The following is a 288,358-nucleotide window of genomic DNA, read 5'->3' as shown; positions in this document are numbered from 1 at the left end:
ACGGCTTCTGCGGGTCCCCGGGGACTCGCATATGCGAGAACCAGCGCCTTAGAGACACTTTATTTATTGCCGGATAAATGATATTTTCATGGGCTATAGCCTTGCCATTTTTTCAATTTTGAGGGGAAAATTATTCTTGGCCTAATCGTTCATTTATCGCGTTAGACGGCTTCTGCGTGTCCCCGGGGACTCGTATATGCGAAGAACCAGCGCCTTAGACACACTTTATTTTTTGCCGGAAAAATGATATTTTCATCGGCTATAGGCTTGCCATTTTTTCAATTTTGAGGGGAAAATTATTCTCTGCCTAATCATTCATTTGTTGCGTTAGACGGCTTCTGCGTGTCCCCGGGGACTCGCATATGCGAAACCCGCGCCTTAGATACACTTTATTTTTTGCCGGAAAAATGATATTTTCATGGGCTATAGGCTTGGCATTTTTTCAATCTTGAGGGGAAAATTATTCTTCGTCTATTCGTTCATTTATCGCGTTAGACGGCTTCTGCGTGTCCCCGGGGACTCGCATATGCGAGAACCAGCGCCTTAGAGACACTTTATTTTTTGCCGGAAAAATGATATTTTCATGGGCTATAGGCTTGGCATTTTTTCAATTTTGAGGGGAAAATTATTCTTCGCCTAGTCGTTCATTTATCGCGTTAGACGGCTTCTGCGTGTCCCCGGGGACGCATATGCGAGAACCAGCGACTTAGAGACACTTTATTTTTTGCCGGAAAAATGATATTTTCATGGGCTTATTATAAGCCTTGCCATTTTTTCAATTTTGAGGGGGAAATTATACTTGGCCTAATCGTTCATTTATCGCGTTAGACGGCTTCTGCGTGTCCCCAGGGACTCGCATATGCGAGAACCAGCGCCTTAGAGAACCTTTATTTTTTGCCGGAAAAATGATATTTTCATGGGCTATAGCCTTGCCATTTTTTCAATTTTGAGGGGGAAATTATTCTTGGCCTAATCGTTCATTTATCGCGTTAGACGGCTTCTGCGTGTCCCCGGGGACTCGTATATGCGAGAACCCGCGCCTTAGAGACACTTTATTTTTTGCTGGAAAAATCATATTTACATGGGCTATAGGCTTGCCATTTTTTCAATTTTGAGGGGAAAATTATTCTTTGCCTAATCGTTCATTTATCGCGTTAGACGGCTTCTGCGTGTCCCCGAGGACTCGCATATGCGAGAACCAGCGCCTTAGAGACACTTTATTTTTTGCCGGAAAAATGACATTTTCATGGGCTATAGGCTTGGCATTTTTTCAATTTTGAGGGGAAAATTATTCTTCGCCTAATCGTTCATTTATCGCGTTAGACGGCTTCTGCGTGTCCCCGGGGACTCGTATATGCGAAGAACCAGCGCCTTAGACACACTTTATTTTTTGCCGGAAAAATGATATTTTCATGGGCTTGCCATTTTTTCAATTTTGAGGGGAAAATTATTCTCTGCCTAATCATTCATTTGTTGCGTCAGACGGCTTCTGCGTGTCCCGGGGACTCGCATATGCGAGAACCAGCGCCTTAGAGACACTTTACTTTTTGCCGGAAAAATGATATTTTCATGGGCTATAGGCTTGGCATTATTTCAATTTTGAGGGGAAAATTATTCTTCGCCTAATCGTTCATTTATCGCGTTAGACGGCTTTTGCGTGTCCCCGGGGACTCGCATATGCGAGAACCCGCGGCTTAGAGACACTTTATTTTTTGCCGGAAAAATGATATTTTCATGGGCTATAGGCTTGGTATTTTTTCAATTTTGAGGGGAAAATTATTCTTCGCCTAATCGTTCATTTATCGCGTTAGACGGCTTCTGCGTGTCCCCGGGGACTCGTATATGTGAGAACCAGCGCCTTAGAGACACTTTACTTTTTGCCGTGAAAATGATATTTTCATGGGCTATAGCCTTGGCATTTTTTCAATTTTGAGGGGAAAATTATTCTTCGCCTAATCGTTCATTTATCGCGTTAGACGGCTTCTGCGAGTCCCCGGGGACTCGCATATGCGAGAACCAGCGCCATAGAGACGCTTTATTTTTTGCCGGAAAAATGATATTTTCATGGGCTATAGGCTTGCATTTTTTCAATTTTGAGGGGAAAATTATTCTTGGCCTAATCGTTCATTTATCGCGTTAGACGGCTTCTGCGTGTCCCCGGGGACTCGCATATGCGAGAACCAGCGCCTTAGAGACACTTTATTTTTTGCCGGAAAAATGATATTTTCATGGGCTATAGGCTTGGCATTTTTTCAATTTTGAGGGGAAAATTATTCTTCGCCTAGTCGTTCATTTATCGCGTTAGACGGCTTCTGCGTGTCCCCGGGGACTCGCATATGCGAGAACCAGCGCCTTAGAGACACTTTATTTTTTGCCGGAAAAATGATATTTTCATGGGCTATAGGCTTGGCATTTTTTCAATTTTGAGGGGAAAATTAGTCTTCGCCTAATCGTTCATTTATCGCGTTAGACGGCTTCTGCGTGTCCCCGGGGACTCGTATATGCGAAGAACCAGCGCCTTAGACACACTTTATTTTTTGCCGGAAAAATGATATTTTCATGGGCTTGCCATTTTTTCAATTTTGAGGGGAAAATTATTCTCTGCCTAATCATTCATTTGTTGCGTTAGACGGCTTCTGCGTGTCCCCGGGGACTCGCATATGCGAGAACCAGCGCCTTAGAGACACTTTATTTTTTGCCGGAAAAATGATATTTTCATGGGCTATAGGCTTGCCATTTTTTCAATTTTGAGGGGAAAATTATTCTTCGCCTAATCGTTCATTTATCGCGTTAGACGGCTTCTGCGTGTCCCCGGGGACTCGCATATGCGAGAACCAGCGCCTTAGAGACACTTTATTTATTGCCGGATAAATGATATTTTCATGGGCTATAGCCTTGCCATTTTTTCAATTTTGAGGGGAAAATTATTCTTGGCCTAATCGTTCATTTATCGCGTTAGACGGCTTCTGCGTGTCCCCGGGGACCCGTATATGCGAAGAACCAGCGCCTTAGACACACTTTATTTTTTGCCGGAAAAATGATATTTTCATGGGCTATAGGCTTGGCATTTTTTCAATTTTGAGGGGAAAATTATTCTTGGCCTAATCGTTCATGTATCGCGTTAGACGGCTTCTGCGTGTCCCCGGGGACTCGCATATGCGAGAACCAGCGCCATAGAGACACTTTATTTTTGCCGGAAAAATGATATTTTCATGGGGTATAGGCTTGGCATTTTTTCAATTTTGAGGGGAAAATTATTCTTCGCCTAATCGTTCATTTATCGCGTTAGACGGCTTCTGCGTGTCCCCGGGGACTCGCATATGCGAGAACCAGCGCCTTAGAGACACTTTATTTTTTGCCGGAAAAATGATATTTTCATGGGCTATAGCCTTGCCATTTTTTCAATTTTGAGGGGGTAATTATTCTTGGCCTAATCGTTCATTTATCGCGTTAGACGGCTTTTGCGTGTCCCCGGGGACTCGCATATGCGAGAACCAGCGCCTTAGAGACACTTTATTTTTTGCCGGAAAAATGATATTTTCTTGGGCTATAGGCTTGGCATTTTTTTCAATTTTGAGGGGAAAATTATTCTTGGCCTAATCGTTCATTTATCGCGTTTTACGGCTTTTGCGTGTCCCCGGGGACTCGCATATGCGAGAACCAGCGCCTTAGAGACACTTAATTTTTTGCCGGAAAAATGATATTTTCATGGGCTATAGGCTTGGCATTTTTTAAATTTTGAGGGGAAAATTATTCTTCGCCTAATCGTTCATTTATCGCGTTAGACGGCTTCTGCGTGTCCCCGGGGACTCGCATATGCGAGAACCAGCGCCTTAGAGACACTTTATTTTTTGCCGGAAAAATGATATTTTCATGGGCTATAGGCTTGGCATTTTTTTCAATTTTGAGGGGAAAATTATTCTTCGCCTAATCGTTCATTTATCGCGTTAGACGCCTTCTGCGTGTCCCCGGGGACTCGCATATGCGAGAACCAGCGCCATAGAGACACTTTATTTTTTGCCGGAAAAATGATATTTTCATGGGCTATATATAGGCTTGGCATTTTTTCAATTTTGAGGGGAAAATTATTCTTGGCCTAATCGTTCATTTATCGCGTTAGACGGCTTCTGCGTGTCCCCGGGGACTCGCATATGCGAGAACCAGCGCCTTAGAGACACTTTATTTTTTGCCGGAAAAATGATATTTTCATGGGCTATAGGCTTGGCATTTTTTCAATTTTGAGGGGAAAATTATTCTTGGCCTAATCGTTCATTTATCGCGTTAGACGGCTTCTGCGTGTCCCCGGGGACTCGCATATGCGAGAACCAGCGCCTTAGAGACACTTTATTTTTTGCCGGAAAAATGATATTTTCATGGGCTATAGGCTTGGCATTTTTTCAATTTTGAGGGGAAAATTATTCTTCGCCTAGTCGTTCATTTATCGCGTTAGACGGCTTCTGCGTGTCCCCGGGAACTCTCATATGCGAGAACCAGCGCCTTAGAGACACTTTATTTTTTGCCGGAAAAATGATATTTTCATGGGCTATAGCCTTGGCATTTTTTCAATTTTGAGGGGAAAATTATTCTTCGCCTAATCGTTCATTTATCGCGTTAGACGGCTTCTGCGTGTCCCCGGGGACTCGCATATGCGAGAACCAGCGCCATAGAGACACTTTATTTTTTGCCGGAAAAATGATATTTTCATGGGCTATAGGCTTGGCATTTTTTCAATTTTGAGGGGAAAATTATTCTTGGCCTAATCGTTCATTTATCGCGTTAGACGGCTTCTGCGTGTCCCCGGGGACTCGCATATGCGAGAACCAGCGCCTTAGAGACACTTTATTTTTTGCCGGAAAAATGATATTTTCATGGGCTATAGCCTTGCCATTTTTTCAATTTTGAGGGGGTAATTATTCTTGGCCTAATCGTTCATTTATCGCGTTAGACGGCTTTTGCGTGTCCCCGGGGACTCGCATATGCGAGAACCAGCGCCTTAGAGACACTTTATTTTTTGCCGGAAAAATGATATTTTCTTGGGCTATAGGCTTGGCATTTTTTTCAATTTTGAGGGGAAAATTATTCTTGGCCTAATCGTTCATTTATCGCGTTTTACGGCTTTTGCGTGTCCCCGGGGACTCGCATATGCGAGAACCAGCGCCTTAGAGACACTTAATTTTTTGCCGGAAAAATGATATTTTCATGGGCTATAGGCTTGGCATTTTTTCAATTTTGAGGGGAAAATTATTCTTCGCCTAATCGTTCATTTATCGCGTTAGACGGCTTCTGCGTGTCCCCGGGGACTCGCATATGCGAGAACCAGCGCCTTAGAGACACTTTATTTTTTGCCGGAAAAATGATATTTTCATGGGCTATAGGCTTGGCATTTTTTTCAATTTTGAGGGGAAAATTATTCTTCGCCTAATCGTTCATTTATCGCGTTAGACGCCTTCTGCGTGTCCCCGGGGACTCGCATATGCGAGAACCAGCGCCATAGAGACACTTTATTTTTTGCCGGAAAAATGATATTTTCATGGGCTATATATAGGCTTGGCATTTTTTCAATTTTGAGGGGAAAATTATTCTTGGCCTAATCGTTCATTTATCGCGTTAGACGGCTTCTGCGTGTCCCCGGGGACTCGCATATGCGAGAACCAGCGCCTTAGAGACACTTTATTTTTTGCCGGAAAAATGATATTTTCATGGGCTATAGGCTTGGCATTTTTTCAATTTTGAGGGGAAAATTATTCTTGGCCTAATCGTTCATTTATCGCGTTAGACGGCTTCTGCGTGTCCCCGGGGACTCGCATATGCGAGAACCAGCGCCTTAGAGACACTTTATTTTTTGCCGGAAAAATGATATTTTCATGGGCTATAGGCTTGGCATTTTTTCAATTTTGAGGGGAAAATTATTCTTCGCCTAGTCGTTCATTTATCGCGTTAGACGGCTTCTGCGTGTCCCCGGGAACTCTCATATGCGAGAACCAGCGCCTTAGAGACACTTTATTTTTTGCCGGAAAAATGATATTTTCATGGGCTATAGCCTTGGCATTTTTTCAATTTTGAGGGGAAAATTATTCTTCGCCTAATCGTTCATTTATCGCGTTAGACGGCTTCTGCGTGTCCCCGGGGACTCGCATATGCGAGAACCAGCGCCATAGAGACACTTTATTTTTTGCCGGAAAAATGATATTTTCATGGGCTATAGGCTTGGCATTTTTTCAATTTTGAGGGGAAAATTATTCTTGGCCTAATCGTTCATTTATCGCGTTAGACGGCTTCTGCGTGTCCCCGGGGACTCGCATATGCGAGAACCAGCGCCTTAGAGACACTTTATTTCTTGCCGGAAAAATGATATTTTCATGGGCTATAGGCTTGCCATTTTTTAAATTTTGAGGGGGAAATTATTCTTGGCTATAATCGTTCATTTATCGCGTTAGACGCCTTCTGCGTGTCCCCGGGGACTCGTATATGCGAGAACCCGCGCCTTAGAGACACTTTATTTTTTGCCGGAAAAATGATATTTTCATGGGCTATAGGCTTGGCATTTTTTCAATTTTGACGGGAAAATTATTCTTCGCCTAATCGTTCATTTATCGCGTTAGACGGCTTCTGCGTGTCCCCGGGGACTCGCATATGCGAGAACCAGCGCCTTAGAGACACTTTATTTTTTGCCGGAAAAATGATATTTTCATGGGCTATAGCCTTGCCATTTTTTCAATTTTGAGGGGGAAATTATTCTTGGCCTAATCGTTCATTTATCGCGTTAGACGGCTTCTGCGTGTCCCCGGGGACTCGCATATGCGAGAACCAGCGCCTTAGAGACACTATTTTTTGCCGGAAAAATGATATTTTCATGGGCTATAGGCTTGGCATTTCTTCAATTTTGAGGAGAAAATTATTCTTCGCCTAATCGTTCATTTATCGCGTTAGACGGCTTCTGCGTGTCCCCGGGGACTCGCATATGCGAGAACCAGCGCCTTAGAGACACTTTATTTTTTGCCGGAAAAATGATATTTTCATGGGCTATAGGCTTGCCATTTTTTCAATTTTGAGGGGGAAATTATTCTTGGCCTAATCGTTCATTTATCGCGTTAGACGCCTTCTGCGTGTCCCCGGGGACTCGTATATGCGAGAACCCGCGCCTTAGAGACACTTTATTTTTTGCCGGAAAAATGATATTTTGATGGGCTATAGGCTTGGCATTTTTTCAATTTTGAGGGGAAAATTATTCTTCGCCTAATCGTTCATTTATCGCGTTAGACGGCTTCTGCGTGTCCCCGGGGACTCGCATATGCGAGAACCAGCGCCTTAGAGACACTATTTTTTGCCGGAAAAATGATATTTTCATGGGCTATAGGCTTGGCATTTTTTCAATTTTGAGGGGAAAATTATTCTTCGCCTAATCGTTCATTTATCGCGTTAGACGCCTTCTGCGTGTCCCCGGGGACTCGCATATGCGAGAACCAGCGCCTTAGAGACACTTTATTTTTTGCCGGAAAAATGATATTTTCATGGGCTATAGGCTTGGCATTTTTTCAATTTTGAGGGGAAAATTATTCTTCGCCTAATCGTTCATTTATCGCGTTAGACGGCTTCTGCGTGTCCCCGGGGACTCGCATATGCGAGAACCAGCGCCTTAGAGACACTTTATTTTTTGCCGGAAAAATGATATTTTCATGGGCTATAGGCTTGCCATTTTTTCAATTTTGAGGGGGAAATTATTCTTGGCTATAATCGTTCATTTATCGCGTTAGACGCCTTCTGCGTGTCCCCGGGGACTCGTATATGCGAGAACCCGCGCCTTAGAGACACTTTATTTTTTGCCGGAAAAATGATATTTTCATGGGCTATAGGCTTGGCATTTTTTCAATTTTGACGGCAAAATTATTCTTCGCCTAATCGTTCATTTATCGCGTTAGACGGCTTCTGCGTGTCCCCGGGGACTCGCATATGCGAGAACCAGCGCCTTAGAGACACTTTATTTTTTGCCGTAAAAATGATATTTTCATGGGCTATAGGCTTGGCATTTTTTCAATTTTGACGGGAAAATTATTCTTCGCCTAATCGTTCATTTATCGCGTTAGACGGCTTCTGCGTGTCCCCGGGGACTCGCATATGCGAGAACCAGCGCCTTAGAGACACTTTATTTTTTGCCGGAAAAATGATATTTTCATGGGCTATAGCCTTGCCATTTTTTCAATTTTGAGGGGGAAATTATTCTTGGCCTAATCGTTCATTTATCGCGTTAGACGGCTTCTGCGTGTCCCCGGGGACTCGCATATGCGAGAACCAGCGCCTTAGAGACACTATTTTTTGCCGGAAAAATGATATTTTCATGGGCTATAGGCTTGGCATTTCTTCAATTTTGAGGAGAAAATTATTCTTCGCCTAATCGTTCATTTATCGCGTTAGACGGCTTCTGCGTGTCCCCGGGGACTCGCATATGCGAGAACCAGCGCCTTAGAGACACTTTATTTTTTGCCGGAAAAATGATATTTTCATGGGCTATAGGCTTGCCATTTTTTCAATTTTGAGGGGGAAATTATTCTTGGCCTAATCGTTCATTTATCGCGTTAGACGCCTTCTGCGTGTCCCCGGGGACTCGTATATGCGAGAACCCGCGCCTTAGAGACACTTTATTTTTTGCCGGAAAAATGATATTTTGATGGGCTATAGGCTTGGCATTTTTTCAATTTTGAGGGGAAAATTATTCTTCGCCTAATCGTTCATTTATCGCGTTAGACGGCTTCTGCGTGTCCCCGGGGACTCGCATATGCGAGAACCAGCGCCTTAGAGACACTATTTTTTGCCGGAAAAATGATATTTTCATGGGCTATAGGCTTGGCATTTTTTCAATTTTGAGGGGAAAATTATTCTTCGCCTAATCGTTCATTTATCGCGTTAGACGCCTTCTGCGTGTCCCCGGGGACTCGCATATGCGAGAACCAGCGCCTTAGAGACACTTTATTTTTTGCCGGAAAAATGATATTTTCATGGGCTATAGGCTTGGCATTTTTTCAATTTTGAGGGGAAAATTATTCTTCGCCTAATCGTTCATTTATCGCGTTAGACGGCTTCTGCGTGTCCCCGGGGACTCGCATATGCGAGAACCAGCGCCTTAGAGACACTTTATTTTTTGCCGGAAAAATGATATTTTCATGGGCTATAGGCTTGCCATTTTTTCAATTTTGAGGGGGAAATTATTCTTGGCTATAATCGTTCATTTATCGCGTTAGACGCCTTCTGCGTGTCCCCGGGGACTCGTATATGCGAGAACCCGCGCCTTAGAGACACTTTATTTTTTGCCGGAAAAATGATATTTTCATGGGCTATAGGCTTGGCAGTTTTTCAATTTTGACGGCAAAATTATTCTTCGCCTAATCGTTCATTTATCGCGTTAGACGGCTTCTGCGTGTCCCCGGGGACTCGCATATGCGAGAACCAGCGCCTTAGAGACACTTTATTTTTTGCCGTAAAAATGATATTTTCATGGGCTATAGGCTTGGCATTTTTTCAATTTTGAGGGGAAAATTATTCTTCGCCTAATCGTTCATTTATCGCGTTAGACGCCTTCTGCGTGCCCCTGGGGACTCGTATATGCGAAACCCGCGCCTTAGATACACTTTATTTTTTGCCGGAAAAATGATATTTTCATGGGCTATAGGCTTGGCATTTTTTCAATCTTGAGGGGAAAATTATTCTTCGCCTATTCGTTCATTTATCGCGTTAGACGGCTTCTGCGTGTCCCCGGGGACTCGCATATGCGAGAACCAGCGCCTTAGAGACACTTTATTTTTTGCCGGAAAAATGATATTTTCATGGGCTATAGGCTTGGAATTTTTTCAATTTTGAGGGGAAAATTATTCTTCGCCTAATAGTTCATTTATCGCGTTAGACGGCTTCTGCGTGTCCCCGGGGACTCGCATATGCGAGAACCAGCGCCTTAGAGACACTTTATTTTTTGCCGGAAAAATGATATTTTCATGGGCTATAGGCTTGGCATTTTTTCAATTTTGAGGGGAAAATTATTCTTCGCCTAATCGTTCATTTATCGCGTTAGACGGCTTCTGCGTGTCCCCGGGGACTCGCATATGCGAGAACCAGCGCCTTAGAGACACTTTATTTTTTGCCGGAAAAATGATATTTTCATGGGCTATAGGCTTGCCATTTTTTCAATTTTGAGGGGGAAATTATTCTTGGCTATAATCGTTCATTTATCGCGTTAGACGCCTTCTGCGTGTCCCCGGGGACTCGTATATGCGAGAACCCGCGCCTTAGAGACACTTTATTTTTTGCCGGAAAAATGATATTTTCATGGGCTATAGGCTTGGCATTTTTTCAATTTTGACGGGAAAATTATTCTTCGCCTAATCGTTCATTTATCGCGTTAGACGGCTTCTGCGTGTCCCCGGGGACTCGCATATGCGAGAACCAGCGCCTTAGAGACACTTTATTTTTTGCCGTAAAAATGATATTTTCATGGTATAGGCTTGGCATTTTTTCAATTTTGAGGGGAAAATTATTCTTCGCCTAATCGTTCATTTATCGCGTTAGACGCCTTCTGCGTGCCCCCGGGGACTCGTATATGCGAAACCCGCGCCTTAGATACACTTTATTTTTTGCCGGAAAAATGATATTTTCATGGGCTATAGGCTGGGCATTTTTTCAATCTTGAGGGGAAAATTATTCTTCGCCTATTCGTTCATTTATCGCGTTAGACGGCTTCTGCGTGTCCCCGGGGACTCGCATATGCGAGAACCAGCGCCTTAGAGACACTTTATTTTTTGCCGGAAAAATGATATTTTCATGGGCTATAGGCTTGGCATTTTTTCAATTTTGAGGGGAAAATTATTCTTCGCCTAATAGTTCATTTATCGCGTTAGACGGCTTCTGCGTGTCCCCGGGGACTCGCATATGCGAGAACCAGCGCCTTAGAGACACTTTATTTTTTGCCGGAAAAATGATATTTTCATGAGGCTTGGCATTTTTTCAATTTTGAGGGGAAAATTATTCTTCGCCTAATCGTTCATTTATCGCGTTAGACGGCTTCTGCGTGTCCCCGGGGACTCGCATATGCGAGAACCAGCGCCTTAGAGACACTTTATTTTTTGCCGGAAAAATGATATTTTCATGGGCTATAGGCTTGGCATTTTTTCAATTTTGAGGGGAAAATTATTCTTCGCCTAATCGTTCATTTATCGCGTTAGACGCCTTCTGCGTGTCCCCGGGGACTCGCATATGCGAGAACCAGCGCCTTAGAGACACTTTATTTTTTGCCGGAAAAATGATATTTTCATGGGCTATAGGCTTGGCATTTTTTCAATTTTGAGGGGAAAATTATTCTTCGCCTAATCGTTCATTTATCGCGTTAGACGGTTTCTGCGTGTCCCCGGGGACTCGCATATGCGAGAACCAGCGCCTTAGAGACACTTTATTTTTTGCCGGAAAAATGATATTTTCATGGGCTATAGGCTTGGCATTTTTTCAATTTTGAGGGGAAAATTATTCTTCGCCTAATAGTTCATTTATCGCGTTAGACGGCTTCTGCGTGTCCCCGGGGACTCGCATATGCGAGAACCAGCGCCTTAGAGACACTTTATTTTTTGCCGGAAAAATGATATTTTCATGGGCTATAGGCTTGGCATTTTTTCAATTTTGAGGGGAAAATTATTCTTCGCCTAATCGTTCATTTATCGCGTTAGACGCCTTCTGCGTGTCCCCGGGGACTCGCATATGCGAGAACCAGCGCCTTAGAGGCACTTTATTTTTTGCCGGAAAAATGATATTTTCATGGGCTATAGGCTTGGCATTTTTTCAATTTTGAGGGGAAAATTATTCTTCGCCTAATCGTTCATTTATCGCGTTAGACGGCTTCTGCGTGTCCCCGGGGACTCGCATATGCGAGAACCAGCGCCTTAGAGACACTTTATTTTTTGCCGGAAAAATGATATTTTCATGGGCTATAGGCTTGCCATTTTTTCAATTTTGAGGGGGAAATTATTCTTGGCCTAATCGTTCATTTATCGCGTTAGACGCCTTCTGCGTGTCCCCGGGGACTCGCATATGCGAGAACCAGCGCCTTAGAGACACTTTATTTTTTGCCGGAAAAATGATATTTTCATGGGCTATATAGGCTTGGCATTTTTTCAATTTTGAGGGGAAAATTATTCTTCGCCTAATCGTTCATTTATCGCGTTAGACGGCTTCTGCGTGTCCCCGGGGACTCGCATATGCGAGAACCAGCGCCTTAGAGACACTTTATTTTTTGCCGGAAAAATGATATTTTCATGGGCTATAGGCTTGGCATTTTTTCAATTTTGAGGGGAAAATTATTCTTCGCCTAATCGTTCATTTATCGCGTTAGACGCCTTCTGCGTGTCCCCGGGGACTCGCATATGCGAGAACCAGCGCCTTAGAGACACTTTATTTTTTGCCGGAAAAATGATATTTTCATGGGCTATAGGCTTGGCATTTTTTCAATTTTGAGGGGAAAATTATTCTTCGCCTAATCGTTCATTTATCGCGTTAGACGGTTTCTGCGTGTCCCCGGGGACTCGCATATGCGAGAACCAGCGCCTTAGAGACACTTTATTTTTTGCCGGAAAAATGATATTTTCATGGGCTATAGGCTTGGCATTTTTTCAATTTTGAGGGGAAAATTATTCTTCGCCTAATCGTTCATTTATCGCGTTAGACGGCTTCTGCGTGTCCCCGGGGACTCGCATATGCGAGAACCAGCGCCTTAGAGACACTTTATTTTTTGCCGGAAAAATGATATTTTCATGGGCTATATAGGCTTGGCATTTTTTCAATTTTGAGGGGAAAATTATTCTTCGCCTAATCGTTCATTTATCGCGTTAGACGGCTTCTGCGTGTCCCCGGGGACCCGTATATGCGAGAACCCGCGCCTTAGAGACACTTTATTTGTTGCCGGAAAAATGATATTTTCATGGGCTATAGGCTTGGCATTTTTTCAATTTTGACGGGAAAATTATTCTTCGCCTAATCGTTCATTTATCGCGTTAGACGGCTTCTGCGTGTCCCCGGGGACTCGCATATGCGAGAACCAGCGCCTTAGAGACACTTTATTTTTTGCCGTAAAAATGATATTTTCATGGGCTATAGGCTTGGCATTTTTTCAATTTTGAGGGGAAAATTATTCTTCGCCTAATCGTTCATTTATCGCGTTAGACGCCTTCTGCGTGCCCCCGGGGACTCGTATATGCGAAACCCGCGCCTTAGATACACTTTATTTTTTGCCGGAAAAATGATATTTTCATGGGCTTATAGGCTTGGCATTTTTTCAATCTTGAGGGGAAAATTATTCTTCGCCTATTCGTTCATTTATCGCGTTAGACGGCTTTTGCGTGTCCCCGGGGACTCGCATATGCGAGAACCAGCGCCTTAGAGACACTTTATTTTTTGCCGGAAAAATGATATTTTCATGGGCTATAGGCTTGGCATTTTTTCAATTTTGAGGGGAAAATTATTCTTCGCCTAATAGTTCATTTATCGCGTTAGACGGCTTCTGCGTGTCCCCGGGGACTCGCATATGCGAGAACCAGCGCCTTAGAGACACTTTATTTTTTGCCGGAAAAATGATATTTTCATGGGCTATAGGCTTGGCATTTTTTCAATTTTGAGGGGAAAATTATTCTTCGCCTAATCGTTCATTTATCGCGTTAGACGGCTTCTGCGTGTCCCCGGGGACTCGCATATGCGAGAACCAGCGCCTTAGAGACACTTTATTTTTTGCCGGAAAAATGATATTTTCATGGGCTATAGGCTTGGCATTTTTTCAATTTTGAGGGGAAAATTATTCTTCGCCTAATCGTTCATTTATCGCGTTAGACGCCTTCTGCGTGTCCCCGGGGACTCGCATATGCGAGAACCAGCGCCTTAGAGACACTTTATTTTTTGCCGGAAAAATTATATTTTCATGGGCTATAGGCTTGCCATTTTTTCAATTTTGAGGGGGAAATTATTCTTGGCCTAATCGTTCATTTATCGCGTTAGACACCTTCTGCGTGTCCCCGGGGACTCGTATATGCGAGAACCCGCGCCTTAGAGACACTTTATTTTTTGCCGGAAAAATGATATTTTCGTGGGCTATAGGCTTGGCATTTTTTCAATTTTGAGGGGAAAATTATTCTTCGCCTATTCGTTCATTTATCGCGTTAGGCGGCTTCTGCGTGTCCCCGGGGACTCGCATATGCGAGAACCAGCGCCTTAGAGACACTTTATTTTTTGCCGGAAAAATGATATTTTCATGGGCTATAGGCTTGGCATTTTTTCAATTTTGAGGGGAAAATTATTCTTCGCCTAGTCGTTCATTTATCGCGTTAGAAGGCTTCTGCGTGTCCCCGGGGACTCGCATATGCGAGAACCAGCGCCTTAGAGACACTTTATTTTTTGCCAGAAAAATGATATTTTCATGGGCTATAGGCTTGGCATTTTTTCAATCTTGAGGGGAAAATTATTCTTCGCCTAATCGTTCATTTATCGCGTTAGACGCCTTCTGCGTGTCCCCGGGGACTCGCATATGCGAGAACCAGCGCCTTAGAGACACTTTATTTTTTGCCGGAAAAATGATATCTTCATGGGCTATAGGCTTGGCATTTTTTCAATTTTGAGGGGAAAATTATTCTTCGCCTAATCGTTCATTTATCGCGTTAGACGGCTTCTGCCTGTCCCCGGGGACTCGCATATGCGAGAACCAGCGCCTTAGAGACACTTTATTTTTTGCCGGAAAAATGATATTTTCATGGGCTATAGGCTTGGCATTTTTTCAATTTTGAGGGGAAAATTATTCTTCGCCTAATCGTTCATTTATCGCGTTAGACGCCTTCTGCGTGTCCCCGGGGACTCGCATATGCGAGAACCAGCGCCTTAGAGACACTTTATTTTTTGCCGGAAAAATTATATTTTCATGGGCTATAGGCTTGCCATTTTTTCAATTTTGAGGGGGAAATTATTCTTGGCCTAATCGTTCATTTATCGCGTTAGACACCTTCTGCGTGTCCCCGGGGACTCGTATATGCGAGAACCCGCGCCTTAGAGACACTTTATTTTTTGCCGGAAAAATGATATTTTCGTGGGCTATAGGCTTGGCATTTTTTCAATTTTGAGGGGAAAATTATTCTTCGCCTATTCGTTCATTTATCGCGTTAGACGGCTTCTGCGTGTCCCCGGGGACTCGCATATGCGAGAACCAGCGCCTTAGAGACACTTTATTTTTTGCCGGAAAAATGATATTTTCATGGGCTATAGGCTTGGCATTTTTTCAATTTTGAGGGGAAAATTATTCTTCGCCTAGTCGTTCATTTATCGCGTTAGACAGCTTCTGCGTGTCCCCGGGGACTCGCATATGCGAGAACCAGCGCCTTAGAGACACTTTATTTTTTGCCGGAAAAATGATATTTTCATGGGCTATAGGCTTGGCATTTTTTCAATTTTGACGGGAAAATTATTCTTCGCCTATTCGTTCATTTATCGCGTTAGACGGCTTCTGCGTGTCCCCGGGGACTCGCATATGCGAGAACCAGCGCCTTAGAGACACTTTATTTTTTGCCGGAAAAATGATATTTTCATGGGAGGCTTGGCATTTTTTCAATTTTGAGGGGAAAATTATTCTTCGCCTAATCGTTCATTTATCGCGTTAGACGGCTTCTGCCTGTCCCCGGGGACTCGCATATGCGAGAACCAGCGCCTTAGAGACACTTTATTTTTTGCCGGAAAAATGATATTTTCATGGGCTATAGGCTTGGCATTTTTTCAATTTTGAGGGGAAAATTATTGTTCGCCTAATCGTTCATTTATCGCGTTAGACGGCTTCTGCGTGTCCCCGGGGACTCGCATATGCGAGAACCCGCGCCTTAGAGACACTTTATTTTTTGCCGGAAAAATGATATTTTCATGGGCTATAGGCTTGGCATTTTTTCAATCTTGAGGGGAAAATTATTCTTCGCCTAATCGTTCATTTATCGCGTTAGACGGCTTCTGCGTGTCCCCGGGGACTCGCATATGCGAGAACCACCGCCTTAGAGACACTTTATTTTTTGCCGGAAAAATGATATCGTCATGGGCTATAGGCTTGGCATTTTTTCAATTTTGAGGGGAAAATTATTCTTCGCCTAATCGTTCATTGATCGCGTTAGACGGCTTCTGCGTGTCCCCGGGGACTCGCATATGCGAGAACCAGCGCCTTAGAGACACTTTATTTTTTGCCGGAAAAATGATATTTTCATGGGCTATAGGCTTGCCATTTTTTAAATTTTGAGGGCGCAATTATTCTTCGCCTAATCGTTCATTTATCGCGTTAGACGGCTTCTGCGTGTCCCCGGGAACTCGCTTATGCGAGAACCAGCGCCTTAGAGACACTTTATTTTTTGCCGGAAAAATGATATTTTCATGGGCTATAGGCTTGGCATTTTTTCAATTTTGAGGGGAAAATTATTCTTCGCCTAATCGTTCATTTATCGCGTTAGACGGCTTCTGCGTGTCCCCGGGGACTCGCATATGCGAGAACCAGCGCCTTAGAGACACTATTTTTTGCCGGAAAAATGATATCTTCATGGGTATAGGCTTGGCATTTTTTCAATTTTGACGGGAAAATTATTCTTCGCCTAATCGTTCATTTATCGCGTTAGACGCCTTCTGCGTGTCCCCGGGGACTCGCATATGCGAGAACCAGCGCCTTAGAGACACTATTTTTTGCCGGAAAAATGATATTTTCATGGGCTATAGGCTTGGCATTTTTTCAATTTTGAGGGGAAAATTATTCTTCGCCTAATCGTTCATTTATCGCGTTAGACGGCTTCTGCGTGTCCCCGGGGACTCGCATATGCGAGAACCCGCGCCTTAGAGACACTTTATTTTTTGCCGGAAAAATGATATCTTCATGGGCTATAGTCTTGGCATTTTTTCAATTTTGACGGGAAAATTATTCTTCGCCTAATCGTTCATTTATCGCGTTAGACGGCTTCTGCGTGTCCCCGGGGACTCGCATATGCGAGAACCAGCGCCTTAGAGACACTTTATTTTTTGCCGGAAAAATGATATTTTCATGGGCTATAGGCTTGGCATTTTTTCAATTTTGAGGGGAAAATTATTCTTCGCCTAATCGTTCATTTATCGCGTTAGACGGCTTCTGCGTGTCCCCGGGGACTCGCATATGCGAGAACCAGCGCCTTAGAGACACTTTATTTTTTGCCGTAAAAATGATATTTTCATGGGCTATAGGCTTGGCATTTTTTCAATTTTGAGGGGAAAATTATTCTTCGCCTAATCGTTCATTTATCGCGTTAGACGCCTTCTGCGTGCCCCCGGGGACTCGCATATGCGAGAACCAGCGCCTTAGAGACACTTTATTTTTTGCCGGAAAAATGATATTTTCATGGGCTATAGGCTTGGCATTTTTTCAATTTTGAGGGGAAAATTATTCTTCGCCTAATCGTTCATTTATCGCGTTAGACGGCTTCTGCGTGTCCCCGGGGACTCGCATATGCGAGAACCAGCGCCTTAGAGACACTTTATTTTTTGCCGGAAAAATGATATTTTCATGGGCTATAGGCTTGGCATTTTTTCAATTTTGAGGGGAAAATTATTCTTCGCCTAATCGTTATTTATCGCGTTAGACGCCTTCTGCGTGTCCCCGGGGACTCGCATATGCGAGAACCAGCGCCTTAGAGACACTTTTTTTTTTGCCGGAAAAATGATATCTTCATGGGCTATAGGCTTGGCATTTTTTCAATTTTGAGGGGAAAATTATTCTTCGCCTAATCGTTCATTTATCGCGTTAGACGGCTTCTGCCTGTCCCCGGGGACTCGCATATGCGAGAACCAGCGCCTTAGAGACACTTTATTTTTTGCCGGAGAAATGATATTTTCATGGGCTATAGGCTTGGCATTTTTTCAATTTTGAGGGGAAAATTATTCTTCGCCTAATCGTTCATTTATCGCGTTAGACGCCTTCTGCGTGTCCCCGGGGACTCGCATATGCGAGAACCAGCGCCTTAGAGACACTTTATTTTTTGCCGGAAAAATTATATTTTCATGGGCTATAGGCTTGCCATTTTTTCAATTTTGAGGGGGAAATTATTCTTGGCCTAATCGTTCATTTATCGCGTTAGACACCTTCTGCGTGTCCCCGGGGACTCGTATATGCGAGAACCCGCGCCTTAGAGACACTTTATTTTTTTGCCGGAAAAATGATATTTTCGTGGGCTATAGGCTTGGCATTTTTTCAATTTTGAGGGGAAAATTATTCTTCGCCTATTCGTTCATTTATCGCGTTAGACGGCTTCTGCGTGTCCCCGGGGACTCGCATATGCGAGAACCAGCGCCTTAGAGACACTTTATTTTTTGCGGGAAAAATGATATCTTCATGGGCTATAGGCTTGGCATTTTTTCAATTTTGAGGGGAAAATTATTCTTCGCCTAATCGTTCATTGATCGCGTTAGACGGCTTCTGCGTGTCCCCGGGGACTCGCATATGCGAGAACCAGCGCCTTAGAGACACTTTATCTTTTGCCGGAAATATGATATTTTCATGGGCTATAGGCTTGCCATTTTTTAAATTTTGAGGGCGAAATTATTCTTCGCCTAATCGTTCATTTATCGCGTTAGACGGCTTCTGCGTGTCCCCGGGGACTCGCATATGCGAGAACCAGCGCCTTAGAGACACTTTATTTTTTGCCGGAAAAATGATATTTTCATGGGCTATAGGCTTGGCATTTTTTCAATTTTGAGGCGAAAATTATTCTTCGCCTAATCGTTCATTTATCGCGTTAGACGGCTTCTGCGTGTCCCCGGGGACTCGCATATGCGAGAACCAGCGCCTTAGAGACACTATTTTTTGCCGGAAAAATGATATCTTCATGGGTATAGGCTTGGCATTTTTTCAATTTTGACGGGAAAATTATTCTTCGCCTAATCGTTCATTTATCGCGTTAGACGCCTTCTGCGTGTCCCCGGGGACTCGCATATGCGAGAACAAGCGCCTTAGAGACACTTTATTTTTTGCCGGAAAAATGATATTTTCATGGGCTATAGGCTTGGCATTTTTTCAATTTTGAGGGGAAAATTATTCTTCGCCTAATCGTTCATTTATCGCGTTAGACGGCTTCTGCGTGTCCCCGGGGACTCGCATATGCGAGAACCAGCGCCTTAGAGACACTTTATTTTTTGCCGGAAAAATGATATTTTCATGGGCTATAGGCTTGCCATATTTTAAATTTTGAGGGGGAAATTATTCTTCGCCTAATCGTTCATTTATCGCGTTAGACGGCTTCTGCGGGTCCCCGGGGACTCGCATATGCGAGAACCAGCGCCTTAGAGACACTTTATTTTTTGCCGGAAAAATGATATTTTCATGGGCTATAGGCTTGGCATTTTTTCAATTTTGAGGGGAAAATTATTCTTCGCCTAATCGTTCATTTATCGCGTTAGACGGCTTCTGCGTGTCCCCGGGGACTCGCATATGCGAGAACCAGCGCCTTAGAGACACTTTATTTTTTGCCGGAAAAATGATATTTTCATGGGCTATAGGCTTGGCATTTTTTCAATTTTGAGGGGAAAATTATTCTTCGCCTAATCGTTCATTTATCGCGTTAGACGGCTTCTGCCTGTCCCCGGGGACTCGCATATGCGAGAACCAGCGCCTTAGAGACACTTTATTTTTTGCCGGAAAAATGATATTTTCATGGGCTATAGGCTTGGCATTTTTTCAATTTTGAGGGGAAAATTATTCTTCGCCTAATCGTTCATTTATCGCGTTAGACGCCTTCTGCGTGTCCCCGGGGACTCGCATATGCGAGAACCAGCGCCTTAGAGACACTTTATTTTTTGCCGGAAAAATTATATTTTCATGGGCTATAGGCTTGCCATTTTTTCAATTTTGAGGGGGAAATTATTCTTGGCCTAATCGTTCATTTATCGCGTTAGACACCTTCTGCGTGTCCCCGGGGACTCGTATATGCGAGAACCCGCGCCTTAGAGACACTTTATTTTTTTGCCGGAAAAATATTTTCGTGGGCTATAGGCTTGGCATTTTTTCAATTTTGAGGGGAAAATTATTCTTCGCCTATTCGTTCATTTATCGCGTTAGACGGCTTCTGCGTGTCCCCGGGGACTCGCATATGCGAGAACCAGCGCCTTAGAGACACTTTATTTTTTGCCGGAAAAATGATATTTTCATGGGCTATAGGCTTGGCATTTTTTCAATCTTGAGGGGAAAATTATTCTTCGCCTAATCGTTCATTTATCGCGTTAGACGGCTTCTGCGTGTCCCCGGGGACTCGCATATGCGAGAACCACCGCCTTAGAGACACTTTATTTTTTGCGGGAAAAATGATATCTTCATGGGCTATAGGCTTGGCATTTTTTCAATTTTGAGGGGAAAATTATTCTTCGCCTAATCGTTCATTGATCGCGTTAGACGGCTTCTGCGTGTCCCCGGGGACTCGCATATGCGAGAACCAGCGCCTTAGAGACACTTTATTTTTTGCCGGAAAAATGATATTTTCATGGGCTATAGGCTTGCCATTTTTTAAATTTTGAGGGCGAAATTATTCTTCGCCTAATCGTTCATTTATCGCGTTAGACGGCTTCTGCGTGTCCCCGGGGACTCGCATATGCGAGAACCAGCGCCTTAGAGACACTTTATTTTTTGCCGGAAAAATGATATTTTCATGGGCTATAGGCTTGGCATTTTTTCAATTTTGAGGCGAAAATTATTGTTCGCCTAATCGTTCATTTATCGCGTTAGACGGCTTCTGCGTGTCCCCGGGGACTCGCATATGCGAGAACCAGCGCCTTAGAGACACTATTTTTTGCCGGAAAAATGATATCTTCATGGGTATAGGCTTGGCATTTTTTCAATTTTGACGGGAAAATTATTCTTCGCCTAATCGTTCATTTATCGCGTTAGACGCCTTCTGCGTGTCCCCGGGGACTCGCATATACGAGAACCAGCGCCTTAGAGACACTTTATTTTTTGCCGGAAAAATGATATTTTCATGGGCTATAGGCTTGGCATTTTTTCAATTTTGAGGGGAAAATTATTCTTCGCCTAATCGTTCATTTATCGCGTTAGACGGCTTCTGCGTGTCCCCGGGGACTCGCATATGCGAGAACCAGCGCCTTAGAGACACTTTATTTTTTGCCGGAAAAATGATATTTTCATGGGCTATAGGCTTGCCATTTTTTAAATTTTGAGGGGGAAATTATTCTTCGCCTAATCGTTCATTTATCGCGTTAGACGGCTTCTGCGGGTCCCCGGGGACTCGCATATGCGAGAACCAGCGCCTTAGAGACACTTGATTTTTTGCCGGAAAAATGATATTTTCATGGGCTATTGGCTTGGCATTTTTTCAATTTTGAGGGGAAAATTATTCTTCGCCTAATCGTTCATTTATCGCGTTGGACGGCTTCTGCGTGTCCCCGGGGACTCGCATATGCGAGAACCAGCGCCTTAGAGAAACTTTATTTTTTGCCGGAAAAATGATATTTTCATGGGTATAGGCTTGGCATTTTTTCAGTTTTGAGGGGAAAATTATTCTTCGCCTAATCGTTCATTTATCGCGTTAGACGGCTTCTGCGTGTCCCCGGGGACTCGCATATGCGAGAACCCGCGCCTTAGAGACACTTTATTTTTTGCCGGAAAAATGATATCTTCATGGGCTATAGGCTTGGCATTTTTTCAATTTTGAGGGGAAAATTTTTCTTCGCCTATTCGTTCATTTATCGCGTTAGACGGCTTCTGCGTGTCCCCGGGGACTCGCATATGCGAGAACCAGCGCCTTAGAGACACTTTATTTTTTGCCGGAAAAATGATATTTTCATGGGCTATAGGCTTGGCATTTTTTCAATTTTGAGGGGAAAATTATTCTTCGCCTAATCGTTCATTTATCGCGTTAGACGGCTTCTGCGTGTCCCCGGGGACTCGCATATGCGAGAACCAGCGCCTTAGAGACACTTTATTTTTTGCCGGAAAAATGATATTTTCATGGGCTATAGGCTTGGCATTTTTTCAATTTTGAGGGGAAGATTATTCTTCGCCTAATCGTTCATTTATCGCGTTAGACGGCTTCTGCGTGTCCCCGGGGACTCGCATATGCGAGAACCAGCGCCTTAGAGACACTTTATTTTTTGCCGGAAAAATGATATTTTCATGGGCTATAGGCTTGGCATTTTTTCAATTTTGAGGGGAAAATTATTCTTCGCCTAATCGATCATTTATCGCGTTAGACGGCTTCTGCGTGTCCCCGGGGACTCGCATATGCGAGAACCAGCGCCATAGAGACACTTTATTTTTTGCCGGAAAAATGATATTTTCATGGGCTATAGGCTTGGCATTTTTTCAATTTTGAGGGGAAAATTATTCTTCGCCTAATCGTTCATTTATCGCGTTAGACGCCTTCTGCGTGCCCCCGGGGACTCGTATATGCGAAACCCGCGCCTTAGATACACTTTATTTTTTGCCGGAAAAATGATATTTTCATGGGCTATAGGCTTGGCATTTTTTCAATCTTGAGGGGAAAATTATTCTTCGCCTATTCGTTCATTTATCGCGTTAGACGGCTTCTGCGTGTCCCCGGGGACTCGCATATGCGAGAACGAGCGCCTTAGAGACACTTTATTTTTTGCCGGAAAAATGATATTTTCATGGGTTATAGGCTTGGCATTTTTTCAATTTTGAGGGGAAAATTATTCTTCGCCTAATCGTTCATTTATCGCGTTAGACGGCTTCTGCGTGTCCCCGGGGACTCGCATATGCGAGAACCCGCGCCTTAGAGACACTTTATTTTTTGCCGGAAAAATGATGTTTTCATGGGCTATAGGCTTGGCATTTTTTCAATTTTGAGGGGAAAATTATTCTTCGCCTAATCGTTCATTTATCGCGTTAGACGGCTTCTGCGTGTCCCCGGGGACTCGCATATGCGAGAACCAGCGCCTTAGAGACACTTTATTTTTTGCCGGAAAAATGATATTTTCATGGGCTATAGGCTTGGCATTTTTTCAATTTTGAGGGGAAAATTATTCTTCGCCTAATCGTTCATTTATCGCGTTAGACGGCTTCTGCGTGTCCCCGGGGACTCGCATATGCGAGAACCAGCGCCTTAGAGACACTTTATTTTTTGCCGGAAAAATGATATTTTCATGGGCTATATATAGGCTTGCCATTTTTTAAATTTTGAGGGGGAAATTATTCTTGGCTATAATCGTTCATTTATCGCGTTAGACGCCTTCTGCGTGCCCCCGGGACTCGTATATGCGAAACCCGCGCCTTAGACACTTTATTTTTTGCCGGAAAAATGATATTTTCATGGGTTATAGGCTTGGCCTTTTTTAAATTTTGAGGGGAAAATTATTCTTCGCCTAATCGTTCATTTATCGCGTTAGACGGCTTCTGCGTGTCCCCGGGGACTCGTATATGCGAGAAGCCGCGCCTTAGAGACACTTCATTTTTTGCCGGAAAAATGATATTTTCATGGGCTATAGGCTTAACATTTTTTCAATTTTGAGGGGAAAATTATTCTTCGCCTAATCGTTCATTTATCGCGTTAGACGCCTTCTGCGTGCCCCCGGGGACTCGTATATGCGAAACCCGCGCCTTAGATACACTTTATTTTTTGCCGGAAAAATGATATTTTCATGGGCTATAGGCTTGCCATTTTTTCAATTTTGAGGGGAAAATTATTCTTCGCCTATTCGTTCATTTATCGCGTTAGACGGCTTCTGCGTGTCCCCGGGGACTCGCATATGCGAGAACCAGCGCCTTAGAGACACTTTATTTTTTGCCGGAAAAATGATATTTTCATGGGCTATAGGCTTGCCATTTTTTAAATTTTGAGGGGGAAATTATTCTTGGCTATAATCGTTCATTTATCGCGTTAGACGCCTTCTGCGTGCCCCCGGTGACTCGCATATGCGAGAGACAGCGCCTTAGAGACACTTTATTTTTTGCCGGAAAAATGATATTTTCATGGGCTATAGGCTTGGCATTTTTTCAATCTTGAGGGGAAAATTATTCTTCGCCTATTCGTTCATTTATCGCGTTAGACAGCTTCTGCGTGTCCCCGGGGACTCGCATATGCGAGAACCAGCGGCTTAGAGACACTTTATTTTTTGCCGGAAAAATGATATTTTCGGCTTAGAGACACTTTATTTCTTGCCGGAAAAATGATATTTTCATGGGCTATAGCCTTGCCATTTTTTAATTTTGAGGGGGAAATTATTCTTGGCCTAATCGTTCATTTATCGCGTTAGACGGCTTCTGCGTGTCCCCGGGGACTCGCATATGCGAGAACCCGCGCTTTAGAGACAATTTATTTTTTGCCGGAAAAATGATATTTTCATGGGCTATAGGCTTGGCATTTTTTCAATCTTGAGGGGAAAATTATTCTTCGCCTAATCGTTCATTTATCGCGTTAGACGGCTTCTGCGTGTCCCCGGGGACTCGCATATGCGAGAACCACCGCCTTAGAGACACTTTATTTTTTGCGGGAAAAATGATATCTTCATGGGCTATAGGCTTGGCATTTTTTCAATTTTGAGGGGAAAATTATTCTTCGCCTAATCGTTCATTGATCGCGTTAGACGGCTTCTGCGTGTCCCCGGGGACTCGCATATGCGAGAACCAGCGCCTTAGAGACACTTTATTTTTTGCCGGAAAAATGATATTTTCATGGGCTATAGGCTTGCCATTTTTTAAATTTTGAGGGCGAAATTATTCTTCGCCTAATCGTTCATTTATCGCGTTAGACGGCTTCTGCGTGTCCCCGGGGACTCGCATATGCGAGAACCAGCGCCTTAGAGACACTTTATTTTTTGCCGGAAAAATGATATTTTCATGGGCTATAGGCTTGGCATTTTTTCAATTTTGAGGCGAAAATTATTCTTCGCCTAATCGTTCATTTATCGCGTTAGACGGCTTCTGCGTGTCCCCGGGGACTCGCATATGCGAGAACCAGCGCCTTAGAGACACTATTTTTTGCCGGAAAAATGATATCTTCATGGGTATAGGCTTGGCATTTTTTCAATTTTGAGGGGAAAATTATTCTTCGCCTAATCGTTCATTTATCGCGTTAGACGGCTTCTGCGTGTCCCCGGGGACTCGCATATGCGAGAACCAGCGCCTTAGAGACACTTTATTTTTTGCCGGAAAAATGATATTTTCATGGGCTATAGGCTTGGCATTTTTTCAATCTTGAGGGGAAAATTATTCTTCGCCTAATCGTTCATTTATCGCGTTAGACGGCTTCTGCGTGTCCCCGGGGACTCGCATATGCGAGAACCACCGCCTTAGAGACACTTTATTTTTTGCGGGAAAAATGATATCTTCATGGGCTATAGGCTTGGCATTTTTTCAATTTTGAGGGGAAAATTATTCTTCGCCTAATCGTTCATTGATCGCGTTAGACGGCTTCTGCGTGTCCCCGGGGACTCGCATATGCGAGAACCAGCGCCTTAGAGACACTTTATTTTTTGCCGGAAAAATGATATTTTCATGGGCTATAGGCTTGCCATTTTTTAAATTTTGAGGGCGAAATTATTCTTCGCCTAATCGTTCATTTATCGCGTTAGACGGCTTCTGCGTGTCCCCGGGGACTCGCATATGCGAGAACCAGCGCCTTAGAGACACTTTATTTTTTGCCGGAAAAATGATATTTTCATGGGCTATAGGCTTGGCATTTTTTTCAATTTTGAGGCGAAAATTATTCTTCGCCTAATCGTTCATTTATCGCGTTAGACGGCTTCTGCGTGTCCCCGGGGACCCGCATATGCGAGAACCAGCGCCTTAGAGACACTATTTTTTGCCGGAAAAATGATATCTTCATGGGTATAGGCTTGGCATTTTTTCAATTTTGACGGGAAAATTATTCTTCGCCTAATCGTTCATTTATCGCGTTAGACGCCTTCTGCGTGTCCCCGGGGACTCGCATATGCGAGAACCAGCGCCTTAGAGACACTTTATTTTTTGCCGGAAAAATGATATTTTCATGGGCTATAGGCTTGGCATTTTTTCAATTTTGAGGGGAAAATTATTCTTCGCCTAATCGTTCATTTATCGCGTTAGACGGCTTCTGCGTGTCCCCGGGGACTCGCATATGCGAGAACCAGCGCCTTAGAGACACTTTATTTTTTGCCGGAAAAATGATATTTTCATGGGCTATAGGCTTGCCATTTTTTAAATTTTGAGGGGGAAATTATTCTTCGCCTAATCGTTCATTTATCGCGTTAGACGGCTTCTGCGGGTCCCCGGGGACTCGCATATGCGAGAACCAGCGCCTTAGAGACACTTGATTTTTTGCCGGAAAAATGATATTTTCATGGGCTATTGGCTTGGCATTTTTTCAATTTTGAGGGGAAAATTATTCTTCGCCTAATCGTTCATTTATCGCGTTAGACGGCTTCTGCGTGTCCCCGGGGACTCGCATATGCGAGAACCAGCGCCTTAGAGAAACTTTATTTTTTGCCGGAAAAATGATATTTTCATGGGTATAGGCTTGGCATTTTTTCAGTTTTGAGGGGAAAATTATTCTTCGCCTAATCGTTCATTTATCGCGTTAGACGGCTTCTGCGTGTCCCCGGGGACTCGCATATGCGAGAACCCGCGCCTTAGAGACACTTTATTTTTTGCCGGAAAAATGATATCTTCATGGGCTATAGGCTTGGCATTTTTTCAATTTTGAGGGGAAAATTTTTCTTCGCCTATTCGTTCATTTATCGCGTTAGACGGCTTCTGCGTGTCCCCGGGGACTCGCATATGCGAGAACCAGCGCCTTAGAGACACTTTATTTTTTGCCGGAAAAATGATATTTTCATGGGCTATAGGCTTGCCATTTTTTAAATTTTGAGGGCGAAATTATTCTTCGCCTAATCGTTCATTTATCGCGTTAGACGGCTTCTGCGTGTCCCCGGGGACTCGCATATGCGAGAACCAGCGCCTTAGAGACACTTTATTTTTTGCCGGAAAAATGATATTTTCATGGGCTATAGGCTTGGCATTTTTTTCAATTTTGAGGCGAAAATTATTCTTCGCCTAATCGTTCATTTATCGCGTTAGACGGCTTCTGCGTGTCCCCGGGGACTCGCATATGCGAGAACCAGCGCCTTAGAGACACTATTTTTTGCCGGAAAAATGATATCTTCATGGGTATAGGCTTGGCATTTTTTCAATTTTGACGGGAAAATTATTCTTCGCCTAATCGTTCATTTATCGCGTTAGACGCCTTCTGCGTGTCCCCGGGGACTCGCATATGCGAGAACCAGCGCCTTAGAGACACTTTATTTTTTGCCGGAAAAATGATATTTTCATGGGCTATAGGCTTGGCATTTTTTCAATTTTGAGGGGAAAATTATTCTTCGCCTAATCGTTCATTTATCGCGTTAGACGGCTTCTGCGTGTCCCCGGGGACTCGCATATGCGAGAACCAGCGCCTTAGAGACACTTTATTTTTTGCCGGAAAAATGATATTTTCATGGGCTATAGGCTTGCCATTTTTTAAATTTTGAGGGGGAAATTATTCTTCGCCTAATCGTTCATTTATCGCGTTAGACGGCTTCTGCGGGTCCCCGGGGACTCGCATATGCGAGAACCAGCGCCTTAGAGACACTTGATTTTTTGCCGGAAAAATGATATTTTCATGGGCTATTGGCTTGGCATTTTTTCAATTTTGAGGGGAAAATTATTCTTCGCCTAATCGTTCATTTATCGCGTTAGACGGCTTCTGCGTGTCCCCGGGGACTCGCATATGCGAGAACCAGCGCCTTAGAGAAACTTTATTTTTTGCCGGAAAAATGATATTTTCATGGGTATAGGCTTGGCATTTTTTCAGTTTTGAGGGGAAAATTATTCTTCGCCTAATCGTTCATTTATCGCGTTAGACGGCTTCTGCGTGTCCCCGGGGACTCGCATATGCGAGAACCCGCGCCTTAGAGACACTTTATTTTTTGCCGGAAAAATGATATCTTCATGAGCTATAGGCTTGGCATTTTTTCAATTTTGAGGGGAAAATTTTTCTTCGCCTATTCGTTCATTTATCGCGTTAGACGGCTTCTGCGTGTCCCCGGGGACTCGCATATGCGAGAACCAGCGCCTTAGAGACACTTTATTTTTTGCCGGAAAAATGATATTTTCATGGGCTATAGGCTTGGCATTTTTTCAATTTTGAGGGGAAAATTATTCTTCGCCTAATCGTTCATTTATCGCGTTAGACGGCTTCTGCGTGTCCCCGGGGACTCGCATATGCGAGAACCAGCGCCTTAGAGACACTTTATTTTTTGCCGGAAAAATGATATTTTCATGGGCTATAGGCTTGGCATTTTTTCAATTTTGAGGGGAAGATTATTCTTCGCCTAATCGTTCATTTATCGCGTTAGACGGCTTCTGCGTGTCCCCGGGGACTCGCATATGCGAGAACCAGCGCCTTAGAGACACTTTATTTTTTGCCGGAAAAATGATATTTTCATGGGCTATAGGCTTGGCATTTTTTCAATTTTGAGGGGAAAATTATTCTTCGCCTAATCGTTCATTTATCGCGTTAGACGGCTTCTGCGTGTCCCCGGGGACTCGCATATGCGAGAACCAGCGCCATAGAGACACTTTATTTTTTGCCGGAAAAATGATATTTTCATGGGCTATAGGCTTGGCATTTTTTCAATTTTGAGGGGAAAATTATTCTTCGCCTAATCGTTCATTTATCGCGTTAGACGCCTTCTGCGTGCCCCCGGGGACTCGTATATGCGAAACCCGCGCCTTAGATACACTTTATTTTTTGCCGGAAAAATGATATTTTCATGGGCTATAGGCTTGGCATTTTTTCAATCTTGAGGGGAAAATTATTCTTCGCCTATTCGTTCATTTATCGCGTTAGACGGCTTCTGCGTGTCCCCGGGGACTCGCATATGCGAGAACGAGCGCCTTAGAGACACTTTATTTTTTGCCGGAAAAATGATATTTTCATGGGCTTATAGGCTTGGCATTTTTTCAATTTTGAGGGGAAAATTATTCTTCGCCTAATCGTTCATTTATCGCGTTAGACGGCTTCTGCGTGTCCCCGGGGACTCGCATATGCGAGAACCAGCGCCTTAGAGACACTTTATTTTTTGCCGGAAAAATGATATTTTCATGGGCTACAGGCTTGGCATTTTTTCAATTTTGAGGGGAAAATTATTCTTCGCCTAATCGTTCATTTATCGCGTTAGACGGCTTCTGCGTGTCCCCGGGGACTCGCATATGCGAGAACCAGCGCCTTAGAGACACTTTATTTTTTGCCGGAAAAATGATATTTTCATGGGCTATATATAGGCTTGCCATTTTTTAAATTTTGAGGGGGAAATTATTCTTGGCTATAATCGTTCATTTATCGCGTTAGACGGCTTCTGCGTGTCCCCGGGGACTCGTATATGCGAGAAGCCGCGCCTTAGAGACACTTCATTTTTTGCCGGAAAAATGATATTTTCATGGGCTATAGGCTTAACATTTTTTCAATTTTGAGGGGAAAATTATTCTTCGCCTAATCGTTCATTTATCGCGTTAGACGCCTTCTGCGTGCCCCCGGGGACTCGTATATGCGAAACCCGCGCCTTAGATACACTTTATTTTTTGCCGGAAAAATGATATTTTCATGGGCTATAGGCTTGGCATTTTTTCAATTTTGAGGGGAAAATTATTCTTCGCCTATTCGTTCATTTATCGCGTTAGACGGCTTCTGCGTGTCCCCGGGGACTCGCATATGCGAGAACCAGCGCCTTAGAGACACTTTATTTTTTGCCGGAAAAATGATATTTTCATGGGCTATAGGCTTGCCATTTTTTAAATTTTGAGGGGGAAATTATTCTTGGCTATAATCGTTCATTTATCGCGTTAGACGCCTTCTGCGTGCCCCCGGTGACTCGCATATGCGAGAGACAGCGCCTTAGAGACACTTTATTTTTTGCCGGAAAAATGATATTTTCATGGGCTATAGGCTTGGCATTTTTTCAATCTTGAGGGGAAAATTATTCTTCGCCTATTCGTTCATTTATCGCGTTAGACAGCTTCTGCGTGTCCCCGGGGACTCGCATATGCGAGAACCAGCGGCTTAGAGACACTTTATTTTTTGCCGGAAAAATGATATTTTCGGCTTAGAGACACTTTATTTTTTGCCGGAAAAATGATATTTTCATGGGCTATAGCCTTGCCATTTTTTCAATTTTGAGGGGGAAATTATTCTTGGCCTAATCGTTCATTTATCGCGTTAGACGGCTTCTGCGTGTCCCCGGGGACTCGCATATGCGAGAACCAGCGCCTTAGAGACACTTTATTTTTTGCCGGAAAAATGATATTTTCATGGGCTATAGGCTTGGCATTTTTTCAATTTTGAGGGGAAAATTATTCTTCGCCTAATCGTTCATTTATCGCGTTAGACGGCTTCTGCCTGTCCCCGGGGACTCGCATATGCGAGAACCAGCGCCTTAGAGACACTTTATTTTTTGCCGGAAAAATGATATTTTCATGGGCTATAGGCTTGGCATTTTTTCAATTTTGAGGGGAAAATTATTGTTCGCCTAATCGTTCATTTATCGCGTTAGACGGCTTCTGCGTGTCCCCGGGGACTCGCATATGCGAGAACCCGCGCCTTAGAGACACTTTATTTTTTGCCGGAAAAATGATATTTTCATGGGCTATAGGCTTGGCATTTTTTCAATCTTGAGGGGAAAATTATTCTTCGCCTAATCGTTCATTTATCGCGTTAGACGGCTTCTGCGTGTCCCCGGGGACTCGCATATGCGAGAACCACCGCCTTAGAGACACTTTATTTTTTGCCGGAAAAATGATATCTTCATGGGCTATAGGCTTGGCATTTTTTCAATTTTGAGGGGAAAATTATTCTTCGCCTAATCGTTCATTGATCGCGTTAGACGGCTTCTGCGTGTCCCCGGGGACTCGCATATGCGAGAACCAGCGCCTTAGAGACACTTTATTTTTTGCCGGAAAAATGATATTTTCATGGGCTATAGGCTTGGCATTTTTTCAATTTTGAGGGGAAAATTATTCTTCGCCTAATCGTTCATTTATCGCGTTAGACGGCTTCTGCGTGTCCCCGGGGACTCGCATATGCGAGAACCAGCGCCTTAGAGACACTATTTTTTGCCGGAAAAATGATATCTTCATGGGTATAGGCATGGCATTTTTTCAATTTTGACGGGAAAATTATTCTTCGCCTAATCGTTCATTTATCGCGTTAGACGGCTTCTGCGTGTCCCCGGGGACTCGCATATGCGAGAACCAGCGCCTTAGAGACACTTTATTTTTTGCCGGAAAAATGATATTTTCATGGGCTATAGGCTTGCCATTTTTTAAATTTTGAGGGGGAAATTATTCTTCGCCTAATCGTTCATTTATCGCGTTAGACGGCTTCTGCGGGTCCCCGGGGACTCGCATATGCGAGAACCAGCGCCTTAGAGACACTTTATTTTTTGCCGGAAAAATGATATTTTCATGGGCTATTGGCTTGGCATTTTTTCAATTTTGAGGGGAAAATTATTCTTCGCCTAATCGTTCATTTATCGCGTTAGACGGCTTCTGCGTGTCCCCGGGGACTCGCATATGCGAGAACCAGCGCCTTAGAGAAACTTTATTTTTTGCCGGAAAAATGATATTTTCATGGGTATAGGCTTGGCATTTTTTCAGTTTTGAGGGGAAAATTATTCTTCGCCTAATCGTTCATTTATCGCGTTAGACGGCTTCTGCGTGTCCCCGGGGACTCGCATATGCGAGAACCCGCGCCTTAGAGACACTTTATTTTTTGCCGGAAAAATGATATCTTCATGGGCTATAGGCTTGGCATTTTTTCAGTTTTGAGGGGAAAATTTTTCTTCGCCTATTCGTTCATTTATCGCGTTAGACGGCTTCTGCGTGTCCCCGGGGACTCGCATATGCGAGAACCAGCGCCTTAGAGACACTTTATTTTTTGCCGGAAAAATGATATTTTCATGGGCTATAGGCTTGGCATTTTTTCAATTTTGAGGGGAAAATTATTCTTCGCCTAATCGTTCATTTATCGCGTTAGACGGCTTCTGCGTGTCCCCGGGGACTCGCATATGCGAGAACCAGCGCCTTAGAGACACTTTATTTTTTGCCGGAAAAATGATATTTTCATGGGCTATAGGCTTGGCATTTTTTCAATTTTGAGGGGAAAATTATTCTTCGCCTAATCGTTCATTTATCGCGTTAGACGGCTTCTGCGTGTCCCCGGGGACTCGCATATGCGAGAACCAGCGCCTTAGAGACACTTTATTTTTTGCCGGAAAAATGATATTTTCATGGGCTATATATAGGCTTGCCATTTTTTAAATTTTGAGGGGGAAATTATTCTTGGCTATAATCGTTCATTTATCGCGTTAGACGGCTTCTGCGTGTCCCCGGGGACTCGTATATGCGAGAAGCCGCGCCTTAGAGACACTTCATTTTTTGCCGGAAGAATATTTTCATGGGCTATAGGCTTAACATTTTTTCAATTTTGAGGGGAAAATTATTCTTCGCCTAATCGTTCATTTATCGCGTTAGACGCCTTCTGCGTGCCCCCGGGGACTCGTATATGCGAAACCCGCGCCTTAGATACACTTTATTTTTTGCCGGAAAAATGATATTTTCATGGGCTATAGGCTTGGCATTTTTTCAATTTTGAGGGGAAAATTATTCTTCGCCTATTCGTTCATTTATCGCGTTAGACGGCTTCTGCGTGTCCCCGGGGACTCGCATATGCGAGAACCAGCGCCTTAGAGACACTTTATTTTTTGCCGGAAAAATGATATTTTCATGGGCTATAGGCTTGCCATTTTTTAAATTTTGAGGGGGAAATTATTCTTGGCTATAATCGTTCATTTATCGCGTTAGACGCCTTCTGCGTGCCCCCGGTGACTCGCATATGCGAGAGACAGCGCCTTAGAGACACTTTATTTTTTGCCGGAAAAATGATATTTTCATGGGCTATAGGCTTGGCATTTTTTCAATCTTGAGGGGAAAATTATTCTTCGCCTATTCGTTCATTTATCGCGTTAGACAGCTTCTGCGTGTCCCCGGGGACTCGCATATGCGAGAACCAGCGGCTTAGAGACACTTTATTTTTTGCCGGAAAAATGATATTTTCGGCTTAGAGACACTTTATTTTTTGCCGGAAAAATGATATTTTCATGGGCTATAGCCTTGCCATTTTTTCAATTTTGAGGGGGAAATTATTCTTGGCCTAATCGTTCATTTATCGCGTTAGACGGCTTCTGCGTGTCCCCGGGGACTCGCATATGCGAGAACCAGCGCCTTAGAGACACTTTATTTTTTGCCGGAAAAATGATATTTTCATGGGCTATAGGCTTGGCATTTTTTCAATTTTGAGGGGAAAATTATTCTTCGCCTAATCGTTCATTTATCGCGTTAGACGGCTTCTGCCTGTCCCCGGGGACTCGCATATGCGAGAACCAGCGCCTTAGAGACACTTTATTTTTTGCCGGAAAAATGATATTTTCATGGGCTATAGGCTTGGCATTTTTTCAATTTTGAGGGGAAAATTATTGTTCGCCTAATCGTTCATTTATCGCGTTAGACGGCTTCTGCGTGTCCCCGGGGACTCGCATATGCGAGAACCCGCGCCTTAGAGACACTTTATTTTTTGCCGGAAAAATGATATTTTCATGGGCTATAGGCTTGGCATTTTTTCAATCTTGAGGGGAAAATTATTCTTCGCCTAATCGTTCATTTATCGCGTTAGACGGCTTCTGCGTGTCCCCGGGGACTCGCATATGCGAGAACCACCGCCTTAGAGACACTTTATTTTTTGCCGGAAAAATGATATCTTCATGGGCTATAGGCTTGGCATTTTTTCAATTTTGAGGGGAAAATTATTCTTCGCCTAATCGTTCATTGATCGCGTTAGACGGCTTCTGCGTGTCCCCGGGGACTCGCATATGCGAGAACCAGCGCCTTAGAGACACTTTATTTTTTGCCGGAAAAATGATATTTTCATGGGCTATAGGCTTGGCATTTTTTCAATTTTGAGGGGAAAATTATTCTTCGCCTAATCGTTCATTTATCGCGTTAGACGGCTTCTGCGTGTCCCCGGGGACTCGCATATGCGAGAACCAGCGCCTTAGAGACACTATTTTTTGCCGGAAAAATGATATCTTCATGGGTATAGGCATGGCATTTTTTCAATTTTGACGGGAAAATTATTCTTCGCCTAATCGTTCATTTATCGCGTTAGACGGCTTCTGCGTGTCCCCGGGGACTCGCATATGCGAGAACCAGCGCCTTAGAGACACTTTATTTTTTGCCGGAAAAATGATATTTTCATGGGCTATAGGCTTGCCATTTTTTAAATTTTGAGGGGGAAATTATTCTTCGCCTAATCGTTCATTTATCGCGTTAGACGGCTTCTGCGGGTCCCCGGGGACTCGCATATGCGAGAACCAGCGCCTTAGAGACACTTTATTTTTTGCCGGAAAAATGATATTTTCATGGGCTATTGGCTTGGCATTTTTTCAATTTTGAGGGGAAAATTATTCTTCGCCTAATCGTTCATTTATCGCGTTAGACGGCTTCTGCGTGTCCCCGGGGACTCGCATATGCGAGAACCAGCGCCTTAGAGAAACTTTATTTTTTGCCGGAAAAATGATATTTTCATGGGTATAGGCTTGGCATTTTTTCAGTTTTGAGGGGAAAATTATTCTTCGCCTAATCGTTCATTTATCGCGTTAGACGGCTTCTGCGTGTCCCCGGGGACTCGCATATGCGAGAACCAGCGCCTTAGAGACACTTTATTTTTTGCCGGAAAAATGATATTTTCATGGGCTATAGGCTTGGCATTTTTTCAATTTTGAGGGGAAAATTTTTCTTCGCCTATTCGTTCATTTATCGCGTTAGACGGCTTCTGCGTGTCCCCGGGGACTCGCATATGCGAGAACCAGCGCCTTAGAGACACTTTATTTTTTGCCGGAAAAATGATATTTTCATGGGCTATAGGCTTGGCATTTTTTCAATTTTGAGGGGAAAATTATTCTTCGCCTAATCGTTCATTTATCGCGTTAGACGGCTTCTGCGTGTCCCCGGGGACTCGCATATGCGAGAACCAGCGCCTTAGAGACACTTTATTTTTTGCCGGAAAAATGATATTTTCATGGGCTATAGGCTTGGCATTTTTTCAATTTTGAGGGGAAGATTATTCTTCGCCTAATCGTTCATTTATCGCGTTAGACGGCTTCTGCGTGTCCCCGGGGACTCGCATATGCGAGAACCAGCGCCTTAGAGACACTTTATTTTTTGCCGGAAAAATGATATTTTCATGGGTTGGCATTTTTTCAATTTTGAGGGGAAAATTATTCTTCGCCTAATCGTTCATTTATCGCGTTAGACGGCTTCTGCGTGTCCCCGGGGACTCGCATATGCGAGAACCAGCGCCATAGAGACACTTTATTTTTTGCCGGAAAAATGATATTTTCATGGGCTATAGGCTTGGCATTTTTTCAATTTTGAGGGGAAAATTATTCTTCGCCTAATCGTTCATTTATCGCGTTAGACGCCTTCTGCGTGCCCCCGGGGACTCGTATATGCGAAACCCGCGCCTTAGATACACTTTATTTTTTGCCGGAAAAATGATATTTTCATGGGCTATAGGCTTGGCATTTTTTCAATCTTGAGGGGAAAATTATTCTTCGCCTATTCGTTCATTTATCGCGTTAGACGGCTTCTGCGTGTCCCCGGGGACTCGCATATGCGAGAACGAGCGCCTTAGAGACACTTTATTTTTTGCCGGAAAAATGATATTTTCATGGGCTATAGGCTTGGCATTTTTTCAATTTTGAGGGGAAAATTATTCTTCGCCTAATCGTTCATTTATCGCGTTAGACGGCTTCTGCGTGTCCCCGGGGACTCGCATATGGGAGAACCCGCGCCTTAGAGACACTTTATTTTTTGCCGGAAAAATGATGTTTTCATGGGCTATAGGCTTGGCATTTTTTCAATTTTGAGGGGAAAATTATTCTTCGCCTAATCGTTCATTTATCGCGTTAGACGGCTTCTGCGTGTCCCCGGGGACTCGCATATGCGAGAACCAGCGCCTTAGAGACACTTTATTTTTTGCCGGAAAAATATTTTCATGGGTATAGGCTTGGCATTTTTTCAATTTTGAGGGGAAAATTATTCTTCGCCTAATCGTTCATTTATCGCGTTAGACGGCTTCTGCGTGTCCCCGGGGACTCGCATATGCGAGAACCAGCGCCTTAGAGACACTTTATTTTTTGCCGGAAAAATGATATTTTCATGGGCTATATATAGGCTTTCTATTTTTTAAATTTTGAGGGGAAAATTATTCTTCGCCTAATCGTTCATTTATCGCGTTAGACGGCTTCTGCGTGTCCCCGGGGACTCGTATATGCGAGAAGCCGCGCCTTAGAGACACTTTATTTTTTGCCGGAAAAATGATATTTTCATGGGCTATAGGCTTAACATTTTTTCAATTTTGAGGGGAAAATTATTCTTCGCCTAATCGTTCATTTATCGCGTTAGACGCCTTCTGCGTGCCCCCGGGGACTCGTATATGCGAAACCCGCGCCTTAGATACACTTTATTTTTTGCCGGAAAAATGATATTTTCATGGGCTATAGGCTTGGCATTTTTTCAATCTTGAGGGGAAAATTATTCTTCGCCTATTCGTTCATTTATCGCGTTAGACAGCTTCTGCGTGTCCCCGGGGACTCGCATATGCGAGAACCAGCGGCTTAGAGACACTTTATTTTTTGCCGGAAAAATGATATTTTCGGCTTAGAGACACTATTTTTTGCCGGAAAAATGATATTTTCATGGGCTATAGCCTTGCCATTTTTTCAATTTTGAGGGGGAAATTATTCTTGGCCTAATCGTTCATTTATCGCGTTAGACGGCTTCTGCGTGTCCCCGGGGACTCGCATATGCGAGAACCAGCGCCTTAGACACACTTTATTTTTTGCCGGAAAAATGATATTTTCATGGGCTATAGGCTTGGCATTTTTTCAATTTTGAGGGGAAAATTATTCTTCGCCTAATCGTTCATTTATCGCGTTAGACGGCTTCTGCGTGTCCCCGGGGACTCGCATATGCGAGAACCAGCGCCTTAGAGACACTTTATTTTTTGCCGGAAAAATGATATTTTCATGGGCTATAGGCTTGCCATTTTTTCAATTTTGAGGGGGAAATTATTCTTGGCCTAATCGTTCATTTATCGCGTTAGACGCCTTCTACGTGTCCCCGGGGACTCGTATATGCGAGAACCCGCGCCTTAGAGACACTTTATTTTTTGCCGGAAAAATGATATTTTCATGGGCTATAGGCTTGGCATTTTTTCAATCTTGAGGGGAAAATTATTCTTCGCCTAATCGTTCATTTATCGCGTTAGACGCCTACTGCGTGCCCCCGGGGACTCGTATATGCGAAACCCGCGCCTTAGATACACTTTATTTTTTTGCCGGAAAAATGATATTTTCATGGGCTATAGGCTTGGCATTTTTTCAATCTTGAGGGGAAAATTATTCTTCGCCTAATCGTTCATTTATCGCGTTAGACGCCTTCTGCGTGCCCCCGGGGACTCGTATATGCGAGAACCAGCGCCTTAGAGACACTTTATTTTTTGCCGGAAAAATGATATTTTCATGGGCTATAGGCTTGGCATTTTTTCAATCTTGAGGGGAAAATTATTCTTCGCCTAATCGTTCATTTATCGCGTTAGACGCCTTCTGCGTGCCCCCGGGGACTCGTATATGCGAAACCCGCGCCTTAGATACACTTTATTTTTTGCCGGAAAAATGATATTTTCATGGGCTATAGGCTTGGCATTTTTTCAATCTTGAGGGGAAAATTATTCTTCGCCTAATCGTTCATTTATCGCGTTAGACGGCTTCTGCGTGTCCTCGGGGACTCGCATATGCGAGAACCAGCGCCTTAGAGACACTTTATTTTTTGCCGGAAAAATGATATTTTCATGGGCTATAGGCTTGGCATTTTTTCAATCTTGAGGGGAAAATTATTCTTCGCCTAATCGTTCATTTATCGCGTTAGACGCCTTCTGCGTGCCCCCGGGGACTCGTATATGCGAAACCCGCTCCTTAGATACACTTTATTTTTTGCCGGAAAAATGATATTTTCATGGGCTATAGGCTTGGCATTTTTTCAATCTTGAGGGGAAAATTATTCTTCGCCTAATCGTTCATTTATCGCGTTAGACGCCTTCTGCGTGCCCCCGGGGACTCGTATATGCGAGAACCAGCGCCTTAGAGACACTTTATTTTTTGCCGGAAAAATGATATTTTCATGGGCTATAGGCTTGGCATTTTTTCAATCTTGAGGGGAAAATTATTCTTCGCCTAATCGTTCATTTATCGCGTTAGACGCCTTCTGCGTGCCCCCGGGGACTCGTATATGCGAAACCCGCGCCTTAGATACACTTTATTTTTTGCCGGAAAAATGATATTTTCATGGGCTATAGGCTTGGCATTTTTTCAATCTTGAGGGGAAAATTATTCTTCGCCTAATCGTTCATTTATCGCGTTAGACGCCTTCTGCGTGCCCCCGGGGACTCGTATATGCGAGAACCAGCGCCTTAGAGACACTTTATTTTTTGCCGGAAAAATGATATTTTCATGGGCTTGGCATTTTTTCAATTTTGAGGGGAAAATTATTCTTCGCCTAATCGTTCATTTATCGCGTTAGACGCCTTCTGCGTGCCCCCGGGGACTCGTATATGCGGAACCCGCGCCTTAGATACACTTTATTTTTTGCCGGAAAAATGATATTTTCATGGGCTATAGGCTTGGCATTTTTTCAATCTTGAGGGGAAAATTATTCTTCGCCTATTCGTTCATTTATCGCGTTAGACAGCTTCTGCGTGTCCCCGGGGACTCGCATATGCGAGAACCAGCGGCTTAGAGACACTTTATTTTTTGCCGGAAAAATGATATTTTCGGCTTAGAGACACTTTATTTTTTGCCGGAAAAATGATATTTTCATGGGCTATAGCCTTGCCATTTTTTCAATTTTGAGGGGGAAATTATTCTTGGCCTAATCGTTCATTTATCGCGTTAGACGGCTTCTGCGTGTCCCCGGGGACTCGCATATGCGAGAACCAGCGCCTTAGAGACACTTTATTTTTTGCCGGAAAAATGATATTTTCATGGGCTATAGGCTTGGCATTTTTTCAATTTTGAGGGGAAAATTATTCTTCGCCTAATCGTTCATTTATCGCGTTAGACGGCTTCTGCGTGTCCCCGGGGACTCGCATATGCGAGAACCAGCGCCTTAGAGACACTTTATTTTTTGCCGGAAAAATGATATTTTCATGGGCTATAGGCTTGCCATTTTTTCAATTTTGAGGGGGAAATTATTCTTGGCCTAATCGTTCATTTATCGCGTTAGACGCCTTCTACGTGTCCCCGGGGACTCGTATATGCGAGAACCCGCGCCTTAGAGACACTTTATTTTTTGCCGGAAAAATGATATTTTCATGGGCTATAGGCTTGGCATTTTTTCAATCTTGAGGGGAAAATTATTCTTCGCCTAATCGTTCATTTATCGCGTTAGACGCCTTCTGCGTGCCCCCGGGGACTCGTATATGCGAAACCCGCGCCTTAGATACACTTTATTTTTTTGCCGGAAAAATGATATTTTCATGGGCTATAGGCTTGGCATTTTTTCAATCTTGAGGGGAAAATTATTCTTCGCCTAATCGTTCATTTATCGCGTTAGACGCCTTCTGCGTGCCCCCGGGGACTCGTATATGCGAGAACCAGCGCCTTAGAGACACTTTATTTTTTGCCGGAAAAATGATATTTTCATGGGCTATAGGCTTGGCATTTTTTCAATCTTGAGGGGAAAATTATTCTTCGCCTAATCGTTCATTTATCGCGTTAGACGCCTTCTGCGTGCCCCCGGGGACTCGTATATGCGAAACCCGCGCCTTAGATACACTTTATTTTTTGCCGGAAAAATGATATTTTCATGGGCTATAGGCTTGGCATTTTTTCAATCTTGAGGGGAAAATTATTCTTCGCCTAATCGTTCATTTATCGCGTTAGACGGCTTCTGCGTGTCCTCGGGGACTCGCATATGCGAGAACCAGCGCCTTAGAGACACTTTATTTTTTGCCGGAAAAATGATATTTTCATGGGCTATAGGCTTGGCATTTTTTCAATCTTGAGGGGAAAATTATTCTTCGCCTAATCGTTCATTTATCGCGTTAGACGCCTTCTGCGTGCCCCCGGGGACTCGTATATGCGAAACCCGCTCCTTAGATACACTTTATTTTTTGCCGGAAAAATGATATTTTCATGGGCTATAGGCTTGGCATTTTTTCAATCTTGAGGGGAAAATTATTCTTCGCCTAATCGTTCATTTATCGCGTTAGACGCCTTCTGCGTGCCCCCGGGGACTCGTATATGCGAGAACCAGCGCCTTAGAGACACTTTATTTTTTGCCGGAAAAATGATATTTTCATGGGCTATAGGCTTGGCATTTTTTCAATCTTGAGGGGAAAATTATTCTTCGCCTAATCGTTCATTTATCGCGTTAGACGCCTTCTGCGTGCCCCCGGGGACTCGTATATGCGAAACCCGCTCCTTAGATACACTTTATTTTTTGCCGGAAAAATGATATTTTCATGGGCTATAGGCTTGGCATTTTTTCAATCTTGAGGGGAAAATTATTCTTCGCCTAATCGTTCATTTATCGCGTTAGACGCCTTCTGCGTGCCCCCGGGGACTCGTATATGCGAGAACCAGCGCCTTAGAGACACTTTATTTTTTGCCGGAAAAATGATATTTTCATGGGCTATAGGCTTGGCATTTTTTCAATCTTGAGGGGAAAATTATTCTTCGCCTAATCGTTCATTTATCGCGTTAGACGCCTTCTGCGTGCCCCCGGGGACTCGTATATGCGAAACCCGCGCCTTAGATACACTTTATTTTTTGCCGGAAAAATGATATTTTCATGGGCTATAGGCTTGGCATTTTTTCAATCTTGAGGGGAAAATTATTCTTCGCCTAATCGTTCATTTATCGCGTTAGACGCCTTCTGCGTGCCCCCGGGGACTCGTATATGCGAGAACCAGCGCCTTAGAGACACTTTATTTTTTGCCGGAAAAATGATATTTTCATGGGCTATAGGCTTGGCATTTTTTCAATTTTGAGGGGAAAATTATTCTTCGCCTAATCGTTCATTTATCGCGTTAGACGCCTTCTGCGTGCCCCCGGGGACTCGTATATGCGGAACCCGCGCCTTAGATACACTTTATTTTTTGCCGGAAAAATGATATTTTCATGGGCTATAGGCTTGGCATTTTTTCAATCTTGAGGGGAAAATTATTCTTCGCCTATTCGTTCATTTATCGCGTTAGACGCCTTCTGCGTGCCCCCGGGGACTCGTATATGCGAAACCCGCTCCTTAGATACACTTTATTTTTTGCCGGAAAAATGATATTTTCATGGGCTATAGGCTTGGCATTTTTTCAATCTTGAGGGGAAAATTATTCTTCGCCTAATCGTTCATTTATCGCGTTAGACGCCTTCTGCGTGCCCCCGGGGACTCGTATATGCGAGAACCAGCGCCTTAGAGACACTTTATTTTTTGCCGGAAAAATGATATTTTCATGGGCTATAGGCTTGGCATTTTTTTCAATCTTGAGGGGAAAATTATTCTTCGCCTAATCGTTCATTTATCGCGTTAGACGCCTTCTGCGTGCCCCCGGGGACTCGTATATGCGAAACCCGCGCCTTAGATACACTTTATTTTTTGCCGGAAAAATGATATTTTCATGGGCTATAGGCTTGGCATTTTTTCAATCTTGAGGGGAAAATTATTCTTCGCCTAATCGTTCATTTATCGCGTTAGACGCCTTCTGCGTGCCCCCGGGGACTCGTATATGCGAGAACCAGCGCCTTAGAGACACTTTATTTTTTGCCGGAAAAATGATATTTTCATGGGCTATAGGCTTGGCATTTTTTCAATCTTGAGGGGAAAATTATTCTTCGCCTAATCGTTCATTTATCGCGTTAGACGCCTTCTGCGTGCCCCCGGGGACTCGTATATGCGAAACCCGCGCCTTAGATACACTTTATTTTTTGCCGGAAAAATGATATTTTCATGGGCTATAGGCTTGGCATTTTTTCAATCTTGAGGAGAAAATTATTCTTCGCCTAATCGTTCATTTATCGCGTTAGACGGCTTCTGCGTGTCCTCGGGGACTCGCATATGCGAGAACCAGCGCCTTAGAGACACTTTATTTTTTGCCGGAAAAATGATATTTTCATGGGCTATAGGCTTGGCATTTTTTCAATCTTGAGGGGAAAATTATTCTTCGCCTAATCGTTCATTTATCGCGTTAGACGCCTTCTGCGTGCCCCCGGGGACTCGTATATGCGAGAACCAGCGCCTTAGAGACACTTTATTTTTTGCCGGAAAAATGATATTTTCATGGGCTATAGGCTTGGCATTTTTTCAATCTTGAGGGGAAAATTATTCTTCGCCTAATCGTTCATTTATCGCGTTAGACGCCTTCTGCGTGCCCCCGGGGACTCGTATATGCGAAACCCGCGCCTTAGATACACTTTATTTTTTGCCGGAAAAATGATATTTTCATGGGCTATAGGCTTGGCATTTTTTCAATCTTGAGGGGAAAATTATTCTTCGCCTAATCGTTCATTTATCGCGTTAGACGCCTTCTGCGTGCCCCCGGGGACTCGTATATGCGAAACCCGCGCCTTAGATACACTTTATTTTTTGCCGGAAAAATGATATTTTCATGGGCTATAGGCTTGGCATTTTTTCAATCTTGAGGGGAAAATTATTCTTCGCCTAATCGTTCATTTATCGCGTTAGACGCCTTCTGCGTGCCCCCGGGGACTCGTATATGCGAGAACCAGCGCCTTAGAGACACTTTATTTTTTGCCGGAAAAATGATATTTTCATGGGCTATAGGCTTGGCATTTTTTCAATTTTGAGGGGAAAATTATTCTTCGCCTAATCGTTCATTTATCGCGTTAGACGCCTTCTGCGTGCCCCCGGGGACTCGTATATGCGGAACCCGCGCCTTAGATACACTTTATTTCTTGCCGGAAAAATGATATTTTCATGGGCTATAGGCTTGGCATTTTTTCAATCTTGAGGGGAAAATTATTCTTCGCCTATTCGTTCATTTATCGCGTTAGACGGCTTCTGCGTGTCCCCGGGGACTCGCATATGCGAGAACCAGCGCCATAGAGACACTTTATTTTTTGCCGGAAAAATGATATTTTCATGGGCTATAGGCTTGGCATTTTTTCAATTTTGAGGGGAAAATTATTCTTCGCCTAATCGTTCATTTATCGCGTTAGACGCCTTCTGCGTGCCCCCGGGGACTCGTATATGCGAAACCCGCGCCTTAGATACACTTTATTTTTTGCCGGAAAAATGATATTTTCATGGGCTATAGGCTTGGCATTTTTTCAATCTTGAGGGGGAAATTATTCTTGGCCCAATCGTTCATTTATCGCGTTAGACGGCTTTTGCGTGTCCCCGGGGACTGGCATATGCGAGAACCAGCGCCTTAGAGACACTATTTTTTGCCGGAAAAATGATATCTTCATGGGCTATAGGTTTGGCATTATTTCAATTTTGAGGGGAAATTATTCTTCGCCTAATAGTTCATTTATCGCGTTAGACGGCTTCTGCGTGTCCCCGGGGACTCGCATATGCGAGAACCAGCGCCTTAGAGACACTTTATTTTTTTGCCGGAAAAATGGTATTTTCATGGGCTATAGGCTTGGCATTTTTTCAATTTTGAGGGGAAAATTATTCTTCGCCTAATCGTTCATTTATCGCGTTAGACGGCTTCTGCGTGTCCTCGGGGACTCGCATATGCGAGAACCAGCGCCTTAGAGAAACTTTATTTTTTGCCGGAAAAATGATATTTTCATGGGCTATAGCCTTGCCATTTTTTCAATTTTGAGGGGGAAATTATTCTTGGCCTAATCGTTCATTTATCGCGTTAGACGGCTTTTGCGTGTCCCCGGGGACTCGCATATGCGAGAAACAGCGCCTTAGAGACACTTTATTTTTTGCCGGAAAAATGATATTTTCATGGGCTATAGGCTTGGCATTTTTTCAATTTTGAGGGGAAAATTATTCTTCGCCTAATCGTTCATTTATCGCGTTAGACGGCTTCTGCGTGTCCCCGGGGACTCGCATATGCGAGAACCAGCGCCTTAGAGACACTATTTTTTGCCGGAAAAGTGATATTTTCATGGGCTATAGGCTTGCCATTTTTTTCAATTTTGAGGGGGAAATTATTCTTGGCCTAATCGTTCATTTGTCGCGTTAGACGCCTTCTGCGTGTCCCCGGCGACTCGTATATGCGAGAACCCGCGCCTTAGAGACACTTTATTTTTTGCCGGAAAAATGATATTTTCATGGGCTATAGGCTTGGCATTTTTTCAATTTTGAGGGGAAAATTATTCTTCGCGTAATCGTTCATTTATCGCGTTAGACGGCTTCTGCGTGTCCCCGGGGACTCGCATATGCGAGAACCAGCGCCTTAGAGACACTTTATTTGTTGCCGGAAAAATGATATTTTCATGGGCTATAGGCTTAACATTTTTTCAATTTTGAGGGGAAAATTATTCTTCGCCTAATCGTTCATTTATCGCGTTAGACGCCTTCTGCGTGCCCCCGGGGACTCGTATATGCGAAACCCGCGCCTTAGAGACACTTTATTTTTTGCCGGAAAAATGATATTTTCATGGGCTATAGGCTTGCCATTTTTTCAATTTTGAGGGGGAAATTATTCTTGGCCTAATCGTTCATTTATCGCGTTAGACGCCTTCTGCGTGCCCCCGGGGACTCGTATATGCGAGAACCCGCGCCTTAGAGACACTATGTTTTGCCGGAAAAATGATATTTTCGTGGGCTATAGGCTTGGCATTTTTTCAATTTTGAGGGGAAAATTATTCTTCGCCTAATCGTTCATTTATCGCGTTAGACGCCTTCTGCGTGTCCCCGGGGACTCGCATATGCGAGAACCAGCGCCTTAGAGACACTTTATTTTTTGCCGGAAAAATGATATTTTCATGGGCTATAGGCTTGCCATTTTTTTCAATTTTGAGGGGGAAATTATTCTTGGCCTAATCGTTCATTTGTCGCGTTAGACGCCTTCTGCGTGTCCCCGGGGACTCGTATATGCGAGAACCCGCGCCTTAGAGACACTTTATTTTTTGCCGGAAAAATGATATTTTCATGGGCTATAGGCTTGCCATTTTTTCAATTTTGAGGGGGAAATTATTCTTGGCCTAATCGTTCATTTATCGCGTTAGACGCCTTCTGCGTGCCCCCGGGGACTCGTATATGCGAAACCCGCGCCTTAGAGACACTTTATTTTTTGCCGGAAAAATGATATTTTCATGGGCTATAGGCTTGCCATTTTTTCAATTTTGAGGGGGAAATTATTCTTGGCCTAATCGTTCATTTATCGCGTTAGACGCCTTCTGCGTGTCCCCGGGGACTCGCATATGCGAGAACCAGCGCCTTAGAGACACTTTATTTTTTGCCGGAAAAATGATATTTTCATGGGCTATAGGCTTGCCATTTTTTTCAATTTTGAGGGGGAAATTATTCTTGGCCTAATCGTTCATTTGTCGCGTTAGACGCCTTCTGCGTGTCCCCGGGGACTCGTATATGCGAGAACCCGCGCCTTAGAGACACTTTATTTTTTGCCGGAAAAATGATATTTTCATGGGCTATAGGCTTGGCATTTTTTCAATTTTGAGGGGAAAATTATTCTTCGCGTAATCGTTCATTTATCGCGTTAGACGGCTTCTGCGTGTCCCCGGGGACTCGCATATGCGAGAACCAGCGCCTTAGAGACACTTTATTTTTTGCCGGAAAAATGATATTTTCATGGGCTATAGGCTTGGCATTTTTTCAATTTTGACGGGAAAATTATTCTTCGCCTAATCGTTCATTTATCGCGTTAGACGGCTTCTGCGTGTCCCCGGGGACTCGCATATGCGAGAACCAGCGCCTTAGAGACACTTTATTTTTTGCCGGAAAAATGATATTTTCATGGGCTATAGGCTTGGCATTTTTTCAATTTTGAGGGGAAAATTATTCTTCGCCTAATCGTTCATTTATCGCGTTAGACGGCTTCTGCGTGTCCCCGGGGACTCGCATATGCGAGAACCAGCGCCTTAGAGACACTTTATTTTTTGCCGGAAAAATGATATTTTCATGGGCTATAGGCTTGCCATTTTTTCAATTTTGAGGGGGAAATTATTCTTGGCCTAATCGTTCATTTATCGCGTTAGACGCCTTCTGCGTGTCCCCGGGGACTCGTATATGCGAGAACCCGCGCCTTAGAGACACTTTATTTTTTGCCGGAAAAATGATATTTTCATGGGCTTGGCATTTTTTCAATTTTGACGGGAAAATTATTCCTCGCCTAATCGTTCATTTATCGCGTTAGACGGCTTCTGCGTGTCCCCGGGGACTCGCATATGCGAGAACCAGCGCCTTAGAGACACTTTATTTTTTGCCGGAAAAATGATATTTTCATGGGCTATAGGCTTGGCATTTTTTCAATTTTGAGGGGAAAATTATTCTTCGCCTAATCGTTCATTTATCGCGTTAGACGGCTTCTGCGTGTCCCCGGGGACTCGCATATGCGAGAACCAGCGCCTTAGAGACACTTTATTTTTTGCCGGAAAAATGATATTTTCATGGGCTATAGGCTTGCCATTTTTTCAATTTTGAGGGGGAAATTATTCTTGGCTATAATCGTTCATTTATCGCGTTAGACGCCTTCTGCGTGTCCCCGGGGACTCGTATATGCGAGAACCCTTGGCATTTTTTCAATTTTGAGGGAAAAATTATTCTTCGCCTAATCGTTCATTTGTCGCTTTAGACGGCTTGCTGCAGGCGTGAAATTGGGTGGAAGAGAGGATAGGTACGAGGCTACAATGCCCGAAAATGTTTCCTCTGGTCTAGCTTACGAAAGAGAAGCAAGGCGTTGAGTCTGTACGGTGATCTATACTGCAATGTTCCAAACAAGACGGCGTAGTCTTCACGAGGACTGTTGTAGCCTGCTAAAAAAACTTACGCGGGAAACTTGTACCACTGGTCAGCAAGGAGAAAGTAAGGGGTATTAAAAAATCGTAACGTGAGAAAGCCTTATGAAGCAGTAAAAAATGCACGTTGCTTGAAATCAATAATAAAACTTGGCATCGGACAAGCCAAGATGTGCGCACTAAAATATAAGCAAGATAATATCAGCAATTTGAAGGATTACTGAAAGCAATGGAGGAATCCTATACAGACTTCAACAGCACGTAGAGCAGCCAGGCCACCTCCATTCGTAGTAGTAACGAACATTATGCAGTCTCTCCTATAGCGATGAAGTTCATCAGTCTTTTCCTTCAGCTTCTATTACAGCGACTGTTAAAACGGCAAAAACGGCCGGAGATGGCTTGCTTGAAAAATCTGCGGCCCTTTATACGCGATGCCTCACGACTTCCAGTCTACCACAAAACTGGAAGAATGCGAACACTAAATTGAATTTCGTTAGGTCTCCATTCGGGTGTATGAAAGATTTTGGGTCCATTAGTCTTGCTTTCAGCATCGTAGAAAACATTCACCAACTTCAAATACATTACGGGCAACACTTCAGTCAAGCAAGAGAACAGGCTGCCTTCAGGAACAGACCTTCCACAATGGATCACAGCCTTATCCTGAATCAGGTAATCGAGAAATCTGCAGACTACGATCAACCCCTTCTTATGGATTTGGAGATTATGAAAACGAATACTCCACAAAAGGAGCAGAACGTTACTTATCAAGAAGGGGGGCCAGGCTAAGAAAGGCAATCGCTCCAATGATGTGCACCGCATGCTTCGAAGTATTATTGGAAGCTATTAAACTGGGAAGGCTTAAAAGGGAGGATCAACGGCGAATATCTCAGCAATTTATGGTTTGCGGATGACATCGCCCTGTTCAGCAACACTACGCACAAATTATAAATGAGATGAAGCGGAAGTTGGAATCATTTAGCCCAAGACAGGGGTAATTGGAGATCGCAGAGAGAGAAACTTTTGTCCTACAACGGACATAAGCAGGCTGATCCCGATTAGGTTAAGATTAAGTACACTTCTTGCCGTTTCAAGAGCAAAAAAAAAAGGCGAAGCTAGTATACCAAAGCACCACAACAATGTTCGCGACCAAACTGCGAAACAGCCCTAACCTGTAAGCGTTGTATCATTAATAGGTTCTCCGTTCCTGTACGGCGATTGCTTAGCCAACGGAAAACGCCAATAGTACCTGTACCTTTCCCGGCTACAGAATCATGACGCGCGTCTGAACAGCAGTCGGCGTATTCAGTCATCTAGCTGCATTGAATGTTCTCCACCTGTGGCGTCTTCGAGTGCGAATTTCGCAAGGCACCTTGAAGTCGTGTGCCACTAAGATTCGTTGTCCGTTCATGAGGCCGCCCGTTGCTGAAGTTTTCCAATACTTATTTTGGACACTTTGCTGTTCGAAGCATCCAACGACACTGACAACAGTATTGTGGAGTATTTAATCCTGTAATGCCCAAACACAGTTGTACATCACAGAAAATTCACAGAATTTTTCCCACCTTTATTTCTCGCCGTGGAGGGTACATTTGTACTAAACACACTATTTTTGAGCGAAGATAATTAACAATCAACATAATTGAAATCATAAGCTATTCAATAACTACATTGGGCTCCAGCCTAATACTGTCGCTACTTGTTTTTCACTCGCGATAATTCCAACTTTGGCGCCTCAAACAGCGCAGCATACAGAAAATGCGTTAGGCATTACAGGGTTAAAAAGCTCCTTAACCACCTTGGTGGCTTGGTGAAAACACTATGCGGATAACAAACACTCTTGCGAATATCTCAAAAATTTTGCACTGCTGCGCGGCGGGTGGAACTCACAAACGTTGTGCGAGATCACCTTTCTCTCAAACGTGATTTTCAATAGAAACATTATTTTCACTGTTTTCAGGCTGCCTTATTTGGTCAAATAAAAGATCCCCATACGCGGTCAGTAGCGTAACATCAACAAGGGTGCTTGAATGAGCGCGGTTTTTCCTCCTGCTACTGTCTATATTTATCGAAGCAATTTGATAAAAAGGCTGAAGTAAGCGAAACAGTTCATTTTAAACTTCAGAGAAATTACGTACTTCCGGCAAACGCTCGTGCAGGAATGCAACACTGGCCACACCGATTACCAATGCTGTAGCCCTCGGGTCTCAATTTCTATTGGTATGGACACTCAACTAGCTTTCAACCAAGCGAAACTCGGACATTCTGCTCCAGGCTGGTTGCCTCGGCAGACTTTGCTACACCAGCTTGACCAGCCGATAGTAACCACATTCAAATTGCGCGTTTTACAATAGCTCAATACTGCCCCGCCATCTTTTGTCTACGAGCGCAGTTGGTAGTAAGAGTTGCGAAGAATGCCACACGTTTATTAGTTTGCGCCGTCAGTAACATGCAAACGATGCCGATTGGTGCTTCGGCGGCGGCATCGTGGAAACTCGCTATAGATTTCTCCCTTCCTTTTGCCGCTCCAGGCCTTCGTAACGGCGATGCGCAGCTGATGCTATTACGCGCAGCGGGCAACTTGGAACACTTAAACGTGCCCATTTATACCCGGCCTGCCCTTATGCGGTAATACTTCATACTTAATAAATTTCCACGGTGAAACCAGCGCCAGAACACGCAATAGCCGGGGGGTAATTAGAGCAGGTTATCCTTAGGTTAGGCTACGTCACGTTAGGTGAAGAACGAACGTACAGCGAACGACAAGGACAGCAGAAGTGCGTTCCAAGGCAGAAGGCGGCGGGGCAGTCGCGTCATGCTTAGACACACTTTTCTGAAACTTCGTCTAGTTTTCCATTCCTCCAGCTATCCATCCCAGCTACGGCGTTCAACGAACATTCTACTGCTTGTCTTTCCAATGCCTTTACCAATTGGACTGCTAGGTAAACGCCGGTCCTATAGGTGTTGTATTTCGATTATCTCTCCTCCCGCAGCCCCACCTCCAGATCTCCTTAGACTAACCAGGACCTGCCCCTGCCGACCCTAAATTAGTTCGGCTCACGGCACTTGACAGGACAGTCGTCGTGCATGTCACCGGCGTTACACGTCGTCATTGTCGTCGTCTGGCCTTATGGCCAGCGCTGTTTCCTGTGTCTGTGTGTGTGTGCGTGTGTACGTATGCGTATGCGTGTGCGCGCGTATGCGTGTGTGTGCGCGCGCATAACAACGCGTTGGCCACATTTGTGGGCAATGGTTCCAATGGCCACTTCATCGTGAACATAAACGTGGCCGCTTTTACAAAGATTCCAGATCTGACGTTTGAGCAGGACCACTCGAGGCTGGGTCTGCGGCTGTGCAGCGGACCACGCACCAACTTGCTCCTGGTCGAGGGACTGTCGTTCGAAGTCCGTGGTGGAGACATCCTCGCCATCATCGCCACTTCCAGTGAGCACGCTGCTCTGCAACTGTAAAAAAAAAAAGCATTTGAAAGAGCTGGCAATTTCCTCCGGCACAAAGAAACGCTTGTCACGTGTTTTACTCGTTTTTCGGGAATTTGCATACTGTTCGATATGCAGTCAAGGCTACGGAGCGCGAGAAGACGAAATTTAGCGACCCAGGTTTCTAGCGCCGACCACTGCGTCTGATCTACAGCACACTTCATGTAAGCTAGGCAATTGGGTGCAATGTCTAAATCTTAAAGCAACAAAGTTCTCGCGCGAGAGCACGTGCTCGTTAACATATGAGCATCGCAAATCAAGTGCTCCTCTCCCCCCGCGACCCGCGACCGTATCCGAGGCGCTTCTCTGACTAACGTCTGTGGTGACCGGCTAATACGCGAGCTCTCCCACGTCCTCGACCTCCGGTGCTGGCGTGCTGCGATATCAACCGCCAGTGAGCTAGGCAATTACTGACGCCCCACCATGCAAACCGGGAGCATAGTGTAGAAATAAAACCTGAGAAACCTGCGAAAAAACGTCAGCCAAGCTCATTGGAACCTCAGTGTACATTAGAACCACGGTGCTTGTTCCCGCACTCCTCTGAAAAGCTCAGATGCGACTCGCACATCACTACGCCTGCAAATGGACGTATACTATCACTAAGTTACATAAGCGAATGTCTCAAGCGAATATGTGCAAATTACTTATCCCGAAAAAAAACATAAGTCCACTGGTATCCCAATGCCCTCATGTTCACTCACTCCAATGAAAAGCTCAAACTACAAGCATACATCGCTCGCAGTGGAAATGCACGTATGCTGAAATTAACTTACCGGACTGTTGTTAAACGAATTTGCTCAAACTTATTATCGCCAAAAAATAAATATATAAGGCTATACCATAAAAACCTCAGTGCCTGTTGACTCACTTCTTTGGAAAGCTCAGATTCCACTCATACATCCCTGCTCTAGCAAGCGGAAATATACTGTCACTAAATTACATGTCTCATAAGCGAATATGTGCAAATTACTTTTCACAGAAAATACATAATCCCACTAATACCCCTATATACTCATGTTCACTCGTATGAAAACCTCGAATTCATCGCATACATTGCTCCCACTGGAAATGTAAGTATGCTGAAACTAACTTGCCGAACTGATAAACGATTCTGCGCAAATTTCTCATCGCTAATATACATAAGCCTTAAGTACATAAGTACTTTAGATGTTCATTGCGCGTTCACTCACTACTCTAAAAGCTAACATGCAACTCACACATCACTACCCCTCCAAATGGACGTATACTGCCACTAAGTTACATGTCTCATAAGCAAATAAGTGCAAATTACTTATAACAGAAAAACACACAGGACCACTACTCCATCGGTGCTCTCTCGTTCACTCACTCCAATGAAAAGCTGCAATTCTACGAGCACATCGCCCCCACTGGAAATGCACGTATGTTGACACTAACTCACAGGACTGACAAATGAATCTGCTCAAATTTGCCATCGCTAAAGAAAAGTAGGCCTGCAGTACACTAGAACTTCAGCGTGCGTTCACTCACTCCTATGAAAAGCTCAGATTTGACTCATGCATCACTACCCCTGCAAATGAACGTATACTGACACTAAGTTACATGTATGACTAAGCGAATAAGTAGAAATTACTTATCGCGGAAAAAAAAACATAAGCCCACTAGTACTCAAGTTCACTCACGTTGACTCACTACAACGAAAAGCTCGAATTCACCGCATACATCGCTCCCATTTAATATAGACGTATACCCACACTAACTTACAGGACTGTTAAACGAATTTCCGCAAATTTCTTATCGCCAAAAAAAAATGTAAGCCTATAGTACATCAGAACCTCAGTGTGTGTTCACTCATAATTGTGAAAAGCTCAGAATGGACTCATCCACCACTTCCCTTGCAAACAGACGTATACAGACACTATGTTACTTGTGTGATAAGCGAATATGGGCAAATCACTTATCGCAGGAAAAAAAACGTAAGCCTACTATTACCTCAGTGCGCGCAAGTTCACTCATTCCTATGAAAAGCTCAAATTCCAAGCATAAGTCGCTACCAATGGAAATGCAAGTATACCGACGCTAACTTCCAGAAGTGATAAACGAATTTCTTCAAATTTGTTATCGCTAAACGACGTCGTATCGCTAAAGAGAGATTATAGACCGTGGAAATATCTGCGCAGTCGCACTCACTCACTTGTCTGAAAGGCTCTAATTCCATGCATCAATCACTCCCGGAGCAGATGTACGTATATAGAAACAGACTTGTATGATTAACAAAAGATATTGTGAAAAATACTTGTCACGGAAAAAAAGCATCAGCCAAGCTCACTGGAACGTCAGTGTACATTAAGAGGAAGCTTTAGCTCGGGCCCAACTCCGACGCGGCCTATTCAAATACATGTAAAACGCAAAAACGTTTTTATGAGATAACCCATGCACCGATTTTGATGAAATTTGTTGCATTTCAAAGAGAACGTTAAATTCTAGTGACTGTTGGAAGCGGAATTCCGATTTAGGACTTGAATTTTCCTAAAACGATTTTCAAATATTTGACCGTTTAAAAAAAATAGAAGCACGAAGTTTACAAATTGATAGCTATGCATCAAGAACCGATATGGCGGTTCTGTAAACGGCATCCATTAGATCATTCAAAGCGGACAAATTCAATATGTCATTTTACATCTTACATGAATTTGTTACGTTGGTTACCACGGTTTTACAAAAGTTGTATTTCCCTATGATTAAATTTTTTTATATTCATGTGTAACATATCAATTTTGTCCGCTATGGATGTACTTTTAGATGCAATTCACAGAATTGTATTATAATCTTTGGTGGTTGAGTTACAGAGTTGTAAACTTGATAGTTTCGTTTTTTGAAAATTTTTGATTTTCGCCAATGTTTAATAAAAATTTGACGACCTAACTCAAAAATTCGAAACCAACAGTCACTAGATTTTAAGTTTTTATTTTAAATGCAACAAACCTCGTCAAATTCGGTGCAGTGGTTGCCGAGAAAAACGAATTCTCCTTTTACATGTATTTAGATAGGAGCACTCGAGCTAAAGCTTCCTCTTAAACCACAGTGCGTGTTCAGTCATTCCTCTAAAAAGCTCAGACGCGACTCACACATCACTACCCCTGCAAATGGATGTATACTGTCACTAAGTTACATATCCCATGAGCGAATATGTGCAAAATTACGTATCCCGGAAAAAACATAGGCCCACTCTTACCCCAATGCCCTCATGTTCACTCGCTCTAATGAAAAGCTCAAATTACACACATACATCGCTCCCACTGGAAATACACTTATACTGGCTCTAACTAACAGGGCTCACAATCGAATTTGCTCAGAATGGTTATCGCTAAAGAAACGTAAGCCTATTGTACATTACTACCTCAGCGCCTGTTCACTCACATAACCGAAAAGCTCAGATTGGACTCCTATATAATTTCCCCGGTTAAATGGACGTTTACTCTCACTAAATTACATTTTTGATAAGCGAATATGTGCAAATTGTGGCGGCAAAAACAAGCACAATGGTCCTTCAGTGCTCTCCTAGATATTTTCAAAGCTGAATGAAATACGAATCGAATAGCATCCGAAGCGAAACGAATTGAATATGGAATACTTTCAGAACAATTCTCTATTGAGGAACTTCCGTTCTCACCATTTGGTGTTCAGATCCCAATATATTCCTACATTACTAGGTTTTTGTGATTAAATTGCACGAAGTGAGGTTCATTAAAAGCACAAATGAAGCAATAGGAGCACATAACTATGTTTATTCGCATGCTCGGGGCTCACTGCTGAGCGCGAATTAGAACAGTCTAGTCGAGAAAAAGAGTTAGGGAAAGCGGGAAGAAAGCAGAAACCCCATTTAGGAGACTAAAGCAAAACAATCATGTACAATGGACTTTACAGAAGACCTTGCACACCAACTTTGTGAGGCAGGGCTGCTGATGTAGAGACCTCGTTAAATAATTATACAGGCAATTAACCTTGCAGAGCGAAAGGCATTGGAAAGATCATGATGATAAGTCCGGTCTTCGATCAGCTCACCTTGCTGCTCTGGCTCCTATGGTTGCCTCCGGGTGCTGCCTCCCACGCTTGACCTGGTCACGAAGCGCGAAACGCTGGCGTCGTCCTTCGCTGACAGATGGGTGCAGGACAACACCAGGTCCATCTCGTGCAGGCCGTCCGCGGCAACGATGAACGAATGAAAGCAAAGCATGCAGTGCATATGTGAGAAACAAGGCGAAAAAAAATGATGGTACGTGAGTACTGGACGCCATCTGGACACTATCAAACTCCACCTTGTTCTAAGATTCGGCCATCTCTTTTTTTTTACACCGATGTCGATTATATAGACTCTATAAACGCATTTTTGCCGTCGGCGTCACAAATGCACATCATCATCATCATCATCATCATCATCATCATCATCATCATCATCAGCCTAGTTACGCCCACTGCAGGGCAAAGGCCTCTCCCATACTTCTCCAACTACCCCGGTCATGTACTAATTGTGGCCATGTTGTCCCTGCAAACGTCTTAATGTCATCCGCCCACCTAACTTTCTGCCGCCCCCTGCTACGCTTCCCTTCCCTTGGAATCCAGTCCGTAACCCTTAATGACCATCGGTTATCTTCCCTCCTCATTACATGTCCGGCCCATGCCCATTTATTTTTCTTGATTTCAACTAAGATGTCATTTACCCGCGTTAGTTGTCTCACCCAAACTGCTCTTTTCTTATCCCTTAACGTCACACCCATCATTCTTCTTTCCATAGCTCGTTGCATCGTCCTCAATTTCAGCAGAACCCTTTTCGTAAGCCTCCAGGTTTCTGCCCCATATGTTAGTACTGGTAACACACAGCTGTTATACACTTACCTTTTGAGGGATAGTGGCAACCTGCTGTTCATGATTTGAGAATGCCTGCCAAACGCACCCCAGCCCATTCTTATTCTTCTGGTTATTTCAGTCTCATGATCCGGAACCGTGGTCACTACCTGCCCTAAGTAGATGTATTCTCTTACCACTTCCAGTGCCTCGCTACCTATCGTAAACTGCTGTTCTCTTCCGAGACTGTTAAACATTACTTTAGTTTTCTGCAGATTAATTTTCAGACCCACCCTTCTGCTTTGCCTCTCCAGGTCAGTGAGCATGCATTGCAATTAGTCTCCTGAGTTACTAAGCAAGGCAATATCATCAGCGAATCGCAAGTTCCTTAGGTATTCTCCATCAACTTTTATCCCCAATTCTTCCCACTCCAGGACTCTGAATACCTCCTGTAAACATGCTGTGAATAGCATTGGAGAGATCGTATCTCCCTGTATGACGCCTTTCTTTATTGAGATTTTGCTGCTTTCTTCGTGGAGGACTACGGTGGCTGTGGAGCCGCTATAGATATCTTCCAGTATTTTTACATATGGCTCATCTACACCCTGATTCCGTAATGCCTCCATGACTGCTGAGGTTTCGACTGAATCAAACGCTTTCTCGTAATCAATGAAAGCTATATATAAGGGTTGGTTATATTCTGCACATTTCTCTATCCCTTGATTGATAGTGTGAATATGGTCTATTGTTGAGTAGCCTTTACGGAATCCTGCCTGGTCCTTTGGTTGACAGAAGTCCAAGGTGTTCCTGATTCTATTTGCGATTACCTTAGTAAATACTTTGTAGGCAACGGACAGTAAGCTGATCGGTCTATAATTTTTCAAGTCTTTGGCGTCCCCTTTCTTATGGATTAGGATTATGTTAGCGTTCTTCCAAGGTTGCCTACGTTCGAAGTCATGAGGCATTGTGTATATAGGGCGGCCAATCTTTCTAGGACAGTGTTCCCACCTTCCTTCAACAAATCTGCTGTTACCTGATCCTCCCCAGCTGCCTTCCGCCTTTGCATAGCTCCTAAGGCTTTCTTTACTTCTTCTGGCGTTACCTGTGGGATTTCGAATTCCTCTAGGCTATTCTCTCTTCCACTATCGTCGTGGGTGCCACTGGTAATGTATAAATCTCTATATAACTCCTCAGCCACTTGAACTATCTCATCCATATTAGTAACGATATTGCCGGCTTTGTCTCTTAACGCACACATCTGATTCTTGCCTATTCCTAGTTTCTTCTTCACTGTTTTTAGGCTTCCTCCGTTCCTGAGAGCCTGTTCAATTCTATCCATATTATAGTTCCTGATATCCGCAGTCTTACGGTTGTTGATTAGCTTAGAAAGTTCTGCCAGTTCTATTCTAGCTGCAGGGTTAGAGGCTTTCATACATTGGCGTTTCCTGATCAGATCTTCCGTCTCCTGCGATAGCTTACTGGTTTCCTGTCTAACGGCGTTACCACCGACTTCTATTGCGCAGTCCTTAATGATGCCCATGAGATTGTCGTTCATTGCTTCAACACTAAGATCCTCTTCCTGAGTTAAAGCCGAATACCTGTTCTGTAGCTTGATCCGGAATTCCTCTAGTTTCCCTCTTACCGGTAACTCATTGATTGGCTTCTTGAGTACTTAGCCTAGCCAAATGCACATATACTGACGCTAACATACATGTTTCATAAACTCATTGATACAAATTTGTTATCGTGGAAAATACAAAAAGTATAGCCCGCAGGAACCTCAGCCAAGTCGTGCTCACTCATTCCGCTAGAAAGCTCAAATTCCACGCATCCATCACTTCCGTGGAAAATGCACATATACAGACACTTCCTTAATGACTAATAAACGAATTTACGCAAATTACTTAGAGCTCAAAACATATCATCCTTTAGCTCGATAGACCTTCCTCCCGGTCGTGCCCGCGCCATTCTCCTAAAAGCTTCTCGACACATCCATCACTCTCCCTGCAAATGCACATATACAGACGATAATTTACACGAATGCTAAACAAATTTAAGCAAATTATTTATCGCACAAAAAACACAAGCCTATAGCCTGATAGAACTTCAGCGCTGTCACATTACCTCACTTCACCGAAGATATCAAACTTGACGCAACCACCACTTCCCCTGCTAATGCACATATACACACACAACCTGATATGAATAATACACGAATTTACTCAAATTAGTTATTGCTAAAGAGAGATTATAGACCGCGGAAACATCCGCGCAGTCTTACTCACTGACATCTCTGAAAGGCTCTAATTCCATGCATCAATCACTCCCGGAGCAGATGCACGTATATAGAAAGAGACTCATATGATTAATAAAAGATATTGTAAAAATACTTATCACGAAAAAAAAACATCAGCCAAGCTCGTTGGAACGTCAGTGTACTATAATACCACAGTGCGTGTTCAGTCATTCCTCTAAAAAGCTCAGACACGACTCACACATCACTACCCCTGCAAATGGTTGTATACTGTCACTAAGTTACATATCTCATGAACGAATATGTGCAAATTACTGTCCCGGAAAGAACATAGGCACACTGGTACCCCAATGTCCTCATGTTCACTCATTCTAATGAAAAGCTGAAATTACACGCATACATCGCTCGCAATGGAAATGCACGTATGCGGAAATTAACGTACCGGACTGTTAAACGAATTTGCTCAATCTTGTTATCGTCAATATATATATATATATATATATATATATATATATATATATATATATATATATATATATATATATATATGTATATATAAGGCTATAACATGAAAACCTCAGTGCCTGTTGACTCACTTCTTTGGAAAGCTCAGATTCCACTCATACATCACTGCTCTAGCAAGTGGAAGTACACTGTCACTAAATTACATGTCTCATAAGCGAATATGAGCAAATTACTTATCGCAGAAAAAATCCCACTAGTACCCCAATTTACTCATGTTCACTCACTCCGATGAAAAGCTCAAGTTCAACGCAAACATCGCTCCCACTGGAAATTTATGTATGCTGAAACTAATTTGCCGGACTGTTAAACGATGCTGCACAAATTTCTCATCGCTAAAATGCATAAGCCTTAAGTACATAAGTACTTTAGATGTTCATTGCGCGTTGACTTACTACTCTAAACGCTAACATGCAACTCGCACATCAATACCCCTCAAAACGGACGTATACTGCCACTAATTTACATGTCCCATAAGGGAATATGTGCAAATTATTTATAACGGAAAAAGACAGAGGACCACTAGTCCATCGGTGCTCTCCCGTTCACTCACTCCAGTGCACAGCTGCAATTCTGCGAGCACGTCGCCCCCACTGGAAATGCTCGTATGTTGACACTAACTCACAGGACTGACGAATGAATCTGCTCAAATTTGCCATCGCTAAAGAAAAGTAGGCCTGCAGTACACTAGAACTTCAGCATGCGTTCACTCACTCCTATGAAAAGCTCAGATTTGACTCATGCATCACTTCCCCTGCAAATGAACGTATACTGACACTAAGTTACATGTATAATTAAGCGAATAAGTAGAAATTACTTATTGCGCAAAAAAAACAAGCCCACTAGCGCTTAAGTGCACTCACGTTGACTCACTACAACGAAAAGCTCGAATTCACCGCATACATCGCTCCCATTTAATATAGACGTATACCCACACTAACTTACAGGACTCATAAACGAATTTCCGCAAATGTGTTATCGCTAAAACATGTAAGCCTATAGTACATCAGAACCTCAGTGGGTGTTCACTCCCTTCGGTGCAGTTACTTATACTATCTCACATTACTACTACTACTACTAATACTACTACTACTACAACTACTACTACTACTACTACTACTACTACTACTACTATTACTACTACTCCTACTACTCCTGCAAATGGACGTATACTGACACTAAGTTACACGTCTGATTAAGCGACTATTCGCAAATTACATATCGCGGAAAAGCATAACTCTACTGGTACCCCAATGCACTCCATGTTCACTCACTCCAATATAAAGCCCAAATTCCTCGCATACATCGCACACCCTGGAAAAGCATGTATACCGACACAAACTTACAGGACTCATAAACGAATTTGCACAAATTTGTTATCGCTAAAAAACATTAGCCTACAGTATATTACATATGCATTGCGTGATCACTCACTGTTGTAAACACTCAGATGCCAATCACACATCCCTACCCCTGCAAATGGACTTATACTGACACAAAACTGCACTTCTCGTAAGCAAATAACTGTGAAATACTTCTCCAGGAAAAAGCATTACCCCACTGGAACTCCGTTGCACTCATGTTCAATCACTCCAATCTAAAGCTCAACTTACACGCATACATCGCTCCCACTGGAAATGCACGTATGCTGCCACTAACTTACTGTAGTGATAAAGGAATCTACTCAAATTTCCTATCGCTAAAGAAATGCAAGCCTATAGTGCATCAGAACCTCAGTATGTGTTCACTCAAATCTCGGGTATGCTCAGATTGGACACATCCATCACTTCCCCTGCAAATGGACGTACACGAATACTATGTTACATGTCTCATATGCGATTATGCGCACATTAGTTATCGCAGAAAACACTAGTACCCCTCGGCCCCTGCAAATGGACGTATACTGTCAGTAAGTTATATGTCTCGTAAGCGAAAATGTGCAACTTACTTATCGTCGAAAAATACATACGCCACACACGTCCCACTGTGCCCTCATGTTCACTACCTGCAATGAAAAGCTAAAATTCCACGCTTACATCGCAAATGCACGTATGCTGATACTGACTTACACGACTGATAAACGAATTTTCGCGCATAAGTTATCGCTAAAGAAACATGCCCATTAGCACATTAGAACCTCAATGCGTGTTGACTGACTCCTCTGAAAAGCTCAGATTCGACTCGTACATCACTGTCCCTCCAAATGGAAGTATACTGACAATAAGCTACCTGTCTCATAAGCGAATGTGTGTAAATTGCTTATCGCGGAAAAAAACATAGGCCCACTAGTTCCTGAGTGCACTCGTCTTCACTGAAAGCAATGAAAAAGCCCAAATTCTAATCATAGATCGCTCCCACTGCAAATGCGCATACGCTGAGGCTAACAGGATCGACAAAAACTATCGAAAAAAAACGGTAGCCTACACTACATTACAACCTCAGCGCCTATTCAATCGCATAATTGTAAACCTCAGATTAGACTCCTATATAACGTCCACTGTAAAATCGACATGCACTGTCACTAAATAACATCTCTGATAAGCAAATATGTGCAAGTTATCGCGGAAAAAACATAGGCACAATGGTACCTCAGTGTACGCATGTTCACTTACTACAATAAAAAGCTAAAATTCCACGCCTACATCGCTCCCAATGCAAATGCACGTATGCTGACACTGACTTACACGACTGATAAACGAATTTCCTCACTTCAGTAAATTATAACCTCAATGCGTGTTCACTCACTACTTAAAAGCTCAGATTCGGCTCGTACTAGTCCTGCAAATGGAACAATACTGAAACTAACTTACCTGTCTGATAAGCAAATATGTGCAAATTACTTATCGCGGAAAAAAGCATAAGCCGACTAGTTCCTGAGTGCACTCGTCTTCACTAACTGCAATGAAAAGCTCAAATTCCACGGTAACCTCGCTCCCAATGCAAATCTACTTATACTGGCACTAACTAACAAGACCGACAGTAAAATTTGCTCAAAATGGTTATCGATAAAGAAATGTTAGCCTACAACATATTAGAACCTCAGCGCCTGTTCACACGCATAACCGAAAAGCTAAGATTAGACTCCCATACCATTTCCCGTGCTCAATGGAAGTTTACTGTCACTAAATTAATTTCTGACAAGTTAATTTGTGCAAATTATAACGGAAGAACCATAAGCCCACTCGCTCCTGATTGCACTAGTCTTCGCTCACTGCAATGAAAACCTCAATTTCCTCGCGTACAATGCTCCCAATGCAAATCCACTATTATTGGCACTAACTAAAAGGACCGACAATCGAAGTTTCTCAAAATGGTTATCGCTAAAGAAACGTTAGCCTATACTACACTAGAAAGTCAGCACCTGTTCGCTCGCATAACCGAAAAGCTCAGATTAGACTCCCATACCATTTCCCCTGTTCAATGGACGTTTACTGTCACTAAATTATTTCTGACAAGTTAATTTCTGCAAATTATACCGGAAAAACCATAAGCCCACTCCTTCCTGAGTGCACTAGTCTTCGCTCACTACAATGAAAAGCTCAATTTCCTCGCGCACATTGCTTCCAATGCGAATCCACTCATATTAGCACTAACTAAAAGGGGCGACAATCGAATTTTCTCAAAATGGTCATCGCTAAAGAAACATTAGCCTACACTACATTAGAAACTCAGCGCCTGTTCGCTCGCATAACCGAAAAGCTCAGATTAGACTCCCATACCATTTCCCCTGTTCAATGGACGTTTACTGTGACTAAATTAATTTCTGACAAGTTAATTTGTGCAAATTAAACCAGAAAAACCATAAGCCCACTCGTTCCTGAGTGCACTAGTCTTCGCTCACTGCAATGAAAAGCTCAATTTCCTCGCGTACATTGCTTCCAATGCGAATCCACTCATATTGGCACTAACTAAAAGGACCGACAATCGAATTTTCTCAAAATGGTTATCGCTAATGAAACGTTAGCCTAAACTACATTAGAAACTCAGCGCCTGTTCGCTCGCATAACCGAAAAGCTCAGATTAGACTCCCATACCATTTCCCCTGTTCAATGGACGTTTACTGTGACTAAATTAATTTCTGACAAGTTAATTTGTGCAAATTATACCGGAAAAACCATAAGCCCACTCGTTCCTGAGTGCACTAGTCTTCGCTCACTGCAATGAAAAGCTCAATTTCCTCGCGTACATTGCTTCCAATGCGAATCCACTCATATTGGTACTAACTAAAAGGGGCGACAATCGAATTTTCTCAAAATGGTCATCGCTAAAGAAACATTAGCCTACACTACATTAGAAACTCAGCGCCTGTTCGCTCGCATAACCGAAAAGCTCAGATTAGACTCCCATACCATTTCCCCTGTTCAATGGACGTTTAATGTCACTAAATTAATTTCTGAAGTGTTAATTTGTGCAAATTATACCGGAAGAACCATAAGCCCACTCCTTCTTGAGTGCACTAGTCTTCGCTCACTGCAATGAAAAGCTCAATTTCCTCGCGTACATTGCTCCCAATGCGAATCCACTCATATTGGCACTAACTAAAAGGGGCGACAATCGAATTTTCTCAAAATGGTCATCGCTAAAGAAACATTAGCCTACACTACATTAGAAACTCAGCGCCTGTTCGCTCGCATAACCGAAAAGCTCAGATTAGACTCCCATACCATTTCCCCTGTTCAATGGACGTTTACTGTGACTAAATTAATTTCTGACAAGTTAATTTGTGCAAATTAAACCAGAAAAACCATAAGCCCACTCGTTCCTGAGTGCACTAGTCTTCGCTCACTGCAATGAAAAGCTCAATTTCCTCGCGTACATTGCTTCCAATGCGAATCCACTCATATTGGCACTAACTAAAAGGACCGACAATCGAATTTTCTCAAAATGGTTATCGCTAATGAAACGTTAGCCTAAACTACATTAGAAACTCAGCGCCTGTTCGCTCGCATAACCGAAAAGCTCAGATTAGACTCCCATACCATTTCCCCTGTTCAATGGACGTTTACTGTGACTAAATTAATTTCTGACAAGTTAATTTGTGCAAATTATACCGGAAAAACCATAAGCCCACTCGTTCCTGAGTGCACTAGTCTTCGCTCACTGCAATGAAAAGCTCAATTTCCTCGCGTACATTGCTTCCAATGCGAATCCACTCATATTGGTACTAACTAAAAGGGGCGACAATCGAATTTTCTCAAAATGGTCATCGCTAAAGAAACATTAGCCTACACTACATTAGAAACTCAGCGCCTGTTCGCTCGCATAACCGAAAAGCTCAGATTAGACTCCCATACCATTTCCCCTGTTCAATGGACGTTTAATGTCACTAAATTAATTTCTGAAGTGTTAATTTGTGGAAATTATACCGGAAGAACCATAAGCCCACTCCTTCTTGAGTGCACTAGTCTTCGCTCACTGCAATGAAAAGCTCAATTTCCTCGCGTACATTGCTCCCAATGCGAATCCACTCATATTGGCACTAACTAAAAGGGGCGACAATCGAATTTTCTCAAAATGGTCATCGCTAAAGAAACATTAGCCTACACTACATTAGAAACTCAGCGCCTGTTCGCTCGCATAATCGAAAAGCTCAGATTAGACTCCCATACCATTTCCCCTGTTCAATGGACGTTTACTGTGACTAAATTAATTTCTGAAAAGTTAATTTGTGCAAATTATACCGGAAAAACCATAAGCCCACTCGTTCCTGAGTGCACTAGTCTTCGCTCACTGCAATGAAAAGCTCAATTTCCTCGCGTACATTGCTCCGAATGCGAATCCACTCATATTGGCACTAACTAAAAAGACCGGCAATCGAATTATCTCAAAATGGTCATCGCTAAAGAAACGTTAGCATAAACTATATTAGAAACTCAGCGCCTGTTCGCTCGCATAACAGAAAAGCTCGTATTAGACTCCCATACCATTTCCCCTGTTCAATGGACGTTTACTGTCACTAAATTTCTAACAAGTTAATTTGTGCAAATTATACCGAAAGAACCATAAGCCCACTCGTTCCTGAGTGCACTAGTCTTCGCTCACTGCAATGAAAAGCTCAATTTCCTCGCGTACATTGCTTCCAATGCGAATCCACTCATATTGGCACTAACTAAAAGGACCGACAATCGAATTTTCTCAAAATGGTTATCGCTAATGAAACGTTAGCCTAAACTACATTAGAAACTCAGCGCCTGTTCGCTCGCATAACCGAAAAGCTCAGATTAGACTCCCATACCATTTCCCCTGTTCAATGGACGTTTACTGTGACTAAATTAATTTCTGACAAGTTAATTTGTGCAAATTATACCGGAAAAACCATAAGCCCACTCGTTCCTGAGTGCACTAGTCTTCGCTCACTGCAATGAAAAGCTCAATTTCCTCGCGTACATTGCTTCCAATGCGAATCCACTCATATTGGCACTAACTAAAAGGGGCGACAATCGAATTTTCTCAAAATGGTCATCGCTAAAGAAACATTAGCCTACACTACATTAGAAACTCAGCGCCTGTTCGCTCGCATAACCGAAAAGCTCAGATTAGACTCCCATACCATTTCCCCTGTTCAATGGACGTTTAATGTCACTAAATTAATTTCTGAAGTGTTAATTTGTGCAAATTATACCGGAAGAACCATAAGCCCACTCCTTCTTGAGTGCACCAGTCTTCGCTCACTGCAATGAAAAGCTCAATTTCCTCGCGTACATTGCTCCCAATGCGAATCCACTCATATTGGCACTAACTAAAAGGGGCGACAATCGAATTTTCTCAAAATGGTCATCGCTAAAGAAACATTAGCCTACACTACATTAGAAACTCAGCGCCTGTTCGCTCGCATAATCGAAAAGCTCAGATTAGACTCCCATACCATTTCCCCTGTTCAATGGACGTTTACTGTGACTAAATTAATTTCTGACAAGTTAATTTGTGCAAATTATACCGGAAAAACCATAAGCCCACTCGTTCCTGAGTGCACTAGTCTTCGCTCACTGCAATGAAAAGCTCAATTTCCTCGCGTACATTGCTCCGAATGCGAATCCACTCATATTGGCACTAACTAAAAAGACCGGCAATCGAATTATCTCAAAATGGTCATCGCTAAAGAAACGTTAGCATAAACTATATTAGAAACTCAGCGCCTGTTCGCTCGCATAACAGAAAAGCTCGTATTAGACTCCCATACCATTTCCCCTGTTCAATGGACGTTTACTGTCACTAAATTTCTAACAAGTTAATTTGTGCAAATTATACCGAAAGAACCATAAGGCCACTCGTTCCTGAGTGCACTAGTCTTCGCTCACTGCAATGAAAAGCTCAATTTTCTCGCGTACATTGCTCCCAATGCGAATCCACTCATATTGGCACTAACTAAAAGGACCGACAATCGAATTTTCTCAAAATGGTTATCGCTAAAGAAACGTTAGCCTAAACTACATTAGAAACTCAGCGCCTGTTCGCTCGCATAACCGAAAAGCTCGTATTAGACTCCCATACCATTTCCCCTGTTCAATGGACGTTTACTGTCACTGAATTAATTTCTCACAAGTTAATTTCTGCAAATCATACCGGAAAAACCATAAGCCCACTCGTTCCTGAGTGCACTAGTCTTCGCTCACTGCAATGCAAAGCTCAATTTCCACGCGTACATTGCTCCCAATGCGAATCCACTCATATTGGCACTGACTAAAAGGACCGACAATCGAATTTTCTCAAAATGGTTATCGCTAAAAAAACGTTAGCCTGAACTACATTAGAAACTCAGCGCCTGTTCGCTCGCATAACCGAAAAGCTCGTATTAGACTCCCATACCATTTCCCCTGTTCAATGGACGTTTACTGTCACTAAATTAATTTCTCACAAGTTAATTTGTGCAAATTATACCGGAAAAACCATAAGCCAGCACCTTCCTGAGTGCACTAGTCTTCGCTCACTACAATGAAAAGCTCAATTTCCTCGCGCACATTGCTTCCAATGCGAATCCACTCATATTAGCACTAACTAAAAGGGGCGACAATCGAATTTTCTCAAAATGGTCATCGCTAAAGAAACATTAGCCTACACTACATTAGAAACTCAGCGCCTGTTCGCTCGCATAACCGAAAAGCTCAGATTAGACTCCCATACCATTTCCCCTGTTCAATGGACGTTTACTGTGACTAAATTAATTTCTGACACGTTAATTTGTGCAAATTATACCGGAAAAACCATAAGCCCACTCGTTCCTGAGTGCACTAGTCTTCGCTCACTGCAATGAAAAGCTCAATTTCCTCGCGTACATTGCTTCCAATGCGAATCCACTCATATTGGCACTAACTAAAAGGACCGACAATCGAATTTTCTCAAAATGGTTATCGCTAATGAAACGTTCGCCTAAACTACATTATAAACTCAGCGCCTGTTCGCTCGCATAACCGAAAAGCTCAGATTAGACTCCCATACCATTTCCCCTGTTCAATGGACGTTTACTGTGACTAAATTAATTTCTGACAAGTTAATTTGTGCAAATTATACCGGAAAAACCATAAGCCCACTCGTTCCTGAGTGCACTAGTCTTCGCTCACTGCAATGAAAAGCTCAATTTCCTCGCGTACATTGCTTCCAATGCGAATCCACTCATATTGGCACTAACTAAAAGGGGCGACAATCGAATTTTCTCAAAATGGTCATCGCTAAAGAAACATTAGCCTACACTACATTAGAAACTCAGCGCCTGTTCGCTCGCATAACCGAAAAGCTCAGATTAGACTCCCATACCATTTCCCCTGTTCAATGGACGTTTAATGTCACTAAATTAATTTCTGAAGTGTTAATTTGTGCAAATTATACCGGAAGAACCATAAGCCCACTCCTTTTTGAGTGCACTAGTCTTCGCTCACTGCAATGAAAAGCTCAATTTCCTCGCGTACATTGCTCCCAATGCGAATCCACTCATATTGGCACTAACTAAAAGGGGCGACAATCGAATTTTCTCAAAATGGTCATCGCTAAAGAAACATTAGCCTACACTACATTAGAAACTCAGCGCCTGTTCGCTCGCATAATCGAAAAGCTCAGATTAGACTCCCATACCATTTCCCCTGTTCAATGGACGTTTACTGTGACTAAATTAATTTCTGACAAGTTAATTTGTGCAAATTATACCGGAAAAACCATAAGCCCACTCGTTCCTGAGTGCACTAGTCTTCGCTCACTGCAATGAAAAGCTCAATTTCCTCGCGTACATTGCTCCGAATGCGAATCCACTCATATTGGCACTAACTAAAAAGACCGGCAATCGAATTATCTCAAAATGGTCATCGCTAAAGAAACGTTAGCATAAACTATATTAGAAACTCAGCGCCTGTTCGCTCGCATAACAGAAAAGCTCGTATTAGACTCCCATACCATTTCCCCTGTTCAATGGACGTTTACTGTCACTAAATTTCTAACAAGTTAATTTGTGCAAATTATACCGAAAGAACCATAAGCCCACTCGTTCCTGAGTGCACTAGTCTTCGCTCACTGCAATGAAAAGCTCAATTTCCTCGCGTACATTGCTTCCAATGCGAATCCACTCATATTGGCACTAACTAAAAGGACCGACAATCGAATTTTCTCAAAATGGTTATCGCTAATGAAATGTTAGCCTAAACTACATTAGAAACTCAGCGCCTGTTCGCTCGCATAACCGAAAAGCTCAGATTAGACTCCCATACCATTTCCCCTGTTCAATGGACGTTTACTGTGACTAAATTAATTTCTGACAAGTTATTTTTGTGCAAATTATACCGGAAAAACCATAAGCCCACTCGTTCCTGAGTGCACTAGTCTTCGCTCACTGCAATGAAAAGCTCAATTTCCTCGCGTACATTGCTTCCAATGCGAATCCACTCATATTGGCACTAACTAAAAGGGGCGACAATCGAATTTTCTCAAAATGGTCATCGCTAAAGAAACATTAGCCTACACTACATTAGAAACTCAGCGCCTGTTCGCTCGCATAACCGAAAAGCTCAGATTAGACTCCCATACCATTTCCCCTGTTCAATGGACGTTTAATGTCACTAAATTAATTTCTGAAGTGTTAATTTGTGCAAATTATACCGGAAGAACCATAAGCCCACTCCTTCTTGAGTGCACTAGTCTTCGCTCACTGCAATGAAAAGCTCAATTTCCTCGCGTACATTGCTCCCAATGCGAATCCACTCATATTGGCACTAACTAAAAGGGGCGACAATCGAATTTTCTCAAAATGGTCATCGCTAAAGAAACATTAGCCTACACTACATTAGAAACTCAGCGCCTGTTCGCTCGCATAATCGAAAAACACCGATTAGACTCCCATACCATTTCCCCTGTTCAATGGACGTTTACTGTGACTAAATTAATTTCTGACAAGTTAATTTGTGCAAATTATACCGGAAAAACCATAAGCCCACTCGTTCCTGAGTGCACTAGTCTTCGCTCACTGCAATGAAAAGCTCAATTTCCTCGCGTACATTGCTCCGAATGCGAATCCACTCATATTGGCACTAACTAAAAAGACCGGCAATCGAATTATCTCAAAATGGTCATCGCTAAAGAAACGTTAGCATAAACTATATTAGAAACTCAGCGCCTGTTCGCTCGCATAACAGAAAAGCTCGTATTAGACTCCCATACCATTTCCCCTGTTCAATGGACGTTTACTGTCACTAAATTAATTTCTCACAAGTTAATTTGTGCAAATCATACCGGAAAAACCATAAGCCCACTCGTTCCTGAGTGCATTAGTCTTCGCTCACTGCAATGCAAAGCTCAATTTCCACGCGTACATTGCTCCCAATGCGAATCCACTCATATTGGCACTAACTAAAAGGACCGACAATCGAATTTTCTCAAAATGGTTATCGCTAAAAAAACGTTAGCCTGAACTACATTAGAAACTCAGCGCCTGTTCGCTCGCATAACCGAAAAGCTCGTATTAGACTCCCATACCATTTCCCCTGTTCAATGGACGTTTACTGTCACTAAATTAATTTCTCACAAGTTAATTTGTGCAAATTATACCGGAAAAACCATAAGCCAGCACCTTCCTGAGTGCACTAGTCTTCGCTCACTACAATGAAAAGCTCAATTTCCTCGCGCACATTGCTTCCAATGCGAATCCACTCATATTAGCACTAACTAAAAGGGGCGACAATCGAATTTTCTCAAAATGGTCATCGCTAAAGAAACATTAGCCTACACTACATTAGAAACTCAGCGCCTGTTCGCTCGCATAACCGAAAAGCTCAGATTAGACTCCCATACCATTTCCCCTGTTCAATGGACGTTTACTGTGACTAAATTAATTTCTGACACGTTAATTTGTGCAAATTATACCGGAAAAACCATAAGCCCACTCGTTCCTGAGTGCACTAGTCTTCGCTCACTGCAATGAAAAGCTCAATTTCCTCGCGTACATTGCTTCCAATGCGAATCCACTCATATTGGCACTAACTAAAAGGACCGACAATCGAATTTTCTCAAAATGGTTATCGCTAATGAAACGTTCGCCTAAACTACATTAGAAACTCAGCGCCTGTTCGCTCGCATAACCGAAAAGCTCAGATTAGACTCCCATACCATTTCCCCTGTTCAATGGACGTTTACTGTGACTAAATTAATTTCTGACAAGTTAATTTGTGCAAATTATACCGGAAAAACCATAAGCCCACTCGTTCCTGAGTGCACTAGTCTTCGCTCACTGCAATGAAAAGCTCAATTTCCTCGCGTACATTGCTTCCAATGCGAATCCACTCATATTGGCACTAACTAAAAGGGGCGACAATCGAATTTTCTCAAAATGGTCATCGCTAAAGAAACATTAGCCTACACTACATTAGAAACTCAGCGCCTGTTCGCTCGCATAACCGAAAAGCTCAGATTAGACTCCCATACCATTTCCCCTGTTCAATGGACGTTTAATGTCACTAAATTAATTTCTGAAGTGTTAATTTGTGCAAATTATACCGGAAGAACCATAAGCCCACTCCTTTTTGAGTGCACTAGTCTTCGCTCACTGCAATAAAAAGCTCAATTTCCTCGCGTACATTGCTCCCAATGCGAATCCACTCATATTGGCACTAACTAAAAGGGGCGACAATCGAATTTTCTCAAAATGGTCATCGCTAAAGAAACATTAGCCTACACTACATTAGAAACTCAGCGCCTGTTCGCTCGCATAATCGAAAAGCTCAGATTAGACTCCCATACCATTTCCCCTGTTCAATGGACGTTTACTGTGACTAAATTAATTTCTGACAAGTTAATTTGTGCAAATTGTACCGGAAAAACCATAAGCCCACTCGTTCCTGAGTGCACTAGTCTTCGCTCACTGCAATGAAAAGCTCAATTTCCTCGCGTACATTGCTCCGAATGCGAATCCACTCATATTGGCACTAACTAAAAAGACCGGCAATCGAATTATCTCAAAATGGTCATCGCTAAAGAAACGTTAGCATAAACTATATTAGAAACTCAGCGCCTGTTCGCTCGCATAACAGAAAAGCTCGTATTAGACTCCCATACCATTTCCCCTGTTCAATGGACGTTTACTGTCACTAAATTTCTAACAAGTTAATTTGTGCAAATTATACCGAAAGAACCATAAGCCCACTCGTTCCTGAGTGCACTAGTCTTCGCTCACTGCAATGAAAAGCTCAATTTTCTCGCGTACATTGCTCCCAATGCGAATCCACTCATATTGGCACTAACTAAAAGGACCGACAATCGAATTTTCTCAAAATGGTTATCGCTAAAGAAACGTTAGCCTAAACCACATTAGAAACTCAGCGCCTGTTCGCTCGCATAACCGAAAAGCTCGTATTAGACTCCCATACCATTTCCCCTGTTCAATGGACGTTTACTGTCACTAAATTAATTTCTCACAAGTTAATTTGTGCAAATCATACCGGAAAAACCATAAGCCCACTCGTTCCTGAGTGCACTAGTCTTCGCTCACTGCAATGCAAAGCTCAATTTCCACGCGTACATTGCTCCCAATGCGAATCCACTCATATTGGCACTAACTAAAAGGACCGACAATCGAATTTTCTCAAAATGGTTATCGCTAAAGAAACGTTAGCCTAAACTACATTAGAAACTCAGCGCCTGTTCGCTCGCATAACCGAAAAGCTCGTATTAGACTCCCATACCATTTCCCCTGTTCAATGGACGTTTACTGTCACTAAATTAATTACTCACAAGTTAATTTGTGCAAATTATACCGGAAAAACCATAAGCCAACTCCTTCCTGAGTGCACTAGTCTTCGCTCACTACAATGAAAAGCTCAATTTCCTCGCGCACATTGCTTCCAATGCGAATCCACTCATATTAGCACTAACTAAAAGGGGCGACAATCGAATTTTCTCAAAATGGTCATCGCTAAAGAAACATTAGCCTACACTACATTAGAAACTCAGCGCCTGTTCGCTCGCATAACCGAAAAGCTCAGATTAGACTCCCATACCATTTCCCCTGTTCAATGGACGTTTACTGTGACTAAATTAATTTCTGACAAGTTAATTTGTGCAAATTATACCGGAAAAACCATAAGCCCACTCGTTCCTGAGTGCACTAGTCTTCGCTCACTGCAATGAAAAGCTCAATTTCCTCGCGTACATTGCTTCCAATGCGAATCCACTCATATTGGCACTAACTAAAAGGGGCGACAATCGAATTTTCTCAAAATGGTCATCGCTAAAGAAACATTAGCCTAAACTACATTAGAAACTCAGCGCCTGTTCGCTCGCATAACCGAAAAGCTCAGATTAGACTCCCATACCATTTCCCCTGTTCAATGGACGTTTAATGTCACTAAATTAATTTCTGAAGTGTTAATTTGTGCAATTTATACCGGAAGAACCATAAGCCCACTAGTTCCTGACTGCACTAGTCTTCGCTCACTGCAATGAAAAGCTCAATTTCCTCGCGTACATTGCTCCCAATGCGAATCCACTCATATTGGCACTAACTAAAAGGGGCGACAATCGAATTTTCTCAAAATGGTCATCGCTAAAGAAACATTAGCCTACACTACATTAGAAACTCAGCGCCTGTTCGCTCGCATAACCGAAAAGCTCAGATTAGACTCCCATACCATTTCCCCTGTTCAATGGACGTTTACTGTGACTAAATTAATTTCTGACAAGTTAATTTGTGCAAATTATACCGGAAAAACCATAAGCCCACTCGTTCCTGAGTGCACTAGTCTTCGCTCACTGCAATGAAAAGCTCAATTTCCTCGCGTACATTGCTCCGAATGCGAATCCACTCATATTGGCACTAACTAAAAAGACCGGCAATCGAATTATCTCAAAATGGTCATCGCTAAAGAAACGTTAGCATAAACTATATTAGAAACTCAGCGCCTGTTCGCTCGCATAACAGAAAAGCTCGTATTAGACTCCCATACCATTTCCCCTGTTCAATGGACTTTTACTGTCACTAAATTTCTAACAAGTTAATTTGTGCAAATTATACCGAAAGAACCATAAGCCCACTCGTTCCTGAGTGCACTAGTCTTCGCTCACTGCAATGAAAAGCTCAATTTTCTCGCGTACATTGCTCCCAATGCGAATCCACTCATATTGGCACTAACTAAAAGGACCGACAATCAAATTTTCTCAAAATGGTTATCGCTAAAGAAACGTTAGCCTAAACCACATTAGAAACTCAGCGCCTGTTCGCTCGCATAACCGAAAAGCTCGTATTAGACTCCCATACCATTTCCCCTGTTCAATGGACGTTTACTGTCACTAAATTAATTTCTCACAAGTTAATTTGTGCAAATCATACCGGAAAAACCATAAGCCCACTCGTTCCTGAGTGCACTAGTCTTCGCTCACTGCAATGCAAAGCTCAATTTCCACGCGTACATTGCTCCCAATGCGAATCCACTCATATTGGCACTAACTAAAAGGACCGACAATCGAATTTTCTCAAAATGGTTATCGCTAAAGAAACGTTAGCCTAAACTACATTAGAAACTCAGCGCCTGTTCGCTCGCATAACCGAAAAGCTCGTATTAGACTCCCATACCATTTCCCCTGTTCAATGGACGTTTACTGTCACTAAATTAATTTCTCACAAGTTAATTTGTGCAAATTATACCGGAAAAACCATAAGCCAACTCCTTCCTGAGTGCACTAGTCTTCGCTCACTACAATGAAAAGCTCAATTTCCTCGCGCACATTGCTTCCAATGCGAATCCACTCATATTAGCACTAACTAAAAGGGGCGACAATCGAATTTTCTCAAAATGGTCATCGCTAAAGAAACATTAGCCTACACTACATTAGAAACTCAGCGCCTGTTCGCTCGCATAACCGAATAGCTCAGATTAGACTCCCATACCATTTCCCCTGTTCAATGGACGTTTACTGTGACTAAATTAATTTCTGACAAGTTAATTTGTGCAAATTATACCGGAAAAACCATAAGCCCACTCGTTCCTGAGTGCACTAGTCTTCGCTCACTGCAATGAAAAGCTCAATTTCCTCGCGTACATTGCTTCCAATGCGAATCCACTCATATTGGCACTAACTAAAAGGGGCGACAATCGAATTTTCTCAAAATGGTCATCGCTAAAGAAACATTAGCCTAAACTACATTAGAAACTCAGCGCCTGTTCGCTCGCATAAGCGAAAAGCTCAGATTAGACTCCCATACCATTTCCCCTGTTCAATGGACGTTTAATGTCACTAAATTAATTTCTGAAGTGTTAATTTGTGCAATTTATACCGGAAGAACCATAAGCCCACTAGTTCCTGACTGCACTAGTCTTCGCTCACTGCAATGAAAAGCTCAATTTCCTCGCGTACTCTGCTCCGAATGCGAATCCACTCATATTGGCACTAACTAAAAAGACCGGCAATCGAATTATCTCAAAATGGTCATCGCTAAAGAAACGTTAGCCTAAACTATATTAGAAACTCAGCGCCTGTTCGCACGCATAACTGAAAAGCTCGTATTAGACTCCCATACCATTTCCCCTGTTCAATGGACGTTTACTGTCACTAAATTTCTAACAAGTTAATTTGTGCAAATTATACTGGACGAACCATAAGCCCACTCGTTTCTGAGTGCACTAGTCTTCGCTCACTGGAATGAAAAGCTCAATTTTCTCGCGTACATTGCTCCCAATGCGAACCCACTCATATTGGCACTAAGTAAAAGGACCGACAATCGAATTTTCTCAAAATGGTTATCGCTAAAGAAACGTTAGCCTAAACTACATTAGAAACTCAGCGCCTGTTCGCTCGCATAACCGAAAAGCTCGTGTTAGACTCCCATACCATTTCCCCTGTTCAATGGACGCTTACTGTCACTAAATTAATTTCTCACAAGTTAATTTGTGCAAATCATACCAGAAAAACCATAAGCCCACTCGTTCCTGAGTGCACTAGTCTTCGCTCACTCCAATGAAAAGCTCAATTTCCACGCGTACATTGCTCCCAAGGCGAATCCACTCATATTGGCACTAACTAAAAGGACCGGCAATCGAATTATCTCAAAATGGTCATCGCTAAAGAAACATTAGCCTACACTACATTAGAAACTCAGCGCCTGTTCGCTCGCATAACCGAAAAGCTCAGATTAGACTCCCATACCATTTCCCCGGTTCAACGGACGTTTACTGTGACTAAATTAATTTCTGACAAGTTAATTTGTGCAAATCATACCGGAAGAACCATAAGCCCACTAGTTCCTGACTGCACTAGTCTTCGCTCACTGCAATGAAAAGCTCAATTTCCTCGCGTACATTGCTCCCAATGCGAATCCACTCATATTGGCACTAACTAAAAGGGGCGACAATCGAATTTTCTCAAAATGGTCATCGCTAAAGAAACATTAGCCTACACTACATTAGAAACTCAGCGCCTGTTCGCTCGCATAACCGAAAAGCTCAGATTAGACTCCCATACCATTTCCCCTGTTCAATGGACGTTTACTGTGACTAAATTAATTTCTGACAAGTTAATTTGTGCAAATTATACCGGAAAAACCATAAGCCCACTCGTTCCTGAGTGCACTAGTCTTCGCTCACTGCAATGAAAAGCTCAATTTCCTCGCGTACATTGCTCCGAATGCGAATCCACTCATATTGGCACTAACTAAAAAGACCGGCAATCGAATTATCTCAAAATGGTCATCGCTAAAGAAACGTTAGCATAAACTATATTAGAAACTCAGCGCCTGTTCGCTCGCATAACAGAAAAGCTCGTATTAGACTCCCATACCATTTCCCCTGTTCAATGGACGTTTACTGTCACTAAATTTCTAACAAGTTAATTTGTGCAAATTATACCGAAAGAACCATAAGCCCACTCGTTCCTGAGTGCACTAGTCTTCGCTCACTGCAATGAAAAGCTCAATTTTCTCGCGTACATTGCTCCCAATGCGAATCCACTCATATTGGCACTAACTAAAAGGACCGACAATCGAATTTTCTCAAAATGGTTATCGCTAAAGAAACGTTAGCCTAAACCACATTAGAAACTCAGCGCCTGTTCGCTCGCATAACCGAAAAGCTCGTATTAGACTCCCATACCATTTCCCCTGTTCAATGGACGTTTACTGTCACTAAATTAATTTCTCACAAGTTAATTTGTGCAAATCATACCGGAAAAACCATAAGCCCACTCGTTCCTGAGTGCACTAGTCTTCGCTCACTGCAATGCAAAGCTCAATTTCCACGCGTACATTGCTCCCAATGCGAATCCACTCATATTGGCACTAACTAAAAGGACCGACAATCGAATTTTCTCAAAATGGTTATCGCTAAAGAAACGTTAGCCTAAACTACATTAGAAACTCAGCGCCTGTTCGCTCGCATAACCGAAAAGCTCGTATTAGACTCCCATACCATTTCCCCTGTTCAATGGACGTTTACTGTCACTAAATTAATTTCTCACAAGTTAATTTGTGCAAATTATACCGGAAAAACCATAAGCCAACTCCTTCCTGAGTGCACTAGTCTTCGCTCACTACAATGAAAAGCTCAATTTCCTCGCGCACATTGCTTCCAATGCGAATCCACTCATATTAGCACTAACTAAAAGGGGCGACAATCGAATTTTCTCAAAATGGTCATCGCTAAAGAAACATTAGCCTACACTACATTAGAAACTCAGCGCCTGTTCGCTCGCATAACCGAATAGCTCAGATTAGACTCCCATACCATTTCCCCTGTTCAATGGACGTTTACTGTGACTAAATTAATTTCTGACAAGTTAATTTGTGCAAATTATACCGGAAAAACCATAAGCCCACTCGTTCCTGAGTGCACTAGTCTTCGCTCACTGCAATGAAAAGCTCAATTTCCTCGCGTACATTGCTTCCAATGCGAATCCACTCATATTGGCACTAACTAAAAGGGGCGACAATCGAATTTTCTCAAAATGGTCATCGCTAAAGAAACATTAGCCTAAACTACATTAGAAACTCAGCGCCTGTTCGCTCGCATAACCGAAAAGCTCAGATTAGACTCCCATACCATTTCCCCTGTTCAATGGACGTTTAATGTCACTAAATTAATTTCTGAAGTGTTAATTTGTGCAATTTATACCGGAAGAACCATAAGCCCACTAGTTCCTGACTGCACTAGTCTTCGCTCACTGCAATGAAAAGCTCAATTTCCTCGCGTACATTGCTCCCAATGCGAATCCACTCATATTGGCACTAACTAAAAGGGGCGACAATCGAATTTTCTCAAAATGGTCATCGCTAAAGAAACATTAGCCTACACTACATTAGAAACTCAGCGCCTGTTCGCTCGCATAACCGAAAAGCTCAGATTAGACTCCCATACCATTTCCCCTGTTCAATGGACGTTTACTGTGACTAAATTAATTTCTGACAAGTTAATTTGTGCAAATTATACCGGAAAAACCATAAGCCCACTCGTTCCTGAGTGCACTAGTCTTCGCTCACTGCAATGAAAAGCTCAATTTCCTCGCGTACATTGCTCCGAATGCGAATCCACTCATATTGGCACTAACTAAAAAGACCGGCAATCGAATTATCTCAAAATGGTCATCGCTAAAGAAACGTTAGCATAAACTATATTAGAAACTCAGCGCCTGTTCGCTCGCATAACAGAAAAGCTCGTATTAGACTCCCATACCATTTCCCCTGTTCAATGGACTTTTACTGTCACTAAATTTCTAACAAGTTAATTTGTGCAAATTATACCGAAAGAACCATAAGCCCACTCGTTCCTGAGTGCACTAGTCTTCGCTCACTGCAATGAAAAGCTCAATTTTCTCGCGTACATTGCTCCCAATGCGAATCCACTCATATTGGCACTAACTAAAAGGACCGACAATCAAATTTTCTCAAAATGGTTATCGCTAAAGAAACGTTAGCCTAAACCACATTAGAAACTCAGCGCCTGTTCGCTCGCATAACCGAAAAGCTCGTATTAGACTCCCATACCATTTCCCCTGTTCAATGGACGTTTACTGTCACTAAATTAATTTCTCACAAGTTAATTTGTGCAAATCATACCGGAAAAACCATAAGCCCACTCGTTCCTGAGTGCACTAGTCTTCGCTCACTGCAATGCAAAGCTCAATTTCCACGCGTACATTGCTCCCAATGCGAATCCACTCATATTGGCACTAACTAAAAGGACCGACAATCGAATTTTCTCAAAATGGTTATCGCTAAAGAAACGTTAGCCTAAACTACATTAGAAACTCAGCGCCTGTTCGCTCGCATAACCGAAAAGCTCGTATTAGACTCCCATACCATTTCCCCTGTTCAATGGACGTTTACTGTCACTAAATTAATTTCTCACAAGTTAATTTGTGCAAATTATACCGGAAAAACCATAAGCCAACTCCTTCCTGAGTGCACTAGTCTTCGCTCACTACAATGAAAAGCTCAATTTCCTCGCGCACATTGCTTCCAATGCGAATCCACTCATATTAGCACTAACTAAAAGGGGCGACAATCGAATTTTCTCAAAATGGTCATCGCTAAAGAAACATTAGCCTACACTACATTAGAAACTCAGCGCCTGTTCGCTCGCATAACCGAATAGCTCAGATTAGACTCCCATACCATTTCCCCTGTTCAATGGACGTTTACTGTGACTAAATTAATTTCTGACAAGTTAATTTGTGCAAATTATACCGGAAAAACCATAAGCCCACTCGTTCCTGAGTGCACTAGTCTTCGCTCACTGCAATGAAAAGCTCAATTTCCTCGCGTACATTGCTTCCAATGCGAATCCACTCATATTGGCACTAACTAAAAGGGGCGACAATCGAATTTTCTCAAAATGGTCATCGCTAAAGAAACATTAGCCTAAACTACATTAGAAACTCAGCGCCTGTTCGCTCGCATAAGCGAAAAGCTCAGATTAGACTCCCATACCATTTCCCCTGTTCAATGGACGTTTAATGTCACTAAATTAATTTCTGAAGTGTTAATTTGTGCAATTTATACCGGAAGAACCATAAGCCCACTAGTTCCTGACTGCACTAGTCTTCGCTCACTGCAATGAAAAGCTCAATTTCCTCGCGTACTCTGCTCCGAATGCGAATCCACTCATATTGGCACTAACTAAAAAGACCGGCAATCGAATTATCTCAAAATGGTCATCGCTAAAGAAACGTTAGCCTAAACTATATTAGAAACTCAGCGCCTGTTCGCACGCATAACTGAAAAGCTCGTATTAGACTCCCATACCATTTCCCCTGTTCAATGGACGTTTACTGTCACTAAATTTCTAACAAGTTAATTTGTGCAAATTATACTGGACGAACCATAAGCCCACTCGTTTCTGAGTGCACTAGTCTTCGCTCACTGGAATGAAAAGCTCAATTTTCTCGCGTACATTGCTCCCAATGCGAACCCACTCATATTGGCACTAAGTAAAAGGACCGACAATCGAATTTTCTCAAAATGGTTATCGCTAAAGAAACGTTAGCCTAAACTACATTAGAAACTCAGCGCCTGTTCGCTCGCATAACCGAAAAGCTCGTGTTAGACTCCCATACCATTTCCCCTGTTCAATGGACGCTTACTGTCACTAAATTAATTTCTCACAAGTTAATTTGTGCAAATCATACCAGAAAAACCATAAGCCCACTCGTTCCTGAGTGCACTAGTCTTCGCTCACTCCAATGAAAAGCTCAATTTCCACGCGTACATTGCTCCCAAGGCGAATCCACTCATATTGGCACTAACTAAAAGGACCGGCAATCGAATTATCTCAAAATGGTCATCGCTAAAGAAACATTAGCCTACACTACATTAGAAACTCAGCGCCTGTTCGCTCGCATAACCGAAAAGCTCAGATTAGACTCCCATACCATTTCCCCGGTTCAACGGACGTTTACTGTGACTAAATTAATTTCTGACAAGTTAATTTGTGCAAATCATACCGGAAGAACCATAAGCCCACTAGTTCCTGACTGCACTAGTCTTCGCTCACTGCAATGAAAAGCTCAATTTCCTCGCGTACATTGCTCCCAATGCGAATCCACTCATATTGGCACTAACTAAAAGGGGCGACAATCGAATTTTCTCAAAATGGTCATCGCTAAAGAAACATTAGCCTACACTACATTAGAAACTCAGCGCCTGTTCGCTCGCATAACCGAAAAGCTCAGATTAGACTCCCATACCATTTCCCCTGTTCAATGGACGTTTACTGTGACTAAATTAATTTCTGACAAGTTAATTTGTGCAAATTATACCGGAAAAACCATAAGCCCACTCGTTCCTGAGTGCACTAGTCTTCGCTCACTGCAATGAAAAGCTCAATTTCCTCGCGTACATTGCTCCGAATGCGAATCCACTCATATTGGCACTAACTAAAAAGACCGGCAATCGAATTATCTCAAAATGGTCATCGCTAAAGAAACGTTAGCATAAACTATATTAGAAACTCAGCGCCTGTTCGCTCGCATAACAGAAAAGCTCGTATTAGACTCCCATACCATTTCCCCTGTTCAATGGACGTTTACTGTCACTAAATTTCTAACAAGTTAATTTGTGCAAATTATACCGAAAGAACCATAAGCCCACTCGTTCCTGAGTGCACTAGTCTTCGCTCACTGCAATGAAAAGCTCAATTTTCTCGCGTACATTGCTCCCAATGCGAATCCACTCATATTGGCACTAACTAAAAGGACCGACAATCGAATTTTCTCAAAATGGTTATCGCTAAAGAAACGTTAGCCTAAACCACATTAGAAACTCAGCGCCTGTTCGCTCGCATAACCGAAAAGCTCGTATTAGACTCCCATACCATTTCCCCTGTTCAATGGACGTTTACTGTCACTAAATTAATTTCTCACAAGTTAATTTGTGCAAATCATACCGGAAAAACCATAAGCCCACTCGTTCCTGAGTGCACTAGTCTTCGCTCACTGCAATGCAAAGCTCAATTTCCACGCGTACATTGCTCCCAATGCGAATCCACTCATATTGGCACTAACTAAAAGGACCGACAATCGAATTTTCTCAAAATGGTTATCGCTAAAGAAACGTTAGCCTAAACTACATTAGAAACTCAGCGCCTGTTCGCTCGCATAACCGAAAAGCTCGTATTAGACTCCCATACCATTTCCCCTGTTCAATGGACGTTTACTGTCACTAAATTAATTTCTCACAAGTTAATTTGTGCAAATTATACCGGAAAAACCATAAGCCAACTCCTTCCTGAGTGCACTAGTCTTCGCTCACTACAATGAAAAGCTCAATTTCCTCGCGCACATTGCTTCCAATGCGAATCCACTCATATTAGCACTAACTAAAAGGGGCGACAATCGAATTTTCTCAAAATGGTCATCGCTAAAGAAACATTAGCCTACACTACATTAGAAACTCAGCGCCTGTTCGCTCGCATAACCGAATAGCTCAGATTAGACTCCCATACCATTTCCCCTGTTCAATGGACGTTTACTGTGACTAAATTAATTTCTGACAAGTTAATTTGTGCAAATTATACCGGAAAAACCATAAGCCCACTCGTTCCTGAGTGCACTAGTCTTCGCTCACTGCAATGAAAAGCTCAATTTCCTCGCGTACATTGCTTCCAATGCGAATCCACTCATATTGGCACTAACTAAAAGGGGCGACAATCGAATTTTCTCAAAATGGTCATCGCTAAAGAAACATTAGCCTAAACTACATTAGAAACTCAGCGCCTGTTCGCTCGCATAAGCGAAAAGCTCAGATTAGACTCCCATACCATTTCCCCTGTTCAATGGACGTTTAATGTCACTAAATTAATTTCTGAAGTGTTAATTTGTGCAATTTATACCGGAAGAACCATAAGCCCACTAGTTCCTGACTGCACTAGTCTTCGCTCACTGCAATGAAAAGCTCAATTTCCTCGCGTACATTGCTCCCAATGCGAATCCACTCATATTGGCACTAACTAAAAGGGGCGACAATCGAATTTTCTCAAAATGGTCATCGCTAAAGAAACATTAGCCTACACTACATAGAAACTCAGCGCCTGTTCGCTCGCATAACCGAAAAGCTCAGATTAGACTCCCATACCATTTCCCCTGTTCAATGGACGTTTACTGTGACTAAATTAATTTCTGACAAGTTAATTTGTGCAAATTATACCGGAAAAACCATAAGCCCACTCGTTCCTGAGTGCACTAGTCTTCGCTCACTGCAATGAAAAGCTCAATTTCCTCGCGTACACTGCTCCGAATGCGAATCCACTCATATTGGCACTAACTAAAAAGACCGGCAATCGAATTATCTCAAAATGGTCATCGCTAAAGAAACGTTAGCCTAAACTATATTAGAAACTCAGCGCCTGTTCGCACGCATAACTGAAAAGCTCGTATTAGACTCCCATACCATTTCCCCTGTTCAATGGACGTTTACTGTCACTAAATTTCTAACAAGTTAATTTGTGCAAATTATACTGGACGAACCATAAGCCCACTCGTTCCTGAGTGCACTAGTCTTCGCTCACTGGAATGAAAAGCTCAATTTTCTCGCGTACATTGCTCCCAATGCGAACCCACTCATATTGGCACTAAGTAAAAGGACCGACAATCGAATTTTCTCAAAATGGTTATCGCTAAAGAAACGTTAGCCTAAACTACATTAGAAACTCAGCGCCTGTTCGCTCGCATAACCGAAAAGCTCGTGTTAGACTCCCATACCATTTCCCCTGTTCAATGGACGCTTACTGTCACTAAATTAATTTCTCACAAGTTAATTTGTGCAAATCATACCAGAAAAACCATAAGCCCACTCGTTCCTGAGTGCACTAGTCTTCGCTCACTCCAATGAAAAGCTCAATTTCCACGCGTACATTGCTCCCAAGGCGAATCCACTCATATTGGCACTAACTGAATGAATGAATGAATGAATGAATGAATGTTTATTTTGACAGAAATAAAATACAAAGAATCTCTGTCAAAGAGGCTGACAAAAAGGCACGAATGCCTGACTAAGTGTCAGTCCCCTTCCCCGACCCATTCCCAGTGCACAAAACACTCAAGCGCACAGGGCAAGCATGGTACACAAAGTGGATACATATACAAAAAAATGAAAAGTACATGAAATATGTAACAGAAATACTGAATTTGATTTGTGTACAAAAGAATGAGAAGTCATACCTGAAGCGACAGCAAATACATGTTCACTTTTTTTTTGAAAATGTTTAGGGACGGTGATTCATTTATTATAGTGAGTAAGCCAGGGTGATGATTCAAAAAATCTGCAACTATGAATGCCTGCTTTTGCATGCCGTAATTGGTACGGATCTTGCCCTTGTTGTAAATTAATTGCCTTGTGTTATATTTATGTTCATTCGGGAGGTATGTTTTAAAAAAGGCGCTTTCATTGAGTCTTACCTCTTTAAATATTGCAATGGCTGTTTTTTTGTTAATAAGGTTTTCTAATGTTAAAATACAATTCTTCTTGAAAAGCGGAGCGGAGTGGCTTCTATAGGGCGCATTCTCAATTACCCGAATCATGCGTTTCTGTAAGGTTAGTAAACTATGGATGTTAGTTTTCGTTGTGGTACACCACACAGATAAACAATATTGGTAGCGCGAATGCACTAGGCTATAGTACAATTGTTTCTTTAATCTAGAAGGTAATAGACGTTTTAATTTATTAATAACACCGATGGATCTTGCAATGCTGGTTTTAATGTTGCCGACATGACTGGACCAGTTTAAGTTTTCTTCAAACGTAACACCAAGGAACCTCTGGCACGTAGAGCGTATAATGACTTCATCACGGAATTGTAACACTAAGCTATCATCAATACCTTTGTTACGAGGCCGAAAAATGATGTATTTTGTCTTTTTAGTGCTTAATTCCAATTTATTTCCTCTAAGCCAGTCTGAAAGATTACTGAGCCAAATATTTGCTTCTTCCTCGAGAGTAAGCAAGTTTCCACCAGAAAAGAAGATATTAGTGTCATCAGCATACATGATTATGTCAGGTGTCAGAGGCACGTTTGTGATGTCATTAATGTATAATAAAAAAAGAAGTGGCCCTAGGATGGACCCCTGCGGAACACCGTATTTGATTTCACCCATTGCCGATTTGGAATGACAAATGTATGTGTACTGTAGTCGGTTGGTTAAATAATTTTTAATTAGGTTAAGAGCAGTTCCCCTAATGCCGTACTCACTTAACTTTTGTAACAAGATATCGTGTTTAATGGAATCGAATGCCTTTTTAAAGTCAAGAAATATTCCTATTGTGTACAGCTTGTCCTCAAAGTTACTTATTATTTTTTCTTTGATCTTTAGCAGCGCCATTTCAGTACATTGGTGTTTTCGGAAACCGTATTGCTTTTCTGTTATAATATTATTTTGAGTACAGAAATTTAAAATTCTTTCGTTAATGACCTGCTCTACTATTTTGGAGAAAATTGGGAGAACTGAAATCGGTCTGTAGTTGTTCACGTCATTTCTGTCTCCCCCTTTAAAAACTACCGATACCCGTGCAATCTTTAATTCATCGGGGAATGCGCCAGTGCACAAAATTAAATTGCATATGTGTGACATCACTTTACAAATATGCAGCGCCACAGCTTTTATTGGTTCTGCCTTTATGTCATCTACACCACATGCTGTGGAATTCTTTAACTTTAGAAATAAGCTACTTATTTCAGCCTCGTCTGTCGGTGCAAGAAATAGCGATCTGCTCATACTACATGGAATATAAGACCTGTAACTTGGGCTATCAGCATCAAACGCATCAGACGCTCCACATTGTAAGAAATGCTGATTAAACTTATCGGCCAGCGCACACCCTGTGAAAGATACTCCTTTATCCATAATTTCAAGAACAGGATTACGGTCGCTGTTCGGAAGCAGATCATTCAATGTTTTCCAAACTTTTTTTGGATCATTAAGAATATGAGTGAACTTATTCTCATAGTACCTCTCTCTTGCCAGCTTTATATCACGGCCCAATTTATTCCTGATCTTCTTGTAGTTCATTAAGTATTCTGGTTGTCTTGTCTTTATAAAAGTAGCGAATAGTCTATCACGTTCCTTTATGCGTTTTAGAAGGGCGGTGTCAACCCACGGTTTCCTGCATTTCTTACTTCTTGTAGCTTCTCTTAGAGGGAAAGCTTTGTGATAAAGGTCTTTGATTACGCCGAGAAAGTGAGTGAATGCCTTGACAGGATCCGTCAATGCGTATAATTCGGACCATTCCGCTTTGCTGACTGACGCTTCAAAATCAGCAATCGTATTCTTGGTTATCAATCTGTACTGTGAGTGTGTGTCATTTTTGCGCTGTCGGTACGCTTTCGTCTCACGTGTAAAAAACAGGAAAATAGGCATGTGATCGCTTACATCAGAGATGAGGACACCCGACACTAATCTAATTGATCGCGTTGTAAAACACAAGTCAAGTAGGCTTTCGGAATTGTTCGTCACCCTGGTTGGAACATTAATAACATTTTCGTAGCCAAACGAAAAAAAAACATCCAGAAACGCTTGTTTGGATCGGTCCATTGAAAGCAGGTTAATATTAAAATCACCCGTTACAATGAGGGGGGTGCCAAGCTGTGTACAAAAATCCAACATACATTCAATGAAATCTAATAACATGGATACAACACCGGATGGAGGCCTGTATATAACCACAAATATAGTATTCGCACACTTGATCATGAGGGACTCATAGTGCTCGTGTATTACAGAAAACTCAGAAATTACATCAAAGCATAGATCGTGTTTTACATAAATAGCGACACCACCCCCTTTCTTATGTTTTCGGGACAGTGAAGAACACTTATAGCCTGAGAAGTGTACAGCGTCGTATTCGTCGCGGAACCAAGTCTCAGAGAACGCTAAAATATCAAATTCATGCTGTATTTCATGTAGAAGCATGCAGACAGATTCGTGTTTGCTTTTTAAACTTTGTGCGTTCAAATGAAACAAAGACATCTGATTTCTATCACGTAACTCTCTGCTCTGTCTGAAGGAAAGCTTGTCGTAGTACTTGCTTTCCTGAAAAGGGATTGCCATCTTGAAGAATGCGCATAAAAAGCCATACTTCTAGATTATCTTATTCTGTCAAGGTCATCCATTGTGATAACCCTAATGACTCGATCACGAGGACCACGACGCACGAAGAATTTTCCATTCTTGTGCCAGGCGAACTTGTACTCCTTTTCAGCCGCCCGCGTCTTCATATGCCAGAAAAGCTTTTTGTTCTGTGCTGTGAGATTTTCATTCAGGTAAATTTTTGATTTTGACTTTCTCAGTTGCGTTTTTTTCCCGAGCCAAGCATCTCTGGTCACGCGAGATGTGAAGCGAACCAGGATAGGTGGGACTTTTTCTGATTTTTCTGTACCGATTGTTTCCTTTTCATCGTCAATTGAGTCAGCCCTGACTTTCAACGGAATGCGGTGGACGGCTTCAATGTCCTGTTTAGAAAGTTTTGGAAGCTCGAGATCAACCGCTAAGCAGTTCAACTTTTCTAGCAAGTTTTCATTGACATGATGCGGCAGACCATGCACTTCCAAATTCAGGCGTCTGCCGTACTGATCGATGTCATTCAAGTCTTTCCTAAGTTTGTCGATTTCTTGCTCTTTTACCGTGATCTCAAGTTTTTCCACACGCTTTCGAAGGCCTGCAATGTCTGAACTTTGCTGCTTCATCTCAAGGATGACCTCATCATATTTTGTAGCCATTTCCTGTATTGCCTGTTCAACGCTTGTCACCGTTTCTTTTATTTCTTCCAGAGCGTCTATCTTGACTTTCATTTCAAGCAGCACAGCAAGCTTGCGGTGTATTTCTGATATTTCGTTTTTTAGGTTCAATTCTGGTCCTTCATCGTCATTTGCTGTGCTCGGACTGCTTCTGGTCCTGCCTGTTTTGCATGTAACGCACTTCCAAGATTTCAAGGCGGTTTCGGATTTTTTTCGGTACGTGCTTAATGTTACTCCCGAGCAAGTGCCCGCATGATAACCAAAATCACATTCACAGCATGATAAGTATGGCTCATCGTCGTGAAGCGGTTTGTGGCAAACAAGACAGTCCGACATTATTTAGTTGTCACGTCGAAAAACGCGATCACTCGGCAGCAGTGGTAGCACCAGACCGTACGAGTACAAGTTGAAAAACAACCAACCTGAGAAGAAAGATGATGCTTGCTCAGAATCGGAACAGCAAGACCGAGTGAAGCCACTGCTGCCGAGTGTGTGCGGGTGCCTGCAGGATGTCAGCGTCCTTTTGTAGAAGCTTGCGCTGACGTAAGCAGCTGGTTCTTTCTTGGAGCCAATGGCAGTCTTCTAGGTCACGGGATGCGCCGGGCTCTTTCCTGGTATGTGACGCGTCAGTTCCTGTGAAGAAAGATGATGCTTGCTCAGAATCGGAACAGCAAGACCGAGTGAAGCCACTGCTGCCGAGTGTGTGCGGGTGCCTGCAGGATGTCAGCGTCCTTTTGTAGAAGCTTGCGCTGACGTAAGCAGCTGGTTCTTTCTTGGAGCCAATGGCAGTCTTCTAGGTCACGGGATGCGCCGGGCTCTTTCCTGGTATGTGACGCGTCAGTTCCTGTGAAGAAAGATGATGCTTGCTCAGAATCGGAACAGCAAGACCGAGTGAAGCCACTGCTGCCGAGTGTGTGCTAAAAGGACCGGCAATCGAATTATCTCAAAATGGTCATCGCTAAAGAAACATTAGCCTACACTACATTAGAAACTCAGCGCCTGTTCGCTCGCATAACCGAAAAGCTCAGATTAGACTCCCATACCATTTCCCCGGTTCAACGGACGTTTACTGTGACTAAATTAATTTCTGACAAGTTAATTTGTGCAAATCATACCGGAAGAACCATAAGCCCACTAGTTCCTGACTGCACTAGTCTTCGCTCACTGCAATGAAAAGCTCAATTTCCTCGCGTACATTGCTCCCAATGCGAATCCACTCATATTGGCACTAACTAAAAGGGGCGACAATCGAATTTTCTCAAAATGGTCATCGCTAAAGAAACATTAGCCTACACTACATTAGAAACTCAGCGCCTGTTCGCTCGCATAACCGAAAAGCTCAGATTAGACTCCCATACCATTTCCCCTGTTCAATGGACGTTTACTGTGACTAAATTAATTTCTGACAAGTTAATTTGTGCAAATTATACCGGAAAAACCATAAGACCACTCGTTCCTGAGTGCACTAGTCTTCGCTCACTGCAATGAAAAGCTCAATTTCCTCGCGTACATTGCTCCGAATGCGAATCCACTCATATTGGCACTAACTAAAAAGACCGGCAATCGAATTATCTCAAAATGGTCATCGCTAAAGAAACGTTAGCATAAACTATATTAGAAACTCAGCGCCTGTTCGCTCGCATAACAGAAAAGCTCGTATTAGACTCCCATACCATTTCCCCTGTTCAATGGACGTTTACTGTCACTAAATTTCTAACAAGTTAATTTGTGCAAATTATACCGAAAGAACCATAAGCCCACTCGTTCCTGAGTGCACTAGTCTTCGCTCACTGCAATGAAAAGCTCAATTTTCTCGCGTACATTGCTCCCAATGCGAATCCACTCATATTGGCACTAACTAAAAGGACCGACAATCGAATTTTCTCAAAATGGTTATCGCTAAAGAAACGTTAGCCTAAACCACATTAGAAACTCAGCGCCTGTTCGCTCGCATAACCGAAAAGCTCGTATTAGACTCCCATACCATTTCCCCTGTTCAATGGACGTTTACTGTCACTAAATTAATTTCTCACAAGTTAATTTGTGCAAATCATACCGGAAAAACCATAAGCCCACTCGTTCCTGAGTGCACTAGTCTTCGCTCACTGCAATGCAAAGCTCAATTTCCACGCGTACATTGCTCCCAATGCGAATCCACTCATATTGGCACTAACTAAAAGGACCGACAATCGAATTTTCTCAAAATGGTTATCGCTAAAGAAACGTTAGCCTAAACTACATTAGAAACTCAGCGCCTGTTCGCTCGCATAACCGAAAAGCTCGTATTAGACTCCCATACCATTTCCCCTGTTCAATGGACGTTTACTGTCACTAAATTAATTTCTCACAAGTTAATTTGTGCAAATTATACCGGAAAAACCATAAGCCAACTCCTTCCTGAGTGCACTAGTCTTCGCTCACTACAATGAAAAGCTCAATTTCCTCGCGCACATTGCTTCCAATGCGAATCCACTCATATTAGCACTAACTAAAAGGGGCGACAATCGAATTTTCTCAAAATGGTCATCGCTAAAGAAACATTAGCCTACACTACATTAGAAACTCAGCGCCTGTTCGCTCGCATAACCGAATAGCTCAGATTAGACTCCCATACCATTTCCCCTGTTCAATGGACGTTTACTGTGACTAAATTAATTTCTGACAAGTTAATTTGTGCAAATTATACCGGAAAAACCATAAGCCCACTCGTTCCTGAGTGCACTAGTCTTCGCTCACTGCAATGAAAAGCTCAATTTCCTCGCGTACATTGCTCCCAATGCGAATCCACTCATATTGGCACTAACTAAAAGGGGCGACAATCGAATTTTCTCAAAATGGTCATCGCTAAAGAAACATTAGCCTACACTACATTAGAAACTCAGCGCCTGTTCGCTCGCATAACCGAAAAGCTCAGATTAGACTCCCATACCATTTCCCCTGTTCAATGGACGTTTACTGTGACTAAATTAATTTCTGACAAGTTAATTTGTGCAAATTATACCGGAAAAACCATAAGCCCACTCGTTCCTGAGTGCACTAGTCTTCGCTCACTGCAATGAAAAGCTCAATTTCCTCGCGTACACTGCTCCGAATGCGAATCCACTCATATTGGCACTAACTAAAAAGACCGGCAATCGAATTATCTCAAAATGGTCATCGCTAAAGAAACGTTAGCCTAAACTATATTAGAAACTCAGCGCCTGTTCGCACGCATAACTGAAAAGCTCGTATTAGACTCCCATACCATTTCCCCTGTTCAATGGACGTTTACTGTCACTAAATTTCTAACAAGTTAATTTGTGCAAATTATACGGGACGAACCATAAGCCCACTCGTTCCTGAGTGCACTAGTCTTCGCTCACTGGAATGAAAAGCTCAATTTTCTCGCGTACATTGCTCCCAATGCGAACCCACTCATATTGGCACTAAGTAAAAGGACCGACAATCGAATTTTCTCAAAATGGTTATCGCTAAAGAAACGTTAGCCTAAACTACATTAGAAACTCAGCGCCTGTTCGCTCGCATAACCGAAAAGCTCGTGTTAGACTCCCATACCATTTCCCCTGTTCAATGGACGCTTACTGTCACTAAATTAATTTCTCACAAGTTAATTTGTGCAAATCATACCAGAAAAACCATAAGCCCACTCGTTCCTGAGTGCACTAGTCTTCGCTCACTCCAATGAAAAGCTCAATTTCCACGCGTACATTGCTCCCAAGGCGAATCCACTCATATTGGCACTAACTAAAAGGACCGGCAATCGAATTATCTCAAAATGGTCATCGCTAAAGAAACATTAGCCTACACTACATTAGAAACTCAGCGCCTGTTCGCTCGCATAACCGAAAAGCTCAGATTAGACTCCCATACCATTTCCCCGGTTCAACGGACGTTTACTGTGACTAAATTAATTTCTGACAAGTTAACTTGTGCAAATTATACCGGAAGAACCATAAGCCCACTCCTTCTTGAGTGCACTAGTCTTCGCTCACTGCAATGAAAAGCTCAATTTGCTCGCGTACATTGCTCCCAAGGCGAATCTACTCGTATTGGCACTAACTAAAAGGACCGACAATCGAATTATCTCAAAATGGTCATCGCTAAAAAAACATTAGCCTACACTACATTAGAAACTCAGCGCCTGTTTGCTCGCATAACCGAAAAGCTCAGATTAGACTCCCATACCATTTCCCCTATTCAATGGACGTTTACTGTCACTAAATTTCTGACAAGTTAATTTCTGCAAATTATACCGGAAAAACCATAAGCCCACTAGTTCCTGAGTGCACTAGTCTTCGCTCACTGCAATGAGAAGCTCAATTTCCTCGCGTACATTGCTCCCAATGCGAATCCACTCATATTGGCACTAACTAAAAGGACCGGCAATCGAATTATCTCAAAATGGTAATCACTAAAGAAACGTTAGCCTACACAACATTAGAACCTCGGCGCCTGTTCACTCGCATAACCGAAAAGCTCAGATTAGACTCCCATACCATTTCCCCTATTCAATGGACGTTTACTGTCACTAAATTTCTGACAAGTTAACTTGTGCAAATTATACCGGAAGAACCATAAGCCCACTCGTTCCTGAGTGCACTAGTCTTCGCTCACTGCAATGAAAAGCTCAATTTTCTCGCGTACATTGCTCCCAATGCGAATCCACTCATATTGGCACTAACTAAAAGGGGCGACAATCGAATTTTCTCAAAATGGTCATCGCTAAAGAAACATTAGCCTACACTACATTAGAAACTCAGCGCCTGTTCTCTCGCATAACCGAAAAGCTCAGATTAGACTCCCATACCATTTCCCCTGTTCAATGGACGTTTTCTGTGACTAAATTAATTTCTGACAAGTTAATTTGTGCAAATCATACCGGAAAAACCATAAACCCACTCGTTCCTGAGTGCACTAGTCTTCGCTCACTGCAATGAAAAGCTCAATTTCCACGCGTACATTGCTCCCAAGGCGAATCCACTCATATTGGCACTAACTAAAAGGACCGGCAATCGAATTATCTCAAAATGGTCATTGCTAAAGAAACATTAGCCAACACTACATTAGAAATTCAGCGCCTGTTCGCTCGCATAACCGAAGAGCTCAGATTAGACTCCCATACCATTTCCCCTGTTCAACGGACGTTTACTGTGACTAAATTAATTTCTGAAGTGTTAATTTGTGCAATTTATACCGGAAGAACCATAAGCCCACTAGTTCCTGACTGCACTAGTCTTCGCTCACTGCAATGAAAAGCTCAATTTCCTCGCGTACATTGCTCCCAATGCGAATCCACTCATATTGGCACTAACTAAAAGGGGCGACAATCGAATTTTCTCAAAATGGTCATCGCTAAAGAAACATTAGCCTACACTACATTAGAAACTCAGCGCCTGTTCGCTCGCATAACCGAAAAGCTCAGATTAGACACCCATACCATTTCCCCTGTTCAATGGACGTTTACTGTGACTAAATTAATTTCTGACAAGTTAATTTGTGCAAATTATACCGGAAAAACCATAAGCGCACTCCTTCTTGAGTGCACTAGTCTTCGTTCACTGCAATGAAAAGCTCAATTTCCACGAGTACATTGCTCCCAAGGCGAATCCACTCATATTGGCACTAACTAAAAGGATCGACAATCTATCACTAAAGAAACCTTAGCCTACACTACATTAGAACCTCGGCGCCTGTTCGCTCGCATAACCGAAAAGCTCAGATTAGACTCCCATACCATTTCCCCGGTTCAACGGACGTTTACTGTGACTAAATTAATTTCTGACAAGTTAATTTGTGCAAATTATACCGGAAAAACCATAAGCCCACTCCTTGCTGAGTGCACTAGTCTTCGCTCACTGCAATGAAAAGCTCAATTTCCTCGCGTCCATTGCTCCCAATGCGATTCCACTCATATTGGCACTAACTAAAAGGACCGACAATCGAATTATCTCAAAATGGTCATCGCTAAAGAAACATTAGCCTACACTACATCAGAAACTCAGTGCCTGTTCGCTCGCATAACCGAAAAGCTCAGATTAGACTCCCATACCATTTCCCTGTTCAATGGACGTTTACTGTGACTAAATTAATTTCTGACAAGTTAATTTGTGCAAATCATACCGGAAAAACCATAAGCCCACTCCTTCCTGAGTGCACTAGTCTTCGCTCACTGCAATGAAAAGCTCAATTTCCTCGCGTCCATTGCTCCCAATGCGAATCCACTCATATCGGCACTAACTAAAAGGACCGGCAATCGAATTATCTCAAAATGGTCATCGCTAAAGAAACATTAGCCTACACTACATTAGAAACTCAGCGCCTGTTCGCTCGCATAACCGAAAAGCTCAGATTAGACTCCCATACCATTTCCCCTGTTCAATGGACGTTTACTGTCACTAAATTAATTTCTCACAAGTTAATTTGTGCAAATCATACCGGAAAAACCATAAGCCCACTCGTTCCTGAGTGCACTAGTCTTCGCTCACTGCAATGAAAAGCTCAATTTCCACGCGTACATTGCTCCCAATGCGAATCCACTCATATTGGCACTAACTAAAAGGACCGGCAATCGAATTATCTCAAAATGGTAATCACTAAAGAAACGTTAGCCTACACAACATTAGAACCTCGGCGCCTGTTCACTCGCATAACCGAAAAACTCAGATTAGACTCCCATACCATTTCCCCTATTCAATGGACGTTTACTGTCACTAAATTTCTGACAAGTTAACTTGTGCAAATTATACCGGAAGAACCATAAGCCCACTCGTTCCTGAGTGCACTAGTCTTCGCTCACTGCAATGAAAAGCTCAATTTTCTCGCGTACATTGCTCCCAATGCGAATCCACTCATATTGGCACTAACTAAAATTACCGACAATCGAATTTTCTCAAAATGGTTATCGCTAAAGAAACGTTAGCCTAAACTACATTAGAAACTCAGCGCCTGTTCGCTCGCATAACCGAAAAGCTCGTATTAGACTCCCATACCATTTCCCCTGTTCAATGGACGTTTACTGTCACTAAATTAATTTCTCACAAGTTAATTTGTGCAAATCATACCGGAAAAACCATAAGCCCACTCGTTCCTGAGTGCACTAGTCTTCGCTCACTGCAATGAAAAGCTCAATTTCCACGCGTACATTGCTCCCAAGGCGAATCCACTCATATTGGCACTAACTAAAAGGACCGGCAATCGAATTATCTCAAAATGGTCATCGCTAAAGAAACATTAGCCTACACTACATTAGAAACTCAGCGCCTGTTCGCTCGCATAACCGAAAAGCTCAGATTAGACTCCCATACCATTTCCCCGGTTCAACGGACGTTTACTGTGACTAAATTAATTTCTGACAAGTTAATTTGTGCAAATTATACCGGAAGAACCTTAAGCCCACTCCTTCTTGAGTGCACTAGTCTTCGCTCACTGCAATGAAAAGCTCAATTTCCTCGCGTACATTGCTTCCAATGCGAATCCACTCATATTGGCACTAACTAAAAGGGGCGACAATCGAATTTTCTCAAAATGGTCATCGCTAAAGAAACATTAGCCTAAACTACATTAGAAACTCAGCGCCTGTTCGCTCGCATAACCGAAAAGCTCAGATTAGACTCCCATACCATTTCCCCTGTTCAATGGACGTTTACTGTGACTAAATTAATTTCTGACAAGTTAATTTGTGCAAATTATATCGGAAAAACCATAAGCCCACTCGTTCCTGAGTGCACTAGTCTTCGCTCACTGCAATGAAAAGCTCAATTTCCTCGCGTACATTGCTCCGAATGCGAATCCACTCATATTGGCACTAACTAAAAAGAACGGCAATCGAATTATCTCAAAATGGTCATCGCTAAAGAAACGTTAGCCTAAACTATATTAGAAACTCAGCGCCTGTTCGCTCGCATAACTGAAAAGCTCGTATTAGACTCCCATACCATTTCCCCTGTTCAATGGACGTTTACTGTCACTAAATTTCTAACAAGTTAATTTGTGCAAATTATACCGGAAGAACCATAAGCCCACTCGTTCCTGAGTGCACTAGTCTTCGCTCACTGCAATGAAAAGCTCAATTTTCTCGTGTACATTGCTCCGAATGCGAATCCACTCATATTGGCACTAACTAAAAGGACCGACAATCGAATTTTCTCAACATGGTTATCGCTAAAGAAACGTTAGCCTAAACTACATTAGGAACTCAGCGCCTGTTCGCTCGCATAACCGAAAAGCTCAGATTAGACTCCCATACCATTTCCCCTGTTCAATGGACGTTTACTGTGACTAAATTAATTTCTGACAAGTTAATTTGTGCAAATTATACCGGAAAAACCATAAGCGCACTCCTTCTTGAGTGCACTAGTTTTCGTTCACTGCAATGAAAAGCTCAATTTCCACGCGTACATTGCTACCAAGGCGAATCCACTCATATTGGCACTAACTAAAAGGATCGACAATCGAATTTTCTCAAAATGGTTATCACTAAAGAAACCTTAGCCTACACTACATTAGAACCTCGGCGCCTGTTCGCTCGCATAACCGAAAAGCTCAGATTAGACTCCCATACCATTTCCCCGGTTCAACGGACGTTTACTGTGACTAAATTAATTTCTGACAAGTTAATTTGTGCAAATTATACCGGAAAAACCATAAGCCCACTCGTTCCTGAGTGCACTAGTCTTCGCTCACTGCAATGAAAAGCTCAATTTCCACGCGTACATTGCTCCCAATGCGAATCCACTCATATTGGCACTAACTAAAAGGACCGGCAATCGAATTATCTCAAAATGGTAATCACTAAAGAAACGTTAGCCTACACAACATTAGAACCTCGGCGCCTGTTCACTCGCATAACCGAAAAGCTCAGATTAGACTCCCATACCATTTCCCCTATTCAATGGACGTTTACTGTCACTAAATTTCTGACAAGTTAACTTGTGCAAATTATACCGGAAGAACCATAAGCCCACTCGTTCCTGAGTGCACTAGTCTTCGCTCACTGCAATGAAAACTCAATTTCCTCGCGTCCATTGCTCCCAATGCGATTCCACTCATATTGGCACTAACTAAAAGGACCGACAATCGAATTATCTCAAAATGGTCATCGCTAAAGAAACATTAGCCTACACTACATTAGAAACTCAGCGCCTGTTCGCTCGCATAACCGAAAAGCTCAGATTAGACTCGCATACCATTTCCCTGTTCAATGGACGTTTACTGTGACTAAAATAATTTCTGACAAGTTAATTTGTGCAAATCATACCGGAAAAACCATAAGCCCACTCCTTCCTGAGTGCACTAGTCTTCGCTCACTGCAATGAAAAGCTCAATTTCCTCGCGTCCATTGCTCCCAATGCGAATCCACTCATATTGGCACTAACTAAAAGGACCGGCAATCGAATTATCTCAAAATGGTCATCGCTAAAGAAACATTAGCCTACACTACATTAGAAACTCAGCGCCTGTTCGCTCGCATAACCGAAAAGCTCAGATTAGACTCCCATACCATTTCCCCTGTTCAATGGACGTTTACTGTCACTAAATTAATTTCTCACAAGTTAATTTGTGCAAATCATACCGGAAAAACCATAAGCCCACTCGTTCCTGAGTGCACTAGTCTTCGCTCACTGCAATGAAAAGCTCAATTTCCACGCGTACATTGCTCCCAATGCGAATCCACTCATATTGGCACTAACTAAAAGAACCGGCAATCGAATTATCTCAAAATGGTAATCACTAAAGAAACGTTAGCCTACACAACATTAGAACCTCGGCGCCTGTTCGCTCGCATAACCGAAAAGCTCAGATTAGACTCCCATACCATTTCCCCTATTCAATGGACGTTTACTGTCACTAAATTTCTGACAAGTTAACTTGTGCAAATTATACCGGAAGAACCATAAGCCCACTCGTTCCTGAGTGCACTAGTCTTCGCTCACTGCAATGAAAAGCTCAATTTTCTCGCGTACATTGCTCCCAATGCGAATCCACTCATATTGGCACTAACTAAAAGGGGCGACAATCGAATTTTCTCAAAATGGTCATCGCTAAAGAAACGTTAGCCTAAACTACATTAATAACTCAGCGCCTGTTCGCTCGCATAACCGAAAACCTCGTATTAGACTCCCATACCATTTCCCCTGTTCAATGGACGTTTACTGTCACTAAATTAATTTCTCACAAGTTAATTTGTGCAAATCATACCGGAAAAACCATAAGCCCACTCCTTCTTGAGTGCACTAGTCTTCGCTCACTGCAATGAGAAGCTCAATTTCCTCGCGTACATTGCTCCCAATGCGAATCCACTCATATTGGCACTAACTAAAAGGACCGGCAATCGAATTATCTCAAAATGGTAATCACTGAAGAAACGTTAGCCTACACAACATTAGAACCTCGGCGCCTTTTCACTCGCATAACCGAAAAGCTCAGATTAGACTCCCATACCATTTCCCCTATTCAATGGACGTTTACTGTCACTAAATTTCTGACAAGTTAATTTCTGCAAATTATACCGGAAAAACCATAAGCGCACTCCTTCTTCAGTGCACTAGTCTTCGCTCACTGCAATGAAAAGCTCAATTTCCTCGCGTACATTGCTCCCAATGCGAATCCACTCATATTGGCACTAACTAAAAGGACCGGCAATCGAATTATCTCAAAATGGTCATCACTAAAGAAACGTTAGCCTACACAACATTAGAACCTCGGCGCCTGTTCACTCGCATAACCGAAAAGCTCAGATTAGACTCCCATACCATTTCCCCGGTTCAACGGACGTTTACTGTCACTAAATTTCTGACAAGTTAATTTCTACAAATTATACCGGAATAACCATAAGCCCACTCCTTCTTGAGTGCACTAGTCTTCGCTCAATGCAATGAAAAGCTCAAGTTCCTCGCGTACATTGCTCCCAATGCGAATCCACTCATATTGGCACTAACTAAAAGGACCGGCAATCGAATTATCTCAAAATGGTCATCGCTAAAGAAACATTAGCCTACACTACATTAGAAACTCAGCGCCTCTTCGCTCGCATAACCGAAAAGCTCAGATTAGACTCCCATACCATTTCCCCGGTTCAATGGACGTTTACTGTGACTAAATTAATTTGTGACAAGTTAATTTGTGCAAATTATACCGGAAAAACCATAAGCCCACTCCTTGCTGAGTGCACTAGTCTTCGCTCACTGCAATGAAAAGCTCAATTTCCTCGCGTCCATTGCTCCCAATGCGATTCCACTCATATTGGCACTAACTAAAAGGACCGACAATCGAATTATCTCAAAATGGTCATCGCTAAAGAAACATTAGCCTACACTACATTAGAAACTCAGCGCCTGATCGCTGGCATAACTGAAAAGCTCAGATTAGACTCCCATACCATTTCCCTGTTCAATGGACGTTTACTGTGACTAAATTAATTTCTGACAAGTTAATTTGTGCAAATCATACCGGAAAAAAAATAAGCCCACTCCTTCCTGAGTGCACTAGTCTTCGCTCACTGCAATAAAAAGCTCAATTTCCTCGTGTCCATTGCTCCCAATGCGAATCCGCTCATATTGGCACTAACTAAAAGGACCGGCAATCGAATTATCTCAAAATGATCATCACTAAAGAAACATTAGCCTACACTACATTAGAAACTAGGCTCCTGTTCGCTCGCATAACCGAAAAGCTCAGATTAGACTCCCATACCATTTCCCCTGTTCAATGGACGTTTACTGTCACTAAATTTCTGACAAGTTAATTTCTGCAAATTATACCGGAAAAACCATAAGCCCACTAGTTCCTGAGTGCACTAGTCTTCGCTCACTGCAATGAAAAGCTCAATTTCCTCGCGTACATTGCTTCCAATGCGAATCCACTCATATTGGCACTAACTAAAAGGACCGGCAATCGAATTATCTCAAGATGGTCTTCGCTAAAGAAACGTTAGCCTACACTAGATTAGAAACTCAGCGCCTCTTCGCTCGCATAACCGAAAAGCTCAGATTAGACTCCCATACCATTTCCCCGGTTCAACGGACGCTAACTGTCACTAAATTTCTGACAAGTTAATTTGTGCAAATTGTACCGGAAGAACCATAAGCGCACTCCTTCCTGAGTGCACTAGTCTTCGCTCAGTGCAATGAAAAGCTCAATTTCCTCGCGTACATTGCTCCCAATGCGAATCGACTCATATTGGCACTAACTAAAAGGACCGGCAATCGAATTATCTCAAAATGGTCATCACTAAAGAAACGTTAGCCTACACAACATTAGAACCTCGGCGCCTGTTCACTCGCATAACCGAAAAGCTCAGATTAGACTCCCATACCATTTCCCCGGTTCAACGGACGCTTACTGTCACTAAATTTCTTACAAGTTAATTTGTGCAAATTATACCGGAAGAACCATAAGCGCACTCGTTCCTGATTGCACTAGTCTTCGCTCACTGCAATGAAAAGCTCAATTCCCACGCGTACATTGCTCCCAATGCGAATCCACTCATATTGGCACTAACTAAATGGACCGACAAACGAATTTTCTCAAAATGGTTATCGATAAAGAAACGTTAGCCTACACTACATTAGAACCTCAGCGCCTGTTCGCTCGCATATCCGAAAAGCTCTGATTAGACTTCCACACCATTTCCCCTGTTCAATGGACACTTACTGTCACTAAATTTCTGACAAGGTTATTTGTGCAAATTATACCGGAAGAACCATAAGCCCACTCGTTCCTGAGTGCACTATTCTTCGCTCACTGCAATGAAAAGCTCAATTCCCACGCGTAAATAGCTCCCAATGCGAATCCACTCATATTGGCACTAACTAAAAGGACCGACAATCGAATTTTCTCAAAAATGGTTATCGCTAAAGAAACGTTAGCCTACACTACATTATGGCTTCAGCGCCTGTTCGCTCGCATAACCGAAAAGCTCTGATTACACTCCCATAATATTTCCGCTGTTCAATGGGCGTTTATTGTCACTAAATTAATTTCTTACACGTTAATTTGTGCAAATTATAGCGGAAGAACCATAAGCCCACTCGTTCCTCAGTGCACTAGTCTTCGCTCAATGCAATGAAAAGCTCAATTTCCACGCGTACATTGCTTCCAATGCGAATCCACTTATATTGGCACTAACTAAAAGGACCGACAATCGAATTTTCTCAAAATGGTTATCGCTAAAGAAACGTTAGCCCTACACTACATTAGAACCTCAGCGCCTGTTCGCTCGCATAACCGAAACGCTCTCATTAGACTCCCATACCATTTCCCCTGATCACTGGGCGTTTACAGTCACTAAATTAATTTCTGACAAGTTAATTTGTGCAAATTATACCGGAAAAAACATAAACCCACTCGTTCCTGAGTGCACTAGTCTTCGCTCACTGCAATGAAAAGCTCAATTCCCACGCGTACATTGCTCCCAATGCGAATCCACTCATATTGGCACTAACTAAAAGGACCGACAATTGAATTTTCTCAAAATGGTTATCGCTAAAGAAACGTTAGCCTACACAACATTAGAGCCTCAGCGCCTGTTCGCTCGATTAACCGAAAAGCTCAGACTAGACTCCCATACCATTTCCCCTGTTCAATGGACGTTTACTGTCACTAAATTAATTTCTGTCAAGTTAATTTGCGCAAATCATACCGGAAAAAGCATAAGCCCATTCCTTCCTGAGTGCACTAGTCTTGGCTCACCGCAATGAAAAGCTCAATTCCCACGCGTACATTGCTTCGAATGCGAATCCCCTCATATTGGCACTAACTAAAAGGACCGACAAACGAATTTTCTCAAAATGGTTATCGATAAAGAAACGTTAGCCTACACTACATTACAAACTCAACGCCTGTTCGCTCGATTAATCGAAAAGCTCAGATTAGACTCCCATACCATTTCCCCTGTTCAATGGACGTTTACTGTCACTAAATTAATTTGACAAGTTAAATTGTACAAATTATACCGGAAAAACCATAAGCCCATTCCTTCCTGAGTGCACTAGTCTTGGCTCACTGCAATGAAAAGCGCAATTCCCACGCGTACATTGCTTCGAATGCGAATCCCCTCATATTGGCACTAACTAAAAGGACCGACAAACGAATTTTCTCAAAATGGTTATCGATAAAGAAACGTTAGCCTACACTACATTAGAAACTCAGCGCCTGTTCGCTGGCATAACCGAAAAGCTCTGATCAGACTCCCATACCATTTCCCCTGTTCAATGGACGTTTGCTGTCACTAAATTAATTTCTGACAAATTAATTTCTGCAAATTATACTGCAAAAACCATAAACCCACTCGTTCCTGAGTGCACTATTCTTGGCTCACTGCAATGAAAAGCTCAATTCCCACGCGTACATTGCTCCCAATGCGAATCCACTCATATTGGCACTAACTAAAAGGACCGACAAACGAATTTTCTCAAAATGGTTATCGATAAAGAAACGTTAGCCTACACTACATTAGAAACTCAGCGCCTGTTCGCTGGCATAACCGTAAAGCTCAGATTAGACTCCCATACCATTTCCCATGTTCAATGGGCGTTTACTGTCACTAATTTAATTTCTGACAAGTTAATTTGTGCAAATTATACCGGAAAAACCATAAACCCACTCGTTCCTGAGTGCACTATTCTTGGCTCACTGCAATGAAAAGCTCAATTCCCACGCGTACATTGCTCCCAATGCGAATCCACTCATATTGGCACTAACTAAAAGGACCGACAAACGAATTTTCTCAAAATGGTTATCGATAAAGAATTGTTAACATACACTACATTGGAAACTCAGCGCCTGTTCGCTCCCCTAACCGAAAAGCTCTGATTAGACTGTCACACCATTTCCCCTGTTCAATGGACACTTACTGTCACTAAATTTCTGACAAGTTAATTTGTGCAAATTATACCGGAAGAACCATAAGCCCACTCGTTCCTGAGTGCACTATTCTTGGCTCACTGCAATGAAAAGCTCAATTCCCACGCGTAAGTTGCTCCCAATGCGAATCCACTCATATTGGCACTTACTAAAAGGACCGACAATCGAATTTTCTCAAAAATCGTTATCGCTAAAGAAACGTTAGCCCTACACTACATTAGAGCCTCAGCGCCTGTTCGCTCGCATAACCGAAAAGCTCAGAATAGACTCCCATAATATTTCCGCTGTTCAATGGGCGTTTACTGTCACTAAATTAATTTCTGACAAGTTAATTTGTGCAAATTATACCGGAAGAACCATAAGCCCACTCGTTCCTGAGTGCACTAGTCTTCGTTCAATGCAATGAAAAGCTCAATTCCCACGAGTACATTGCTTCGAATGCGAATCCCCTCATATTGGCACTAACTAAAAGGACCGACAAACGAATTTTCTCAAAATGGTTATCGATAAAGAAACGTTAGCCTACACTACATTAGAAACTCAGCGCCTGTTCGCTCGCATAACCGAAAAGCTCTGATTAGACTCCCATACCATTTCCCCTGTTCAATGGACGTTTACTGTCACTAATTTAATTTCTGACAAGTTAATTTCTGCAAATTATACTGGAAAAACCATAAACCCACTCGTTCCTGAGTGCACTATTCTTGGCTCCCTGCAATGAAAAGCTCAATTCCCACGCGTACATTGCTCCCAATGCGAATCCACTCATATTGGCACTAACTAAAAGGACCGACAAACGAATTTTCTCAAAATGGTTATCGATAAAGAAACGTTAGCCTACACTACATTAGAAACTAAGCGCCTGTTCGCTGGCATAACCGTAAAGCTCAGATTAGACTCCCATACCATTTCCTATGTTCAATGGGCGTTTACTGTCACTAATTTAATTTCTGACAAGTTAATTTGTGCAAATTATACCGGAAAAACCATAAACCCACTCGTTCCTGAGTGCACTATTCTTGGCTCACTGCAATGAAAAGCTCAATTCCCACGAGTACATTGCTTCGAATGCGAATCCCCTCATATTGGCACTAACTAAAAGGACCGACAAACGAATTTTCTCAAAATGGTTATCGATAAAGAAACGTTAGCCTACACTACATTAGAAACTCAGCGCCTGTTCGCTCGCATAACCGAAAAGCTCTGATTAGACTCCCATACCATTTCCCCTGTTCAATGGACGTTTACTGTCACTAAATTAATTTCTGACAAGTTAAATTGTACAAATTATACCGGAAAAACCATAAGCCCATTCCTTCCTGAGTGCACTAGTCTTGGCTCTCTGCAATGAAAAGCTCAATTCCCACGCGTACATTGCTTCGAATGCGAATCCCCTCATATTGGCACTAACTAAAAGGACCGACAAACGAATTTTCTCAAAATGGTTATCGATAAAGAAACGTTAGCCTACACTACATTAGAAACTCAGCGCCTGTTCGCTGGCATAACCGAAAAACTCAGATTAGACTCCCATACCATTTCCCCTGTTCAATGGACGTTTACTGTCACTAATTTAATTTCTGACAAGTTAATTTCTGCAAATTATACTGGAAAAACCATAAACCCACTCGTTCCTGAGTGCACTATTCTTGGCTCCCTGCAATGAAAAGCTCAATTCCCACGCGTACATTGCTCCCAATGCGAATCCACTCATATTGGCACTAACTAAAAGGACCGACAAACGAATTTTCTCAAAATGGTTATCGATAAAGAAACGTTAGCCTACACTACATTAGAAACGAAGCGCCTGTTCGCTGGCATAACCGTAAAGCTCAGATTAGACTCCCATACCATTTCCTATGTTCAATGGGCGTTTACTGTCACTAATTTAATTTCTGACAAGTTAATTTGTGCAAATTATACCGGAAAAACCATAAACCCACTCGTTCCTGAGTGCACTATTCTTGGCTCACTGCAATGAAAAGCTCAATTCCCACGCGTACATTGCTGCCAATGCGAATCCACTCATATTGGCACTAACTAAAAGGACCGACAAACGAATTTTCTCAAAATGGTTATCGATAAAGAAACGTTAGCCTACACTACATTAGAAACTAAGCGCCTGTTCGCTGGCATAACCGTAAAGCTCAGATTAGACTCCCATACCATTTCCTATGTTCAATGGGCGTTTACTGTCACTAATTTAATTTCTGACAAGTTAATTTGTGCAAATTATACCGGAAAAACCATAAACCCACTCGTTCCTGAGTGCACTATTCTTGGCTCACTGCAATGAAAAGCTCAATTCCCACGAGTACATTGCTTCGAATGCGAATCCCCTCATATTGGCACTAACTAAAAGGACCGACAAACGAATTTTCTCAAAATGGTTATCGATAAAGAAACGTTAGCCTACACTACATTAGAAACTCAGCGCCTGTTCGCTCGCATAACCGAAAAGCTCTGATTAGACTCCCATACCATTTCCCCTGTTCAATGGACGTTTACTGTCACTAAATTAATTTCTGACAAGTTAAATTGTACAAATTATACCGGAAAAACCATAAGCCCATTCCTTCCTGAGTGCACTAGTCTTGGCTCTCTGCAATGAAAAGCTCAATTCCCACGCGTACATTGCTTCGAATGCGAATCCCCTCATATTGGCACTAACTAAAAGGACCGACAAACGAATTTTCTCAAAATGGTTATCGATAAAGAAACGTTAGCCTACACTACATTAGAAACTCAGCGCCTGTTCGCTGGCATAACCGAAAAACTCAGATTAGACTCCCATACCATTTCCCCTGTTCAATGGACGTTTACTGTCACTAATTTAATTTCTGACAAGTTAATTTCTGCAAATTATACTGGAAAAACCATAAACCCACTCGTTCCTGAGTGCACTATTCTTGGCTCCCTGCAATGAAAAGCTCAATTCCCACGCGTACATTGCTCCCAATGCGAATCCACTCATATTGGCACTAACTAAAAGGACCGACAAACGAATTTTCTCAAAATGGTTATCGATAAAGAAACGTTAGCCTACACTACATTAGAAACGAAGCGCCTGTTCGCTGGCATAACCGTAAAGCTCAGATTAGACTCCCATACCATTTCCTATGTTCAATGGGCGTTTACTGTCACTAATTTAATTTCTGACAAGTTAATTTGTGCAAATTATACCGGAAAAACCATAAACCCACTCGTTCCTGAGTGCACTATTCTTGGCTCACTGCAATGAAAAGCTCAATTCCCACGCGTACATTGCTGCCAATGCGAATCCACTCATATTGGCACTAACTAAAAGGACCGACACACGAATTTTCTCAAAATGGTTATCGATAAAGAATTGTTAGCATACACTACATTGGAAACTCAGCGCCTGTTCGATCGCATAATCGAAAAGCTCTGATTAGACTCCCACACCATTTCCCCTCTTCAATGGACACTTACAGTCACTAAATTTCTGACAAGTTAATTTGTGCAAATTATACCGGAAGAACCATAAGCCCACACGTTCCTGAGTGCACTATTCTTGGCTCACTGCAATGAAAAGCTCAATTCCCACGCGTAAGTTGCTCCCAATGCGAATCCACTCATATTGGCACTAACTAAAAGGACCGACAATCGAATTTTCTCAAAAATGGTTATCGCTAAAGAAACGTTAGCCCTACACTACATTAGAGCCACAGCGCCTGTTCGCTCGCATAACCGAAAAGCTCAGATTAGACTCCCATAATATTTCCGCTGTTCAATGGGCGTTTACTGTCACTAAATTAATTTCTGACAAGTTAATTTGTGCAAATTATACCGGAAGAACCATAAGCCCACTCGTTCCTGAGTACACTAGTCTTCGTTCAATGCAATGAAAAGCTCAATTCCCACGCGTACATTGCTTCGAATGCGAATCCCCTCATATTGGCACTAACTAAAAGGACCGACAAACGAATTTTCTCAAAATGGTTATCGATAAAGAAACGTTAGCCTACACTACATTAGAAACTCAGCGCCTGTTCGCTCGCATAACCGAAAAGCTCTGATTAGACTCCCATACCATTTCCCCTGTTCAATGGACGTTTACTGTCACTAAATTAATTTCTGACAAGTTAAATTGTACAAATTATACCGGAAAAACCATAAGCCCATTCCTTCCTGAGTGCACTAGTCTTGGCTCTCTGCAATGAAAAGCTCAATTCCCACGCGTACATTGCTTCGAATGCGAATCCCCTCATATTGGCACTAACTAAAAGGACCGACAAACGAATTTTCTCAAAATGGTTATCGATAAAGGAACATTAGCCTACACTACATTAGAAACTCAGCGCCTGTTCGCTCGCATAACCGAAAAGCTCAGATTAGACTCCCATACCATTTCCCCTGTTCAATGGACGTTTACTGTCACTAAATTAATTTCTCACAAGTTAATTTGTGCAAATCATACCGGAAAAACCATAAGCCCACTCGTTCCTGAGTGCACTAGTCTTCGCTCACTGCAATGAAAAGCTCAATTTCCACGCGTACATTGCTCCCAATGCGAATCCACTCATATTGGCACTAACTAAAAGAACCGGCAATCGAATTATCTCAAAATGGTAATCACTAAAGAAACGTTAGCCTACACAACATTAGAACCTCGGCGCCTGTTCGCTCGCATAACCGAAAAGCTCAGATTAGACTCCCATACCATTTCCCCTATTCAATGGACGTTTACTGTCACTAAATTTCTGACAAGTTAACTTGTGCAAATTATACCGGAAGAACCATAAGCCCACTCGTTCCTGAGTGCACTAGTCTTCGCTCACTGCAATGAAAAGCTCAATTTTCTCGCGTACATTGCTCCCAATGCGAATCCACTCATATTGGCACTAACTAAAATTACCGACAATCGAATTTTCTCAAAATGGTTATCGCTAAAGAAACGTTAGCCTAAACTACATTAATAACTCAGCGCCTGTTCGCTCGCATAACCGAAAACCTCGTATTAGACTCCCATACCATTTCCCCTGTTCAATGGACGTTTACTGTCACTAAATTAATTTCTCACAAGTTAATTTGTGCAAATCATACCGGAAAAACCATAAGCCCACTCCTTCTTGAGTGCACTAGTCTTCGCTCACTGCAATGAAAAGCTCAATTTCCTCGCGTACATTGCTTCCAATGCGAATCCACTCATATTGGCACTAACTAAAAGGGGCGACAATCGAATTTTCTCAAAATGGTCATCGCTAAAGAAAGATTAGCCTACACTACATTAGAAACTCAGCGCCTGTTTGCTCGCATAACCGAAAAGGTCAGATTAGACTCCCATACCATTTCCCCTATTCAATGGACGTTTACTGTCACTAAATTTCTGACAAGTTAATTTCTGCAAATTATACCGGAAAAACCATAAGCCCACTAGTTCCTGAGTGCACTAGTCTTCGCTCACTGCAATGAGAAGCTCAATTTCCTCGCGTACATTGCTCCCAATGCGAATCCACTCATATTGGCACTAACTAAAAGGACCGGCAATCGAATTATCTCAAAATGGTAATCACTGAAGAAACGTTAGCCTACACAACATTAGAACCTCGGCGCCTTTTCACTCGCATAACCGAAAAGCTCAGATTAGACTCCCATACCATTTCCCCTATTCAATGGACGTTTACTGTCACTAAATTTCTGACAAGTTAATTTCTGCAAATTATACCGGAAAAACCATAAGCGCACTCCTTCTTCAGTGCACTAGTCTTCGCTCACTGCAATGAAAAGCTCAATTTCCTCGCGTACATTGCTCCCAATGCGAATCCACTCATATTGGCACTAACTAAAAGGACCGGCAATCGAATTATCTCAAAATGGTCATCACTAAAGAAACGTTAGCCTACACAACATTAGAACCTCGGCGCCTGTTCACTCGCATAACCGAAAAGCTCAGATTAGACTCCCATACCATTTCCCCGGTTCAACGGACGTTTACTGTCACTAAATTTCTGACAAGTTAATTTCTACAAATTATACCGGAATAACCATAAGCCCACTCCTTCTTGAGTGCACTAGTCTTCGCTCAATGCAATGAAAAGCTCAAGTTCCTCGCGTACATTGCTCCCAATGCGAATCCACTCATATTGGCACTAACTAAAAGGACCGGCAATCGAATTATCTCAAAATGGTCATCGCTAAAGAAACATTAGCCTACACTACATTAGAAACTCAGCGCCTCTTCGCTCGCATAACCGAAAAGCTCAGATTAGACTCCCATACCATTTCCCCGGTTCAATGGACGTTTACTGTGACTAAATTAATTTGTGACAAGTTAATTTGTGCAAATTATACCGGAAAAACCATAAGCCCACTCCTTGCTGAGTGCACTAGTCTTCGCTCACTGCAATGAAAAGCTCAAGTTCCTCGCGTACATTGCTCCCAATGCGAATCCGCTCATATTGGCACTAACTAAAAGGACCGGCAATCGAATTATCTCAAAATGATCATCACTAAAGAAACATTAGCCTACACTACATTAGAAACTAGGCTCCTGTTCGCTCGCATAACCGAAAAGCTCAGATTAGACTCCCATACCATTTCCCCTGTTCAATGGACGTTTACTGTCACTAAATTTCTGACAAGTTAATTTCTGCAAATTATACCGGAAAAACCATAAGCCCACTAGTTCCTGAGTGCACTAGTCTTCGCTCACTGCAATGAAAAGCTCAATTTCCTCGCGTACATTGCTTCCAATGCGAATCCACTCATATTGGCACTAACTAAAAGGACCGGCAATCGAATTATCTCAAGATGGTCTTCGCTAAAGAAACGTTAGCCTACACTAGATTAGAAACTCAGCGCCTCTTCGCTCGCATAACCGAAAAGCTCAGATTAGACTCCCATACCATTTCCCCGGTTCAACGGACGCTAACTGTCACTAAATTTCTGACAAGTTAATTTGTGCAAATTGTACCGGAAGAACCATAAGCGCACTCCTTCCTGAGTGCACTAGTCTTCGCTCAGTGCAATGAAAAGCTCAATTTCCTCGCGTACATTGCTCCCAATGCGAATCGACTCATATTGGCACTAACTAAAAGGACCGGCAATCGAATTATCTCAAAATGGTCATCACTAAAGAAACGTTAGCCTACACAACATTAGAACCTCGGCGCCTGTTCACTCGCATAACCGAAAAGCTCAGATTAGACTCCCATACCATTTCCCCGGTTCAACGGACGCTTACTGTCACTAAATTTCTTACAAGTTAATTTGTGCAAATTATACCGGAAGAACCATAAGCGCACTCGTTCCTGATTGCACTAGTCTTCGCTCACTGCAATGAAAAGCTCAATTCCCACGCGTACATTGCTCCCAATGCGAATCCACTCATATTGGCACTAACTAAATGGACCGACAAACGAATTTTCTCAAAATGGTTATCGATAAAGAAACGTTAGCCTACACTACATTAGAACCTCAGCGCCTGTTCGCTCGCATATCCGAAAAGCTCTGATTAGACTTCCACACCATTTCCCCTGTTCAATGGACACTTACTGTCACTAAATTTCTGACAAGGTTATTTGTGCAAATTATACCGGAAGAACCATAAGCCCACTCGTTCCTGAGTGCACTATTCTTCGCTCACTGCAATGAAAAGCTCAATTCCCACGCGTAAATAGCTCCCAATGCGAATCCACTCATATTGGCACTAACTAAAAGGACCGACAATCGAATTTTCTCAAAAATGATTATCGCTAAAGAAACGTTAGCCTACACTACATTATGGCTTCAGCGCCTGTTCGCTCGCATAACCGAAAAGCTCTGATTACACTCCCATAATATTTCCGCTGTTCAATGGGCGTTTATTGTCACTAAATTAATTTCTTACACGTTAATTTGTGCAAATTATAGCGGAAGAACCATAAGCCCACTCGTTCCTCAGTGCACTAGTCTTCGCTCAATGCAATGAAAAGCTCAATTTCCACGCGTACATTGCTTCCAATGCGAATCCACTTATATTGGCACTAACTAAAAGGACCGACAATCGAATTTTCTCAAAATGGTTATCGCTAAAGAAACGTTAGCCCTACACTACATTAGAACCTCAGCGCCTGTTCGCTCGCATAACCGAAACGCTCTCATTAGACTCCCATACCATTTCCCCTGATCACTGGGCGTTTACAGTCACTAAATTAATTTCTGACAAGTTAATTTGTGCAAATTATACCGGAAAAAACATAAACCCACTCGTTCCTGAGTGCACTAGTCTTCGCTCACTGCAATGAAAAGCTCAATTCCCACGCGTACATTGCTCCCAATGCGAATCCACTCATATTGGCACTAACTAAAAGGACCGACAATTGAATTTTCTCAAAATGGTTATCGCTAAAGAAACGTTAGCCTACACAACATTAGAGCCTCAGCGCCTGTTCGCTCGATTAACCGAAAAGCTCAGACTAGACTCCCATACCATTTCCCCTGTTCAATGGACGTTTACTGTCACTAAATTAATTTCTGTCAAGTTAATTTGCGCAAATCATACCGGAAAAACCATAAGCCCATTCCTTCCTGAGTGCACTAGTCTTGGCTCACCGCAATGAAAAGCTCAATTCCCACGAGTACATTGCTTCGAATGCGAATCCCCTCATATTGGCACTAACTAAAAGGACCGACAAACGAATTTTCTCAAAATGGTTATCGATAAAGAAACGTTAGCCTACACTACATTACAAACTCAACGCCTGTTCGCTCGATTAACCGAAAAGCTCAGATTAGACTCCCATACCATTTCCCCTGTTCAATGGACGTTTACTGTCACTAAATTAATTTGACAAGTTAAATTGTACAAATTATACCGGAAAAACCATAAGCCCATTCCTTCCTGAGTGCACTAGTCTTGGCTCACTGCAATGAAAAGCGCAATTCCCACGCGTACATTGCTTCGAATGCGAATCCCCTCATATTGGCACTAACTAAAAGGACCGACGAACGAATTTTCTCAAAATGGTTATCGATAAAGAAACGTTAGCCTACACTACATTAGAAACTCAGCGCCTGTTCGCTGGCATAACCGAAAAGCTCTGATCAGACTCCCATACCATTTCCCCTGTTCAATGGACGTTTGCTGTCACTAAATTAATTTCTGACAAATTAATTTGTGCAAGTTATACCGGAAGAACCATAAACCCACTCGTTCCTGAGTGCACTATTCTTGGCTCACTGCAATGAAAAGCTCAATTCCCACGCGTACATTGCTCCCAATGCGAATCCACTCATATTGGCACTAACTAAAAGGACCGACAAACGAATTTTCTCAAAATGGTTATCGATAAAGAAACTTTAGCCTACACTACATTAGAAACTCAGCGCCTGTTCGCTGGCATAACCGTAAAGCTCAGATTAGACTCCCATACCATTTCCCCTGTTCAATGGGCGTTTACTGTCACTAATTTAATTTCTGACAAGTTAATTTCTGCAAATTATACTGCAAAAACCATAAACCCACTCGTTCCTGAGTGCACTATTCTTGGCTCACTGCAATGAAAAGCTCAATTCCCACGCGTACATTGCTCCCAATGCGAATCCACTCATATTGGCACTAACTAAAAGGACCGACAAACGAATTTTCTCAAAATGGTTATCGATAAAGAAACGTTAGCCTACACTACATTAGAAACTCAGCGCCTGTTCGCTGGCATAACCGTAAAGCTCAGATTAGACTCCCATACCATTTCCCATGTTCAATGGGCGTTTACTGTCACTAATTTAATTTCTGACAAGTTAATTTGTGCAAATTATACCGGAAAAACCATAAACCCACTCGTTCCTGAGTGCACTATTCTTGGCTCACTGCAATGAAAAGCTCAATTCCCACGCGTACATTGCTCCCAATGCGAATCCACTCATATTGGCACTAACTAAAAGGACCGACAAACGAATTTTCTCAAAATGGTTATCGATAAAGAATTGTTAACATACACTACATTGGAAACTCAGCGCCTGTTCGCTCCCCTAACCGAAAAGCTCTGATTAGACTGCCACACCATTTCCCCTGTTCAATGGACACTTACTGTCACTAAATTTCTGACAAGTTAATTTGTGCAAATTATACCGGAAGAACCATAAGCCCACTCGTTCCTGAGTGCACTATTCTTGGCTCACTGCAATGAAAAGCTCAATTCCCACGCGTAAGTTGCTCCCAATGCGAATCCACTCATATTGGCACTTACTAAAAGGACCGACAATCGAATTTTCTCAAAAATCGTTATCGCTAAAGAAACGTTAGCCCTACACTACATTAGAGCCTCAGCGCCTGCTCGCTCGCATAACCGAAAAGCTCAGAATAGACTCCCACAATATTTCCGCTGTTCAATGGGCGTTTACTGTTACTAAATTAATTTCTGACAAGTTAATTTGTGCAAATTATACCGGAAGAACCATAAGCCCACTCGTTCCTGAGTGCACAAGTCTTCGTTCAATGCAATGAAAAGCTCAATTCCCACGAGTACATTGCTTCGAATGCGAATCCCCTCATATTGGCACTAACTAAAAGGACCGACAAACGAATTTTCTCAAAATGGTTATCGATAAAGAAACGTTAGCCTACACTACATTAGAAACTCAGCGCCTGTTCGCTCGCATAACCGAAAAGCTCTGATTAGACTCCCATACCATTTCCCCTGTTCAATGGACGTTTACTGTCACTAATTTAATTTCTGACAAGTTAATTTCTGCAAATTATACTGGAAAAACCATAAACCCACTCGTTCCTGAGTGCACTATTCTTGGCTCCCTGCAATGAAAAGCTCAATTCCCACGCGTACATTGCTCCCAATGCGAATCCACTCATATTGGCACTAACTAAAAGGACCGACAAACGAATTTTCTCAAAATGGTTATCGATAAAGAAACGTTAGCCTACACTACATTAGAAACTAAGCGCCTGTTCGCTGGCATAACCGTAAAGCTCAGATTAGACTCCCATACCATTTCCTATGTTCAATGGGCGTTTACTGTCACTAATTTAATTTCTGACAAGTTAATTTGTGCAAATTATACCGGAAAAACCATAAACCCACTCGTTCCTGAGTGCACTATTCTTGGCTCACTGCAATGAAAAGCTCAATTCCCACGAGTACATTGCTTCGAATGCGAATCCCCTCATATTGGCACTAACTAAAAGGACCGACAAACGAATTTTCTCAAAATGGTTATCGATAAAGAAACGTTAGCCTACACTACATTAGAAACTCAGCGCCTGTTCGCTCGCATAACCGAAAAGCTCTGATTAGACTCCCATACCATTTCCCCTGTTCAATGGACGTTTACTGTCACTAAATTAATTTCTGACAAGTTAAATTGTACAAATTATACCGGAAAAACCATAAGCCCATTCCTTCCTGAGTGCACTAGTCTTGGCTCTCTGCAATGAAAAGCTCAATTCCCACGCGTACATTGCTTCGAATGCGAATCCCCTCATATTGGCACTAACTAAAAGGACCGACAAACGAATTTTCTCAAAATGGTTATCGATAAAGAAACGTTAGCCTACACTACATTAGAAACTCAGCGCCTGTTCGCTGGCATAACCGAAAAACTCAGATTAGACTCCCATACCATTTCCCCTGTTCAATGGACGTTTACTGTCACTAATTTAATTTCTGACAAGTTAATTTCTGCAAATTATACTGGAAAAACCATAAACCCACTCGTTCCTGAGTGCACTATTCTTGGCTCCCTGCAATGAAAAGCTCAATTCCCACGCGTACATTGCTCCCAATGCGAATCCACTCATATTGGCACTAACTAAAAGGACCGACAAACGAATTTTCTCAAAATGGTTATCGATAAAGAAACGTTAGCCTACACTACATTAGAAACGAAGCGCCTGTTCGCTGGCATAACCGTAAAGCTCAGATTAGACTCCCATGCCATTTCCTATGTTCAATGGGCGTTTACTGTCACTAATTTAATTTCTGACAAGTTAATTTGTGCAAATTATACCGGAAAAACCATAAACCCACTCGTTCCTGAGTGCACTATTCTTGGCTCACTGCAATGAAAAGCTCAATTCCCACGCGTACATTGCTGCCAATGCGAATCCACTCATATTGGCACTAACTAAAAGGACCGACACACGAATTTTCTCAAAATGGTTATCGATAAAGAATTGTTAGCATACACTACATTGGAAACTCAGCGCCTGTTCGATCGCATAATCGAAAAGCTCTGATTAGACTCCCACACCATTTCCCCTCTTCAATGGACACTTACAGTCACTAAATTTCTGACAAGTTAATTTGTGCAAATTATACCGGAAGAACCATAAGCCCACACGTTCCTGAGTGCACTATTCTTGGCTCACTGCAATGAAAAGCTCAATTCCCACGCGTAAGTTGCTCCCAATGCGAATCCACTCATATTGGCACTAACTAAAAGGACCGACAATCGAATTTTCTCAAAAATGGTTATCGCTAAAGAAACGTTAGCCCTACACTACATTAGAGCCACAGCGCCTGTTCGCTCGCATAACCGAAAAGCTCAGATTAGACTCCCATAATATTTCCGCTGTTCAATGGGCGTTTACTGTCACTAAATTAATTTCTGACAAGTTAATTTGTGCAAATTATACCGGAAGAATCATAAGCCCACTCGTTCCTGAGTACACTAGTCTTCGTTCAATGCAATGAAAAGCTCAATTCCCACGCGTACATTGCTTCGAATGCGAATCCCCTCATATTGGCACTAACTAAAAGGACCGACAAACGAATTTTCTCAAAATGGTTATCGATAAAGGAACATTAGCCTACACTACATTAGAAACTCAGCGCCTGTTCGCTGGCATAACCGAAAAGCTCAGATTAGACTCCCATACCATTTCCCCTGTTCAATGGACGTTTACTGTCACTAAATTAATTTCTGACAAATTAATTTGTGCAAATTATACCGGAAGAACCATAAGCCCACTCGTTCCTGAGTGCACTAGTCTTCGCTCACTGCAATGAAAAGCTCAATTCCCACGCGTACATTGCTCCCAATGCGAATCCACTCATATTGGCACTAACTAAATGGACCGACAAACGAATTTTCTCAAAATGGTTATCGATAAAGAAACGTTAGCCTACAGTACATTAGAACCTCAGCGCCTGTTCGCTCGCATATCCGAAAAGCTCTGATTAGACTCCCACACCATTTCCCCTGTTCAATGGACACTTACTGTCACTAAATTTCTGACAAGTTAATTTGTGCAAATTATACCGGAAGAACCATAAGCCCACTCGTTCCTGAGTGCACTAGTCTTCGCTCAATGCAATGAAAAGCTCAATTTCCACGCGTACAGTGCTTCCAATGCGAATCCACTTATATTGGCACTAACTAAAAGGACCGACAATCGAATTTTCTCAAAATGGTTATCGCTAAAGAAACGTTAGCCCTACACTACATTAGAGCCTCGGCGCCTGTTCGCTCGCATAACCGAAAAGCTCTCATTAGACTCCCACACCATTTCCCCTGTTCAATGGACACTTACTGCCACTAAATTAATTTCTGGCAGGTTAATTTGTGCAAATTATACCGGAAAAACCATAAGCCCACTAGTTCCTGAGTGCAGTCGTCTTCACTCACTGCAATGAAAAGCTCAATTTCCACGCGTACATCGCTGCCAATGCAAATCCACTTATACTGGCACTAACTAACAGGACCGAATATCAAATTTTCCCAAAATGGTTATCGCTAAAAAAACGTTAGCCTCACCAGATTATAACCTCAGCGTCTGTTTACTCGCATAACCGAAAAGCTCAGATTGGACTTCCATACCATTTCCCATGTTAAATGGACGTTTACTGTCACTAAATTAATTTCTGTCAAGTTAATTTGCGCAAATCATACCGGAAAAACCATAAGCCCATTCCTTCCTGAGTGCACTAGTCTTGGCTCACCGCAATGAAAAGCTCAATTCCCACGCGTACATTGCTTCGAATGCTAATCCCCTCATATTGGCACTAACTAAAAGGACCGACAAACGAATTTTCTCAAAATGGTTATCGATAAAGAAACGTTAGCCTACACTACATTACAAACTCAACGCCTGTTCGCTCGATTAACCGAAAAGCTCAGATTAGACTCCCATACCATTTCCCCTGTTCAATGGACGTTTACTGTCACTAAATTTCTGACAAGTTAATTTCTGCAAATAATACCGGAAAAACCATAAGCCCACTAGTTCCTGCGTGCACTAGCCTTCGCTGACTGCAATGAAAAGCTCAATTTGCTCGCGTACATTGCTTCCAATGCGAATCCACTCATATTGGCACTAACTAAAAGGACTGGCAATCGAATTATCTCAAAATGGTCATCGCTAAAGAAACGTTAGCCTACACTACATTAGAACTTCGGCGCCTGTTCACTCGCATAACCGAAAAGCTCAGATTAGACTCCCATACCATTTCCCCTGTTCAATGGACGTTTACTGTCACTAAATTTCTGACAAGTTAATTTCTGCAAATTATACCGGAAAAACCATAAGCGCACTCCTTCTTGAGTGCACTAGTCTTCGTTCACTGCAATGAAAAGCTCAGTTTCCACGCGTACATTGCTCCCAAGGCGAATCCACTCATATTGGCACTAACTAGAAGGATCGACAATCGAATTTTCTCAAAATGGTTATCACTAAAGAAACCTTAGCCTACACTACATTAGAACCTCGGCGCCTGTTCGCTCGCATAACCGAAAAGCTCAGATTCGACTCCCATACCATTTCCCATGTTCAATGGACGTTTACTGTGACTAAATTAATTTCTGACAAGTTAATTTGTGCAAATTCTACCGGAAAAACCATAAGCCCACTCCTTGCTGAGTGCACTAGTCTTCGCTCACTGCAATGAAAAGCTCAATTTCCTCGCGTCCATTGCTCCCAATGCGATTCCACTCATATTGGCACTAACTAAAAGGACCGGCAATCGAATTATCTCAAAATGGTCATCGCTAAAGAAACATTAGCCTACACTACATTAGAAACTCAGCGCCTGTTCGCTCGCATAACCGAAAAGCTCAGATTAGACTCCCATACCATTTCCCCGGTTCAATGGACGTTTACTGTGACTAAATTAATTCCTGACAAGTTAATTTGTGCAAATTATACCGGAAAAACCATAAGCCCACTCCTTGCTGAGTGCACTAGTCTTCGCTCACTGCAATGAAAAGCTCAATTTCCTCGCGTCCATTGCTCCCAAAGCGATTCCACTCATATTGGCACTAACTAAAAGGATCGACAATCGAATTTTCTCAAAATGGTTATCGCTAAAGAAACCTTAGCCTACACTACATTAGAACCTCGGCGCCTGTTCGCTCGCATAACCGAAAAGCTCAGATTAGACTCCCATACCATTTCCCCTGTTCAATGGACGTTTACTGTGACTAAATTAATTTCTGACAAGTTAATTTGTGCACATTATACCGGAAAAACCATAAGCCCACTCCTTGCTGAGTGCACTAGTCTTCGCTCACTGCAATGAAAAGCTCAATTTCCTCGCGTCCATTGCTCCCAATGCGAATCCACTCATATTGGCACTAACTAAAAGGACAGGCAATCGAATTATCTCAAAATGGTCATCGCTAAAGAAACATTAGCCTACACTACATCAGAAACTCAGCGCCTGTTCGCTCGCATAACCAAAAAGCTCAGATTAGACTCCCATACCATTTCCCCTCTTGAATGGACGTTTACTGTCACTAAATTTCTGACAAGTTAATTTCTGCAAATTATACCGGAAAAACCATAAGCCCACTCCTTCTTGAGTGCACTAGTCTTCGCTCAATGCAATGAAAAGCTCAAGTTCCTCGCGTACATTGCTCCGAATGCGAATCCACTCATATTGGCACTAACTAAAAGGACCGGCAATCGAATTATCTCAATATGGTCATCGCTAAAGAAACATTAGCCTACACTACATTAGAAACTCAGCGCCTGTTCGCTCGCATAACCGAAAAGCTCAGATTAGACTCCCATACCATTTCCCCGGTTCAATGGACGTTTACTGTGACTAAATTAATTTCTGACAAGTTAATTTGTGCAAATTATACCGAAAAAACCATAAGCCCACTCCTTGCTGAGTGCACTAGTCTTCGCTCACTGCAATGAAAAGCTCAATTTCCTCGCGTCCCTTGCTCCCAATGCGATTCCACTCATATTGGCACTAACTAAAAGGACCGACAATCGAATTTTCTCAAAATGGTTATCGCTAAAGAAACGTTAGCCCTACACTACATTAGAGCCTCGGCGCCTGTTCGCTCGCATAACCGAAAAGCTCTCATTAGACTCCCACACCATTTCCCCTGTTCAATGGACACTTACTGCCACTAAATTAATTTCTGGCAGGTTAATTTGTGCAAATTATACCGGAAAAACCATAAGCCCACTAGTTCCTGAGTGCAGTCGTCTTCACTCACTGCAATGAAAAGCTCAATTTCCACGCGTACATCGCTGCCAATGCAAATCCACTTATACTGGCACTAACTAACAGGACCGAATATCAAATTTTCCCAAAATGGTTATCGCTAAAAAAACGTTAGCCTCACCAGATTATAACCTCAGCGTCTGTTTACTCGCATAACCGAAAAGCTCAGATTGGACTTCCATACCATTTCCCATGTTAAATGGACGTTTACTGTCACTAAATTAATTTCTGTCAAGTTAATTTGCGCAAATCATACCGGAAAAACCATAAGCCCATTCCTTCCTGAGTGCACTAGTCTTGGCTCACCGCAATGAAAAGCTCAATTCCCACGCGTACATTGCTTCGAATGCTAATCCCCTCATATTGGCACTAACTAAAAGGACCGACAAACGAATTTTCTCAAAATGGTTATCGATAAAGAAACGTTAGCCTACACTACATTACAAACTCAACGCCTGTTCGCTCGATTAACCGAAAAGCTCAGATTAGACTCCCATACCATTTCCCCTGTTCAATGGACGTTTACTGTCACTAAATTTCTGACAAGTTAATTTCTGCAAATAATACCGGAAAAACCATAAGCCCACTAGTTCCTGCGTGCACTAGCCTTCGCTGACTGCAATGAAAAGCTCAATTTGCTCGCGTACATTGCTTCCAATGCGAATCCACTCATATTGGCACTAACTAAAAGGACTGGCAATCGAATTATCTCAAAATGGTCATCGCTAAAGAAACGTTAGCCTACACTACATTAGAACTTCGGCGCCTGTTCACTCGCATAACCGAAAAGCTCAGATTAGACTCCCATACCATTTCCCCTGTTCAATGGACGTTTACTGTCACTAAATTTCTGACAAGTTAATTTCTGCAAATTATACCGGAAAAACCATAAGCGCACTCCTTCTTGAGTGCACTAGTCTTCGTTCACTGCAATGAAAAGCTCAGTTTCCACGCGTACATTGCTCCCAAGGCGAATCCACTCATATTGGCACTAACTAGAAGGATCGACAATCGAATTTTCTCAAAATGGTTATCACTAAAGAAACCTTAGCCTACACTACATTAGAACCTCGGCGCCTGTTCGCTCGCATAACCGAAAAGCTCAGATTCGACTCCCATACCATTTCCCATGTTCAATGGACGTTTACTGTGACTAAATTAATTTCTGACAAGTTAATTTGTGCAAATTCTACCGGAAAAACCATAAGCCCACTCCTTGCTGAGTGCACTAGTCTTCGCTCACTGCAATGAAAAGCTCAATTTCCTCGCGTCCATTGCTCCCAATGCGATTCCACTCATATTGGCACTAACTAAAAGGACCGGCAATCGAATTATCTCAAAATGGTCATCGCTAAAGAAACATTAGCCTACACTACATTAGAAACTCAGCGCCTGTTCGCTCGCATAACCGAAAAGCTCAGATTAGACTCCCATACCATTTCCCCGGTTCAATGGACGTTTACTGTGACTAAATTAATTCCTGACAAGTTAATTTGTGCAAATTATACCGGAAAAACCATAAGCCCACTCCTTGCTGAGTGCACTAGTCTTCGCTCACTGCAATGAAAAGCTCAATTTCCTCGCGTCCATTGCTCCCAAAGCGATTCCACTCATATTGGCACTAACTAAAAGGATCGACAATCGAATTTTCTCAAAATGGTTATCGCTAAAGAAACCTTAGCCTACACTACATTAGAACCTCGGCGCCTGTTCGCTCGCATAACCGAAAAGCTCAGATTAGACTCCCATACCATTTCCCCTGTTCAATGGACGTTTACTGTGACTAAATTAATTTCTGACAAGTTAATTTGTGCACATTATACCGGAAAAACCATAAGCCCACTCCTTGCTGAGTGCACTAGTCTTCGCTCACTGCAATGAAAAGCTCAATTTCCTCGCGTCCATTGCTCCCAATGCGAATCCACTCATATTGGCACTAACTAAAAGGACAGGCAATCGAATTATCTCAAAATGGTCATCGCTAAAGAAACATTAGCCTACACTACATCAGAAACTCAGCGCCTGTTCGCTCGCATAACCAAAAAGCTCAGATTAGACTCCCATACCATTTCCCCTCTTGAATGGACGTTTACTGTCACTAAATTTCTGACAAGTTAATTTCTGCAAATTATACCGGAAAAACCATAAGCCCACTCCTTCTTGAGTGCACTAGTCTTCGCTCAATGCAATGAAAAGCTCAAGTTCCTCGCGTACATTGCTCCGAATGCGAATCCACTCATATTGGCACTAACTAAAAGGACCGGCAATCGAATTATCTCAATATGGTCATCGCTAAAGAAACATTAGCCTACACTACATTAGAAACTCAGCGCCTGTTCGCTCGCATAACCGAAAAGCTCAGATTAGACTCCCATACCATTTCCCCGGTTCAATGGACGTTTACTGTGACTAAATTAATTTCTGACAAGTTAATTTGTGCAAATTATACCGAAAAAACCATAAGCCCACTCCTTGCTGAGTGCACTAGTCTTCGCTCACTGCAATGAAAAGCTCAATTTCCTCGCGTCCCTTGCTCCCAATGCGATTCCACTCATATTGGCACTAACTAAAAGGACCGACAATCGAATTATCTCAAAATGGTCATCGCTAAAGAAACATTAGGCTACACAACATTAGAAACTCAGCGCCTGTTCGCTCGCATAACCGAAAAGCTCAGATTAGGCTCCCATACCATTTCCCTGTTCAATGGACGTTTACTGTGACTAAATTAATTTCTGACAAGTTAATTTGTGCAAATCATACCGGAAAAACCATAAGCCCACTCCTTCCTGAGTGCACTAGTCTTCGCTCACTGCAATGAAAAGCTCAATTTCCTCGCGTCCATTGCTCCCAATGCGAATCCACTCATATTGGCACTAACTAAAAGGACCGGCAATCGAATTATCTCAAAATGATCATCACTAAAGAAACATTAGCCTACACTACATTAGAAACTCAGCGCCTGTTCGCTCGCATAACCGAAAAGCTCTGATTAGACTCCCATACCATTTCCCCTGTTCAATGGACGTTTACTGTCACTAAATTTCTGACAAGTTAATTTCTGCAAATTATACCGGAAAAACCATAAGCCCACTAGTTCCTGCGTGCACTAGTCTTCGCTGACTGCAATGAAAAGCTCAATTTCCTCGCGTACATTGCTTCCAATGCGAATCCACTCATATTGGCACTAACTAAAAGGACTGGCAATCGAATTATCTCAAAATGGTCATCGCTAAAGAAACGTTAGCCTACACTACATTAGAACTTCGGCGCCTGTTCACTCGCATAACCGAAAAGCTCAGATTAGACTCCCATACCATTTCCCCTGTTCAATGGACGTTTACTGACACTAAATTTCTGACAAGTTAATTTCTGCAAATTATACCGGAAAAACCATGAGCGCACTCCTTCTTGAGTGCACTAGTCTTCGTTCACTGCAATGAAAACTCAATTTCCACGCGTACATTGCTCCCAAGGCGAATCCACTCATATTGGCACTAACTAGAAGGATCGACAATCGAATTTTCTCAAAATGGTTATCACTAAAGAAACCTTAGCCTACACTACATTAGAACCTCGGCGCCTGTTCGCTCGCATAACAGAAAAGCTCACATTAGACTCCCATACCATTTCCCCTGTTCAATGGACGTTTACTGTCACTAAATTTCTGACAAGTTAATTTCTGCAAATTATACCGGAAAAACCATAAGCGCACTCCTTCTTGAGTGCACTAGTCTTCGTTCACTGCAATGAAAACTCAATTTCCTCGCGTCCATTGCTCCCAATGCGATTCCACTCATATTGGCACTAACTAAAAGGACCGACAATCGAATTATCTCAAAATGGTCATCGCTAAAGAAACATTAGCCTACGCTACATTAGAAACTCAGCGCCTGTTCGCTCGCATAACCGAAAAGCTCAGATTAGACTCCCATACCATTTCCCTGTTCAATGGACGTTTACTGTGACTAAATTAATTTCTGACAAGTTAACATGTGCAAATTATACCGGAAGAACCATAAGCCCACTCCTTCTTGAGTGCACTAGTCTTCGCTCACTGCAATGAAAAGCTCAATTTCCTCGCGTACATTGCTCCCAAGGCGAATCCACTCATATTGGCACTAACTAAAAGGACCGGCAATCGAATTATCTCAAAATGGTCATCGCTAAAAAAACATTAGCCTACACTACATTAGAAACTCAGCGCCAGTTCGCTGGCATAACCGAAAAGCTCAGATTAGACTCCCATACCATTTCCCCTATTCAATGGACGTTTACTGTCACTAAATTTCTGACAAGTTAACTTGTGGAAATTATACCGGAAGAACCATAAGCGAACTCCTTCCTGAGTGCACTAGTCTTCGCTCACTGCAATGAAAAGCTCAATTTCCTTGCGTACATTGCTCCCAACGCGAATCCACTCATATTGGCACTAACTAAAAGGACCGGCAATCGAATTGTCTCAAAATGGTCATCACTAAAGAAACGTTAGCCTACACAACATTAGAACCTCGGCGCCTGTTCACTCGCATAACCGAAAAGCTCAGATTAGACTCCCATACCATTTCCCCGGTTCAACGGACGCTAACTGTCACTAAATTTCTGACAAGTTAATTTGTGCAAATTATACCGCAAGAACCATAAGCGCACTCCTTCCTGAGTGCACTAGTCTTCGCTCAGTGCAATGAAAAGCTCAATTTCCTCGCGTACATTGCTCCCAATGCGAATCCACTCATATTGGCACTAACTAAAAGGACCGGCAATCGAATTATCTCAAAATGGTCATCACTAAAGAAACGTTAGCCTACACAACATTAGAACCTCGGCGCCTGTTCACTCGCATAACCGAAAAGCTCAGATTAGACTCCCATACCATTTCCCCGGTTCAACGGACGCTTACTGTCACTAAATTTCTTACAAGTTAATTTGTGCAAATTATACCGGAAGAACCATAAGTGCACTCGTTCCTGATTGCACTAGTCTTCGCTCACTGCAATGAAAAGCTCAATTCCCACGCGTACATTGCTCCCAATGCGAATCCACTCATATTGGCACTAACTAAATGGACCGACAAACGAATTTTCTCAAAATGGTTATCGATAAAGAAACGTTAGCCTACACTACATTAGAACCTCAGCGCCTGTTCGCTCGCATAACCGAAAAGCTCAGATTAGACTCCCATACCATTTCCCCGGTTCAACGGACGTTTACTGTGACTAAATTAATTTCTGACAAGTTAATTTGTGCAAATTATACCGGAAGAACCATAAGCCCGCTCCTTCTTGAGTGCACTAGTCTTCGCTCACTGTAATGAAAAGCTCAATTTCCTCGCGTACATTGCTCCCAAGGCGAATCCCCTCATATTGGCACTAACTAAAAGGACCGGCAATCGAATTATCTCAAAATGGTCATCGCTAAAAAAACATTAGCCTACACTACATTAGAAACTAAGCGCCTGTTTGCTCGCATAACCGAAAAGGTCAGATTAGACTCCCATACCATTTCCCCTATTCAATGGACGTTTACTGTCACTAAATTTCTGACAAGTTAATTTCTGCAAATTATACCGGAAAAACCATAAGCCCACTAGTTCCTGAGTGCACTAGTCTTCGCTCACTGCAATGAGAAGCTCAATTTCCTCGCGTACATTGCTCCCAATGCGAATCCACTCATATTGGCACTAACTAAAAGGACCGGCAATCGAATTATCTCAAAATGGTAATCACTGAAGAAACGTTAGCCTACACAACATTAGAACCTCGGCGCCTTTTCACTCGCATAACCGAAAAGCTCAGATTAGACTCCCATACCATTTCCCCTATTCAATGGACGTTTACTGTCACTAAATTTCTGACAAGTTAATTTCTGCAAATTATACCGGAAAAACCATAAGCGCACTCCTTCTTCAGTGCACTAGTCTTCGCTCACTGCAATGAAAAGCTCAATTTCCTCGCGTACATTGCTCCCAATGCGAATCCACTCATATTGGCACTAACTAAAAGGACCGGCAATCGAATTATCTCAAAATGGTCATCACTAAAGAAACGTTAGCCTACACAACATTAGAACCTCGGCGCCTGTTCACTCGCATAACCGAAAAGCTCAGATTAGACTCCCATACCATTTCCCCGATTCAACGGACGTTTACTGTCACTAAATTTCTGACAAGTTAATTTCTACAAATTATACCGGAATAACCATAAGCCCACTCCTTCTTGAGTGCACTAGTCTTCGCTCAATGCAATGAAAAGCTCAAGTTTCTCGCGTACATTGCTCCCAATGCGAATCCACTCATATTGGCACTAACTAAAAGGACCGGCAATCGAATTATCTCAAAATGGTCATCGCTAAAGAAACATTAGCCTACACTACATTAGAAACTCAGCGCCTCTTCGCTCGCATAACCGAAAAGCTCAGATTAGACTCCCATACCATTTCCCCGGTTCAATGGACGTTTACTGTGACTAAATTAATTTGTGACAAGTTAATTTGTGCAAATTATACCGGAAAAACCATAAGCCCACTCCTTGCTGAGTGCACTAGTCTTCGCTCACTGCAATGAAAAGCTCAATTTCCTCGCGTCCATTGCTCCCAATGCGATTCCACTCATATTGGCACTAACTAAAAGGACCGACAATCGAATTATCTCAAAATGGTCATCGCTAAAGAAACATTAGCCTACACTACATTAGAAACTCAGCGCCTGATCGCTGGCATAACTGAAAAGCTCAGATTAGACTCCCATACCATTTCCCTGTTCAATGGACGTTTACTGTGACTAAATTAATTTCTGACAAGTTAATTTGTGCAAATCATACCGGAAAAACCATAAGCCCACTCCTTCCTGAGTGCACTAGTCTTCGCTCACTGCAATAAAAAGCTCAATTTCCTCGCGTCCATTGCTCCCAATGCGAATCCACTCATATTGGCACTAACTAAAAGGACCGGCAATCGAATTATCTCAAAATGATCATCACTAAAGAAACATTAGCCTACACTACATTAGAAACTCAGCGCCTGTTCGCTCGCATAACCGAAAAGCTCAGATTAGACTCCCATACCATTTCCCCTGTTCAATGGACGTTTACTGTCACTAAATTTCTGACAAGTTAATTTCTGCAAATTATACCGGAAAAACCATAAGCCCACTAGTTCCTGAGTGCACTAGTCTTCGCTCACTGCAATGAAAAGCTCACTTTCCTCGCGTACATTGCTTCCAATGCGAAACCACTCATATTGGCACTAACTAAAAGGACCGGCAATCGAATTATCTCAAAATGGTCTTCGCTAAAGAAACGTTAGCCTACACTAGATTAGAAACTCAGCACCTCTTCGCTCGCATAACCGAAAAGCTCAGATTAGACTCCCATACCATTTCCCCGGTTCAACGGACGTTTACTGTGACTAAATTAATTTCTGACAAGTTAACATGTGCAAATTATACCGGAAGAACCATAAGCCCACTCCTTCTTGAGTGCACTAGTCTTCGCTCACTGCAATGAAAAGCTCAATTTCCTCGCGTACATTGCTCCCAAGGCGAATCCACTCATATTGGCACTAACTAAAAGGACCGGCAATCGAATTATCTCAAAATGGTCATCGCTAAAAAAACATTAGCCTACACTACATTAGAAACTCAGCGCCAGTTCGCTGGCATAACCGAAAAGCTCAGATTAGACTCCCATACCATTTCCCCTATTCAATGGACGTTTACTGTCACTAAATTTCTGACAAGTTAACTTGTGGAAATTATACCGGAAGAACCATAAGCGCACTCCTTCCTGAGTGCACTAGTCTTCGCTCACTGCAATGAAAAGCTCAATTTCCTTGCGTACATTGCTCCCAACGCGAATCCACTCATATTGGCACTAACTAAAAGGACCGGCAATCGAATTGTCTCAAAATGGTCATCACTAAAGAAACGTTAGCCTACACAACATTAGAACCTCGGCGCCTGTTCACTCGCATAACCGAAAAGCTCAGATTAGACTCCCATACCATTTCCCCGGTTCAACGGACGCTAACTGTCACTAAATTTCTGACAAGTTAATTTGTGCAAATTATACCGCAAGAACCATAAGCGCACTCCTTCCTGAGTGCACTAGTCTTCGCTCAGTGCAATGAAAAGCTCAATTTCCTCGCGTACATTGCTCCCAATGCGAATCCACTCATATTGGCACTAACTAAAAGGACCGGCAATCGAATTATCTCAAAATGGTCATCACTAAAGAAACGTTAGCCTACACAACATTAGAACCTCGGCGCCTGTTCACTCGCATAACCGAAAAGCTCAGATTAGACTCCCATACCATTTCCCCGGTTCAACGGACGCTTACTGTCACTAAATTTCTTACAAGTTAATTTGTGCAAATTATACCGGAAGAACCATAAGTGCACTCGTTCCTGATTGCACTAGTCTTCGCTCACTGCAATGAAAAGCTCAATTCCCACGCGTACATTGCTCCCAATGCGAATCCACTCATATTGGCACTAACTAAATGGACCGACAAACGAATTTTCTCAAAATGGTTATCGATAAAGAAACGTTAGCCTACACTACATTAGAACCTCAGCGCCTGTTCGCTCGCATATCCGAAAAGCTCTGATTAGACTCCCACACCATTTCCCCTGTTCAATGGACACTTACTGTCACTAAATTTCTGACAAGGTTATTTGTGCAAATTATACCGGAAGAACCATAAGCCCACTCGTTCCTGAGTGCACTATTCTTCGCTCACTGCAATGAAAAGCTCAATTCCCACGCGTAAATTGCTCCCAATGCGAATCCACTCATATTGGCACTAACTAAAAGGACCGACAATCGAATTTTCTCAAAAATGGTTATCGCTAAAGAAACGTTAGCCTACACTACATTATGGCCTCAGCGCCTGTTCGCTCGCATAACCGAAAAGCTCTGATTACACTCCCATAATATTTCCGCTGTTCAATGGGCGTTTATTGTCACTAAATTAATTTCTTACACGTTAATTTGTGCAAATTATAGCGGAAGAACCATAAGCCCACTCGTTCCTCAGTGCACTAGTCTTCGCTCAATGCAATGAAAAGCTCAATTTCCACGCGTACATTGCGTCCAATGCGAATCCACTTATATTGGCACTAACTAAAAGGACCGACAATCGAATTTTCTCAAAATGGTTATCGCTAAAGAAACGTTAGCCCTACACTACATTAGAACCTCAGCGCCTGTTCGCTCGCATAACCGAAACGCTCTCATTAGACTCCCATACCATTTCCCCTGATCAATGGGCGTTTACAGTCACTAAATTAATTTCTGACAAGTTAATTTGTGCAAATTATACCGGAAAAACCATAAACCCACTCGTTCCTGAGTGCACTAGTCTTCGCTCACTGCAATGAAAAGCTCAATTTCCTCGCGTCCATTGCTCCCAATGCGAATCCACTCATATTGGCACTAACTAAAAGGACCGGCAATCGAATTATCTCAAAATGGTCATCGCTAAAGAAACATTAGCCTACACTACATTAGAAACTCAGCGCCTGTTCGCTCGCATAACCGAAAAGCTCAGATTAGACTCCCATACCATTTCCCCGGTTCAACGGACGTTTACTGTGACTAAATTAATTTCTGACAAGTTAATTTGTGCAAATTATACCGGAAGAACCATAAGCCCGCTCCTTCTTGAGTGCACTAGTCTTCGCTCACTGTAATGAAAAGCTCAATTTCCTCGCGTACATTGCTCCCAAGGCGAATCCCCTCATATTGGCACTAACTAAAAGGACCGGCAATCGAATTATCTCATAATGGTCATCGCTAAAAAAACATTAGCCTACACTACATTAGAAACTAAGCGCCTGTTTGCTCGCATAACCGAAAAGGTCAGATTAGACTCCCATACCATTTCCCCTATTCAATGGACGTTTACTGTCACTAAATTTCTGACAAGTTAATTTCTGCAAATTATACCGGAAAAACCATAAGCCCACTAGTTCCTGAGTGCACTAGTCTTCGCTCACTGCAATGAGAAGCTCAATTTCCTCGCGTACATTGCTCCCAATGCGAATCCACTCATATTGGCACTAACTAAAAGGACCGGCAATCGAATTATCTCAAAATGGTAATCACTGAAGAAACGTTAGCCTACACAACATTAGAACCTCGGCGCCTTTTTACTCGCATAACCGAAAAGCTCAGATTAGACTCCCATACCATTTCCCCTATTCAATGGACGTTTACTGTCACTAAATTTCTGACAAGTTAATTTCTGCAAATTATACCGGAAAAACCATAAGCGCACTCCTTCTTCAGTGCACTAGTCTTCGCTCACTGCAATGAAAAGCTCAATTTCCTCGCGTACATTGCTCCCAATGCGAATCCACTCATATTGGCACTAACTAAAAGGACCGGCAATCTAATTATCTCAAAATGGTCATCACTAAAGAAACGTTAGCCTACACAACATTAGAACCTCGGCGCCTGTTCACTCGCATAACCGAAAAGCTCAGATTAGACTCCCATACCATTTCCCCGGTTCAACGGACGTTTACTGTCACTAAATTTCTGACAAGTTAATTTCTACAAATTATACCGGAATAACCATAAGCCCACTCCTTCTTGAGTGCACTAGTCTTCGCTCAATGCAATGAAAAGCTCAAGTTTCTCGCGTACATTGCTCCCAATGCGAATCCACTCATATTGGCACTAACTAAAAGGACCGGCAATCGAATTATCTCAAAATGGTCATCGCTAAAGAAACATTAGCCTACACTACATTAGAAACTCAGCGCCTCTTCGCTCGCATAACCGAAAAGCTCAGATTAGACTCCCATACCATTTCCCCGGTTCAATGGACGTTTACTGTGACTAAATTAATTTGTGACAAGTTAATTTGTGCAAATTATACCGGAAAAACCATAAGCCCACTCCTTGCTGAGTGCACTAGTCTTCGCTCACTGCAATGAAAAGCTCAATTTCCTCGCGTCCATTGCTCCAAATGCGATTCCACTCATATTGGCACTAACTAAAAGGACCGACAATCGAATTATCTCAAAATGGTCATCGCTAAAGAAACATTAGCCTACACTACATTAGAAACTCAGCGCCTGATCGCTGGCATAACTGAAAAGCTCAGATTAGACCCCCATACCATTTCCCTGTTCAATGGACGTTTACTGTGACTAAATTAATTTCTGACAAGTTAATTTGTGCAAATCATACCGGAAAAACCATAAGCCCACTCCTTCCTGAGTGCACTAGTCTTCGCTCACTGCAATAAAAAGCTCAATTTCCTCGCGTCCATTGCTCCCAATGCGAATCCACTCATATTGGCACTAACTAAAAGGACCGGCAATCGAATTATCTCGAAATGATCATCACTAAAGAAACATTAGCCTACACTACATTAGAAACTCAGCGCCTGTTCGCTCGCATAACCGAAAAGCTCAGATTAGACTCCCATACCATTTCCCCTGTTCAATGGACGTTTACTGTCACTAAATTTCTGACAAGTTAATTTCTGCAAATTATACCGGAAAAACCATAAGCCCACTAGTTCCTGAGTGCACTAGTCTTCGCTCACTGCAATGAAAAGCTCACTTTCCTCGCGTACATTGCTTCCAATGCGAATCCACTCATATTGGCACTAACTAAAAGGACCGGCAATCGAATTATCTCAAAATGGTCTTCGCTAAAGAAACGTTAGCCTACACTAGATTAGAAACTCAGCACCTCTTCGCTCGCATAACCGAAAAGCTCAGATTAGACTCCCATACCATTTCCCCGGTTCAACGGACGTTTACTGTGACTAAATTAATTTCTGACAAGTTAACATGTGCAAATTATACCGGAAGAACCATAAGCCCACTCCTTCTTGAGTGCACTAGTCTTCGCTCACTGCAATGAAAAGCTCAATTTCCTCGCGTACATTGCTCCCAAGGCGAATCCACTCATATTGGCACTAACTAAAAGGACCGGCTATCGAATTATCTCAAAATGGTCATCGCTAAAAAAACATTAGCCTACACTACATTAGAAACTCAGCGCCAGTTCGCTGGCATAACCGAAAAGCTCAGATTAGACTCCCATACCATTTCCCCTATTCAATGGACGTTTACTGTCACTAAACTTCTGACAAGTTAACTTGTGGAAATTATACCGGAAGAACCATAAGCGCACTCCTTCCTGAGTGCACTAGTCTTCGCTCACTGCAATGAAAAGCTCAATTTCCTTGCGTACATTGCTCCCAACGCGAATCCACTCATATTGGCACTAACTAAAAGGACCGGCAATCGAATTGTCTCAAAATGGTCATCACTAAAGAAACGTTAGCCTACACAACATTAGAACCTCGGCGCCTGTTCACTCGCATAACCGAAAAGCTCAGATTAGACTCCCATACCATTTCCCCGGTTCAACGGACGCTAACTGTCACTAAATTTCTGACAAGTTAATTTGTGCAAATTATACCGCAAGAACCATAAGCGCACTCCTTCCTGAGTGCACTAGTCTTCGCTCAGTGCAATGAAAAGCTCAATTTCCTCGCGTACATTGCTCCCAATGCGAATCCACTCATATTGGCACTAACTAAAAGGACCGGCAATCGAATTATCTCAAAATGGTCATCACTAAAGAAACGTTAGCCTACACAACATTAGAACCTCGGCGCCTGTTCACTCACATAACCGAAAAGCTCAGATTAGACTCCCATACCATTTCCCCGGTTCAACGGACGCTTACTGTCACTAAATTTCTTACAAGTTAATTTGTGCAAATTATACCGGAAGAACCATAAGTGCACTCGTTCCTGATTGCACTAGTCTTCGCTCACTGCAATGAAAAGCTCAATTCCCACGCGTACATTGCTCCCAATGCGAATCCACTCATATTGGCACTAACTAAATGGACCGACAAACGAATTTTCTCAAAATGGTTATCGATAAAGAAACGTTAGCCTACACTACATTAGAACCTCAGCGCCTGTTCGCTCGCATATCCGAAAAGCTCTGATTAGACTCCCACACCATTTCCCCTGTTCAATGGACACTTACTGTCACTAAATTTCTGACAAGGTTATTTGTGCAAATTATACCGGAAGAACCATAAGCCCACTCGTTCCTGAGTGCGCTATTCTTCGCTCACTGCAATGAAAAGCTCAATTCCCACGCGTAAATTGCTCCCAATGCGAATCCACTCATATTGGCACTAACTAAAAGGACCGACAATCGAATTTTCTCAAAAATGGTTATCGCTAAAGAAACGTTAGCCTACACTACATTATGGCCTCAGCGCCTGTTCGCTCGCATAACCGAAAAGCTCTGATTACACTCCCATAACATTTCCGCTGTTCAATGGGCGTTTATTGTCACTAAATTAATTTCTTACACGTTAATTTGTGCAAATTATAGCGGAAGAACCATAAGCCCACTCGTTCCTCAGTGCACTAGTCTTCGCTCAATGCAATGAAAAGCTCAATTTCCACGCGTACATTGCGTCCAATGCGAATCCACTTATATTGGCACTAACTAAAAGGACCGACAATCGAATTTTCTCAAAATGGTTATCGCTAAAGAAACGTTAGCCCTACACTACATTAGAACCTCAGCGCCTGTTCGCTCGCATAACCGAAACGCTCTCATTAGACTCCCATACCATTTCCCCTGATCAATGGGCGTTTACAGTCACTAAATTAATTTCTGACAAGTTAATTTGTGCAAATTATACCGGAAAAACCATAAACCCACTCGTTCCTGAGTGCACTAGTCTTCGCTCACTGCAATGAAAAGCTCAATTCCCACGCGTACATTGCTCCCAATGCGAATCCACTCATATTGGCACTAACTAAAAGGACCGACAATTGAATTTTCTCAAAATGGTTATCGCTAAAGAAACGTTAGCCTACACTACATTAGAGCCTCAGCGCCTGTTCGCTCGATTAACAGAAAAGCTCAGACTCGACTCCCATACCATTTCCCCTGTTCAATGGACGTTTACTGTCACTAAATTAATTTCTGTCAAGTTAATTTGCGCAAATCATACCGGAAAAACCATAAGCCCATTCCTTCCTGAGTGCACTAGTCTTGGCTCACCGCAATGAAAAGCTCAATTCCCACGCGTACATTGCTTCGAATGCGAATCCCCTCATATTGGCACTAACTAAAAGGACCGACAAACAAATTTTCTCAAAATGGTTATCGATAAAGAAACGTTAGCCTACACTACATTACAAACTCAACGCCTGTTCGCTCGATTAACCGAAAAGCTCAGATTAGACTCCCATACCATTTCCCCTGTTCAATGGACGTTTACTCTCACTAAATTAATTTGACAAGTTAAATTGTACACATTATACCGGAAAAACCATAAGCCCATTCCTTCCTGAGTGCACTAGTCTTGGCTCACTGCAATGAAAAGCGCAATTCCCACGCGTACATTGCTTCGAATGCGAATCCCCTCATATTGGCACTAACTAAAAGGACCGACAAACGAATTTTCTCAAAATGGTTATCGATAAAGAAACGTTAGCCTACACTACATTAGAAACTCAGCGCCTGTTCGCTCGCATAACCGAAAAGCTCTGATTAGACTCCCATACCATTTCCCCGGTTCAATGGACGTTTACTGTCACTAAATTAATTTCTGACAAGTTAAATTGTACAAATTATACCGGAAAAACCATAAGCCCATTCCTTCCTGAGTGCACTAGTCTTGGCTCTCTGCAATGAAAAGCTCAATTCCCACGCGTACATTGCTTCGAATGCGAATCCCCTCATATTGGCACTAACTAAAAGGACCGACAAACGAATTTTCTCAAAATGGTTATCGATAAAGAAACGTTAGCCTACACTACATTAGAAACTCAGCGCCTGTTCGCTGGCATAACCGAAAAACTCAGATTAGACTCCCATACCATTTCCCCTGTTCAATGGACGTTTACTGTCACTAATTTAATTTCTGACAAGTTAATTTCTGCAAATTATACTGGAAAAACCATAAACCCACTCGTTCCTGAGTGCACTATTCTTGGCTCCCTGCAATGAAAAGCTCAATTCCCACGCGTACATTGCTCCCAATGCGAATCCACTCATATTGGCACTAACTAAAAGGACCGACAAACGAATTTTCTCAAAATGGTTATCGATAAAGAAACGTTAGCCTACACTACATTAGAAACTAAGCGCCTGTTCGCTGGCATAACCGTAAAGCTCAGATTAGACTCCCATACCATTTCCTATGTTCAATGGGCGTTTACTGTCACTAATTTAATTTCTGACAAGTTAATTTGTGCAAATTATACCGGAAAAACCATAAACCCACTCGTTCCTGAGTGCACTATTCTTGGCTCACTGCAATGAAAAGCTCAATTCCCACGCGTACATTGCTCCCAATGCGAATCCACTCATATTGGCACTAACTAAAAGGACCGACAAACGAATTTTCTCAAAATGGTTATCGATAAAGAATTGTTAGCATACACTACATTGGAAACTCAGCGCCTGTTCGCTCGCATAACCGAAAAGCTCTGATTAGACTCCCACACCATTTCCCCTCTTCAATGGACACTTACTGTCACTAAATTTCTGACAAGTTAATTTGTGCAAATTATACCGGAAGAACCATAAGCCCACTCGTTCCTGAGTGCACTATTCTTGGCTCACTGCAATGAAAAGCTCAATTCCCACGCGTAAGTTGCTCCCAATGCGAATCCACTCATATTGGCACTAACTAAAAGGACCGACAATCGAATTTTCTCAAAAATGGTTATCGCTAAAGAAACGTTAGCCCTACACTACATTAGAGCCTCAGCGCCTGTTCGCTCGCATAACCGAAAAGCTCAGATTAGACTCCCATAATCTTTCCGCTGTTCAATGGGCGTTTACTGTGACTAAATTAATTTCTGACAAGTTAATTTGTGCAAATTATACCGGAAGAACCATAAGCCCACTCGTTCCTGAGTGCACTAGTCTTCGTTCAATGCAATGAAAAGCTCAATTCCCACGCGTACATTGCTTCGAATGCGAATCCCCTCATATTGGCACTAACTAAAAGGACCGACAAACGAATTTTCTCAAAATGGTTATCGATAAAGAAACGTTAGCCTACACTACATTAGAAACTCAGCGCCTGTTCGCTCGCATAACCGAAAAGCTCTGATTAGACTCCCATACCATTTCCCCTGTTCAATGGACGTTTACTGTCACTAAATTAATTTCTGACAAGTTAAATTGTACAAATTATACCGGAAAAACCATAAGCCCACTCGTTCCTGAGTGCACTAGTCTTCGCTCACTGCAATGAAAAGCTCAATTCCCACGCGTACATTGCTCCCAATGCGAATCCACTCATATTGGCACTAACTAAATGGACCGACAAACGAATTTTCTCAAAATGGTTATCGATAAAGAAACGTTAGCCTACAGTACATTAGAACCTCAGCGCCTGTTCGCTCGCATATCCGAAAAGCTCTGATTAGACTCCCACACCATTTCCCCTGTTCAATGGACACTTACTGTCACTAAATTTCTGACAAGTTAATTTGTGCAAATTATACCGGAAGAACCATAAGCCCACTCGTTCCTGAGTGCACTAGTCTTCGCTCAATGCAATGAAAAGCTCAATTTCCACGCGTACAGTGCTTCCAATGCGAATCCACTTATATTGGCACTAACTAAAAGACCGACAATCGAATTTTCTCAAAATGGTTATCGCTAAAGAAACGTTAGCCCTACACTACATTAGAGCCTCAGCGCCTGTTCGCTCGCATAACCGAAAAGCTCTCATTAGACTCCCACACCATTTCCCCTGTTCAATGGACACTTACTGCCACTAAATTAATTTCTGACAGGTTAATTTGTGCAAATTATACCGGAAAAACCATAAGCCCACTAGTTCCTGAGTGCAGTCGTCTTCACTCACTGCAATGAAAAGCTCAATTTCCACGCGTACATCGCTGCCAATGCAAATCCACTTATACTGGCACTAACTAACAGGACCGAATATCAAATTTCCTCAAAATGGTTATCGCTAAAAAAACGTTAGCCTCACCAGATTATAACCTCAGCGTCTGTTTACTCGCATAACCGAAAAGCTCAGATTGGACTTCCATACCATTTCCCATGTTAAATGGACGTTTACTGTCACTAAATTAATTTCTCAAAGAAATTTGTGCAAATTATACCGGAAAAAACGTAAGCCCACTAGTTCCCGAGTGCACTTGTCTTCACCCACTGCAATGAAAAGCTCAAATTCCACGCGTACATCGTTCCAACCGCAAATTCACGCGTACTAAGACTAACTTAGAGGTCTGATAAATGAATTCGCTCAGATTTGTTATCGCTAAAAAACAAGCCTATAGCACATAAAATTATGAGTGCACTCGTGTTCACTGATTTATCTAAAAAGCTCAATTTCGCGGCATACACATCTCGCACTGCCCATGCATATGCCCTGGCAGTTCACTCACATTACTGATAAACGAATCTGCGGAAATTACTTGTCGCGTTAAAAAAAAACAGCCTATAGCTAAAACGCGGCCAGTTCCCATATCTTAAAATGAGTCGCTAAACCTATACAAAGGTGCTATATTTACTGATAAGCTTGATAAAATGGCAAGGGTAGTAACAGGTTCATTGTAAAAGAAAATGAAATTGAAACTTTTTATTTTTTCGCAGATACCCAGTCGTGAAATGGCTTGCTATACAAGCATGTATGGGCATCGTGCATGCGTATCTAGAACAAAGCAGTGCCTTGATATGGTTATCTTTTCGTACTAAACTTGGTATTGGCAGGTGAACCGCCCCGCATAACATGGCAGTCTGCAAAGCTGTTGGTCCTACAGCGATGACGGCTTCAATTTATGCATCTGAATGAATGCAGCCACGGGAGTTTCTCTAAGTATTTACCCTTGCTGGAAGCAACATGCGCAAAGGGTTGTCTTTTCACTAAGACATGGCGTCGCACTGACACATTTCCCTAGGTGACTACACATGTCGAAACCAGCATTTCCAATAAAGATTCGTTACGGATTTATGAGCCCTGATTCGACATGTCGCGAAAGAGAAGCCATAGTATAGAAAATCACCGATATCCCGGATTCAGAAGTACTATCTTAATTTAAAATCCATAACGTCACGCTGGCGTGTAACCACGCTAAGGTGTCCGGGGGAAGTGAAAAAATGAAACTGACACCTCTCTTCCCTAAGAATTAACCTATTGCCACCGAAATAACGAGAACAAGACAGCTGAAAGAATACATTAATGCAACGTTTGAAGTACGTGGTTCAGTTCTTATTCTTCGTGTGTATTTAAGAACCTTTGTCTTTGATGTTGCCCTACGAGACAGACCCGCCTGTGCTTCACCGGTGACGGTCCGACGAGGCTTCCCGTGAGCTGCGTGGCGTCCTTCGCCAAAGAAGTGTCCCGTCTGGGCGCCCAGGCTGTGGCCAACTTAGTGGACGCGCTCCGGCTTCCCCGCGCAAGCGTCCGTTAGCGTCTCGACCAGCACAGCCAGCAGCCGGGCCATGATGCGCTTGTTTGGTAGCCGCCGTGCTGTGGCCCAGAATCGAGCCGCACCCCTTGTTCCAGTCCACGAGAAGCACGGACGCGTTCTCTTGCAAGCGTCATCATGCGGTTAGGTACAGCGTGCAAAAAGAAAATTCCAGCCGAGGTCATCTCGATCATGATGGACATCGACCATTAATACGATTAGGGTTGCAGTAACGTAGCGACACACAGTACTGCCACCGCAGAGACGCGTGATGTACGAGGCGCGTATTTAGTGGGGATCCTCTCTCGCGTTTCCTTCTGGCCACGTTGCGCCCTCTAGCGAGGCCTGCGAGAAATCCGCGCATGGCGCCCATTCTGTCTGACATTACGTCACCGCTTGCGACAAATGACAACGCCGGAAACGACCGGCCGCATTCCTTGCTGGACCCCTTCAACCGATCGCCTCACTCGAGCGCTCCGTACCACATCTGCTACTAGCCTTGTTGACGTTCTCTGCACAACGTCATATTACACCGTGGGGCCCCAGGCCATTTGCTCACGGATCGCGACGGCACCTTTGTGCCCAGAGTCATCGATGACATATTGTGCTCCTGCTCAATGCAGCACAATATGGCCTTCCTCTCACCCTCGAACGGTATCCCAGAGCGCTTAAGTCGCACCTTCACAGATATGCTATATACGTGGTTCATTATACCGCCGTGACTGGGGTCTTGTGCAACCCTATCTGACGTTTGCCTACAACTCATCACGACACCGCCGAATATTTGCCATTCTACATGCTTTTTGGTTGTGAATCCACGTTGCCATTGGGAAGCATAAGTCCTACTGCTACAACGCCACCCAGCGAGTATGCACGGGATGCCATCGTCCGTGCTGACCACGCCAGGCAGACAATCCGCTCACGACTGTCGTCCTCACCAGGCAACCAGAAGCGCCTATGTGACAGACGGCATCAAGAGATCAGCGTCTCACAAGGTTGTTTGTTCTTCTGTGGTACCTAATCCATCGTGTAGGCTTATCCGAGAAGCTGCTGTACAGGTACATCGGTCCATAATCACACCCTGTGTTGTCTTTACGTACGGTGTTTAATGTCGATAGTGAACATAGCAACTTAGGCCAAATGGACTTGCGTCGATGTCGATAAATAATAGAAACCTGGAAAACCACAATGTGCTTCATTTTGCTGTACCCTTAATTTAATGAGCATAACATTCCAAAGTACCTCGGACATGGTGAGGGACGCCATAGTAGGTAGCTCAGGACTAACCTTTACCAGCAAGTACGCGACAGGAAAGCGAAGTACAGAGACAAGGTATTTCTCACTGCAAATTTAGCAGCATAAACACACATATTTACCATGAATTGATGCTTTTGCATAAGATGGCGTACAATATGAGTCAGTAACTTGTAAAAAGAAAACTAACGGCAGATGGAATAGAGGAAAGTACAAAAAGTTAGTCGATGGTATGGAGTTAGTTTATGTCTGCTGTGTTAGCACCCTTAAAGCCCTTTAATATTAACGCACTCAAACGTCAGGTTCTTGACACACTAAAAGAGTTAAGCAGATCCGGTGCACATGCACAAGCGAAACGGGTAATTAAATGACATACAACTAACGGCAATGCGTGCGAATGTGTTTGTTCCAGTGCAGTGCGTGATCCCGCTCAATTTGTATGCTTATCCACCCCAGAGGTCACAACCCTAACCCCATGCAACTTCATGTGTAGTAATAGTGCTTCTCAAATATTTTTTTCTCACGCTATGTTTCTCTTATTTCTCAATGCTCCATGCAGGAGCCCGTAATGTATAATGAATAATAAAATATAAGCTACATCGTGCGCAAGCTATGCCGAAATTAAAACACGGCTACACAGTGTCAGAAACCTACGCTGCGATGTCAAATGGACAACGGCGACTTACGATGCTTGTCGAGGAAAGAATGGCAATGAGAGGTGTATTGACACAGAGAGGTGTGAAACGTGTATAGACACATCAGTGATTCTGTACCTCTTGCCTCACAGTGCCAGTAATTCATTCAGTGATTCATTCATTCATTCATTCATTCATTCATTCATTCATTCATTCATTCATTCGCTTCTATTTACATGTTGACTTATTTGTTCACTCCTTTATAATACCTTCAGGACATTTCAAGGCGTTGCATAGGAGAATACGTTACATGGTTTATCACAGATATCACGTGAAAAAAAGTAAACCTACAAAATAAGCAGTACAAGTAAAAAAGAAGACATACACGCTTTCGTACGAGTAGTATATAAACAAAGGAATTAACTGTTTATAAATTTATGACATGCCAGTTTATGAAACTGTGTTACAGTAAGTAATGAATATAAGGCATTACAAATTGATGAATTATAACTCATGAGAACGATGTCTGCCGGGATGTAGTCTTACTCTAGTGACGTCCCGGGTATTTGTACACGACAGTCTATGCAACGACTGTCGTTCTCAAACACATCGTGCCACGCTGCATGGTCAAAGTTCATTTGAGAATGTTAACCCAAAAAACTTTACGTCGAGCTGCAAGCGATGGAAAAGAAAGCATATTGTTCGCAGCTTCGAGATAATTCGAGATAATGGAACATGCAGAGTTATGAACTTGTTGTAATGTGTTAAGTTTGTGTTGCTAGATTACGAGACTGATGAAGCAAATTCTATTTTCGGTCATTATAGTTTGGTAAAATGAAAACTTTGAATAGCCTGACAAAGTAAAACGTTTCGTATTCAGTAACCAAGAGTGCAGTTAGCCTTACTCATCATCATCATCATCATCAGCCTAGTTACGCCCACTGCAGGGCAAAGGCCTCTCCCATACTTCTCCAACTACCCCGGTCATGTACTAATTGTGGCCATGTTGTCCCTGCAAACGTCTTAATGTCATCCGCCCACCTAACTTTCTGCCGCCCCCTGCTACGCATCCCTTCCCTTGGAGTCCAGTCCGTAACCCTTAGTGACCATCGGTTATCTTCCCTCCTCATTACATGTCCGGCCCATGCCCATTTCTTTTTCTTGATTTCAACTAAGATGTCGTTTACCCGCGCTTGTTGGCTCACCCAATCTGCTCTTTTCTTACCCCTTAACGTTACACCCATAATTCTTCTTTCCATAGCTCGTTGCGTCGTCCTCAATTTCAGCAGAACCCTTTTCGTAAGCCTCCAGGTTTCTGCCCCATATGTGAGTACTGGTAACACACAGCTGTTATACATTTTCCTTTTGAGGGAAAGTGGCAACCTGCTGTTCATGATTTGAGAATGCCTGCCAAACGCACCCCAGCCCATTCTTATTCTTCTGGTTATTTCAGTCTCATGATCCGGATCCGTGGTCACTACCTGCCCTAAGTAGATGTATTCCCTTACCACTTCCAGTGCTGCGCTACCTATCGTAAACTGCTGTTCTCTTCCGAGACTGTTAAACAATACTTTAGTTTTCTGCAGATTAATTTTCAGACCCACCCTTCTGCTTTGCCTCTCCAGGTCAGTGAGCATGCATTGCAATTGGTCTGCTGAGTTACTAAGCAAGGCAATATCATCAGCGAACCGCAAGTTCCTAAGGTATTCTCCATCAACTTTTATCCCCAATTCTTCCCACTCGAGGCCTCTGAATACCTCCTGTAAACATGCTGTGAATAGCATTGGAGATATCGTATCTCCCTGTCTGACGCCTTTCTTTATAGGGATTTTGTTGCTTTCTTTGTGGAGGACTACGGTGGCTGTGGAGCCGCTATAGATATCTTCCAGTATCTATACATATGGCTCATCTACACCCTGATTCCGTAATGCCTCCATGACTGCTGAGGTTTCGACTGAATCAAACGCTTTCTCGTAATCAATGAAAGCTATATATAAGGGTTGGTTATATTCTGCACATTGCTCTATCACTTAATTGATAGTGTGAATATGGTCTATTGTTGAGTAGCCTTTACGGAATCCTGCCTGGTCCTTTGGTTGACAGAAGTCTAAGGTATTCCTGATTCTATTTGCGATTTCCTTAGTAAATACTTTGTAGGCAACGGACAGTAAGCTGATCGGTCTATAATTTTTCAAGTCTTTGGCGTCCCCTTTCTTATGGATTAGGATTATGTTAGCGTTCTTCCAAGATTCCGGTACGCTCGAGGTTATGAGGCATTGCGTATACAGGGTGGCCAGTTTCTCTAGAACAATCTGACCACCATCCTTCAACAAATCTGCTGTTACCTGATCCTCCCCAGCTGCCTTCCCCCTTTGCATAGCTCCTAAGGCTTTCTTTACTTCTTCTGGCGTTACCTGTGGGATATCGAATTCCTCTAGGCTATTCTCGCTTCCACTATCGTCGTGGGTGCCACTGGTACTGTATAAATCTCTATAGAACTCCTCAGCCACTTGAACTATCTCATCCATATTAGTAACGATATTGCCGGCTTTGTCTCTTAACGCGCACATCTGATTCTTGCCTGTTCCTAGTTTCGTCTTCACTGTTTTTAGGCTTCCTCCGTTCCTGAGAGCCTGTTCAATTCTATCCATATTATAGTTCCTGATGTCCGCTGTCTTCCGCTTGTTGATTAACTTAGAAAGTTCCGCCAGTTCTATTCTAGCTGTAGGGTTAGAGGCTTTCATACATTGGCGTTTCTTGATCAGATCTTTCGTCTCCTGCGATAGCTTACTCGTTTCCTGTCTAACGGAGTTACCACCGACTTCTATTGCACACTCCTTAATGATGCCCATGAGATAGTCGTTCATTGCTTCAACACTAAGGTCCTCTTCCTGAGTTAAAGCCGAATACCTGTTCTGTAGCTTGATCCGGAATTCCTCTAGTTTCCCTCTTACCGCTAACTCATTGATTGGCTTCTTGTGTACCAGTTTCTTCCGTTCCCTCCTCAAGTCTAGGCTATTTCGAGTTCTTACCATCCTATGGTCACTGCAGCGTACCTTGCCGAGCACGTCTACATCTTGTATGATGCCAGGGTTCGCGCAGAGTATGAAGTCGATTTCATTTCTAGTCTTACCATTCGGGCTCCTCCACGTCCACTTTCGACTAACCCGCTTGCGGAAAAAGGTGTTCATTATCCGCATATTATTCTGTTCTGCAAACTCTACTAATAATTCTCCTCTGCTATTCCTAGAGCCTAGGCCATATTCCCCCACTGACTTGTCTCCAGCCTGCTTCTTGCCTACCCTGGCATTGAAGTCGCCCATCAGTATAGTGTATTTTGTTTTGACTTTACCCATCGCCGATTCCACGTCTTCATAAAAGCTTTCGACTTCCTGGTCATCATGACTGCATGTAGGGGCATAGACTTGTACCACCTTCTATTTGTACCTCTTATTAAGTTTCACAACAAGACCTGCCACCCTCTCGGTAATGCTATAGAATTCCTGTATGTTACCAGCTATTTCCTTATTAATCAGGAATCCGACTCCTAGTTCTCGTCTCTCCGCTAAGCCCCGGTAACACAATACATGCCCGCTTTTTAGCACTGTATATGCTTCTTTTGTCCTCCTAACCTCACTGAGCCCTATTATATCCCATTTACTACCCTCTAATTCCTCCAATAACACTGCTAGACTCGCCTCACTAGATAGCGTTCTAATGTTAAACGTTGCCAGGTTCAGATTCCAATGGCGGCCTGTCCGAAGCCAGGTATTCTTAGCAGGTATTTTAAGAGATTCAATACATACAAGCATTTGTCTCGCAAACCAGATTTACTTCAAGGGAATTTCGCACGTCTCAATAATTTCTCTCGTCGTATTCGAGTGCTAATTGCCGTGTTATAGTTTGTTAACGAAGCTTCCCCTCAAGTCTAAATATTTTAAGGCAGTTTGTCGTGTACGTATCATGGCCACGCACGCTTATATCGCCTTCCGTTTCTCTACCATGGTTGCGCTTTAAAACCACGGCGCTGCAAGTTTGCTTCAGAGACTTTCCTTTCCTTCCCTCTTCTCCGCCCTTAAACTGTCTCTCTTAACTGCTACACGCAGAGACAAAGCAACAGCGCGCGCCTTTGATCCTATAGATGAGATGAATATTTACAATTATTATTAGGGTTATAATTATATTCGAGTGCTGATTGCCGTGTTATAGTTTGTTAATGAAACTTCCCCTCAAGTCTAAATATTGTAAGGCAGTTTGTCGTGTGCGTATCATGGACGCATGCTTATATCGCCTTTCCGTTTCTCTACCACGGTTGCGCTTTAAAACCACGGCGCTGCAAGTTTGCTTCAGAGACTTTCCTTTCCTTCCCTCTTCTCCGCCCTTAAACTGGCTCTCTTAACTACTACACGCAGAGACAAAGCAACAACGCGCGCTTTAGATCCTATAAATGAGATGAATATTTACAATTATTATTAGGGTTGTAATTATATTCGAGTGCTGATTGCCGTGTTATAGTTTGTTAACGAAGCTTCCCCTCAAGTCTAAATATTGTAAGGCAGTTTGTTGTGTGCGTATCATGGACACGCATGCTTATATAGCCTTCCGTTTCCCTACCACGGTTGCGCTTTAAAACCACGGCGCTGCAATATTGCTTTCCTCTCCTTCCTTCTTCTCCGCCCTTAAACTGGCTCTCGTAACTACTACACGCAGAGACAAAGCAACAGCGCGCGCATGCGATCCCATAGATGAGATGAATACATATATATAGAAAAGTATCAGTCATAGCTCTCGTAGTATAGCCTTCTGAGCCGTTTCCTTTTTTTTTCTTTGAAAGAAGTCCTATTAGGGTTATTATATTTACACGAAGGTATTTCGCCCTCGCCAGCAGCAGTACTTGAGATAGCTATTCCGGCGGCTAGCTTCCCACGCTATGCGTGCCGCCCTCGCACCTGTTTAAGCTTTTTCCTAGACGCTAGAGCTATACAATGTCCGCGCACCCTTGAGCGATCGGAAAGCGCGTTTTCCACTCTTGGCCGGCGGAGAGGGGAGGCTTCGTTCCGGCCGCGAAGCTCTCCACATCTCAGTAAGGCCTGGTGGTGGTCTCGTGCTGACGATGCCCTCTCGGTGAGCGCATATTTCCCCCCTCATCTTTTAAGAGATTCAATACATACAAGCATTTGTCTCGCAAACCAGATTTATTTCAAGGGAATTTTCCACGTCTCAATAATTTCTCTCGTCGTATTCGAGTGCTGATTGCCGTGTTATAGTTTGTTAACGAAGCTTCCCCTCAAGTCTAAATATTTTAAGGCAGTTTTCCTAATCTCTAAAGCCGCTCGAGTTCACGCTGCTCCTCTGGCGGCCATTTTTCCAAGAAATAATGCCTTCCAACCACTCAAATCGACTGTCGCGGACAACATCAGTCCCTTTCCACATAAGTATGAGGCTCGGAGCAGGAGCTATGGTGCTTGAAAGTAACCGTTGGCTTTACGAACCAACCGACTGAGCTACCTTTCCGGGCAACATTGAAGGATCACGAGTTCAAATCACATGTTATGTTCCTTTTTTCCCCCTTTTTTTTCTTTCTTTTTAATGTCTTTTCCTTCATTTTATCACTGTATGGAAACCCTCCTAAAAAAATTATATATCCTCAATTATGTGTGGCCACACATGTGCAGGTCATAAATACCACGTTCTCTAGCCGAGTGCCATCCATGCGGTATAACCGAGCTCAGATTGGTCCACCTTAACTGATCAAATAGGGCACCACTGTAGGTTAAATGAGGCGTACAACTCCTGCGGGACCCGCCGTGGTTGCTCAGTGGTTATGGTGTTAGACTGCTGAGCACGAGGTCGCGGGATCGGACCCCGGCCACGGCGGCCGCATTTCGATGGGGGCGAAATGCGAAAACACCCGTGTACTTAGAATTAGGTGCACGTTAAAGAACCCCAGGTGGTCGAAATTTTCGGAGTCCTCCACTACGGCGTGCATAATCAGAAACTGGTTTTGTCACGCAAAACCCCATAATTCAATTTTTAATTTAACTCCTGCGGGGCCGGTAGAGTATCCGTCTCTAGTGCAAGAGGACCGTGATTCAAATCCCGGTGCCGCGCAATTCTCCACCGGAAAATACAAAAAAAAACGTGTGTTTAGAAAATTGCACAAACAGGCCTGGAGTGCGGCCTGATCCCGGTGACCAGAACCGGTAACGCACTCTCTCACCAGAGCAGGATTGGCCACCCTGGTGCAGTACTTGGCCACAACCTCCTATATGAATACAACAATCAAACCCCGGCCCTCAGTCCCCAGCAGCCGCGAAGCAACTGACCACGGCGGCGGTCAGATCTGTGACGCTGCAGAGGGTTCTAAGAATAATTAGCCTTACTCACTATATGGTAAATGTGGGTTGCCGAGGTAGAGTTTAATGCGACAAGCCATTATTTGCACAAGTTGGAGTAAAACACGGGGAAGGCCAGAGATGGAAATTCAAGATGAGGAACAAAATGAGAACAAGGTATAAGCGGGAGCAACGTTTCGACAAGTGGACTAGTCTTTTCCAAGACGACATACCCTTTCCTAGACACAGCATATATAGGTATGGCTCTTCTATAGGAGAGAGGGAGTAATAAAGGTGGAGGAAGCAACGACCGACGGTGTGGTATAAGCGAAGGTCTAGAATTGAAAGTACGGGGGTTTTAATCACGTGGCCGAGTGTTTTTTTATGGGAAGGCCCTGGACGATGGTGAGGGGTGGGGGTGGGGGCGAAGGGGGAATTATCTGCTTCGCGAGTTGACCTATTCTAATGGAAAATATAGATAGTACACAAGCGCTGTGTTAGGTGTCCTACACACGCTGGTAACATTAAATTTAGTATTTATCTATATACACCGAAACCCATATGTATAACATTGCGCTTGACCCACCTGGCATTGTTATATTCATTTAATAACGGTTCCCCCGCAGCCGGAATTCATGGAACCATTACCAAGGCACTAAAAAACCCTATCATTCAAGTATCATTCTTTCAGAAATTTGCAAAGTTCTTGATACGGGTATACGAGTACTGTATCAGTCGTTTGGCGTATTCGCAATGTAATCTCGCTTTTTAAGAAGCAACTACCACTTGTCACAAAATTAGTCGCCCTATATCGATCACGACCATCTGCCTCCAAACTGATATCAAATTTCATTTCTTTTCTAGTGTAGCAAAATTTTTATCGTCCATCTAGTTTTTTTCATCCTAACTAACACTGTTTCCATAAAGGTCAATCCTGTAAGACACAGCTTTGCTTTGTTCTTGCACGATATTCACTTTGCCCTAGACAGTAACATACCTGTCCACGCACTTCACCTCCACTTCGAAAAAAGCTTTCAATGAAGTGCCCTATACTCGTTTACTACTCAAGCTCCCACGATTAAATACACACCAATCATTTCTTAATTGGATTCAAGCATCTCTAACAGATCGACATCAGTTCGTCTGTGTTAATACATATTCATCATCATTTTTTCAGAGGTCCTGTCCGGTATTCTACAGGGCACTGTCCTCGGACCACTTCTCTTCCCAATATAGAGTTTTCCCAACTCTCATGCTTCAAAATTTAAAACCATGCATATGCCACGCAGCCGGACAGGACCAAGATAATATTGTTTGCGGTCGCTTCGACGTGCTAAGATTTGTTTTGTATTCCGCTTTATTGCATATTTAGTCTAAATATTCCAACTTCTCAAAAATATTTAGGTAAGCACTCCCGATGCAGCGTTCTGTTGCACAATGCGTGCCGCATATGTGTTTTTGCATACGTGAAGGTATCCCCCGAATACGCGCAAAATTGTCGCGCGACTGGCCGCTCGAGGCACTTGGCGCGTATTCGCAGGCTCCTTTCACGCTCGGAAAAACATCTTCGTGTAGCACATGTTGAACAACAGCAAGCCGTTTATGGGGTCTCTCGTGTTGCTCTACAATGTTCTCATTGACACCTTTCATCTAATTACAACATTCGAGAATTTGATCAAACAGGACTAATTATGTAATTAGGCGGAATGCAAAAAGTTAACCGAGTATCTCCAAGTGACGGCGAACATTACCTTGGCTCTTTTAAGCTATGTGGAATTTGCACATTTTTAAATCTTGGTACATGGTAGTAGGAATACACGTTCATGTGTCGCCGAAAATACGCCTCTTCGCCGATGATTGTATTCTTTACCGCCTTGTAATAGACTGAACCGCTATTTCTATCCTCCAGAACCATCACCACATAGGAGAATCGTTTAAGTTTGGCTGATATCTCTCAACGTTAATGAAATCAAACTAATTTTATTTTAGCATCGTCGCAACTTTTTAACCGCCGCATTCACTATGAACAATCTATTCTATATCCTTAAGTGACTAGTTCAAATGCCCTGATATTCAAATCTCTCCCGACTTGGACTGATTCTGCAAACTGTGTCTTAGTCTACATCCATTACAATCTTTCTTTTGCGCCTTCCACTATTGCGCTCTTAGCGTAGAAAACCCAGGTCCATGCAAAAATTGAGCATGCATGTTCAATATATGACCCCAACTAACCTAATTAAGATACTCCGAATCAGTCATGAACCAAGCTAATAGATTCATGTTGAGTGATTATTCCAGAAACTCCGCATCCCCACACTAAAATCACGACTTCAGCTACCTGCTCTGGCTCATCACCGCAGAATATCTCGGCTTCATCTTTTTCACAAGTTTTTTTTTTCACTCTCTACGGCCAAACAACGAGATCATCGTTTCCGTCCGAACACCCTCGTTCCTTCACGTGCCCAATACCGCAGCAATTCATCACTCATTTGCTGTTCGTACCGCACGTGGCTGAAATTCCTTTTAAATCCGTATCGCTCCAATCGCCGACCCTGCGTAATTCAAATCCCAGATCGATGAAATCACGCGTGTAAACTTTAACCCACATGATCATCGTATATTGTGCTGCACGTCCCTGATATGTTAGTCAGTGCGTCTTGAATTGACTGACTTGTATTCGTTTTCACCTGTACTCCGCAATTTTTATTCACTGTAATTATGTTATCGTATTCACTGCACCCATGCCTCACGTAATGTCCCTCACTGTGCCTTTGAGGTATAATGAATAAATAAATAAATAAATAAATAAATAAATAAATAAATAAATAAATAAATAAATAAATAAACCTCCATGATCCATAGACTGCACCAGTTGGATACCCCAGTTAGGTCAAACAGAAGACATCTAGTATCCGAATTATTACTAATTTCTCTAGAGATACGACACGCATCAGCAAAGACAGAAATGTTAGCGGATACTTATGAAGAAAAATTGTTGCTATCTTACGAACAACAAAGCACGGAGAACCAAGATTTGGGGCACGCCTGAGTCGAGAACTTATAACCCTTAGCAGTAATGTATTGCGATCGATTAAGTAGAAAACATTCTGTCCATTCTAAAACGTTAGCGCCGGCATTGAGACTGCTTAGAATTAGAAGCCTGCTACATTATCTAATGCTTTCGAGAAATCGAACGAAAGGTATTGAGCGCATGATGAACGATCAAAATACGACATTTTGCCGGTAAACATACGAGTTAAGGCTAGCATTAATATTATTTCCTGAAACCGCGCTCTGCAATTTAAAAAAAGAAGGTACTAAAAATCGACAAGGCTTTTCAATAGGCTGTGTTCTTGCAACTATTGCAAACAGCTTGCAAATATTCTTCTAACCGAAATGGGACGATAGTTGCTATATATACACTGATTACCAGATTTGTGGTACCTTCTCTAGCCTGCATTTATCTGGTAACCCCTGTACCGAGTGACTGTTAAAAATGTTTGGTTAGTAAAATAGAACTGTAAACAAATTTTTTTTTCTAGAGCGTAGAGTTAATATAGTTGAAGCAAGGAGAAGAACGGTAATGTTGTTTGTCAATAGGCTTAGCAACACCATATATATCGACTGTAGCAAGGAAAATAAATGGATAATCATCATCATCGTCATCATCATCATCATCATCATCAGCCTGGTTGCGCCAACTGCAGGGCAAAGGCCTCTCCCATGCTTCTCCAACAACCCCGGTCATGTACTAATTGTGGCCACGCCGTCCCTGCAAACTTCTTAATCTCATCCGCCCACCTAACTTTCTGCCGCCCCCTGCTACGCTTCCCTTCCCTTGGGATCCAGTCCGTAACCCTTAATGACCATCGGTTATCTTCCTCCTCATTACATGTCCTGCCCATGCCCATTTTTTTTTCTTGATTTCAACTAAGGTGTCATTAACTCGCGTTTGTTCCCTCACCCAATCTGCTCTTTTCTTATCCCTTAACGTTACACCTATCATTCTTCTTTCCATAGCTCGTTGTGTCGTCCTCAATTTGAGTAGAACCCTTTTCGTAAGGCTCCAGGTTTCTGCCCCGTAGGTTAGTACTGGTAAGACACACATATTATATACTTTTCTCTTGAGGGATAATGGCAACCTGCTGTTCATGATTTGGGAATGCCTGCCAAACGCACCCCAGCCCATCCTTATTCTTCTGATTATTTCCGTCTCATGATCCGGATCCGCCGTCACTACCTGCCCTAAGTAGATGTATTCCCTTACGACTTCCAGTGCCTCGCTGCCTATTGTAAATTGCTGTTCTCTTCCGAGACTGTTAAGCATTACTTTAGTTTTCTGCAGATTAATTTTTAGACCCACTCTTCTGCTTTGCCTCTCCAGGTCAGTGAGCATGCATTGCAATTGGTCCCCAGAGTTACTAAGCAAGGCAATATCATCAGCGAATCGCAAGTTACTGAGGTATTCTCCATTAACTTTTATCCCCAATTCTTCCCAATCCAGGTCTCTGAATACCTCCTGTAAACACGCTGCGAATAGCATTGGAGATATCGTATCTCCCTGCCTGACGCCTTTCTTTATTGGGATTTTGTTGCTTGCTTTATGGAGGACTACGGTGGCTGTGGAGCCGCTATAGATATCTTCCAGTATTTTTACATATGGCTCATCTACACCCTGATTCCGTAATGCCTCCATGACTGCTGAGGTTTCGACTGAATAAAACGCTTTCTCGTAATCAATGAAAGCTATATATAAGGGTTGGTTATATTCTGCACATTTCTCTATCACTTGATTTATAGTGTGAATATGGTCTATTGTTGAGTAGCCTTTACGGAATCCTGCCTGGTCCTTTGGTTGACAGAAGTCTAAGGTGTTCCCGATTCTATTTGCAATTACCTTAGTAAATACTTTGTAGGCAACAGACAGTAAGCTGATCGGTCTATAATTTTTCAAGTCTTTGGCGTCCCCTTTCTTATGGATTAGGATTATGTTAGCGTTCTTCCAAGATTCCGGTACGCTCGAGGTCATGAGGCATTGCGTATACAGGGTTGCCAGTTTCTCTAGAACAATCTGCCCACCATCCTTCAACAAATCTGCTGTTACCTGATCCTCCCCAGCTGCCTTCCCCCTTTGCATATCTCCTAAGGCTTTCTTTACTTCTTCCGGCGTTACCTTCGGGATTTCGAATTCCTCTAGACTATTTTCTCTTCCATTATCGTCGTGGGCGCCACTGGTACTGTATAAATCTCTATAGAACTCCTCAGCCACTTGAACTATCTCATCCATATTAGTAATGATATTGCCGGCTTTGTCTCTTAACGCATACATCTGATTCTTGCATATTCCTAGTTTCTTCTTCACTGTTTTTAGGCTTCCTCCGTTCCTGAGAGCATGTTCAATTCTATCCATATTATACTTCCTTATGTCAGCTGTCTTACGCTTGTTGATTAACTTCGAAAGTTCTGCCAGTTCTATTCTAGCTGTAGGGTTAGTTGCTTTCATACATTGGCGTTTCTTGATCAGATCTTTCGTCTCCTGCGATAGTTTGCTGGTATCCTGCCTAACGGAGTTACCAACGACTTCCATTGCACACTCCTTAATGATGCCCACAAGATTGTCATTCATTGCTTCAACACTAAGGTCCTCTTCCTGAGTTAAAGCTGAATACCTGTTCTGTAGCTTGATCTGGAATTTCTCTATTTTCCCTCTTACCGCTAACTCATTCATCGGCTTCTTATGTACCAGTTTCTTCCGTTCCCTCCTCAGGTCTAGGCTAATTCGAGTTCTTACCATCCTGTGGTCACTGCAGCGCACCTTGCCGAGCACGTCCACATCTTGTATGATTCCAGGGTTAGCGCAGAGTATGAAGTCTATTTCATTTCTAGTCTCGCCGTTCGGGCTCCTCCACGTCCACTTTCGGCTATCCCGCTTGCGGAAGAAGGTATTCATTATCCTCATATTATTCTGTTCCGCAAACTCTACTAATAACTCTCCCCTGCTATTCCTAGTGCCTATGCCATATTCCCCCACTGCCTTGTCTCCAGCCTGCTTCTTGCCTACCTTGGCATTAAAGTCGCCCATTAGTATAGTGTATTTAGTTTTCACTCTACCCATCGCCGATTCCACGTCTTCATAGAAGCTTTCGACTTCCTGGTCATCATGATTGGATGTAGGGGCGTAGACCTGTACAATCTTCATTTTGTACCTCTTATTAAGTTTCACAACAAGACCTGCCACCCTCTCATTAATGCTATAGAATTCCTGTATGTTACCAGCTATATTCTTATTAACCAGGAATCCGACTCCTATTTCTCTTCTCTCCGCTAAGCCTCGGTAGCACAGGACGTGCCCGCTATTTAGCACTGTATATGCTTCTTTTGGCCTCCTAACTTCACTGAGCCCTACTATATCCCATTTACTGCCCTCTAATTCCTCCAATAGCACTGCTAGACTCGCCTCACTAGATAACGTTCTGGATGGATAATCATAGTTACGTAAATTAGGAAGTCCCTCATCAGAAGCTAATGAAAATTTTTTTTCCGAAGCCTTCGTTAAATGAGTTGTGGAATAACTTTTTGGAAAACGGCTAAGAAGAGTCGTCAAGTAAGGTTAAGTTACCAGAAAGAGGCTTATTGATATTTCATTATTGTAATAGTAGATTTACGAATGCATGGATAAGTAACAGTAAGAAAATTACGTGTAGCATATTTTAACGCTTGAATGCAGTCATTCGAAGCCACCCTTTACGCCTCCCAAAGACAAACACTGCAGGAAAACTTGGCCGCGTGGTAAACTCGATTTTTACGTTTACTAAGTTGTTTAATATACGTGATATACGAGTGGGCTTGCGAGTGACAAATCATGGTACTGCTGCGAACATATCAGATCATAAGTTCCCTTACATGATCGGTAAGGATGACGCAAAACTGGAACAGAACGGTCCTGAAAAGCCAGTCAGGAATATGTGAAGTGTTGCGTTTCGCCTGCGACACGTGGTTTTGCCAGCGCGACTGCGGCGGGGCGGCAGACATTTTGGCCCGATCGTCGTCGCCGCAACACTCATCGGCAGGTGTTTCCAGGCGCGACTGCGGCGATGCGACCGCAAAAGATCATCCTCTCATTCCAGTCATTGTGCCCGAAACAGGCGATGCCAAAGCAGGGACCATCCTCTCATTCCAGTCATTGTGCCCGAAACAGGCGATGCCAAAGCAGGGACCATCCTCTCATTCCAGTCATTGTGCCCGAAACAGGCGATGCCAAAGCAGGGACCATCCTCTCATTACAGTCATTGTGCCCGACCGGCAGCGCTACAACAGGGTGCTACGAGATCGTGCTCGACAGGGTGCTACGAGATCGTGCTCGTCATGGTGCTACGGCATCGCTACGACAGTGTGCGTCACCATTAGCCCATTGTACATTCACGTGCTCGTCTTTTGAGGGGTTCCTTCTTGCCCTCAACTGCGAGAGTATAAAAACAGCTGCCCCCGGACGCAAAAAGAGAGGGCTCCGATTTCTTCTGTTGAGTGAAGTGCTCTCCCGTCTCTCTACTTCGGTCAACCTGACCGCCAACTCTTTGCGATGTTAAAATAAACAAGTTGTTTCGTTGTTACCAGTCGACTCATGCTTTGCCGGGACCTTCGGATGCTTCCAGTTGTACCCCAGGCCGCCAGGCCAACGCTACCCTTGGGGCTTGCGACCCAGGTACAACCACGGGCGTCAGCGCCGAGTTCCCAACAGATCGTACCAGCAGTCCGATCCAACCATCTGGTTGGCAGCGGTGAGATCACCTCCGACTTCAAACAACTATCTGCCAGCGGTGAGATCGCGACAACGGAGGCCAGCAGCAAAGAGATGCAGTTGACTGTATGCTGAGAAGCTCAACGACGATCCGGGAGCAGTGCAACGAGCCCTGTGTGACGACTGGTTGCCTGCAGCGGAACGACTGCGCGGAACTCTTGACTGCGAGGTTTGGTGAGTGCGGGACTTTCTTCTTCTGAGCTTTGCCAGGCTTTTTGTTAGTGTCAGAAACAGAGCTGGTAATTGTGGTTGTCGTTGCTGCCGGGTTAGTTTGCGGCAAGACAATAGTAAGCAGTAGAGAAAGCAGCATTCAGAGCAGCCATGGATTTGAAGTCGTTGCGCAAACCGAAATTGTTGGAGCTTGCAAGAGAGTTGGGTCTGGATGTCTCAGACAAACTAAGAAAACCAGAACTGATAAAGGCTATTCTTGAGTTAGAGGCTGAGGATGACGAGCTGTCGGAATGCCTTGAGACCATTGAAGAGAGAGAGACTGCAAAAAGACAGGAGCGCGAACTTAAAGAGCAAAAAGAAAAAGAAGAGCGCGAACGTAAAGAACAGAAAGAGCGAGAGCAACAAGAGAAAAAAGAAGAGCGTGACCGTCAACACGCTTTGGAAATGAAGCGTCTCGAGATAGAGATGGAACGCGCTCGTAATGGAAGTCAGGCACACGGTGCAGGAGAACGAGTATTGTTCAAAATGACTGACCTGATGCGGCCGTTTAAGCTTGGAGAGGACATTGGTTTGTTCCTGGTTAACTTTGAGCGAACGTGCGAGAAGCAGGGGTTCTCTCGAGAAACGTGGCCACAGCGCTTGCTCACTTTGTTACCCGGCGAGGCGGCCGACGTAGTCGCTCGCTTGGATAGAGAGGAAGCAGAGGATTTCGACAAAGTAAAATCGAGTCTTCTAAAAAAGTACCGGCTGTCTGCGGAGGCGTTCCGTCGGAAGTTTCGGGAAAATGAGAAAGGCAGAAGTGAGTCATATACAGAGTTTGCGTATAGGCTTATGTCGAACATGCAGGAGTGGCTCAAAGAATAGAAAGCGTTCGGTGACCACGATAAAGTTCTGCAGTGTTTCGGGCTAGAACAGTTTTATAGTCGGTTACCGGAGAACGTGCGATACTGGGTCTTGGATAGGCCAGACGTTTGTACGGTGGCTAAAGCCGCTGAGCTAGCCGAGGAGTTTGTGACGCGTCGAGCTCGCGGAGCTAAGGACGGTCAAAAGGGTGAATTTGGCTCGAAGTTTGAGAGGCCGAAGTTCACGCCCATGAGATTTAAGGGGGACACGCGTAGTGAGGATGCGAGTGAAAGCAGTCCGACCAAACGTAAAGAGACGGCGGCAGCCAAACGCAGAAAGCGGTTCGAGAAGAGGCGAGCGGGCGTTTGTTATACGTGCCAGAAGCCGGGTCACTTTTCGGCGCAGTGTCCGGAAACAACACCAAAAGTTGTTTTTTTTTCAATAGGCAGCACTGACGAGAACATGAAGCTTCTCGAGCCTTACATGCGAGACCTCCTCGTGAACGGGAAAGAGTGCCGAGTGCTTCGCGATTCCGCAGCTACGATGGATGTAGTTCACCCATCTTACGTAGAACCCCATATGTTCACGGGCGAGTGCGCGTGGATTAAGCAAGCCGTGGAAGCTCATAGCGTGTGTCTGCCAGTAGCAAAGGTGCTTATTGAAGGACCTTTCGGAGCGCTTGAGACAGAGGCGGCAGTGTCATCTATGCTGCCACCCCAGTACCCGTACCTATTTTCAAACAGGTCCGATCACCTCCTGCGCGAGAAGGGGCTTTTGTTTGGTGAAGCTAGTGTTCAGGCCTTAACCAGGTCGAAGGTTCGGGAGCTCGCTGCAAAGGCGGTAGTTGCGGGGCCGACGTTATCAAACAACGAAAGAGGGTCAGAGGCGCAGCAAGCTTATATTCAGAGCACGCCCGAACTGAATAAACTTGAGTCTGTAACGTTAAAGGCGCCAGATACTGGAGAGGAAACGCCCGACACGGGAAAGTTAGAAGAGCTATCTACTGATTTGCTCATCGCGCCTACGTCAGACGGACTTGATAGGTTGCTAAAAGTCAGCCGGTCGGCTTTGATAGCCGAGCAAAAGAAGGATGGTAGCCTAGAAAACATACGCTGCAATGTCAAAGAAGGTATCGCCAGGAAAACTGCGCGTTTTGTGGAAAGAGGTGGAGTCCTGTACCGGAAGTATCTAGACCGCCGAGGAGTGGAGTTCGATCAGCTGATCGTGCCTCAATGCTATCGTCAGGATCTGTTGCGCTTGTCACACGGGGGTTCGTGGTCCGGACACCTTGGAGTTAAGAAAACTAAGGACCGTCTCTTGCAAGAGTACTATTGGCCAGGGTGTTTTCGGGACGCAGACCATTTCGTGAGGACATGTGACACTTGTCAGCGGGTGGGCAAACCAGGGGACAAATCGAGGGCGCCGTTGAAATTGGTACCTATCATTACGGAGCCTTTTAGACGGCTCGTTATTGATACTGTGGGACCTCTGCCGGTAACAGCCACGGGGTACAGACACATTTTGACTGTGATCTGCCCAGCGACAAAGTTCCCTGAAGCAGTGCCGCTTAAAGAACTCAGCTCAGTTGAGATAGTTAATGCACTACTGTCCATATTTGCGCGAGTTGGTTTCCCTGCGGAAATCCAATCAGACCAGGGCACAGTGTTTACTAGCGCTTTGACGACAACTTTTCTCGAAAGGTGTGGGGTAAAGCTGCTACACAGCTCAGTGTACCACCCACAGTCGAATTCCGTTGAGAAGCTCCACTCCGTCATGAAGCGCGTGTTGAGAGCTTTGTGTTTTGAACATCAAACTGACTGGGAGCTGTGTCTGCCTGGGGTGATGTTTGCTTTAAGGACCGCGCCGCATGCGGCTACGGGGTTTTCGCCAGCTGAACTGGTGTACGGTCGCTCGCTTCGATCTCCGCTTCGCATGCTTCGAGAATCGTGGGAAGGTAGGGGCGACGACCCAGTCGTGGTGGAGTACGTGCTTAAGCTCCTCGAACGCTTAAGAAGGGCACAGGAGTTGTCAGGTGAAGCAATGACAAAGGCCCAGCAGAGGGCCAAGGTTTATTATGATCGGACAGCCAGGGCCCGTCGTTTTGAGGTTGGCGATGAGGTCATGATATTGCGCACATCGCTAAACAACAAACTAGACGTGCAGTGGGAGGGCCCAGCACGAATTGTTCAGAAACTGTCGGACGTTAACTACGTGGTAAGTCTGCCAGGAAAGCGGAAAGCACAGCAAGTTTACCACTGTAATCTGCTCAAACCTTATAGACAAAGGGAAGCAGTGGTGTGCATGATGGTAAACGTTCCTGAAGAGCTTCCGGTCGAGCTTCCGGGACTAGGCTCAGTGACGAACAGGGAAGACACCGGTCAAGTCATTAGTGACCTTATCAGTAAAGCACCGCTGTCGCCCGAGCAGAAAACCGAACTACACCAGCTATTACAAGAGTTTCAAGGTCTGTTCTCTGAGAGGCCTGGTAGGACTTCTGTACTTACTCATGATATAGAACTTACCTCCACAGAGCCAGTACGATCCAAGGCGTATCGGGTGTCACCCCGCCAGAGCGATATTATGGAGGCTGAGGTAAAGAAAATGCTACAGCTCGGTGTTATTGAGGCAGGTGAGAGTGATTATACCTCCCCTTTGATTTTAGTTGAGGTACCGGGCAAGGAACCTCGTCCTTGCGTCGACTACCGCAGGCTTAATTCCATCACTAAGGATCAAATTTATCCGATCCCTAACATCGAGGAGCGCCTTGAGAAAGTTAGTAGCGCTCAGTTTATTTCCACCCTAGATCTTGTCAGGGGTTATTGGCAGGTTCCACTTACAGAAGAGGCTAGTAGGTATGCGGCGTTCATTTCACCAATGGGAACATTCCGTCCTAAAGTGTTGAGTTTTGGTTTGAAGAACGCGCCATACTGTTTTTCAAGTCTCATGGATAAAGTGTTGCGGGGACAGCAAGAATTCGCTTTACCGTATCTAGACGACGTAGCGATATTCTCCGCATCCTGGTCTGAGCATATGACACACTTGCGGGCAGTGCTAACCCGCCTGCGCGAAGCAGGCTTGACAGTAAAGGCTCCTAAGTGCCAGTTAGCACAGGCCGAGGTTGTCTACCTCGGTCACGTGATTGGTCAGGGTCGTCGCCGCCCCTCTGAAATAAAAGTGGCCGCTGTGCGAGACTTTCCGCAACCGCGCACCAAGACCGATATTCGGTCGTTCTTGGGTGTCGCCGGCTACTATCAGAGGTACATCCCTAGGTACTCTGATATCGCGGCTCCCCTGACGGATGCTCTAAGAAAGACAGAGCCTCAAACAGTCGTCTGGGACGAGACCAAGGAAAGAGCTTTTAGCGCCCTAAAGAGTGCCCTAACAAGCCAGCCTGTGCTACGATCGCCAGACTATACAAAAGGGTTCATTGTTCAGTGCGATGCTAGTGAGCGAGGCATGGGCGTTGTACTGTGCCAACGGGAAAATGGAGAAGTAGAACACCCCGTCCTGTATGCTAGTCGTAAGCTGACCAGTCGTGAGCAGGCGTATAGCGCCACCGAGAAAGAGTGTGCGTGTCTCGTGTGGGCCGTTCAGAAATTGTCATGCTATCTAGCCGGCTCGAGGTTTATCATTGAGACGGATCACTGCCCTCTCCAATGGCTGCAGACCATCTCTCCCAAAAATGGCCGCCTCCTGCGCTGGAGCCTCGCTTTACAACAATATTCCTTTGAGGTGCGTTACAAAAAGGGGAGTCTCAACGGTAACGCCGATGGCTTAAGTCGAAGCCCCTAACGTAGGAATCAGCCTCAAAATTGTTTGTTACTGATGTTTTTCTTCCTGAGGCAGGATTTTTTTTAACATATTGCTTTTGTTTAGTGTTTCAAAGTGATGATATGCTTTCTAGTGCAATTTTTCAATTTGTGGACGCGTTCTGAGTGATGCTAGACTACTGTAAGGAACTAGGCAGTGGTATAAAAAGGGGAAAGAGCCTGGCAGGGCTTAGTGAGGGTTGTGCCGTGCTTGCTGACTGAGCGGTTGAGTTTCAGCGTAGTTCTAACGCTTGCCGGGAACGAGAACAAAAATGTGAACTCTCCCGAAGTCACTTTGCAGTGTCCCGTGCGAACCTGAACGAGAGAACGAGGCCTTCTCTGTGCGCTGCGCTCAAGAAACGTCGAGGGACGCCCGACTTCGGTTATGAGCATCATCGAGCGACATCCCTCCGGACAGCGGATGCAGTCCCCTGTCCATCGGGATCTCCTTCCCCCGGCGGGGCGGTCTGTTGCGTTTCGCCTGCGACACGTGGTTTTGCCGGCGCGACTGCGGCGGGGCGGCAGACATTTTGGCCCGATCGTCGTCGCCGCAACACTCATCGGCAGGTGTTTCCAGGCGCGACTGCGGCGATGCGACCGCAAAAGATCATCCTCTCATTCCAGTCATTGTGCCCGAAACAGGCGATGCCAAAGCAGGGACCATCCTCTCATTCCAGTCATTGTGCCCGAAACAGGCGATGCCAAAGCAGGGACCATCCTCTCATTCCAGTCATTGTGCCCGAAACAGGCGATGCCAAAGCAGGGACCATCCTCTCATTACAGTCATTGTGCCCGACCGGCAGCGCTACAACAGGGTGCTACGAGATCGTGCTCGACAGGGTGCTACGAGATCGTGCTCGTCATGGTGCTACGGCATCGCTACGACAGTGTGCGTCACCATTAGCCCATTGTACATTCACGTGCTCGTCTTTTGAGGGGTTCCTTCTTGCCCTCAACTGCGAGAGTATAAAAACAGCTGCCCCCGGACGCAAAAAGAGAGGGCTCCGATTTCTTCTGTTGAGTGAAGTGCTCTCCCGTCTCTCTACTTCGGTCAACCTGACCGCCAACTCTTTGCGATGTTAAAATAAACAAGTTGTTTCGTTGTTACCAGTCGACTCATGCTTTGCCGGGACCTTCGGATGCTTCCAGTTGTACCCCAGGCCGCCAGGCCAACGCTACCCTTGGGGCTTGCGACCCAGGTACAACCACGGGCGTCAGCGCCGAGTTCCCAACAGATCGTACCAGCAGTCCGATCCAACCATCTGGTTGGCAGCGGTGAGATCACCTCCGACTTCAAACAACTATCTGCCAGCGGTGAGATCGCGACAACGGAGGCCAGCAGCAAAGAGATGCAGTTGACTGTATGCTGAGAAGCTCAACGACGATCCGGGAGCAGTGCAACGAGCCCTGTGTGACGACTGGTTGCCTGCAGCGGAACGACTGCGCGGAACTCTTGACTGCGAGGTTTGGTGAGTGCGGGACTTTCTTCTTCTGAGCTTTGCCAGGCTTTTTGTTAGTGTCAGAAACAGAGCTGGTAATTGTGGTTGTCGTTGCTGCCGGGTTAGTTTGCGGCAAGACAATAGTAAGCAGTAGAGAAAGCAGCATTCAGAGCAGCCATGGATTTGAAGTCGTTGCGCAAACCGAAATTGTTGGAGCTTGCAAGAGAGTTGGGTCTGGATGTCTCAGACAAACTAAGAAAACCAGAACTGATAAAGGCTATTCTTGAGTTAGAGGCTGAGGATGACGAGCTGTCGGAATGCCTTGAGACCATTGAAGAGAGAGAGACTGCAAAACGACAGGAGCGCGAACTTAAAGAGCAAAAAGAAAAAGAAGAGCGCGAACGTAAAGAACAGAAAGAGCGAGAGCAACAAGAGAAAAAAGAAGAGCGTGACCGTCAACACGCTTTGGAAATGAAGCGTCTCGAGATAGAGATGGAACGCGCTCGTAATGGAAGTCAGGCACACGGTGCAGGAGAACGAGTATTGTTCAAAATGACTGACCTGATGCGGCCGTTTAAGCTTGGAGAGGACATTGGTTTGTTCCTGGTTAACTTTGAGCGAACGTGCGAGAAGCAGGGGTTCTCTCGAGAAACGTGGCCACAGCGCTTGCTCACTTTGTTACCCGGCGAGGCGGCCGACGTAGTCGCTCGCTTGGATAGAGAGGAAGCAGAGGATTTCGACAAAGTAAAATCGAGTCTTCTAAAAAAGTACCGGCTGTCTGCGGAGGCGTTCCGTCGGAAGTTTCGGGAAAATGAGAAAGGCAGAAGTGAGTCATATACAGAGTTTGCGTATAGGCTTATGTCGAACATGCAGGAGTGGCTCAAAGAAGAGAAAGCGTTCGGTGACCACGATAAAGTTCTGCAGTGTTTCGGGCTAGAACAGTTTTATAGTCGGTTACCGGAGAACGTGCGATACTGGGTCTTGGATAGGCCAGACGTTTGTACGGTGGCTAAAGCCGCTGAGCTAGCCGAGGAGTTTGTGACGCGTCGAGCTCGCGGAGCTAAGGACGGTCAAAAGGGTGAATTTGGCTCGAAGTTTGAGAGGCCGAAGTTCACGCCCATGAGATTTAAGGGGGACACGCGTAGTGAGGATGCGAGTGAAAGCAGTCCGACCAAACGTAAAGAGACGGCGGCAGCCAAACGCAGAAAGCGGTTCGAGAAGAGGCGAGCGGGCGTTTGTTATACGTGCCAGAAGCCGGGTCACTTTTCGGCGCAGTGTCCGGAAACAACACCAAAAGTTGTTTTTTTTTCAATAGGCAGCACTGACGAGAACATGAAGCTTCTCGAGCCTTACATGCGAGACCTCCTCGTGAACGGGAAAGAGTGCCGAGTGCTTCGCGATTCCGCAGCTACGATGGATGTAGTTCACCCATCTTACGTAGAACCCCATATGTTCACGGGCGAGTGCGCGTGGATTAAGCAAGCCGTGGAAGCTCATAGCGTGTGTCTGCCAGTAGCAAAGGTGCTTATTGAAGGACCTTTCGGAGCGCTTGAGACAGAGGCGGCAGTGTCATCTATGCTGCCACCCCAGTACCCGTACCTATTTTCAAACAGGTCCGATCACCTCCTGCGCGAGAAGGGGCTTTTGTTTGGTGAAGCTAGTGTTCAGGCCTTAACCAGGTCGAAGGTTCGGGAGCTCGCTGCAAAGGCGGTAGTTGCGGGGCCGACGTTATCAAACAACGAAAGAGGGTCAGAGGCGCAGCAAGCTTATATTCAGAGCACGCCCGAACTGAATAAACTTGAGTCTGTAACGTTAAAGGCGCCAGATACTGGAGAGGAAACGCCCGACACGGGAAAGTTAGAAGAGCTATCTACTGATTTGCTCATCGCGCCTACGTCAGACGGACTTGATAGGTTGCTAAAAGTCAGCCGGTCGGCTTTGATAGCCGAGCAAAAGAAGGATGGTAGCCTAGAAAACATACGCTGCAATGTCAAAGAAGGTATCGCCAGGAAAACTGCGCGTTTTGTGGAAAGAGGTGGAGTCCTGTACCGGAAGTATCTAGACCGCCGAGGAGTGGAGTTCGATCAGCTGATCGTGCCTCAATGCTATCGTCAGGATCTGTTGCGCTTGTCACACGGGGGTTCGTGGTCCGGACACCTTGGAGTTAAGAAAACTAAGGACCGTCTCTTGCAAGAGTACTATTGGCCAGGGTGTTTTCGGGACGCAGACCATTTCGTGAGGACATGTGACACTTGTCAGCGGGTGGGCAAACCAGGGGACAAATCGAGGGCGCCGTTGAAATTGGTACCTATCATTACGGAGCCTTTTAGACGGCTCGTTATTGATACTGTGGGACCTCTGCCGGTAACAGCCACGGGGTACAGACACATTTTGACTGTGATCTGCCCAGCGACAAAGTTCCCTGAAGCAGTGCCGCTTAAAGAACTCAGCTCAGTTGAGATAGTTAATGCACTACTGTCCATATTTGCGCGAGTTGGTTTCCCTGCGGAAATCCAATCAGACCAGGGCACAGTGTTTACTAGCGCTTTGACGACAACTTTTCTCGAAAGGTGTGGGGTAAAGCTGCTACACAGCTCAGTGTACCACCCACAGTCGAATTCCGTTGAGAAGCTCCACTCCGTCATGAAGCGCGTGTTGAGAGCTTTGTGTTTTGAACATCAAACTGACTGGGAGCTGTGTCTGCCTGGGGTGATGTTTGCTTTAAGGACCGCGCCGCATGCGGCTACGGGGTTTTCGCCAGCTGAACTGGTGTACGGTCGCTCGCTTCGATCTCCGCTTCGCATGCTTCGAGAATCGTGGGAAGGTAGGGGCGACGACCCAGTCGTGGTGGAGTACGTGCTTAAGCTCCTCGAACGCTTAAGAAGGGCACAGGGGTTGTCAGGTGAAGCAATGACAAAGGCCCAGCAGAGGGCCAAGGTTTATTATGATCGGACAGCCAGGGCCCGTCGTTTTGAGGTTGGCGATGAGGTCATGATATTGCGCACATCGCTAAACAACAAACTAGACGTGCAGTGGGAGGGCCCAGCACGAATTGTTCAGAAACTGTCGGACGTTAACTACGTGGTAAGTCTGCCAGGAAAGCGGAAAGCACAGCAAGTTTACCACTGTAATCTGCTCAAACCTTATAGACAAAGGGAAGCAGTGGTGTGCATGATGGTAAACGTTCCTGAAGAGCTTCCGGTCGAGCTTCCGGGACTAGGCTCAGTGACGAACAGGGAAGACACCGGTCAAGTCATTAGTGACCTTATCAGTAAAGCACCGCTGTCGCCCGAGCAGAAAACCGAACTACACCAGCTATTACAAGAGTTTCAAGGTCTGTTCTCTGAGAGGCCTGGTAGGACTTCTGTACTTACTCATGATATAGAACTTACCTCCACAGAGCCAGTACGATCCAAGGCGTATCGGGTGTCACCCCGCCAGAGCGATATTATGGAGGCTGAGGTAAAGAAAATGCTACAGCTCGGTGTTATTGAGGCAGGTGAGAGTGATTATACCTCCCCTTTGATTTTAGTTGAGGTACCGGGCAAGGAACCTCGTCCTTGCGTCGACTACCGCAGGCTTAATTCCATCACTAAGGATCAAATTTATCCGATCCCTAACATCGAGGAGCGCCTTGAGAAAGTTAGTAGCGCTCAGTTTATTTCCACCCTAGATCTTGTCAGGGGTTATTGGCAGGTTCCACTTACAGAAGAGGCTAGTAGGTATGCGGCGTTCATTTCACCAATGGGAACATTCCGTCCTAAAGTGTTGAGTTTTGGTTTGAAGAACGCGCCATACTGTTTTTCAAGTCTCATGGATAAAGTGTTGCGGGGACAGCAAGAATTCGCTTTACCGTATCTAGACGACGTAGCGATATTCTCCGCATCCTGGTCTGAGCATATGACACACTTGCGGGCAGTGCTAACCCGCCTGCGCGAAGCAGGCTTGACAGTAAAGGCTCCTAAGTGCCAGTTAGCACAGGCCGAGGTTGTCTACCTCGGTCACGTGATTGGTCAGGGTCGTCGCCGCCCCTCTGAAATAAAAGTGGCCGCTGTGCGAGACTTTCCGCAACCGCGCACCAAGACCGATATTCGGTCGTTCTTGGGTGTCGCCGGCTACTATCAGAGGTACATCCCTAGGTACTCTGATATCGCGGCTCCCCTGACGGATGCTCTAAGAAAGACAGAGCCTCAAACAGTCGTCTGGGACGAGACCAAGGAAAGAGCTTTTAGCGCCCTAAAGAGTGCCCTAACAAGCCAGCCTGTGCTACGATCGCCAGACTATACAAAAGGGTTCATTGTTCAGTGCGATGCTAGTGAGCGAGGCATGGGCGTTGTACTGTGCCAACGGGAAAATGGAGAAGTAGAACACCCCGTCCTGTATGCTAGTCGTAAGCTGACCAGTCGTGAGCAGGCGTATAGCGCCACCGAGAAAGAGTGTGCGTGTCTCGTGTGGGCCGTTCAGAAATTGTCATGCTATCTAGCCGGCTCGAGGTTTATCATTGAGACGGATCACTGCCCTCTCCAATGGCTGCAGACCATCTCTCCCAAAAATGGCCGCCTCCTGCGCTGGAGCCTCGCTTTACAACAATATTCCTTTGAGGTGCGTTACAAAAAGGGGAGTCTCAACGGTAACGCCGATGGCTTAAGTCGAAGCCCCTAACGTAGGAATCAGCCTCAAAATTGTTTGTTACTGATGTTTTTCTTCCTGAGGCAGGATTTTTTTTAACATATTGCTTTTGTTTAGTGTTTCAAAGTGATGATATGCTTTCTAGTGCAATTTTTCAATTTGTGGACGCGTTCTGAGTGATGCTAGACTACTGTAAGGAACTAGGCAGTGGTATAAAAAGGGGAAAGAGCCTGGCAGGGCTTAGTGAGGGTTGTGCCGTGCTTGCTGACTGAGCGGTTGAGTTTCAGCGTAGTTCTAACGCTTGCCGGGAACGAGAACAAAAATGTGAACTCTCCCGAAGTCACTTTGCAGTGTCCCGTGCGAACCTGAACGAGAGAACGAGGCCTTCTCTGTGCGCTGCGCTCAAGAAACGTCGAGGGACGCCCGACTTCGGTTATGAGCATCATCGAGCGACATCCCTCCGGACAGCGGATGCAGTCCCCTGTCCATCGGGATCTCCTTCCCCCGGCGGGGCGGTCTGTTGCGTTTCGCCTGCGACACGTGGTTTTGCCGGCGCGACTGCGGCGGGGCGGCAGACATTTTGGCCCGATCGTCGTCGCCGCAACACTCATCGGCAGGTGTTTCCAGGCGCGACTGCGGCGATGCGACCGCAAAAGATCATCCTCTCATTCCAGTCATTGTGCCCGAAACAGGCGATGCCAAAGCAGGGACCATCCTCTCATTCCAGTCATTGTGCCCGAAACAGGCGATGCCAAAGCAGGGACCATCCTCTCATTCCAGTCATTGTGCCCGAAACAGGCGATGCCAAAGCAGGGACCATCCTCTCATTACAGTCATTGTGCCCGACCGGCAGCGCTACAACAGGGTGCTACGAGATCGTGCTCGACAGGGTGCTACGAGATCGTGCTCGTCATGGTGCTACGGCATCGCTACGACAGTGTGCGTCACCATTAGCCCATTGTACATTCACGTGCTCGTCTTTTGAGGGGTTCCTTCTTGCCCTCAACTGCGAGAGTATAAAAACAGCTGCCCCCGGACGCAAAAAGAGAGGGCTCCGATTTCTTCTGTTGAGTGAAGTGCTCTCCCGTCTCTCTACTTCGGTCAACCTGACCGCCAACTCTTTGCGATGTTAAAATAAACAAGTTGTTTCGTTGTTACCAGTCGACTCATGCTTTGCCGGGACCTTCGGATGCTTCCAGTTGTACCCCAGGCCGCCAGGCCAACGCTACCCTTGGGGCTTGCGACCCAGGTACAACCACGGGCGTCAGCGCCGAGTTCCCAACAGATCGTACCAGCAGTCCGATCCAACCATCTGGTTGGCAGCGGTGAGATCACCTCCGACTTCAAACAACTATCTGCCAGCGGTGAGATCGCGACAACGGAGGCCAGCAGCAAAGAGATGCAGTTGACTGTATGCTGAGAAGCTCAACGACGATCCGGGAGCAGTGCAACGAGCCCTGTGTGACGACTGGTTGCCTGCAGCGGAACGACTGCGCGGAACTCTTGACTGCGAGGTTTGGTGAGTGCGGGACTTTCTTCTTCTGAGCTTTGCCAGGCTTTTTGTTAGTGTCAGAAACAGAGCTGGTAATTGTGGTTGTCGTTGCTGCCGGGTTAGTTTGCGGCAAGACAATAGTAAGCAGTAGAGAAAGCAGCATTCAGAGCAGCCATGGATTTGAAGTCGTTGCGCAAACCGAAATTGTTGGAGCTTGCAAGAGAGTTGGGTCTGGATGTCTCAGACAAACTAAGAAAACCAGAACTGATAAAGGCTATTCTTGAGTTAGAGGCTGAGGATGACGAGCTGTCGGAATGCCTTGAGACCATTGAAGAGAGAGAGACTGCAAAAAGACAGGAGCGCGAACTTAAAGAGCAAAAAGAAAAAGAAGAGCGCGAACGTAAAGAACAGAAAGAGCGAGAGCAACAAGAGAAAAAAGAAGAGCGTGACCGTCAACACGCTTTGGAAATGAAGCGTCTCGAGATAGAGATGGAACGCGCTCGTAATGGAAGTCAGGCACACGGTGCAGGAGAACGAGTATTGTTCAAAATGACTGACCTGATGCGGCCGTTTAAGCTTGGAGAGGACATTGGTTTGTTCCTGGTTAACTTTGAGCGAACGTGCGAGAAGCAGGGGTTCTCTCGAGAAACGTGGCCACAGCGCTTGCTCACTTTGTTACCCGGCGAGGCGGCCGACGTAGTCGCTCGCTTGGATAGAGAGGAAGCAGAGGATTTCGACAAAGTAAAATCGAGTCTTCTAAAAAAGTACCGGCTGTCTGCGGAGGCGTTCCGTCGGAAGTTTCGGGAAAATGAGAAAGGCAGAAGTGAGTCATATACAGAGTTTGCGTATAGGCTTATGTCGAACATGCAGGAGTGGCTCAAAGAATAGAAAGCGTTCGGTGACCACGATAAAGTTCTGCAGTGTTTCGGGCTAGAACAGTTTTATAGTCGGTTACCGGAGAACGTGCGATACTGGGTCTTGGATAGGCCAGACGTTTGTACGGTGGCTAAAGCCGCTGAGCTAGCCGAGGAGTTTGTGACGCGTCGAGCTCGCGGAGCTAAGGACGGTCAAAAGGGTGAATTTGGCTCGAAGTTTGAGAGGCCGAAGTTCACGCCCATGAGATTTAAGGGGGACACGCGTAGTGAGGATGCGAGTGAAAGCAGTCCGACCAAACGTAAAGAGACGGCGGCAGCCAAACGCAGAAAGCGGTTCGAGAAGAGGCGAGCGGGCGTTTGTTATACGTGCCAGAAGCCGGGTCACTTTTCGGCGCAGTGTCCGGAAACAACACCAAAAGTTGTTTTTTTTTCAATAGGCAGCACTGACGAGAACATGAAGCTTCTCGAGCCTTACATGCGAGACCTCCTCGTGAACGGGAAAGAGTGCCGAGTGCTTCGCGATTCCGCAGCTACGATGGATGTAGTTCACCCATCTTACGTAGAACCCCATATGTTCACGGGCGAGTGCGCGTGGATTAAGCAAGCCGTGGAAGCTCATAGCGTGTGTCTGCCAGTAGCAAAGGTGCTTATTGAAGGACCTTTCGGAGCGCTTGAGACAGAGGCGGCAGTGTCATCTATGCTGCCACCCCAGTACCCGTACCTATTTTCAAACAGGTCCGATCACCTCCTGCGCGAGAAGGGGCTTTTGTTTGGTGAAGCTAGTGTTCAGGCCTTAACCAGGTCGAAGGTTCGGGAGCTCGCTGCAAAGGCGGTAGTTGCGGGGCCGACGTTATCAAACAACGAAAGAGGGTCAGAGGCGCAGCAAGCTTATATTCAGAGCACGCCCGAACTGAATAAACTTGAGTCTGTAACGTTAAAGGCGCCAGATACTGGAGAGGAAACGCCCGACACGGGAAAGTTAGAAGAGCTATCTACTGATTTGCTCATCGCGCCTACGTCAGACGGACTTGATAGGTTGCTAAAAGTCAGCCGGTCGGCTTTGATAGCCGAGCAAAAGAAGGATGGTAGCCTAGAAAACATACGCTGCAATGTCAAAGAAGGTATCGCCAGGAAAACTGCGCGTTTTGTGGAAAGAGGTGGAGTCCTGTACCGGAAGTATCTAGACCGCCGAGGAGTGGAGTTCGATCAGCTGATCGTGCCTCAATGCTATCGTCAGGATCTGTTGCGCTTGTCACACGGGGGTTCGTGGTCCGGACACCTTGGAGTTAAGAAAACTAAGGACCGTCTCTTGCAAGAGTACTATTGGCCAGGGTGTTTTCGGGACGCAGACCATTTCGTGAGGACATGTGACACTTGTCAGCGGGTGGGCAAACCAGGGGACAAATCGAGGGCGCCGTTGAAATTGGTACCTATCATTACGGAGCCTTTTAGACGGCTCGTTATTGATACTGTGGGACCTCTGCCGGTAACAGCCACGGGGTACAGACACATTTTGACTGTGATCTGCCCAGCGACAAAGTTCCCTGAAGCAGTGCCGCTTAAAGAACTCAGCTCAGTTGAGATAGTTAATGCACTACTGTCCATATTTGCGCGAGTTGGTTTCCCTGCGGAAATCCAATCAGACCAGGGCACAGTGTTTACTAGCGCTTTGACGACAACTTTTCTCGAAAGGTGTGGGGTAAAGCTGCTACACAGCTCAGTGTACCACCCACAGTCGAATTCCGTTGAGAAGCTCCACTCCGTCATGAAGCGCGTGTTGAGAGCTTTGTGTTTTGAACATCAAACTGACTGGGAGCTGTGTCTGCCTGGGGTGATGTTTGCTTTAAGGACCGCGCCGCATGCGGCTACGGGGTTTTCGCCAGCTGAACTGGTGTACGGTCGCTCGCTTCGATCTCCGCTTCGCATGCTTCGAGAATCGTGGGAAGGTAGGGGCGACGACCCAGTCGTGGTGGAGTACGTGCTTAAGCTCCTCGAACGCTTAAGAAGGGCACAGGAGTTGTCAGGTGAAGCAATGACAAAGGCCCAGCAGAGGGCCAAGGTTTATTATGATCGGACAGCCAGGGCCCGTCGTTTTGAGGTTGGCGATGAGGTCATGATATTGCGCACATCGCTAAACAACAAACTAGACGTGCAGTGGGAGGGCCCAGCACGAATTGTTCAGAAACTGTCGGACGTTAACTACGTGGTAAGTCTGCCAGGAAAGCGGAAAGCACAGCAAGTTTACCACTGTAATCTGCTCAAACCTTATAGACAAAGGGAAGCAGTGGTGTGCATGATGGTAAACGTTCCTGAAGAGCTTCCGGTCGAGCTTCCGGGACTAGGCTCAGTGACGAACAGGGAAGACACCGGTCAAGTCATTAGTGACCTTATCAGTAAAGCACCGCTGTCGCCCGAGCAGAAAACCGAACTACACCAGCTATTACAAGAGTTTCAAGGTCTGTTCTCTGAGAGGCCTGGTAGGACTTCTGTACTTACTCATGATATAGAACTTACCTCCACAGAGCCAGTACGATCCAAGGCGTATCGGGTGTCACCCCGCCAGAGCGATATTATGGAGGCTGAGGTAAAGAAAATGCTACAGCTCGGTGTTATTGAGGCAGGTGAGAGTGATTATACCTCCCCTTTGATTTTAGTTGAGGTACCGGGCAAGGAACCTCGTCCTTGCGTCGACTACCGCAGGCTTAATTCCATCACTAAGGATCAAATTTATCCGATCCCTAACATCGAGGAGCGCCTTGAGAAAGTTAGTAGCGCTCAGTTTATTTCCACCCTAGATCTTGTCAGGGGTTATTGGCAGGTTCCACTTACAGAAGAGGCTAGTAGGTATGCGGCGTTCATTTCACCAATGGGAACATTCCGTCCTAAAGTGTTGAGTTTTGGTTTGAAGAACGCGCCATACTGTTTTTCAAGTCTCATGGATAAAGTGTTGCGGGGACAGCAAGAATTCGCTTTACCGTATCTAGACGACGTAGCGATATTCTCCGCATCCTGGTCTGAGCATATGACACACTTGCGGGCAGTGCTAACCCGCCTGCGCGAAGCAGGCTTGACAGTAAAGGCTCCTAAGTGCCAGTTAGCACAGGCCGAGGTTGTCTACCTCGGTCACGTGATTGGTCAGGGTCGTCGCCGCCCCTCTGAAATAAAAGTGGCCGCTGTGCGAGACTTTCCGCAACCGCGCACCAAGACCGATATTCGGTCGTTCTTGGGTGTCGCCGGCTACTATCAGAGGTACATCCCTAGGTACTCTGATATCGCGGCTCCCCTGACGGATGCTCTAAGAAAGACAGAGCCTCAAACAGTCGTCTGGGACGAGACCAAGGAAAGAGCTTTTAGCGCCCTAAAGAGTGCCCTAACAAGCCAGCCTGTGCTACGATCGCCAGACTATACAAAAGGGTTCATTGTTCAGTGCGATGCTAGTGAGCGAGGCATGGGCGTTGTACTGTGCCAACGGGAAAATGGAGAAGTAGAACACCCCGTCCTGTATGCTAGTCGTAAGCTGACCAGTCGTGAGCAGGCGTATAGCGCCACCGAGAAAGAGTGTGCGTGTCTCGTGTGGGCCGTTCAGAAATTGTCATGCTATCTAGCCGGCTCGAGGTTTATCATTGAGACGGATCACTGCCCTCTCCAATGGCTGCAGACCATCTCTCCCAAAAATGGCCGCCTCCTGCGCTGGAGCCTCGCTTTACAACAATATTCCTTTGAGGTGCGTTACAAAAAGGGGAGTCTCAACGGTAACGCCGATGGCTTAAGTCGAAGCCCCTAACGTAGGAATCAGCCTCAAAATTGTTTGTTACTGATGTTTTTCTTCCTGAGGCAGGATTTTTTTTAACATATTGCTTTTGTTTAGTGTTTCAAAGTGATGATATGCTTTCTAGTGCAATTTTTCAATTTGTGGACGCGTTCTGAGTGATGCTAGACTACTGTAAGGAACTAGGCAGTGGTATAAAAAGGGGAAAGAGCCTGGCAGGGCTTAGTGAGGGTTGTGCCGTGCTTGCTGACTGAGCGGTTGAGTTTCAGCGTAGTTCTAACGCTTGCCGGGAACGAGAACAAAAATGTGAACTCTCCCGAAGTCACTTTGCAGTGTCCCGTGCGAACCTGAACGAGAGAACGAGGCCTTCTCTGTGCGCTGCGCTCAAGAAACGTCGAGGGACGCCCGACTTCGGTTATGAGCATCATCGAGCGACATCCCTCCGGACAGCGGATGCAGTCCCCTGTCCATCGGGATCTCCTTCCCCCGGCGGGGCGGTCTGTTGCGTTTCGCCTGCGACACGTGGTTTTGCCGGCGCGACTGCGGCGGGGCGGCAGACATTTTGGCCCGATCGTCGTCGCCGCAACACTCATCGGCAGGTGTTTCCAGGCGCGACTGCGGCGATGCGACCGCAAAAGATCATCCTCTCATTCCAGTCATTGTGCCCGAAACAGGCGATGCCAAAGCAGGGACCATCCTCTCATTCCAGTCATTGTGCCCGAAACAGGCGATGCCAAAGCAGGGACCATCCTCTCATTCCAGTCATTGTGCCCGAAACAGGCGATGCCAAAGCAGGGACCATCCTCTCATTACAGTCATTGTGCCCGACCGGCAGCGCTACAACAGGGTGCTACGAGATCGTGCTCGACAGGGTGCTACGAGATCGTGCTCGTCATGGTGCTACGGCATCGCTACGACAGTGTGCGTCACCATTAGCCCATTGTACATTCACGTGCTCGTCTTTTGAGGGGTTCCTTCTTGCCCTCAACTGCGAGAGTATAAAAACAGCTGCCCCCGGACGCAAAAAGAGAGGGCTCCGATTTCTTCTGTTGAGTGAAGTGCTCTCCCGTCTCTCTACTTCGGTCAACCTGACCGCCAACTCTTTGCGATGTTAAAATAAACAAGTTGTTTCGTTGTTACCAGTCGACTCATGCTTTGCCGGGACCTTCGGATGCTTCCAGTTGTACCCCAGGCCGCCAGGCCAACGCTACCCTTGGGGCTTGCGACCCAGGTACAACCACGGGCGTCAGCGCCGAGTTCCCAACAGATCGTACCAGCAGTAAGATCCAAACAGAAGGCACATATCTAGTTATTGATGGCTTCACAGTTCCCTCTTTTTATTATCGAAAATCGTCTTTTTTAATACAGAAGGGTTCGCATTAAGGTTAAAACAAATAACCGAATGTTCACGTTAGTGTGGAGGGAAAGCAGTATTTGAAAAGGCATTGGGTTCGATACTATGTCGAGAGTGACACATCAGACCTAGTAGGCTTCGTTATCACTTGCGAAAATGGAGTAACGACACGTAAATCTAAACATTATTTCTGATATAAGGCGGAAATGGTAGTAATGAAACTAGTTGAGTGTACAATCTATTAGCTGTAAGGTTAACATCACCTCGTAAATAAAGTGCGGATGATGAAAATGTTCAGATACGCCAATAATCACATCACGCAATTCATTTACGAATGTGGGTTTAAAAAAGAAGACACCTATAACTGCCTTTCGGTGACCAATATTAAATGAAACCCAGGCGATTTTAAAGCAGTAGTAACAAAAACTAACAAAGGTTGTCCATAGAATTGGCGAGGAGAAAGCCGACTTCGCGACGCGCAGCCCAATCCTGCCTATGGACTGCGAAGATACAGGCACCTGCAAATATTTCCGAATAATTACCATTAGTCGAATGCCGCATAGTTAAGACGATAACGTATGGGGAGCAAGTGTCAATCGTTGAAGATAAAGAACTTGTAGATATATAAGTGTGCGAAGTTTATCTGCGAGTCGATTGCGCGTGCCTGTTCCGCGCAATAAAAGAAAGATTTCCGCACAAAACCTTGCCATACATTTCTGCGCAAGCATCTCTGAAAAAACACAAGACGTCCTAATGTTGTAGTGTAATACAAGCGGTCTTTTACACCACTTTATTTGAACTAACCATTCGGCATGTGCCACCGGGCGCGCGCCACTTCTTGGCCAAGCCTTCAGACTCCTCTTCCATTTGAACTCAGATACGACAAAGTGTTCGCAACGAGAAGGTATAGCTGCTACGCGAACTGTTGATGGGGCGGAACTATTTAAAAACAACACTTGCACGAAGTCGCCTCACCTCGTCTGCTGGGAAACGTAACTTGGTCCCACTGTCCGTCACACCCTTTGTTCGAACCACGAGCCACCGGAACGTCCTACAAAAAAAATGAACAGCCAGCATTCTCTCAGTCGCTCTGTGGTCCTTTCAAAAAAGCGGCGCGAGTTGCGGCCTGACGCCAGAAACGTACGCTATGCGCGAAAGCAGGTGGGCGTTATTGGACGCAATCACACGCGCAGACATAAGGCAAAGTGGCAGCCAAGACCAAAGCAAAAAAATTAAATTATGGGGTTTTACGTGCCAAAACCACTTTCTGATTATGAAGCACGCCGTACTGGAGGACTCCGGAAATCTCGACCACCTGGGGTTTCTTTAACGTGCACCTAAATCTAAGTACGCGGGTGTTTTCGCATTTCGCCACCATCGAAATGCGGCCGCCGTGACCGGGATTCGATCCCGCGACCTCGTGCAAGACCAAAGCAAGCCGTGGTATTCGTGAAGGCTACATCGCTCGCTATCGCCACGAAGGCATCGTTCAAATGCAGAGAACTCGCCGAAATCAAATGACGCGAAATAAACGATGACAAAGACACTATTTGGGCGAAGTTAGCCTACCGATTCGGCCAACTTGCCGCGTCGATGAGAGTCGCGACAGAAAAGAGAGAGGGGGAAACAAACTTTGGCCGCCTGGGATTCAGCGTGCGCGTGACCTTTTGCTCTCCAGAACAAAAGACGTAGGCCCTATCTGATTTTCGCAGTACGCACGAACCGTCATCTTTGGGAAAGGGAACACATCTCGAGCAGCGCCATGACGACGTGCGAAACTCGAGAGGACGACGGCCGTTCTTAATTTGACTTGCACCCCCCGTACATCGGTGATAACTGATGGGTTATTGAGCTTTTACTGTGGCAGTTCCTCCGCGATTCTTTTGACCGTACCTATACCCGGGTGCTATATTTCGCATTCTAAGACTGGTACAGCGCAACATGAAAGGAATAAACAAGCCGGACCGACCAGAAGAAACCTTTTGCGCGTTCTGCTGGCGCCAGGAGCAGACTCCCGCATTACCATCCTTGACAATTACTCGTCGCGTTTTCGACAACTGCGAATACCGACAGAAAGCGTACGCTGCGGAGCTTTAGAAGGCGTCATGAACTTGCCCCACTAATATTCGGTACACGACAGACTAACTCTTACCACAGCCTAGCTGCTTTTTGCTAAGCGCCCCACAACGCCAGACGCGGCGACTGTGCCTCAAAAATATCCCAAAAAGAAAAGGAAATTACAATATTGTTGGGAGTCAGGGAATGCGTCACGAAGTTGTCCCAGTAAGATTCAGTACGCTCGAAACTGCGTCACAACGCCGGGCATGGTCACTGTGCTTCAAAAGTACCCAAAAAAAAAGTAACGAAACTAGTTACACTAACCTCGGGGGTCAGAGAAAGCACCAAACCTTGTCCCCTTAACTAACACATCAAACTAACAGCGTCGCACGGCCGAGATGCTTTTCGCTAACTGCGTCGCGGGTCTCGGTTCCGTGCGGTAAAACCTAAATTCCTTGAAATGCGTCACACTGTCCAACGAAATTTCTCACCTTGCCGCAGTTCAACAGTGTAGTGCAGAAGGCATGCAGACGACGTCCAGAAGAGACCGGTCGCTGTACAGGAGAACTTGGCGCGCGCAGCGGGCCTCGCTCGCTACGGTAGCGTGTCTGGCGCGTGACGTATGCATCGGCCCGTCTGGCGCGCTGATTGCGCCGATAGCTTGTTGCTAGGCGACGCAAGCAAGTCGCGAAGGTTCGTTTCTACACAAATGTGCATGCTCACGCCAGCGCTTTGACTGCGAGTGTCCGCGCTCATCGAGTGTGATTTGTTCACGTCTGCTTGTGGCGCGCTGACACCGTGCTCGTTAATTCAGTCAGCAAGCGAGTGTTTCCAAGTTCATATGGCCGATAAAAACTACTATCCTTACTTCGTATAGCCGTCTACTAATTTGCTATCGGAATCGATGCATCGGCTTTCGGGCGAAGCTGCGACTTTCTTTATTTATGCAGCAAACGAACAGCTGGAGAGCTACAACCTCCAACCGCTATTTCTGGGAACCGGGCTTCGAATCCTCGCCGGACGTTGCGTAATTTCTTTCTTCGTTATTTATAAATTGATCATAAACTTGAAACTGGAAAGTGGAACACAGAAGCAACTTTAGCACTGGCGCATTGAAGTGGAAACTAGTAAATATTGCAGCACCTGCATTCGCGGTACGCATTTCTAATGGCAAAGCATAATAATGTGTGCCCTTTCACTCGGAGTCACCTAATAACCACATTTCTTTACATTGCACCATATTAAACTGCATATGCGTATTCAGCACCCCTGTCAGCAGCAAGTTTAGAGTTCGTGCCTGTACCGCATTGCGAATATCTCAAAATCGACAACAACGCCAGGTAGCATACGCGTCACACTAACAAACGACAACGCCAATTCCCCCGACGGTACATTTGTCTAAGGCATGCATGGGGCTACCCGGGTCGCAGCCGAACCCTTTAACGTTGCTGCACAGCTTGTCGTATTCGTCGCCGACGCAGGGGTTCATGCCGCCGCCACACCGGCAAAGGGCATAGCACGAGGCGACAAAGAGCATCGCGGTCCCGCTGTAGTCTTCGAAGCCGTCTAGGTGCTCGCTGTCGACAGAGGCGTCACCTGCACCATGTACCTCAAGTAACACCTCGAAAGCCGCAGCCACAGCGCGCTCCGCATCCTCCGCTCAAGTGGCGAAACCGAAAACAACCAAGCCAAACACACGATAGTTTGGGCGCCGGGACATACCGACATTACGGGAAATCAGGAGGCGGATAGGATAGCTCGAGGGTGCGCAACAAATCGAGCATCCAACAATCCCGACCCCGCTGAGGAACCCGAGCCGGTAGCTCAAAGCTATTCAGAGATGCTAAACTACTACAGAGGGATCGGACGAAAATACCCGCCCCCACACAAACAACTAAACAGAGAAGACGCCGTAGCATGGCGACAGCTACAAACGGGAACATTCCCGTGCCTAAACATGCTAAGCAAAATCTACCCCACGCAGTAGGAGAGCGAGTGCCCGTGGTGTGGAGACAAACCAACCCTATACCATACCACGTGGACTTGCCAGAAAATAGACGAGCTAGCCATAATAGAAAAGCCGAGTGCGGAACAGTGGGGGAGGATGCTATCCAGCGACATCCTGAAAGTCCAACAAGGACTAGTAAGGCGTGCAGGCAGGGCAGCTACCCTCAGCGGAGCCCTGGACTAAGGCAGCCGACCCTGAAGAGAAGATGGAAGACTATCTGAAGCCGCAACAGCCACTGTAAAATAGAGCAAATAAACGTTCTTCCCCACCACCAGTGTGCAAAGTGCAAGACTCGTGAGCTTCGGGGCAGCGTGCCTGTGGCCGGAAGTGCTAGCGTTTGCGCCTGCGCATTGCAGCAACAATACTTGTCGGCATCCAAGGAGTCTGCGTAGCTGCAGGACAGGATGATACGAAGTGATAACTGTAGCTGATCAGAATTATAATTAGAATTAATGAGAAAATACACACAATAATGGAGCGAATACAATGCTGCTAATTTCTCAGCGGAGTAACTCCATACCTGGCACACCATTAATTGCACCTGGAGAACATTAGTATTATTCTATATAAGTAACTTGACGTCACTATCATGATTTGACGTTTATGACCAATGATCGAGCCTTCTGTTTGGGCTACAGAGCGCATCCTAGCATGTGCTGAGGCGTAGGCGAAACAGGCAAAAGAGTAAACGCTGTGACAAAGGGACTTCCTTTGTTATATTCATTATTGAATGAAATCCCCTATCGTATCCATCCAATAATACAGGGGGCATAAAACACAATAAAGGTGATTTAGATTTGCAGCTGGCCATTTTTCACCGTCATAACTTTTATTCGGGAATTGTCATCGGAAAGGAAACTCTTGTCGCCAGAAAAAATAATTTCGAATCCAAAATTTTCCTCGGAAAGAAAAGAAGACATCTTGAGCACCAGGGGATCTTTAACGTGCCCCCCAAATGCACGGGACACCGGCGTTCTTGCATTTCCAACAGTAACGCTTACTCGCTCCTCTCTTGGATGACCTTTGCGGCACTGCCAGAGCTATCAGAAGCGACATTAAGATTAAGATTAAGATTATTTAAGATTAAGATTAATAACAGATGTCGGGGTCATTTTCCACTTCTTGTGGCGTCGTGATCATTGACCAATATTTGCCTTCTGTTATCGAGTGTTTCCTTGATGACCTTTCGGTGCTCGGCAAATAACAATGCACCGACTTCCTCACAATGAAAACGGACTGAACGCCAGCGCTTCTTTCCGATCGTAGAAGCTGACCTACAGCCGTCGGTGTGAGAAAAAGCGCCTCAGTCTGTACAATGCACCAGGAAAGGAACAGGTGCGTCTCCCTCTCTCCCCCGCGCCTTCCGCAGTTTCGGGAAGGTCCTCACGTAAGCCGGGCCGCTGGACTCGTAGACGACGTTGTCCGAGACACCGTCGTACCTTTTCAGCTCAACCAGCCATCGCTCCTCAACGAGTCCCGGGACGGTGCCGAAGAGCTCGGCAACGTCGAGCTGGACAGAGCATGCAGGCAACTCCACGGCCTCCGACAGCGGAATCATGTAGCATTTGTCCACATTGCTGTTGTCGGCGGTGTCACGGTGACTCGCATCTCCTCTGCAGAAGGTTGACCGGGGCTGCCTGTAGAAGAAGGGAAGTAAGCCTTCAGTTAGCTTAGAATGGTTTGGAAAATATGAGCTTCCTGACTAAATGGCCAACAGTTCTTTTGGCGAAAAATATTGCGCTGAGACTATTTCAAAGAACACACCGATGATAACGAATGAAAAATGAGGAAGAACTACAGAACAAGTCAGACCTGTAAACCTGATGTCAGAGACGCTACTGAGAAATTATGTAATGAATCGCGTTGATTCTCTCCCACCTGCAGTAAACCACCTGCAATGGCCGCCTGCAATAAGCCATCGGTTGTTAGTAACATCGTCTCTTCATGTTCTGTGTCGCCACTGTGTCCGATTGTAGTCGTCATTGTTTTTCAATGAAAAACACTACGACATCCTGTTTTACTGCAATAGATTGAAAGCTCCATGTTGGGATCGCTTTTGCCGTCCCTTCGGTTAGGCTGACGGCGGCCATTGCTGTCATCGATGTTACTGTCTTCGTCAGAACATGTCGTCGTACTGAGCCATGGCGCAAAGAAAAAAAAAATTCCGGCAGTACCCATGTCACGATCACTGTCGACGTCAGCGCGATTAGCTTTCAAGCGATGTACAGACATACTGCAATGCCGAATACAAGTTTGTTTCGAATCTATAGTGGTCCCGGCTACGGGAGAGTAAGCGCCGAGAACTTTCCAGCCCCGCTGTATTTACCCACCGGCATCGCAACTGGCGAGTTACAGCGGACATTGCACGGCGAAACAGACACCTGTGTAAAAGAATGGGTGGAAGGTAGGGGACATAGTGCTTGGCGATAGCGCATATTATCCTAACGATCACATATTGTTTCCGTAATACTCAACTGACACGTCCAGCTGATATAGGTTGCGCGATTACAAAAACAAGTTAAATTTACTTATTGGCTATTCCTCATTCAGTGAAATAGCGCAATCCACTCTGTAGGTTGGATTTTTCTTAATGGGGGTTTTTCTAACTAGGAAAGACATTGAAGTGAAATTAGTAACCTGTAATGTTCAACTAAAATTTTAATTGTCAGGAACAATTATTTATTTCAGTATACTGTCAACCCCAAATGGTATTTTTTTGTATGAAGGCTGAAAAACAAAACATTAGAGTAAATACACACTTCAGCATAAAAAAAAGAAATACCAAATGGATTGGATAAACTTTATTAAAGGTTCTGCACGACACGCGTCAGCACACAGCGGGCGTGTCTATCGCCAGTGTCATGGCCCCCGTCGCTTAAACCCGTGCTCACGCGCTGGCACCTAAGAAGAAGCAGAAGAAGAAAGCTCGTGGAGTCGTTCACTTGGGAGCCGAATCCTTTCCCAGGATCTGCGTCTACGAATCCCTCAACGAGTCCGAGTACGGCGGAGATTAATGCATCGAGGGATTCCCCGAAGGAATTCAAGCAACTTGGCGCTACCACGACTGTCTCGTTGCGCGAAGACAATAGTAGTGCCACCGAGGGCCGCTTGGCTGTTCACAGAGAGATGACGCCATCGGAAGGGGCCAAGAAGAGTCGGGAGAGCCTTGGACAAAAGACGTCAGCGCACGGACCGGGTCGGTACCTTAACGCTCCTCTGCACGTTTTTTTGTGCGTCGATGTAAGTCTTTTAGATACTTATGCAGCGATAACTCCCCCCCCCCAAAAAAAAAAGAAAATTACAGCAGCACCCATTTCACGACGAACGTCGCGACGTTAACACGATTGGCGATGAAGCAAAGGAGCAACGCCCCGTATTGCAACCGCAGAGGCGCGTCACGTATGAGGAGCCTATGCAGCCGGGCTCCTCGCTCGTGCTTCCCTCTCTGGACACGCTGGGTCACCCAGCGGCGTCGCAGCGAAGATCGCACGTGGCGCTTGTGTTGAATATACATTCGGAGAAGTTTGTCTGAATATATATATATATATATATATATATATATATATATATATATATATATATGATGCGGGCTCGATTCCGCCCAAGGGTCGAATAAATCTTTTTTTGTTGCCATCAGAAAGCGGCACATATTAAGTGGTACATAGCTACCCAAGCTGGCACCAAAGAGGGTCATTGAGAAACGGCGCATGCCCACGGCCCCAAGTTGACGCCAAAGAGTTTCATTGAAGAACGGCGCCTGACCAATGGCATCATACACAGTGACCCATGATGGTTTGGAGGTTTGGTTTCGAAGCCGGTTTTCTCAGCACGGCCGCTCGATGCTCCACCTCTTTAGACGACGAGTCTTAATATTGCCCAATGTTGACGGCAAAATGGTTGGACACACAGACAGATAGTTAGACAGGCCGCCCCCGAAAAGGGGGTGAAGTGCCGTAACAATGCTAATCGCATTGAAAATAACGACGAGCTTAACGTGTTGTAAACATCAGCTCTTGAGGAAAGTGAGGCGAACTTGTGACAGCTTATTGTGTTGCCACCGGTATAAAAACACGCCGGTAAAGTACATTAAGTACAACCGCGTGATCGTAATCCAGTCAGCACACTCCTCGAGACAAAGCTGAACCATCTGTGTGCTTACGTAAATTAAATATGGTTGTTTATCCGAACAAACTGGAGAAGACGGTCACTTTTCCGACATACATGGAAACACTATAAAACCGTACTATCACAGCGCAAGAATTAGCTTTTCATGTTTCAGCCTATCAGTCCGTAGCAACCTTTGTTTCTGGAGGCAACTGCGCAGTTGGGTGTCATCGACTAATTTGCCTCTCATACGAAACGCAGGTTCACCAGGGTCTATGAGAAAGCCGGATCCCCCTTACCTCTTTCACGGTTCTCCGAAGATACCAACAAACGCTGCACCGCCGACAGCGGACCTACGGCGAGGTCTTTCCGGGCAGAGTGAGATCCGACCGCCATCTACGATGGCGCACAGCTCCGGCGGAACTTTCGAACCAAAGGTCGGCCCGGTCCCCACGACATCACGCTCGGGAGCTGCATCAGTGCAATCCAGTGGCAGTCTGGTAGATAGCGTCGACGGCCCAGCGTTAGCGTCGCAGGCCGGTGGAGGGCGCAAAAGTGGACACGGAAAAACAGCGGGCCAGCGAGAACGCCCGCCTACGCAAACGGTAAGGAGGTAGTTTTAAATGCGGAAAAAAAAGCGCGTAAAACCGAAACTATACCGGACAACCGAGACAGCCACGTTTCACTAGTCCCTTCTGACGTCATGGAAGCTTTTCGTGGAGTATTTTACTCTGGAGGAGGGAGATGCTGCATTTGGCATCTCGCATCTCGGCATCTCGCGAGACGGAAGCAGCACTTCGTTGCAAAAATATTAAGTAACATATAAAAGGAATGCAATGAATCTGTGGGGCCTTGCTCACGGACTACTGCTACATAAGGACTATCTGCGTCGCCGGTCTTTAACAACGCATGGCTTACCTCCAGGATAAAAACATTATTCACTCATCTATCAGCATTGTATCGGTATCCTTCCAAGAAAATACTGCGACCCTGGAACGACGGCAAAAATGAGTATACCACTCGTTAGACCTTGACAAAGGGAATGCCGCCGCTTCAAGGCATAGTAAGTTTCTCGCATGTTATCTATGCGCATCCACCGCGACTCACACTCAAATTTCCGCACACTGTCACCAACTTATTAAGAATAGGTGAATGGATGCACTCTGGGATCAATGCGCCGACGCATGGGCGACGGCGACTGCACTGACAGCGCACGAATGTTCGAAGCTGAACGTTTCGCGACGGTCCACAGCGTGAGCGAGTGACTAGCGATAATACGTCGTTGCTACAAGCTATTACAATGAACGGAACATTAACGTTCCAAGTCTTGTGCACGGTAAGAACAAATCTATCGCAAATGGGCTCACCTGCGAGTGATTAGGCACAAAATAAACAAACAGATGGTGACCGCGCCGAGGAACAATACCGAGTCAGAAAAATGATACACTTCAATATGATCGGCAGATAAAGAACGAAGAGCGAAACGCACTGATCCAGATTTAATTAGAATCAAAAATGTTGGGCAGCCTATAATACATTTCTGTCCCAGCACCAAGAACAAGCACCGCATAGGCTGTTCCCGCCGTTGAGACAAGGCGTACTATAAGCTCCGAAAGCGCTTACATGCCCTTTGAAGCTGAGTCTTAAGATTCGTGTCGGCTACCCAGTCACCGTCTGCGATATCCGCCTGAACAGATATTCTCTGTACCGCACCGGCGTCATGCGCATCTAGAGTAGACACCGAGGCAGCTGAGGGAATGCAATGGACACGTCACCACGTGACCAAACATGGCGACGCCGACGAGATCACCGTGGAAAGGGTCTATACCAGGCGCGTTCCTAGAATAGCAAGAAGAGTAGCGATAGAAGCGACGCCTAGACCAATCAAAATCAGATTTTCGAAACATCGCAGGATTGTCCAACGCTGCGTATTCAACCACTCCAAATTCTACTCGTTGCTATCGTGCGAATCGCCTTTGCTAATGAGTGAGTGAAGAATATTGCTTTGCAAAGATCAGATTGTTGCCGAAATCTTTATTCGGCAAGTTATTTTCACACACGCCGACAAAACGTTTGGAATGGAAGGAAAGCCCGGATTCGTCAGCACAGAACTGCTTGTTCGAGGAACGAAAATAAAATAACGGAAATATATATTGAGCACTTTTTATGCAAATTGTTAGGGCACTGGATCCGCAACAAATTTGAGCGAGATGGCTGCTTAGATATAGGCGGTCAAACCACGAAAGCCACGTCTGTGGGCATATAGTCAAAACGGAGCACCACCGCGATAACGCTTAAAGCGTATCCGTTGATCCACGTTATGTCACATTAAACGGGGAAATGCTATTTGACGTCTTACCCTTCTTAGACAGCGCCTTATGCGTAGCGATTAACGTTTTCTTTACCGGGTTCGCCAACCCTCTACCTGCCGGTCTCAACATATTTAATGAGAATTTACTGGGTTGCATAAAGGGTACGTTTACTGTCCTACATTCGTGTCACGAGACCGCCTTGATTCACTGCAATGCATCAAATTGCCTTTTATGAGAGCATCCTTGCAAGTAACATAATGTGGCTTGTTATACAAAAATAGCCTAAATTCATCTGAAAGGACTGAACATCTTACTTCAGACAATCCTTCAGTAGAGTCGCTTAAAGTTATCTTGATACGTACCAAAACAGTTCAGCGAACTTATGTAGAATAATTGAAAAAGAAAACGATACGCCATACACACTGCATATCTGCATACCTGCTCCTCATAGCACAACGTATTTCCTTTCTCTTTCTTGAAGGTTTGCCGAATATTGGTGCCATATTTCGCCGGAGAAAGTCGTCACCTCGCTGTGGAAATGACAGGGCAGGTTAAACCTGCTGCGAGGACAAACCGCCATACACCAGAGACGACGGCGTTGCCGGATACCCCTCGAAAGGTGCAGGGACGAATCCCCGGAGGCAATGCGCTACCGTGGCTTCGAGCACTGGAGTTGGCTACCTCACAGACGGCAAGGTTAGGTAGCCGCGAATCCGTCGATGCCACCGATTTTCTACCCCGCGTGACCCTCGAGCGTAAGCAGCAGCGAGAACAGCGAGTCCCAAGACTACACGACTCTCCCAAACAATTGGAAGCTGCAACCTCGGCCGGAGAAGGCGTCAGTCCCGCGCACTGTCGCCGTTCTTCTGCGACACCGCCATCTTCGCTTTTGCTCGCGCACCGGGCCTGCGTGGAGACACACGACGTCGGCTCGCCCAAGGATGTGGAGAAAAGGGGCAGGGTCTCGTCGCCTTCTGCCACCGCTTGCCGCTCTCCTTCGCAGGCAAGTCGGCAAAGCGTCAGTAAGCAGGCAATGGCGTCCCAGGTCGGTGCGGTCGAACGCCCTCAAGAAGGGCTTGTGCGGGCCACGTCACCGGGCTCGTGGTCATCTCGCTCCTCTTGGCTCGGCCGTCACTCGATTCAGCACAGCGGCGTATCAACACCCTGTTCCCAGTGGAGCTCGCCGTCCCGATCGCCAGCGCCGTCGTGTGGATCAACTGCCGAGCGCCAGTCCATCTGTCACCACCGGCGGTCGAGCGCGTTCGGCGACCCACGGACGTGGGAACCATGGCGCGGAGGACCGCCCGTGTCCTACGCGTCGCGGAGCCCCAGGAGTGATTCAGCCTTGACGACCTCGACGGCGACCCCGGGCTCACTACGCCGCCTCGCTGGACGTCGCGCCGGGCGCATGGCTTGCGTGGAGGCGTCGCGCAACGTGACGCCACAGTGCAGCACGATGCGGCGTTCTTCCTCCGACAGGACCCTCAAGGTGCGCCTAACTCGGTGTTCGAACAATTTCTTGGGCGCGGACCCGAAGTATGCACCAATCGGGTTTGAAATTCATGCAGAGCCGACGTGAAGTAGGCAGGTTAACTCGATACTGTGGTCAACACCGTGCTAGCCATAGGGCGTATAATTAGGCCAGTTTGTTCAACGTCAGTAACATCGCGGCCGTGCTTAAGGGACGGACAGGCGGAGAAAGAAGTATCGCACGCGCTAAGCGCCGAGCCATGCCAGCCAGCTCGAAATTACGTACTCGTGTGGGGCCATATTCACGTGGCTTGTCCTTCGTAACCGCTGGCGATCGTTAACCGAGCGCATTCGATATGTGCGACATAACGGCAGTGATAGCATCTGCTCACACGAGAGATTAGTAACTTTCGCTGGGATTACGGGCTCCGATATCGGCATCTGTTCTTTACCATAACACGTGTTACGTTACTCATGCACACGTTTAAGTGATGCGTAGCTTGCACTGGCACGTTTGCCGATAATACCACTTCGGTGCTGCAACCGTGAGGCCTTACCCCCTCTCGTATATCTTCCTCGTCTTGTTCATAAGTCGGTGATCAGTTAAGTGAGCCAATTCGCCGGTCAACTGGGTGATGAGTCCATCAATTTTTTTGGTTCAGGAATTAACAATTGCCATCCGAAATTTCGGTGCCGAATGTACAACTTAGCAATAGTCATTTTAGCCAATTCAGACTTTCTTGCTTAAGACTCACGTTTGAAAATAACCTATAAATTCACTTTGCTGGAGCACATACTTGAAAAGAGTGTAAGCTGTATCCAAGCGACAAGAATATCAGGTAAAAGCTTGCAGCTTTAGACCGGGAGCAGGCTTCAAAGTGAAGCTTTCATTAGCTCTTCCCCTGGCTATGGGGTTAGTTCCCTCGACGGATACATATGGTGCATGGATATACAACATGTCCCACGTAACTTGTGGCAAAATTTTAAAATATACAAGAGCCACGCAGCTTACAGAACCAAGGAAACGTTGTTGGCCAACTCATGTAGCGAGTCGGATTATTTTTTGTTTTTTTTTGCCTATAGGCATATATGCTTACTAATTAATGAATTCGTCAGACATTTGAATCAGAACAATAGTGACAACGAGAAAATTGTCGACACTCCTGAAAAATTCCCACTCCAGCTTTCTGTTGCTCAAAACATGCCACATAGATGTTGTTTCAAAGCTTGAAAGAAGGCCTGCGAAATACAAGAAATGTGCCACGCGACACTTCTTTCTTTATTTCGTTGGTTTCCAGTTGAACTAGGTATTCTTCTATTTCAAGTTTAGTTTTAAGCGCAAGTGGCACCACTGGAAGCGCCGGCTCTGGAATCGTTCTTGCATATAAAGTTAAAGCACGTGACCTCGCTTTGCCACAGCAAAAGTGCGCCCGGCGATTTTATCCCACGATTTAAAAGGTTTATTTCTCTTTGATTGCGTTGCCCATTGTCGCTAAACAGTATTGACTTCCCTGTTAGAACAGGGAATATTTTTTCGGCGCCTTCTGGATACTGTTTACTACCCTCGTCAGTGAACGTCTTCAGCCAATGGAGGGAATTGTTTTTGCTTAAGACGGATTACGTTTAGATCGTACCGACAAGGCCTGAGGTCTATGAAGAACAACTCTCGTCCGATTTTTCGACAGTTTAAATTGGTAAGACACCTCTCCTCGAAATTTTTATATCAGTGAGTCAACTTCTCAAAAAATTTGTAGGGTTCGAAACGCGGCCAGGTTAGTTTGCGATAACGTTCGCTCTAGCATGACGTATCTTTAATTGAATACCGCAGGCAAATACGGCCTAGACTATAATTGTACGTTTACTAAAATTACGTAGACGTACAAAATAAAAATGTCATCAATCCTCACCTCACTTCGTAGTTTCGTATTTGTGTTGTTCTACATATGCTCTTCTCCGGCCTCTTCTACGCTCAAAGCAGAGTATTACAGCGAGTTTAGGCGTCCGTGTTATCGTGTGCCTGGATCAAATGCAAACTAGACGCAACTACGTGGCACCACACGCTTGTTAGGCAAGCTTACGAAGGCGCGCGCACTGATCCGAAAGGCCTTAGATTTTACGCGCTATAAAACATTCGTTTTAAAAAAGGAGCACTACAAATTCATCCACCAACAATATTGCTGGTAAGTTAAGCCAGGGGGGCACGTGCTACATAAGGCTGCGTAGACATTTGAGCTGCATTTCATGGCACGCAGACGGCCAGAGTTAAAGATCTATCCGAGCCGAAACCTAGAACGACAGAAAGCTGAGCTAGTTGGTAAGGATTCATTATGTGTACTGTCCACTTCTCTACTCTTGTGTCCTGTCTACACGCCTCACCTCTCTTTTGCATACCGAGCCGAAAGATTTGATAGAGGCGTGCACGGAAGTTTCCCGCGAAAAAGTTAAAAAAATAAAACGAAACCTACCGACAAATCCAGAGCATCTACCACCAAGATTTCTTCAGATATTCAAACAAGTTAAAGGCCACATATTTACGAGTTATATCGCCGTACCGCGCGTGTCATTCGCTCCATTCGTCGCATATATATATCGCATCACGTGTTCGATCGCTTCACTCTTGCGAGTGGAAGACCTTATATTGCCTACGCGTATACATACTCACATTAAAATTTGGTGCCCGTAATTACCGACCGTTGAGCATTTCTAGAAGCTACCCCGTTTTCTGTTTCCATAATAGCAGGCCGAGTAAATTCTCGCACGAATTGGCACGCCGAAACACAGGCTATGCTCCACACACCGCATATAAAACATTATAATGAGAACAAAGAACAAGCGGTGCTGCGGAAAGCCATTGCGATGAACGCAGATTCCACCGGCACTACGAAGAAAAAGAAAACACGCTACGGCGGTCAAGCAGACCGACACGCGATCGGAGTTTACGCGTTATTAAGGCGCCGCAGCCAGGTGGGGTCATGGTACATCCACGCCCCCAGTAGCTATATTGTTAATCTAATCATTTACAGATATAAATGGGACAAAAAATGTGTTTCGAACTACTCAACATGACAGTAATTAGAAAACAGAGCTTAGAGCTGAAACTTTCGCAATAAATTTACCCGTTTCCCATTCAAACAAGAAAAATTATACAAAAGACGAAGAGGTGCAATGTATTACATTATACCCCTTTTATCACTAGTCAATCTAAAAAATAAATGTTTTGAACGTGCCCCTATGTCAGACATGTTTCTGAGGCCTGCTACTCTTCGCAGGATACTATAAATATGCTAACGTGCTATGTTACACTATGAACCACGATGCGGCCTTAAAATAGACATGTTTTACCGCTCAAGCTGCTCGAAGGAAGAAATCTGAGAACACCTAAGAACTTCTTTTGGTTTGTAAATGCCAAAGCACGTTGAATGCCGCTGAGTGGCACTTCAAGCATTGCGTTGCGAGTGATGTTTTCGAGATTTGCTGTGGGGTATGCTATCGAGTTTTGCGACTAAATTGGTGCGGGTCTTTTTTTTCTGTACAGTTTCTACGTTACCATGTTTGCTGTATACCGGAATCATTTGGACGCTATTCCGAAGAAATCAAGGACACCGCATGCCACCTACGTCGTGCGCGACTAGAGATCGAGAAAGCGGCAGGGTCCACCAACGGGGCATCGACGCGACGCCCCGCGGCGCCACGTCACCGTACCTGCTCCGTCGAGGCGGGCTGGTGACGTGGCGTCGCGGCTATGTCCTTTCTCCTCGCACAACACCTGGCGCGCTATCGCCTGTGTTGCGTTACTCCCGCTCCATCGAGGCCCGAACCAGCGTCTCTAGCTGTACCATTTTTCTGCTGCAGAGGCCGCTGGCTTTTTCGCTCAATGGGCAATTTGACGCTTTCGCATCGAAAATATTCTCTTTGGAGGCGCTTTTCGCCCGCCCACTCTCGCCAGTAAAGCCAGTGGTTGTCATTTATCCATCTCTAATTATATTACTGGCACCTCAGCTACGGTTGGGGACAAAAGCTTCTCGCCTGCAGGTGCCACAGGATAAATATTTCAACGCGACCGAACAGTGCAGCCAGAAACTGGCTGTGAGCACTACAGTGAACATAAATCTTCGGGTTAGACCTGTCAGTTACGGCTAGATGCGCTGCCGTGCCCGTTGCCAGCAAACTTCTGCGCATGAATGCGCGTACAGTTAACGTGACGCTCGGTTCCTCTTGTCGGCGCCTCGCAGAAGTTTCTCAAGAACCACCCAACGGCGGCCATCTTGTGCGGGCTGCTTCTTACGGCAGTGGTGGCATCCTTCCTCGCCTTGTTGGGCCACATTGGTCTCGACTCCAGCCGACTGCGCAGCGTGGCCGCCTCGTGTCGCACCGAGACGTGCAACAACTACGCGCGCCGCCTCGTGGACTCGGTGAACACTTCGCTGAAACCGTGCGAGAGCTTCACGCGCTTCGTGTGCGACGGCTGGCGGCGTCGCAACCGGCTCTCTGTGCGCGAGGAGGCGTTCCTGTTCCAGCTGCGCCGCATGTCCCACCTGCTCCGCTCACTGCATGTCCCAAACAAGGCGCAGAACGCACTCGAGAGGGCGGCAGCTTTCTACCGCAGCTGCGACGCTGTGCGCATGGGTGACGCCGACGAACTGCCCAAGGTATACGGGCGGAGCCCAGGGCCTCCAATTAGAAAAGTGCGCGCGAAGGAACGGCCCACAGATTACTGCAATTCGCATAGGTCGAACCCTTTCCCTATCTAGATGAACGCAGATGGGAAGCAGAAACTCAATATAGTAACTCTAAGAAAGGGGGTTCACCGAGGGACTCGATTTTTATTAGTCATCATAACGAGGTTTCGAATCCAGCAACATTGATGCTTTCAGGTAGCATGTGTGGGTTTATTGACCGGTTGCCTTCACCCAAAAAGATCACGTTCTCGTGACACCTGCGGCAGAAAGGATGTTCCACATCCGCCGCCAAGGCCTGTGAGTGGTGGCGCTGGTTAACACTCCCAGGTTTCTACTAGGAAACAAATACCCAAGAAAGTGGATGGCGAAACGGCGCCGCGGTAGCTCAATTGGTAGAGCATCGCACGCGAAATGCGAAGTTTGTGGGATCGTTCCCCACCTGCGGCAAGTTGTTTTTTCATCCACTTTCATTTCTATTAATTTATCGTTTCTTTATTTCATTTATTAAGCAAGGTTAATTTCTCCTATGTTGTCCTTGGTGTCAGTGTTTGTTGGCTTCTTATGATACGAATATAGTAACTGTGAAATGCGAAAACCCTCAGTAGAGCGAACCACGACTACTGTACAGTAGGTCGTGGAACGAACAGATGCCAATTCAACTTCAGCTTATAGCAAGAATTTGCGATATGATAAGCCTGAAGTATAGAGAGATTCGTTTGGCATTGTTAGCACTCATGGCCAGAGCAATACTTTCTATATATGCCCTCTTTGAAGCAACCACAGAGAAAGAAAGTAATGGTACTACGTACCTTCGCGTGTAGCTAACCCTTAGCGACAGTACGTGTAAAGCAGGAATTTACAGCGCCACAGGCAGGCTCAACGAAACTGTTCAAGATAGCAAAAAAATTCTACCTATCAAGGCATCATAAAGTGCACCACCAGGTGCGCGAAGAAAGATGTAATAAAGCGTGAATACATGGTTGCACATGCCGGCTAATGCTGTGACCTGTTTTCGACAGCGTTGTTACACAGGGCAACATTACAGCCTGTTATGCAGTGTGATAAAGTTTGGCAACGCGAAGGCTAATCAACACATCTGACAACTTATCGGGAACATGATGAACGGATTTCTGGAAGCATGCTTCACAGCTTGTAATGGCGCTTATATTGTTTCGATTACGTGTCAAGCTCTGACGCCTACTGGCACCGCAGACACAAGCACTTTGCTGCTTTCTGTTCGTTATAGACGCAGGTATTTAGCATGTGACAACGCGATATTTCTGTGAGGCTTCACAAGTTGCACAAAAGGATAGGTTACTGTTCGATTGTAATTGAGTCTCTCTCAATGTGCACAAATGTTACGTCACATATGGTGCCACATACGGTTGATTAAATTGGCCCCTTAATATGACGCAGTCGTCTATTAATTGCTTCCTCGCCTTGATAAACCAAATTAAGACCTCTGAACCGATGTGTACCTCATCTCTACATATTTTCATTCTTTAAACAGGTGCCACCTACACGAACCTTTTTGCTAACTTTCTGGTGTTGATCATCAGTGGACGAACAAGAGAATCCCCAGCTTAAGACCAGCGTTTCGCCAACAGGAATTGTCTTCGTCAGGGCAACTGCTGCCCTACTTAGCAAGGATGTGTAGCTCACTCTCGCACAAGGCCGGGGAGCTTTCTAGCCGCACGCCATCCATGCACTTATTTCGGCGATTCCTCGTTGGAGCAGTCCCGTTTCTGTTACTCGAGTTTACTAAGCCTGAGACCACGCGCTTAACTCGAGGCCTGCCACTTCGGACTGATATAATTTCTATTATCACAATGCGCGCGAAATGCTGGACTGAAACACTTCTCAATGTTTCTTTCATCTCGCACTTACACAAAAGACCCAGTCAGGAAGTCCTCACTCTACCACTTCCGCATGATCCGCTCTCACGTCGTTCTATCGCAGTCTAACGGCTGTACGATCATTTTATCTGAAATCACTGTAAATTATTTATATATAACATTCCTACAAAAGAAGGTGGCGTCAAAGGAACGCGATGAGTGCAGCATTTGTTAGAGTGAAAAAGTAAATTGCTCTTTCAGTCGCCAAAAGGCACAGCTCTCACGCATACCGGACCTTGAGCCTTATACCACAGGTACACTCGTACCAGCGATCGACATAGCCACAGTAAGTGTACACTCCATAGAAGTGCACAAGCGTGCGGTGAATTCTAGATGACATGAGCATGGTAAACACAGTAAGCTTGCACTCGCTGGGAAGGTTCTTAGCCACTCCTCTTGATGATCTCGTCCCAGCGCTGTATCATCCAGTTGAAAGCATTCGAACTGAAGTGTGGCACGTCTTCCGACGCAAAGTCTATAAGGCGGTATAGTGTCTCGCAAGGAAACTCTGCTCCTTATGCTTGCTTGATGTGCCTGGGTAGCGGGTGCGGTCAACCACAACAGTTGGTGAAGCACCGGTGCTACGCGGTCATTGCTGACCACTGCGGTTTGTACCGTGATGCCATGAACTTTCACTGACACACATACACATAACATGAAGAATGGTCCTTGAGGTTCTTCATTACATCCGAGCATTTTCTCCGCCATTAGAACGAGCAAATCGACATTTTCAAAGATGTGCCCGAAACCCCCCCTCACCTGCACGATTCAGACATTTCTGATTTCTTTCTCTCTGAAACGCAAGGTGAAGGCGGCGCTACTTCAGGCGGGCATCGTGTGGCCGCGAGTTCTCAGAGACTCGGAGACTGTGGACCTCCTCCGCACGTGGCTGCACACGTCACTCAAGCTTCACTGGAGTGCCCTGTTGGACGTGTCCATCGTGAGCGCAGCGAACACCACTAGAATCCTGCTAGAACCGCGCGGAGGGTTCCGTCGCATCTGGGAGAAGCACGAAAAATTGGGTTCAAATGTCGAAGAAGCGGAGGACTACTTCGAGACGCTCAGGCAAGCATCGCGTTCTGCAGTGGTCGCTGCATGGACAATTCTAGGACAGTGTGCACACTAGCGAAAGCAGTTCTGGAGCTGTCATCTGACCTGGAATTGGCACGAAACCTTGTGGTCAGAGGAGAGTAAATTGCCAGTATCATACGGCAACCGATGAAAATGTATAGAAAGCTGCACAAAGACTATGGATACAAACGCATCACAAGGTTCCTGTACCCCAAGAACCTTCTCAACGCTGAGTTAAAACGGCACAAAACATCAGTTGAGAATATGGTCCATCTGACCAGACGCAAACTCACAAAGAATGCGAGCATAAGAAAGGCAAGGGGTCCCCCCCCAGCGAAATTGTTGCGCATTCTTTCTCGACGTCGTAACTTTTCATCGCACCTTCTTGGTTCCGGGTAAATTTTTATAAATGAGTAACACTATGTCAAACGCACAAGCCATTCAGCTGGACCGCCTTGTGTGATTTTTTTTTCAATGAATGTGAAACGACTGCTCACTTGAGCAATTGCATTGAAAAGTGTTTTGTATCAAGTTCTTACGTCCCGAGAGTCTCTTCAATGCTCAGTTATGGACGACAATCGCATTAAATAGCATTTAAATTAAATTGAATAAATGCAATTCAGTCACGACAACACGCTATACAAGACGGGAATAGCAGGCTTTCTACAAAATTTATTATTCAAATTTTGTAATTTTTGCCAAATTGGTACATTTCCCAATATTTTCACAATTTTGGAGGGCAGTATACAAAACTTTCACTCCACGGTCGCAGTGGAAACAGTAGTCAGAAAACATCCATCGATGCGTAAGATATTCCCGTGTCATAAATCTATTGCGTTTCTTAATATTGTCCATTTCAAGCAACTCAATCTGTTGTATCTTATGGTTCTGCCAATATGCGAATCCTGGACGTTTTCTTGTTGTCCCGTGCAGGGAACATTTTGGAAGCTTTGCCGAATTATCGACGGAAGCCACCGAAGGCACCGTCAATTTCAGCGTCACCAGAGACCTGTATGGACCACTACTGCTCAGACTTCATGACTCCATGACATTATCCCAACACAGCTCCATACTCGACTCGGCCGTGTTGTTCGAGACGGTACCGGAGCTAACCAAGGCACGGTGGCTCGCGGAGCTGGACCGGTACGGCGACGTTTCGGAGCACGTGATATTCGAGTCGACACAGCCTGGCTACGTGAGCACGTTCCTCGAGCTGTGGAAAGTGCACGGCGAGAGGGATATGCATTCGTTCCTCTCTTGGTGCACCGTGCAAACCGCGGCGTTGTACGCGAACCGACGGCTGCTCGCCAACTTCCACGTCCGGTGAGGAGACACTTGAAGAGTCTGATGAAGGGGATAAGTGTCGTGCGGCAGTGGTGTAGCACGAAGCTACTAATGAAACCAGCTTATACACCTTTCGTGGCTCATAAATTCATGCAAGTTCTTTTCACTCCTCTGTGCTACTCTCGACTGGTTGACAATTTCTACTTCGTGAAATACCCTCCAACTTTTGAATACCCGCAAAAGTGACTTGAATTATAAAATGCTACTTCGTCACCCGCCTGGCTGAAACGTTGGGCCTGTAAGCATCGTTTCCTATGCGTGGTGTCGCTGTTCAACCTCAGCGCCATTGTAGCTGAACAAGGTTCCTGTTGGTGCGACTTGTAATCGTCATTGAATACGTCCACTGTAGTGCTGTTTCCTTTAAACTGAACCTATATATGTTCAGCTTCCAGTCATGTTCCAGTTTGTTTGTTTTTTATTCCCGCCGCGCGCCGCAGTGCGACTTCAACATGGTCATGCTCTCTGCAGCGAGGACAGCATGGACATGTACCATGGCGCCCTTTGCTTGAGCAAGGCGTACTTGCTGTGCGGAAGAGAGCTGTTTCGCGAGTACTTCGACGAGATGTTCTCGGACCGAGCCATGACTGCCGCGCGAAACGTGGTGGCCGGTACAATACAGGCGTTCGCGCGCCGCCTCGATCACTGGCCCCAACGGAACCCGAACATCACCGTTGTCCGGGACTGGCCCTCCTCCAACTTTCCCATTGAGTACTTCAATCCGCACTTCGAACAACCATCTCCTAAGGTATCCATTCGGACTGTTCCAGAAGCGCCCATATTGTTCTAGCCACGGATTTCCACAAGTCTTCCTTTCGTATAGGAATTCGAAGTACTGCAGTCCCATGTTCTTAAATGCATGTCTTTCGCACTTGAGCTGAGTCACGGTAGCCTTAACTGCGACCTGCATGCTATGAATGACGTTTGCAGCTCTGTGAGACATGCGAAAGCAGGGCCTGAAATAATTCAAATGATTCGATGCTGTGTTCTGTTTTGTCTGGGACTGGTCCTTCCGAGTCAGAAAAGGCAACAGAATACATCGCACTGTCCCTTCTGGAATCTTTCCTTCGTTATTAGGCGCATTTTTGCTACAACATAAACCCCTCGACAGGCAACAGAAATTTCTGTATGACAACATTGAATCCTAATGGTAAGAAGGCAAAATCACTTCTTTCATTGCGAGAGTGATCACTTTTGTGTAGAAAAGGACGTTTTGTCGAAACGACAAGATCATCTCTGTCGCGTGAACATCAATATTTATCGATGCAGAACATTGAGCTGACCACAAACATTTTTGCGCCATTTTGCGACACCATCCCCGCCTTCGCCTGGGTAACACCGCATAGTTTTTTTTAAAAAAGCCACTTTAAGAGTAAAACGCACTAGCTTTCAAAGGTCCCCGACTGCTTCTCAAGTGTCCCGGCAACTGCAGCTTACGTATGCGTAATGTTTACCGAGAAACGCTGGCTGCGAACGCTATGCACAAAGGCAAGCCTTCTAGTATAAAGGTGGCCTCTTGCATGGGCCGATCCCGGAGGTCATGCCCACAGCCGCGCCCCCCCCCCCCAAAACAAAAACACAATTTTCGGGTTTCTGTTATAGTTTCGCACTTATAATATTTCAGTCTGAGAAGCTTTAACACAAAAGGCGTGTGCTGCCGGTATTTTCTTTCATGACGTTTGTTTGTGGGCTGTCATTCTCAACATTCCAAGGAATAACTTTGTCAAGCATTATCATGTGCCCTTTGGCCAAGGTGGTTGCATGGGAGGATCGTCTTCTTGGCCCCAAGTGCTGTGTCTGTTCGTGGTGCGATGACTGGATGCAACGCACGTGAAAAACAAGAAACAGTGCCGGAAGAGGTCGGGTTAAAATTGCAGAAAGACGGTGGAACCTCTGATCTCACTGCTTTCAAGCTCATTTCGATGTCGCGTGAAAAAGTCTTGACTGAGCGTCGTCTACTTTCGTTGTCGGCGCCATAATGGCGCGGGAGCTTCTAGATGACACTCTGCATTGGCATATGAGTACGCGGTATCAAAGATAAAGCATAGAATACCGTAAATACAAACGCACGAAAAGCACCTTCTTACTTGAACTCGCTCAGCTTTTTGTCACAAAGAATGCGTAAAGCATGGGTAAGGGCCAAGTGACCTCGAGTTCCGTACATGTGTAGCGTGGCGCCCAACGCGCTGATTATGGCCTCCGAGATCTAGCGGTGCAACGCGCAGTACACAATCTCGGAGGCCATGTGGTGATGCTCGTGGCGCGCTCGTCTAAACCGAATGCAACTACGAGCGCCTGCCGCTGGAATAAGTCTTGTAACACGCCTAGCCGCCACGATTGTAGCGTTAGCTCTGAGAAAAATTTGACATACGAAAGAAGTCACGGCATGACGGCAGAAGCTCTACGAGTAGATGTTTGAGCAGAGTGCTTGCGGAGTTGATGAGAAATGCAGCGCATATGCGTGTAAGTCGAAAACTGACCCGGTGGCTGCGTCATTATGGCTTTCTGCTGCTGGGAACAAGGTTGTGGGTTCGATACATGATCACGGCGGCGGCATTTTGACGAGGGAATGAAAACGCTGACGTAGCCAGACTTTGGCGTACATTATTAGCGCCAAGTGGTTGAAATTAACCCAAAGCCCACAACCAACAGTGTCTCTCAACCCGTATGTTGCTTCGCAACGTTGAACCTCAAACTGATTCGCTTTCCTTAATGAAGGACAATATGCTAAGTTCAAACAGATATGCTTATACGAATATAGAAACACATAATTAGGCATCGACTGGTTTAACAGCACCCTAATAATGAAGCGCTGCCGATAGTTAAGTCGGTATAAATTGCACTTCCTTCTTCCTTTAGCTGAACATGACCACGACTCTTTCGAATACAGCTCCGAGAGTCGACGCAAAGGGTCGCAAACGCGCACAGTGCACCAAAATGCGGGACATTATAGAGATGTTTAGGGCTGCTCCGAAGATACATTATTGAACTGTAATGTACGATATAAAACATGCGCTCACAATTTTTCCCGTATCAGCATAGCAGCAGGTCGCACACCATCTCATTATTCCCCCAACTCCTGGCTGTCTCATCTCATAACAAGCGCGAGAATCGCCACGCTGCCGTCAATTGCAAAGAGTTCGTGAGCTTGCAAAATGCCATCAGTTAAAGACCCGCAACGCTGACAGGTCTGATTCGCCTAAACCTGAGCAGCACACTGCTTCTCCCTCCCTCCCTCCCCGATCACGTTCACGCAGCAGCCGGCGCCAACCGTCTCGAGTCTGGGAGACATGGGCAGCTCACTGGTGGACAACTGGCAGCTGGTCAAAACGAACCACCTGGACGTGCACCACCTGCTGGCCGCCGAGATGATCGAGTACGCCGAGTGGTTCGTGCTGCTTCCAGACTATCACTTCGCGGTGCCGCCCTACGCTCTCACGTTCCCTTCGTTCGACGAGAGCGGCTCGCGGTCCATAAACCAAGCGGGCCTCGGGAACTACGTCGCCGACGCCCTGAGCCAGCTGTTCTTCTACAGGTACCCAGTCCGTGTAGATCGACACGCTAGTTCAACCTTCCGAGCCACTGCGTTCGCAATCGTCCTTATTTGACTGAGCTGCGTGTAAATGCGTCTCACTGTCTTAACAGCATTTCATCGATACCGCGTAGCAGTTGCCCGTTTTGACATTGCCATATAGATTCAGACGGTGTTCCAATTGCCTATGTGCATCTGCGAAATTTCCTGCTCCTAATTTTCGATGCTATAATATTCCTTGGAAATTCATCCAATTCGCCTTCGGTGGTTCCGTCCGTCCTCGTCTAACCTCTTCAACGCCGACTTGAGTCGCTGGGTACCCGTGGTCTAACGGGTACCCAGCTGTGCTGAAGAAACTTGGTTCTGTCAGCACCTGGGTTCTCTGGGTCGCCAACCTGGGTTCACTGAGCATGCGCCGCTCACTGATGAACCTCTTTCACGCCGACAGGTATGTATGTGCCTATGCAATGAACCTCTTTGGCGGAGACTGTGCTCCCTGGGTATGTCCCACTCGTTGGTGCCTCGCTTCAACGAACCTTTTTGGCGCCGAGTTGGGACACTGGGTATGTCCAGCTGGCTACGTCCCACTGGGTATGTGTCGCTCTTCTATTACAAAAAAAAAAAATTCGGCAGACACACTTAAGAATGATTGCGTGTGGGAATGCGAAAACATTATACCGTTTGTAGACCTCGAAACGTCATGATCGCGCTCATTTTATGCACCCATGACGTGGCGCCACCTTTTCCCCCTTTACTGCGCCGTCACGTGCCATATGACGCATTCACTAAGCCGCACCTTTAGTCAGTCGCCATGGCGTCGGGGAATGTGCTCGTCCCGGACCCCGTAGACCTGGGATCGATTCCCACGCAGACCGAAATCGGTCGAATTTTCTTTTCAAGGCCATTAATTTACCTTGTTTACAGGAACCTCCCCAAGAACTTTGACGTCAATCCAAGCACCTTTTGGCATGCTTTTACTCCTTGCGCCATCGGCCTTTTTTGGTACTATCTTTCGGTCACGCCGACTACGACGGATTTTCGCGTAATGGGGCATATCACGCTTGCGCATTAAAATAAAAGATCCTTCAAGATTTTTACGGTACTGGGCAGGGTCAAACCGGCGGCATAACTATTCAAGCAATCTTGTATGAATATATATTCATACATGCGCGGATTTCGCGGCAGCGGCGCTAGATGGCACAGCGTTCACTGGAATTGGCCGATAGTGGAGCTTGGCTGCAGCATATAATACATGACGCGTTTCGGCAATGGCAATACGGCGTGTCACTACATTACTTCACTGCTAACCACATTAACGCCCAAAGTCATCCTGAGATAGTTTGTACCCGACTTTTTCATCTGTGGGAAACCTATGGATAATAGCCTTCGATTCTGTTGTCAAGACAGTAGAAAAGGAGTGAACTGTCACAATGTCATCACTGAGAGCATCACTTATTTGACGTACTTTCTTATACTGGAAGAGTGGAGCACTGAAAAATTATATCAAGCTGGCTCGCGTTGCTATTGGCCATTCATGCTGGTAGGCATCTTTATAGTATCAACCTTAAAAGAAAAATTTTTGAACGCTCCTGTTGGCACCCTCAAATGTGCCGCTACACCAGTGCGTGTACAATCTACCCTTCGCGTGTCATGGTCAGTCGCGAAACCACAGCCAAAAGAGTCTTCAAAGTTGGATCAAACCGTAGTCAGGCTACCGCAAGCAATATCGGAGCTGATATAAAATGGGGTGCCGCGAAGGAACACGGAGGCTTCTGTACAAATTATCGTGCATCACCGGCCTTATTGGCCCTTGTGAAGGCAACTACTGCCTTCATTTTTCCTTAGTTTCTGTAAGTGTACGCTATGAATGACTAGTCGAAGCAATATGCGCCTGTTTAAAGGATTCATGGTGGCATTTGCCAAATCGCAGTTTACGAAAAACAAGGACAGCACATCATTTTCTTCGTGTATGCCCGATGGTGTTTGCAACGCTTCGGTTCTCCTTAGGGGCAGGCACATTTCGCCCAGTTGTATTTCAGTCTTCAAAACTGTTCCACCGTGTCTCGTCGACAACCATGGACCCTTATTCACGATTCATAACTTTCATGCCTGTCTCGTCCTTGTTGACGCAGTATTTTGTGCGACGCCTCAATGTAGAACCTGCATTCGGTCCCCTGGATTAGCCAATCAACGTCCGCTGTAAGCGACACCCACGGAAGAATGGACACATAATTCTAACCCGATCTGCGCAGAGGTGATCATGTGTTCACGACACGGAAGATGCTGGTATTCAAACGACTCAACACCGCATCATGTCGTTGGCGAGAAAATGTTACGCAGCAATATTCTAAGCGCATAGAGCACAGAAAAGGGTGTCCCATCTTCCTCTTCTGAAAGTTGGGTCTCCAGCCTTGTAGGGTGAGTCTCCAGCATTGTGTGGCATGAGGTAGCGGGTTCAATTCCGGACTACGCTGGCCGCCTTCCGACAGAGGCGGAACGTAAGAGCGCCTTTGTACCGCACTTTGGGTGCAAAGCAGTCTTTCAAAACAAAACGCCAGCCTTCGATTCTGGTGCTCCTCATAACTCATCATGCATTTGAACACGTTAAAACCTATCGTATCAGCATGAATTCTCATTTTTTTTTCTCTTTTGCGTTCTCCCAGATACCGTGACGCTACGAACGGCCTCTCCTTTCTTCGGTCCTTCGAGTGCGCCAGAAACGCCAGCCGACCCCGCGACGTCCCCGGTATCTACAGGACCATGCACCTGCTTCGCACGCTGGCCACAGAGGTGTCGCTCGAGGCGTACCGCGTCGGTTACTCGACAGAGGGCGACGCGCGCCTCGAAGCCTTCGAGAACTACGGAAGCGTGGCGCTGTTCTTCATCGCCTCCTGCTACGCCCTCTGCCGGGGAAGCGACAGCATGCCGCCCTTCGGCGGACACGAGTGCGACGAGCCTTTGCGCAACGTGCAAGGCTTCGCGGAGGCGTTCGGTTGCGACACCGGTAGTCCGATGAACCCCGCGGTAAAGTGCACGCTTATGTGAACAGCCATTACCAGAGAGACGCTCCCGTTTCGTTCGTTTTTTTACAACAAAGGTGCAAGCTGATTTCATTGTTATTTCCACATGTTCCCTATTGACATACTATGATCGGTCGTCTTTATATCTTTTATTGTTGCTACGAAGGCATTCACAAAGTTCCAGGTACTCTTCGTGCACGCTCGGTTACTACGACGAAGCAAATCTTGCATCACAATTGCGAATATTTTATCAGAGCATCATGCTTGTTTTGTCTAATAATTATGTCCTTTGTGGTGGTAAGCGTATTGGTGTCATCACTGGACATTTTCCTTTCAAGAAAGCGCCAAACAAATGTCGATGAAATGGCCAATGTGCAGTTACCAATTCCCATACGCTTGTATATTTCATGGATATAGATGCCTGACTCAGCGGAATGTTACTCAGGCTTCTGCTCAGCATCAGGATACATGGCCAGTACAGCTAGTTGAGGAGTCATTACACCAATTAGTGAGTACAATATTAACATGAAAAATCACAGCATCAATGTGGCGTATATATATATATATATATATATATATATATATATATATATATATATATATATATATATATATATATATATATGAAAGAAGTAATTTGCGAGTACAATATCAATATGGTGACATGGTAGCTTCCTGAACGAATGAGTCGCGTGAGCGACGCCGCCACGTTTGGCAGACGTTTAATCAGGCTAGGTATACTGACACAAATTTTTGCGCCAATAAAGGTTATTGTTAGACGGCCGCAAACTATGTGTACTATCGACAGATCAATATTTTTTGTTCTACCTGTCATGTGTTACACCTGGCTTTTAATAAAATTCACAGGGTCTCTTACGTTATGTCACAGGGTCTCTTAGTTGGCGCTGCATGAGCTACATCGCGCACATTGAGTTTGTTTTGCAGGGAAACTGCAGCAGAGCTTTACACACAGATAAGGACAAGCTCTTTAACAACGAAGCTAGCAAATCTTGACATCCTCCTCCTGGCTTCGCACTTTTCATTTTCTTTGTCAGCGTGGGTCTCACCAGCTGCTCAAGAACATCGAACACCTCATTTCGCTTTTCATGTACACGGCTTTTCTGTTCCCCACTGCACGCTTAAATACTGGCTGCAAAAGTGGATGCGTGACGGAACACTTTCAGCACTCGCATTGCCAATAGCATGTCCTAAGCCAGTGACTGGCAGTCGATGGTGCGAAATTCTATCATAGCGGATGGGAGTACAACTGACACGAGTACACAAGGAACAGAGGTTGAGAAGACTAATTTATATTCACACACTTGCAGGAGGGCACGTAGTTATTTTTTGTTGTACGCGGTTTCTGTGATTACTACTGTATGTTTTTAACACTCTTTCTAAGAGAATATATGCCGTCAAACATTTTTCCCAATCCGCCTCTTTCATGTTCCTGTGCTGCCCTCTGACGCACGCCGCTGGAAACGTTTTGGAAGGGTGTCGGAGATTTCGCCTGTTGATTTGTGTACCTGCGCCCATGTTGAGTGTGCGTCGGTTGTGCGGTTCGTAAATCGCGATTAATTATTATTGGTTTCTCCGGGGCAGCATGTCGTTCACCCATCGAGTCTAGTAGGTGAAAATGCCCAAGTGCGCTGTTGTGGTAACAGCGCTGCTGATAAAGGCACGCTGAGTTCCGTCTGCCGACACGGCTGCCTTTAGTTCGTTGTAGCTGATGTCTGCGATTGCACATCGCTTTTTGTATTCCTTTTACCCATTCAGTAAACATTTCGCATATTCAAGAAACCTTCGAGCGCAGCCTTACACTTGGATTTGCTAAAGCGGTGAATTTGTTTGCATCTACAGCTTCATATCGCTGTTAGCTTCGGTTATTGTAGAAACGGCGCATCGCTGATGTGAAATAATCTCAAAACGTAGCAAAACATACAGACGAGTCCGGCCGAGTCCCTTAAACAACTGCAACTTTGATCAATACACATATATATTACGGGCTGTTACTAATGATTCTTGGTTTTGTTTAACTTCACCATACTTACAGTTTGCGCGTGCTATGAAGTATTATTAGAGACAACTGTGCTCGGCATAAGTCCCCCCCCCCCACCCACTTATGTGCCGTGCAGTTCTCTCGTGAAAAGGCGGATGCCATCGCTGACACCGTTGGCAACTGAGCGAGTTTATGCTCCTGTATCGAATGCGCTGTCTCTTCTTTCCTGTTTGACGCAGAGGTAAACAATGCTTCTTTGGAATTAAGAAATGTCAGCATAACAACACACACAGACCCGCCATTTACGGGAATCGGTGACCAAAGTACAAGATGTTGGCACAGCGCTGTGTCGCCGCTTGCCGCTTACTGTGTACGTGCCGTGCGAAATGAAGAGTAGATATCAAATCACTATAGGGCCGCAACCTAACTATAAGAGCGGTTTCTTTACGAAAGGAACTGCTTATTTTAAGTCCAGCTCCATCGGTAGCGCGTGCACGAATTCGACGGGGTCAGGCCTAACCCAAACTGCGCTAAACAGGATCAACATTGACTCAAACTTCACGCGCACGGCTTGAGAGGACTGAAGCTCGTGCATTTCAACTTCGAAGACATGTCGACGAATTTTGAGCGCGGATAATTATATGTACAAGTGAATGAGCTGCAGCTATCGCGTTGCCGGTTCGACGGCTGATCACGCAGGGTTCAATCAAGCGCTATCACGGTCGGCACGCTGATTTTGTCGGTGCTTTCGACACGAAAGCCCGTCGCGCTATATGACAACTCGCACCCATCGGTTGCGTCGTTGTCGGCCTATTACGATGAAATGGTCTCAGTGACACAGTGCTGAATAGTCGGCCAATCGTCGGCGTCAGCGTCTTGTCGGTCTCGTATCGACCCAATGTTACCACGCCTTAAAATAGTACATGAAGTCAGGCACGCGCTGCCACCACCTGCAACAGTGGGCCGACGCTGCAAGAAGACTGCGTCTGCGACGTGTTTTTGAAGTGTCACCCAAGTGTAACGCAGTGGTTTATCGATAAATTTGACAGCCGTCAATGCAAGGCGGCAACTAGGTGGTCCACGGTGCAGTTCGGACCAAGCCCTGGCCCTTTTCTGTTTCAAAGGGAGTTGCAGTCTTACGCACGTTTTCGGCACCGCACCGACGTCGAGCTACCAGTAGAGTTTCAACGAGGTACATGGCACGAGCGTTTGCGACAGCGCGCCTCCAAGCGCTTTTTTTTTTTTCCGGGGTACTTTCCCCCCCGATATCTGGCCGCGCGCGCGCGTCCCTTCCAAAACGTTTCGCGACTAATCCGCTAGGGCAGGGCGCATGCGCCGTCGCGCCATGAAAAAGGCGGATTGCAGTGCCATTAACACGTCCCTGTCACAAAGCCTGTCACAACAAATGGAAGACGACAGTTAGCAATTGAGATGCATTTACTTGACTTTCTTATGTGTACAGCCGCCCTGATTTTTAATAATATAGCGCGAGCGTCGACTGAACTGCTGGTGAGCGCCTTATAACGGCGATAAGCGTGCAACAAGGCGAGTGCAACAAGACAACAAGGCTCGTGCACGAACTCTCGCCTTGTTGCACGCTTATCGCCGTTATAAGGCGCTCACCAGCAGTTCAGTCGACGCTCGCGCTATATTATTAAAAATCAGGGCGGCTGTACACTAGGGTACGTGATCTAATAAAACCTAAAAGCGTAAAATATACTAAAAGCAAAAAAAAAAATAACCAAGCCAGCTCGCAGAGCAATCGCGGCTGGAATTGAAAGCGGTGAATTGAAGCATGTAGGCGTCCGTTGCAAATGAAAATTTAAGATGCTGATAAGGTATTTTGTGTGACGCCCATAGCGTGTCCCAGCAGTCCGCAGTTGATGCCAGCCGAAGAGGCGATACGAAAATAAGTCGTCTTTCGAATGCTGGCAAGAATTTCAACGCGATGCAGACCGATGCTAATGTTTGTGAAGCGCCGAAGCAGACCTCACCAGCTCGTAGAATGTGATCCAGAATAACTGCACACGGTCAGCTCCATCGGAGTGCGCCACTACCTTCTCCGGCGTCTGCGGCCATACTTGACACCCCCTGGTCGTCGTCGTCCTTGCTTTCTACGTCACTAAGGCTCAGGTTAGCTAGCGCCTTGCCCTGCCAGTAGACGTCCTCTGACGAAGAGCGAAGGCCAGGAATCTCTGGCACGGCCGTGACCGTCACTGCGCCCGTCGTTCTCTCGGTTCGCGCCATCTTGGCGTGTCTGGATCCGGGACCTAAGCTCTTGGCGGGGCTCTGGCTCCGCTTGGTGCCCGAGCAAGAACCGGCCTCCCGCCAATCCCGCTCTGATAACCAGCCAGGCCGCTGGGCAATGGCGACGCTGGATGATAGTGGGGACCCCGGTGATTGATGTTTCGCACCGTCGCCTTCTTGCTTGGGGGACGGACTGCGCGGAAAAGAAGTGAAAGAAAAATTTTAGAGCGCAGCTCTTAGGCACCCGTTCCTGCGGCGAGCGTCGGCGTACCCGAGCGAACGAGCACAGCCCAGGATGAAAGTGAACGACAAGCATTAACTATTAAAACATTATGGGGTTTTACGTGCCAAAATCGCTTTGTGATTATGAGGCACGCCGTAGTGGAGGACTCCGGAAATTTCGACCACCTAGCTGGGGTTCTTTAACGTGCACATAAATCTAAGTACACGGGTGTTTTCGCATTTCGCCCCCATCGAAATGCGGCCGCCGTGGCCGGCATTCAATCCCGCGACCTTGTGCTCAGCAGCCTAACACCATAGCCACTGAGCAACCACGGCGCGTGAAAAGCATTAACTGTCAAGGACGCCTTCTCCGCAGCGGGACTCTAACCTTTTGACGGGGCTCTGCTTGGGCGTCGTGCCTGATGAAGAGCCGGCCCCGTCAAGGTCTCCCTCTGAGATGTAACTGTGCACGTACGGATCGGCCGCCCTTGTTGACAGCCTCGAACACGTTGTGCATGGTTTCTTACGATCGCCGCCTTGCGAAGGGTACACCCTGCGTCTAAGAAAAGCATCAGCAGCTATACATGGCGATTTAACGACCGCATGCGCAACAATGACTTGCCAGTATAGCGAACATATTTACAGTATTAGCGCACGACCAGAAGGACATGCAGTAATTGACAAAACCAGTTTACGGAACTGTGGCCCTTGCCTTGTTTGTTAATGCGCGCTTAAGCGTAGCAAAGAAGAAAAAACAAGGCATGACACGGGGACCATATTTGGAGAACGAAGCCCGACTAACTAACGCCGTAGTATGAGGCACGGCCGAGTAGCTGCGGTTCTTCAACGTGCACCCAATATACGGTACAAGGGCATTTTTGCATTTCGCCCCCATAGAAATTCGTTCAGCTCAAGTGCCCATTGAAGCAATGTGCGAAACAAGATGTGTGCGTTGCCAGAAAAAAAAAGAAAGGGGGGGGGGCGGTACGTGTTACACCCGCCTGACGATACAACAAGCTTGGCAATCCTATGCATATATCACCGTGAGAGGCTTACTTGCTCATAAGGAGGCAGCAATGTTTCCGACGCTGACGTTCTTTTTCAAAGTGCTGGGCTACATGCGACACCAACAGTGCCGACTCTGTCGTCTGCAAAGGGCTCCAGCCGTGGTCGTGCTGCTCTGGAATTTGATTTGCATGGCTGCTCACTTGGCTCCGATGTCGAAAATTATTGTGTGCGCGGCTTCAGCAAATCTATGCCAGCCACTTTTTACTGGCACCAATAGCGACTGCGTCGAAAAGAATCGCGTCTCATCGAGATCACTTCCCGCTTCGGCGCGGCATAGTAAAACCATTTTAGGTATCGCATGTAATTGGCCGCTTGCCGCTACGTTTCTACAGCCTACAGATCATGACTGGGCAGTGCAGGTGCACTAGCAGTATTGCGATAGGCAGCTTATCTACAGCGTAGTCGGTCATGTGACTTCTTGGCAGAGCACACCACGTTCACGCAACGTGAAAGGTCAGGTTACTGAAGGCGCGGATGCAGTCCGACGCTTCCAACGTGCCACGCAGCGGCCGCCGAAGTCGGATACGTTACGCCGGCGACGGAAGTATAGCCGAAAAAGTTTGCGCCCTCTATAGTTCGGTGCGTCGCACGCGGCCCGCGGCAATGCCATGGCAACGTGGTGATCAGCTGTTGCCGCAGCGCATATGCACAAGCACGCGGTGAGCGAGCGCTTTCACGTTTGGCGAACGCGAAAGCTCGGCGCCATTTCTTCAGTGCACTCGAACTGCAGGTCAGCATGCTGCCGGCTGGTCAAGAAAGCGCGATGCACAAGAAACGCTATAGTGGCTCCGGCGTGAGATAGGACATGCACTGTTTCCGTATCGGCCCCGCCAAAGCGCACCGAACGCTGTCAGTCACGCTGGTTGCGCGGTGACGTTAGACGAGAGGCGTCCACTTTGCGCCGGCGTAGCGTAACTGCGCCTCGCGTGGCGTGCCTTAAAGGGTCCTTGAAACGGTTTGGACAAATTTTGTAGACGTGTAGGGTACAGCTAACCCGCCGTGGTTGCTCAGTGGCTATGGTGTTGGGCTGCTGAGCACGAGGTCGCGGGATCGAATCCCGGCCACGGCGGCCGCATTTCGATGGGGGCGAAATGCGAAAACACCCGTGTGCTTAGATTTAGGTGCACGTTAAAGAACCCCAGGTGGTCAAAATTTCCGGAGTCCTCCACTACGGCGTGCCTCATAATCAGAAAGTGGTTTTGGCACGTAAAACCCCAAATATTATTATTATTATTATTAGGGTACAGCTACAGCAAAACACAAGAGCTGCAATTTAAGTGAAGCGTCTCATATTAAGAGAATTATAGATGATTACAAGTATACCCTCCTCCCTAGCCATGATTTTTCTCAACTCGTTCGTCGAATGATCGGGGCTAAGCTCCGCCTTTACCGGCTCTGCGTCATGATGTGACGTCATGGCGTCTACTTCCGGTTTTGGAACCAGCGCGCGAAGCCTCTCCAACTCTCCGCTAGCCGCCCTGCCGTCGATCCCAACGAGAGTTATCGAGCTGTTGCACGCGCTGCGAGCGTTCCGTCGCAACGCCGAGCGTGTCCAGTTTTGCGGTAACCGCAGGTGAGCTGGGCGTTTTGACGGATGGGCGGAATCCGAAACTAAAGCACCTCCATACTACTGCCGCTGTTCTGAAGGGGCTTAGCGCAAACGTGAACGTCCTCAGCGGTTTAAGGTACCTCAGAGCGTCCTGCACGGTGCAACCACTTGGTAGCGCAGAACTTGACCAGCCGAACACAGCGCTACTATAGCTGTAACCAAGTGTAAAACATCTTAACATTAAGACCATGTGTTCACGATTACGTTCATGCCGAAAATATACACCAGCAGCACAGTAGTATGCACTTGGTTACTGCTATAGTAGACCTTTGTCGGGTTGGGCTCTGTGCCCAACCCGGTAGCTGCACGGTGCAGGCCATTCACGTTTGCGCCTCCTCTCAACCAGTAAAGTGCCCAGGCCTAGTGCACTTTCGCTTGCGTATACCCGAATACCGGACATGCTAAAACTCCGAATTGTGGCAGTAATCTTCCGGCGTGAAGTGGCGGCCGCAAACGTGTGCCGCTGCGATTGGTAGCGATGCATATTTTTAAACCGTTATGAAGGATTGCACGCTTTACGCGTAGCGCTTGAATGCCTCTTAATGATCAGAAGGACCTACCCTAACGACTCGGCACGTTTGCACAAAATCGTCAGAATAGTTTCAGGTTCCATTTAGGTCCACATCGTGAGTTTGCTTGAAAAAAATAACGACTGTTCTGCAGACATACTAGGCTTACGCTGCAACTAGACGCACAAGTTGTCAAGACTAACATGCCGAAGCCTGCCAAGGAATGCTCTAGGCGTTATTGTGGGAATTTATAATGGTGGATCTCTAGGGCACTTCATCATCATCAGCCTATCTTTGTCCACTGCAAGACGAAGGCCTCTCCCAGCTGTCTCCAATTACCTCTCCGTGTTTGACTAGCAGATTCCAACTTGTGCCTGCAAGCTTGTTCACTTTATCACCCTACCTAATTTTCTGCCGACCTCGACCATACTTGCCTTCCCTTGGAACCCATTCTGCAACTCTAGTGATCAACCGGTTATCTTCCCCACGCATTACATGGCCTGCCCTACTCCATTTTAAAGTGAAGCTTAGTTTTTCCCTCTTCCTCAGACTTTGGCATCGCCTCAATGCTTCTAGTAGTGCTGCTGCTGCTGCTGCCACCGCCGCCGCCGCTGCGGTTGTTGCTGCTTTGCACGCCGCGTTGGGAGGTAATTCAGGGCGTGCATATACGTGGCAGGAGCGCGACAGAAAGTAAAGGCGACGCGAGAAACTCGTTTGGACCTTTCCATCACGTCGCATGTGCACAATGCCCTCTGGAACAGCCTAGGCGTCGCCACAATACCATCTTGACAACTGTAATTATTCGTGACGACCAGCAAAATCATTGCAGAAACTGCAGCACTTACCTTTCTACTAACGTACAAAGAGGGGAGGTATATAAAATGGTAGAGATGAGGTAGGGAGAGGAGGCAGAGAATGGGTAGAACTGACGCAGTCACGAAACGAATGAATGACACTCTTGCCACTCTTCACTCGCAGTTCCCATACATGGTGGGAGAGTGAAAAGGAACGTGAGAAGGCGAGGAAACGCAAATACTAGACACGACAGCAGCTGCGAACAAAATGGCTAAATTTAAGTTCAACGTAGGGCACGTTTCAAATAAACACCACGAAAATTTGTCAAGCGGACAACTGACGTACGGCGTGCAGATGCAAAGCCTCACAGTGGCGTCTAGGCGACGCTGCAGAAACAGAACTTGCCTAGCAATTTCATTTGCGTTTTGAAAGCGCTGTGGGAAGGTCACGCATAGTCAGGAATCCAGAAGAGCTGCGTGAACACGATGAGCGGCGACGGGAAAAGCAACGTCGATATGCACAACGGCTACGTCATATTGATCTATCAGATCAGGTGATAGCACAGCATCTTTAGCCAACCGCCTTCACAGCGTAAATTGGAGCCGAATTTTATTCACGGCAAGCCATATTAACTAACACAGCCCAGCAAATTGCAGTGATTTGTCAGTTTCGTTTATGCCCAAATACAGGCTCACCGAAGAGCTAGTGAATTCTGTGAATAATGATATATTGTAAGCAATGCTACAACTCCCTTAGGTCCTGCTGTGTAATCTTTGAACGAATAACCAGAACTTTGAATGTTGTTGCTGTTGTTGTTGTCGTCGTCGTCGTCGTCGTGGCGCAAGGGCCGGCTATGGCTAAAGAGCACAAGGACAATGAAAAAGTGAACGTCTAATGAATAACGAAGTGCTATATTAGATATTACGTGCAACAAAAAAACATTAGCCGAGCAAGTTCCAGGTTTAACGCCTTCTAAGCAATCACGAAAACGCTGAGTCACATAGTCAGGCACATGCATTTCTGCTTATGACGCGCGAGAGCACTGGGAATTCTTGGTGAACGTAGCACCGTAGACGTAATCGATGGCCTTGCGTGCCGCCCGGACCAGGGTGAAGTTGCCGTACTTATTCGTAGCGGAACACTCGTTCGAAGTATCGTCGAACTCGGCGTCGAACAGGGCCAGTCCGTAAGGCACGGAGGCGACCATTTTCCGCGCCTTGCACATCTGGACAAGGGTGACGCGACAGGAACTGCGTCACCAGCTGATACAAACGTCGCTAACGAGCGTATAAGCGCTAAACGCAAGCATTACTGATCGGGATGTGTGTGAGCTTCTTGAAGGAAATTTCTCATTTCTTATGTTTTTCTTCACAGGTGTTCTAAGTGCAGTTAACTTCGGTTATGACGAACTCGTTTAAGACGTGATATGCTGTACCGGGAGTTTCAAGTAACATAACCAAACTCTACAAATTGAGTGCATGGCACACTTTATACGAATGAGACCAACTCCATGTTGTCCAGCATTTTTCAAATGCTATCTGTTAGCGAGTCAGTTACGTTCGAATGTACAAAAGCATTTAAAACGACCAAGCAGAACTACTTGAAACTGGATACTATTCTTTTATTTTCTTTCTCATTTTGTGGACTCTCGAAATGGGCCTGTATACAATGAGACGAATGACGCTTTTTCTTTCTTACGTGGAATCGCTCGACCTCGTGAATTTTTCCCGGGAGTTAATTATCTGAATAATGCAGCTTTATCGCATGCGCCGAAGAAAAGAATCGGATAAGGAAGTTGATCGCTATCGCTCACCTTTGCAAATATCGTGTCCTCGCTGTCGAACGTCACCGCAGAGCGAGGACTGAGCCGGAAGGAATGCATGGTCTCGTGCGCCTCGTCCCGCGCTATGTGCGCCGCGTATTCGGCATCGCCGCAGACCTGCATGGCACGAGTGAGTAGCGGGAAAGCAGTCGCACTGCGTCGCAACTTTGACGATATAGCACAGGAGGATCTGTGTGCTTCGACGCAGAATGGAAAAATCATACAAGATGTGTCTTTCATTTTTTTTTACTTGAAGCGTCTTTAAAGATCAGTCAATCGGGGTTCGCTCGCTGAAGCAACTTAAAACGAAAACCTGTTATACTGTTATCGCCTATCTACTTTGCAGCCGCACGTATTATCAAGCGGCTTACTTCGGCGTGGTTGTGTAGAGGAAAAACGTCATTACTCCATCATACAAGTGCCAGAGCTAAATGCACGTGCACGGGCTAAATTTAGCTTCTCGCTCGGTCTTCAGGGGGCCACATAGCTCCGCAGTACGTTTTTACATCCAAGTGGGAGCGCTGAGAGATATAGCCAACTCACTCTTAGTATGGGTAGAACCCTTCAAACTCAAACCAGCGCTCATCGGGCTTTACACGGTCTACAATTGCGCGTTGCTGTTTCCGAAAGTTCACGCTTGCTCGGTTAGCTAGGCGCCCCAGCGCTCGACACAGTGGGACCAAAAATGGCGTGATGAGGCTCGGGCAGCAATACAAAAGGACAATACATAGGACATAGGACATAGGACACCCGCGTTTGTCTTCGACAAAGGCAAACGCGGGAGCCGAAACCTTCTACGAATGCGGCGGGCTCGAGCGGCGGAAGGAATTTCTGGCCACCACCAGTATGGGGGTCATTTCTTTACCCTAGTGCCTAAACACCCACTGCAAACGAAAAATTCGGAAAAAAAGAGCGAGCTAGTTAGCAAAATTAGACGGTAAGACGCCCAATATAGCAGTGACATAAGTTAGGCACGTAAGCTTTCTAATGCGTGAATGAACGTAATTGGCGTGTTTTGCTTGCCTCACTTCCGTACCCGAGTGCCCAAACACTATTTGCAGCACGCAGAAGACGTTTCGCGTACCACACTGCGACTGCGTCCCTGACGCAGCTTTCGCGTGTTTCTGTCTCAAACGCATGGAGACAGTATGTTCGTGCGCACGCACGTAATCACTGCGAATCGCGGCATTTATAACTTGACGCCGATCTATGTGCACAATCAAAAGGCCGCTTGAAGACAGAAGGATGAAGTTCAGGCAAACACTGGCAAACGCATTTTCGTAAGTGCGCACAAAAAAAAAAAAAAAGGAGCGCATACCGAGGCGAAGCTGTCGATCTCCCGCGCGTAGTCGGACTCGTCGTACGCCTTGCAACGGGAGCCCGGCTCGAAGCCCTTGGCGTTGTCACCCGAGCCTACCGGGACGTACCGTCGAGCCGCTGCCGACATGGAGACGAAGAAGAGCGACTCGGACGACATCGGCTTCAGCTTCTTCTCCAAGTAGTTCAGGGCGTCCACCTGTTCGGGACACGAGCACGACGAGCGCAATCAGGGGCACTACAGAGGCAAAATCACGCCTCTCCTCGAGATCACAAAGACCCTGGATGCGAAAACCCACTCGAGCACCCATCGCATTGCCTCTTAAAAAGCCGGGTTGGCGAACGAGATGAATAAAGGCATGAAAGAAGTTCGATTTGTCTTTGTTGCAAGCACGAAGTTTGTTGTTAGTAACAGCCACCCATGGTAGTAACGAACAAAACTATGAAGATCCAACGCACGAATTAGAATCTATGTGAAGCGGAGCTTTCCCGAAGCGGTTAATTAAATTTTATGCAGGTGATCATCTTCTGCATGGCCTTTCGTAGCCTCACGGTTGCCAGGCGTTGCGGCAATGCGCCGATACCTCCGCCACGCGACAAACGACCGGGCATTACACTGTCAGCAAGATCGGCCCAGCTTACCGAACCGCCGAGTAAAGTGGGCCCATCTTGAATATAGCGCAATGGTAAATTACATCATCTCCGTGAACAGTTCACTTCAGTCGGCCAGAAACCGACCGGATGGATGCGCCAAACGTTGGGGAAAGAGGACATATAAAGCATTACATTTAAATATAAATTTGGTGCTTGTATATTTGTACAAGCACTATTGTATATACACCACCTTGCAATATACACCAACTTGTATATTGTAGTGAGGATATATAAGTACCTTTTGTTGTTTAACTGCGTTTAGCTCAATCTAGAGGGTTCGCGTGTTAGGCCTTGCCAGGTTCAGTTTCCAGTGGCGGCCTATCCGGATCCAGAGATTCTCAGCACCACCTGCCGCGTCGCAGGTCTGGCCGATGACGTCGCAGGTCTGACGCCCGGCCGATACAGTCCCCTGACTTTGCGTCCGCTATTTCTCAAAACTCCCTAACAATCGCCTTTTCCGAACGCGCTCACCATGCTGGGCTGATAGTCGGCCAACGTGCGGCCCCACACGCTGGATCCGGTGACGGTGCACGAAGGATCGCCGTCGTCCCTGCCGGACAGGTGGGTGCGCAGCACGACCAAGTCGATCTTCTGCCGGCTGCTCACGGCGGCGACAAACATGTGGAGTTGCATACGTGAGAAGCGTTAGAGAACGGTCGTAGGAATACACGCTGAGCCGCCTTAACGAGACTGTTGACCACTGTGTAAAACAGCCCAAAAGTGTTCTCGGCAACTCTGTCATACGTAGTCAACTCGGTCATAGGTAATAAAGTGAGGCCTTAAGGTTTAGCTGTGAGTTTCATTCCCAGCATTAGCCCTGCCCGTGTCAACGCATTCGTTACCGCTAGAAGTGTGCTCATTGTCGGTCGTTTTACGATTTAAGATATTTTTTTTTAAATTCACACATCTGCCAGCGTTGTATCGCTAACCGCCAAGGAAAAGAACTTTAGCCACGCGACGTCGGCAAGAGCGAGCAGCGCTAGTGGCACAGTGACGAAGTAGCGCCGTTTCCTGGCAGGCTAAGTTCGTCACATGTTTTCTGCACACATCCACCCCAACACACGCTGAACCTTGCTCCCTCTCTATTGCTCACGTATCAAGAATAAATGAATGTAATCAATGCTTGTTCAAAGCGCGATGCTCAAAGTTGAACGTTTTGTGACGATCCACAGAGTAAGCGAGCGACTAGCGATAATACGTCTTAGCTGCAAAGTATCACAAAGTACACAGCGTCTACGTTACAAGCCTTAATTGTACGCGGTGAGAACAAATCTACCGCAGCTGGTCACACCCGCGAGTAATTAGGCATAAAATAAACAATCAGATACCCAGTCCACAGAGGTACGTTATTCATTCAGGAACCATAACAAGTCGCGGTTTCAAAAAATGACTGCCAAATATAAAACGAAGAGCGAGAGATAACCCTGATTTCATTCAGATGCGAAAAGTCTGAACAGCTTGGAATACATATGCAGCCCCGCTTCAAGTACCTGCACCGTACAACACTGCTCGAAACGTTTCTACAAGGCGTAATGGGCTCAGAAAGCGCTTAAATATTGTCTAAAACTGCGACCAAAGCTTCGTGTCGTTCACCGAGTCAGCTTCTACGATATCCGCCAAAACAGAGGTTTGCTGAGCCGCACCGGTGCCATGCACATCCAAAGGAAGCAGCTGAGGTAACCAATGAACACGTCACCACTTAATCAAACATGGCGGCGACCATGGGATCGCCGAGGAAGGGGTCTATAGAACAAGCAGATCTATAACGCAACATCTAGCACCGCTTAGGGCGGTCGTGCAATCCGCAGCCGGTTGCTCGACCACTCGGCAAGTGTGATACACATTGTGCGGTAGGCTGTTATCACTAATAAAGCTATTTCATTCGTAGGCGGTAGGCCTCGTCCAACAAAGGATATAGTAGCTCAATTTATCTACCGATAACAGTTCGTACATTCGTTATGACGTAAAGCGCACAACTCATTCCGCAACAGAATGGCACCCACGCTGTTGTGATCGTCATATGTTTCGTAACAACTCATTGCCGCTAAACCACAGCTTAGAAGTGCGATGAGAGTGACGCAGTCAGGTCACGTTCGTGGAACAAATTTTCAGAAATACACTACCCCGTCTCCGGTGCCGATTGTAAGCTCATGCACGCGAACACACATCGCACTGTGTGCTCCATCCCCCTAAACACCAGCGTAAACACTGGCCATGCCAAAGTGAACCACTTGAGCACGTCTCACAGAACCGTTTCCCACGTAGAAGAGGCCACGTCATACTAAATAGGCGGTGCGAGCGCGAAAACAAGCACGACAGACTGCCGCTGAGCGTATACCTGGCATACAATGCGGAGCACTCGCCCAAGACATCATGGCGGTGCCCATGGAGAAAGTGTCTATAGTTAGAACACCGTCCGAGGAATTCAAGCCTACTGCTGTCGGTACTCCACCCTTCGGGTGAAACTGCTATTTGTGCTTTTTTTGTGTGTGTGCGAAGCATTTCTTGGCGAAAATTTGCCACTTTGACAGTATCTATCTAGCCGCCTACGTCTTGGTGCTCTCATGATCGTTTCGTTAACTTGGTATGTAGCACAGTTGACACAGTATGACAAGAGTAAATTATTGGTCATAACATGAATATCATGAGATGTGTGTCTTGAGGTCATGAAACATCCGTTTACATCTTGGTGCTTCATGGTCGTTTCGTGAAGTCAATTGGTAGGTAGCAAAACTGGCATAGTATAAAAGAGTGTATGACGAATATAAAGGATACGTCATGACGTGAATGTCCTGACATGCGTGTCGTGTAGGTCATGAAACAGTCGCCTACGTCTTGGTGCTCTCATGCTCATCTCGTTAACTTGGTAGGCTTCCTGCACACTGCTTCGCATAACATCGATTCCCATAGGGCGTGGGATCTGCTGGGTTTTTTTAATGCGAAAGCTTGACTGGCCGCGAACTTGCGATTTCGCCGTGGCGGTGCTCCGATGAGGCACATGACGTCACCAACGCGCGCCTCGCCACGTATATTTCTCTCTCTCTCTCTCTCGCTCCCTAGTCACTACTGCGCATGCGCCACTATTAGCACCGAGCCACAGGTGTGCCGCCGCTTCGCAGCGCCACGCCTTTCCGCGTCCGCCGTTTGGTATGACGTCACACCGCGCTCCTCGTCGTTGCGCTCGCCTCCGCTCGCTTCGCCAGCTGCGTCGCATGCCTGATAACATGTCGGAGGATTGAAAAGGAGAGCTCGCGTGCGCCGCAACCACAGTTGAGGGGGCAGTATTGACCGCGACAATTCTGATAAGCAGGAGGAGGCCTGGAATCGACATCGGAACGAGATGAAGAGGAAACGAATCACCCAGGAAACAGACGAACAGCGCGCCGAACGACTAGCTAAACGCCGCAACATAGCTAGACAACCAGACTAACCTGGACTTGCAATCAAGATTAAGCAAGGCTAACCATGCTATGCCTTAGCTTTCGCTACGCATATCCTGGCATAGCCGAGCTAAGCCACTGCCAATATTTTTATCCTATAATTTTCTTTCGGCTAGAAGCCCGCAGTTTAGAACAGCATGGCTTCCAGTAAGTACGATAATTTCGTTTATCGCCATCTTCTAAGCTGACATGCACCCGCCGTGGTTGCTGAGTGGCTATCGTGTTAGGCTGCTGAGCACGAGGTCGGGAGATCGAATCCCGGCCACGGTGGCCGCATTTCTATGGGGGCGAAATGCGAAAACACCCGTGTACTTAAATTTAGGTGCATGTTGAAGAACCCCCAGGAGGTCGAAATTTCTTGAGTCCTCCAGTACGGCGTGCCTTATAATCAGAAAGTGGTTTTGGCACGTAAAACCCCACAATTTAATTTCAAATTAAGTTGACATACATGGGGGAATCAACGTACGTACCTCGGAGACCATCCCGACCGGAGGTGTTTCTCGACGCTGGCGTACACTTGTCGCTGGTTGCTCGACAGAAAGGTCATCCCGAGAGCCAACGAGGGTTTCGGCTGCGCAGTTTTCGGGATGACTTTGTCTTGGAGCTTTCGGCACAGCTGCGAAGATAGGTACGGGAAAACTTCAAAAAGGACACGGACGTGACATACAACGCTCATTTGATACAAGTCTCTTTGTTGCGTTCTCCGGAATGGTTAATCGCGTTTGAGCCGTCCCAGTACGAAGGCCTTAGGCTGTGACGTATAGTAATGCGAAAAGCATTCAACTGGCCTAGTCAGTCAAGTTTCCTTTCCGGCTATCTAACTATACGCGGACAACCAATAGTAAGGGTTAATTTCGAAGATAGTGCCTACCAAAATTGTGGACCGTTCCCATCATTGTATGCTACTGGTTATGTGGCACTCTTCGTTGAATCATTTTGACGTCATCTTGGGTCATTGGGTACGTGCCACTAGGTATGCTCGTATTTGTGGCGGAGGCATTAGATGGCGCAGCGTGACCAGAGGAAAGCGCGAGAGAGGAGCCTAGCTGCAGTTTATGCCTCATACATGACGTGTTTCTGTTCGCTTGCTTGAATAGTCATCGTAGATGAGTTCTGCCCGATTTTTTAAGCTACTCGTACTACCACTTGACACATGCGCATTTTTCGACTTACTGGCGAGTTACGTCTTTTTTCGGGAAAAAAAAAACACTTGGTGTCAGCTTAGTGGGGCAGAGGCGCTAGGGAGCTTACTGCATAAATATGCAGCAAGGAGTACGGGTTAATTTGCCTTATTTACACACAAGCATGTTTTCGAGAGGCAAAGCTTAAAGTATATTATTGCTAGTTCAAATCTATGGAGTTGCACACACCGGCGACCGACTGCTACTGGTGGTGCTACTAGCACCACCATCGCCGAGTCGAAAAAAAGAAGATAACCGCCAGAGCGTATTTCTTACGTTCCGCTCGTGCGCCGCTGATTGGTTCAGCAGCTTCGCGACACTAAAGATTCCGCCAATGAGCGCCGTCCCGAAATAGGCCGGGTTTCCACCGTAACAACCATTTGCAACCAGCTTGGAGGCGCGCGAGAACCCTGCGACTTGCCGGTGTGAGTGCCGCCTATAGTGTGAGCGCATCGACTTGGCACACCAGAAATTAACGGAGGTCGCGTGGCGACTATATGCTTTTGAAATTGCTTCAGTTTCTCCACGCCGTGTCAGATTCTACGCTGAAAACTACGCGAAATGCGCCACGATAGCGTAGTGGTCCATCGCGCTGCGCTGCGGAGCACGAAGTGGCGGGTCCGAATCCAGCCGCGGCAGCCGCATTTCGACGAGGTTGAAATGCAAAAAAAAAAAAAGAAACATACTCGTGTACTTGAATTTAGGTCACGTTAAAAAACCCCAGGTGGTCAAAATTAATCTGGTGTCCCCCCAACTAAGGTGTACCTCAAAATCAGATCGCGGTTCTGGCACATAAAACCTCAGAATTTTTTTATTACAAAACCGACGTGAAATGCGCGACATCGTACACCGGCGTAACGGTACCGCGTTTGTCTGGATCTTGAAGCCAGGCAACCACTCAGTCTATACCGAGCCCTTTCGAGTAAAATAATTCGCTGTAGGTCACGCGGTACATAACACATTAATCTACTGGCGACCAGTCTTTCTCCTGCGCATTTCTTCAAAAAAAAAAATGTTGGAAGCTTGCTGCGCCAATCTAAATGTTAACTCGCTACGAGCCTTCAGCAGCACCTTGTACGCTATTGTAAGGGTGAGCTTGTGCGTTGACTCCTTGGCGGCTGTTTCGAATGACCCAAGCAGCTCACGTTGCTGTTCACTGTCCGATACTGCGTATAGCCACGTTCTCGGTATTTCTAGACATCCTAGAGGAATCCGCGACAATCTCGTGGCTGCCGCGAGCACGTCGCAATACTTGAAATACGCTCACACCACGAAGGCGATTCTCGAGGCTGTGCACCCGACGGTGACCCACGAATACCGCGACTCTTCCATCAAGGTACCACATATAGATACCGCCAGTAATGTATACCTGCAGAAACTTGAACAGGCGCTCGACGGACGCCTCGGTAGCGTCCGCGCCAGGTACGAAGTCCAGAACGCCCAGGTGCCGAACTCCGTTCTCCCAAAGCGTACGCATGTCCGACGCGGCGTGCGATGACTCCATATCTTTCGTCGCCCCCCTGAGTCCTCTGCAAAGTCGATGGGATTGCATGAAAAGCTCAGGTGAAGAAACTCGGGAGAAATTTCTCGGATATCGCAACGTACTAGTTTATTTCGTCGTATCGGGTGTGTTTCATGACTAAAAAAGAAGCGCTTGGCACTGAGCGCTGAAACTTCGCGTACCGACACCAACGCCACCTAGCGAGAGCAGGAAGCAGTTTTCAGTAGCAAATGCTGCAGTTTCACTTCGGCCGCTGGTCTTGAGGCACGCGTGTCCAACTTCTGACCTGACTGGGCACCGGCGTGTTAAAACGCGGGAACGCATGCGCTCCTTGAAACGTGCATGGTCGTGGGTAGAGTTTGGCTGGACGCCTCGGGCTATAGCTAACGTTCATACAGGCGCGAGTCTGCTACCGTTAGAAATATCATGCCGTTTCTGTGGCCTCTCCCTTCAGGAGGGTGTCGGTATAGTCGGTTTCCTGTGCGCGGTAACAGCGGTCTGCCTCCAGCCCCTCGAAACTTCCTGTCACGTGTCTGATTAGTCTACTACAAGCCGGAACGAAACGTGTATTTTTAAACGTTTCCATGTGCGGAAGGTCTTTATTTTTGTTAACGTTTTCGGATAAAAGAAAGGAGCATAATGCCTCAAGAGTAGTGCCTATCAGTTTTCGCATAACTAGCAGTAAAGGCGACTTTTAGACTTATAGTTACGTAGAGGAGATTGCTCAGTAATATCTGCTGGCAGGCTGGTTGACACATTACTAGAAGGGGGTTTAAGCGTAAAAATAGACGAGCAATAAGAAATGACAGGAACGAGACCACTTCCGCGCTTGTTTGAGACTCTTGGTCATCGTCTTAATTAGCACCTCAACCCCTTTCACAGGGGAAGAGAGTTGAAGAATTGCCAGGTTCTTTCTACTCACTCATGCTACCCGCCCTTTTCTTTCTTTGCCGGTAAATTTAGCGGGCACCGTCACTGCGCCAAACCACAGACCGCACATGGCATGACCCCCCATTTCACGCATAAGTTTTTAGACACTAAAAAAAGACTCTTCATTAAATATTCACACTCAAACTGCCATCCATAGCGCCTCCTAGCCAGCGATGATAGCTAACAGGGGCTTGTTGGTAAGGCATATCTTATTTTGTTGTAGCGCAAGCTGAACAAGGACAACAGAAAGGCACTTATCTGACACACACAGCGATGTGTGTGTCCTTTCTGTCGGTTCTGCGGCTTCGCCGCTACGATGAAAAGGCCCTCCGACGGCGTCCGCCTCACCTGTAGCTGATCGCCACCCCGTTCTGGGTGCGCCTGTAGCGGCGCGTGCCAGCCAAGAAACGGCGCAGCGCGGCGCTGCGCCGCCGCAGTCGGGCCACGTCGGCCTCGCGCGGGCGACCCCGGTAGAGGGCGTCGAAGAAGGCGTAGTCGCACAGGCCGTCCTCCGGAAAGGCCGTGTCCACGTTCGTCCAGTTGCCGTAGGCGCATATAAGCGCGGGCGAAATGCGCGCCGGGCGCGCCGCTGTCGGCACTGCGTGTTTGAAACAAGCGTCGTCGCGAGGTGGACGCGCCGTCGATCGAAAAGCTATACGTCACCCGCCGTCGTTTCTGACGTCAGAGAGAGTCCTACAAAAAAAAATTACTAGAGCGAGCTCTCGTGCTTGTGTGTAGGCGAGCTGTAAGCATGGTAGCTCAGCCAGCATAAGAATGGTGGTTACTCTGCATGTATTTGCCTAAACTGCGCTCTTCTGGCTTTAACTCTTTCTTTACCGCGCCCATTGGGCATCGTCAGCCCGCTTACGATGGTTTGAAACGCCAGTTTCGAGACTTTCCGCGTCGCTCTCGGACACACGGCGCCATAGGGCGCGAAGGAGAACTATTTCTTTTCTTGTTTTCTAACCACTCGCTTTCTCCCCACAAGGCGTTATTTTTGAAAGCACTCCGAAGTTTGGCGATCGCCAAGTATAAAGCAAGAAATGGTCGCCTCCTGGAGCGGCGGGCGCGCTTCGAAAGATCGCAGATCTCGCGATTCCGCTGCGTTTGCGGCTTATTTTATCGATGGATAGAGCAGCAGCGACTCTGACGAAGCTGCGTTTTCGTAGGACATTGAAAGCGACGACGACGCAAGCCAGCCCGGAACGCCGGCGGCCGCAGCCTGGCGCACCAGACTGTAGTGCTTGCACTTAAATTTTTGTGGTGGAATGCCTGTTCAATGAAAAATTTTGATCTTTTCGGAGGTAGTGCCTATTAGAGGGTAATGCATTTTTTATATCTCACAACTTTTTTTACGTTTCCTTTTTAGCACATACAAGCATGTCTTTACAAGCTTTGTTCAATTTTATCCCACAATCTTGATTCTGGCAATTTATGTCTTTCTTATGACATCATCTCGTTAATAAAAACATTTATGCGTGTAAAGGACATTCTTTCTGCTTTTCGTTTGTGTATTTCATAAAATATTGAGTGCAGTAGCTGCTTCATAAAAAAAAATCTGGTGTCACCTAAAAAAAAACACCTATTTTCCCCATGGTAGGGAAAGAGCTAAGGGACTTTGCGACCATGGCAAACTGATCATTTTCTAGAAAATATTGCTTTATAAATCCCACAAATCTCAATGATTATGCACATGCGCAGAGCATTATTTCCTCCTGCGTTCAGAAAAAATACGATTCCTTCGAAATTTACGCCATTAAAAGCAGATGACACCCGTAGATAAAGCCACAAGAACGTCTGAAGCCGCAAGCACGAAGATCAGCCAGATTCATTTATTAACCATCATTCCCACGTGTGCTGAACGACTGCAGCGCGAAATTTTCTTCTAGTAGTTTCGGTACGAAACTCTATATACCAGACATTATTCTGTAGCCAACGTTTATAAAGTTGATCATAGGCGATAACAGTTGCACGCTGAAGCGTGGCGGTGAATTGGCGCCATACTTTTTTTGATGTAATGGATAAATTAATTATTCAAATTATGGGGTTTAACGTGCTAAAACCACTTTCTGATTATGAGGCACGCCGTAGTGGAGGACTCCGGAAATTTCGACCACCCGAGGGTCTTTAACGTGCACCTAAATTAAGTACACGGGTGTTTCGCATTTCGCCTCCATCGAAATACGGCCGCCGCGGCCGGGATTCGATTCCGCGACCTCGTGCTCAGCAGCCCAACACCATAGCCACCGAGCAACCACGGCGGGTAATGGATGAATTCAAACGACCTTTATGGTACCTAAAAAAAAAAATTCGGGTAAGCGGTATCAGAAACGCACCCACAGCGGGGTAAGTGAAACATCATCTTGTTCGTGCTGCAGGCGGTGCACGGGCACTATATATAGGGCACAGAAACGACGCAACCAAATACGCAGGTTACATTTACTCCCGCATTAAAAAGGTTACAGGCCTCACTTATGTTACAGCTAGTGGGCGTCTTATGGCTTAATTTTACAATCGCTCTCGCACGCTGTTCTGTATGAGCCTGCTTCTTTTGCAGAGAGTGTTTGAACACAGGAATAAAGAAACGAACCCCCCCCTCTCCCCTTAACTACTGGTGGTGCCTGAGCCGCTCGAGCCGGCCGCATTCGTAGATGGTTTGATGGATCCTGCGCTTGCCTCAATCTCCCGCCTATGCGCTCGGTATACGGAGACGGACACGTTCCGCCCTGGTCAAGGTGATTGGATTTCCCCCTGTCTTCTTGCCCGAGTTTTTTAATGGCATTTTTGTACCGCACGTGTCGAACGCGTGAAGGGCGGGGTTTGGAGGGGTGGGAAGTGGAGCGAAGTGATGTACTGGACCCAGGGGATTCCGCGAACTCGCGCTTAGCAGCGCAAAACAAGTAAGTTCAAAGATTGACAGTGCTAGCAAGGTTTAGCGTTGTGCTTGGTCTTATCGGATGATGTTCTAACCATGATGTCGAACTGATAAGTCTTCGGGTTCGCTTCGAGCTCAGGCTTCTGCATATTTTCCAGTTTGGTTCAGGTTCAGCTCTGAAGTAAAGATAGTATGGCTTGATACCAGTTTGAATCAATACATACGGGTTCGCAATGGTTCGAAATTGCGCAGAATTAAAAGTTGAAAACAATGTTTTCGAGCCTCAACCACGAATTTATTTCAGTGAAAGATAAATTTATTTGCCTCTACGCGACGCGGAGAGACACACGAAGCCAACCTCAAGATTCCATGCAATGAGCCAGCAGATAAATTAACAAGCGTGCTGTCACCAAGCATGCTCGCGTGGTGAAGAGCACCGGCAGCGGATAGCGAACGTTGCTGCCGCCTCTCGCTTCAATGCGTCTCCCAAACTTGATATTACGCGCGCGGAAAGACAGCCTACATGCAGCAGCAGCAAGCCATCTCGGCTCGCCCAACGCTTGCACCCGCCGGAGATTACCTCCCAGATAGGGCGCGGGCGGTCTACGCGCTCCACCGCGCGGACAGCCAGGTGCCGCGACGGCAGGGCTAGGGGAGGAGACGCACAGATTTCAACCGCGCGCTCACTTCTCCCCATTTCCTCACAGCCTGGCACATATGGTTTATTACGTGACCTACGGAACCTCACACCAACGACGACGCTGAAAATTCGCCTGGAGTATCCACATATTTGCTGTCCCTATAATAGTGGGAGACTCAAACACATATCCAAGCAGCACACAAAAAAGTTCAATGGTGATTTAGCGGTAACTTCGAGTGATATGCGGTAGCGTTGCGTAGCACTTCTGAGGTGCAGGATCCATGATTTAAACCAGTTCACCACATTGCGAACTATTGTTCTGGGGCTCACTCGACACAATTCCTGCCTCTTCGGGGAGCGAAGTGCAACGGACGGTGGTCCCGGAGCAGACCACCGTCAGTTTATACATATAATGATGTACACGCTCTTCTAAGCCCTTCCATCCCATTTCAACCTTTAACACGCGATATCGGCTTCACATGCATACAATTTTAAGCAGGAAATGTGTTTATCTCCCGTCGTCGGCGACCTCCAAGTTACCTTGAGCCAAAAGCCAAAGCCGTTATCCGGTCACTCAAACGAGAACATTCGGGCAACTTGCGAGAATAAAACGAGATCAACCGGGAAACCAGTCAAGACCGCATTACATTCGCCAGTTGCTTCCCAGACAAGTTACAAAAAAATATTGCTTCCGATTCCTTCCTCGTGTTTGTTCACAATATCATTCAAGTTGCAATTTCTAGTACGCTGAGCCTTTGTCGTTTCCAATAACGACGTTCAAAAGGCCGATACAGGGCACTACACACTTGATCGTCATCTTTCGGCGCTGAGTGCTCTTTTCAACGTCAGTGGTCGCGAGTTTCACAGCGCGTCCGGCGCACCACGAATGGCCGTTTGACCGAGACGACCCTTGCAATGAGTTTCTGTCTGTGACAGGAAACTATTGCGTCCATATGGACCAGTGCCCAGCATGGCTGGGTGCGGTGTGATGTGGTGGGGTGTGCCGTTGCGAACATGCACTGTGCCCATTTTAAGATTGTGGCTAGTATCACCTACAACCAATCTGCTTTGCCTGTAGCCATATTATGCTTACATCTACTCTCGATTACTGGAAAGCCAGCATTTTTTTTTCCACTTTGACATTCCTAATGCTAACGCATTAAAATACGCTTGGTGGCAGAAGCGGCACCGAATGCGTGATAATAGACAGTTTTAGTATAGCGTAAGTGGCACCACGCCAAACGCTAAAATGTAGCATGCGCCACACTGCGCACGCGCAGAACGCTATAGCAGTCTTGCGCATAACGTGCCTCCGCTATTTTCGGAATTTAGCGGAAGACGCTAAAGCTCGCAAAGTGCGGACGCCGAGAAATAGCGTCGTCGAACATGGCGGCACCCTCGCATGGATCCTGCTTCACCGCGAATTCTCGTGATGGCTACGCTCTCACTCTCGTTGATCGCCAGTAACTATTGAAACGAGCTTTCGCTTCCTCTAGGCTCATCTGAAAGGCTAGATACGGGCGCATAGCACGTCCAATTTCTGAGATCGTTCAGCGATTACGGCGTCCCTAGGCTTGACGAGATGCGTTCGCATAGCACAGTAGCTAACGGGTTCTCTTGGCTTGGATAGGTTTGCCTCGAGGCACCAGACGGCGTCCTGTCTTTGAAAGCCTTCCTTACGTTTTCGCACCCGTACGTTAAACTAAAAGTCTTGAAGGAATGCATTTATCGTACGTAAGGCGACAAAATCTCTTTTACGAGTAAAACTGTCTACTGTACAGAAATGTTGCTTTGATTACTCTTAACTAGGTGGTGAGCAAATCAGCTTTGCAGTTTTGCGCTTTGCGGAGCATCGCTACATTAGGCTATACTTAAACTATATTGAATAGCGTCCCACAAAGGTTTAGCGTGCGAAATACACTAATGCAGTCATTTTACGTTATGCTAAAACTGTTTAATAAAATGTTAGCCGAGAGCGCAAAAGGTTAGAAAGAAAACAAACAAACAAGCAAGCATGCAATTTTCAGAAAGGGACAGCGCAATTCATGATTTTGGCATTTTCGCACTTTGGCCACTTTGGCCATCTTTGACGTAGGCACGTTTTTGTGTTACTACCGCTTCGTGTTGGCCCTTTCTTCAAGTCTCCTGTTCTGCTTGCGGTAACTTCCCAAAATAATGAATCACCAACTGGCCTACACCCACACTCTGCTATGTTACATTACTTCAAAAGTAGGCACGTTTATGTGTTCTTACCGCTTCGTGTTGGCCCTTTCTTCAAGTCTCGTGTTCTGCTTGCGGTAACATCCCAAGATCATGAATCACAAACTGACCCACACTCTACTATGTTACATTATTTCAAAAGCAGGCACTTTTATGTGTTCCTGCCGCTTCGTGTTGTTCCTTTCTTCAAGTTTCGTGTTCTGCTTGCGCTAACTTCCCACAATCATGGAGTTTAGGCTGTGTCTATTCTTGCTTAGTTGTGTTATTTCTAGTTACCTCAACTTACACCGATGACCTGGCATCACTCCAAGTATCTGTACCAAGTTGAGAAAACGTGCGCCGCACTGAAATTCATTGGAGCTATAAATAATTTATTATTTTATCACGAACGTATCTGGGCTTCTATTCACAAAAAAAGATCTTAGGCTCGAATTGTTCCAAAAGAAAATGTCAGCCAAACTTCGTGCTGTACGCATCATTAGCGAAGGCGACCAGCCAAGGGCAAATAGCACTTACGAATGAAACGTTTTGTGAAATCTGCTTCTAGATTCACCGGGGAGGGGGGGCTTTCGGTCCATCTTTCTGTCACCGTCACTGCCCCATGAATCACGCGACGCCAAAGAAAGTCGGAAAGAACGTCGGAAGTTTCAACGCTATAGTGTTCCCGTGAGCAGTTCGATTACAATTGCAGCTCAGCCGACCTCGTACAGCATCAAAACAAAACTGAAAGTTGAACAGAACTGTCCCGCGCCTTTAACGGAGCAAGATGCGCGAGCACATGTGAAGTGGCCGCATTTTTAATCGCGTAAAGGGCAGCTTTGGTTGTACAAGAATTAACAAAAAAGTTAGAAATGTACTTAATTCTTACGTGCATTTGAATGCGGAAGCATTACATGATTCTTCCGCCCGATACTTTTTGCGTTCTTTCGCGAGGCAGTGGCGTACACTGTACGGGCACGGCGCGTCTGGGAGTGTCGACTAAGCGAAGGCTGAATTCATTATTTATTTCTTGCTGTCAAGGCGGGGAGCAATAAGCGCAAATTCGGATTGAGGTCTCCACGGGCTGAATGAGCGCTGTCATGTTGCTATGCGTAGTGATGGTTGCCGGCATTAACTACCGAAATAATTCACGGTATAGACTCTTTCATCCGCGCGGTGGGAGCGTTGTGTTCATGAGCCCGGAAAACTTCTGGTCATGCATTTTAAAGCGAAGCTTCGTTTGCCTCTTCTCCCGACTTCCTGGGCGCCGCTGCTGTGATGGTCTTGCCGCGCGTGCCACTGGTTTCTTACAACACTACCAGATGGCGCTCGCTTCCGCTCCTCCCGACCGGCGCCATGCGCCGCGGCAGCGTTGCACAGGTTGCATGTATGGCACCCATGCTGTGCTTGCTTTCCTAAGCGACAAAAATTCAGGTGCTGGGCTATGGAGATCGCGTGCTCGGCTGTGACAGTGTAAACATTACGATCGTCCATAGCCTGAAGAGAGCGCTTGGAGCTGGCGGCTCAACAGCGTGCTGGCCACGCACAAGGAGCACGCAAACACGCGCCAGCAAAAATGGCTCCGAAGCATGCGCTCAACGTCTAGAACACCCAGGCCCGAAAGAAGCGTCGTGCGGAACAGCGTCTTCTCTAGGCAGCGAGAAGTGGTGCAGACCGCGAATGTACGCATACAATGTATACATGCAATTAAAATAATTGAATTGCCTACAGCCAGATAATTCAATTAAAGTTTGACACTTCTGCCACGATGCGATGTGCCATGTGAGGCAATGGTAATGCTCAACCCTCTCGGACATTATTGACAATGACACACAACAACGCCTCAAGCAAACACGCCTCCCCGAGTGTTCTCTGGACTACACCGACAAACAGCAGTTGTGCACGCAAGGTAACGTGTAACACCAACTCACCACTCTAGTATTGTATTAAACGCTGCAGAAATTACACGCCAACATAACCACTAATTATCGTCAATCAAGGCAAAGATAATACAAAGCTTCGCTTAGATCGATTCCCACAGTGCGTGGGATCCGTCGATTTTTTTAGAGTAATGTTAGCAAAAAAAAACCGGAAGTATTTTGTACCATACAACGTAATATAGGCACATCTCATTGATTTGTTCTGGTGTAATGGACCTACCCTACGCGTCAAGCTCATCTATGCAGGTTTCTTGTACTGAGCAGTAACAGTCACATGGATAGTGCCTGTGTAGAGTTCGTGCCTTAGGCAGCGCTGCAAGTTACTGGTGAGATAAAGTACAACTGAGTCACGAAACTATCAAACGTACTCAATATAACCAACCATCCGCGCGCGATCCATGCAGGCGCCATAAGCGATACAGCATGACAACGGCGGCTCCGACGGCGCGTCAAGCTTCCTTATGACCGATTCGCAATAAAAAGTGACAGGTCTTCGGACGAATCACGCTGTGTGTACCCTTGCACGGAGCCGATAAGTAAGGATTTAAATTGAGATCTCTGTCGTTTCAGCCACAGCAGTTGCACAGGGTTGTTCTGGAACATTTCCAAAACTGCTCATCTAAGCTACGATCATTTCTGTGAGGTAAGAAGCACTTAGACTACAGTTCGCTAGAAGCACGCCGTCTTGTTCCAAAGTCTCGAATACAGCAAATAAAACTAGTTAATTTCTTTTTATTATCGGGCCACGGGCGCTGCCAACAGTCATTCGAAGAAGTGGGGATAATAAATTACGAAAAAAAAAATCACGAGTGATTCCACTCTGTAAAGATGGATGACCACCAGCGGAGCTGTTTAGCACATGACACTATAGTGTACTAGAATAATGTCTGTGTATGTCTATAGTGTACTAGAATAATGAATTATTCTAGTACACTATAACATGACACAGACGCGGCTCAGAATTGTGACTTCCTCCGCTTTCCTCCTCGCGCTCTCTTCGCTACCGCCGTATTTCATCCCACGCTAGACAGTTACTGCGCTGCACTTTACCCCAACCTTTCCTTCCCATACTCAAGAATCTCCTTCTCTCTCTCTCTCTCCCACGCTACGATCCGCGTTCGCTCTTTCATCATCCGCGGTGCTCTTTCGGTCGCTTACGCCGAGGGACGCCGAAGCCCGCCGACGCTGAACGCAGGCGTGGGCGCCTCTGGCGGTGGTCGATGTCCGTCCGTCTAAGCGTCGCGTTGACACGAAAAAAAAAATTTTTCTTCTCCAGTTTCTCGCGAATGCTCTGTAGCTTTCAATCTAATGTAGGTATCTAGAAAAAAATCATACTGAAATTGGACGCTAAAACGACTACCATTACGCCGAGATTAATTTATATATTTGTCGTAATTAGTTAGTTCATAGTGAAGTTGCAAACGTTACAGAATTTCCGTATGCTGTCAATACATGGCAGTCAACGGAGGGAGTATGGTAACAGAAAACGGTAGTAACTCTTGTTTTATCGAAACTATCCCGAAACAAACTATTTGACAATTAGCCGCGAAAGCGACTGTAACATTACACCGAGTTTCAGCTACTTTTCATAATTAAGCAGTTCACAGTGAAGTTACAATATTGTGGAATTCCCGTCTGCCATGCGGCGGTACTTGCACCATGTCACTACTTCATAAAATAATAAGAAGGGATCACTCCGCAGTCAAAAGATGTATTCGTTGTCTGTGTCCCTCAATAATAATAATAATAATAATAATAATAATAATAATAATAATAATAATAATAATAATAATAATAATAATATCTATGTATACATAGATGCGTAGATTGAGGTAAAACACACCACAACTTTGCTGCTCGTCCTCCTTCACAGAGTGGAAGGGCTGATGAACGTCCCATCCTTAAGAAAGGGGGTTAACCGAGGGGCCCGATTTTTATTAGTCATATCATGAGAAGTGTCAGTGTTTGTTGGCTTCTCATGATATGCCAAAACCTAAGGCATTTATGCCAGTTTACAGCACTACTGCTTGCTTGATAAAAGTTTTTTTTTTTTACAGCATTGACAGTATTCATTACACTTTCATGGTTAACACAGAAAACTTCAACATCATCAGCCTGAAGGCAGGAAGGCTGACGTTGAGTTTATATAAATGAAAACTGCGTATTGCATTGCACTTTAATTGCACACAAAGATTCAATATACATAAAAAAATGGCGATAACGTGTGCTCTTGCTGCTGCAGAGGTATGCGATATCCTAGTGATTTGCTTATCACCACCCTGCTTTTCTCTCATTTGCATCTCTCTCTCTCTCTCTTATCAGCCTCTTCGTGGGAGGCTTCCGGCGTAAGCCATCCGCACACGTTCGCTAATCACATCGCCTACATTCACATAATCCACTAAAGATAGAAGCAAAGCGTACGGCACACGGTCGAATGCCTTCTCTAGGTCAACTTGCAGCATGGCGACACTGAATTGCATCGCGTTACAACATTGAAGTATTGATAGTAGTATGTGTATATTTGCTATAATTGTCCTTCCCTTTATTCCGCACATTTGGTGCAGACCGACTGCATCTCCCATTACTCTCTCCAACCTGTCGACGTTTGTTAAACTAATCGGTCAATACGAAGTAACATTACGTAATTCGATTGGGTCTTGAGTTTTGCGTCTTTGGCATGTGCGCAAGTATACTAGTACGGGGACATCCGGAAGAGGTGGTTTTTATCTTTCCGTTTCTTGTCACTTCCTTGCAATATTGGAATGAGGTGTCACGTAAGAAGCTGTACAATGACCTCGTTACCTGCCGTGGTTGCTTTGTGACTGTGGTGTTGCGCTGCTAAGCACGAGGTCGCGGTATCGAATCCCGGACACAGAGGCAGCATTTGATGGGATCGACACGCGAAAACGCCTGTGTAATTAGAATTAGGTGCACGTTAAAAAACTCCAGGTGGTCCAAATTATTCCGGTCCCTCACTACAGCGTGCCTCATAATGAGATCGTGATTTTGGCACGTAAAGCCCCACAGTTTATTATTATTTACAGTAATGACCTCGCTGATGTGTTGACGATGATCGTATAGCGTGAATTATATTGCACAGGCCCAGGAAAAGATGCTTGTAAGCGCTCTAAAAGAATGGTCATGCGCCAGGAGTTAAACCCTTTTTCTCTTTTTTTTTTCTTTAAGCTGCACACAGGAATCTTACCGGTTAAAACATTGTCAGAAGATAAGTACACTTTACGGTGTAAAACCAAAGCCCCATGCGCTATAACTTACTCTGCGACGTAGACCCCGTGACTGCTTTGTGGCCCCGTTTGGTGATGCGCTTGGTTACATGACCCTTCCTCCTGGGACTCTTCGCTACAGAACCTTTGGCTCGGTGTCCTTTGGTGGAGGGGCCTTTGGTGGAGGGGCCTTTGGTGGAGGGTCCCTTGGTTAAGGGAGCTTTCTTTCCGGCACGCTTGGGCACGCGATCTTTGGCCTCGGAGCCTTTGGCTGCTGAATCCTTCGTTCTGAGCTCCGACTTTGGCTGCCGGCCTATGTTCGGCGAAGCCGTGGCATCCTCTGGCGCAGGTGTGTCAGTAGCAGTGGTCCTCGCAGGCGTCGGGGGAGGCAAGTTTTCTTCCGTCCGCAGTGGTTCGGCGTCCTCGTCTTCGTCGAGCCATTCCGCCGACGGGACCACCGTCGGTTCGGCGACGTCACTGACGTTGCTCTCGCTTGCGCCGCTGGTGGTGCCGGTTCTGGCGGTGGCGGTGCCGGTGTCGCCACATCGGTCACTCTCGTCGGTGTCGTCGTCAGCGCAGGATAACGACGGCGACGATGACGTCGGCCTTTCCGTCACGGGTACGAATGCGCGCCGTCTGCTCGCGCGCGGCCTCGCATCCAGGAGTTCCTCCGTCTCGCCGGCTAGAGTGGGTCCGTTTATGTCGAAGGCTTTCGCGTAACCTGAGAGAGATCGCCATGCGGTGCACCCGCTCTCGTAAGTCTCTCCCCTGACCCCCCCCCCCCCCCCCGGGCCTACTGTGAAGGATTTCACTGCAGCCTTACAAACGGGCACAGTAGTGGTGCTATCGCACTCAGTACGAGCCACCAACGCGCTCAGATTGGCCGTGTTGCTTCCAAATTGATCGGCGGGGGGGTTTCGCTGTTCCTGCATCGAGCATCACCCCTTCACGTCTGCTTTCGGTCTCTCTCCCAGGCTCGAGGACGAAATTTTTTTTTTTCGTCTCGCGAAAATAATTTGAACAGATCGGTGGCCACGTTTTGTTCGAGCTGGAAGAAAATGACGCCGTCACCTCAAAATTTTGTGCTTGTTTTATCGTCCCTCGATGCGTCGTCCCAGACGTTTCTGTATTTCCGCTCAATGCCTACATTTGCCCCTTTCTCTCTTTCTGCGCGCAATCGCAGTGTATGTTATACAAGCGTCGCTGCGAAATCGTTGCCTCTCATCTGCAGTATTTCGCCGGTTAAGGTGCGTATATGGCAATGATGGACGTATAGCTAAACGTGGCCATCGTCTGTCCTTGTCGTTTTTGTGAGACCAAGTTTTTACGCGCTAGACTGGAGGGGAGGGCGAATGCTGGCATGAAGGAACGACGTTCGAAACAAGAAAAGTCGAACCCTCGCCCTTTAGGCAGGTAAGAAAGCGCCGACCGGCGCCGTTGTCCAACCTGGGAGATCGCTTTGTCACGCGCTCACGCGTAGTAGCTGGTACCGAACGCGATAATACGTGCCTTGTTAAAGCACTCAAAACGGGAATGTAACCAGCTGGAATTGCAGTTTGAACTATTTCCTAAAGTGCTATTCGTTCTGGACACGATGTATTCTTGCGTCGTTCCGTATTCTTTTCTCAGTGATTTTCGTTAATGCAGCTTTCCATTACTAGCTGAAGTAGCTGAATCTGCTTACTACATTGATCGATGTACAAAAAAAATGCAGTCTGAGAGAAGAGAGGTTCGTAGCGAAATTACCTCTTCAAGTGTAATTCAGATTCGCCGCTTACTATTATGGCAGACAATGGTGAACTTACAGGCTCTGGTCTCGTTAGCACTTTCAATTATTTTTTGCATTAGTGCGGCAGATTCTATATCTACGTGAGTGACCATATCAGTGCCGGACACACTGTCTAATCTAATAACTCCTATACTGAATTCTACTGCGTTTATGCGAACTACTCCTCATGAAACAGCTTCATTAATTCATAAGGTGAAAAATCATGCTTCAGCTGGGCATGCTGGTATACTAGCAGTACCTTTGAATCATGTTATCTTCTTTATTATGTGACATCCTTGTGTTACATTGCAAATTGTATGTTAGAAAGCGGAATTTACCCAGATCAGCTGAAGATAGCACGTGTATGTCCAGTTTATAAAAACAATGACATATGAAATTATAAACCCATTTGTCTATTACCCATTTCGTCAAAAGATTTTGAAGAAGTCATTATTACTCGTCTAAAAATTTTTTTCGCAAGCACACTTTTATTACTTCCTCACAGTATGTATTCCTTAAAAACAAATTAACTGAGCAGGCACTGCTAATACTAAAACACGAAATTATTAACATCGAAATGAAAAAGCACGCTCTTGACCTTTTCTTCGATTTTCTAAAGGCCATTCGATTGCGTTCATCACAACACCCTGCTACGCAAGCTTAAACAGTCATAGCATACGTGGCATTGCATCTGCCTTGCTTAAGAGCTATTTAAGTAACAGATTGCAGTATGTTCAGGTTAATGGCGTGCCCTCAGAGAAATTAGCAGTTCAGCTTGGTGTCTCTCGAGGATATATATTAGGACCCTTATTGTTTTTAGTGTACGTAAATGATGTCGCTAACATACCGAATTACCTAATCTGGTCACGTACGCTGACGATACGAATACATATATTTCTTTTTCATCCCGCTCCTTGTCCCATATGGAGGCTATGGTAAATGCATATCCAAGAAAGCTAACCTAACCTAACCATACCTGGTTATTGCCAAAGAGGATAAGCCTTAATTTGTCGGAGGCAAACTGCGTTAATTTTTCATCTTATCGATACAGTAGAAGGTATCGCTCTCAAAGTTGTCTACGAGCAAAGTGAATTAAAGCGGGCTTCAAACCAGAAATTTCTTGGTGTTCGGTTCAAATGAGAAGCGTTCTTGGAATTTTCGCACCACAAAATTAGTGTCTGATCTAAGTAAAACAGTCGGTTGTCTTTATAAAATCTCGCATTCGTCGCCCCCGTGGTTGAAGATATCCCTGTATTACGCACTTCTGTACTCAAGGTTATCGTACTGCTTTCTTGTTTGGAGAACTACGATGTGCAGTAATTACCTTAAACTAATTTCAACACAGAAATGCGATTTACATCCTATGGAAGGGTTTTATGGCAGACCTTCAGGTTAACCTACGTCGCCTCTGTTTCAGAAACATGACATCCTAAAGCAAAACAAGTATATAATTCCTGTCTACTTAAATACATCCATCGTCGTCAATAGCAGTTTTCTTGTCCAGATAATTCCAGTAGCAGATATGCTTTCCGCACGCAACGTAATGTTGTTCCAACCATACATACCAATAACGGCAAGCAAACACTAAGATACCAAGTTCCCACAATAGTAAATCCTTTTTTTTTTTAAACTAAACATTACTTTCCAAAAAAGCGTTTTAAATCTATCATTAAGAAACGCCCATTGGAACAAACGGAATGGCATAATTATTTAGTCGATATACTCTATATTTACTTTACTACCTTTGAGATGATTTTCGTTTAGGCGTATGCTGCCAGCTTTTGTAATATTGTTCTGCGTTTTATGACGGCACAATAAACATGTGCTCGCTATCTACACACTCATCGATATTTTTTTTCTTCGTCATACATACTGTCTCGCACTCATCGGCACTCACTAACGATCGACCACGCGTACCCTCCAACACTCACTATAGCCTCTATACCAGCTTTCATTCACACTTACCGGTACTGCACTAATGCACATACTCTCAGCCACTCGCACATTATCAGCACTTACTCGCCGGCAATTACCTCAAGCACACTGCTGCTTCTGTCCCGAGTGTGCCCGAGATAATAACTTTGGATTCATGCCTCTGTCCTAAACAAATTAGTCAAAGTGAGGCGAGGTTGCGTGCGCTCATGCGAGGGAGAGTGCAGCTACGCCTGCCAAAGTGCATTCGCGAATGTGTCTCGTGTAACGCTTTTAGAAATGGCAGAGGCAAAACGAAAGTTATGCTATCTGTCGTCGTTTAGGGCATATATTTAACGGGGCACGGGCACGCTTACGCACTCTGAAAACCAAGGGAGTGCCGGTGATTTCTTCTGCAAGAAAGTGACTGCTTGTGCCTCACTTCAATCCATTTTCGAGAGCTCTTACACTCGTTGACTTAGCACGTGAACTGTCTTCAGAAAGAAGCGAGGTTTGCGCGCCATAACCAAGTTCGGAAACTTTCGAAAAATGCGGGATAAGAGCCGCAAGAGGAACTGCCACGATTCCCTTTGTTCACAGACGGTGTTGACGTACGTGATGTCGTCTATGTGATGCCTACTTAAAGGGTCAACCACGAGGAAAACATTGCAGCCAGGGCTTCAGCGCACCCTATAACGATATCCTGCACCCTAATATCGCTTCCCAGACGCCGTGCCAATTGTACGCCTGGAATAGAATGTAAGACTAACTTTTTTTAACTACGCTTCAGTCTTTCGCGAAGCTATACCGTGGAACAGAGGTCTCTCGTTCTTGTTTTATCGAGAAGCAGCACGCAAAGAAAAAGAAATGTGTCTGCTAGTACAAACACTGTAGCAGGGTGTGAAATGTAGAATCGGCCACAATAGTTTGCAAAACGCTGAATCTGCAGAAAGGCCGAGTTTCCGCCGAAGCCTGGTCACATAACCTCCAATACAAAGTTTCAATCTTTTTGTCGCTTTTGCGACGTGCACAGTGATCTGTAAGAATAGAAACACCATGACTTAACAGGGAAGAAATCCAAATTTTTCGCAACAACCATCACCCGCAAACTTTTCTGGCCGACTGCACGTATAAATAACCGCGAAACTGCTAACACCTTATCAATATATAAAGGTTTCGCGAGCACCAGTGAAAGTGTGTCCAACCTGCTGGTTTTATCTCACGTATCCCAGGTAGCCTGCATGTACTTACTGTAACTGCCCCGTTACAAAGCCTCAAAACACGAATGCTGTAATCTTATTCTGGATAGATTGCACAATGGTGAAGCTTCCAGAGTGGCTACGACACTAAATCGAAGTTCGTGGCTGCCGATCCGCAAGCTTGCTTAAGATTCAAAGAGAAAATCTTCAACTTACTTAATCCCAGAACCACCATTGTGATTCCAGCGACTGCCACCAGGAAGATGCCGAGGCTGACAGCACCGCCTATGCGAGGCTTACTTCCAGGGCCGCCCGGAGCACTTTGGGAGACCCTAAGAATTTGAAATTGTATTTCTTTTTTGCCAACAAATCAATAAACAGGTATCCGAGCGTTCAATCTTTCGTCTTATGGTGAAAGCGAAATTGCTCCATGCCACCCTGATTCTCGAAAAGAGCTGAACTGTCAAGCCAAACGCCGTGCGCTCTTCTCATCGCGCGCGCCGCGCTCACAGCCGGAGTCCACGTCAATCGCGCAAGTGCGCCTGCGTACATGGTAGTGCTGTGACGTCACGCACAGCGACACGTGACTCCCGAGAATTATTAAAGGCAGCATCACTTGTTTGCTTGATCTGTTCCTTGAATAGACGAATTCAAGTTCAGAGAAATAATGAAACATACAAACCGAATTTCTGCGAGTCTGTTTTAAAAAGTCCGTGCCGTGGCAAGAGGGACGTACTTCCGTTCCGTCTGCGTGCTCCCACGTCGTGCAGTCGCGCGCTCACAAAACGAAACTACCTGCCATTTTTTCAAGCGGATTCCAGCGTGCGATCATGTTCTTTGATCCCCCTTGCGTCTGCCTCGGTACTCGTGTAGCACTGCGTTATACTGCTAGCCAGGTGTTCTCGTGCACAGAGTGCAAAATGGAGCGAGGCGCGAAACGAGACAAAGCCAACGGCTCGCGCGCGAGACCGTCACCAGAAGTGCGCCGCGACGCAAAAACGTGAGAGAAAAAAAAAATGCTGGGGACCGTGACGTATGCGTAACACGATCCTCCGGCTCCCGTATGGGAGAACGCGGGGAAGGAATTTCCCTTGCGGAGGCTAGACGGAGCCAAACGAAGAGTGCGTTACGTTGGCGGTGAAGCTCGCTTCCTGAAACCATGGGTTCGCGCGGCACCGAGATATTTCTAGCTCGAGTATTAATGAACCAATTCCAAGAATTCTCGCGGTAGAACGCTTCTCAGAGGGCACGTAACAACTTTCAGCGTATAACAAAAATTTGCGTATCCACCAGGTTTCGAGTTGGTGCTAAAGGTTAACATGGTTGTATACTTACAAGGGATGCGACGCTGTAACATCGCAAAAATTTGTAAAATACCTTTTGAAAAAAAAATGATAGAGAGTGGCATGAACAACAATTTTTCAAAGAAACAATATACGAAGCTGTCTGTTTCGCTAGGCGATGCCACACGTAGCCCTTTAGGCCTATCGCAGTCATCATCATCGTCATCATCAGCCTAGTTACGCCCACTGCAGGGCAAAGGCCTCTCCCATACTTCTCCAACTACCCCGGTCATGTACTAATTGTGGCCATGTTGTCCCTGCAAACGTCTTAATGTCATCCGCCCACCTAACTTTCTGCCGCCCCCTGCTACGCATCCCTTCCCTTGGAATCCAGTCCGTAACCCTTAGTGACCATCGGTTATCTTCCCTCCTCATTACATGTCCGGCCCATGCCCATTTCTTTTTCTTGATTTCAACTAAGATGTCGTTTACCCGCGTTTGTTGCCTCACCCAATCTGCTCTTTTCTTATCCCTTAACGTCACACCCATCATTCTTCTTTCCATAGCTCGTTGCGTCGTCCTCAATTTCAGCAGAACCCTTTTCGTAAGCCTCCAGGTTTCTGCCCCATATGCGAGTACTGGTAACACACAGCTGTTATACACTTTCCTTTTGAGGGATAGTTGCAACCTGCTGTTCATGATTTGAGAATGCCTGCCAAACGCACCCCAGCCCATTCTTATTCTTCTGGTTATTTCAGTCTCATGATCCGGATCCGTGGTCACTACCTGCCCTAAGTAGATGTATTCCCTTACCACTTCCAGTGCTTCGCTACCTATCGTAAACTGTTGTTCTCTTCCGAGACTGTTAAACAATACTTTAGTTTTCTGCAGATTAATTTTCAGACCCACCCTTCTGCTTTGCCTCTCCAGGTCAGTGAGCATGCATTGCAATTGGTCTCCTGAGTTACTAAGCAAGGCAATATCATCAGCGAATCGCAAGTTGCTAAGGTATTCTCCATCAACCTTTATCCCCAATTCTTCCCACTCCAGGCCTCTGAATACCTCCTGTAAACATGCTGTGAATAGCATTGGAGATATCGTATCTCCCTGTCTGACGCCTTTCTTTATAGGGATTTTGTTGCTTTCTTTGTGGAGGACTACGGTGGCTGTGGAGCCGCTATAGATATCTTCCAGTATCTTTACATATGGCTCATCTACACCCTGATTCCGTAATGCCTCCATGACTGCTGAGGTTTCGACTGAATCAAACGCTTTCTCGTAATCAATGAAAGCTATATATAAGGGTTGGTTATATTCTGCACATTTCTCTATCACTTGATTGATAGTGTGAATATGGTCTATTGTTGAGTAGCCTTTACGGAATCCTGCCTGGTCCTTTGGTTGACAGAAGTCTAAGGTGTTCCTGATTCTATTTGCGATTACCTTAGTAAATACTTTGTAGGCAACGGACAGTAAGCTAATCGGTCTATAATTTTTCAAGTCTTTGGCGTCCCCTTTCTTATGGATTAGGATTATGTTAGCGTTCTTCCAACATTCCGGTACGCTCGAGGTTATGAGGCATTACGTATACAGGGTGGCCAGTTTCTCTAGAACAATCTGACCACCATCCTTCAACAAATCTGCTGTTACCTGATCCTCCCCAGCTGCCTTCCCCCTTTGCATAGCTCCTAAGGCTTTCTTTACTTCTTCTGGCGTTATCTGTGGGATTTCGAATTCCTCTACGCTATTCTCTCTTCCACTAGCTATCATCGTGGGTGCCACTGGTACTGTATAAATCTCTATAGAACTCCTCAGCCACTTGAACTATCTCATCCATATTAGTAACGATATTGCCGGCTTTGTCTCTTAACGCACACATCTGATTCTTGCCTATTCCTAGTTTCTTCTTCACTGTTTTTAGGCTTCCTCCGTTCCTGAGAGCCTGTTCAATTCTATCCATATTATAGTTCCTGATGTCCGCTGTCTTACGCTTGTTGATTAACTTAGAAAGTTCTGCCAGTTCTATTCTAGCTGTAGGGTTAGAGGCTTTCATACATTGGCGTTTCTTGATCAGATCTTTCGTCTCCTGCGATAGCCTACTGGTTTCCTGTCTAACGGCGTTACCACCGACTTCTATTGCGCACTCCTTAATGATGCCCATGAGATAGTCGTTCATTGCTTCAACACTAAGGTCCTCTTCCTGAGTTAAAGCCGAATACCTGTTCTGTAGCTTGATCCGGAATTCCTCTAGTTTCCCTCTTACCGCTAACTCATTGATTGGCTTCTTGTGTACCAGTTTCTTCCGTTCCCTCCTCAAGTCTAGGCTAATTCGAGTTCTTACCATCCTATGGTCACTGCAGCGTACCTTGCCGAGCACGTCTACATCTTGTATGATGCCAGGGTTCGCGCAGAGTATGAAGTCGATTTCATTTCTAGTCTCACCATTCGGGCTCCTCCACGTCCACTTTCGACTAACCCGCTTGCGGAAAAAGGTGTTCATTATCCGCATATTATTCTGTTCTGCAAACTCTACTAATAATTCTCCTCTGCTATTCCTAGAGCCTATGCCATATTCCCCCACTGACTTGTCTCCAGCCTGCTTCTTGCCTACCCTGGCATTGAAGTCGCCCATCAGTATAGTGTATTTTGTTTTGACTTTACCCATCGCCGATTCCACGTCTTCATAAAAGCTTTCGACTTCCTGGTCATCATGACTGCATGTAGGGGCATAGACTTGTACCACCTTCAATTTGTACCCCTTATTAAGTTTCACAACAAGACCTGCCACCCTCTCGTTAATGCTATAGAATTCCTGTATGTTACCAGCTATTTCCTTATTAATCAGGAATCCGACTCCTAGTTCTCGTCTCTCTGCTAAGCCCCGGTAACACAGTACATGCCCGCTTTTTAGCACTGTATATGCTTCTTTTGTCCTCCTAACCTCACTGAGCCCTATTATATCCCATTTACTACCCTCTAATTCCTCCAATAACACTGCTAGACTCGCCTCACTAGATAGCGTTCTAACGTTAAACGTTGCCAGGTTCAGATTCCAATGGCGGCCTGGCCTATCGCAGTATACAGAGACAAATGAAGCTAACACGTACTTTCCTCGGTGGACCAGTACTCCTCTCCGAAGCTATCCGTGAAGCTCTCTGAACCCGCTTCTGCAAGTGAACCGTGAACAAGCCAAGAAAGTTTTCAATTGTCGCGAAACACTCAACCACGAAAGAGCGATAGCGTGCGCAAAAGACATACACATTTTGGCAACTGTGATTGGCTGAAGTGGCGGGTGGCTGCCACCTTTCTTATTGGCTCAAGATGACATGACAAAATTTGACAATATAGCGGAATTTATTTGCACTGCCGATGATACCACTGCTCGAGAAAAGAAAAAAAAAGAGCATGCCCTCCGTTGCAGTCATAACTAGTGGAGCTTTCGTGGGTGTTGGAGATTTTGGGCTTCTTCACTCCTATAGATGTTGTGTTGCCTTCTTATCCGAACCTCGGGGTACTTTTTCGTCCCAGCAACTGACTTTAGCCATAAAGTTTAGGCCACACACAACAGCTTATCGCAGATTAATGTCTTGGCAGTTAGATCCTTTTCGTAGCTTAGCCCAACGTTGATACCGCAACTTTGCGTGTGTTTGTGGATGCGTTAATAAAAGCACATTTAGGACAGCTCTCGGCGTGACACGATGCTACTTGACCATGAGATTTATGAATCCTCACACCGACACACGTTGTGCCTCCTCTCTGCTCCAACCTGTAGTGTCCTTTGTTGCTTTTCTAGAGGGCACTAGTTTATGATGTTTTTATTGTGCTTTGAGACTGACGGACTAAATGCGAGCAATGGATTGAACGCTATCTTTCAATATCACGAAAAGAGATAGAGAGAAAGAAACGTTTATTATTCGAAACAGTGTCACGAGCGAGGCCCGGTATCACCCTAAGGTGGGAAGGCTCCTTAGTCCAGGAACCCTCTGGCTTCGACTGCCCTCTTGGCCCTGGCGGCGAGTTGTCGTTGGTCTTCCAGGTCCCCGAGGGTGAGCTTGGCCTCCCACGTTTCGAATGACACGAAAAGATTTTAAAAAATGTTTAATTTATAAGTATTCTTCCTTCCTTTCTTTTCCGTTCGTTTCTTCTTCTTTTCTTCTTCTCTTTCTTTCTTTATATATTTCTCTCTCTTTTCTTGTAGCTTTAGGTTTCGAGAAAGATCTCTTAATTGGAAACACCGGTACCGCTCGTTGTTTCATTTCCCTGAAAGTAGGGGACTCGTATATCCGTTTCAGGGGCGACGTAATAATATCGTTAATATGCTTCTACAGACCGCTTAAGGTCTGCTCCACAGAATTTAGCATAAGTCAAGTGTTGCGATCGGGTCCTGTATTTTGCGAAGCACCCGCCGTATGGCGTATAGTGAAATTCGGCGGCGTGCTGTTAAGATTGAGGGTGCGGACTGAAATGCCGGCCGCGGCAGTCGCATTTCGAGGGGGGGGGGGGGGGGGGGGCGAAATGCAAAAATAAAGAAGAAGGACGCCCGTGTGCCGTGCATTAAGCGCACGTTAAGAACTCCGGGTGGTCGAAATTATTCCGGAGTGCCTCACAACGGTGCGCCTCATAATCAAATCGTGGTTTCGGCACGTTAAAAAAACCCCAGAATTTCATTTATCTGCAATGCATGTGGAATTTTCTTAGCCACGCAGTGACTACACTACCAGTGATCATTTCCAATGTGTCAGAAAGGTGTGGCAATGCACAGGGTGCATTCAAAAGTTTCTCTCTCTCTCTCTGTGTGTGTGTGCGTGCGTGTGTGTGTGTGTGTGTGCGCGTGCGCGCGCGCGCGCGCGCGCGCGTTTGTTTGTTTGTTTGTTTGTTTGTTCGTTCGCTTGCTTTTACTGTGACAGCAACGATACGGAAATTCAGGGTGCGTGCACGCCGTCTTCGCCGTGGCCGTTGAGGCAGCTGCTACGAGCTTATGTGCAGCTTTACTCATCGTGCAGGTGGCTGTAGAATATTCTGTACACAACATATGGACGTTTCATATTAGCGTTCTTGTATACTATGCGCCCGTAGCGATATATACCACAGGCGCACTACACAAACCGCAAATACGTGGGAAGAAATGAAAGCCGAACACGCGTACATCTTTCTTTTCTTTTTCTCTCTCTCTCTAGAGTCCCCGCGCTCCAAGTCAGAAAGTAAAGGTCACTAATACCAGCACCTCTACACAATACGCACTGCCAGCAACGTCAACGATTATGACACGTGACGTCGGTAAATCTTTCAGTGGAAGACACGGAATACTGCCAACGGGAATGCACCGCGCAGCAACAACAAAAAAAAAAAAAAAAAAGAGAGAGAGAGAGAGAGAGAGAGAGAGAGAGAGAGAGAGAGAGAGAGAGGTAAACACGACGCGGTACCCTGAGCTATACGGGCAACTAACGTCGTTTGCAGACGCTAGTCAAGGCAGAAGAAGAAAGCATCTACATTGGCTTGAAGCTCGCCTCCCGACAGCATTGCGACGCATCGTTTCAACATCCCCTCTATTAACGAGCCGATTCGAAAAATTCTTGCGAGAAGACTTGCCAGACGGCGCCCCACAACTTCCAGTGTGTCCCCAAATTTCGCAATTGGACCTGGTGAGAGGCCCTTTAGGCTAACCAGATGCCGGCTATAGACCAGAAAATGCGGCATTAGAAACATATATTGCCTCCTGCCGAGTTCCAGGTACTGCCACTCGGCTACGTTCTCTTTCTCGGCCTAGCAACACCCGATAAGTGAGCAACCGATAGTTATCGTCGCTAACAGCAATGCAAGTGGAGCTGGGTTTGTCGGCACACGACGTCAGGGGAAGATTAGCACTGGATGTGGACGCCCATTAAACTTCAATCTTATCAGTGTAGTGGAAAGCTCTGATCAAGGAATGACTAAAGTTTAATGGCAACAGAAACAACGCACTTACCCGCTGTGCTCATCGTTGTTGTCATAGTGCTCATCTCTTCAGCCATAGTGATCCTGTTCTTGTATCCAACAGATGACACTTGCCCACTACGAGGATCGGTAACGAAGCAGAAGGCTTTCATAAAGCAAAAATACCGCACACTTGCGCGACTTTTGCAGATCACAGCGGAAATTCCAGCGAGGTTGTTTGCTTCGAGAAGTTGCATTAAGACTTTCATGTTACCTGTGTTTGAACTGCACTCTTTTAAAGGCCAACTGCAACGACATTTTCTACCGCGTAAAAAGCCCAGTTTCAAATAATTTAGACATGCAGAAGCCTCCGCGCAAAATCTTACGCTTGAAATACAGGTCAATGGGTCCCGAACAGCTCGCAATAACGGATGTTTTTCATACCGAAACTGAAAAAAAAACACATATCGCCGCATACATACGCGAGATATGTGAAAAGAAACACTACCAGAGAAGGATGAACCGAAAATGTACCGCAATGTGTATGAATGAGCGTCTACAACTTGCGCGGAACACGATGCAGATTGCATGCAGGCACAAGATCGCGGCGCGCTGATGACTGCCGGGAAGATGCCTCCATGGGACACACATAGATGCACACACCAAAGTTTCGAAGTGTTCGCCGCTCGCATCGTACCGCCTCGCAATGCGGAGCGGTGCGTTAAAACCTAGGAAGATAGCGCTAGAAGTAAGAAAATCCGAAGATGACCGTACACAGTTGGCTGAGCAAGGTAAATTTATGTCATCAAGCGCCCGCCTTGCAATCCGTCAAGTGCCCACAAACATGGAGGCGAGCGCTCATCGTCTCTTTAAGTCGTCTGCTAGCTAGAGAACTTCCAGAGAGCAGCCAGAACAAAACTGTCCTGGCTGGCCATAGAATAAAGAACCGGCTGGCTCTGGCAGCCCGCGGGTAGCCAAAAGTGGAAAATCGAAGCCCATGTACACTATAGTAGTAGTACGTGGAAGAGCGTGAAAGGTTGGACAACGACCTTACGCGTCTCGACAGCGCGCCGTTGTCGGAGGACGTTATTTCAGGCCCTTGGCCAGATGCTCAATCGAGTTTCAAGGCCATCCAGGCATTACTGAACTTTTTAAAAATTACGGGCCTGGATTGCAGACTTTGAGCATGCCAAATTGCTTGCCATATGTTCTACATCTTCCTTCTATCGTCATCGTCACCCATCATGCACCTCTTTCTTCCCTCTTCCTCCTCCCCCAATGCCGAGTAGCTGGCTAGAGGAATATACCTCAGGCCGACCTCTCAGCATTTCGTATCATTAAACTTCTCTCTCTCTCTCTCTCTCTACACTATTGGGGGCGAGGAGTTACGGAGTCGCCATCTGTCGGAAGCGCCTCCCTTTCGTAGTACGAGGGATCACGCGGCGCGCTCCCCATAGGTTTCGCTTACGGCGCTCAAGACATTTATGTCGGTACTTTCAAAGCGAAGGAAGTCTTTGACTGTCGATATAATAGAGAGTTTTAGAATAGGGGCCCCAAACGTTTTGGGGCCCCAAAGAAATAGCGTCGAAGCAACTGCGCATGCGCAAGACGCAAACTCCGTTTGGGTTTTGCGTTGGGAACGCTATTTCACCGATTTAGCGGGAGCCCAAATAGCGGCCCCAAAAGCTTTGCGCCGGCAAACATGGCGGCACCCATCGAAGCGACGGCTCTAACCTAGCACAAAACTGGGTTCGATTCGCGGTAACGCGAGAAGTTCGCAAGCTAGGAGAAGTGAGTGCGGTTATCGCTTTCTCTCAACTAGCGTGTGTTATGAAGATTGACTCATTAGACGCCGCTGATTTTGAATTCGATTGTGGATTTTATGGCTCGTAGGCCTAACGCGGCTAAGCTTGGCTGGTGAGGGCTAGTAAAGTTGGTTTGCTCAAAACTAAGCGCAACTAATTGTTTGCTGCTTACAGAGAATAACCTCTAAATTGTACTTAAACGCGAATACACGCAAGTAAAAATTATTATTCCTATCATAAAATGGTATATTTTATTTAATTATTGCTAATAGTTTTTTCCTTGACGCCGTAGTGGCGCTGTCAGCGCAAGACGCTATCCGCAAACGTCAAACCCTATTCTAAAACTCTTCACTCCTACGTGCCCCAACGCTAACACCCGCAAAGCTCTTTGGGGCCCCAAACTATTGGGGCCCCTATTCTAAAACTCCCTAATAATCTTGGGCAAACTTAAAGCACAGAATCGTTTACAGACGCTATCTCTTTACCGAATACGTAGAGCGAACGCAAATACGCGCGGTCGCCGCGAAGGAGTCTGCCGAACCGGCTTCTTGCGCGAAAGGTAGGCAAACGCTGAAAGTAAACGATGTGAAATATGTTCTTATAGTAGGTTGTCTGTATAAACAAATGGGGCATAACAGAATGAAGCCTGAATGCGGCGATCGCACGGGTTCGCAGCGACCGACTGCGCGTCTGCATGCATGTCCCCGCACAATGTTTTGCTTTCGCGGTGAGCGCGTTTTCGAATCGTGTGCGTTTGTGTGTGTGCGTGTGCGTACCGTGAGCTTTAGGCCACAGCATATGAGGATTTGACAGCACACTAGCAACCATTGTTGCGCGGACGCTATCAGAACTGTTCAAAAATAATTTCGTTATAGCGACTTCGACGCCTACGGCGACTGTGATGCGCCGTCGCGACGATTCAATCTTTTTTTGTCTTCTAAATTCTTGGACATTTCAACGTTATTTCTCAAGTTGCGTCGCACTGTATGTTTATCGATCTTCTCAGCGTGCGATTTCCCTCTGCCTTTTTTTTTTTTTTTGTAATCGAGTGCATTAATTCTTAACACAAACATGACCATATATGCCATGCCTTTCTTTAATGTGCGTCTTACCGCTCCCTTTCCGTTCCAGTGAACTTGCCAGTATCTTGTATCAACAACTTCATAGACAAAACAGTCCCGACATTAGCCGGGCAGCGGGCGCGGGCGAGCGTCTCAGTGCGCGTTTTCTGCTACTCACCGAACATCGCGCAGTCCCCGGCGCCGTAGTAGAAATGTTCCTCGAGTCTGTGCTTGCTGCATACCCGAGTTGTAGCCGATGGCTGTCTGCCCGGTTCTAAGTTTCGCCAGCCAAGCTTCACGCAGCTCCTTACCCAGTGGCTACGTGTGAATAAGGCTGACACCGGGCTCCGTTGCGTGCGTCCGGCACTGCGGCACCGAGCAGTAGCCTACCATGCTGCACGCCTCCAAAGGCAGCCACTACTTATTATAGTACTTTCAAATGTTGTCAAGCAGACACCCAAGGTGGTAAAGCCTCACTACTTAATCAAAACCGCGGCGCAGGTGGGACTTTTAAACTTTCGTTTTCAGCTCGCTTCGGCGCTTCCGAAGCAGCCGACGCGGCCGCTGTGTCCACATGATCCCTCATGCCACGTCATGCCGACGGTGGCACTAGCTTTTCCAGTGGTCGAGCTCACCGCCAATAACCAACTCTGGCGTCATAATTGCACCACAGATGGCACGTTGTGTCGTCCACTTCCGGTTCTCTAGGAGCGAGCGCGCGAAGCCTCTCCAAACCACGGCCGCTCAAAGTGCGTTTCCATTGAATGGCCGTGCCAAACTCTCCGCCAGCTGCTTGGCAGTCGACCCTAAGCGAGAGCTATCGAATCACTGTGCGTTGCGAGCATTCTGTCACAGCACCGAACGTGTCTTGTATTCCGGTAACCACAGGCGAGCTGGGCTTTTCGATGGAACGGTGGAGTCATGAACTCAAGCTGATGAAGGAACTTTGGCATAAACGTACGTGAGCTGCCTCATCGGTCTCCAAGGTCCAGCCACCCGTTGGCGCAGAGCTTAACCAGCTAATATTGCTCTAACCAAGTGTAAAACATTGTAAACATTTACAAAAACAACGTGCTAACGATTACACACACTCCTGCGAAAAATTTACACCAGCAGCAAAGAAGAATACATGCTACTGTTTGTGGTTGAGCTGTGCCACCAGGTGGCTAGGTCGCTTTACTCTGGAATAAACAGGCTGTTGCTGAATACTTTGGATGTGACGCATACACAAGTAAAAATTCGCAGTTCCGCCCGAAAGGTGAATCACCGATTGCGATAACAAATTAGTAGATAGGTGTACGAAGTAAGGATAGTAGTTTTATCGGCCGTATAAACTTGTACACATTAGCTTGCTAACTAAATTAACAATGATAGAATGTGTAAGCGTGACTCAGCGAGGGCGTAGAACAGACACACACAGACAGCGCTGTCTTTGCGTGTCTGCTTATTTCTACGTCCTCAGTGTTCAGTCGCGCTTACACATTCTATCATGGATTTAAACCAACTAGCCCGTCGACGCGCTTTAACTAAATTAACCAGCACGGTGTCACGCGCATACAGGCAAACATGACCGCATCTCGCTCGATGAGCGCGGAAACTCGCTGTGAAAATTCTGGACTGATGAATCGCGGCAGCAGCAAGCGAATTGGCCTTCATGCATGTCTCGCTTCAGTGCGAACGTCGAAAGTGCAGCGCATACGAAACTACCGGCACTACGCGCACTCTGCAAACATCGCAGATCGCCTTGAAGACGAAGCCCGCGCGGGCGCGCACTTTAGCCAGGTCGCAGATCGCTTTCAAGACACACGAGCGCCGGCAACGCGTTCCTACGGCGTCCGCGATTCGCGTGTCCGACGCCGTAGTAGACGCCGCGGTTGTCTCCACTCTGGACGCACTGGCGGGCGAGGAAGACATTGAGGCACCGTAGCAGCCGCCGGAGAACGCCCTTCCTCCCTCGCCTCCCTCCTCCCCTGCCTCGCGCGCCCCAGGAGAGGGCACACACCCGGGCCGCGTTCCTGGCTGGCGCACGTGAGACTGAACAACGTTCGCCGGCTCACCCTGACACGCTTTCACTCATACGGAACCTCACGGCGACGGCGACGCCAACGGCAGAAATTCGCCTGGAGTGTCCATATAATTGCTATCACAATAAATGCATAGTTAAAATGAGCTGTCAAAATACACTAGCCCAGCTATCACCACAACATACAGAGGGCAGTTCAAATAATTTAAGCAGCAGCGTTGACTCGCGTGCGAGGCAGAGGACCAGTCCAAAGAAAGGCCACACAGCCTGTCTTGCTGTAAACTGCAAGGATTGCGGTTGTCAAACTATTTTTTTTTTCATGTGGTTTCACAACTAAGCAATAAAAGTTATTAAATACTGGGATTTTACTTGCCAAAACCATGGTCTGATTATGAGGCACCCCCCCCCCCCCCCCCATAGTGGGTCCGGATTAATTCTCACCACACGGGATTCTTTAACCTGCACCCAATATACAGTACACGAGTGCTCTTTGGATTCCGGCCCCGGCCGTGATTGAATTCGGACCATGATCGGATCCGCGAGCTCGAGCTTAGCAGTGCAATGCCATAGCCACTAAATATCACAGTGGGTCGCAACCGAGTACCCTACAGTCAGCTGACCAGAGAAATCACAGAAACTGCAGAAATACATGAGTGCCGCTTCTGTATCACTTTCACAAAAAGAAATTGATTACATGCCTCCGTTATAATAACCAATTGCACATGGTGTTCCTTTTCGTTTTTCAGACTATTCTATTTTTGCGTACCTTTCATTTCTCTCACCATAGAATGCGTTCTTCAACATCGCACCATCTCTGGAAACATTGCCGAGGGCTTATTCTCCAGACAACTTACAAATCAAACAGACACCCTACCACGTAGCCCTGTACTGCTGATTCCAGACTACACCACCTAGCCTGCGAAATTCACCTGTCTTCAAACGCATGCGCTATAATTCCTCCATGTTCTTTGGTCATCCCTCATCAACTGACCAGAAAAGATGACATGATGTCTCTAGACATCGTACTAACACCTCATGCACATCACGAAAAAGAAGAAGCAAAACAAGGCTGGCTTCGAAACACGAAATAGACAGGAAGCCAACACCGCCACAGGTCACTCTACAGCCATGCCAGGAAGCAATGACTAAGATGGCAGCGTGATGACGACGACATGACAGCGCAGCAACAGAGTGAAAACAGCGGGAAGAGGATCAAGACACGACAATGAAGGAATGATCATAATGGCATAAAGGTGATTAAATGACGACAACGGAATGATGACAATGGCAAGAGAGCGATGGCGTGGAGGCATCGGAGCTCGTATCCGCGCTAATGTGCACCACTTGCCGCCACGGGCCATCTATACCTGGTGTTTGTTTGCACTATATCCGACACCGGCCAATCAGGCAGCCCAAATAAGCACTATATCTACAGCACTATACCCAGCCAACTTTTCTGGTCCAAGAAACTGTAATGGCTTCTTAAACTGTTCTAGAACTACTGTTTATTGCGATAGCAATTGTATGAACACTCAAGGCAAATTTGCTCTGGAACTTCAACAGAGTGCGCAATGAGCGCACAGGCAACAGCCAGATGCAGTGTTGATAACATCACCTGCCGCTGAGGAAACCAAACAGCTCGCTCCTCAGCCAGCATGACGTAATCGTGCCGTATGTGGATAAGCCCTGCAGGGATTTTCTATGTCTAGTAGGGTACCTCTAGTGTGCGAAGCCTTACCTTCAGTGCTCCCTCGCAACCTCTCTGCATAGAGCCAGCAACCTGCATGGACAGCCTCTTAGGATCCTTGATCTTACATGTGAAAAGCTCTGTACCAAGATGTCATTTGGGACTCGTGTACACAGGAGAACAAAATGAAAGGGAATTGTTATCCACCTGGCAATAGCATGAAGCCATGCTAAAATTCATGAAACTCATAAAATTTCCTGATTTGGCATGAGGACAACAGCTACAAAAAAATTTAATCATCATCATGTTCCACGTTTAAGCATTACAACCAGCCACAATTGCCACACAAAGGCTGTTGAATCGCAAGTTTCGAGTATCCTTGTGGCTCAGTGACTAGGACGTTCTGCTGTTGAGTGAAAGGTCGCGATTTCAATCATCGGTAATGCTAGGAGCATTTCAATCGGGGGGAAAATGAAAGAATGCTCGCGCACTTAGATTTACATGCCATTAAGGAACGCCAGGTGGTCAACTTAAGCCCAAGCCCTCCAATACAGCATAATATGATACAGTGCAAGTTTCAGGATGTTAAACGCTATAATTTTAAGTAACTGTGTTGAAAAGTTATCTCAGGGGAACAGCATTATGGCCAAGATTTTTTCTTATGCACCAAGTAGACACTGGCAATACAACTGCCCTCAAAAAGCAATTGCAAAACTGCAAACAAGATCAGGTCAATACGCAATCCAGTTAGTTGTTCAATGTTGGACTTGGAAATATAAGCTTGAACCAGCTGCACCTCATGAACACATGCCATTTGTCACATTTATATGGGAGAAGGGTGCAGGTATTCAAGCTGTAATGGCAAATAGAAAGAGACATTCACTCAAGATGTCTCTATTGCATCATCTAAATGTCACGACCATAAAACAAACAAGTGACAGTGCAAACCACTATAACAGTTTAATCTGGAAATGAAGGCAACAGCTCTACTCACAAACTTTCATTGCCGCACACATCAAGAGCCATCAAAGGACAGCAAACCAAAAATTAAGACTCGCTGCTATGGAACAAAGCAGCATTGCATCTGTAGCTGTCTTTCCCAAAGGACCACGAAACTCACCGCAATCAAACAAATCAGGAAGCATGCCCACTTCCAATTCAAGTCAGATTATTACTGACATATGCCGAGCAACTTTTACCGGTTACCAAGACCAGCATCAATGCTCCAGAAACTAATAAAAATAAACTACAGAATATAGAGCAGAATCTAAATGTGCTCAATGTGGGCCTGTCTAGCAGATGTTGCAGACTTTGGAGAGCACAGAGAAAAGTAATAAAAACAGTTGCTGGACTGCGTGTGTAGCAATACCTTCTTTTCTGTAGTTTTGTGAACAAGTGCAGGCATGGCAACAAATTTAGGAATGCGTTCTGAATGTAATGTGGCCAGTTATTATTGTGTTAAACTTTGTCAACAATAATCCAATCAAAGGAAGAAAGCCAGCTCAAAAGCTGACTTTCTTCAAAGATCGGGCAGCTCAAAAGTGGCCATCCCCGTACACCAAGCAGCAAACCTGCCAACCTTAAAATTTGAAGACTGCTACAGTCTTAGCCAGTGTCGTCGAAATTTTTTTCGAAGATGTGGGGGAAGTGAGCGTACCAACAAGCAGGTCGCATACCAACACAGGAATTCTGGAGGCAGGGGCACGTGCCCATTATGCCCCCTCCCCCTCCCCCTCCGCCCACATCATCTGGCTGCGCCACTGGCGTTAGGCAAAAATTAAAAAATCTGGTGAAAAATACTAATACATGTTTACTGTTAAAGATTGGCCGGTTTTGCTCTGTAGGTATGCTGTCAATGGTCTATACTATATTCACAACTTAGCTAGAATTACTTCCACCACAAACAATTATGAAGTGTATCTGAAATGTTCACAAAACAGGAATTCAACTTTCAGCGGCCCCCATTATATACTGGTGCTATAAGTTGATGGCACTGCTGCATAGATAACTCCATATAATGGCCAATTCCTAAAAATCAGGCTACAAGAAATCTGCAGGTGACTATGTGTTCTTTCTGAATAATTTCTGCTCTAAACTAGGCGCAAATAAGTAAAAGCACAATATCATTGCTGGCATTACAATAGTAAACAAGCTTTAAAAATGGAAAAGTTCGGAAAAAAACACCCTAAATTTCACAAATCAAATTTTTTTGGTGCTACGGAAACTACACCCTGCGTGTGTTAACATTCGTTGCATGCAGGCAGCTTCGTAACAAAATCGTAAGCACAAACAGCAATTTAGCGCTGCCCGTACTTGTACTCTGGCGACAAGTCTTCTTCTGGTGCACTGACAAGCATTGAAGCTTAAAGCTGCGACACGAATTCTCAGTGACCACATTTATGATGAAGCTATATTCATGTATGCTGACCAAGGCTGAAATGGAAAAAAAAAAGAAGGGGGAGGGAAACGTGGGAAAATTAAAAACTCCTTACATGTCAAGACACTTGATGCACGGGCAATTTAAATATAGACTTTTGGTTCCTCGCATGCACAAAACAGTGCTAACAGTATTAACAAGATTCGCACAAGCACCGCATGAAAGACACGAAAACAACACACTTCCAACACGCTCAAGTACACGCACGTGCAAAAGCACTGTCCGAAGCATCCTCACCAGCTCATCCCTTGCGCGACACGGTACTATACACCACTACACAAAATGTCTATCTGCTTTTGTGTGATGACAAGATCAGCAACGGCTCCAGTCACATCACAAACCTATGGTTCCACTTGACATACATGTTCACACCTCATTACAAGCACCAAAACACAATAGTGCCTTGCACGCATAGTCTTTGTCAAAAGTATACAGGCTATAAGCATGTTGCCCGCAATCACCATGCTCACTGCAGGCAAAAGTTTCTATGCCGTGTAGAATTAAAAAAGCTCTTGTACTCACCATCAAGAGGTCTCAAGTGTCAGAAGTACCACGGTAACCGCACCACCACTGCCAAACAACATAAAGTATGGTGAAGGCGCAAAGTAGCCTATACACTTTTGACAAAGGCAGTACACAGTAATACATTGCAGAAATGGCCTGTATATTACGCAACACTACATATTTAGCCCATGCATGCTAACGCTATCGACACTACCTGCCACACTGGGCATATTGTTCAGAGATCTTTTTACAACACAGTCAGCCTTTGAAAAGACAAACCACACACGTGAACGTTCACCGCAACACCACGCGTGTGCAGCCAAAAGTCAGCAACTCCTTCACTCTCCTACAATTTGCCTAGATGAAATAAAACCTCACTGTAGAGGTTGCTTAATGGCATTCTCAGCTGTAATCAAAATTAACAAATGTCGAGTGCCCATACTATGTCTGCGGTCTGTTGAGAAACAGGCTGTCGAACTAAGTACCAACTCTACACCAGCATTTTAGCGATCAAGTGAACGTTTCAAGCTGCCACGGCACGAGGCCACAGCCTTCCCCACCACAAATCATTGCTTTACATTCATTTGACCTGTAACGTGCCTTCGCTCATTCTACGAATGCACTGAAGCCACAAACTGACTGCAGTGTGGAGAGACAGCGTTTGTATCTTTGGCTTTTGGATGACCGCTGCTATCAACAAGAACCAATGCATGAGTGGCAAACCCAACGAACAATGTTCTGAATAGTGCGATGATAAACCCCTAATAGCACCCTTTTCGAAAGCATGCACAAGACATAGTTAAAAATTGGCAACATGGACACATGAATATAACACAGTGAAAGTAATTAATAAACCTGTACCATTTCACACTGCAAAGCAGCAAATTCGCACTTCAGCCCACATCCAGTGTGGAGCAGTCATCGCACTTTTCAATACACTGACAGTGACAAACTGCCTAACACTAGCTGGCAATCATGAGGGCGACTGCACTACGGTCCCATTATATCCTTTAGCAAGTATAATAAATTTTACTGCGGACATTCAAGTTACTATGCGACACTAATTAAGACCGACATAAATGAAGTCGCGAAAATTTGGAACGCAATGCATCTGTCACCAAATGCACTCAATGTGTGCTTGTGTTCCCATGATTTATAAACCCCAAGCATCCAGTGAACCACAAGAGTACACTATGTCCACATAACCTACAAGGTATTCAGATACGGCCCACAGACCTGAAACCAGGAAAGTGTGGCAATGGCATAAAGCAAGACTAGCAGGCGCAAGAACCTGCACAAAACTGCTAGAAGCTTGGCTTAGAGTAACATCTGCCATTAATCAAGCCTTAATAATGCAGACACTTCACCCCACGTGAAGTGTTAGGTTTCGCACATAGTCCATGCTTCATTTTGTTTTTAATGCTGTGGCACGCACTGGCATCGAATGCCAATGCTTCTTAAACCAGAAGCTGCTAGCTACAAAGTTCCACTGGCGTCTTGCCACTTGCCCTCAACTTGACAGCTCGATGCTCTCATTATATACATTACATATACATATTATGCCTGTGTTATGTACACCACTTTCTTTAATTTCAGCATCTTACTCGTTGTCATAGTGCAAAGCTCCTACTACACACGTCATCCTATCACAGGGTGTCAGCAAAACCTTCAAAATTTCTTGACCATGGCAGCAAGAATTCGGCTAAAAGAACATCACAAGACAGCAACCAATTATTAACCATAATTTTTCTCACAATGTCGAAAACATCGGGTAATCCAGTAGAAGCTAATCTGGAGGAAAATTCTGTAGCTTACACCGGGGACAAGAAAAATCTAACAGCCTTTCGCACAGTCTTGTGCTTCATCAATAAACTCATGACAACCTTGAGTCGAGTATGCCACACCAAGCTACTCACTCTTTGATATTGTAACTCAAGCACCTAACTAATACCCGGGTACTTTTCAGTGGCTATAAAGCCGATCGACTCAAAGGAACAAACTCGGCAGCAGTCAAAATGTTTCCGCACTCAAACACCAAGCGTTTGTGATGCCTCCGCTGAATGTCACATTCCGCATCGCCGAATCTTAACAGCCCTAACAGTTATTCTAAATAGCTAAATGCCATATTTTTATTGCTGTAAGGTGTTTAAACAACATACTGAACTAATGTACTATATTTAGTTACACAATGCTCACATTTGCACATATTGTGCCTATTTTTGTTGGTTTCTTTTTAATGCTCTGGCAATATTGGGGCTGCTGGGGACGGTGTATTTGTCATGAGGTGGGACTGGCACTAGTTGCCGAAAGAAAATAAATTAGTTTTTCTACAGAGTAAACAGTTGCCTGTTATTCTTTTTCATCGGGTGCGTGGCTAACCACTCGCCACTGCAAAGACACTACTGATGAGGGCGCCTGCCTCTATTGCTCGTCGGCCTTCGAGATCTCGATACAGTTCTGCATAACTCATCCAACTCGATAGGCTATTGACTAGACCGCCGTAACGGGCAGCGCATACTTTGTCATTGATTTGATAGACTATCGATTACTACGCCTTTCGAACGCCTGTGACAGTGCTATTAGACAATTTGGGTACTACCTACACCAGCCCCTTTTCCATCAGCTTTGCAGTGGTACTTCATCAATCACAGCCCTTCGATTGCCTCTTCAACTTGTCCACACCCCATTGGCCCCATATGCACATCTCAGGCAAGCTTCAATGATGCGTTAGTTGCTTTGTGCAACGGCTTCAATAAACTCGCATCTGTTTTCTTCCAGCACGACGGCAAGCTGATACGAAAAAACAACTTCTGCTTCATCAAGTTCCACCAAACTCTGCACCTTTGAAGATGCTTTCCTGCTTGGACAGGAGTGGGAGTTGGACAATGTGCCATTCGATATCAGCATCATCGCATGCAAACACACCCAAGTGCAATGGACTTGCAGACACGTAGAAATCGCGCCCAACTGGTTTCACAGCTGTTTGGCACAGTAAAATCTGCAATGGTCGTTCCTTTAGTGTTCTCATGACATGTCCCAAGTGAGCTTTTGCGGCGATGTAAAGAACAATATTTGCCAAGTTGCATGCAACATGTAATGTACATTGCCAGCAGCGCTACATTAACCAAGGGTTTTTTTCCTTCAATGTTATTCTTACCATCCACTGCACCAAGTGACCATGGTGCAGTGGTGTACAGAGCGACCACGAAGTGTGCAACAAGAGAGAGAGGAAGAACTTGTTCAAGAGAAAGATGGCATCTGGCCATGCTGTGCAAATTAAATCAGAGAGAGCAGCAGCATGTCTGTACTAACTTTGTAAAAAGCATGCAAACGAAACTTCTGTAGCTTGATTGTTGCAAAGCAACAACAGAGTTCCCAAAACTACAATGCAACACCTAAACTTTTTAACATCCCTGCTACCCCAGAAGGCAAGCCAGCCGCTGAAAGTAAAGGGCTTTGTCAAGTGGGACAGACAGCGGCAAGAAATCTTAGCTGTATAATATTGTTACATACACCTGCCCACAACATGTGTAAACTACCGAAATGAAAAAAAAAAAGATCATATTTTTAATATATATTTCGTGCTTCAAGCACCCAAGTCTGAGATCCATTTTGCATTTGAGCATGAGGACCTATGTGGTAGTGTACCTGAGCTGGACATGATCCGTATACCACAAAAGACGGCGCTTTTTCAGCTTCCATAAAGTTCTGTGGACAAGTCTGCAAAAGGTTATGTGGCTAAATTATCACTTCCGACGTGATACAAGCAGGCTATCTACTCAAGCAAAACATCACAGACCATTCAAAATTTCGACCTTTAAAATCGGAATCTACTGCACTCGTGATTGTGCTGTGATGAGTCTGAATAGAACAGCAATTGTGTACAAAGAACACTCACGAAAACTCCTAAATCGGCCTTCTTCAAGAAAGTCAGGAACCACTGATCCTAATTCCAACAGTTCAGAAGAGAACCCAATCGTCAATCCCAGGTGCTTTGAAATGCGCTACTATAGGCCTTCATTTTATTAAAGGAGTACTGACACAAAAATTTGAAGTCGAGATAACTTGTGAGATCGATTTAGTTGGTCACACACACATCGTCTATAAAATATCAGCGGCGAATATCGCTTAGAACATATTTAAAATCAATTTTAAAGTACGTGCGCGCAGCCAACCGCAAAACAGAGCACCTCGCGACATTGACATCACCCGGGATTGTAAATAGCCAAGAAAACGCTACGTCATGTGGCTACGTCACGAATTTTCGTTGGCTGCCATGCGGCTTACGCGTGCTCTTCTCCTCTGTTGTTGCTTGTTCTAGCTGTTGTAGTGGGACGCTCTCCGTGTCGCTGCAACTGCAGTTTTTGTCGTGTCCGTCGGGATATTTCCCACACTATCAGCTTGACTGCGCTGCACTGACCACGCACGAATTGCGAGTACAGCACCATGCCGCGTACATACTGCTGCGTTGACTTCTGCGGAACATATTCAGGGTTGGGTATAACTATGCATAGTTTTCCCCACGATACCCTTCACTGGCAGAAGTGGACCGAGTTCGCGACTCCCACATGCAGGAAATCGCCGCTGGATGACGAAAACGAGGACGACGACGACGATGATGGCGAGGACATGGCAAACCACGTGCAAACGTAGCAGACGACTAGCAAAACGAAGCTCGCGTGCCGGTGCGCCGCACGCTGGCTGCGCTTCAGAGCATACGTCATGGCTTTTTGCGAACACGTGACCACTTTGTTTACACTCCCGTTTGGCCGTCTCGTTGCTCTCTGAAACCGAAACTTGGACTGGTCGCTACAAAAAAGACTGCAAATAATTACCTGTTGCGCTCTGAAGTAAATGAGGTCTCGTGCCGTGATTACTGGGTCATTAACTACTTATTAAAGCAGAAAAAACCACGTGGATTTTTTTTGTGTCAGTACTCCTTTAAATGCAATGCATTTCTACAGCTACCCTACCTTGCTCATCACTATACATGTGACCTCGATAGGATGACCGAATAAAAAAAAAAGACAATCTAGCCCCAATAAGGAATCAAACCTGAGTCTGTACCATCGCATGCGAGAACCTATCTTTTGCTCCACGGCATCAGTTAAGAACAGGTGCGGAATAAGTGTGACATGATTTGCATTCCCATGATTTATAAACCCCAAGCTCCCAGTGAACCATGTGCCATGTTCTGTCACACATAAGCAAGATCATTGCCACTGCCATGCTGCCAAAATATCAACAGACATGAGCAGCTCACACATGCAGCTCACACATGCAGACCTGCGGTTTCTGCGGTTTATTTAGCTGCAAAAGCGACAAAGCCAAACTGGTGCACCGTCACACTCCACTAATTCAGCTGCAATGGAAGATGAATAAAGTGTTGCACAAATGCTTTTGAAAAACAATCGCAATGGATCAGTCCTGCACCCATTTTTTTCTTTCTTTTTGGTGCACTTCTTGTGTCTAAGCAAAAAGCACACATTGAGGCCAGGGTGCCTTTTTTCAATAGAAACTCTAGCTTTGTCCCCTCTCCTTTTATCTGATATTTGTAGTCTTAAACAAATTGGCTTAAAATGTTTTGGAATGCAACAAACACAAAAATGTAGAGTGTTAAGCTGTAAGTTGCACATTGTTGTGGTCCACCTAAGAATACCAGTGACAGTGCAGACTATAGTTGAACCCCGCTATAATGAACGCCGCCTCAACAAAATATTTCTCATTCCCCCTCAGTTAGCCCTAGAAGCCAATGCACCAAAGTTCTCGCCACAACGAACCATCTTTCGGGCTTGTTTTGCTTCAACAAAATTTTGGCTCAATGAAGCTGAGCTTTCAAATTTGTTTTACTATAAAGTAAGCATAACACCAAACATCTAACTTCTCGTACATACACGTTGCTTAGTCTCACCGAAGACGTGCGCCCACTGTACTACCCATAAACAAACTCAGAGGGGTGCCATTGTTTGATGGTGATGACTATGCGGCTGGCCACCTTGTGACATGGCACGGACAGCCAATCCATATTCATTCTAGATCAAGTGATCACAGGAGCAATGTGCCAAGGCAGTATTGGACCAATTCGCCCAATCCTTTCATTTGCACCTTGTGCACTCGACTCGATGCTAGCACGACAACAATGTAGAAGTTCCTTTCTTTGGAAATGAAGGTGAAAATCTTCAGCGAGGCTTCAAGCGGCATAAAAAAAGGAGACATCGCAGTGGATTTCAGCCTCTCCAACAGCATGCTTTCCACAATTTCAAACCCGCAGGAGCTGATCACCAGTGCTCTTTCTTCGGTGTCCCATCTGCTGCATGGCTTTGATCCAGTCGTTAGACCAAGAAATTATTCACAGCATGAAAAGTGTTTATCGGCAGTGGTTGACTCAGCGGTTGTTGCTGAATGCTGACACCGGGCGGCTGACCAAAGTGGACTTATTCATGGCCCTACAAGTGACTTCCAAGGTGTGGATGGCACCCCGGCGAAGCATAATAGGAAATTGTTTTGTGCATGCCGGCTTTAAGCCTGACACTAAAGTGACGGCCAACTCAACAATAGAGAAGGAAGACGACCATTTCATAGTGGAGCCACCCTCCACAGTGGCTAATGACCGAGTGTGAGCATTGTACCATAGTGCCGATGTCGAAAGGATGGAGGCAAATGGAGATAACCAACATTTTTAGGAAATAAATTATGTTTGTTAAGTGTGTAGTCAAATCTGACAGTGTGATGAGACAGATTTTGTCACAACGATATTTCCGCTTCAACAAAATTTTAGCTCGTCTCGTCAGTTTCGTTGTAGCAAGGTTCGACTGTAGCTTTTTTGAGGAAACTTAAAACTATATTTTAAGAAAAAAAAAACATCTTAAAGGGTGGGTCCACGGCTTCACTAAGTCTAAATGTTCCGCAGTACGTTTTTTCTTCAATGCATGCTTCAATTTGGCTTGCCAAAGTGATGTGCCAACACTATCTTTGACTTCCCCGTGCTTGCTGAAAGCGATGTAATCAAAACATGTTACAGCATTATCGCTTATATCTTTGCAACCATACTCATGGATCTTACTTTGGTATAGTTGTGCAGAGGAAAGAAGCCATTACTCGACCATGCATGCATTGCGTGCGCCGATGGCACAGCTGCCGTGTCACAGATGACACAACCGAAGCTAAATTTAGTGCATTATCCTCAAGCATCTACGAGTGCACCGGGCTAGAGAAGCGCAGGGCAGTCTCGCGCACTGCCTGTAGAGGGGGTCACTTCTTTACCTTAGTGCCCAAACACCCTCTGCAAAACAAATGGGCCCACTACGAATAGGGAGTGAGCACGATTGCAAAATTAGACTAAGACCCACACTAGCTGTTACATAAGTTACACATGTAAGCTTTGTAATGCGTAAATATGTAAATGTAACTCGTGTATTTGGTTAAGTCATTCCTGAACCCCAGTGCCCATGTGCCATCACACACAAGATGTTTCACGTACCTGACTGCAGCCTAACAGATTTCCTGTGAAAATGTTGTATGAGTATTGGACGTGTAGCTTTCGTTGCACTGCCACACATTAATTCCTACCAAATTTTTCAACCAAGCACTCCATGCTTAGATGACAAATTTATGTTTTATGCGAACATTTCTTAAAAGGAATGTACTTTTTGCAAAAGCCTCAAGACAGCTGTGCAGCGGAAGCTCTCTTCATTGCAGCGGATTGAGTTTACGCCACATAGCAGCCGTGTAGTAGCCAATAAAGACATATTATTACAACCGGTTTTTAATAGTGCAACAACGCATTCGTGATGTAGTTATGTCTTTATTGGCTACTATGCAACAGCTATGTGGCATTGACCAGAACCAAAATATTCGGGCAGAAATCGTCTACAATGACTATCCAAGTGTGCGAATAGTCGAAATGCATCAGAGGCATGCTGGGCTCCTCTCTCGCATTTCCCTCTCGACTCGCTGTGCCATCTGGTGGCGGCGGCGTGAAGCCTATGCACACATGGTTGCAACACACAAAGGGAGCCAAGTTGGCGTCAAAAAGGTTAATTGAAGAGCGGCACAGACTCAGTGGCTAATACCTAGGTTAGTGTCAAAGAGGTTCACTGAAGAGCAGCACGTACCTATATGCGCACGGCCCACATTTTTAACCTGTACCAAATTTGGGATCAGCCCCCACATTCTTAGACTGCACTATCTTGACTGCACTATCTTCAAGATCAGCCCACATCTCTTGTGGGATAATGAACAGCTAGATAGCCGGAAGCAAAACTGGTCTGACGATGCCAAGAAGCTATTCGCATTAAAAACGGCTCGTTGTGTTGTTGGCATGCACCCTACGGGCCAGTTTTGCTCCTGCCACTTCAATTGCTCCATCACTAAATGCATATACGACATGCTTCACAGGACGGCGAGCCCTGCGTGTAAACAACCCTGCCACATCAGAAGGTTGTGAAAGCATGCAGGAGTTAAAAATTCATAAGCGTCAGGTCAAAAGCCAGTGCTGCACATAATTTCAGAATTATTCCTCTTGATAAGGCAATAGAGGAAAGAATTATTGTGCAGGAAAGCTGACTTGTGGTGCTGAACAGAGAATAAAAGGTTTGCAGGATAACTGACCTACATGAATTTACAATGTGAACTGTTCACTCTGTCATTTTTCTCTGACTTCACTTCTTTAAAAAAAAGCTTCCCTCATCACAATTCCTTGACTTTTCTAGGTGCCAAAAATTTCCCAGAATTTTCCAGCTTTTCAAGGTTGCTAGACACCCTGTAACTAGCAATCAACTTTGAATACCTTGTTGTATTCAAGAATGCCTCTCTAAAAGAAAGCAACGAACCAAGCTCGCGAGATCATCAGCATAAATCTGACTAACTTATGGGCAGCATTTATGCTTGCTTTCACCAGACAGTCACAATAAGATGCACCAGCCAGCTCACAAACCCAATCACTAAAGCACAACAGCCTAATTCTGCTTGACTGCGCCCAGACACTGCAAACTGACGGCGGCTTCTCATCGCTAGGCTGACCTCTGGCTGTAATTGATGCGACTCCCAAGCTGCAACATTTGCCACTGCAATACGCGACTTCCACAGCTTAGGAAACATATTGGAGTTACAAGTTGGGCAACTTGGTAACGAACCATCTTAAAAAGCACCACTTACAACAGGGACAAAGAGATCGCAAGACATGTGCCAACATGTGCTGTGCTCTGTGCATGTGCCTGTCGTAGGTGGTGCTGTACAGAAACAGCTGCACTGGCGCCAGAATTGCAACAACCTTGAGCCAAAGCCCAATCTGCCCTCGACACTCATTCTTCAAACAGGTCAAATCCAGCACGGTCACCACACTCCAGAACAACAGGCGACACACAATTCACCACATCCACAGGCACTCGCACTCTCACAACATCCGCACCCACAGACGTTACGTCTCAGAGCTCAAAATATCGAATCACGAGGTCCAGGTTCTGCTGAGCCACCTGCTCCCGCAGCTGCTCAATGTCGGCCCGCGTCACGTAGTCGCAGCCAAAGACAGTCAGAGAGGCCAGGTCGCTGTCTGCTGCCACAAGCGATCGCAATCCCGCACCCGACACGTACTCCACTTCGTTTAGCTCAAACTCACGAAGGTTGGCAAAGGTTCCGGAAGCAACAAGAGCCTCCAGAGAGGCATCTGTCAGCTGGCACCATCCCAGGCATGCCTCGGTCAGTTTGCCACCGTTGCGCAGCATCCCAAAGAGCTGGTCTGGCGTGACGGTGTTCATCTCATGAGGGAAGAACTTGAGCCGCTGTAGCCGCCTGAAGTGGGTGTGTTGCAGAATGGATGGCTGGTCCGACAGGATCAGTGTTCGCAGGTCTTCCATCTCCAGGTCCATCAGCACCGGACAATGCCTGCATGACAAGACAGCAGCAATTTTTTTTAAGGGAAGCCCACAACACCTTTTTCATAACTGCAAACACAGTGGAGGCAAGTGCGGTCCCTTTCAATGAACAAGATATATTCCCACAGAAATATTGAAAGACACACCTCATAATAACAGAGAGATAAAGAGCGCAAAGTTTACTTTTCCCATTCGACGACCACATGGGGCGAAAAATTTGGCAAGCAGGATGTTGTAGAGGTGGAGGGCAAGGAAATCGTCCATGAAGTAGTGCAAGATATGGGCTGGATTGTGGCCTACAAGAAGAGACGGAGGAGCGGAGAGCCGAACAACGACCAAGGCGAGACACAAGCAGAAACATAGGCCACTGCAGCGCGAAACAACAAGAACGATCTGCGCATATGCTGATCACCCACGACGCCGAAGCAACCACAGCTGCCGCGCGACGACTTCAAGACCGGCATCCGCCTACGCGGCGGCTCCAATGCGGCACAACTGCACACCGTCACCGTGAGCTGCACACCGTCACCGTGAGGGATGGTGTGCTTCGGGGCCGGCTTGACTCGCGAAGCAGCGAGAGGCAATACACTCAGAATCAACACACGACAGAATACACTAACAATGAGCACACCAGTCAAGCAGAATGCCATCAAGCACAGCAAACTGCAAGAAATATAGATCCGAAACCAGACCTACGCCGCAGCAGCGCACCAACGCCGGAGAATACCTCGAACGGGGTTATTCACGGAGTACCCGAGAATGAAACCCAAGAAATCATTCAGTAGAGCCTGGTCACCAAACGAAACCTCACAATACTCCACACAAGAAGAATGGGCTGTACAAACTTGAACGTTATAGTATTCGAAAGGGCGCACGACCCCCACTACGTGCACTACTGATGCGCTGAATACCGCTGCCTACTACACAAGAGGAAACACGAAGTGTGCCAAAAGTGCAGGCGCATCGGCCACAGGGGGGACGTGCGCGTCAATCCCAACAACAACAAGTAATGCTGCGGATGTGGTGAACCCAACCCGACAGAACAACACCAATGTACACCGAGCTGCCAATTATGTGGCAAGTTACATGTCACGGGAGACAAGGAGTGCACGGAGATCTTCAGGACTCCATACATACTAAAGAAATGACAGTGGGAGAAAATCCAGCAACAGAAACTGAGACTCGGCGCCGAAGACAGGACAAGCCGCCCTAGAGAGCGGCCGAACAACAACAACAGTACTGAAGCCGGCGGCTACAACAACCAAGGAGGGAACCAAGGCTGCGGCATACACGACGAAAACGGTGGCACCGGGAGCACCAGGAACCGCCCCCGCTCCTACCCGAGGCTACCCCAGGGCGGCGGTAGGTGATCAAGATCCCGGACCCGGTCGAAGTCCAGGCACCGGTCAGGGTCAGCAGCAGCAATGCCACCGCAGCAGCAGCAGCAAGGACCTGGCCCGCAGCATCAAGAATAAAGCAAGGTGAGCTGGGCAGACAGGGTCTCCCTGCCCACCCAACAACAACTGGATAGTAGCAGATCCGCCCTAGAGCAACAATTAGCCAAAATTCAGGCAACTCTAGTTCCGGTAATGCAGGGAAATAGAGACCTCATAACCAAAACAGGCACAGCTAGAAGCAGCAAAGACACGAGAACGGAGCCGCACTCCATCTGTCAAAGGTGGAGCAGTCACGCCCTACCCCACACTTATGCAGGTAAATGCTCCGGTGCAGGCACCCCCGCAGAAGCGGAAAAATTTCGAGCCTAGCAGACCTAATGCAGAATCAATTTGAAATGCTCAATACGCAGATGGAAACACTAGGGCAACGCATGGAAGCAATCGAAAACAGAATGGAAATACTTGAAATCAGAACTACAGCACTAGAGGTGCACTAGGAACTACAGCACTACAGCACTCTGGCAGAAAATTGGCCCACACCAGTGGGATCTATAAAGAGTATGACACCACATCAGAGACTCACCATAGCAGAAAGCAGTATGGCCACCGTGGGGGTCATCAATTAGCAACAAAAATGGCCCCAAATAATAGTAGCATTGAATATATGATCTGGCAATGGAACCGCCGAGGGTTTCATTGGAAACGGGGAAATCTGCAGCAGATCCTCTTAGGAAAAGAAGCCCCAGATGTCATAGCTGTGCAGGAGACTATGAGACTGGCAAAATTATCAGGGTACAAATCCTATGGAGCCTCTGAAGAGAAAGCACTAGCCATAACAATAGTCAAAAGAAACCTGGCAGTGCTGCAGCACGAAACCACGATATCAAACGTACAGCATGTCCTCTTAGAAATCATACTGGCATGCAAGAACGACGGCAGCCTCTTTGTCCTCAATATCTACAGCTCTCCAAGACACAGGAGTAGGTTCAGGACCTTGTTCCGCAAAACCATAAACATCGCCAAATAAAACATGGTGGTGGTAGTTGGGGACTTTAACACCATGCACCCCACGTGGAGCTATCGCAGAGGAACTGTCAAAGGATGGAATCTCTGGATAGCCACGCAACAGGAGGGGCTCACACTTATTACGGATCCTCAACAAACCACGCGCATGGGTAACAGTGTGAGCATGGACACCGCACCCGACCTCTCGTTTACAAAGAATACACAGGACCCCAAGTGGGCGAACACACAAGATGATCTGGGCAGCGACCATTTCATCATATCCACAACAATAAACATGGGACCCACAAAAATGAAGGGTAGGAAATTGATGATAGTGGATTGGGATATATTCAGACAGGCACAGGCACACAACAACATATTGGCAGGCATCGATAGCACAGAAATGATTACAGACATTGACAAATGGACACAACAGCTACACAAAGCCGTAAAGCAGGCTACTCAAGAAATTCCAGAGGAAGCAGGGCTCTAAGCAGCCAACAGCAAACTCCTCCACCTGTGGGAGGGGCGCTGCAGCCTACAGCAAAGCTGGAGAAGCCAGAGGCTGAATCGGGCCCTGCAGCGGCTAATAGCGTGCTTATACAGGGAGGTTGAGTATCACGGGAACCACTTAGCCTGACAGCTATGGGAGTCCACACGTAACAGCATGGAAAACCAGCTTGGGCTGGGCAAAATGCTCCTATGTCTCTTAGACCCAGAGGGCAGTAAAACGACACAGAGGCAGAACCTCAACAAGATCACCCACACTTACGCAGGATCATGACATACAGAACAAATACATAGGAAGCATTACACAAGAACCACAGAACATGTACATGGGCAGGGGAAACTTCCCATTGAACAAGAAAATCACAGAGGCCAAGGTGAGGGCCGAAATACTCAGGCTATGCACAAAATCGGCGCTGGGCCCGGATGGCATCATAAATAAAATTCTCCGAAACCTAAGTCACAAATCCATCGTGGCAATCACAAAGTACATGAATTAGTGCTGGGAATGGGGTGCATTACTGCGGCAGTGGAAAACTGCACACATGGTGATGATCCCCAAACCCAGTAAAATATTACTGATCGAGAACCTCAGACCCATCTCTGACCTCGTGCGTGGGGCAGCTGATGGAGCATGGTCGTTCTCACAAGATTAAGCAACTACATAAAGGACAGAGGCCTGTATCCACTTACAATGATTGGGTTCAGGCCGAAACTGTCCATGCATGACGTCCTACTCCAAATTAAACATCAAACCTTCGACACGCGGGGCAGAGGAGCGGGATTAAAAGCCATCTTAGGGCTGAACCTCACCAAGGCCTTCAATAACATTATGTGCAAGGCGGTCCTAGGAAACCTCCGGGACCTGGGGGTAGGTCACAAGGCCTACAACTATGTCCGGGACTTTCTCTCTTACCACACAGTTAAAATCACGATAGGAGAAATCAACTTGGACAACACAGAACTGGGTAGTAGGGGAACGCCGCAAGGCTCGGTATTGTCACCCATTCTCTTCAATGTGGCTATGATTGGTCCGCCAAAACTCCTCAGCAAGATCCGCGGCCTAACCACAGCCTACACGCTGACGACATAATGTTGTGGGTGACAGGCGGCAGTGAGGGCCAAATCAAGGAAACCCTCCAGCAGGCCACGGGGGCCATCGAACGCTACGCAGCAGAGAGGGGGCTCAGTATCTCCTCGCAAAAGTCCAAACTTCTACTTACGCACCTTACAACCAGGAAACAATACGGAGGAACACCGAAAATTAACATTCAGGTGAACGAGGGCCCGATACCTATCGTACATCAGATCAAAGTCTTAGGACTCTGGTTGCACGCGGAAGGCAGAAACCACAATACCATCAATGCGCTAGAGAACAGCACACAGCAAACACTAAGACTAATCAAACGGATTGCCAATAGACACTACGGCATGGGAGAGGCTGGCCTAATTCATTTACTGCAGGCCTTCGTCATTAGCCGCGTCATCTATGTGGCACTGTACCTAACATTTGGCATGGCAGAAGAAAACAAGATGGAATGCATCATCAGACGAGCATTCAAACAGGCGACTGGCATCCCAGTCACAACACCCAATGACAAACTCTTAGAAACTTATCGAGCCGCACACCACCAACCAATATGAAACACACACACAGAGCCCCACAGGGTGACACATTCTATGGAAATAAAGATTCACTATGAAGCACAACACAGTATGAAACTCAGCATTCCATTAGAGACGAGGAAGAACTTTAGAATGCCCCCACTGCCAAAGAACATGCACCCAGAGCACCACAAGGAGCGACAAGAGGCAAGGACGCGCCACATGGAGAACAAATACCATGATGCAGAGGGCGTGGCCTACATAGATGCCGCAGAATACAGAGAACACAAGGGTTGGCCGTCGTAGCAGTAGGCGCAGACGGAGAACTCCCAGCGAGCGGAACCATGAAAACGGGAAACCCGGAAGTAATGGAGGAATCGGCAATAGCATTAGCAGTGGCCTCCACCAAAGCTACAATTATCATAAGTGACTCAAAGATCTCAGTCCATAATTTCACAAGACGCATCTCACCAGAGGCGCTCAAAATTCTAAATCATAACGGCAACCATCATCGCGGGACAATCCAAATTATTTGGGTGCCCGCGCACTCCTCTCTCACCGACAACGAGGAGGCTCACAATGTCGCTCGAGGACTTACTCGCCGAGCAAGTGAGCCAGCCGAGCCGGGAACAAGGGGAGACCGCATGGTCAGATACAAAGAAATCACCAATTACTATCAGTTTGGTGCGCTGGAATAGGGCAGTGTGTCGTCTGGTGGCGAAAACATGCCTCTTCTTGCGATGATGGCCGGGGGCACTGGAGCACGCCAGTCTACTGCAGCGCCACCTGTCGCTGCAGCTTGGAGTCAATGATGGCAAAAGTAAAAACAATGGTGTAACACAGAGCCTCCGGGATTTGTAATTATGGTTGTCGCAGAGGTACGTATGGAGCTCCCCGATTGCTTGCTGTGGTTTTTGCTGCCGCGTTCGCATGTTCTTTATGTGCACGGGAAGTGTTGGATTTCGAAATATCTTTGTGTGTGTGTGTGTGTGTGTGTGTGTGTGTGTGTGTGTGTGCGCGTGTGTGTGCGTGCGTGCGTGCACGCATTTGTGTGTGTTTTCTTCAATGAAACCTGGTGACCGCCTTTCTGGCTGATGCAACATGAAAGGAATGCCATGCAACCCACTAGGCACAGCGCAGGTGTTCCTTCCGGGCTTCTTATCGTCGCGTGTTTCGAAATACTAAAAACATACGCATGCTTACCAAATGTAATGAGTAGATGAGTGTTTATTTGTCTTCTGCAACTGAAGCGCTGAGCAGACGATCAGGAATATTGCATGATCTGTGGTTGGAAATGTGTAAGCTTAGACGCCATTTTGATGTATGCTAATAGTTTGAAGTGTTTATTTTTTGTGAATTATATTAATTTCAATTGTTTTGAGAGCATTTTAGTTTATAAATGCAGAAATGTTTGCACAATATGTTTAAATTTCGCACGCTAGGCATGCCAGTCAATCACAGCGCCCTACTGGTGGCGTTGTTGCGAAGCATACCCGGTTCTCCCATTGTTTTGCTGTACGGATGACACGCTACCCCATTCCACTACACCATACTAGAGAGTTTTAGAATAGGGGCCCCAAAGAAATAGCGTCGAAGCCACTGCGCATGCGCAAGACGCAAACTCCGTTTGGGTTTTGCGTTGGGAACGCTATTTCACCGATTTAGCGAGAGCCCAAATAGCGGCCCCAAAAGCTTTGCGTCGGCAAACATGGCGGCACCCATCGAAGCGACGGCTCTAACCTAGCACAAAACTGGGTTCGATTCGCGGTAACGCGTGAAGTTCGCAAGCTAGGAGAAGTGAGTGCGGTTATCGCTTTCTCTCAACTAGCGTGTGTTATGAAGATTGACTCATTAGACGTGGCTGATTTTGAATTCGATTGTGGATTTTATGGCTCGTAGGCCTAACACGGCTAAGCTTGGCTGGTGAAGGCTAGTAAAGTTGGTTTGCTCAAAACTAAGCGCAACTAATTGTTTGCTGCTTACAGAGAATAACCTCTAAATTGTACTTAAACGCGAATACACGCAAGTAAAAATTATTATTCCTATCATAAAATGGTATATTTTATGTAATTATTTCTAATAGCTTTTCTTTGACGCCGTAGTGGCGCTGTCAGCGCAAGACGCTATCCGCAAACGTCAAACCCTATTCTAAAACTCTTCACTCCTACGTGGCCCAACGCTAACACCCGCAAAGCTCTTTGGGGCCCCAAACTATTGGGGCCACTATTCTAAAACTCCCTACTATCTGCTGGGAAGGGCCCGGTACCATCCAGATCTAACCAAGAAACAAGCGGTAGCCTGGCACCTCCTGCAAACAAACATGTATCCTAACCTGGTGGCCTGCAGCAAATTCTGTCCAGGGGTACTATAACATCAAGTTATTTTAAGCTTTTCTATTCCAATTCTGCAATCAGACCTTCGTGATCAGTCAAAAACCTTTTTACCACCCCCACTTCATCTGTCTGTCACGCGATGTCATGAAAACCGCAATAGCTCCCATCTGATGCAAAGCATACACATTGATTACACACGGTTGGACCGAATCAGTGTTTTTCTCATCGTTTGAACAAGGAGAGATTTTAGATACTGGCGGGAATTCCAGTTTTTCTTTTGTGATTACTTGCCTTGGCCCAGTCAATCTCGTGCTTAGTAGCCACCGCATGCTACGCAAGTGCATTGGAGACAATGTTGCTCTTTTTAATACCATTCATGTATTGTATGAACCTTTTATAGGAAAGTGCCGCTCTCCCTGATATAAAATTAGCCACACTTTGCACAGGGTATTCTATAAACCACACTTGGAACCTATCCTTTTCAGTTGGTGTTCTCACTATATTTTTTTTGTTCAATATACATCTTTGCCAATAAAAAACGAACTACAACTAGGCCAGAGAAAGTGCCTTGAAAATCAGTGACATCATGACTAGCTGGTGTGGAAACTTAACAGTGTCGCCGCACTTCTGCTGTCTTTGCATCTTTTCTGGCTTGTAAGGCCTCACTTTACAATATGAGTCGCTCTTTTGGTACTGTAGACAGATAATTCCCTAATCCATCTCAACTTATTGAGGCGAAAGTCTTAAGTGGCTCATACCCTCAATGACCTTGAAAAAAATGTGTCGTCTAGTCCAATGGTACAAAAACTATCATCATAAGCAATGGCTCATCCCTCTAATAATGCAGACGCTACAAGCACTCAGCAAAGTGAAGCGTACAGTGCATACATTCATTGGAATCACGCATACAACGTATAGAAATGTGCCGTCTAGCTGAGTGGTGCAAAAAAAAAAATAAAATGTGACCACCTCAATGGCTCATACCCCCAATAACGCTGAGGCTACAAGCACTCAGCAAAGAGAAGCAAACAGTGCATACATTCATTGAAATCACCGATACAACACACTGAACAGCACGCTTTTCAATCCCCTGCTGACAGGATGCAATATAAGGTCGAACAGAAACGTTGTTGTGCGAGTCTAACCCGCCTTATGAGTCCGCAAAACCGCATCTAAGCATCGAAAATGAGCCGAAGAAGCTGAACTGCAAAAGCAGAAACGCAACGATGCGAGACGGTACATCACCAAGTGTACAGCAGGCCTTCACCTTCATGTGTTACCAGAATGTAACACGCTGCTAAACCTTTTTTCTTATGAGCGGCCTTTTAGACTGCCAGTACTAAGTTAACACATCTGGGTGCCATGCATGCAATCAGGACTCACTCGCTGATGGCAGCGACATCCAAGTCAGGCAGGGACAGGGTAAGCGTCTTTAGGTGAGGCCCAACCATCCTGAGGACAGGCTCCACTTGCCGGCGAAAGAAGATCTCCGACGTGTTTGAAATGACTCGTAGGGTGAGATCAGTCAGCGACTTTAGGAGGCCAAGTGGCAGGATTCCCTCCTGGCCCGTCAGAATGAGACTGACACGCGTCAGCAGAGGGCAGATGCTGCAGATGCAGAGAGAGATGGGAGCATTTAGTCCAACTGCCCCCAACTACTGCAGAGGCAGTTAAAAAGTTTGTTCAGAAACCGTTCAAGTTGACTGTCAAAGTAAGTAATGCTTTGCCTCTTAACTTTGGCTAAAGCAGTTTGCCATGCTGCATCACTCTTCAAAACGTAAATAGGTCACTCCATTGTTTATTTTTCTGAAAGCGTTAGGGAGCCATATCCGTCTTACTTTTGCCGTGCATATGCTCGGCCACGCTGAAACATGCGCATGATCAAAATTAAATTCTGAGGTTTTTCGTGCCAATACCACAATTTTATTATGAGGCACCCCGTTATGGGGAACTCTGGATTAATTTCGATCACCTGGAGTTCTTTAACATGCAACCAATACACGGTACACCGGCAATTTTGCATTTCACACCCATCGAAAGGTGGCATGCACATAGTGGTGAGTGGGGTTACGGAAAATGCAACCATGAGCCCGTCCGTTCTGCCCCCAATCGAGCACAGTTGTTCACTTGGCAGTGCCAGCAGATGACGAATGAACCTTCCTCTCCACCTTTCCCTTCCCCAGTCCCACCACCAACAACAGCACCAAAAAATGTAAAATTCCACAAGCTTTAAGGACTATGACATTCTTTGGTTTTCAAAATGATAGAGATGTAATGGCGATAGCCGGGGGAAAGCCATGCTTCCCTGACAAATGTGCTTATGCAAGCCCTTCACAATGTGGTAACATTATTTACAACCCGTTGACACCTTGCTTTCAATGCAAAGAAACTGCTCATTTATAAACGTGACCTCTGTCAAGTGCTTTAGGTTTTTTTTATTCATCCCACAAGAAACCTACGTGCATATGCAAAGAAATTCACCTTTTCACTGTTGCACATAGCGATCCTATGCTAACAACGGCAGGCTCTAGCCCTCCGTGACGCATGAGCAAAGTGGGGCATATCACTGCCATCTTACTTTTCACTGCCGCAGGTAGCATTTCTAATGCTTGCAATGCCAAGCTTGTCCTCGGTGAAGCATTGTGCTAAGTGGCACATATCACTGCCTTACTGCATGTACCATTTCACCACTTTGATGAAATTGCCATCATGCAGGGGCTGGAACATCTACCTTGCAAGAAAAACAGCCATGACATTGATACCTAAATAACTCTCTCTTTTTTTTCTTTTTTTTTTTTCTTTCCTGCTCAGAGGCATTTTTGATGACATGCAAAGAAACTACACCACACTAAGACCCATCGGTGATCCGTACAATGGTTACTGCTTTTAAAAAGATACTTGCCCTTACGCATCGCAAGCAGCATATCAAACATATATGGCGATTCTACTTCAATGCTTTCACTGTATACATGCACCACTGTGTTCCACACCTCCCCACCCTAAGGAAGGGATGGGACTGTAGTGCTGCGCAAGCAATACTTGTGGCACTACAGGAATTAAAGGGGAACTAAAGAGAAACATTAAATCAGTTCGTCAGATCAAACTTTCTTTCAAAACTTAAATTTTGCTAGTTTCATGTTAATGGGTTGACCATTTAAAGAGGTAATGAAGGCTAAATCCCAATTTCATTATGTTGCACTGAAAATGCAGAGCCGATACGAAAGTTTCAAGTATACGGTACGAAAGGTTTCAAGGTATCTTCACTCCAGCAGCACTTCTTGAAGTCTCAATTCATGCACATGATGACCCATCAATGGATCACTTGTCATATGCGTCCGGTGCGTCGTGACCCATGCGCGAATCACCAGGAAGTTGTGTGCTCCTTTGAAACTTTCTCAAGGTGCAGAGAGATGGCGCTACATGTCAAATCAGAAGAGAGAGAGAGAGTGAGTGAACTTTAATAAGCACCAGCAGTTTAGTCGGCTGGGCCTAGGCCTCCCACGATGGGACCAGAAGCAACAAGAACTTTTCGTCTCTGTTGATTTCTAGCAAATATGTTGTTTATGCATTGCAGGAAAAACCTGCACAGCCACAAATGGAGTGTAACTGCCGTGAACTACCCGTGACCCACGCCGCAGTGAGTGTGTTAATTTTCTGTTCAGCAGGCACTTTCTTTGTTGTGAGTGTACTTTTACAGGGCTTCAGCTCAACTTTTCACCACATCACTATCTGCATCCATAGCTGAAATAGAACAGCACTATAGTTAAAACTCGATCTACCGAAACCCGACTTTACAAAGTTCCCGATCTAACGAAGAAGTTTTTATTCCCTGGCAGGTACCCATAGAGTTCAATGTTATCATAAACCTGAATTAACGTAACAAACTAGGCCGAACTCGATTGAACGAAGTTTATCCTGAAATAAGTAAGTAAAAATAAAGCGATGACTTCTTTCTCCTTTTGATGCCCAGACGGGTTATCCTTAGTACCTGTCCTCTAAAGCTATCACGTTAAAACATCTAGGCGGGACGGTCACACCCCCAGCTTTATTTTGACGAGGCTGCAGACCGTGCCCATGCATGGAACAGCCGACTCAACAACGCCTCGGTAGGGGCGACGGTGGTTGGTTTTGTTATTTCATGGTTTATGCGACAGATGGCTGGATTAGCGGCAAATACAACGCCACGGTAGCTTTCGCATGTCACTACATTACAATTTTACATTTCGAAGGACCACAAAATTCCTTTCTTGGTTTTGCGAACTTCCTGATTTAACGAAATAATTCGAGCATGGTCATCACTTCGTTAAATCAAGTTTCAACTGTATGTGCAAAATAATCAATCAACATGGGGTTGGTACTTTAAGAAACATACACTGCTGAGCTAAGATTGCAGATTACATCACAAAAACTGTTTTTGCATGCTGCTTAGTCATTAAGTTATGCGCTAAGCTGCGTGCTACAGGACCCATTGAGAGGATGATGCCCTTCACATGTCCCCTCTCACTTTGACCCATGAAGTGCACACCAAGCAGTGCATCCAAGCAACCAATTATGTCTCATCACTAACTACCCTCCACAGGAATGTTAACGAAACCAGATAAGAAAGCAGCAGAGTTCAAGGTGCAATATATCAGCATTGAGAATGCCTAGTTACGCACAAGACCCAAGGAGTTGCACCTAAGGAAGCACACCATGTAACTAACGATGAAAAATGGAGACAAACACTGACCACAAACGAATCAGTAAGCTCAATGCTTTGGCTTCCACACAGGTCCCTTGTTCACAATGAAATTATAAAGCAATGAAACAATCACTTAAACATGCCGTACACGCAAACTACGGCAGGAACACCAGGCAAAATTATTCATCACCAGTACACTATGAATGTGTCACCGTACTTAGCTGACTGTTTTGTCACATTTTAATATCATTATTAATAATCCTCCCATGTAGGAGCAGAAACGTCAGCCTTATGTTTCTATATTTAATCACATTAAGTTCCATCCTAATGGGATTCCGTCATACTCTTGATTTCACCAGTAAGTGAAATGATTCTGCAAAACGCCATAAATAAGTGCTATCACCTTTTACATTCCCACACACTGCCACAAAGACAAAGCGGAGAACACCCTTGCTCAGATGAACTACAGCTAAATAATCAGATGGGAAACAAACGTGTACAGGATTATCTATGGGAAAACAAAGCGCCTACAGAAACAGCAAGATAAGTAGGCGACTAAACCCCAAGAATGTAGCTCGAGGATTGCTCCGGCATCGCTTTTAGCAACCTCTCAATGCATCTTCAATTTACGCACTTAACACCTCTCAGCATAATTACTTCGAAGTACTCGCATATGTTATGAGGAGTGCTACTATTGCTTACCAGTAATTATAGAAAACAGTAAACTGTACAGCACAATGCTTTTTCAGGATGGCATAATAATAATAGTAATAATAAAGAGCAGTGCATGCAGCAAGAAGTGGTATTCTAAAATTCCTCACTTCAGGTTTACCATTCAAGCCTTGTTCAATTGATATCTAGGTGTCAACCAATTATGTCCTCGTTACATCATTTGAGGTATTTTGTGCAGATTTTGATGATTTACAGTGAAGTTATGAAAGTGTTGCAAGAAGCAGTCTGCATATGCAAATCATCCATTCCATATATTCATGGTGCAATGAAAGACAGGTAATAAAACCTTGCAACTTTCTTAATTAGTGAAAATGTTACTACTAGCACATAAGGCACACAAGTATGCTAGGCCAAGTCGAGCATAATTATGTGGAGATAGTAGGTGAGCAGTTCAGGAAATGGCTGAAGAAGAAAGTATATGGAATGCATATTTCATCAATATGACGACCCAACTAAGAATTTACGACACACGTTTAGAGCACCTATATATTTGTTGAAGAACAAACTAACACACTACATGCTGCAATTGCCACACCCCTACTCAACCATCTCATCATAATGCTTCGACATTCATATCCCTGCAGCATAGCAAAAGTGATTCCAAAATATATGTCTGAGAATTACAAATGAATGAAAAACTGCATGTTTTACTTAAGGTTGTTTTAAGTGCATTGATAACGAGGACATGCGAGTGGACACACACAGCACTTGTGAGTGTCCACTCACTTGTGCTAAACGTCAACGGCAATAAAACAATGTTAAGTATGTCTCACCAAAACGGCCATACGTCAACGCTTGTCAAGTGAATGTTTTGTATTTAATTGGCTAATGTGCCACTGACACAGTCGACCATCCATTTCTCAGCACCTCTTTAATGCTCTGCTCTGTTTGCGACTGTGCAGTCATATTGTGGTTGGTCTTTCCGAACACAAGTCCACTCATGTCGCTAGGGTTACATGATCCAATAAGTAGTGTGTAGATATGCCGCAGTGCTGCAAAGAATCTATAACTTTGCGGGTCGAACTTCAACATTCCAATACGTGGCACAAGGAGCAACTATCGAGGTGTTGCAAGTGCAAAAGGTATGCATTAAGCAAGCGTTTTATTCATGAGAGAGGTCAGAGAAGAACACATGAATGTCATGGCATCTTATGATACATTTGATTGGTTCCTACTGCACTCCGACACAGACTGCAGTGATGTGGAGCCCTGTCTTGATTGGAGCCAGAGAAAAGCCTGCCCAAGCCAAACATTCGGCTGCTCTTAATGCAATCAAAGAAGTCAGGTGACCAGAACTCTTGTTGGATCTCGGTTGCGTTCGAAGCTCAAAGGCAAGGGCACCTCAGAACTCTCCGTGATGGAGCGCAAATACTTGAATGAACCAACCAAATGAGTTCTGAGCACTTGATCTGAACTAGGCAAATGTAAAGGCTGCTGCCAGAATGCTTTAGAGTGCTTGAAAGCAACTGGTCTTCAAAAACAGGTATGTGGTGACATCCTGACCAAGTCCAAAGAACAGGGACTTGGAGTACAAACGAATTTACCGCAGAGAACTTCATTAGGCTCTGTACCACTAACACATTCATGCTTACTAAAACCAAGGCTGTACACCACATCTGATCTTCAGTCGGACCGACAGGAAAAATTCCTAACCGGTACCATTTCGTCAACACAATCAAGCTTCCAAACTCTTCAGAGGCTGCCTAGTCGTGGCAATTTATGCATATTCCTTAAGTTAAGCATACTCATAAAGGGAAATGGCACGCACGCAAGCGCACACATACACAAACGCACGAGAAATCGATGAAGACGCGGCGTGCAGCGACTGTGACCAAGCCTCTTCCCTTCACTACGGCACGGTATACCTGACAATGTGCGGCAGCGCAGTGGTGCACTGAAGCAGCGGGCTGAGGCTTCGCTCCATGTACTCGACGAGGGGCAGTTTGCAGCCAGCGGGAAAGAGGAGCAGCGCCTCGGTCAGGAACGGGATCTTGAGCGTCTGCAGCTGAGGCAGCCCGCGGAGCAGGTGGAACGACGACGACACGGTGATGCGCGGGTCGAAGCACATGTCGCTCTCGAGCAGCAGCGAGCGCAGCTGCTCGCACGCCACCAGCAGGTAGAGGCTCTCGTCCGTGATGCGCTGGCCGGAGAGCTTCAGCTCGCAAAGCTCCTTGCAGTGCTTCGCGATGGAGACCACGACGCGGTCGGTGACGTTGCACAGGCACAGCGTGAGGCGGCGGAGACGAGGCAGCTTGCCGAGCGCATCGACCAGCGTCGCGTCGTCCTGGTGCACCGCGCCGACGAGCGACAGCTCGGCGAGCTGCTTGCCATGCGCCGAGATCTGGCGCAGGAGCCGGGGCAGCCGCGACGGCTTGTCGATCGGCAGGTGACAGTCGATGAAGCTGAGCTTGACGCGCCGCAACCGGTGCGTGAGCAGGTGGTGCAGCGACGTGAAGTTGGACTGCTTGTACGACTGCAGCGCATCCACCAGGTCCTCGCTGACGTGCGGTGGGAAGACGCTGGCGACTGCGTCGTCGTGCGGCGGGCACAGCGAGTGGATGGTGCCGGCGACGTAGACGACGCACAGGCGGTACAGAGGCTTGGGCGTCTTGCGTTTCGGCATTCCTCGGGCTTCCGCGGCCGCGCGGCAGCAGGCTTTCTTTTTTTCTTGGTTTGTCACCTACTCTCCCGTTCGGAGACGCGCTGCAGCCGCTGTCACGCAGCGTCCACCCTGTGGGACGGGGTTCGTTGACACCACGGCGCGGCCGCTTCGCGGTAGGGCCCGGGCCGGGCGCTCATACTTGTTTTGCTACCGGAAGGGTCCGGCGCGAAGGCTGTCCCTGCGCCGCATCTCTGCCGCTGTTTGCGGAACTGTAGAGATCAGCGCGACGGGGGCGACAGGCGACCACCCTAGAAACCGCGTCCCACCAGCCGCAGTCCCGCAGCTTGCCGTTTCTGTATGCGCGCTTTGTTCATTGTGCCCTCCAGGTGGCACCAGCTGTAATGTACCTTGCCAATCTTGCTTGCGGTGTTTGTCAAGCTTGCTCCGCTGAAGTTAATGTAACTTTGAAGCAAGCTTGGTCATTTATATCTAAGTACTTAGTTCTTATAGACACTTACAGGTACGGTTATTGTCATCGTCGATAGATACTGGTGCGCCCTGGCCAACCTGGTGCTCTTTTGCCGGCAACAATGGATTACAGAGCGCGTATTTTGAATCGTTACGTTTTTCGTTTTCCAGTTGGAGCTATGTGGGGCTCACAAGTTTCGACGTCAGCAAATAAAAATCTATGCGCCCTACCAGCGTGATATGAGCTATGTTTCGAGGCCACAACAACATAGTGACCATCGCGGACTGTTCCATGGATGAGGCAAAAAACTGTTCGTTCCAGAGCGCCTCGGCAACGCTACACAGAGGTCATGTGGGACGGTATTCAAGCTGGCTATATTACGAGATATAAAAGCGATAACTATACTTCCTCATTGCCGAGTTGCAATGCAGCTTGATATGACGTCCCACTGGACCTTCGCAGCGCTGCGCGAGGACTGTGAAACGACCATGAAATCAGAGATAAAAGCGCTTGTTGCTTTCTTCCTCGTGAACAGGGAAGAGTGGCAGGTTGCGGAAAAAGTGAAAGGGCACGGCTTGTGCGGCTGATAACAAAAGGGCTATGCTTTTACAAGACATGCATAACCCATTATTGCGTACACTGGAAGCCATGCGCTCGCACAAGCGAGAAGCAGGGACGGCTTTCCCTGTTATTTTTCGTTTTAATGCATATATTTCACGGGATGTCTGTTAAACGCAGACAGAAAAGTCACGCAAGAGATAATGCGGCGCAGACAATTGAATTTGATGTATTCCCATGTGTTCTAACGTCAAACGTTTACATACCCGCCGTAGGTTTCATAAAACGTTATATTTAATTGTTCATTACAAAGTAATTTATTAGGAAGAGCACAAAAAAATGCTGGAAATTTCTTCACGTTGCTGTTAACATAAAGTTGGTTTCATTCGCAGTATATCCGCATGATGTGTTATAGCTGCGACAATCTGCAACGTACACGCATATCCCCCCCCCCCCCCCTGCATAGCGACCGCTATACATGCTCTTCAATTTCTTCAGCGCTATCTACAGCACCTTAAGTGCTTCCTGTTTGTATAGTTTTATTAGTTTTGTTATTTCGCGCAATAAATAGATATTTATCATACTTATCAAAGGGAAAAATCAGACATCCACCCAATCGTAGCAATTGCTACAACTGGGTGGATAAGAATCGAATTTGAATCGAAACTTTGTAGTTGGGTTCGTATTCGATCCGAGAATTGACTATTTCGTGTTGTCGAACCCTCTAGTGCGAGCGTTGCCTACATAGATCACACCAGAAGAATGTTTTTTTTCTTCTTCTTCTTCTTGCTGAGTTTTGGCTTTGAGTGCAGATTTCCTGGGTTCCTGCCTTGCTTTCGGGACTCAGCCTGACCAGGTCCGGGTGGGCACAATCGGGATCCGGAGATGTATTCGGCCACCACTTACTTATAGGTAGCAAGCATCATTCGTTGGATTAGAGCAGGAAAGACGGCAAACAAGAAGCTTAATTGGCAAGCGACTGCTCGCTTTCTTTGGAAGGCTATTTGGCAATGAATCAAGGTCAATTTCGAAAGCACGGTCACAGGACAAAGACTCATGCAAGATCCCCGAATGCAGCGATATTACGCAGGTAATGTAAAGCAAACGCGGTCTATAGACATCTGTTTCGCATCCTGCGAAAGCTGCCTGTACAAGTTCCAAACGAAGCCATGGATGGCTTACGGTAAATCTCGCTTGCAGTGTTTAACATGGCGTTGCCAACCCATTGCCGAGAAAGATTCCGCAAAATACCTTTTTCTTTTTTTAGTATCCTTCACTCTGATTTTTGCATACTTCGATATATATAAACGTTTCCGTCGGGTATTTTTTTTATTAATCACAAGCGTTGTAGTCGACTGCAGCGAGAAATATACCGAGGCAAGTTTGCAAGTTTCTGACTGAATCAGAGCAATTTCATCGCTTAATTCCTAAATCTTTATGGTACACTTCTTTTGATGTAATCGAAATTTGACAATTTTTCTTAGATTTGGCCAATTATCTCGCTAACTCTTCCGATTCTTGGCAAATGCCCCATACGGAGGGTACGAGCCATTGACCAAGGGGAGAGGGGGAGAAAAAAAAAAACTCTACTAAGCCTTCCTATCGAACGGTTCTGCTGCAAGAGAACCATGGCTGTTGCGCTGATGCACCAGTTCAGTTCGTGAGTGAGCGCCTGGAATAATCAAATCACAGTAGCTTCCATATTCGTTTATTATTAAGCATGGCACGCAATTAGGCAGCCGGCGAAATTGTTGTCTTGGTTTGGGCAAATCAATTTCTTATTTTGCCAATGTCACCACGTCTGGGCTCCTCTAAAATGATATATATGCGGTGTTGTATCTTCAACTTGGCTCTTTCAACGAGTACCGCATTGTACTAGGTGCATCCGGTGAGGCCTTGTTCCTCTGTTTCATTACTTCCATGTACGATCACCAGATACGAGCACCAGATACTATCAATCTTCAATTGTTATTAATTTACAAGCTTCTCGACTGAACCAAGTGTCAGTCGTGAACGGCATTACATATATGCAAATAAGCAATTTTTGCCAAAGGGACTCCGTGCTATCTTTATATTACCTCTCTCTCTCTCTCTCTCTCTGAGAAAGTGGAAGTATCCCGACATTCAATTCGATATTCTAAGATCATTCTTTTCGACAAATTCGTATTAAAGTTCATTCGAAAATTTCGTTCTCCGCACACTCCTACACATCAATGATTGGATGGTGGTTAATTACGTGGCGCCGAGCGTGAAGGGAATGAATAAACCACTTATTGGTCAAGGATGGCACCTTGGTTTAAATGGGAAAAGGGACGGCAGGGGAAAAAATAGAAATTGAAAAGGAAAGCAGATAGTTAAAAGAAAAATATGACAATGCGGGGGGAGGGGGAGGCGAAGGGAAACATGGCCGAACCCCTTTCCCTTCTCTTCCTCAGGACAGTCGGGTACAAAGCTTCTTTTTTTTTTTTTAAACAGGCTACTATGGCAGTTGAAACGTTTTTTTTTTTTACTAACCCGATGAAATTAGCAAAAAGAGTAGTATTAATGCGAAGCAATCTTCTTCGAACGCGGACTTCTTTCTTTTTGCTATGGGCGGATGGGTGGGCTAACACGCCGTTTAAATGGGCCGATCTTTGGGATAGTTTAGCCTAAAATTACGTGCTACTGGAACGACTGGATTTGTGCCGCTGGAAAGAGTGGGTATGTGCACTAGGGCCACTAGGCATCCGCCATCGATTTTTAGTTTGCTTTCAATCTTATATCTCACCGTTATGAACAGTTTTACTTACCATAAGCACCACAACGTGTGATCTGTACATAACCATGCACTACACAGCAGTTCATACAACCGTTATCTGCCAATCATGAACGCTTCGCATCACGTAGACGTCAATTATACAGTTGAATCTGCCATTTTTTTTTCGGACAGCTGTTTGACCCTGCCCGATTTCTAGCTTCCACTGCGGTGAATGTTAAGACAAAAGTTGGCACTATGCCCGTTTTCAGCGTACATCATGTCATCTTGTTAAGAGGCTTAACTAAGAGCACTCTCCGTATATGTAGTTCGCTTGCGTGACTACACTCGCCGATTAGGATCAATACCGTGAAAAGGAGGGAAGCGTGCGGGAGAGGCAAATGCGAAGCACGTGTGAGTGACTAAACACGCGCAGCTGAAGTTAATTTGTGAATCTGTTCCTTAATAAAGTAGATTCACGTCAGACTGACTCCAGTTAAGTGTCGAGCGTAGGCATATAGTAAACAGCTAAACATTTCTAGTGCACAATTCTCCAACATTTCTTCACAACTTCTCTATCACAATAGGTACGCACCGGTGATGACGAAGGCGATGTGGCAATGGCAATGACTCCCCGCGAGCCCCCTTAAGAACTAAAATTTATCTTCGCTCTCCACCTCGCATACAGAGAGGTCCGACATCGGCTCACACTCTTCAAGGAGGAGTCCACCGAACATGGCCACCACGGAGTTCACGCGGCGCCGTCTGGAACCAAAGGGAAACGCACGCTTAGCGTCAGCCATGTCGCCCGACGCCGTCAAGCAGTTGCTGTAAACGTAGTACAGCAAGAAGAGGGAGTCGCTGTTCAAGAGACTCCCGGGAATAGCCGCGGCGTCGCCGAAGCGAGAGCGGTACGCTTGAAGCGACACGTAGAAGGCCGCCATTTCTTCCACGTCGAGTCGGAACTCGACGCGTTCGGAACGAAGACCGCGCATGGAAAGCGGAGACCGCGCCATCCGCGTCGCATCGGCGAAGCGATCCGACTCAGCGGTCCGTCTCGATACGCAGTTGAAAAAGTTGGTGTTCTTGAGCGCGCGAGACAGCGGGCGACGGAACAGAGGCTCGAGAACTCGAGGACCGGCCCTTGCGAGGGCCAGGTCATGGAGCCACTTGTCTCGCAGCATCGTCAGGTTGAATAAGCCTATGGGTACTTGTAGAACGGAGGAGCTGTCGAAAAACGTCGCCGCAGGTGATAGCGACGAAGTTCTCGAAGAGAAGCTCCCGGTCCACCGCTTCCAGGTGGACCTCTCCAGGAATCTTCGGAGCCTGGACACGTTGGAAGCTGGGTCGTTGCCGTAGAGATCTTCAGAGTGTGGATATGGGAAGGAGTCGTTGCTTGAAAGTGCAGCTGGGAGAAACGCAATGGAGATTGTCGACGCGTTCGGCATTTTCTTGTCTAAGTAAGCTTTTAAGTGGCCAAGAACGTCATTAACGTCAGCTTCAAGCCAAGGTGCCAGGTGAGCTGCGACTATGTGCGGGACAAGGTCGGGATCGTGTTGATCGATAAAACGAAGGCATCTAGTCAGTCGTTCTTGCTTAGAAGCGGGCGTAATGCGGAATGAAGCAAGCGTGTTAATTGTTTCTTCAAATTCCTTACGATACGCGGATATATCTTCGAGCATAGAAGCAACGGTGGCGGCTAAATGTGTGGGCCCATTAGAGGCGTACCAATCGTAGCTCCGCTCTGACGACAAGACGGAATCGACAGCCAAGGTGCAAGGTGCGCTGAGGTTGGCCATCTGGGCGATCGCATTGCACATCTCGCGCTCCAGGCTACGGAAGAATTCGGTACTGTTACTACTACCGTGTTTTCTCGTGGTGGTTGAATGACCTTCGTTTCCAATGGGTGGTCTCCCAACGTGATTGCGTTCGGGGTCGTTCCTTAAGAAGCTCGTTATTGGTACGGCTTCAGAATTGATTATCCTCGCGTTAAACGTGTCGTTCGCCACATCGACTGACACATCGAAGAATGGCGACACGCCGATGCGAGACATTCGGACGATAACCTCGGCCAGTAAAGCCGGTGTGAATTCACCCGAAAGTGACACCAGGTCGCCGATGATAGCTTCGAGATCTTGCTCTTCCATCAGACGGCCAGCTACGCAGTCGGAATAAAAAACACGCTGATCGAAAAGCGGTCCAGAAAGCAGGCGTCCGACTTTACCAAGCATGTCGTCCAGGACGTCATTGTCGACGGCGTAGTGGCCCCGGGACACGGCCAGCTGCGGATGAGCTCGAGACCACCTCGTGCAGACGTGGTCGTAGAGGCTCGCGCAGCGGTCGCTCGAGTTGCCGAGGAGGCCTTCCAAGTACGCAGCCAGGTTCTTGCAGGCTTCCGTGCTACAGAAGTAAGCGTCTTCGGCAGGCCCGCTCATCGGCTCCCGAGGATCTCCTTGCGCGGGGGCGTCCAACTCTTCGAGTGAGTGAAGGAGGGTGTCATTGTTCGCGTCTACGCCGCTGCCGTTCGCCGAGTAAACGGGGCGCGGTTCACGTGTGCTGCGGACGACGTACGTGAGATAGATGTCCGGGTCGGGCGAGATCAGCATCTTGTAGGTGACGAAGACGAGCAGGGAGGTGACCGCGAGGACCACCGCGCCGCAGCACACGGCATCGCACTTCCTGCGCCACCCTTCGGCAGCGCTCATGCGTTGCGCCCGACGTCCGGCTTCCTTGTCGACTTCACTCGCGGTGGGAATCAGAGACGGCCTCGGTTGCAAGAAGCGGGCATCGGGCGGTTCCTCGTCGTAATCCAGGTCGTCGTCATCGCCGGTTGTGCTGGTCATGGCCGGTTTCTCGCCGCTTTTGTCCCCTTCAACGTACGCTACTGGCGTCGGCTCTCAGTCCACTTCGTCTTCCTCGGTGGCTCGTTACTGGGCTGCTGCATGGTGGACACGGGGCGCGCGCGACTTTCACGCGGCTCGATCGACTTCCGCCTACAGGAAGAAAATAACCAAACACTCCCTGTGGGCATGAGAGGTACAAATTACACGTTGATCTAATTGTCCGGATTTAGTGGCCGATCACCTTCAAGATTACACCTTTCTGTTTCGATGCATCATTTGTAGTGCATTGCACACGTAATGCGAATGTTGCGGCTCCGGCTCCCACCGGCTGCAAGTTATCCTCTTTCGTCCACTTTCAGTTCCTCTTCCTTCATTATTTCCTACAGTTCAATTTCAACCACAGCTAATTACCCATATGCTTTCCTTGTCTTCATGACCTGTTGGCTTTACGTGGTCGCGATTAACGAAAATTGAGTCCAGGCCTCTGTATCCCTTCTTCTCGATCCTTTCTCCTATGTCGCTCAAATTACTTCACGTGCTTTTTGTGGTAATGGCCAATGGTTTTATGCTCGGTGACTTTTCGTTGCCTTCGAGGCGTTCGGAAAATCGTTACTGTGGCTATGGCATACAAACGTTTGCAGAACGCTCCAATACAAGGTTGCGTGGCACCACACCCATAAACCAAGCCGATCTGTCCAGCACGCCATTTTCTGGCCCAGTTTAATTGTTCTCCGCGTGAAGCAGGCGACGCGTGTTTTGAATTAAAGAATAAATAAACGCCAACCAAATTTATTTTAACACCCGACGTTTCGAAGCCCGATTGGCTCCTTCTTCAGAGGTGAAATGACATGAAGCGTAGCAGTGCCTAATTGCGCTTTTTTTTTTCAGTTGCTTTGATAGGCGCGCGGAGATTGCGTCGGTCGGGATCTCACCGTGGATAAGATTTACTACACTTTTTTTACACGGCGACAATATTTACCGCATGTCATCGTGGAGTCTTATTTATGCTTCTCATTCAGCTCCTCTGCAGCACATACAACATAAATGTTATATACGGTGTCAAGAACGTGTTATTGTCTACAACTCATAGAATATATACAAAATGCTTTCGGGTTTCCTCGTTTAAAGGTGTGGAACTCGCTATTTTTCCATATGTGAAACGCGTGTCGATTTCTTTATTCAGTTGTTCTACAAGATATAGGTAATAGTTTCCCGTGAATCGCTTAATTATCTATAATTTGCTTCGTGTCACTTATTCTTTTACTTATTTTGATTTAGACATCAATCTTACTGCATCTACTTGTATATGTACTATATATAGTCAGGCGCTTTCATATATAACAAAAAGGAAAACAAAAAAGAAACGCCCGTAGACGAAAGAACCCGTATAACGCATAATTCGATAAGACTCGGCCGAATTCCTCTCTTTCATGTCAGAGCGTCATAGGTACGCAGAATTCGGCTAGGCGTTGCTTTCACCCGCCGCTACGTACATCTCATCGGATAGTCGAACAGCCCTGATCAGGGCCGGATTAAGAAAAATGGGGGCCCTGGGTTAATGCGCATGCAGGCCCCCTTTCCCTATACTGACCCTCCACCCCCCACTCCGCACCCCTGTCGCCTGCTACGCTACTGGAAATATACCATGTTTCATTTTAATTCCACCAAATTGAAAAGAACGAAGTGCGATCAACGGGATTATTATTATTGTTCTTATTATAAGGAAAACAACAAAACTTGCTTGAAACGCGTGCTGTTGTAAACACCAACACATATGTTCACTTTCTGATTCATCTGAATTATGTCTTCAGCAAAATCTAGGCTTTAAGGAAAAGTTTAGTGCACTCAAGACGAACAGGAACGTAGAAAAGACAACACAGCTCAGATGTCGATCCTTCTGAAGCTAGGCTTTGTTTGCATCACTAAGTTTAATCCCGTGAGGAGACGCATGGTTGTATCCAAAACATTCTTTTTAAAATTCAATCATCAGACTGCAGTAATTACGTTACTCTATAAATATGCAATAGATATATACAATACTTAAAGCAATACAAACACCATAAAAATGCACTAGAATAGAGATGAAAATTACCAATTGTAATTACAAAACATTATTTGAAAATACCTTCGTTAAATAAATAGTTCCAATAAGTTCGTTGTGTAGCCTCCCAGCCTCCACGTTGCCAATGAAACGCTAAGCAGTGTAATTCAAGATATGCAAATCTTCGTTGTTCGTCTCTTGTTTGTTCTTCTTGTGATATTTAGCGTGCTCATAAAGAACTGTAGTTTGTTGTTTTTGATAGTGCCACGTTTATTTGGTGTCGTCCTTGCTTGTCTTACCCAAGAGACGAACAACGAAGATTTGAATATCTTGAATTACACTGCTTAGCGTTTCATTGGCAACGTGGAGGCTGGGAGGCTACACAACGAACGTATTGGAACTATTTATGTATAGCGCAAACAGTCCTCTTTCAAAATGGCATATTTCGCGCCTTCGCTTTGGCGAAATCATATATAGTCTGTTCAAAGGATAAATCGCGGAGGAGGTTATTTTCAATGGACATGATAGCAAGTGAGTTCACCTGGCATCGACGACGATAATGGAAGAGAAAATAGTCTAGAGGAATTCGAAATCCCGAAGGTAACGCCGGAAGAAGTAAAGAAAGCCTTAGGAGATATGCAAAGGGGGAAGGCACCTGGGGAGGATCAGGTAACAGCAGATTTGTTGAAGGATGGTGGACAGATTGTTCTAGAGAAACTGGCCACCCTGTATACGCAATGCCTCATGACCTCGAGTGTACCGGAATCTTGGAAGAACGCTAACATAATCCTAATCCATAAGAAAGGGGACGCCAAAGACTTGAAAAATTATAGACCGATCAGCCTACTGTCCGTTGCCTACAAAGTATTTACTAAGGTAATTGCAAATAGAATCAGGAACACCTTAGCCTTCTGTCAACCAAAGGACCAGGCAGGATTCCGTAAAGGCTACTCAACAATAGACCATATTCACACTATCAATCAAGTGATAGAGAAATGTGCAGAATATAACCAACCCTTATATATAGCTTTCATTGATTACGAGAAAGCGTTTGATTCAGTCGAAACCTCAGCAGTCATGGAGGCATTACGGAATCAGGGTGTAGATGAGCCATATGTAAAAATACTGGAAGATATATAGCGGCTCCACAGCCACCGTAGTCCTCCATAAAGCAAGCAACAAAATCCCAATAAAGAAAGGCGTCAGGCAGGGAGATACGATATCTCCAATGCTATTCACAGCGTGTTTACAGGAGGTATTCAGAGACCTGGATTGGGAAGAATTGGGGATAAAAGTTAATGGAGAATACCTTAGTAACTTGCGATTCGCTGATGATATTGCCTTGCTTAGTAACTCAGGGGACCAATTGCAATGCATGCTCACTGACCTGGAGAAGCAAAGCAGAAGAGTGGGTCTAAAAATTAATCTGCAGAAAACTAAAGTAATGCTTAACAGTCTCGGGAGAGAACAGCAATTTACAATAGGCAGCGAGGCACTGGAAGTCGTAAGGGAATACATCTACTTAGGGCAGGTAGTGACGGCGGATCCGGATCATGAGACGGAAATAATCAGAAGAATAAGAATGGGCTGGGGTGCGTTTGGCAGGCATTCCCAAATCATGAACAGCAGGTTGCCATTATCCCTCAAGAGAAAAGTATATAATAGCTGTGTCTTACCAGTACTCACCTACGGGGCAGAAACCTGGAGGCTTACTAAAAGGGTTCTACTCAAATTGAGGACGACACAACGAGCTATGGAAAGAAGAATGATAGGTGTAACGTTAAGGGATAAGAAAAGAGCAGATTGGGTGAGGGAACAAACGCGAGTTAATGACATCTTAGTTGAAATCAAGAAAAAGAAATGGGCATGGGCAGGACATGTAATGAGGAGGGAAGATAACCGATGGTCATTAAGGGTTACGGACTGGATCCCAAGGGAAGGGAAGCGTAGCAGGGGGCGGCAGAAAGTTAGGTGGGCGGATGAGATTAAGAAGTTTGCAGGGACGGCATGGCCACAATTAGTACATGACCGGGGTTGTTGGAGAAGTATGGGAGAGGCCTTTGCCCTGCAGTGGGCGTAACCAGGCTGATGATGATGATGATGATGATGATGATGATGAGTTCACCTTGTCGTCAAGGGGGCTCGAACGAAGGCGATTTTTTATCAGCGACAACTTGGAAAACGATCGTTCGGTCTCGCAGTTTGCCACGGGTATGCTTAAGTACATTCGCAAAGCAATAGAAAGGTTCGGAAACACATCAATAAGCTTTCTTTCGTGCAGCAACTTCATTATTCCCAGGGAACTCGTGTCCTGGCACACACAGTTGTGCAGAAAGTTCGCAAACTGAACGATTTCAGCGGAAAATGCTGGCTCCAAATCATTTTTGTAGGTTTTCACCAACTTCTCAGCCTGCTGTGCCAGAGAGGCCTCGTTCCCAACTTCTGTCAGCAATTTTAAGAATCCGAACCGTTCGCAGAGTTCAATGTAGGCAGCCTTTCGCACTCGCAAAGCAGAGCCTAGACTGTCAAGTACAACATTGTAGGTCTCTGCGGTAAACCTTTTTCTACCTTGTAGCGCACTATCGCTTTTTCCGTCCGGGTGCTTACTCAAAACGATGCGTTTGCCCTCATCTTGATAACATTGATTGGTACTTAGCGTGCGTGCTCTCTCTTGGAAGGTATCAAAGAGAGGTCGCAAAGAATTTACAAAGCCTTCTAGGGAGCTCAGCAGGTCTACAGCAGTTGAAATGCTTAGGCCTGGTTCCTGAAGTGCTACGCTCGTTTTGTCAAAGCGCTCCAAGATTTCATTCCTGAAAATCGCCATGAATGCAGTCTCTAGTTTTGTCATTTTATTGAAGAGAGAGTGCGCTTCGTTCCTAGTGTCACCGTTTTCTTCCTCGTTCTTTGATATAGCTTCAAGGCAACAACCTCTTTCTGCGGGGGTGTTTGTACTTCTGTGTTGCTGCAACGAGAAGCCGTCTCATTCGTCCTCTCGAGGCACACTTTGTGGGTGGGAACATGGTTATTTGAAGCCAAACCACAGGAAACAAGTGAGTCGGTTCTTGGAGTGTTGTTTCCTGGCACTCGTCAGTAGAAGGAGGCTCATCGGGGAGGTTTGGCACCTGTTGGTCAGCAGTAGTAGAGGTCGGGCGTGGCGAACCGGACACCTGGAGCTCTCTGGCAGGGACCCGGCCGAATAGCATAGACGGTGCTGACTCAGGAACAGGACAAGGCTCGGTTAGCGTCGGTTGCTCAGAAATATGGACGACCGAGGTTGGTACCATTTTCACAGGATCCCAACAACCAAGATGAGTCAAACCTTGCTTCTTGCCGGGAAACCGTGGTGATGGAGTTGGCAAGTCCTCCACAGAAGCACATTCGGTACTATTGGGAGTTTGACACGGACTCTGGGTAGAGCGATCATACTGTTCCGCGGAAGCTGCATTCAGTAGGTACTTTGTCATCTTTGGTAGCTTCTTTTCGCGCTCTTCTCTTTCTAACTTCGCCTTTCGTTTAGACGCACCACTTTGATGCTTCCGACCGAGGATTTTCGCATGAATGGATGCTAATTGTTCACCGGACACTTCGTCAGTCCGACGCGACCGCAGGTGTCCAACGGTGGCCGTCCCGACGACTGGCGCACAGTGCCTGGATGGTCCGTGGCTGGCCGAGAGTGGTGCGTCCCCTGGGAGCTCCTCAGGGGGCGGGCTTATACAAGCTTAAGAGGCGGCTCGGGGCTGAATCGCAGCCCGCGATCAACTTCCTTTTATAGACGCACGCCGCGTCTGTCTGTTACTAGCGCCAAAGCAGACGTTCACATATGCATAGAGTTATTTCTACAAACTCACTCCTTCTCCCGTTCCAGTCCCGTCTTCCTATTAGCTAGGAGCAATCGTCTGTTCTGGGAGGTTCTCGATTTTTCTTTCGCCCCGTCGACGCCGAGCGCGAGAACGAAGGGGTGAGGGCGACTCCTAGCGCGGGCAAAGTTACGCGCCCTCTGTCGCCTCTGAGCCATCTTTTTCTACTTCTTTCTGGAAAGTTCGGCGGCCAGTCTGACCTACTTTTTCCGTCGAGCGCGCGGGAGGGTGCGCAGCCGCTAGGCAGGAATGGGCCCTGGTGACAGGCCTTTGTGTCCAGCTCTCCAACTTCCCCCTTCACTCTTCCACAACCCTAGCCCGAACAGTGAATATTCCATGCCCGATGGCACGCGGACAAAAACACGTGTGACGACTTCTTTCCTTTCCTGCCTAGACTCTGCCATCAGACTCATCATCATCTGCTATCGGACTCATCCTCCCCCGCCCAAATTACCATCACAGTAAAGAAAAGTCGAATGGGAGCCACTGTTGGGTACTGCAGCACATCCTTTCTATGAGAAGAACAACGGCGGAACTACTTGAGAGGTGGAGGGTGGCGTGGTGGTGACGAGGGGCAAGGGAGATTTAGATCCTCATCCCACATTACATGTTTTAGGTGTTTCCCCCTTGCCCCTCCTCTCCAGACAGCACTGGACAGACGGACTGACAGGAAACTACGAAAACTCTTCCAAGCAAACGCACCTCGCTTCGCAAGAAAGAGGGCGCCGCCGGAGTGGCGGGGGATTCCTGTATTTGCAGCTCAACAAGCTCTCGCCAAATGATCAGGCTAAACGCATGCTGTTACATTAGGCGGGGGGGCCCGTCTGCTCGTTCTGGTTTTTCGCTTCATACATGTCGCTTGAAGTTCCGTTGCCCATGGTTCCATATACTAAGCAGGTTAGAATAAATGGGCCCCCTTCTCCTACTGTGCGAGGTGAGGCCCTGGGCTGCAGCACCCTTAGCACCCCCCCCCCCCTTAATCCAGCGCTGGCCCTGATGCGAATACATTCAGACGCCTGAAACGATGGAACGTATATTATGCGATTGCCCATCATCTATGCTGAAGCGACGGACGTTGTATAATTCCCCAGCCAGCGTCGGCAGGTGTAATCACTGTCGTAGGACGATATTCTCGACCCATGGCCTGACAGTGCAACACTAATGGGGACAATTGAAGCGCTGTCGAAGTTCCTGCATCATACGAAGTTAGACAAGCGACTCTAGTAGGGCCATCGTCTAATGTATATAAGCACTCGCCACTTCTCATCATCATTCGTCCCAATACAATTTCTTTCTCCATGCCAATACTATGAATCCGCGTCCCTCTTCTCCAGTGCAGAGTAGCAGAGTGCATTA

The 288,358-nt window shown here is 45.4% G+C and overlaps 2 protein-coding genes and 1 long non-coding RNA gene across 3 annotated transcripts; all 3 read right to left on the bottom strand.

The window, feature by feature from the left end:
- Positions 1–48,618: 48,618 nt before the first annotated feature.
- Positions 48,619–171,558, bottom strand: LOC142560571 (uncharacterized). Its single transcript, XR_012823397.1, has 3 exons — positions 171,489–171,558; positions 54,636–54,725; positions 48,619–50,558 (listed from the first exon to the last, which is right to left on the bottom strand). It is a non-coding gene; the product is annotated as an uncharacterized LOC142560571 (long non-coding RNA).
- A 30,248-nt stretch (positions 171,559–201,806) lies between these two features.
- Positions 201,807–240,347, bottom strand: LOC142559255 (uncharacterized). The gene is made up of 11 exons (XM_075670880.1): positions 240,302–240,347; positions 237,444–237,503; positions 228,228–228,896; positions 217,646–217,895; positions 216,236–216,395; positions 214,156–214,301; positions 210,717–210,843; positions 209,593–209,790; positions 208,266–208,391; positions 202,860–203,030; positions 201,807–202,442 (listed from the first exon to the last, which is right to left on the bottom strand). The coding sequence occupies exons 1-10, from the start codon at positions 240,345–240,347 to the stop codon at positions 202,995–202,997; spliced, it is 1,818 nt and encodes a 605-aa protein (XP_075526995.1). The 3' UTR covers positions 201,807–202,442; positions 202,860–202,994.
- Positions 240,348–247,760: 7,413 nt separating this feature from the next.
- Positions 247,761–275,457, bottom strand: LOC142560570 (uncharacterized). The gene is made up of 3 exons (XM_075672775.1): positions 273,764–275,457; positions 267,869–268,093; positions 247,761–259,648 (listed from the first exon to the last, which is right to left on the bottom strand). The coding sequence occupies exons 1-3, from the start codon at positions 274,519–274,521 to the stop codon at positions 259,192–259,194; spliced, it is 1,440 nt and encodes a 479-aa protein (XP_075528890.1). The 5' UTR covers positions 274,522–275,457; the 3' UTR covers positions 247,761–259,191.
- Positions 275,458–288,358: the final 12,901 nt, after the last annotated feature.

This window comes from Dermacentor variabilis, chromosome 10 (genome assembly GCF_050947875.1).
Source record: "Dermacentor variabilis isolate Ectoservices chromosome 10, ASM5094787v1, whole genome shotgun sequence".
Classification (NCBI taxonomy): Eukaryota; Metazoa; Arthropoda; class Arachnida; order Ixodida; family Ixodidae; genus Dermacentor; species Dermacentor variabilis.
This window is presented reverse-complemented; position numbering and strand designations above follow the sequence as displayed.

Coding starts and splice junctions, on each gene's coding strand:
- LOC142559255 (XM_075670880.1), bottom strand. CDS start 240,347: ATGGCTGAAGAGATGAGCACTATGACAACAACGATGAGCACAGCGG. Junction 210,844..214,155: donor CGGTCGGGATGGTCTCCGAG/GTACGTACGTTG, acceptor CGCCGTGAGCAG/CCGGCAGAAGATCGACTTGG. Junction 209,791..210,716: donor CCGACTATCAGCCCAGCATG/GTGAGCGCGTTC, acceptor TGTCCCGAACAG/GTGGACGCCCTGAACTACTT.
- LOC142560570 (XM_075672775.1), bottom strand. CDS start 274,521: ATGCCGAAACGCAAGACGCCCAAGCCTCTGTACCGCCTGTGCGTCGTC. Junction 268,094..273,763: donor GCGCTGCCGCACATTGTCAG/GTATACCGTGCC, acceptor CTGCATCTGCAG/CATCTGCCCTCTGCTGACGC. Junction 259,649..267,868: donor GATGTCGCTGCCATCAGCGA/GTGAGTCCTGAT, acceptor CTTGTCATGCAG/GCATTGTCCGGTGCTGATGG.